The sequence below is a fragment of the Necator americanus genome, chromosome IV, assembly GCF_031761385.1.
Source record: "Necator americanus strain Aroian chromosome IV, whole genome shotgun sequence".
Taxonomy (NCBI): domain Eukaryota; kingdom Metazoa; phylum Nematoda; class Chromadorea; order Rhabditida; family Ancylostomatidae; genus Necator; species Necator americanus.
The window spans coordinates 32,102,708-32,387,853 of record NC_087374.1 but is presented as its reverse complement, the minus strand read 5'-3'; the positions used below and the strand labels follow the sequence as shown (position 1 = coordinate 32,387,853).

At 39.4% G+C, this 285,146-nt stretch overlaps 37 protein-coding genes across 56 annotated transcripts in view; 19 read left to right on the top strand and 18 right to left on the bottom strand.

Annotated features, from left to right (window-relative positions):
• The window catches only part of RB195_003469 (uncharacterized protein), a gene marked incomplete at both ends in the record, with an annotated part of 4,736 nt that extends 4,447 nt beyond the window's left edge, over positions 1–289 (top strand). For both annotated transcript variants that reach the window (XM_064201128.1, XM_064201129.1), the window contains 2 exons: positions 1–62; positions 118–289. The exon at positions 1–62 is cut by the window's left edge and continues 34 nt beyond it. In XM_064201128.1, the coding sequence (XP_064057009.1) occupies positions 1–62; positions 118–289 (234 nt within the window). The remainder of the gene's footprint in view (positions 63–117) is intronic.
• A 25,460-nt stretch (positions 290–25,749) lies between these two features.
• Positions 25,750–32,765, top strand: RB195_003468 (uncharacterized protein; the record flags this gene model as incomplete). Of its 2 annotated transcripts, none has more annotated exons than XM_013447789.2 (9): positions 25,750–25,754; positions 26,464–26,596; positions 28,206–28,352; positions 30,598–30,739; positions 30,839–30,984; positions 31,049–31,199; positions 31,831–32,081; positions 32,258–32,366; positions 32,620–32,765. In XM_013447789.2, 9 exons carry the CDS (start codon positions 25,750–25,752, stop codon positions 32,763–32,765), a joined length of 1,230 nt encoding a protein of 409 aa, XP_013303243.2. The 2 variants fall into 2 exon arrangements, with proteins under 2 accessions (XP_013303243.2, XP_064057008.1); XM_064201127.1 differs by lacking the exon at positions 25,750–25,754 and adding an exon at positions 26,290–26,315 and having other exon boundaries at positions 31,070–31,199.
• Positions 32,766–33,339: 574 nt separating this feature from the next.
• On the top strand, positions 33,340–44,730 carry RB195_003467 (uncharacterized protein; the record flags this gene model as incomplete). Of its 2 annotated transcripts, XM_064201125.1 has the most annotated exons (13): positions 33,340–33,371; positions 33,461–33,545; positions 40,256–40,418; positions 41,058–41,122; positions 41,765–41,854; positions 41,914–42,027; positions 42,242–42,434; positions 42,502–42,641; positions 42,930–43,011; positions 43,701–43,842; positions 43,937–44,006; positions 44,053–44,142; positions 44,656–44,730. In XM_064201125.1, the coding sequence occupies 13 exons, from the start codon at positions 33,340–33,342 to the stop codon at positions 44,728–44,730; spliced, it is 1,341 nt and encodes a 446-aa protein (XP_064057006.1). The 2 variants fall into 2 exon arrangements, with proteins under 2 accessions (XP_064057006.1, XP_064057007.1); XM_064201126.1 differs by lacking the exons at positions 33,340–33,371; positions 33,461–33,545 and having other exon boundaries at positions 40,385–40,418.
• Positions 44,731–49,938: 5,208 nt separating this feature from the next.
• RB195_003466 (uncharacterized protein) lies at positions 49,939–56,725 on the bottom strand (the record flags this gene model as incomplete). Of its 2 annotated transcripts, XM_064201123.1 has the most annotated exons (8): positions 49,939–50,006; positions 50,079–50,148; positions 51,083–51,201; positions 51,279–51,345; positions 51,407–51,603; positions 52,633–52,735; positions 52,889–52,971; positions 56,683–56,725. In XM_064201123.1, the coding sequence occupies 8 exons, from the start codon at positions 56,723–56,725 to the stop codon at positions 49,939–49,941; spliced, it is 750 nt and encodes a 249-aa protein (XP_064057004.1). The 2 variants fall into 2 exon arrangements, with proteins under 2 accessions (XP_064057004.1, XP_064057005.1); XM_064201124.1 differs by lacking the exons at positions 51,407–51,603; positions 52,889–52,971; positions 56,683–56,725 and adding an exon at positions 53,673–53,705 and having other exon boundaries at positions 52,625–52,735.
• Positions 56,726–62,488: 5,763 nt separating this feature from the next.
• RB195_003465 (uncharacterized protein) lies at positions 62,489–68,121 on the bottom strand (the record flags this gene model as incomplete). Its single annotated transcript, XM_064201122.1, has 9 exons — positions 62,489–62,525; positions 64,865–64,965; positions 65,034–65,071; positions 65,130–65,232; positions 66,384–66,452; positions 66,558–66,632; positions 67,509–67,640; positions 67,698–67,776; positions 68,075–68,121. 9 exons carry the CDS (start codon positions 68,119–68,121, stop codon positions 62,489–62,491), a joined length of 681 nt encoding a protein of 226 aa, XP_064057003.1.
• Positions 68,122–71,746: 3,625 nt separating this feature from the next.
• RB195_003464 (uncharacterized protein) lies at positions 71,747–75,361 on the top strand (the record flags this gene model as incomplete). Its single annotated transcript, XM_064201121.1, has 4 exons — positions 71,747–71,809; positions 71,886–71,989; positions 72,523–72,622; positions 75,194–75,361. The coding sequence occupies 4 exons, from the start codon at positions 71,747–71,749 to the stop codon at positions 75,359–75,361; spliced, it is 435 nt and encodes a 144-aa protein (XP_064057002.1).
• A 629-nt stretch (positions 75,362–75,990) lies between these two features.
• Positions 75,991–82,585, bottom strand: RB195_003463 (uncharacterized protein; the record flags this gene model as incomplete). 2 transcript variants are annotated; one of them, XM_064201119.1, is made up of 8 exons in its annotated part: positions 75,991–76,239; positions 77,011–77,154; positions 77,223–77,281; positions 77,350–77,435; positions 77,634–77,797; positions 79,999–80,121; positions 80,415–80,543; positions 82,535–82,585. In XM_064201119.1, the coding sequence occupies 8 exons, from the start codon at positions 82,583–82,585 to the stop codon at positions 75,991–75,993; spliced, it is 1,005 nt and encodes a 334-aa protein (XP_064057000.1). The 2 variants fall into 2 exon arrangements, with proteins under 2 accessions (XP_064057000.1, XP_064057001.1); XM_064201120.1 differs by lacking the exon at positions 82,535–82,585 and adding an exon at positions 77,483–77,608 and having other exon boundaries at positions 77,721–77,797; positions 80,415–80,525.
• A 1,924-nt stretch (positions 82,586–84,509) lies between these two features.
• On the top strand, positions 84,510–85,316 carry RB195_003462 (uncharacterized protein; the record flags this gene model as incomplete). The annotated part of the gene is made up of 1 exon (XM_064201118.1): positions 84,510–85,316. The coding sequence occupies one exon, from the start codon at positions 84,510–84,512 to the stop codon at positions 85,314–85,316; it is 807 nt and encodes a 268-aa protein (XP_064056999.1).
• Positions 85,317–85,374: 58 nt separating this feature from the next.
• On the bottom strand, positions 85,375–89,192 carry RB195_003461 (uncharacterized protein; the record flags this gene model as incomplete). 2 transcript variants are annotated; one of them, XM_064201116.1, is made up of 7 exons in its annotated part: positions 85,796–86,059; positions 86,117–86,260; positions 86,982–87,040; positions 87,135–87,220; positions 88,308–88,471; positions 88,863–89,006; positions 89,085–89,192. In XM_064201116.1, 7 exons carry the CDS (start codon positions 89,190–89,192, stop codon positions 85,796–85,798), a joined length of 969 nt encoding a protein of 322 aa, XP_064056997.1. The 2 variants fall into 2 exon arrangements, with proteins under 2 accessions (XP_064056998.1, XP_064056997.1); XM_064201117.1 differs by lacking the exons at positions 85,796–86,059; positions 88,308–88,471; positions 88,863–89,006; positions 89,085–89,192 and adding an exon at positions 85,375–85,557 and having other exon boundaries at positions 87,135–87,183.
• A 14,799-nt stretch (positions 89,193–103,991) lies between these two features.
• RB195_003460 (uncharacterized protein) lies at positions 103,992–114,503 on the top strand (the record flags this gene model as incomplete). Its single annotated transcript, XM_013447793.2, has 7 exons — positions 103,992–104,054; positions 108,348–108,500; positions 108,720–108,814; positions 108,889–108,991; positions 111,616–111,728; positions 114,240–114,359; positions 114,425–114,503. The coding sequence occupies 7 exons, from the start codon at positions 103,992–103,994 to the stop codon at positions 114,501–114,503; spliced, it is 726 nt and encodes a 241-aa protein (XP_013303247.2).
• A 1,217-nt stretch (positions 114,504–115,720) lies between these two features.
• Positions 115,721–116,171, bottom strand: RB195_003459 (uncharacterized protein; the record flags this gene model as incomplete). The annotated part of the gene is made up of 2 exons (XM_064201115.1): positions 115,721–115,928; positions 116,104–116,171. 2 exons carry the CDS (start codon positions 116,169–116,171, stop codon positions 115,721–115,723), a joined length of 276 nt encoding a protein of 91 aa, XP_064056996.1.
• Positions 116,172–117,176: 1,005 nt separating this feature from the next.
• On the top strand, positions 117,177–119,075 carry RB195_003458 (uncharacterized protein; the record flags this gene model as incomplete). 2 transcript variants are annotated; one of them, XM_064201113.1, is made up of 8 exons in its annotated part: positions 117,177–117,357; positions 117,417–117,592; positions 117,756–117,858; positions 118,029–118,084; positions 118,141–118,247; positions 118,304–118,454; positions 118,512–118,656; positions 119,002–119,075. In XM_064201113.1, the coding sequence occupies 8 exons, from the start codon at positions 117,177–117,179 to the stop codon at positions 119,073–119,075; spliced, it is 993 nt and encodes a 330-aa protein (XP_064056994.1). The 2 variants fall into 2 exon arrangements, with proteins under 2 accessions (XP_064056994.1, XP_064056995.1); XM_064201114.1 differs by lacking the exons at positions 117,177–117,357; positions 117,417–117,592 and having other exon boundaries at positions 117,783–117,858.
• Positions 119,076–119,170: 95 nt separating this feature from the next.
• Positions 119,171–123,646, top strand: RB195_003457 (uncharacterized protein; the record flags this gene model as incomplete). Its single annotated transcript, XM_064201112.1, has 11 exons — positions 119,171–119,309; positions 119,944–120,035; positions 120,317–120,419; positions 120,504–120,615; positions 121,823–121,933; positions 122,297–122,429; positions 122,580–122,726; positions 122,790–122,927; positions 123,017–123,129; positions 123,319–123,467; positions 123,549–123,646. The coding sequence occupies 11 exons, from the start codon at positions 119,171–119,173 to the stop codon at positions 123,644–123,646; spliced, it is 1,335 nt and encodes a 444-aa protein (XP_064056993.1).
• A 1,114-nt stretch (positions 123,647–124,760) lies between these two features.
• On the bottom strand, positions 124,761–143,353 carry RB195_003456 (uncharacterized protein; the record flags this gene model as incomplete). 3 transcript variants are annotated; one of them, XM_064201109.1, is made up of 44 exons in its annotated part: positions 124,761–124,937; positions 125,589–125,723; positions 125,868–125,976; positions 126,104–126,249; positions 126,317–126,536; positions 127,566–127,657; positions 127,719–127,895; positions 127,980–128,147; positions 129,221–129,300; positions 129,720–129,860; positions 129,942–130,078; positions 130,146–130,265; positions 130,330–130,422; positions 130,499–130,615; positions 130,899–130,973; positions 131,200–131,385; positions 131,444–131,631; positions 131,693–131,809; positions 131,874–131,984; positions 132,072–132,158; positions 132,255–132,419; positions 132,814–132,903; positions 133,002–133,118; positions 133,174–133,266; positions 133,319–133,387; positions 133,553–133,660; positions 133,722–133,829; positions 133,887–134,011; positions 134,075–134,138; positions 134,376–134,482; positions 134,689–134,777; positions 134,835–134,926; positions 135,119–135,223; positions 135,283–135,370; positions 135,494–135,604; positions 136,524–136,623; positions 136,824–136,909; positions 137,226–137,326; positions 137,388–137,503; positions 137,707–137,811; positions 137,900–138,017; positions 139,141–139,238; positions 142,838–142,962; positions 143,154–143,353. In XM_064201109.1, the coding sequence occupies 44 exons, from the start codon at positions 143,351–143,353 to the stop codon at positions 124,761–124,763; spliced, it is 5,256 nt and encodes a 1,751-aa protein (XP_064056990.1). The 3 variants fall into 3 exon arrangements, with proteins under 3 accessions (XP_064056990.1, XP_064056991.1, XP_064056992.1); XM_064201110.1 differs by lacking the exons at positions 142,838–142,962; positions 143,154–143,353 and having other exon boundaries at positions 139,141–139,221; XM_064201111.1 differs by lacking the exons at positions 142,838–142,962; positions 143,154–143,353 and having other exon boundaries at positions 137,394–137,503; positions 139,141–139,221.
• A 1,315-nt stretch (positions 143,354–144,668) lies between these two features.
• Positions 144,669–149,730, top strand: RB195_003455 (uncharacterized protein; the record flags this gene model as incomplete). Its single annotated transcript, XM_064201108.1, has 11 exons — positions 144,669–144,797; positions 144,860–144,997; positions 145,075–145,221; positions 145,304–145,394; positions 145,515–145,581; positions 145,764–145,855; positions 148,629–148,692; positions 148,755–148,808; positions 148,866–148,929; positions 149,075–149,166; positions 149,607–149,730. The coding sequence occupies 11 exons, from the start codon at positions 144,669–144,671 to the stop codon at positions 149,728–149,730; spliced, it is 1,062 nt and encodes a 353-aa protein (XP_064056989.1).
• Positions 149,731–152,487: 2,757 nt separating this feature from the next.
• Positions 152,488–154,738, top strand: RB195_003454 (uncharacterized protein; the record flags this gene model as incomplete). The annotated part of the gene is made up of 6 exons (XM_013447802.2): positions 152,488–152,624; positions 152,732–152,845; positions 153,229–153,334; positions 153,563–153,652; positions 153,802–153,921; positions 154,544–154,738. The coding sequence occupies 6 exons, from the start codon at positions 152,488–152,490 to the stop codon at positions 154,736–154,738; spliced, it is 762 nt and encodes a 253-aa protein (XP_013303256.2).
• Positions 154,739–164,250: 9,512 nt separating this feature from the next.
• On the top strand, positions 164,251–166,476 carry RB195_003453 (uncharacterized protein; the record flags this gene model as incomplete). 2 transcript variants are annotated; one of them, XM_064201106.1, is made up of 7 exons in its annotated part: positions 164,251–164,397; positions 164,736–164,803; positions 164,986–165,109; positions 165,212–165,326; positions 165,394–165,473; positions 166,065–166,181; positions 166,384–166,476. In XM_064201106.1, the coding sequence occupies 7 exons, from the start codon at positions 164,251–164,253 to the stop codon at positions 166,474–166,476; spliced, it is 744 nt and encodes a 247-aa protein (XP_064056987.1). The 2 variants fall into 2 exon arrangements, with proteins under 2 accessions (XP_064056987.1, XP_064056988.1); XM_064201107.1 differs by lacking the exon at positions 166,384–166,476 and having other exon boundaries at positions 166,065–166,205.
• A 294-nt stretch (positions 166,477–166,770) lies between these two features.
• RB195_003452 (uncharacterized protein) lies at positions 166,771–167,379 on the bottom strand (the record flags this gene model as incomplete). The annotated part of the gene is made up of 1 exon (XM_064201105.1): positions 166,771–167,379. The coding sequence occupies one exon, from the start codon at positions 167,377–167,379 to the stop codon at positions 166,771–166,773; it is 609 nt and encodes a 202-aa protein (XP_064056986.1).
• A 109-nt stretch (positions 167,380–167,488) lies between these two features.
• On the bottom strand, positions 167,489–168,058 carry RB195_003451 (uncharacterized protein; the record flags this gene model as incomplete). The annotated part of the gene is made up of 1 exon (XM_064201104.1): positions 167,489–168,058. One exon carries the CDS (start codon positions 168,056–168,058, stop codon positions 167,489–167,491), a length of 570 nt encoding a protein of 189 aa, XP_064056985.1.
• Positions 168,059–168,072: 14 nt separating this feature from the next.
• On the bottom strand, positions 168,073–168,282 carry RB195_003450 (uncharacterized protein; the record flags this gene model as incomplete). The annotated part of the gene is made up of 1 exon (XM_064201103.1): positions 168,073–168,282. One exon carries the CDS (start codon positions 168,280–168,282, stop codon positions 168,073–168,075), a length of 210 nt encoding a protein of 69 aa, XP_064056984.1.
• On the bottom strand, positions 168,073–169,918 carry RB195_003449 (uncharacterized protein; the record flags this gene model as incomplete). Of its 2 annotated transcripts, XM_064201102.1 has the most annotated exons (4): positions 168,073–168,415; positions 168,473–168,537; positions 168,656–169,720; positions 169,877–169,918. In XM_064201102.1, the coding sequence occupies 4 exons, from the start codon at positions 169,916–169,918 to the stop codon at positions 168,073–168,075; spliced, it is 1,515 nt and encodes a 504-aa protein (XP_064056982.1). The 2 variants fall into 2 exon arrangements, with proteins under 2 accessions (XP_064056982.1, XP_064056983.1); XM_064201101.1 differs by lacking the exons at positions 168,073–168,415; positions 169,877–169,918 and having other exon boundaries at positions 168,476–169,579.
• On the top strand, positions 169,822–184,471 carry RB195_003448 (uncharacterized protein; the record flags this gene model as incomplete). 3 transcript variants are annotated; one of them, XM_064201099.1, is made up of 15 exons in its annotated part: positions 169,822–169,949; positions 170,390–170,468; positions 170,635–170,764; positions 170,885–170,985; positions 171,324–171,482; positions 172,539–172,613; positions 172,729–172,863; positions 178,680–178,794; positions 178,854–178,933; positions 179,698–179,814; positions 180,183–180,312; positions 181,130–181,233; positions 183,582–183,740; positions 184,175–184,249; positions 184,325–184,471. In XM_064201099.1, 15 exons carry the CDS (start codon positions 169,822–169,824, stop codon positions 184,469–184,471), a joined length of 1,734 nt encoding a protein of 577 aa, XP_064056980.1. The 3 variants fall into 3 exon arrangements, with proteins under 3 accessions (XP_064056980.1, XP_013303258.2, XP_064056981.1); XM_064201100.1 differs by lacking the exons at positions 169,822–169,949; positions 170,390–170,468; positions 170,635–170,764; ... (2 more) ...; positions 172,539–172,613; positions 172,729–172,863 and adding exons at positions 174,638–174,784; positions 175,310–175,377; positions 176,054–176,177; XM_013447804.2 differs by lacking the exons at positions 169,822–169,949; positions 170,390–170,468; positions 178,680–178,794; ... (5 more) ...; positions 184,175–184,249; positions 184,325–184,471 and having other exon boundaries at positions 170,647–170,764; positions 172,729–172,875.
• A 3,504-nt stretch (positions 184,472–187,975) lies between these two features.
• Positions 187,976–194,004, top strand: RB195_003447 (uncharacterized protein; the record flags this gene model as incomplete). 2 transcript variants are annotated; one of them, XM_064201098.1, is made up of 12 exons in its annotated part: positions 187,976–188,116; positions 188,306–188,373; positions 188,840–188,957; positions 189,103–189,217; positions 189,317–189,387; positions 189,551–189,667; positions 191,157–191,286; positions 191,358–191,458; positions 192,875–193,033; positions 193,494–193,568; positions 193,667–193,732; positions 193,948–194,004. In XM_064201098.1, 12 exons carry the CDS (start codon positions 187,976–187,978, stop codon positions 194,002–194,004), a joined length of 1,218 nt encoding a protein of 405 aa, XP_064056979.1. The 2 variants fall into 2 exon arrangements, with proteins under 2 accessions (XP_064056979.1, XP_013303262.2); XM_013447808.2 differs by having other exon boundaries at positions 193,667–193,780.
• A 1,578-nt stretch (positions 194,005–195,582) lies between these two features.
• On the bottom strand, positions 195,583–195,894 carry RB195_003446 (uncharacterized protein; the record flags this gene model as incomplete). Its single annotated transcript, XM_064201097.1, has 1 exon — positions 195,583–195,894. One exon carries the CDS (start codon positions 195,892–195,894, stop codon positions 195,583–195,585), a length of 312 nt encoding a protein of 103 aa, XP_064056978.1.
• A 163-nt stretch (positions 195,895–196,057) lies between these two features.
• On the top strand, positions 196,058–196,594 carry RB195_003445 (uncharacterized protein; the record flags this gene model as incomplete). The annotated part of the gene is made up of 2 exons (XM_064201096.1): positions 196,058–196,153; positions 196,457–196,594. 2 exons carry the CDS (start codon positions 196,058–196,060, stop codon positions 196,592–196,594), a joined length of 234 nt encoding a protein of 77 aa, XP_064056977.1.
• Positions 196,595–198,766: 2,172 nt separating this feature from the next.
• Positions 198,767–208,151, top strand: RB195_003443 (uncharacterized protein; the record flags this gene model as incomplete). The annotated part of the gene is made up of 11 exons (XM_064201094.1): positions 198,767–198,913; positions 199,094–199,161; positions 199,325–199,445; positions 202,916–203,030; positions 203,092–203,171; positions 204,309–204,425; positions 205,992–206,121; positions 206,221–206,321; positions 206,776–206,934; positions 207,817–207,891; positions 208,014–208,151. 11 exons carry the CDS (start codon positions 198,767–198,769, stop codon positions 208,149–208,151), a joined length of 1,251 nt encoding a protein of 416 aa, XP_064056975.1.
• On the bottom strand, positions 199,829–200,725 carry RB195_003444 (uncharacterized protein; the record flags this gene model as incomplete). Its single annotated transcript, XM_064201095.1, has 2 exons — positions 199,829–200,327; positions 200,409–200,725. 2 exons carry the CDS (start codon positions 200,723–200,725, stop codon positions 199,829–199,831), a joined length of 816 nt encoding a protein of 271 aa, XP_064056976.1.
• Positions 208,152–211,996: 3,845 nt separating the features above from the next.
• RB195_003442 (uncharacterized protein) lies at positions 211,997–212,326 on the bottom strand (the record flags this gene model as incomplete). The annotated part of the gene is made up of 1 exon (XM_013447811.2): positions 211,997–212,326. One exon carries the CDS (start codon positions 212,324–212,326, stop codon positions 211,997–211,999), a length of 330 nt encoding a protein of 109 aa, XP_013303265.2.
• A 4,525-nt stretch (positions 212,327–216,851) lies between these two features.
• On the top strand, positions 216,852–218,148 carry RB195_003441 (uncharacterized protein; the record flags this gene model as incomplete). The annotated part of the gene is made up of 2 exons (XM_064201093.1): positions 216,852–216,911; positions 217,996–218,148. The coding sequence occupies 2 exons, from the start codon at positions 216,852–216,854 to the stop codon at positions 218,146–218,148; spliced, it is 213 nt and encodes a 70-aa protein (XP_064056974.1).
• A 5,655-nt stretch (positions 218,149–223,803) lies between these two features.
• RB195_003440 (uncharacterized protein) lies at positions 223,804–238,003 on the top strand (the record flags this gene model as incomplete). 2 transcript variants are annotated; one of them, XM_064201092.1, is made up of 10 exons in its annotated part: positions 223,804–223,874; positions 225,425–225,499; positions 234,827–234,910; positions 234,983–235,060; positions 235,149–235,272; positions 236,302–236,448; positions 236,539–236,658; positions 236,719–236,860; positions 237,461–237,548; positions 237,898–238,003. In XM_064201092.1, the coding sequence occupies 10 exons, from the start codon at positions 223,804–223,806 to the stop codon at positions 238,001–238,003; spliced, it is 1,035 nt and encodes a 344-aa protein (XP_064056972.1). The 2 variants fall into 2 exon arrangements, with proteins under 2 accessions (XP_064056972.1, XP_064056973.1); XM_064201091.1 differs by lacking the exons at positions 223,804–223,874; positions 225,425–225,499 and having other exon boundaries at positions 234,834–234,910.
• A 2,624-nt stretch (positions 238,004–240,627) lies between these two features.
• RB195_003439 (uncharacterized protein) lies at positions 240,628–243,144 on the bottom strand (the record flags this gene model as incomplete). Of its 2 annotated transcripts, XM_064201089.1 has the most annotated exons (5): positions 240,628–240,679; positions 241,152–241,230; positions 241,301–241,403; positions 242,589–242,628; positions 243,098–243,144. In XM_064201089.1, 5 exons carry the CDS (start codon positions 243,142–243,144, stop codon positions 240,628–240,630), a joined length of 321 nt encoding a protein of 106 aa, XP_064056970.1. The 2 variants fall into 2 exon arrangements, with proteins under 2 accessions (XP_064056970.1, XP_064056971.1); XM_064201090.1 differs by lacking the exon at positions 240,628–240,679 and having other exon boundaries at positions 241,174–241,230; positions 241,305–241,403.
• Positions 243,145–243,623: 479 nt separating this feature from the next.
• Positions 243,624–245,116, bottom strand: RB195_003438 (uncharacterized protein; the record flags this gene model as incomplete). Its single annotated transcript, XM_064201088.1, has 3 exons — positions 243,624–243,878; positions 244,021–244,058; positions 244,690–245,116. 3 exons carry the CDS (start codon positions 245,114–245,116, stop codon positions 243,624–243,626), a joined length of 720 nt encoding a protein of 239 aa, XP_064056969.1.
• A 4,175-nt stretch (positions 245,117–249,291) lies between these two features.
• On the bottom strand, positions 249,292–252,957 carry RB195_003436 (uncharacterized protein; the record flags this gene model as incomplete). 2 transcript variants are annotated; one of them, XM_064201086.1, is made up of 6 exons in its annotated part: positions 249,292–249,335; positions 249,438–249,456; positions 249,542–249,544; positions 249,615–249,713; positions 252,502–252,541; positions 252,911–252,957. In XM_064201086.1, 6 exons carry the CDS (start codon positions 252,955–252,957, stop codon positions 249,292–249,294), a joined length of 252 nt encoding a protein of 83 aa, XP_064056966.1. The 2 variants fall into 2 exon arrangements, with proteins under 2 accessions (XP_064056966.1, XP_064056967.1); XM_064201085.1 differs by lacking the exons at positions 249,292–249,335; positions 249,438–249,456 and having other exon boundaries at positions 249,458–249,544.
• On the bottom strand, positions 251,564–251,800 carry RB195_003437 (uncharacterized protein; the record flags this gene model as incomplete). Its single annotated transcript, XM_064201087.1, has 1 exon — positions 251,564–251,800. One exon carries the CDS (start codon positions 251,798–251,800, stop codon positions 251,564–251,566), a length of 237 nt encoding a protein of 78 aa, XP_064056968.1.
• A 2,769-nt stretch (positions 252,958–255,726) lies between the features above and the next one.
• On the bottom strand, positions 255,727–257,856 carry RB195_003435 (uncharacterized protein; the record flags this gene model as incomplete). Its single annotated transcript, XM_064201084.1, has 4 exons — positions 255,727–255,780; positions 255,856–255,954; positions 257,145–257,181; positions 257,810–257,856. The coding sequence occupies 4 exons, from the start codon at positions 257,854–257,856 to the stop codon at positions 255,727–255,729; spliced, it is 237 nt and encodes a 78-aa protein (XP_064056965.1).
• Positions 257,857–257,926: 70 nt separating this feature from the next.
• RB195_003434 (uncharacterized protein) lies at positions 257,927–268,383 on the top strand (the record flags this gene model as incomplete). 3 transcript variants are annotated; one of them, XM_064201083.1, is made up of 23 exons in its annotated part: positions 257,927–257,984; positions 261,182–261,240; positions 261,825–261,959; positions 262,030–262,124; positions 262,380–262,629; positions 263,264–263,412; positions 263,625–263,734; positions 263,907–263,989; positions 264,251–264,347; positions 264,450–264,573; positions 264,691–264,757; positions 264,810–264,944; positions 265,002–265,175; positions 265,437–265,563; positions 266,082–266,175; positions 266,308–266,420; positions 266,621–266,783; positions 266,845–267,001; positions 267,126–267,234; positions 267,403–267,496; positions 267,549–267,647; positions 267,857–267,991; positions 268,308–268,383. In XM_064201083.1, the coding sequence occupies 23 exons, from the start codon at positions 257,927–257,929 to the stop codon at positions 268,381–268,383; spliced, it is 2,703 nt and encodes a 900-aa protein (XP_064056962.1). The 3 variants fall into 3 exon arrangements, with proteins under 3 accessions (XP_064056962.1, XP_064056964.1, XP_064056963.1); XM_064201081.1 differs by lacking the exons at positions 257,927–257,984; positions 261,182–261,240 and adding exons at positions 262,225–262,307; positions 267,712–267,793 and having other exon boundaries at positions 261,922–261,959; positions 262,447–262,629; positions 267,864–267,991; XM_064201082.1 differs by lacking the exons at positions 257,927–257,984; positions 261,182–261,240; positions 262,380–262,629 and adding an exon at positions 262,225–262,307 and having other exon boundaries at positions 261,922–261,959.
• Positions 268,384–277,925: 9,542 nt separating this feature from the next.
• RB195_003433 (uncharacterized protein) lies at positions 277,926–280,286 on the top strand (the record flags this gene model as incomplete). Its single annotated transcript, XM_064201080.1, has 7 exons — positions 277,926–278,017; positions 278,128–278,205; positions 278,477–278,600; positions 278,933–279,085; positions 279,220–279,493; positions 279,764–279,920; positions 280,061–280,286. The coding sequence occupies 7 exons, from the start codon at positions 277,926–277,928 to the stop codon at positions 280,284–280,286; spliced, it is 1,104 nt and encodes a 367-aa protein (XP_064056961.1).
• Positions 280,287–285,146: the final 4,860 nt, after the last annotated feature.

The following is a 285,146-nucleotide window of genomic DNA, read 5'->3' as shown; positions in this document are numbered from 1 at the left end:
CTGCTGAACCAACCTATCAGCGCGAAACAGCTTGTCATACGACACAGTGAATTTGCGGCTAAGTAAGTTTTCAAGCGAAATCTTGGGATTTTTCCACCTAAAGAAATTGTTTTCAAGATTTGGCCGTCTACCCAATCTGGATCCATATGGACGACATCTTTCATTCATACAATATTATCTTCTTGATGTTATTTTTGTTGTTATGAGCGTTGCTCTTCTTATTGTTTACATTAGCACAAAGCTTCTCAGAAAATGCTTCTCATTAGCATTAAAGGTGAAGAAAGATTAAGCTTTATCTGTAAAATGTAAAATTTACGAAATGTTGTCCATTGTGCAGCTTTAAAAAATAACACTGATAATGAAATAAATTCTTTCTATTCACGATGTTTATGCGTATTCATTAAATAATAAAAGAACTGATTAAAAAAAAAGAAAATCTGGCAAACCGCTGGAACTGGAGGCTTGGTGGAGAAATTGCACCAGCGGCAGGCTTTGATAAGGTAGCCTGGATCTTGTAGAGGAATAAAAATAGCATATTTATTCAGACTTTCCGAAAGCTCGGAAACACTACTTGTTGTTCCACTGGGCCCCACAGTAACGTTTACATTTTTTCTTCTTTTTTCTGTTTCTCTATACTTTGCTCATTAGGTGTCTTCCTGTTTATCGAGTAAAACAAGTGGAAATTAAATCGATTTCAAGTTTTCGTATAAGATTTTTAAACGAAAAGAGCAAAACCTGGGCGATCTTCTTTGTATGTTTATAAAACGTATGATCACTACATCTTCGCTTTATCATTTTACTTTTTTAAATTTATTCATTTTTATTTTTTTAATTTTTTAAAAATTTTATTTTGTTGTCACTTTGTTTGCAGTTTTTTTAACTAACGTTGCTCCAGATTACATAGACATTGTTTATTTTTGTTTTTTGAACTGTACTGAGAGCAATTTTGAATATAACTCTAGGTTTCTTCTCGTCGTCAAGAACCTTCTTTATCGCCGTCAAAAACCTTTTTTCTCCCTTCATTGAAGGGTTTTTTCCGGGTGCGTGATTCTTTGTGCGCCATTCGCATGGGAAAACTCGTCCATACGGTACGATTCATCCATCGATCACGCACACACACCCACGGGTTCATCTTTATGGCAGTATATTTTTTGCACCCCTCAATAACACATCTGAAAACGAATTGTATCGCCGATCGCAATTGCAATCGTCGTCCATAATGACGACTAATCAAATGCGTCATCGACCAGGAACGAAATTTCTCCAATCTGTCACTGGTACGAAAAACGTGCTCTGTGGAAAACATGAGTCCTTGCTGTGCATGTTTTTGTAGTATAGATGGATAGATTTCGACGATCGACAGAACACATTAAAATATTTCTAATGAGAAGAAATTGGTTCGAGAATTTTCTATAAGTGGTCATAGTTCCATCGAAAAAAAGGATTGTGAGATGTCTTTTCAAGAAGTAAAAGATTTTTAAGATTTTTTTTGCATTTTCTTATATTCTCCAAGGATTTCGTACTCATTTCAAGCAAATCACATGAACTTCGATCAACATTTCGAATCAAATGTTGATCGAAGTCCATGTGATTCGCTTTTATGTTCTGCTGATCAAACAATTCTGACGCTTCCTCATTCCTGCAACACATTCCTGAATCAACAAAAGTCCCTCACAATAACTTATGGATGTTTTTCAAAAGAAAACAATTTTCTCGCTGATTTTGAAAGATATGCTGGCTAGATAACGGCTCACCACACATTCCCCAGCAATAAACAAATGGATCCGGAGCTGCTGACGGTAAAACATCGGAGAATATGTAGGTTTAAAAAAAATAGACAGATGTTTTTTTTTAGAGAAAAAGGATTAGCCAACTAATGGAATAAATAATTAGATCGCGTTTAAATTTTGAAACGCTCAGTAATTTTCAAAAAAGGATAAAACTATTGGTCTTCTCAGACTATTATTTTTTTCAAGGTTTAAATAGTATTATTATTATTAGTATTGAGTCCCAGGCCTAAATCTCCTAAACTTAGTATTTCCTTGAAAGTGAAATAAAAAAGAAATATTCGTGCAAATCGGAAAAAGTTTCCTCAATCTGCTAAACAAATGCTTAACAAAAGAACCCGTAGTCCTTTTTTCAGGATATTATACGGAACGAGAGATAAGATAATATAGAGAAAAGATAACGCTGCTTTGAGTGTTCTCCTACCCCAACCACCATATGCACGAAATTTCTCCTTTTTTCCAATTTAATAAGAAAATAAAAGATATTAAGGTGGAAAAGTGCAGTTTAGATTTCTTCAATGTAACTGAGTGTATCATTTATTTCTCATGTGTTTTCAATCCGAGATCTTAAATTTATAACTTATTTATTTGTTTTTTGACACATAGTTCCTTAAAAATTTTCCATCTTCTTAGCAAGATTTTATAATAAGATTTATCTTTGCATTAAAGTTCTACAACAAGATTTATTGTTAGGATTTCTTCTTCTTTTTTTTTAATTTCTTCGAGGATGAAACCATTTATTTCTCCGTCATTTCTATTTCGGCTGGATCTATTGGAAAAATTGATTGATCCCTAAAGTCTCTCAGCCACGAACTTTTCCCACGTTACTCTCTGTAAAATTGTTTCGGGTGGCTAAAAACGTCACTACTCCCTCCATCCATCGTATTTATCGAGGCATGTGTACATTTGTCGTTGATCGCGCCACCCGTTACAATCTCGATCGAATCACGTTCGATTCACATGAATCGGCGTTGCTTGTCACGTGCACATCGCTACGCTACGCTGAATCTCTTTCACCGATCAACGAGTTCAAAAATTTTCGCTCATGTCAAACACAATGGCGACACCGTGTCTAATGGATTAGTGGGTACATGCTGCGAATCCAGAATCTTTGATCTCCGGTGTACGAATTACGTTTGTTGATCTTCAATTCCCAATTATAAATGAATGAAAAGAAAAATTAGATTTTTTTTTTGAAGGGAGATAATCAAAAGAATTTTTCGGAGGTGGGGGGAGGGAGATAATAAAAAAAAATCATTTTTTTTGTGGAAGAAATAAGAAGCCTTTATTCTATTATTTGGCCTTTATTTTTATTTTATCATATTTTATTTGTTTTTTAATTCTCTTTTTTGAAAGAAATTTTCAGGGATTGCGTGATATCTGAAATAAATGAGCATCTCAACTCAAAATATTGAGAAAATCAAATAGAATTAATGATATCCCAGAGATCCCGAAAGGACGTACATCTAGGACCAGTACATACTGTGTCTAGGTGGTAATGGGTCCTCCAAAGAATGAGTTCACCCTTTCCGTCTTCATCGCCAGAGGAGCGCTAGGACCTTATCGTCCTATTGATACAAGCATGAATCTTTCTCTTTCTCTTTTTTCTTCTTTTATTTATTATCGTATTTATTTATCTTTAGTCTTTCATTTTTATTTTATTTTATTGTATTTTATTCATTTTTTATTCTCTTTTCTAAAAGAAATTTTCAGGAATTACTTGATATCTCAGCGCTCGATCACTCTTATAATCAATTTGTTATACAGAAAATTCAAATAATATGACAAATAATGAAAAATATAGGGAAAAACTTAAATTTCAGAAGTTAAGACAACCTCTCCGTCTCCAAGAGGCTTTCTCATTTTTTTTAGAAATACAATTTTGTTAGCTAACGTCAAACTGCACCACAGGGAATAGTAATAAGTAAAATAACAGAATAGAATAAAATAGGAACAGAAATAAAATAATATAAAAAACAGAAATATTAAAAAATAACAACACAACACTTAATACAAAAAATTAGTACGAAAAAAATAGAATTAAATAATAAAATAACTATCCAATCAATAAGCAATGGAAGTCAACTGTGGTTTTGCCATCATTATAGAAGTGAGAAATGACAGGAAATAACAAAAGTTTCTTCCCGATAATTTTAAAAGATTTGTTCCTCCCGAATCTGAAACAGCCGTTATTTTGACAGCTGCTTTTCGCATATTCGTGACGTTTCCTACTCATGTGATTTAAAAGTCGATAAAAAAACTCAGTGCACACACGTTTAACAGCTGTTCATATTGAAGCACGAGACTTCTTGATGCTTGACGATAAACGAATTGTTTATGTATTTTGAAAAATAACAATCAATCACAGTTAGGAAATGGAGCGAAAATTTAATCTGTAGAATTTCTTTAATTTGTGGAATTTCTTGTATTTGTAGAATTTCCACGTTGCAAAGTTGCTTCTTTAATTTGTAGAATTTCTACGTTGCGAATTTCTTCCATTTGTAAAATTTCTACGTTGCAATGTACCTTTAAAGAAGTAAAGAGAAAAAGAAAGGAACAGTTACTCCACATGATGGAAACGTCATCGCCAACGTTCAATGAACTCAATCGATTGATTCAAATCAACCAAAGGGAACAAAGGAAAGCAGAAATAAAAAACAAGTAATACCTGCTGCTGATCACGTAAACCGCTTCAAAAAAAATCAGTTGCTGAACCACAGAATTGGGACCCTCGGATCTGCACTGAGACATTATTAGGAGAATGTACACGAATAGATTCAGGATAAACTGGAAAACATACCAATGCTGCCTGAACAGTTTCGCTCCGTGTTCACATAAGAGCAGCAGATATTCGATCAAGGTCCCCTCCATTGTACACAAATCTAGAAGGCACAGGAATTAGGAGCTGCAGAGATTTTGAAAAATAGAGTAAAAATGAAGAAAAAATATGAAACACAATAAGTGTAATGAAATTGCTAGATAATATGATAAAATTAAAAAAAATAGCCATGAAAGGGAGGAAAAAAGTGTGGGGGAGATGTGAAAGCGATAAATTAGGAAACGTGTCCACGATCATATCTGCGGTGATCAAATTTCGGAATCAATGCTCTCCAGTATAGCTACCGTATAACCATCAGATCAAATGTATCCTTTTCATGCTTATTTGCTTCGCTATGGAGTCTGGTCCCTTTTTTTTCTAGAATTGCTCTTATCTGGCCTTGTTTTTTTTCAGCCTATCCAGAAAAAAAAACACAAAAACACTGAAAAAAAAACAAAAGCACTCCAACGAATGCTGAATGGAGTGCGTCCGAAGAGAAAAAAAAAGGTTGAAAAGCCTGGGGAATTTTCAGGATGACAACCAGCTCATTTGTTATATTTTGTGAATTAATATTGTATATAGTTATAATTCTACGACTTCCCTATTTTTATTATACTTCTTTTTATAGAAGGAGGGAGGCGATAAAAGAGAATATTATGGAAAACGAAGTAATTAAATTCCAATGATGGCTAAAATGAAATCATTGTATATTGTATGCTTATAATTCAATGATTTTCTCGAACTACAACGTCAATATCAACGAACATTGAGATTTTTCAATCTCAACCACAGTTTTCCGCTTTTTTCCACTCAATTTGTTCTTATTGTTTTAACTCCTATTTTATTTTCATTAGGTTTAATCTTTAATTTTTTTGAAACCGTAATTAAATTTAACTACTTTACACATCATTAATTATTTTATTTGCTGTGTATTAACTATTATTTCCCAATGTTTTTTTTTTATTTTTTAGGAGCATGGTGGGTTGACGTTTGAGATAAGAGAATAAGTTTAAGACAACTGCAAAAAAAAACGATCTCATCGCAAATTTTTTGTTTTTTATAATTTGTGTGGAAAGGAAATTTAGCTTTTATTTGTTTTCGGCGGTGATCGTTAAAAACAGCGACAAGGTTCTGCTGTTAATTTTTTTAATTTTTTTTACAAAACAAAAGCTAGTAGGAAACAGTCGAGCACAGCTTCTTCGCTGGTGCGTTTCACATTTTTCTTTCCCCGAAACCTTTCGCTCTTCCATCACTCTCCTCTTGAACAGCCATACATCATCGGTATAACAAAAAAAAAACAATATTCCAGAGAACCATTCGCTCAATGGGTTAGTGGAGGAGTAACTAATCCTTTCATCCTCCCTTCTTTCTAGAACATTCCCTCAGTGAATTCAATCCGAATATTATTTACATAATCCTTAAGCGTTGCTGTGCGTTGTATACGCGTGCTGCTGCTGACACTTGCACGTAATCGTGGTTAGCATAATTCCAGTAGAAAATTCACATGAATGGAAATGATGATCGCATCGGATTACACGATCCACACAAACATGCTTCTATTTTCCATATGTGAAGGTAAAATTTGCAGATGTTTTGGGAGCGAAAAGAGATCTTGTTACGCTTGTAGGTCACCTGAAGAATCCACGAAACTTTTAAGAAGTTTCACATTTTTGATGAAATTCCGGCGGTAGACGCTAGTTCCAGCAGTTGGAGGCGTGTTCTATGACAGAACACGTTGTTTTTAAGCTGCATGAGAAGATATATTCGCTCGTTTCAGCAGCAAAACTTCCTCGACGACGATGTTTTTCCCAGAGAGTAGAAAGATGTGCACATCGGGCTGAAAACACTTGCGAAGCGTGGTTGGCAATGCCTTCCTCTCTCTCTCTTTGCAGCTTCATTCCCATTTCTCTCCATTTCTCAGCCATTTTTCCAGCTAAAGTGAAGATTTCCAGTAAAAGCAGTGAGGAATACGGTCCTATTTTCTCACTAATTTCGTTCCTCCCGGAGTTCGGAAGTGGGAAAAAGTCTGGGAAGCCCGTCCATAAGTATTTTGTCGAAAAATTCGCGTTTCTTAACACGTTCTCATTTCTGAGAATGATAACCTCTCAATATTCCACACTCTCTTACCTTCCTATCTTCGCCTGCTCTCTCCTCTGTTTTCGTACTCTTTTAATAAGTGGCCTTTTCAATAAAAATCGTGCAAGACGTTATTTTTATAGGGAAAACTTCTGGGATTCTGGAATTTCGTGCGATTTTTGCCTTTGCGTGGATCGATTTAACAACGCGTTCTGTTCAAAAATTCAGAAAATATATGAATAAAAATATGTAAAATTGAAAAAATTAAGAACTGTATTTTTTCCTCAGCTTTCCAAGAATGACTCGCATAACGAACTTCACGACTGTCACCAATACGAACAGCTTTATGCTGGATTGAGAGAATTTAACCACACCAGAAGTACGGAAAAAAAGAAAAAAAAGAAAAAGGAAAGAAGGAGAAAAGAAAAAAGAAAATCAATGGTAGTTTCACTTTTCCAAAATCTGACCACAAAAATCTGGACATTTTCTCATTGTAATTCGAAATATTAATGACTTTTTTTCGTAATAGTGAGAATTTTTTCTTTGTTGGGATTCCTTTGTGCGGCCTGATTCACGTATACATTCCCGGATGTATTGGCAGTAGTTTTATTCAACTAAAATGTCGTCGGATGAATGACGACGATAGTTTGCTCATCTGCTAGAATTCTGCTTTTTAGTTACCGTATTTATTGCTCACAACGGTGGCGATTTCAGCAAACCGTCGCACCACATTCGTTCGTCTCCGGTCGTTTATTTCATGAATTCTGTTAGATTTTTATAAATTACATGCAATTACTGCAAACAGACAACTCTTATAGTTAATCTATACGTACAAAACATTTTTCGCCTCATTTTTACCATTATCCCTTTTGTCTTATCCTTTAATCTTATCACCTTTACTTATCTAATTCCTTGTAAGAATTTTTTTCGAAGACTCTTCCCTCCTAGTGTCGATTCCTAAAACTCTTATTTATAAAGATAAATAAAAATAATGAATGTAGTGATATAGTAATAATATAATAATAGAATATAATCAAGAAATGTAACAATAATACGTAAATAGTATGAAATATAATATAAATTACAGGAAAAACTTTAATGTCTTATCGTTCCTGAGATTCTTCTAACGTATTGAATGACATCTGAAGCAGAATATTTCTTTTTCTTCCTTTTTCTCTGATTTCTAACTATATTAACCAGTATTCATTTACCTGTAGTGGCCGCTGCAGTGATTTCAGTAACACGCATCCACTGAGACTAAGGCGAGAATGAGCCGTGGACAAAAAAAGTTTTTGGAAGGCGGTGGTGTTCGTCCAAGCGACCGCGACTCGCCTGCGCAACGCACACCGTTTCTCTGCTTGAAACAGGCGCTCTCTTCCCTCTTCTCTCTTCCAATCGATAGTGCACAGGGCGCTAGCCGATTCGGCACCTATTCACACAGCTAAAATCGTCTAGACTCAAGCGTAATGTACGTTTCAATGGTGATTATTCAAAATGTTTAAAATGATAGCTAAAGAAGGCGGGTACGGTAGACTTGTACTAAATTGTCCTTTACTAACTCTTCGAACTGCCATATGACGCATTTTTAATGTTTCTAAAGGGATTTGGTGCCATTTTTTCAATTCTGTAACTTTATGAGGACTATCCTCTTTTTTTAACCACTGCTCTTTCCAACAAGAACACAACTGAGTAGCTGGACGATGCAGATGAATGCAAACGAGCATTCCTTGCTTCAAAGGATTTTCTTTTTTTTTTGCAAAGGCTAAACTTCGCGTAGTTTTCGTATAGCACTTAAATTAGATGGAAAAGATCGTTATAGCGATCGAAGATCGTGCCATTTCACTGTTTCCGAACATTGAAAGCCTATAGAAGTCAACATGCGCGCTTATCTCGTTTTCGGATCAGTCAATGGTGAATTATGCGTGGGAATGTTGAAAATGTTGCGTGTGAAATTCTCCTCAGAAATTCACAAATGCATCAAGATTCTTTTCCAAGATTTTTTTCAAGAAAAAAAAAGATTTGGAAATTCTTTTTCATAATCATCCAGATGAGGCGACTAGCACTTTTCCGTACAGATTTCTGGAAATATTGAGATTTTCTTTTGTGCACTTCCTCTGCGAAATTCGCATTCGAGTGGATTTCTCTACATCCATATTTTTGCATGGAATAAACTGTTAGGAAGATGTTTTCCTTCAAATGTTCGTCTACATCTTAGCAAAAATACTGGACACAGTCACAGTGACGCCATGTTGTTATTTTCCTGATTTAAGAGTTGACATTATCGTTCTCTGTGGCAAACTTGAATTTGATTTCCTCAAGAAAATCCCAAAAATGGAAAAAATACGAACAGATGAATGAAAACGAGAAAATGTCTTTCATTCTCCGCGAATATAATTTTTCTTCGAATATTATGTTTGATTTACTTACTATTATGACTCCATCAAAATTTTCATGAGCGAATATCCTCTTATTTTTCCTCTTATTTTCTTTTCTTCTTTCCCTATTTTTTTCTATTTTTTCCCCAATTTTTCCTTATTCTTTCTTCCAAATATGTTGAACGTTTGTTCGATTCCTGACTACGCGCAAATGCAGATGTTGCAAGAAAAATCCACAACTTTTGTAGGTACGGTACGAGAAGATCTTGGATTTTTTCTTCCAGTCCACCCCTTCAGGCGGTTTCCTACAGGAGTGGACTTCTGGACAGAAACGAGAAAAAAAAACATTGCGAGTGTTTGTGTTTGATCAGTCCGTGTTTCGGGAGATGCAAAGCGCAGCCGAAGAGTCTTGAACTGAGTCTAATCGGCTCTATTTCTAGAATTTTATTTTCTTTAGATATTTGGGATTGCCGCTCACACCTAACTTGAGCAGCAAAGCTCTGTTTTCTACAAAATTTCCATTTAAAAATGGAAGTTTGTGAGTTGAGCGCGGTGTTATCCCGGATAATCCCCTTCAAACGGGTGTTGAGGAGCTTGATACTCATTTATCCTCGATCCCGATTCAGCAAATCCCTGCTAGGGCTAGACGAGAAAATCAGGGGAAAAACGTTGAAATCGGCTTTTATAAGCTGAAAATAGTTAGTTGTATCTGTGTAAAACGACATCATTCCTCGCATTCCCTGGATTTAGGACATTTTTCTGGATTTGGATTGAGATTAACTTTTCCAACGAGTTCACTGCTACCAACAGAATGGTGTTGGCTTATTTCACAAGAAAAAAGATCCAAAATGGGTGAAAAATATGATAAGGGAAACTTTGACTTCACTTTTATTCGATCCATTCAATGACAATAATATTGACAGTAATAGTAGCAATTAATAATTGTCATAATAATAATAATAATAATAATAATAATAATAATAATAACAATATTAAGGGACTTGTAGATTCCGGCAATTATTTGCCACTTTACTTTTTCTTTCTAATTTGCTAGCCAGAATAGCAGAAAAAAGAACAAAACGCTGAGAACTTCAGGAATTCTCCGATAGAGCAGGTTTTTTCCGCCTGAAAAATCAATAAACAGTTTTGTGTAGAATTCGAACAATTCCAGTATTTATCGTCGATTTCTTTCGATTCACACACGATATGCGCACCCACCGTCGTGACTATTTGATTCATACGCGCTCGATGGCGGTGGTCGCCTTTCCACACTCTTTATCAAAGATCACCATTGAAGCGCATCCAATGATTCGGTTGAACGATAAGAAACATCTTTTACGGGCTTCAATCCGATATCGAAACGCAATAAGATTAATCACCAAAGATCTTTGCACTAATTGAACCTTTAAATTAATTAAATCTGCTTCTATTCAAGCAAAATACGGTAATTATAAGCCTTTAAACAGCGTTTACAAATGATTGGCCCTGTAAATTGGCCTCTTAGCTTCTGTAACTATCGAATACAGTATTAACTGAATGACAAATGTGAGACCAGCTGTGGATGGTGCATTTATTCGATAGTTTATAAAGAATTTAAGCTGAAATCCATAATATCTGTGAATCTCGGACGATCTATGCAATATCGGAATTTCGTGCGTTTTATTTACCACATTTACGATCATGTGATCGATCGATGTCGATCCATCCACTCGTCGAGGTGATGGATAGAGATGGGTCACGCATTAAAATGTGATTTTTTTCCTGCAAGAATACACATGAGCTATCGGTGATTTTCTCAACATTTCACAAGTTGCAGAACTACAAAATACAATACGTAAACACAGAAATAAACAAAAAGAAAGATTTATTTTGTTATTTGTTTGTTTGTCTATTTACTTTTTTGTTCATTTATTTATTCAGAAACACCAGTGGTGCACATTAAAAGAAGGAAACCATATTGTGATCGATCGAACAGTCGTAAAGGTGATAGACAACCATCGGTCACGGTTTAAAACGTGAATTCTTTGCAAGTACATATTTGAGACATCAGTAATTTTCTCCTAAAATATTTTAAATTTAATTTATTTTGTATTATATTACTATTTTATTATATTATATATTTCACTTTATCTGATATAGATACTATTTTTGGTTATTTCCTGCACCATAATACTCTTTTAAAAATTTTTTGATTCTCTTTGATGATAATTTTCGTAATCCGTTATAATTCGCCCTAGTCTCGAGTTTCAATAAAACATTTTGTAGAAGAAAAAAGGTAGAAAAGAAAATAGAAGAAAAAACGAAGATTTTCCAAGAAGAAAAAACCTTCGAGGTTTCTCTTCTTGGAAAACCTTCGTTGTCGTTTATTGCTTATTATTCTCCTAACTCCAACTTTAACGTTTAACTTCGCCAAGGAACGATTGGAAATAAGTAGGGGTCAAAAAGTTTAGGAAAAAAAAAAGAAAAACACTAAGAGCAAGCTGCAACAGCAGGTGCAAGTTTCCCACGCTAATGGAAATCACGTGATATTTTTTTCCCGTCGACTGAAATCTTTCAATCATCGTCAAATAATTGTGAAGCAAGCAAATGTATAAATTTTAATCAAAATTTCTGATTGCACCCCCACCCCGTCCGTAGTCAATCGTCGGTCGACAGGCGAGCGAGCGGCGTTTAATACGATCTGATTCCGTGTGTGTGTGTTGTGTGTTACGTGCATCGCGGCGATTGAGTGTACGATGCACCCGTTTCTTGGGTGCACGTGCACCGAAGGCGTCGAACGACGTCGTATCGATACGTATGTGTGCGTGCATGCGTGCGTGCATGCGTGCGTGCGTGCGACGAGTAGTGTCGTGGACGTCGTATCGTGTAGCGAAACGAGAATTTTATCATGCGTTGCTGGCGAATGAGCGCTTATCGACTCTCCAAGATAGCGTGGTAATTTCGAATCATCTAGAACTGAACCATAATAAACAAATTTTCCATGACGATCAGGAATTTGGAGATCATTATGATCAAATTCGCCATCGGAGGATGAAGCTGGACTGAAATCACTCTCGTTCATACTTCTTGGTGGTGCCGTGGTGGAAAGATTGTGTCCCAGTCGAGCGATTGTTTGAAGAGATGAAGAGATTTTGTTTTTTCACCTGTTCGAAATGAATTACTGTACAACTACAGTATCGATATGGACGTGTGGTACGAGTGCGCAAATCCCTTTGTACACGACACGAACAATGACGATTCTGCTGGTATCATCAGCAGCGACAGCGGTCGATGTGGAATTAATCACACACCAACCAATCATTTCTCTCTCTCTCTTTGTTTATCTCTCTATCTCTCTCTCTCTTTCTCTCGCTCCCACCCGTATGTCTTTTGAGTATCGGGAAAAACATCTAAAGACGATACCACAATGTCATCGATGTAATTTCTTCGCTACAGCCGCCACCAACACAATGACTGACATAATTTGTCAGTGCACCGTGTCAATCACAGTCATTCCACTAAATCCATTGACAGCTAAGCGTCAACACCAGCACTGAAAGATCGAGAAATGTGCCGCTCCCCCCTCGCCCCGTTATCAACCCCGTCAGCAATCATTGAAGCATATAATTTTTCTTACATACATAGAATGATTTCTGCCCATTGAATGACACCATTAGGAAGAGAGGCCGTCGATCAAAAGCTACGCAGATGCACACGAATGGAATGAGTCATTTATCTCATTGAAAAAATCGCACAATCTTATCATTTCTCCCTCTCTCTCTTTCAATTCGACCGTTCACCCCCGTCACCCCATCGAAAATACGGTGGATCATCGAGTGAAATAGATTGTAAAAACAGATGAAAGACTTCTAGTAAGTGGAGAGTGAGAGAGAAGAAAAAAGAACCACGAGAACAACGTGAAGGTTGCTACCGACGCCGATTTAACGTCGATACAGTCGTAAATCTACTTGGAGACCACCACGCGATTACCTTACCAAAACCTATCACGGAAAAATCGTTACGAACGTCCAGATAACATCTAAAAGGTCTGGAAAATTTGCAGAAAATTCCTCCTTAAATCATACCTTTTTCTTTTATTATTCTCTTTCATTTTGAATGAAAAAAATCTGAATCAATAAAAAAGACATCAAATCAGAGTGATTATTAGTGATTATTGGCAGCTTCCTTTTGGAATTTGATTCGTTTTGAAGAACTTATCGTCTGGAAGAGGAGATGGTCAAGTTCTGTCAAATAAAACCATCAGAATGGAATTCTCATGCTACTTTTGAAACCAAAGTTGAACAAAATTAAATAAATAAAAATTAAATGTTAACAATAATATAAATATTAAATTAAGTTAAAAAAATTGAATAATTTTAGAAATTTGTTGAGAAACACCGATATCAATTTCTGTGTTTTTTTTTTCGTGCCCGGATCAATGGAGAAATTTGCACCCTGAGTTCCTTGATTAATTTCGTTTTTTTTTCAATCTTTACCTTCAGTGAACATGTTTTCCTTCCGATTTCGGTTTTTTTTCTTAGCTCGGATCCCACAACCGAAATCGGAAGGAAAATTCTAGTGAGCTTTCCTCCATCTTGTTTTTTTTTGTTTTTATTTTGTTTTATGGTACACCTGCAGGTGTTTTCAATAAATAAATAAATAATATCTCGATATGAGTGGGACTGAATGAAAGTAGTCTTTTCTTGGCTTTTTTAAATCTCATCTCTCCTCCATCGAAAATATTGTAGGCTTAAATTGTATACTGTAGCTGTTACTCCTGTAGTGAATTTACGTCAGACATAACGTGTTTTTCTCATAATCATGAAAAGTAGAATTATTGCTGAGTAATTGTACACCTGTCGTAGGAATTTTTTAATGTTTTTTTTTGCCACCGAAAAAAAATATTTTGGTCGAGAAGAAAAATAATATGGAATTTTCAAATAAAAATACTTGGTAACAGCTAGGGAACACTAACTCTCTTTATCAACACTATTGGAGGGGATTGAGGAGAAATTTCCGACTCATATGTACAAATTCCATTTTTCTTAGGAAAGAAAAAAATTAATCTTTTATTCTAGAGTTTAGTTAGCACATACAAGTTTGTTTTGATGAAGAGAATATAGAAAATTCTCTGAAAAGTCTTCTTTTTGCGAATTTTTCCTGGCTACTTTTTGTTGACCCGATCACAATTTTTCCATCCAATCATTCGAATCATTCGAGGACAGCCAATTCATGTGCATTTATATTTATATTTTATTTTTGTTGAAAAAATTTCAAAATTCCTACACTAAAATGATGCCATTAACCGTAGATCAAATCGGATTCAGGAATGATTCCGCAAAGTTCCTTTTAGTAGCGTTTACTTCCATGTTGTTGTTGTTGTTGTTGTTATTGCTTCGTTATTTCCGCCTTGGCGTACACATAAATACATAAACATTAAAATACGAGTAAATACAAGTAAATGATACACAACTAGATATATATACACGCAAACGAACAAACAAACACATTTTTCTCTCACTGACACATACTACATACTAATTATGTGCGATGCATATTCGGCAATTCATGTTGTTTATGATCGAATCGGGGGAGTAAACAAGACTCCTCCTATTTTCATATTCTACTTCCTCGTTCCTCCTCCTCCACCACCACCTCCACCTCTGTTTGCATGTATTAGTGCAAGAAAGTGCGGGAGGCGTATGCATGTGACCTGGACGTCTTTTGAAAAATTCAGGAAGTGATGTGAGTCAAGTGATTGAGTTCTCGAAGACCTCTTTCTCTCCTTTTTATCTTTTTTTTTGTTCTGCTTTCTTCGTGGAGTTCTGAGTTCAGGACTTTGACGCCAACTATTCCCAGTTTATTTAATTCCTTCTCATTCTATTAGTTTTACTATATTTTTTTTTTAATCTTATATGTTAAGCCATATTTTTTTCTCCCCTTGAAGATATTCTTGAGGTAGAAATTTATTGTTGAGACGCGTGCGGATACGTTGTGTATCCATTTGCAAGTATCCTGGCCACGCCCACTTAATAAGCTCGACATGAATCATGCGATACAAAGTGTGTGTCCATGCCATTGCTCGACCTATAAGGGACGGAATTAGCTCGCCGGCCACGATCGTATTCGGTCAGAGATCATCTCCAACTACTAGTAGTTCCGCTATATGTAATCCGGCTTCAAGGTGATTTCCTAGTCTCATGAATATATACATCGCCGGCAAATCGCTTTGAGGTACGGATTTCACGTGGACTATTCGTATACGGTAGATTATGGAGAAGAGGGTGATCCCGTCCATTTTCTCCTAATTGTCGTAAAAAACGGTCCGGAAAATAAGGCTTCGGTGGTTCCGGCGCGCTATTTTTCACAACGAGTTCGCGCCGCGCATCTTCCGGGACGTTTTTTTTTACGGGAATTAGGAAGAAATGGACGGAACCGCTCCCTCTTCATAATCTACGATTCCGTATACGAATGCTCCACCTGGAATCCGTACCACCTCAGATTCGTGGGGTGATGCTTTTAACACCCTTTTAACACGCCGACAATTTTTTTTTTCAATTTTCCCGGAAAAGATTCCATTAACGATGGCGGGAAATTCGCTCTAATTTTTATAATTTTTATTACTAATTCCTTTCAGCAAAAGCAACATTTTATTCCTTCTTCTCCATTGGTTTCACCACTTAAAATCTTATTATACAGATCTAAAATTAACAAGAATTAAATTAAATCAGAATAAAAAAAACAAAAAATGCTGACTTATGGAGAACGAAATCTTCTTTCAAATAACATCGTACATAAGCTAAACTCTTTTTTCTGTCCCCCGAGTTTAAATTTAGGGAAAAAAACGTCTTTAACTGTGCATCACACTGGTACACAATTCGAAGAGAAACTATCTAGAATTGTCTAGGATTAAGATCCGGAAAATTTCTCTTACATCAGGCACATTTTTTGTTTTGTGTTTTTTTTTGCCCTGTCACCCCTATTAAATTGTGCCGTTTCTGCAAAGAATCCCAGAATAGACTAATTTTGAATGCGTCATCACTCTGTTCATATTCTTATCTTTCCAAAGTGCAAAGTTTCTTGAAAATCAGGTTCATTCTGATCCACTGTCTCACGTGTTTCTCGTCTGATTCGTTTATCGCACACAGATTTCGTTCTCGTGGAAGGATAAACGCAATCGCATTCCAGAAGAAGACAGACAAAAAGTTCTTTTTTCTCTTCAATGTCCTTGTGAAGGACAAACAGTATCAGATGACAAAAATGGGTGGAATCCAGTCATAGACATCCTTAGAAAAACGATAGTGTTTGAATGGAAGGGAACCAAGGGAAAATCCCCAGTAATCTTCCCAGGATGTGGTCCACTGGATAGTAGATTTAGCTCAGAAATATGTAGCTGATCAGGTTCTTTTTTCGAATCCTCTCACTTCCCTTTTAGGAAATAATCTTCCACATGCGCTATTTTTGCAAAAGCAACAACTGTGCGGCTGGTGAGACGGAAAAACGATGAGGAGTGCTCACGGCGGCTCACGGATGATTTCTCTTCCAGCTGTTTATTCCAGACCCTCTGAACTTCAAAGATCATTCATCGACTGATTGTAAGGAATGGGAAATGATGGCGGCGGAAAGAGTACGAGTTCCGAGCAGGCGCACGCACATCACAAACGACATTGACGCGTTTTGCGTTGTTCTCTGACCCCCGGCATAGCGCCCGCGCTGATTCCCACAAATCGATCGTTATCAAGTCATTCCTGGTTTTTGGTCATCTACATATCTCATTGTTTATTTTTTCTGCTTTTCACAATATCTCTATACTTTCTCCAAATATTTCCTTTGTCTCCATGGGAAACACTTCTTTTAGAATTTACCATTCTTTATAGGGAAACTTTTCTAAATCGTTTGGCAGCAGAAAAATCTAAGGATTGAGTGCAGTCGGTAATTTTACATTCGTCTTCGTTAATTGCTGGCTTTTTAGAGATAATTATTCGTTATTAATTAATTCTAATAATTATTTCCTCCAATCTATGAGCAATACATAATGTTTCAGTAGCTGCAGTTTCATTTCTGAATAGATTTTACTTATTAATTTGACCCAACTACTATTATTAAATTATTACTTATTTTATTATTAATTTGTGTTCACTGTTTTTGTAATTTATTATGTATTTTTTTGTTAATTTAATATTCATTCTATCATTAATCTGATATTATTACTAAATATCAAATTCGAATTTATTAACTAAATAGCCCTTGCAATATTTTAATCACGTCCCTTCTCAGTCATCCCATCTCAGTCAAAAAGAAAAAAATTCCCAAAGTACAAAGGACGGCGGTCGTCTAAAAGGTCATGTCTGTCCGAAAACGCTCGTTTCAGCTCGTCGGTCTCATCCTTGAAACACTCCGACGCCAACGCGGAAGTAAATCCAGGATCTCGCATCCGGATTTCGTTCCCATTTAGCACTCGATCTAATGCGCAGCGTGTGAATCCAATCGCATCACGTAATCTTAACATCCTAGAATTTCTTCCCCGTTTAGGACATTATTTTAAGATGGATTATTGGCGTGATCGTAGTTAGATTAGAGGGAACAAATTTGATCTTCCAAAAAATGACGAGAACTCTCCATTCTCACTTGATACGTGTTCATCCAGAAAATTTACTATTATTTACAATATTATTTACCTTTTATTCGACTTCGAAAACAATTTTGGTCTCGAAGTCCGCAAGAGCTTCGGAGGGCGAAATTTGTGATCTCTTCGTCACGCTCCGTTCTCCATCTCGGACTCGTACGGTAGGTGCTTGCACGATGGGACCCTCGCCCAACTTCGTCCTTGGACCCGGAGTTACTAAATATTCTACAGCAATACAGTCTCGATCATCTACGAGCGGTTGAAATTCTCCTCGACTCGAGTACGGTCGCTCACGGATTAATGCACAATGTATCAGCTATGTATTTCCGGTGGTACTGTAACGCTACTTGATGGCTCACAATGGGAGGTCCCTTCCACGTTTCTCCCGCCTGTCAACCCTATGTTTTTTTACACTTTCTGCAATTGCGGACTTGCTGTCCACTCTGAGTGTTCAGACTTATGTAGTTCCTTGCGACAAAAAAAAGCTATTACTCACTCTCAGGAAACTTATATATAGATGTAGCCTTACGTAGCAATCAAGCGTAGATTCTCATGTAGCCTTCGATAGAGGAAGCCTCATCTCTGCAAGGATAATTACGGATCCAGTAGGTTTACGCCAATTCGTCTTTTTTTCTGGATAGTTCTCTGAAAATGTTGGCAGTGGTCACCTCAATAAAATTTCTCCCTAAATACGGAATTTCCTCTCTCTCTCTCTGAACTAATTTTATCTTTCATTTCAAAAAATTCTCAGTCATGCTTTCGGTTTTTATACTCGAAGAGGTCAACCGTTAGCTAGCTGGGGCCATAAAATCCATCCATGTATACTTGTCAAAAAAACTCAAAAATTAACTAAAATAGCTTGGCTGCTCCTTCAAAAGTCCATAAATATTAATGAAATGCCATTTTCATGAAGCAGTTAAAAAAAAACCGTGTTTTTCTTTTCAGTGCAGATGCACTTGAGGAACTCACTTCTCCGAAACAAGCAAAAAAACGGAGAAAGTTTGAGGTGTAATGAAATTTTCAAGCTTTTCCCGTATATCGTTAATGGATAGGTAAAAAGTCCGAGTTGCCCATGTGGATCTCATGTGGATCTCCGCCGTCGTATTAATAGAGCTCTGAAGGAAAGAGAATTTTTTAATTACAATTTCTTTATTACTACTCTATCCCCTTTTTTTAAAATTAAAAATCAGCAGTTTCCGGGATTTGATAGGAGATTATCTCTGAGATGATTATTCGTTTAATACAGCATAAACAGTAGAGTTATGACATTTATGAGGGTTACGGTATCTCATAAATCCGATGGAAATCCTTCCTTCTTCCTTCCAAATAATTCTTTAAACCTTTGACTTCGGGATCAGATGACTGCCATCTTCAAAACATAAAACAAATAACAAATATTAGTAAATTTATGGCTAAGCCATAGCTATTCAGTAAATTACGAACTTTTACATATTATTGTGGGCGTGGTTAAGCTTCTTCATCGATGGGCGTGGCCAAAATGGTGCTACTACAACTACTTCCTCTGTTCCCACCCCCCCCCCCCCCTCCTTACTAGGATATTTTTTGCTTACCATTAAAATTTGTTGTTTATTGTGTGTGTGTGTGCGCGCGATCCAACATTCCAATGAGAAGTAGAAACCGATTTAAGAACTTTTTCCTAAGTGCTAAGTATGATAGAATCGGACGGGGAATTTTTCCATGAAAACTTCCTGTTTTTTGCTCATTCCACCTTATCAGTCCGTACTCGTAAAAATAATCGTATTTTTTTTTTTATTGAAGTGGAATTGTGTCGGCGGCAGAGACGAAGAGATATGGAAACAAAGAGAAGGTGTGGTGGGATCATCTAAAATTAGAGCACCGTAGAATGGTGTGCGTCGTTGTCAGCGCGTGTGACGTTAACATCTGTTGCTCTGCTCCCCCGTGGTCGTTACATTGTGAACTTTGTATCGATCGATCCATAATCACCTTCCCTGTTATGAAGGTGAAATCGCAGATAACGTACAACGACGACACACGCTCTCCTTTTGATAACGCCCGTCTTCTCAAAAGCAGAACACGATTTGTGATCGATCAATCGATAGCGGATCATTAGCGATCATTAAAATCCATCGCTTTACGCACCGACTACGTTGACTTGCGGAGTAGATCAGCATCGAAAATTTGAAATATATGCGTTTATCACTTAAAACTAGATTTTTCTAGGAGCTACACAATTTTTCCTTGGTATTTTTTCTCCATAGAGTTAGATTCGTACCCTGTGGCATTTTTTCTGTTTTTTTAAGCAGAAAGATACATTCTGAAATATGATAGAATAAATTTCGGGAATTTCTTTAATCTAATTCGAAAATGCATCAATATTAAATAGTTAAGTACTATTAACACTTTTATATAATTAATATAAAATATTTATAAATAGATAAATATTTATAATTAGTAGTGGCATCAGAATTCCCGTGGACATGTCCACCAAACTTTTGTACCAAAGTCTTTTTAGTCGTATTCTTGCAAATTAACGAAATTTTAAGTTTTTATTTTAGGAATGATTTTATTTTCTAATTTTAGAACTTTACCAAGAAAAAATAACCGTCATAACCAAAACTGATAAGGTCGAGCAATCAGCCCAATATTTGCTTGTAGTTTTTTCTTTCTTTGAAAGAAATATTTCTTCCATGGTACCATCTAGAATAACCTTTGTACTTTAACTCTCGTCCCATCGAACCACACGTATAACAAAGGTCACCGCTTATCGTCACAACCATTTCCGTGACACAGAAGTCGTAACTAAACAATGGCGTTAGAATTGCGAAAATTATCAGAGCATTTCCTTTGTAGAGATATTGAAAATTTTAAGAAAAAATCCTGAAAGTATCCACAATTTGTGAAGTTAAAATCTGGATTATCCAAATGAAATAGTGATCTCCGAATATGAGAAATCTACTTTTGCGTTACGGTTACCAAATTCAACTAGCAGCCGTCAAAACAAGTTTGAATTGAATGGATCAATCGATTGGATCAGCTTTGATACATTCTAAAAATTTTCATAAAAATAAGCGATCTAAGAACAGGTGCAACCCAAACGTTCAAAAACCAGCCATAAAATATTTTCGAGCGCAACCGTATCAAGATTTCCTTACGCTCGGACACTGAAGAAAAAAATCGCCAATAATTTTAGTATGGGACGTAGAGGAAAAAAAGAAGGTACTGTATCTCAAGTAGAAAAAAGAAGAAGAGAGAGAAAAGAAAAATGAAAAAAGGATACAATTCCATTATAAAAGGAATAAATTCAGAAAAAAATTGTTTATTTTGCAGAATTCAACTTTTATATTTTAAAAATGTAAACAAAGCGTATTTTCAGGGAAAATTAACCAGTAGTTTTTTTAGAATAATTATTTGATAATTTAAACATGGTTTTAGTCAATTGGTCTTTAATTCTGATGTAATCTTGCGGATCTTGAGAGGACCAATGTCCTATTTGATTTATTATCTATTAATCATTTATAAAGTTCACTAGTATTTGTAGTATAAGTTTATTTGTAGTTCAATATTTTTCACATCTCCGTTCTTCTAAAAATAATGCAAGTATAATCTTTTTAAAAAGTTAAGAGCTGAAAAAGTTGAAAATTTAAAAAAAAAAGTTTAAAGAAGGGATTTCTCAATATTAGGGGGTTCGCGGTCGGTTGAGAATTTAACAGAACCTTTATAATTTCAAATCTGATGATTCTTTCTTTTTTCTTTTTTCAAACAACTTCAAAAAAAAACAAAGAAAGAGAAAACGATCGTAAAGTCAGCTCAGCTGTAAAAGTTGAGAACCGTTAAGAGAGAACTATGCACCGCACCTGTTCGCCTCGCTTCACATGTACGCATTATCGCGTAAATGTGATTTTGAAAAACGCTCCGAAACAGCATTGTAACGCATCCGTATGTATGTATTTACGTATGTATGTATGTATGTACGTAGTCGGCCAATCTATTTACTTTACACAATTTCCGCAATTACACCACACCACATCATACGGTTCCATTGTAAAGTGGCAAATTTCGACCTGTACATGTGGCATCAAACAGTTATCATCTGCCCCGGAATACAATCATTAGAGATTTTTCCTTTTTCCACTTAAAATAAGAACTTCCTTATCGTCTTAGACAAATATTTCGAAAAGTGAAGAAAAAAGACGTTTCCTACCTCTTTGGCATCAAAAACAGCAACAACAACAAAAAAATTCTTGAAAAAGAAAAAAAACAAAGTCAGTCAAAGTTTAAAAGAAGTTCGTTCTTCAAAATGTGTATGAGTGTTCCAATCACTTTTTTCCCACTTTTTCTTACTTTTAATTTTTATTATTACTAATATTATGACTACTATTAGTATTATTCTTCTTATTTATTATATATTCTTTCTCAGTTTCTCCTCTGAACCAACAGATAGAGAGATAAACCTTTTTTTGAAAAAGTAATCCTATAGGGCCATTCAGAGACCATTTTTTTGCAACTTCTGCGAAATTAAACCGTTTTCGATAGGTTTCGAACGAGAAAAGAAAATCTGCGTTCGGAGGATATCTCTTCTGGAAAGTTCACACAGTTTGTTTTACATCGCAACGTTCTTCGAGGATCCAAGGATCCATTAGTTATGTTCAAGTCTATGAGAAATGCAAGAAAACACTGATTCCAGCGATATTTGCGCTTCTTTTTCATTTGAGCTAATGTTAATCAAACGAATCGTCCTATGATCATATGATCCAATAATCGATAATTTATGATAGGGTTGAATGTGGAGCAGATAATGGGTCCAAGTCCCATTTTAATGTGACCATCTTTACTTATTTACTTAGGATTATATCCATAGTCAGCAAAAGAAGGAGAAAAAAGTTGTTTACACAAGGTTGCTGAAGATTCTTCGCAATCCCTGAGGAATTAAGGGGAATTCTGACCTCAAATATGGGTAAAATTGAAAAAAAAAACTTTTTTTTCTCTTTTTTTTTTGGAAATTCCACAACAATTCAAGCAAAGAAGTTCATTTTCCGTCGTTGTTTTTTCCCATTATTACCAATGGTATTTTTCTAACCATTTTCAAATAAATTTCATTTTCTAGATCTTATGAATCCTCTTATTCGAATGGTGGGAGTAATTTTACTAATTTTGCTGCCGTACAAATCTCATTGACGGTAATTTAGACGAAAGAGTGTTTTTTTTTCGGATTTCTGGATATTTTATTGATGAAATACTATAAAACAGTGGTTCAGCGCTACTAAATTTTGATTACGTCCAAAATATTTTCATGGTATGGTGACTGAGGTGGCCATCCCCTATTCAAATATTTTCATATGGGAAAAGTGCAGTCCATTGGCCCCTACCGTAATCCCTAAATCTTCATCCACTCAACTTCATTTTAGCTTAAAAATCCATGAAAATCTAGTGCCGACCTAACTTACAGCTCCTGGATCTGTGTCGAAGAACGCTGAATCCGATGTGATCAATTGAATCGATGAGAACAATAATGCTACGAAGCACATGGCGTGACCCAAGGTCAAAGATCTGACCCATGGCCGTTAGTTTACACGTGTCGTAGCGTCGACACGGCCATAATGTTCACGATGTATGCGATTGTCCAGGATTTATCCTGGCTGAGCAAACATGTCCAGGCAGATAATTGAACCCTCGTCGGAACCATGGTTATTGAAATAAAAATTTGCTCCTGGATCACGCATCACACAGCGGAAATATAATGTATAGTGACTCGTTTTTTTCCGTTGAAAGTGTCCCTCATACAGGGTCCCGCAGCGAAGTCCCACGGCACTAAATTTGTTTAATTATAATAATTAATTTAATTATTTGTAACAGCCTAAAATCCCATAGATAAGTCCGCTTTCGTTTTTGCGGGAAACGAGAGATTTTTTGTTACCCCACCTTTCCCCCCCCCCCCTTCCCCTCTTCTTCTCTTTACTTGAAAATGGTTTTCTAACGAGTTTTTTTTTAATTTTAAACGAAAAAAAAACAGTGTGGTAAAAACAACTGAGTTAATTTACCTATATTTTTATTATTCTTCTTTTTATTTCTTATTTTTTCATCCATTACATGTATTTTATATTTTATGTTTACTACGATATATTTTATCGTTTTTATATTTACTCACTTTGTCAAGCGGACTTATCTACGGGATTTTAGGGTAGTTAAGTTATTAGGTAATTATTTATGGATGACTCGGATGGAAAAAAGTAGGCGACGATTAAATTTTATTCACATAATTCCAGTCTCAGATTTCTTCCAGTAGTTTTCCAAAATATTTACACCTATCAAATCTTATCCGGTATTTATCTTTCCGGGGACAGGTGTAGTGGATACGGACTTTGGTACGGCTGTACCAGCGTTGGGAAGTATCCCCCACCCGAACATCAATCGATCAGGTCGATCCGTCACCAGGCGCTTCTCTCCGACCGACCGATGCGCCTTAACAGCGATCGATAATCGATTGATGGCGCAACGATGATTAGTGTGTGGAGAGGATGGATGGATGGACGGGTGACTTCTATAGCAGCATTGGTCGCGTTGTTGGAATGTGTGTTGAGCGTTGGGCACGGGGGAGGAGTGGAGAGGGGGGGGGGGCGACGTCGCGCGCGCGCACCCCAAGCGGAAGGGGGCGACCGGGAGGAAGAGTGTGTTCGGCGACGAGAGGACGGTGGGGTACGGCGTGGGTGCACGCGTACCCGAGCAGGTTTATCGCGCGCGCGCTCGGCCCAACGGCGACGACGACGACGCTGTGTGCTGCGTCCGCTCGCCCCAACCGCACACACACATACATACACCATCCACCCCCCTCCTCCACCATTCCGCACACATATACACAAACATTCGCATGTGCAGCGCTCACCGTCAATTCCGCTTCAATAAGCTGCTACTACAATTTCGGCCCACTTTTTTTTCCCCCTCGTCGAAATGAAAAATCCTGAAATCATGTGGAAGTCACGTGCACGGTTCATCTCATCTGAATCTCGAGATCTATGATGTACTGTAGTGATTCCGTCGCTTCTCTTCACGCTGATCACGTACGTAACGTTCGATGAACTCGTTACGCATTATCATTAGGTATCGATTGACTTCATGACGAATTCATTATGAATAATTCTTAATTATAATATATAATATAAGAATTCCGTTTCTTTTAAAGAATTTTCTGGAAGTATCCATCTAGGCACCTTTTTGTCATCGCTAATGGCACATAACGTTAAATCGTAAGGAATTATTGAAGAAATATCCCTTTGAACTAACTTAGTCGTTATGTTTCTTTATTTACTTTGCTATGGACTTCTTTTTTTTGCCTAATGAGAGATATCCATAAATATTTACTTCTGTCGTCGTATTCGTATCTATGAACTATTGTATCGATTTTTTCCATCGTCTCTCCTTATCTTAGACATCACTGTGATTTCCCCCGGGGTGTCATTGAAGTCATAAAAATCTCCACTAAAGTTATATTTGGACATATTCACGACTTTTCGCGTCGCTCCACCTTTGTTTGTCATTTCTCTGTTATTGTTTATTCTCGGACTCACATTGTTCCAGTCAGTTAACCGTGTCTTAAGTTATTTCTTTGTTTGTTTTCTAATTCGTTTAATATTGATCGTTTAGTTCGTAAATAAAACGTATACGAACTCGGTTCTATGGCAATAATTACTAATCCGTTCAGGAACTACAGGCGCTAAAATCCTTCCGCCTCCTTTAATTTGTCCGAATAGTTGTTTTACGTGTGTTTCTTCCGTCGTTGATCACTTCTCATTTCAAAATATTACGTCTCTTTTTTGAAGAATTTCCTGTAATCTTAGTCATAGCGAAATCATTGTCATTGAATTATCCTACTATTCTTATTATATGCTGAAAAATATTGCTGGGAAAATTCTCGATAGAAATATAACACGGTTCTCTGAATAAACGCCACAAACGAGTCGTCGTAGTGGGTCCCGTCGTGAATACGTTGAGTTCTTCGTTGCTGAACGTAGCCGAATTTAATTCTGCCATATTTCAGAGCGCTTCGGCGTTGTCTCACGTACTACCGTTGTGTAGCTTCGTAATCAGGATCGAAGCACTACTGTACAAATAATGAGGTTAGTGTGGTTTTTCTTTTCAGAACTATTTCCTCTATGTATATATACCAATGTTATGGCTGAATTTTACGTGGGAAAAAAGAAGAAACTAGATCGGGAGCATCAAAACATCATCAATACCGCTTAGCAATGTTGTTGTTGCGCATTCGCAATGTCGGTGTAAACAATATTAAGCGTCATTAACGTGTTGTTCATGTTCAATTTCCACTAGATCCCATAAAAAACGATCTATTCAATGTACACGAACTACGCCATTTCCATGAAACACGCCCCCACTAGGGCATAAAAGTGCAACTGACGTCTTAAGCCGGCCGTTCTTCGGTCTATCTCATGCTCTTCTCAGTATTCAGACGTTTTGTGGTCAATGACACTTTTTTTTGTCTTACCGTAACAAATGAACAAAGAACAAATCTACAGTAGGTTGTATATTATTAGCCGCACATCGTGCATTCCCTTTTCTTTTTCTCTTCTGTTTGTTAGGCGATGTGGATGTGACAGAATCCTCGCCATCGGCAATGGCAACACAATCTATCTAATGATTGTGACCTGTTTGCTGACCCTGTCGGTAATTTTGCGACGATAAGTGTTCGTGCAAAATTAACGTTAGAGTGATCATCGTTACGGGTTTTCAGCCGCCCGAGCATTGAACTGACACTGAACACACAGCAATCAAAAATGGTGGTGATGGCATTACGGTACCGATTTGCAGTGGCGAGGTGGTCGCAACGGTACCACCTGGTACACAAGTTGTCGTCGAGGCGAAACTTCTCACTTCGGATGTGGACCATACGATAGAAGAAGTACGACAGGAAACGATACAACAAGTACATGAAGCGTTAACGGTGAGTTCATAACCAGGTAGTTTTTTAACGTTTTGTACTGTAAGCAGATCTTTTTTCAATAATCCTCTTTTTTTCGAACCTCTATATTGCAATAAATCTGCAAACGAGTTAGCATCGGTTAGAAAGGCAGTCTTGCTCAATTTTAATCGTTCCTTTGTGTACTATTACAACTTTCCGCCGCTGCCAATAGTGACCAGTATTGTCGATGACCATCTTTGTTACTGATTCTTATTGATTGCGGACACAGCAATCACTATCTGCAGTCGATAACTATCAAAAGCGAAGTTGGCATCGACAACAGTAGTAGAGTATAGTAGCAAGCTCTTCCGGAGCAGTCTATGGTTCTCTATCTCTGCCTAAGTAGTGTAGTGACTGTTCAATTCAATCAACAACAAACCAATCAATCCATTGTTTGTTTATGTAAACATATCCAATTTTTGATTTAACCCTAAATGCTTAATTTCTATGTAGAAAAATAGTACGATCACTCAAATAGAAGACTACTATCATTATGATTTAATCCATGAATTGGTCTAACAATGAACATTCCATGCTATATGTGATTACAACACTTTCTTTATTCACAGAATAAACAAATAACTATTCTGATGCGCTGATAAAAGATAATTGATGAACGTCAGATGAAGTAAATACCCCTGTTGGTAATAACGTCATTACATGGAAAGCGTACTTTTGATGAATAGCCTTCGGGAAATGACTCAAACGAAACGTTGCCGTTCTAGAATAGAGCGAAATCTTATGCAGGAGGTCTCTACGGTGAAGTAATAGAAAATTGACAAAACAAAATAGTAAATCAGTGAACTAGTGATTTCGGAAATAGTAAACGACTCTTTTCGTTCCACATTCAGCTTATTTTTACTTGCCAGGATAAGTACTGTGGAAATGAAATAAACGGCACGTTATTTTTCTCCTGCTAGCTTATCCAAAATTATTTGATTGATTTGATTTGCACAAATTTACTATAGTACGGATTTGTTGCGGGATCGAACCATTTTTTGGCCATGAAAGCATCAATTTTTAAGTCCATTGATGGATATATATGTGCGCAGATAAGTTTGTATTACATAGCAGTATATGCTACCCGTTCCGGTTTAGCGATCAGAGTTCATTTTACCCATTTAAGTAAACCAAACTGGATGCGAATTCTGCAATTACACACTCGAAATTCTGGTTTTAGGTGACAAAGCGGGTCACATGTTAACTATTTTCTCTCAAATACCTGATTTCCACACTTTTTGTGCCCTGTAATGAATAACGGTTTGATTGTTATAAGCAGCTCAGCGCTGTAAAACATGAATCTACTATTTATTGTATGTTTTTTTATGTCAGTATTTGTTTTTGGGTACCTTCACGGTGTCTGTGTTGCAAATCATATGACTGTGTTTTTAGTGCATCACAAGGTGTTTGCTGTAGATGTACATTGAACAATTGTCATGTGATCTTTGGGAGTTACATTAGTTCCTCTATGGAGGGTTTATGTGAATGAGAGGAAACATTCTTAATGTACTTTATTTTTCGCAAACGCATAAGAACGTCAGTTTTGTTTCTAGTTCTAGTTTTTCTTCTAGTTTTTTTCTTTTTTTTACAGGTTGTCGGTCAACCAATTCCGAATTTACCGAACGCAAGGCCTCCTAATCGGACGTTATTCTGCAGAAAATGTGAGGGACATGGGCTACAGGTCGTCCTAAAGGGTCATGCATCCAGATGTCCATACAACAACTGTCAATGCAAAACGGTGGGCAGGTTTTATATCCGAATTCATTCTTCACTTTCAAATGAGGCTGAAATCATGTTGGTGATCTAGAAAACCTGTTCTCCCCCCCCTCTCCCCAAGAAATAATGAGTAACCGAATGGGTTCCAATTTTTTTTGAAACCCGGAAACGTGAGGTAGTAAGTAAAGTTGCACCTTGGAGATTACGGCCGGGTAGAATGCAACCAAAATTTTTTTTACAACGCAGCGATAGGGCGCAACCGGTGTGAGAGTCGTTGTTTTCAATCGTAGTGATGTGGTGTCTACTTGGACGATGAATAGTCTGCGAACGTGACGCATTTACAGTTCGATGCGCTAGAAAACAGCTCATTCACATGAAACACATGTGGTTCCCACACTCGCTGTTGTTGGATGATGATGATCCGATTACATTGAGCCTACTCAACCACCACACTTTCTCTTCCTTCTCAATAGAGTCTGTAGAACTATATGGTGATGATATCATGGTCGATTGAAAACTACCTGAAGCTCGGTGAAGTTACGCAAGCGGCTGCGCACGAAACGGCGCAGTGAAGCTAGCGGTTACGATGGAGAAGGGACCGTCGGCCGTTTCTCTCGGAATGAGCGGCACCAACGAGGATTCCACCTCGGTCCAACCGCTACGCAGCCTCATAAAAATTTAGATTAACGGGAAAAAATAAGGAAAGACAAAGGCAAATGAGCAATCGTTTGAGCCCCTAACCTATTCGACCAGGTTGCACTCTCACGTTGCATGATTTTAAGAAATTTCATGTATCAAGTGCAGCACTGCTGCCGTCTTCGTATGCATTAGAAGAGAAGTTTCTCAATTAAGAACTTCATGGGTTCTTTTTTGCTTTTTAGTTTTCCGACGTTAATTACATTAATCTTTCACGGGCAAAGTCCAAAATGATGGGAGTATACGTGCAAAAGTCAACAGACTGGTGTTTCGCGATTTTTAAAGTGTCTTTAGGTGAACCTGATGCACTCAAGAATTTTTTATCTGAACTGAATTTGAGGTCGGTCCATAGTAGAATCCAAAGCACATGTTGTTGACCTGGGTGGTTGTAAAAAGAGTTGAAAGTTGAAAGATAAGAGAAATAGATCCCAGCGCGAAACGAACACTGCACCAGCATCAGCAAATTGTCAGTTTGAAATTTCGTTTTGCCCCAAACTTTTCTGAAAATATGAAGTTGTAGCGTTAGATCCAACATCAGTTCATATCTTTTTGTCGCATTTCGACATATTTTTTGTCGCATAATCTAGCCTTCCTATGGTTAATGGCGGTCCAGTTTTTTTAAAAGTGTTTCAGTAGATCTTATATGGTTTTTATGTATCAGCTACCTAATTAACCTTATTAACCTTGTTTATTACGTTTTAAAGATACGTTTTGTTTATTGACGACTTTATTTCAATACGTTAGAAATGATGCTATCCAATATAACCGTTCTACTTATTTTACTTCATAAGGAAGTATCTTTTGCCAGCGCTAATAGTTGTGATGTCACAACAAATATGTGGAACTGGTTGAGGAAATCAACAGTCTTTCGTTGTTTTTCCTGTCTCTTTGAAGCAAATAACGTGACGTTGAAGAATTATCAGTTGTTTAAGCCTACCCCGTCTCTTTGTCTTTCTTTAGAACGCCTCGAATTTGCTATTAGTGTTTCAAGGACGTTCTAAGTGTCTGGAACTAGCCAGAAGTGTTCATTGCTTTTTCTCGGACAAGTCACATGATACTTATGACGAAATAAAGTGAAGAGAATAGTGGTTATTTGTAGTTAGGATCTTCGTTTAGAGGTATTTAAGAGATTTGGTCAACTCGTATCTGGAAGAGTAAAAATAACAACCACTTAAAATAACCAACGCCTCATTCGATAGTATCCAAGGAACGCGAGATGCTTGGCTCGAAAACGTTGTCCGACATGCTTCTTCAGTTCAAAATTTTCAGCGACGTGCCTTTCATATGAAAATTTGCTTAAGTGAAAGGTGAAGTTGAAAATAAATCTCATTTGATAGGTTTAAATATTTTGAAAAAAAAAACTATTGGAAGAAATCTGAGAACTGGAATTATGCGAGCAAGAATTTCTAGTTTCTTACTAAAAATTCTCGAAATGTTTCATGATCTTTGGCTTTAGAAAGTGGTAATTGCATTGCTGATTGAATTTAGATGTGTGGATCTTTACTTTTTCATCCAGTTCCCATTGCTCTTGAGTGTTCCCGTAAGTGAAGTTAGTGTATGCGTTGTTTTAGTGCTCAAATGTGATGTCGATGAGAGCTAATGCGATCATAAGAAGATATCGGACGCGAACACTTGAAGGTGGTCTTGTGTTGAAACCGGTACATTTCAAGAATGGAAACACACGCCTTAGGGTATTTCCCAAATACGTTGATGGTATGTTTATTTTTCAAAATAACTGCTAACCTTAGAGTATCTGCTATGGTGGTAACTATTAAGATATGAACGCATTTTCAAGTGTCCCTACTTATACAGAGTCTGACGCATTACCGATCCCAATGGAACGTCCTCGTGAGAAAAATCCGTCTGGAGACGACGGTTCTGTAAAAAGTCAAACCATGCCTATTACACCCCCTGGGCATGGAGCTGGACCATTTGCAGTGAAGCGCAGTTTTAGCGAAGTAAGTCACGATCTTGAATTACATGATCCTCAACCCTACTGCATAAAGAGTTATCGATTTACAGACCCAAGTGGACTGTCTTCAGGAGGCAGAAAAACGCTCGTCACCAAAGAGATCGTATGCTGAACCCGCTACTGCTGGTTCACCAGTAGAAACCAGTCCACAGCCACAATTTGCTCAGTATACTCAGCCCAATCTACTAGATTTACTTTTAAGTAAGTTTCCTTCTTGCACGTCTTCTCGAATGTTAGATGAATTTGTTCTTTGCTATGCTAGTTACTATGAGATTAATCTTTAATCATGACATTCCTTTTCCATTTCCGCATCACCCAGGTGGATGAAAGAACTCAATCAGCTTAGTCACTAATGAGTTCTCGTTACCGAGTAAGAGTAGGTGCTAATTTTAAGTTCGAGATTCTTTCGCACGTTGCTTAGTAACGCACAACGAAGGTTCTGCATGACAAAGAATGGTTTCTAGGCGACACCATTAAAAGCTGGAACTTAGTGTTTTTGGCTATATTTAATTACATAACATTGTCAAAAATTGTTGACATTTTTCTGGTGTGTTTTTGGATAACAAGCAGCTCGGAGTCAGTGAGCAAAACAGTGATTTTTGAAAAGTAAAGATGCTTTTTTAAAAATATGTTCAACTTTATGCACAGGAGCTTTTTGAAACGTTTTGCTTCACTGAAAGGGAGGCATTCTATCTTTCAAAGAAAATCGTTAGTGAAATCAAAAATTATTAATGACCGAATGTTTGCTTCTCTCCGTAGATTCTACACTTCCCATCAAGAGAAGTCGAACAATAAGGGGAGATGAAGATTACACTAATTGCATCTTGTTTAGAACATCAACTGTCGAACCACGATCCAGCGACTGACCTTCTGACTCAAGGACTTCTTGGTCTACCAACTAGTTGTCTGCCTATTTGCTCTTTGCCGCCTTACGATCCTCCATCCTCAACACTTCTTGCCTCATCACTATCTAGTCTACCTACTGCCTCACTTACATATTCATCACCAGTGACCTCCTACCAGAACCCGTTTCTGACTGCGTCTTCGTTCATCAATTCATCATCAACAACTCTAGAAGAAAAGGTGTGTAATAAATTTTCTCCTTGTATATTTCGTTCCCACAATTTCTCTTCGTTGATATCGTTGTTCTTTGCGGTGGCAACAAAACGCCGTTGCGAATGAGTTAAACCCAATTTTATTCTGATGGCTAAAATTTGCAACTGGTTTTGGTGGAATCACTGAAATTGTCATCATTGCAGGAACCTATCGTCTGTCCCACTAGTCAACTTAGCGAACTATCAATTGGTATCTCAGAACCGCCGGTTTCTGAGCAGCAAAAGTTGACCCCGGGAATGATTATGATAGCCGGTGAGCAGCTTTTATTTCGTTTTGTTCTTTGATCTTTTGACAATCTCATCCCCTTCTTTTCTGAAGCAGTAGAACTTTGGGTTAATCTTCTTTTGTTTTTTGTGCTTTGTTTCCATTTACTTTGTTTACTAAAGTCTCCTTCAATTTTTGTTTAAGCTAAACCTGATGTTCGGTGGTGCAGCACCTATGATTTGTGTAAAGATTGGACTGTTCTTAACACTTTAACTGCTTAATTAATTTTATCCGTTTCAAGGCAGCCAAATGGAAAGAGAGCCGGAGCGATTTACTGCCAATCTCATGATCTCACCTACAGCTGACAAAAGCCATCCACTTTTCAAACAATTCCTCGCCACTGTCAGAGAATTGGAGAAGCAAATGCTTTCTGAGTTTAGAACGTGACAGTGTGCGGATCATCGTAATACAGTATGAAATTTCCATGTTCAGTGTTTATTGTTAGGATTTTAGCGTTTTGTTATGGGTATTTTTAAAAGCAGGAGTTCTGATATAGTTCATTCTAACAGGCAACTATTGTGAAAGTTGTGTGATTTTGCTATTCTTTTAATGTTATTTGACTTTTCCTTTGAAAGACTTACCTCGCTACAGAAAAAAGGCTAAAAAAAATTTCTACTTCAATTATAGGATTTTATCATAGTGTTACTTATCACATTTCGTTAATAGAAATTTTACTTATGACATGTCTTCAATAGAAATTTTACAATGTATCATTTTTGAGCGTTCTTCAATGAGAAGTGGTTGTGTTGTCGTATATTTTTCTTTGTATGGTATGTGTTTTTTTGCCACATTTCTGAATGGAATTAATGTAGTTCCTCAGTACATCAACTAGATTTTTAATTTTAAAATTTATTTCAAACTGCGGTAATAAGTCTTGACTTTTCGCTGCACAAATTTATATAAAAGATTCGGGTTTTGTGTATTGTTTTGTATTCCACGACTGAGCGTTTGGCAATTTACGATGTTTTGTACTAGCGTCAGCAGTAAGCATAGGTTCGTGTGCTTATGAAAACCGGACAATCATTTGTTTGTTGTAGTACTAATATCAAGCATTTGGTTTGTTCAAACGCATACTTATGAAGAATTCCGTTGCTACCGAAGTCTGAAAACGACGCGGCTGTATTTCGACGACCATCTCCGAGTTGTTTTGCACATGAGGATTGTTTCGTAAGGATTGTCGTAGTATTTGACCGACAGAATAATTGGCCGGACGAAGTTATGCGAATTGAAGGCGTAAGAATGACACATATTCCGTCCGAAGTTTTTTTCTTACAAGAGGCTAGTAAAATACTGAGGAGAAAATAGCAATACAAGAAAAATGATTAGAACAATGGTCGGTTCCGTCAATTCCTAGACGAACAACTTACGATCAGTCTCCTCTGAGGCTTTCCATGAGAAAGAGGAAAATAAGCGTTGGCTTGCGGAGGCTAGCCTGTAAACTAAGTTAATGCATTCATCCTCTCAGAGGAGTGTGGCACCAACCCCGGATGTGCCAGACTGCTCAGAGATGAAGGGGTCAAAGGATTGGGTTGCGCTGGGATGGTTTCGAACCATCGATCGATCGTGCAGATATAGGGGAACCCATTACCGACTGCGCTCCACCCGCCTTTTTCTAGCGATAAGACACGAATCAACGTCAAAAATGTAGAAAATGGATCATATCGAAATGGCCGTAGTGGTCTGTGGAAAATAAAGTAATAGCTCACTAAGCAAATGAATTTTGTGACAATCAATTTGAACGGCAAACTCTCACACTTATTTTACAAACCATGTACATTCATTGTTCATTTCATTCATTTTACATTGTATACCATTCAGAATATTGGGGGAAGATGTTGAGGTCGGAGCGTGGAGGATGAGGGGAGCAGGGGACAGAGCTAGGAACCACCAAGATACGGTGGCAACTGTAATCTCAATCTCTTCGAGCCCTTTGCAAAAATTAAAAAAAAAAAGTTTCAAGGACTTTTCAAATCTTTCTGGAAGAGGGAGCCATTATGATCCGTTCGCTTGCTGGTGCAAGTGCCTATTCAAAACAAATTCAGTGTTATTTACCCCACATGACCCATAGTTGCTCCTCTTATGAGTTCTCATCGTTTTTCTTTTTATTACCTCGTTATTGAAGGGCCGCAACGTTAACTGTAGATTGAACTAGAATTTTTTAATCCATGATATAGTTTTCTCTTTGTCACAGCGTTGAGAGAAATACTTCGGTCGTAAATATCTAAAGAAGAACGTACTTTTCCTTCTGTTCTTATAGAAGTGCACTTCGTGAACATATTAGAAGGGTCGTGCAGTGAAAGTTCTCTCGAAATCCAATTTCCCAATTTCTTTCATAGTCCAAAGATTCAAATAAATACTGTCCTTCACGGGCAAATGTCCTGAAAGGAGAAGAATAGACGAGTCGATATCAAGTGATGGGAGACATTTATTACGCCGCCTCGAATGGTTGCCTATGCCCTTACCGTTCTCAAATATTTATAAATGCTATATTCTCGGATTCTTAAGACCTGCAATTATTTTGTGTGTCCACCTAATAATTTGATTAGCCGCTTTTGGTCGTCCTGGAACAAATAATCATCATTTTTCCAGGAACTCATTTCATTTGCGCCGTTTTTTTCTTTTCTTTGCAAATGTTTCTTGAAGTCGTACGAAGTTGCATGTTTAGGTCCTACAAAAAATAAAATCCTAATTCAGAAAACGTTTAAAAAAAGTAATTTGTTTTATTTAAGTGGTAATTCCAGAATATCGGGGGTTACAGACCAGTTCGGATCTGATCGATAAGTCGCATAAGTTGCAATATTTTATATTCCAGTACAAAAATCACTGAAGATAGCAATTTTTGAGGCACAATGGTGGTCGCTGAATTCTTTTCTCGAAGGCAACGCTGATAGAAAAGGTGAGGTCCAAATATAAGTATTGACAACATGACTTGTCTGACTTAGTCAGCGGGGTGGTACTACTGCTTGGCACTGTTGCTCGAATTTTCACCGAAGCTTCGAACATAGCTCTGCCTAACCTTTTCAATCTATAGTTGAGTCAAAACGACATGAGGCAAATGCCGTTGCGTTGGCTGCGGCGCTTGAAACGGCGCGGTAGAGCGTAGCGGTTGCGATCGTGTAAGGATCCTCGCTACCGCCACCCATCTCTGTAGTTTGCTATAGTCCCACCTTGGTTCCAATCGTTATCTCCACCGCACCACTTCGAGCGCAGCTGCTTACGCAACTGTCCGTGCTTCATGTCGTTTTGGCCCGATCATACAACAAAAGCTCGCACAGAATCTATCCATTCATTACTGTTGTATATCCTGCGAGACTTGGTGTCTCACGTGAACCTCTTGTTGACACCGAGTTACCCTAGTACCTCAGGTCGACAATGTCCGGCTTTTCAGCGCAACGAAACGGAGAGTTGTTACCAAAAAATACCACACTCGGTCTAAGTATCTGACCTATTTGGGTGTGCTTTGGCAGTGTGCTGGACAACAGTATCTTTCGCAATATCTGGTGGACTTCCGTATAATTGTGCAAGTTATATAGCTCGTACGTCGCCGTACCGTACACTTAAGTGCCTGATTGCATTTGGTATAAGTAGAACCACCGCGAGTAGGTGTATTTGGGTCAAAACGACATGAAGCTCGGTGCAGTTGTGTAAGCAGCCGCGCTCTAAGCGGCGCGGGAGAGCTAGCAGTTGGGATCCAGGTGGGACCATTCAGGTGCTGCTAGCAAGGGTTCTCACCTCCATTTTTAACCGCTGCGCTCTACCGCACCGCTTCGGAGCAGCGGCTTACGCAGCTGCACCGAGCTTCGTGTTGTTTTGGTCTGACTTACCGATCAGAGTCATGTACGCGGCCCATTGAGAACATTAAGGATAGAGGGTAAAGTGTCCGGCGTTGATCAATCCGCTTGGGATGCGCCACTGCGCTTCAGAATCGATTCAGAATCGTTTGGGGTTTTCGGAAGTGCAGCTAGTCTACACTGTGACTTGCAGGGTCTAGCAAATATGTGAAGTTAATATTTTTATCCTCCTAGACAAATCTGGTACCAACCTCGGAGAGATGAAAGGCTCAGTTGGCACTGGGGCGATTTCGAACCGTTCGTCGACAGTGCAGTCACAGTGGGACCTCTTAATGACTGAGCTACATCCGCCGCTATTGAAAACATAGATTTTAAAATAGAGGGGGTTGAGGTTGGCTTTCATGCTGGCCAATGGATCGACCCTATCATTTTTGTGGATCACAGTTTCATCCTGGAGCTAATTAAGCTCTATTCTGAAATATAATCGCCACCATTAACCATGGTCCTCTGAACCCACTTTCATGGTTTTATTGTCTCCCATCGTATGATGAAGCATGGTGAATCGACAACACGAAGCAGGAAGTGGGAGCTCTCCGCGGTGAACGGAGTGAAGAACGTTTTTCTGCAGCTTGGCTCTTTTTCGCATGACTCTTTCGTTGGAAACGTGAGATTAGCTCACTGTTGATGGGCTACTACGCAGGTCTTTAAGCTGCACATGAAGAGATTTTGCCTTCTGCTCATTCAGTTTGGAGAATTCTTTGAAAACCATGTCTACATCTTGCGTGGCTGTGCCAAAGGCACCAAAATGAGGGTAGTTAGGATAGCTGAAGTAATGAAAATTGTCGGTACCACACTACTCAAGAATCGCACGATTTTTTTCTGGTCCGAAAAATTGCAACCGGCGATTCACACTCTATCTGGAGTCTGTTGAAAACACTCAATATTTTTTTCTTTTGAACATAACTGCCTATATGATTGAGGGGAAGCAAAAGTCAACGTAAAGGTAAATGCTGCGATGGGTACCTTCTTACCTATCTATAGTAGGGTCAAAACGACATGAAACACGTACGCAATTGCGTATGCGGCTTCTTTCGAGGCGCTTCGGTGGGACGTAGTGGCTAGGAGCGTGGTGAAATCCTTGCTGGCACCACCCATCGCTGCAGTTGGCGACGGGCCCACCTCGGTTCCAACTGTTGCCTCCACAGTGCCGTTTCGAGCGCGTACGCAAATGCACATCAACTACACTCGTGTTTCATGTCGTACTGACCCGACTATAGGTACCATCTCTGCATCTCTGCACCTTAGCCGCGCCGCTTCGAGTGCCGCCGCTTACTCAAATGCTTGTAAGCAAGTTATAGTCGCGCCAAAATGACCGAGCTTCAGGTCATTTTGACCCGACTATAACTTGCCTATTCCACTAATCAGTACCGTCTTTATTATGTTGCTATTGCTAACGGGTGGGGAAAATAAAAGTGGCTCTAGGAAAAAAGTTTTAGGTTACAAAGAAACATATCAAAGGAAAGGAAACGGTTGCTAACCTGCTTATAGAAGATGTTGGAAATGACAACCATTCATCCTTTGTACCTTCAACCCCTGTAAGCAAGTTGCGGAAGGAAGATCGAAGCTGGACTGCTGGAATGTCGGCAATTTGATCAGTAGTGTTCTGCTGCTGTTCTTGGAGACTATAAGGGACTATACAGTTTAGTTCACCTTAGGGAGAATTAAAAGTAATCACAAAAAGTAATCGCACACTGACATATCAGGTGACCGAGGTGGCCAGCTAGGTCCGAGATCACACTAAGCTCTGCCAACTACTCTGTCAAGAGTGAAGATTGTGTGAATGTGATCCATGGTTCGGCGAGATGTATAGGCAGTTGGATTATGCTGTTGGAAGTAGGTCTTTTCGTCCTCAGTTAATGCTGCCACAAATGGATTGAAAATGTTGGAAATGTAACGCTCCGAATTCACCGACTGACGGAGAAAATGGAACCAATTATGCGACACTGCAGACACTGCACACCACACACCCTTCACAATCTTCTGATCATGGTATGGTGTATGGTGGAAGTGATGCGAATTATCCGCCGCCTACCTGTACCTGCCATTCTGTGAGTTGATATAATCACTCAGGTGTAACCAGGCTCTGTCAGAAATAAAGAAACGATCCACTTGCACGTCACCACGTAGTGTAGCCACTCGTCCGGACCAATTTAATTTGCAACATCTGCTACAGTGTAAGGAGGTTAACGAACCATCTCCTTTCCTTTGATGTATTTCTTTGGAACCTGGAACTCTTTTCCTTCCTTGGGCCACTTTTATTTGCCCCACCCGTTATTACTATCATTATTATAATTTTGTGTATTAACGGGTTTATTCTGCTACGTATTTGTGTCGGTCACGAAATTCCAAAAGGCAGTGATATGGGTCCCACGGCGTCGGTTGATCGACATAAGACAGAAGTGATAGATATTTCACGGCTGGGGTTGGTGCGACGACGCATGAAATTAGAATCGGCGGGTTTTTGGTTTTGTTGCAAAGTAAACGAGATATTGTGAACCGTTTCGTGGCTCGATGCACCCAAAGGCACGTCAACTATGCCTACTCGCTTGTGGTTACCCTCACCATATTTGTCGGATCCTTCCTTCAAAGACTTGATGTATGCATACAGACGGCTGCTTAAATAGTAGTTAGCAGTTTACCTTACCTTACGTACTACCTTTATCTTTATTAATACGGTGATGGTGTTCATGTCGTTTTATGTGTGCATTCTGTGTTAATTTGCTGGGTAGAAAGATGAAAACGTAGTCTAATACTTCAAAATAGACTTTCAAATTGCTGCGGTATCGAAGAAACATAGATGTAAAATCAGATTTGAGTATAGTCTAAATGTAGAATAATCAAAAAAATAGTAGCTAAATTGTAACAAAAATGACTACAAGAAAAACCATCTATCAATGTGTATGTTTTTGAAAAGAATTGTGAGGACCGGCTTTATCCGGGCCTTCATATTAATTTTATTGTATTCCCCTATTAGTCATCATTATTATTGCGTTTCAAAGTTCTGGTAAACGTGATGAATGTGGTGCTGGTGTATCGCACTTATATGTAGCTACCTTTGCTTTCTATGCTTGCAGACGGTTCCAGATCATAGTTAAAGGGATCAGCTCACGAATCTGAGGCGGTACAGGTTTCAGGTGGAGTATTCGTGTACGCCATACTACATTATGGAGAGGGAGTGATTCCATCCATTTCCTCCAAATTGCCGTAAAAAACGGCCTGGAAGATGCGGTGCGTGCACAAGGCTGGCGCGCTCCAATTGAACCCGTTGTAGAAAATAGCGCGCCGGAACGCTCGAAGCCGTATCTTCTGGGCCGTTTTTTTTACGGCAATTAGGAAGAAATGGATGGAATCACTCTTCTCTCCATAGTCTACGATCCCGTATACGAATACTCCACCTGAAATCCGTACCACTTCAGATTCGTGGGGTGACGCCTTTGAATAAAATTTAAAAAAAAGATGGGAGCGGTGGGATTTAAGTAGTACTAACATCTTTGTAGGGATAAACTCTGTCTCCTAAAGAAGAAAGAAAAAGACTAAAGAGGAAGGAACATTTCCTTGTATTTTCTTTAAATTCATAACATCTTATATTCTTCTAGAAAGAGGGATCAATTCTCGTCGATCATGCCCATCACTGATTATTGAACAATTTATTGAACAACCAGGGCGTGTTACCAGTTTAGGTGTGCATGCGATTGTATTGCTATGCACACATTGTGATCGATTGGTGTTTAAGGTGCTGAGATAAAGCTTTAATATATGTACTTGTGTTTTATTTCAACTTCTTAAACAATCACCCATTTGTTTAATAGATTGCGGCTATTTTTTTTGTTCCTCAACGAATTGACCCCTATTTATCTTTATGTACACTTTTCCTGACCATAGACTTGTGGCCAGAAATGCTTGCTTGCAAAGCTTAGTGGGTAATGATTGTTTATCTTATCACTATTACCCTAAACCACTTTACGGAGCGTTCCTTTGAGATATAGGTATTTGGTCAGAGCTTTTTTTTTCTTGTTGTGGTTCCAGACGTCGTCGTTCACTGGCAGATTGTTCTCGAACGCCTCCCTCCGCTGTTTATTTTATCTGCTTACAACAAGTTCTCGAATTAGGTCCCATCGTACCGCCGTCCGCTCGTTCACCAACAGATCTTTGTCAATGAGCTCCACAATGAAGAAAAAACTCATTATCGGTATGTGTTTCTACTATATTTATGGAATTTTTTTTCTCATCTTTTTCTTTTTTTTAAAAATCTTTTTAAAAATTTCGAAATGAAGTGCTGCTGGCTGAAAACGCTGAAATGTATGTAATTCCACATCCTTCAGTTCTAGCTAAGAAGTAATGTTTTACAAAAATAAATCATCTTAAAAACATTTGAATTTTTGCAGAAGTCAAAGAACAGGCGATACGAATACTCTGCTTTTAGTTGACAAATATTTTTCTCATCAAAAAATGTATCACGGGTCGAAAAGTGGACAAAAATGTGGAAATTCATGGCAGAATTAGACTTATTTCCATTCTCCTGGAGTCATCATAAATGAACCTCTGTGAGCAAATAAATCATGTTCCTATTCAGGAGCGGTGACTGTAGCTACAAAGTTTTTTTCTCCTACAACGCTGTGACCTATTAATTTTACATTCAAAAATTTCAACAACACGATTTTAGTATGGTCAATTTCACCCCAAAATATTGAATCCTTTTATTAGTTATTACATTCGTATAATGAGTGAAAATTTTTGCGTTGTTTTCTTTAAGAGGCCTGAACAAAAGAATCTCTTTTTCACTTTATGTCGAACTGGCTAAAATTTTCCAAATGAAAGCTTCGTACAGATACCGATGGAGTTTCGGATGACATGCGAGCCATTTCACTGGCTATTCAGCATCCTGACGTTGAGGTGAGTAATGTTGCAAGCAAATGTTTGAAATAATCGTATTTTTTGAGAAGTGGAGCTAGGGATAGGAACGTTCAGTTGCCCAGTTAATAAGATGAAAGTGGTAAAAGTGGTGGAAGTCATGTGACAAAAGTCATCAATCTAATTTTTCTGGATGTGTAGTCACAACAAATCAAAGGCATCGTAGCACGAAATAGACGTTGCTGGGAAATTTGTGGAAAAACATGGAGTTTGGGGTAGATTACGAGCACAAGCGTGGCTCCACTCAATTCTCACTAATCACCCTGAACAATCGCGTGGGAAACTGCGTTTGTTCCTGCGAGGCGTCTGAATAGGCGCCGCTCTTGAGCACGCAGGACGTCCACGAGCGAGGGATCGAAGATCAATGAAGTCTCCTCCGTAGAATACTCAAATAAAACAATTGGATAGGCTGGTGATGGGACCAGCACGTGCAGAAGTGTGTTCTAACGTATCCTCGTAGGAACAAATGCCGTTCCCACGCCGTTGTTCAGGATGACCAAGGGGAATTGAGTGGGGTAACGCTCCTGCTCGTAATCTATACTCCAAACCCCGTATTTTCCACAGATTGCCCAACAATGTAAATTTTGTGATACACTACCTCTAACTTCTCATCTCTTTTCTAAGGTAATCGCCATCACAACAGTCCACGGAGGTGTACCTGTTGAACAGGCAACCGCAAATGCGGCCCGAGTACAAAGAGCGAACGGTGTTGAGGTAGCCGTAATTTTTTGTTTACTGCTCTTATCACGCGCATTTATTTAATGTTTTTTAAGGAATCCATACCAATTTACATGGGTTCACCGGAAGCTATTATAAGGAAACCGTTCGTCGTTCATTCTTTCTTCGGAATCGATGGAATTGGCGATCGGCCTGATGCTTTTCCAGAAGTATGAATATTAATATTAATTTAGGAGAAGAGGTGGTTCTTATGAACGGTAGCATGCACCAATCGTATGCTGAATTCCGCTCGACTTCCGAATTCAATTGCCCACCCTATTTCCTTTTTGTTGTTCTCAGAAAGTCGCTCAACGCTTGAAAGGGTGGAGAATTGAATAGGTTTTAGAATTTGAGAGTTGAATTCATATGTGTTACGGAATTTAGGTTTCTTCGTCGGATTTTGCCGCTCATGAACCAGAATCGGCTGCTCTTGCGTTGATTCGCTTAACAAAAGAACACAAGGATGTTACTGTTGTTTGTCTCGGGCCGTTAACAAATATTGCATTGGCCTATAAGTTGGACTCCTATTTTGCGAAACAGATCGGGAAACTCGTTATTATGGGTGGCAATTATTACGGTATCTGCATATTACAGTCTTGTAATTGACTGCTGTACATATATAGGGGAAAGCATCGTCTGTTAAGGTGTTGGAAACGTGAGCGAGTTCTCATCGGCCGAGTTCAACTTCAGCGGTGATCCGGAAGCAGCAAAGATTGTACTCGATGAAATGAGCACCGATGTGACTCTTATACCGTGGGAAAATGTCTATCTGGATCGAGCTAAAGTGATTCTTTTTTTTTTTTTGCGAAATTCTTATAGGCAAATACTTCACAATTTCTTACCATTATTTTCTTTTTCCTGGAATGAGATTATTGTTTATGTTTTCTTAACTTTAAAACAAATGGAAGTTACACGTTACACAAGAATCTCTTTTTAAATTTTATTTGTACCAAAGCAGAGGATTAAAAGGAATCACGTCTGAAATTGGAAAAATTTTGTTTGCTCGCAAATTATTGAGATGCTCTAATAGAAGAAGGTAATAATCTGCTGTTCTTAAATGGTTCTCATTTAGCACGAGGCTGAGATCAATTTCGACGCTCATCTGAAAGTTGATACTCCACTGGCATCGTTTCTTGCTCTGGCTACACGCATCCGTTCGTTCTACAATTTTTTTAATTACCTAAAATTTTTTGCTTGCTGTGGTAAAGAACGCATTTAAGAATTGTCGCTTGACCACATCAATAATTAATATCATTTTGAAAGTCAGCGTATCAAGAAACTAACGTAGTTGGAAAACCTGTGAGAAAATATAGAGCTTGGAATTTCGATTACAAATATGAGTGCGGCTGCACCCAATCCCATCGAATCGTTCAGAAAAAGAGCGTGGGAACATATGCAGTTCCTACGAGGTACGGTAGAGCGCCAGCCTCCGGCTTTTCCACTCTCCGATCTCCTCAGCAGCCTACTTATTGACTTCACTTGAAGAAGCTGTCGAGGAGATTATCTTCATCGATTCCTAAACTTTCGCTCGGCGGGACGCAGCACGTGTGCAAAAGTGGCGCGTTCTAACGTAACTCGTAGGAACTGAGTAGGTTCCCATTCCGTTTTTAAGAACGGTTAGGGGGGATTGAGAGCAGTAATCTAAACCACGGAGACTATATTTTCTCAGACTATTCCCAACTACGTCAGTTTCGTGATTCGCTGCCTTTAAAGGAAGTTAACTTGTTTTGTTTCTTATGGAATCCCCTTTTCAATCCGTCCTTCTAACGCGCACACGCTGACTATCGAAGCCGAACGTTGCTCCACTAAAATGAAAATGAAGACCTATCTTGGGATTTTTCAGCGCGTGAAGTTATGGGCAAGTATGGTCGACAATATGGATACTGCGATGAGATAGCTGTTGCAGTCGCTATAGATGAAAAGGCTATAGCAAAAAAGACCATGGATCTCCGTACCAGTGTTGAACTTCATGGACAGATGACCAGGTGGTGTTCTACGTCTACATCATCCATTTTTTATGTGATTTTTAGCGCTGGTCAATTTTGAAAGGAAATATTCCCGGATGGAGCTTAGTTTCAGAGGTCAAGTGGTGGTAGACTGGATTGGAGTTCTTTGCGATCTCGACGGCACTGTCACCGATGCTCAAATTGTGAGAGAAAGTTGCAAAACACGACGCAGCGTACATGTTATAGTAGACTATGACACGAAAGTTCTCGATCAATGGATGCATAATACCGTTCGTGGAAAAAGAACTCCATGGTGAAAAAATCGATGGGTTGACTGACGTAAGTGTGAATATTTTAGTATTTATGTTTGGAGCATTCTGCGGAAAACGTAGTGTTTGAGTTATAGATTACGGAAACGAGCGTGGCCCTGCTCAATTCCTCCTATTCGTCTTAAAAATTGGCGTGGGAACCGTCTTATTTCCTACGAGGTGCGTTAGAACGCGCACCCTTATGTTCGCGTCGCGTCCATAAGCGAGCGGTCGAGGGTTAGTTGGGTTTTGCTCACCAGCCCATTCAAGAAGAACTAATGAATAAGTTGCTGAGGGGAACGGACCGCGTACAGGGGTGCGCGTTCTAACGTACTTCGTAGGAACTAAAGCTGTTTCCACATTAATTTTTGGGACGACTAGGAGGGATGGGTCCACTCTCTTTTCCTTAACCTACAACCCGTACTCTACGTTTTCCCTGATGTATCCGTTCCAGACAAATTCCTTTAAATAGAGATAGTATGGGTGGCGATGCGTCGCGGTCATTTGGGCGAACATACGTGCCGGCGACTATGTCTCATTCTAGGCATTCAATCACCGCAGCTGCGATGATCACGTGTTTGGCGGTCCACTTAGTAGTCCTACCGCATCCATGTTGTGAGAGTAAATTCTCTTTATGTTGAAGTCACAACATGGCTATTTACAACATTCATAAGGAAGGTACATTGTTGACATCATTTTAGACTAGATAACCCTCTCCTATTGTGTACCTTTCGTTTTTGAATTCAGCTATCATGCATCGTTCTGTAAAAATTTCAAAACTGTGCTTATTCTGCCTCCTGTGACTTTGCGGAACTTTATCTTTGATATTTATAAATATTTTGAGCTATTTAATTGGTCGCTTTATTGCACTACATACTTAGAGTTATTTATGTCGTATTTACTTCATTAACACTAAGAAATCGTTCGATCTATTGTTTTTTGTGCGTGTAATTTCCGGCAAGAGGGCGGGTGTAGCGCAATCGGTAAGAGGGTCCATGGGAGTTTTAAATCCGCCCTAGTGCCAATCAAGCCATTCATCCCTCTGTGATCAATAGATTGGCATCAGACTTATCTGAGAGGATAAAAAAACACTTAACACATCTAGGAACCCCTGCAAGTCATTGTGTAGGCTAGTTACTCGTTCGTAAATCTCAAACGATTCTTAACTGGGATAGATGTGGTGGCGCATCCGAAGCGAATTGATAAACGCCATCACCTTATCATTTATTGTTTAATTTCCAGCAAAAGGTCCAGTGACACCTGAAAATAGCAGTATTTTGCCAGCACGATCCTGGGCATTATCGCAGCGAATCTTGAAGAGGACTGTTATGGTGAATGAACAAAAATGGACATTCATGGCTTACATGATTTTATCCCACTCTCAGACATTCTTGTTTCGAATTTTTTAAGTGTTCCGTTTAACTTTGTGATAATTCGCGTCAACGCAGAAGGATGAGATTTTGAACTCACTAGATCCTCCCATAAATTATGAATTTCTTGAATTAGAACAAAAAATTGGAGAGTGAGTAGATGTTATTTGCAAATATTACCTCAAGAACCTAAAATTGAATACTAAATCGAAAGCAGGATGATTTTGAGACCTTTTGAAGATAATATGGAGTTAGGCGTGTGGATCACGAGTCAACTTCCCCTAATCATCCCGAAAAACGGCGTGAGAAACGATTTTCGAGCCCGAATTTGCCTACGAGGCATATAGCAACCGCAGCGCCGCATATGCGGACATTGGTGCCGCGTGAAGCAGCGTGCGAACGAAATTTGATGAGGTTTTCTCAGCAGCCCATTTAGATGAAAACAATGGACATTCTGCTTAAATAACCGCTGCGTATACGAAGGTGATTTCGTTATAAGGTGACTCATAGACGAATTCGAATTCGAAGGCTGTTTCCCACTCCACTTCTTAGGACGATTAGCGATTTAGCATGAACAAGCTCGTGCTCGTTACCTACACCCCTAACCACTTTTTTCGTGTTGAGACCCCAAGATCGTAAATTTCGTGCTGTGCTGCCTTTAGGTTCCAAAAATTGTCACAGTTTTCTGGTATTTATCTTGATGCTGGTGAACGTAACGAAATTCCGGGCATTGTCATACGCTGGTGCCGTTCAGTGCGGTAATGTCGTCCAGCTGCACAATAACGAAATGTGATTGTTGGAGAATGTGAAAAAAGCTTGCATGGAACGATCATCATTTGTCATTTTAATGCCACGACATAGTTCATATTGAGAGACGGTTCTCAAATGCATCACTCCACGAATTTGAGGTGGTACGGATTTCAGGTGGAGTATTCTTATAAGGGATAATAGATTATGGAGAAGATGGTGATTCCGTCCATTTCTTCCTAATTCCCGTAAAAAACGGCCCAGAAGGTACGGCTTCAGGCGTTCTGGCGAGCTATATTCTACAGGAAGTTCGACTGGAGCGCGCCAGCCTTGTGCGGCAGAGCATCTTCCGGACCGTTTTTCACCGCAATTAGGAAGAAATGGACGGAATTACCCTCGTCTCTATAATCTACTATCCCTTATGAGAATACTCCACCTGAAGTCTGCACCACCGCAGATTCGTGGGGTGATGCCTTTAAAGCTTAATTTTTCCCACCAGAAATCAACTACATATCGCCTCCCGAGACTTTCTAAATAGGTTGTGTGGGAGAACGTGAAAGAACAAAAGTCTCGCTTGAGACGATGTTTGTTTGCCATTCGAGTGCGCACACATATTCGTTTGATGGGAATGGGAAAGGGAACGTTGTTTTATTGTAACCTTCGTTGTTGGAGGCTTTAATGTGAAATTAGCTGAAACTAAAAGGTAGTAAAGATAGTACAGTATCAACCTAGTTTCGTTGGAACTTAACGCAAATCTCTATGAGAAGATGCAAAGCTAAGCTAGTGGTAGTAATTATGAAGTTATCATCAAAATTGTAAAAAATCGTTGCAATGCCCAGTTTTCGAAACTTCTACAAGATCGAGAAAAAAGAAAGAGTTTTCGGTTCTCAACTGGGTGCAAGGGTATATTGATGGGTGTTCCATTGTTTAGTGTTTATAGGTGGAATTAGGAGGCTATTTGCAAGGCATTATAATTATAGTGACATGGCCCAAGTACATAAAAAAAAAGTATAAATTGTCTGAGGTATCAATCCACTTCGGATGCGCCAACGCGTTTCTCTGTAATTTGTGGTCGTTGAGGTTTCCTGAACGCATGTTGGCCTATACAATGAATTGCAAGGCCAGCCAATGATCAAGTCAGTGTTTTATCCTCACAGTCTAGCACTCTTTTCTCTCGCTGGAATCTTTGAAATATGCTCATCCTAGTAATTTCCGTTATAGAGAGGAAAATTTTACGGAGTGAGTTTAGAGTTCTCAAGCTTTGCAGTTCTTCTTACCAATCATTTCTCAACTTGCTCAGAAGTTTGAGTCAATTTTTTCTTTCTATGACAGGAATTGTTCAGATGAACTCCCTTCAATATGACACTGAATCCAACCATTCCTATCAAACTCTGACCCCTGTCTTTCACATACGACATTTAGAAAGCTACGAAAAGTGGTTCAGTGGCAGGAATGCTATTGCGCCCCACGGACAGCTCAGTTCTTGCCAATATGAATTTTTCCATGTTCATGGTGTAATTTCGTAACAGAAAGACTAATCCCCTTATTATTGGGGGTACAAATAAGTTTTGGGTGAGAAAAGCATTAAATCGCATAGGACAATTGGAGAATTGTAACTGCATTCATGTTAAGGCGTCATCATTTCCCGCTAAAAATCAGTACATGTCATTTTGCTGAATCATAAACAACATACTTTCTTTGTACTCTAGCTATATCAACCTTTATGTCAAGAAAACACAATTTGTAGTAACGCCTTTTTGTTTTTTTTCTGTTTCAGTTTGGAGAAAAGTGCAGCAGAATGACATCGATTGCTGTGTGAAGAATATAGGGAACATGCTCCATCAATAAAAACATATGAGTAGTCGCGGGTTTTAAAAGTGGCGATTTTGACACCAACGATAAACAACGTGAAGGAGGGCTAATGAAGTTTGAATACGCTGAGATGGAGGTATTATTGGATTAGGATTTAAGATAAACTTAAGAGGAGCTTGAGAAACCTTTGGAGTGGCTCAACAAGCGATTTCAAGCCGTTTTAGGGCTCTGAATATGGTGCAAGTACAGGGAAATTGGATTCCGTATGAGCTCAGGAGAAGAGACGTCGAACATTTCTTCACGTGCGAAAAACTGCTCTGAAAACAAGATCGGAAAGGTTTCTTTGCATTGAATTGTAACGGGGACGAAGATTGGATACGACAACCTGGACGCAGAAAATGGTGGGATGAACCCGGCAATGCATCAACTTCAACGGTCAAACCGAACATTTATGACAAAAAGCTAATGCTGTTTATCTTGTGGAATCAGCTCGGAATGATCTACTATGAGAGACTCCAACCCAACGAAACCATCACTGGGGAACGTTTTCAACAACAATTGATGCAATTGAGCCGAGCGTTGAAGTTCAATGTGCCAAAACACATGAGAAGTGATCTTTCAGTACGACAACGCTCGGCGTGTCGTACTGAAAGATCATTCAAACAAGAGATCGGCAACATTATTATACTTCAATTTATTTTCCGAGTTTCTTCTAAATTTTGCTTGTTTTTGATCAACGTTCTCCGATTCTTAGATTTTAATAGGAGACTTTATTCGGAATCTGCCGGTGGGGTTTCACTGCGTGGGTGTGTGTGTGTGTGTTTGTGAAATTCCAAAAAAGGGGTGCCACGGGTCCCACGGCATCGAGACAGGTGGTAACAGGAACGATGCAACCGTTCATAGCACTGCCCGAGTTGTTTTTCACCTCTATGACTCCTAATCGTGTCTATTTCCTGCACTCTTGCTTCAGATTGATACTATATCTTCATCAAAAGGTAGAAACAAGAATGCAAATGGCTGCCTAAATAGTTGCGAACAGTTTATATGATCTAACGTGAAATGTTATCTTTATCAGTGCGGTGGTGTTGTTCACGACATTTTACGTTAAAACATCATTTTGTAATAACTGTTGGGGGAAATTAGGAGGAAAGCTCATACTTTGAGTAATGCTTTCAAATATTGTCTGCATTACATGGGTATCGCAACAGTGTTTGAAGCTGAATTTCCAATGTTCTCCAAATATAGAAATGATCCATTGGAAGAGAAAACTATGAAATTTTTTGCCTCAATCTATAAAAGAAAAAGAAGAAAGCATAGTTAGAAAAACAAAACTCTGATTTTACAGCAAATACCACTACTACTAATTTTTATTGATCAGTGAAGGCGAGCGAAGCGAATGCCACAAAAAAGTCTGAAGTCCGGCTTCAGCCAGACGTTCAGATTGGTGCAGACAAGAATGGTAGAAAAAATGAATATGAGTACACACTTCAATTTCTGAAGATTCGAAGGGATTTACAAAGATTCTCCGATACCCTTTCCAGTAATCAACAACAACAGGCAAGATAAACAAAATGTTTGAACATTATTATAGCGAAGCTCTACAAAAACCGGCACTCAGCTATAATATGTAACTTGTCATGCTCCCTTCAAGTGCCGCTGCACTTACCGCCTCTGACAGGGTGATGACAACAATGATGAGAAAAAGGAGAGGGAAGAAGAGGAAAACCATGACTAATACTGACATAATATAAAAATAGCAAAGGATTAAGTAGATGAATCTGAATAAAAAGTACATTCACATGCGTTACGAAGGATACTGCAAATTTCTTTAAATATAACAAATTCGATAACGATCTGCAGTCAGATTCTCGTTAGATAGTATGATAATGTGGTCAAGTTCATGTTGCAGCGACTCTTCTTGGTATGATTCTCTTTTTCGTTGCAGTCGATGTTATCACAATTGTACCTGCACGCATTTTAGTTATCGCATTCATCATGGTACGTCTATTATTCGGAGATTCACAACGAAGCAACGCACAGAAAAATCGTCTCATACTCGTTGCTATTTCCCTATGGCGGAAACCAAATATCAAGGCGTTGAGATCTACCTAAAAAGTTCGATGTGTAAAGAAAAAAAAAACGAAACATTCTACATAATGAAAGTCAGTGCAAGATTGGCAGTATTGAGCGGGATAGTTGTGTCATATTGTTTGTTAAGGAAAATATTTAAATACAACATATTTTTAAAACATATTATGTAAACAACTGAAGGACCACTAGGAAATTCCCAAAAAGTCGAACAATTCGAGTATTTGGCTTCCTCAAATATTCAAATGTTTCGGATTAGTCAATCAAATAATCTTTGCTATCTGTTTACAAGAATATTTGAAACTGCTCCTTAAAGGTGTCTCGTTCAGAGATTGAAAGTGGACCTATTCTTTTAACAGTAAGAATCCTACAGTAATTCTGGAGTTGTCAACAGTCGTTTCAGACTATCAGTGTTTTGACATCAAGAACGTGACGTGTTGGTCACAAAGGAAGAGTGGAAAATTTAGAAATGTACGCTAAGCAAATTCTTTGGATTGTTCTTCATCTCGAAAAATTCCTATCACTCATCAATACTTGAAATCATCGAATATGTATTTTTGAAGAATGAGTTTCGTTTGAGAAATCTATGCCATAGTGTTGAAGGAATACATTAGATTTCTCTTGTCATTTTTAAAATATTCTGCTTCCTAAGAATCTAAAAATCAAGAAAATCTAAATCTAAAAATCTTTTACTGACAGACTACTCTGTATTCCATTCAGAGCCCAATCACTTAAAACCTCTCATTGTTATGACATCGTCAGTGTTACTGTAGTTATTCGTTTCGTAAATAAGATGAAACTACATAATATATGAATTACTTATAGCTGCGATTATGACGTTGGCAGCAAAGTTTTATCCATTTTCAAAAAAAAGTCCTGTACATTACTACACAAGTGCACAATTTCTAACTATCATATTTTCAACTATTCGAGCCACCAAAAAGTGAAACTTACATTTGTCATTGAAAGAGAGTACAAAATGATGATATGAGTGAGACTGTCATTGTAGATTGCAAGATATTTAATTATGTCTGGTATCAAAAGAAATATGACTGCATTAACAGTTGATAGTCCTAAACCGTTTTAAAATAATAATAGAGACGGAAGAAAGTTCTGTAAGACTTAATAATTATAATTATACTGCACCCACCAACTGTGATTGTGGATCGCCTAAGTGATCCAATCTGAACTCCATTGATTTGTGCTTTCTCTATATGCTATAAAAAATGAGTAGATGTTTTGTACAAGAATCATTTGCGGAAACCAAGAAATGAGAACCTTGTTCAATCGTGAAATAAGAACAAGATAAATAAGAGCCGAAATAGATACACAGACTATTCTTAAAAGAAGAGTATAGTCGTGAAATCCTGGCGATACTGCGGTAACGGTGAGACAAAATGAAGACACTTTTGTGCCATCTTGACGCGATATAAGTATTTCAATTATAGTAGCAATAGCGACAAAAACATATGGGCCTTCAAATGTCGTTAATTATGAATTTAGATTATGGTAGTAAGTAACTACAGTGCATAAACAGCTAAACTGCTTGACGTCGAACAATTTCTTTGCGATGATTCTAATGTGTTCCGATTCAGATCAGAATCATTAGGGGTTTTTATGAACGTCTGCCCCATGCAATGACTTGTGGACGTTAGCCGAGGTCAGTGATGGTCACTTCTCGGACAAGTCTGGCATTAATTTATTGAACCTCAAGAAATAGTAAGCTTATTTAGCCCAGTGCGGTTTTGAACCATCGACCGTGCTTACGCAGCGGTACTTTTGTGCTACACACACCACCCTTACACACAGGCTTACGAAAATTTTTAAAAGCAGCGTGTTAAGAAATTGACAAAATTGGGGTGCGCGGGCGAACATAGAGTTTGGGATATAATCTACGAATATTAGTGTGACTACCCTTAATTCTCTTAATCATTCTGAAAATAACGTGGAAACCACCTTTGTTCCTACGAAGTGTGTTGGAACGCATCACAATTGCACTCGTTTCGGTTCTCTATGCAGCCCATTCATTAGTTTCACTCGAGTAGGCGGGCTGGTGTAGCACAGTTGGCAAGGGGTTCCGCTGTGACTGACTGCACGATCAACAGAGAGTAACGAGACCATCCTAGAGCCATTCAAACCCTCCATCCCTCTAAGGTCAAAAACTTGACACTAGCCTTGTTTGGAAAAATAAAAACATTGACTTGATGCATCGCCAACCCACGCAAGTCATTGGATAAGCTAGACACGCGCTCGTAAAGTTCAAGTGGCTCTAAATCGAAGTTTGGGCGTATCAAAGAAATTACATTGATCCTCGGACGCTCGCTTCTGATACGGCTTTTCACTTACCTCGTAGGAGCAAACGCCGTTTTTCAGGACGATCAGAAAGAAATTGAGCAAGCCTCGCTCATACTCGTAATCTACACTCCAAACTCAATCTTCTTCCACGAAGATCATAACATGGTCGGTTTCTGATATGTTGCCTTTAACGTTTCTTACTGGCTCACCTGCTGCTACAATAATAGTGTATCGAAAATTAAACCGCATGTACTTCGTCGGTATCATAATTGCAAGTATTCGATCGATAGCAACAGCCAGTGGTAACACACCCTGGAAAAAAACGGAATATTTCAGGTGATGAGTTCTAGGTCATATCTCTTTTCCTGCAATAGGAATTACATTTACTACGATATTACGTTAAGAAGGGTATGAGTATTGAAATCGAGATAATGTTTGTGCAGGATGAAAGGAATCAAGATTAACCTGTAACTGGTATGCTACTACAAGTAGAAGCACATGCGGTTTCATTGTACACGTCCATCGAGGAACGCGATGGATCTCTGAAGCTAAACGGATTCGATTATTGAAGGTAATCAGGAGCCATATACAAGATGTATGCAACTCTTCGAACATAAAAATAACCTGCACTGAAGTTGTTCAACTAACACAATATGATTCGTTATCGATAAGTGCAAGTTTGAGAGAACAAAGAGCACTTATTCAACAGGAAAGAGAGTGTATTACCGTAGAATCACTTCCGATTGAACAAAACTGGCGATGAGCGTGCTTTAGCTACTGTGATGTGAAACCCAACTATAACAGATCCGATCGTTTATAGCTCAGGGATCTCCTTTCTACGATCCTATCGGTTTTTCTTCTGTGAAGATTGGGGATTTAAACTATTACCCAAAGATAACAACAATGGAATGCCTTATCCCTACATTCTTTTCACTAAGCAAAAGAAAGCCAGCTGCTCCAGAACGGCTCCACTATTCTGGGTTATAGACAACTCCTGAATCAATCGCCCTAGCATTACTCTTTCCACCCACCTTCCCCTAGGCTTGGGTCTCCACGCTGAGACTATTCTTACTGTGAGCGAGCTCTTTATATAAAGAGGCTTCCCGCGTGATATCATATCACGTTACTGGCGCGCCTGACTGCTTAGTGTTATCTAAATTCAAACTTAGGAAGTGGATAAGGTAAACGTGATGGAACGACCATCTACAGTAACAGGATGCAAAAAAAAGACGTAACATTCTGTACATACTACTGCTGGATACTGACGCTCTTCAGTGCTCATACCTCTCTGCATCCCTTTTCAACTACATTATCAGCAGATACTCATTGGCGACGTTCAGATATCTATCTTTTGTGACAACTTTTTAGAACAGGAATATTCCATTCAAACAATTTATGATGAAAGTTACGTAGTGACGGTAACTGTTGCAGTATTACCCAGAAATGACATAAGTTTGTTCGCAAATGCCTCTATAGAAAAAATTCAGCGATCAATCGGAACTCAAAACTGAAATTCTGAGATTGCTCACTTCACCGACTTGCAGCCGCCACAGTTCTGGATTGACGAGGATCGAAAAGCTGCTGGTCACGGTCCTTTTACACGAATGACAACAGATTTGATGGTAACTATATCACTGGTTGAGGTCTCACCTTGATCACTTTGACCCCCGTTATTCTTCGATTACCTCGATAGTTATTCCTTCATTCGTCCCGATCGAACGTGATGATCGCCCATAGGTTCTTTCTTTCACGAGACATATGCAAGGCATACAATTTCCATTTAAGGGTTTTCGTTAAAAAGTCTGATGATCGGCCGATGATCTTACTGCCCACTTTGTTTCGCTTTCCTTGTCGAGTTCAGCGGCCTCTCTAATCTTCGGTCGATGAGGTATGGTAGAACTGTAATGTGCTTGAAAAATGGTTCGCCCAAAAGAGCAAAAATCGGACAACGTAAGGGCTCGTAACGTTTGCGAGCAGACGAACCTCATCACTGCGTCCACTTTTGAGAAAAACCATCGACGCCATCAGCTTACGTGTTAAGGGACAACCCCTTCGACGCCGGAAGAGCAGCGAAAGCGGAAGATGCCGTCTCTTAAGCTTCAGCTCCGCTACGTTCCGACAAAAAACATTTTTTTTTGTCAGATAAACCCCGACCGAAAATCTAGAGTTTTCTGGGATGTCGCATTCGATTCCGACCACCGCCTAATCCTTCTCAGCTTGATAATATGTCTTCAGAAAAGAAATAGTGGAGTTCAACATCAAAAAGAGCTCGACTTAGCAGGTCTGAAAGAAGATGAATGCAGGGTGAAGTTCTGCCAACAAGTGTCGGTAAACACTGGATTACGAATCAAGAAGAGGGTGGATGACGCTGACTCTTTCACTAAATGCATTTAAGATTGTGCAAAGAAAATGCTCCCAGTGTTAGCAGCGAAGAAGAAGTTCGCTTTTGCCTTCCAAGATCCACGTACAATTCTGCATGTGTAGCTCACACTACTGCGAAATGGAGGTTGCACACACAGTCAGTTAAAAACCACCAAGTCGGAGGTTCTGGTCTGTAACCAAGAAAAATGAAGGATGGAAAATGTGGCGGAGACGATGGGATTAGCACAGAAATGCTGAATTCTCTACCTCTTTCTGGGAATCGTGAGATGATGAAGATTGTCCGTTCTATAGAGATATCTATTTGACGCAAGCATTCCTAACTCGTGGAGGAACGCTATTATAATTACTCTCCACAAGAAGCTATCCGTTAAGGAACCCAGTGATTATCGAGGAATATCACTGCTGCGTGTAATGTACAAGGTTTTGGAGCGGATCATCAGTTCGGCTAATCCAACATCGCTAAGAAATCACCCGCAACAAGCAAGCCGACTTTTGCCTTTGTCGATCGACGATTGATCAGGTGTTTATTGTGAGTTAAATGTTTGAAATGTGGCAGCATTATTCGAAACCGATGGAGTTAGCTTTCTGGACTTCAAAGCCGTTTTCCATTCTCCTCACCGAGGCTTTCTTACCTACGCCCCAGAATGAGTTCCAAGAAAAATCATACGCCTAATAAACGCCATGAATGGAAGAACAATCGCTGCGGTTCGAACATCAGCTGGATGTACTACACCGTTTCAAGTGGAAACTGGAGTGAGACAAGAGGCCGTGGCGGGACGCTTTCTGTTCAACTTCGCCTTTAATACTCGCCTCTAGTAGCGCGAAGTTACGACATGGTGTTAAGCTTGCATCGAAATTAGCTGCAGCATACGGACTGCGATTCCGTTTTGATAAATGCAAGCAGATGTGGATCTCATCGAGATCCTCAACGGAATCAGGGTGGATGGGCAACCTATCGAACTAGTTAGTTTTGTTGTTTGGGCTGTATGCTGAAGAACATCGGCAGGCACGAGAATGATATTCAGCGAAGATCGGCTAAGCCCACTTCTGCATTTGACTCTTCGACGAAATGCCTTCCTGAATAGTGTTACATACCCGGAAACGAGTAAACATTGAGTTAATAATGAATGTATAAAATGTCATACTGCAAAAATTTTACGTACCGCGGTCACAGTGATGTTTGGATATGTTCAAACGGTTTATAGCGGAAATTACAAAAGATAACCCAAAAACTGCATCCGCTATAGATATCCCAATAATTACTGTAATTAATATAACATTAATGAATGTTAGGAGTACTACATGCAAGCTTACATATGTTTGTGCCTTCATGAACCAGTTTGATTGTTGCTCTTCGAATATTGCAATTACCCCTTTCGTTATATAGTTGTTGAGTTATACAGAGTGCTGGAGATATTTCGATAATTGTACTACTTCGAACTTGGAGAAGACTGTTCGAAAATCAAAAGCAAGTCGAAAAAAAATAAGAGCTTATGCCAAAAGAGCCTTATTAAAGTTTGAGGATATACATTTCAAAATAGCAGTACTATTCATTTACGGGCACCTTAAGACTCAAAAAAAAATTTCGCCCTTTACTATTATTTTGGATTCTTCTCCCTTTTCTGGCACATCATGGCATTTTCTCTCTCATGCGCGCAACAAAAAAGTCTTCGCATTTGTATACGAGTACAATTATGTGACTAGTTCACAGTTATATTCTAGTTACATAATATAGTATGCACAAGGCAGCCAGGAATTAAGCTTTAATCAGGAGTGGAAACAGAGAATTGAAATAAACGTTAAAGACAATGAGAAGTTTTCTCAGTATTTTCTTCTAATGTTATAAAAATGAAACCAAACTTGGATCAGCCACTCACCTTGAAAATCACGTCGCTTACGGAGATGTGGTGTCGCGAGCATAGCAATTGTAAGAGGGATATTGAGAGCAGCAGCGATAGATCCTGAAAGTTAAGATTCAGGACGCTAAAATTGGTGTACTACCATGTGACTTTCCCTTATCACCATTGATGCACGTGATTAAACATAAAACGAAAATAAACATAAAATAATCAAACAAATAAATAATAAATAAATGAATAAAGCTAGAGATAGCAGTCGAAAGCCCCATGTCTACACAGGAAGATACAAGAACACGGACACTCCTAAATATATACCATATACAAGAGTACTGGTCCAACCGTTAGCAGTCAGTTTTACTCTTTGAAGTCGCGGGAAATTCAAATAAATTTCAAGCGAATTTGCCCTTACCAGCAAAAGCAAAAGCTCATCTATCAATTTCTCTTGAGAAAACGAATGAAACTTCAGAATTTCCGAAAAATGTTCGGCCTAGCGCTTCACGTTTATTGTTTCTATACGCATATTCACATAAACTAGGGTTGCTAGTGTAGCAACACGAAAAAAACGTAAAATATCACTAAGAGTGAGTGGATACTAAATCCTCTACCATGAACAACAAAATTGCTGTGAAAAATAATGCTTTAAGGTGCACAGGGCTAGTGTCTGCGTTTTTCCAACATTTTTTAAAAATATTATTAACGTTTCCTTTTCCTCGCCTACAATCCTGCAATGACTCGATTATTCTGACTGTATGACCCCTAGATGTTCAGCAATTTCTCGTTAGTTTCGACTTTACTGCTTTTTTCAGCCAAACAGAAATGTCAGCTACGGAAACAATGTGTGTTTTTGGATTTAATTCCTTTATTGAACGATTTATTTATTTATAGAAATTGAGAGTAAAAAATAGTAACGAGCCTTCGGCAAGGTATAAATAGAATGGTCCCGTTGCTTTGATTCCAGAACACATCCTCTACACGGATCCTAAAATGATCTTATTAGTTGCTTAAACTAACTTCAAACGTAGAAGAAAAGGAAAGGAAAAAATGAATAATTGAGAATGTTGAGAATCACAGCAATAAGAGTGGGAGTAATGTGGGAAACGGTTGCTCAATTATGGATACAGTACAGCATGAGGGAAAAAGCGATAATGTTCGGTTTCGTCACCTTTAATTTCTTGTCCTTCAATTGTTAAGAACTTTTTTTCAAGTTTTTTTTTGTTTCTTGTATCTACATACAAACGACATTCGGTAACACAATAGATTTTGTACTAAAAATTGAAAAAAAAAATTCTCGCTGCTGAAATAAAGAGACAGACATCACGAACATAGCTCACGGGATAAGCACGTATCCGTCAATTGTGAACTCACTTCTCAAATTCACGGAAATAGTAAGGAGGAAATAAACAAACATATGGTACCAAGGGTATATGTGAGTAAGTGCTCAAAGTTCTAACATTTGGTGTGATCCATGAAAATTCACTTCCCACCTCCATCCCAAATTGTACTTTTCGTACTCTGTACTTATAAAGACCTGTCCGGTATTCTCACACCGTGTGCATTTAAAAAGTGTTGAATATAAAGAATACATAGGATTTCCTCGATTTTTTGGATAACAATGAATCCCAGGTGGTATTTTTTTAAAATTATAATTAATTAAGCAAAATTAATTTGCACTGTTAGGAATAGCGGAGGGTGTAGGTACCCGAACCTCTATGACTGCCTGACTGTTTATCTAATAGTGTGACGCATCAATAAGCTCAAGCTCTGCTCAAGCTCTGATCAAGGTGTTTTTTATATCTTATTTCTAAAAAAAATCAATAAAATAGGAAGAAGAAAACTGCAATGAAAAGTTCAGTTGTCATTCTTCAGAAAAGATAAAAGCAACAGGCCACTCAAAATGAATCTACAGTTTGTGGAGGTACTGTAGTCTGAAGTTTGTTCAAGACATGATCAAAAGTGGAAATTCACAGCGAATATAGTTTCTCAAGATTGATTTGTATTCCTTCTTCTACTCTCCATAACCGTTCTTGAAGTAGGAACAATTTAAGCTTATCAAAATCAATGCGAACATCTTATGGTTGATAACAAAATTCATAACTTCTGAGGGATTAAAACAAAAACTCCGAACACTCAATTAAAACCGTCTACGTATGATTCGTTAGGAAAAAACACTCCAAAATGATGTACATTTGTTATCTGAGCTAACATACCTCATTTATGAATACAATGGATTTCCTTCGTTTCCTGGTAGTGACGTTGAAACCCACTTAGTGACAGTGTTTCAGGAAACTGACGATGTTCGGGTTTCTGTGGGCGAATAAAGAGTTTGAGGTGTAGATTACGAGAATGCGCATAGCCGCACCCAATCGTTCTGGAAAACGGCGTGGGAGCCGCCTTAGTTCCTAGAACGTTAGAGCGGACATTGTACACGCTCCAGTTTCCTCAGCAGCCTATTCACTGCTTTTACATTTTTGTTTGAAAAGACTGCTGCGGGGACCTTAGTGATTTTCGAGAGCTCGCTCATGGATCCGGCACGTGCATAACAGTGACTCTTTTTCAGGGACTTCGTACGTAACAAACGCCGTTTCTTATGCTGTTTTTCAGAACGATTAGGGGGAATTCAGCTAGACTACGCTCATTTTCGCTATCTACACTTCCAACTTTGTGTTTACTCACTGAGATCCTAGTATTCTCAGTTTCGTGTTACGGTGCATTAAAAAAAATGAATAAGCTCTTGCATGGACGACTGTAGAAAGAGGTCGGAAAGTTGTAATTCAGCTGATATATAGGTTCCGGTGGTCCAAAGAGTGGAAAAGCGGTTTGCAGAAAATCGAAGCGGTTAAAATCAAGCGAGATCAGAAAACGTTTCTGTTTTCTAAGCCAGCTCTTCGCCAGATATCAGGAGAGCTGCTTAGAACTGCGATAGATTAGTCCGGTATTACCTGTATCACCTGTGCTCCCGTAGTTCATCGATTTGCTCGAGTGGGCACCAGTAATACTTCCACATTTCCCGATCTCGCGTGAGTGTTGCCCAGTGGCATCTCTTCATACGAACGACTTGAAGAGCATATTTATGTTTTCTCGTTATGCCAACGAGGTTTAGGTGAAACTTTACCATTGGTCTGACGCTTCGACAAACTCGTCTTTAAAGTTTCACCTAAACCTCTTTGGCATAACAAGAAAACATAAATGTACTTCGCAATGGCGAGGTTTCAAGAATGGAGGACATGGATATTGTTGGACATGAAGAGCGTCGTATTTTTCTTTGAAAGATTTCGTAAAGGAAGTCTGAACATCGGGTCGATGGTTTTCCTGCGGTGCGTTTGATGTCACGTGGTATCCAGTCGCTTACGGCTCTGGTCCAACGATTGTCGTTGAAACGCATCACTTGTATGGGCCCACCTGATTTTGCTTTCTTTGGCATATTCTTCATTAGAGGACTTGATACATACTGCTATGTACTGCAGCGCCAAATCTATTTTACCTTTTTGCCGTTTTTTTTTATCTGTACAGAACCAGATACTGTGTGTTTTAAATGCAAAACACAGTGATCAGTCCAGTACAGTTTAAAAAAAGCAGCACAAAAAATTCCGATCTTTTCTAAACGGACTGTACTTGACTATGTTTTCGGGATACGAAAATTAAATTTGAAATGAAATTAGCAAACTTTCGAACTTTGGCACAACTTCTTCCAACAGAAGTTTTGCTATAATGTTCCATTCACTCGAAATATTTCCAAAAAAAAAATCAACATATTACCGAAAAATGTAGCACAGGTTATAAGCGTATTACCACACAAACTTGGTCATATTAGAAATGACCAGTATGACCTCAGTATGACCAAGTTTGTATATTTTTTTACTGTGTGATATTAGTTTGTATACTGTTTTTCTTCATTTTTTTTCAGAAAAAAGGTGAAATAAATTCATGAATAATCCCTTCTCACAGTTCCATAAATTAAAGTCTGACTGGAGGAGATGGAGGATTACGGTAAAGCTATAATGAAAAAAACATTAATAGAAAGCAAACATCAAATTATGTGAGATTAGCGAAACTCAACAGCTGTAAACAAGAGAAATGACCGAACTTTTGTCAGGTATTAAGTAATGAGAAGCCAAAGGACAATAGAGTTAGTCAAGCTGATTCTATCACATGCATACAGTCTAACAGACAACTTCGTTAGCGGTACATAATAACGTGAACAAAAAGGACCTTGAGATTATCGGTAACTCACTATTCAATCCCATCTCAACAACCACGTTACCGACGAGTTCAGCTTAATTCGCATTGTATAACACCTCTTATATTATAGATAAAATAATTACAAACAAAAGAGACTGTTCTTTTGTCTTTGTGTTGGTGTTCCATAGTAACACGGTAATCAGAAAAATGATGGGATAACGTTTCATATTGGAAACAACGCTGTTTCACCCGTGAATAGACCCTTACCCGTATTTTCCGAAACCCCAATATAGTCAGTTTTGAGGTGCGATGTCTCTAACTGGGATACTGTGATGACAGCTTTCGTGGTAATATACAATATTCAAGTCAAACCAATGAATAGGTTGCTGAGGGAACTGGAATGTTCACAAAGGTGCACATTCTAATGTACCTCGTGTTAACTGAAGCAGTTAACACAAGGTACATTACATTGTGCACTTTTGTGAACATGCCCTACTTTTGAAGAACGACTAAAGGGGATTGAGCGGAGTTACAGTCATTTCCGTAATCTTCGACTCAAACTCTACGTATTCCCTGGGGTTTCCGTGCCACGTCAATTTTGTGATACGGTGCCTTTAAAGGTAATTTCAGGTGGAGTATTCGTATACGGGATCGTAGACTATGGAGAGGAGGGTGATTCCGTACATTTCTTCCTAATTGCCGTAAAAAACGGCCCGGAACATGTGTCTTCGAGCGCTCCGGCGCGCTCTTTCTACAACGAGTTCGATTGGAGCGCGCCAGCCTTGTACACGCGTTACATCTTCTAGGCCGTTTTTTACGGCAATTAGGAAGAAATGGTATACGGGATCGTAGATTATGGAGAGAAGGGTGATTCAGTCTATTCCTTCCTAGTTAACCTAAAAAACTGCCGGGAACATGCGAGGTGTGCACACGGTTGTCGCGCTAAAATCGAACTTGTTGTAGAAAATAGCGCGCCGGAACGCTTGAAGACGTATCTTCCGAACGTTTTCTACGGAAATTAGGAAAAAAATGGACGGGATCACTCCCCTCACTTTAGTCTACGACCCCGTATACGAATACGCCACCTCAGATTCACGGGGTGATGCCTTTAAGCAGTGGATCCATGGAGGTTTGTTCGTTATTTAACTCAAGTACGATCTAATTAGCATCTTTGTTGAATACTTCGGTATGTATGCACGTAGGTGACATCCAAGAACTCTATAACAACAGATTGGCTTTAAAAAGTCATTTTGCTGAAGTGTTCAAGAGACATTTTGGCATTAGAAAAATGCGCAATATGTTTGATTAATAGACATAGCTTGACCACTTCAAGAAGCGAATCCATTCTGTCAGCAAGACTTGCATCGCTTCCTACCAAAGGACAGACATTGAAATCCTCAGGTTTGGCGGATGATCACTGAGAGGGTTTATGAGTGAAAGGTCAGGAGTGTCAAGAAATTGCGCGGACGATTACTTACAGAATAGGTTGGTTTGATAGCACGCTAGTAAAACACGGTCTGAAATGGAGTAGTGGTCCTTTTCACGCGAAAATCAATTAAAGATTTATTGATAAGATAGTTACTGTAGAATTAGTCACTTTGTAAATATTATATAGCACATCTTCATTGTATCTCTAATCCATAGATTAACTATTCAATATTGGATAAGTTCTTGAACGGTACCTGAAGTGGCTGCTATTACTAATAAATACTGTCAAATAAGGTATTTAGTGAAAAAAAAACAATCTCATAAATTTTCTATAGTTTCAGCAATATAATTAAATAATAGGAGATTCAAAAGAAGCTGTTTGATCGAAGTGGGACCGCGCATACAAGTTTGATTGCTACCTGCTCGTAATGGCGCTGCTTTCACTAGACACAACCATGCACTTGAGTATACGCCTTTTTAGCGCACGAGCTACATAACCCGCGCTATACAGCTGTTATATGGCAAAGGCTCATATGTTGCAAAAAGTACTGTCATCCTTAGCCATGTCAGAGCCACGCACGCATACTCTGAGAGGTCGAATACCTCTGGGAAACGTGAAAGCTTTGGCAAGAAGCATCCGTTCCGTAACATTGAACTGCTGGTCGCCAGCAAGTGAACTCCAACAGGCTCCTCTACCCAGAATTCTGCGATTTCTGATATCTGCATGCACGGTTTGCAGTATTGGAGGAAACATGGATCAGAGATCGCCCGATTATTAGCATCGGCCAATACACCATCTACTGCAGCAATACTGATGAAAGGAATTAGGAGACTGCAAATTAGCTGCCAGGAACGACTACAATAACCCGGTAGGGAAGTTTGGATCAACGTCGTCAATATGCGCCATCTTATGATTGCGGGATCGCAGAGGACTTGGATTCTGGATGGTAGCGCTGTGCTTATGAACCTACGGAAACCACTAATGACTGCAACAAGGATGCATCTTATGATAAACTCAATACGTTGATATCCAAGATACCAAGTGAGCAGATGATGTCAGATCACTACGACTGATTCCGATTATGTCGAAGCATAATGGTGGTATGATCGTTATCGTCAGCGCAATTACAAACTCCACTATCGGTCATTACGGCAGGGCGCGATTGATAACCACCAAAAATGCACCGACTTTCTAAAAAGGTGCGGTAAAGGATACAGCTTTAGTCAGTAGCAACGGTATCAGCCAGTGTTTTTGAAAATAATATCAATTTTCAGAAACAAGGACGTGACGCGATTTTGGAATAAAATGCATAACATCATTAAGCATTGACAGGTTATGTCCTAAAGGTACTGAGACGATTTCTTTCTTCTCTTTCAGAACCTTCTTAATCTTAACCTTCTTAATCTGGGAACAAAAAGAAGTCCGGCGGTGACAGGGTCAACCTGTAGTTAGGCTGCAGCAGCGTTGCCAGATTTTTCTTCAAAATTCCTCACTAACAGCGCCTTGTGAGCGGGAGGATTGCCAGGATGAAGCAGCCAGCGATCGGCAAGGACCGGGCGAAAATCAGACGACTCTTTTAACCAAACGTTCGAGTACTGCTTTGTGAAAAGCAGTGTTTATGGTAGTTCCGAACGGTGCAAACTCTTTGTGAAGAATTTCTTCGGAGGGAAAAAAGAGAATCAGATTTTCTGAAATTCAAGCTGTGACGCAAGTTTATAAAGAGCACTCCGAAAGACTTCAAAAACGTCCCGAGTGGTGGCAGGATTTGCTGCTCAAGAGGCTTTCTCTGGAGACCAGTAGGTGTACATACTTGTAAAGCTGTCCACACCATATCGAACTAGTCTCATTACGTTTATGACAGACGCTGTATGGTGTCATTTTTAATAGTATTTAAGAGTATGTGCATGACGGAGACGACCAGAACGACTTTCAAGGCACCACGAGCGTGCGCAAGTGAATCTGCAGGAAAGCTGGAGATGGAGATGCGGAACGCGAGATCAGGGGTGGTTACGCTTACGTATCGTCAATCGTCGTAAAAAAAAGAGCGGGAGAACCGCTTCAATTCGTACGAGGTGTATTAGAACGTCCATATATATTCACGTTCCGGTCCCCCAAGGCCTATACATTGGTTTCACTTGAATATGGTGCTGAGGAGAAATCGCTGTACTTTGCCCACTTGCACCTAGACGCGGCGCGTGCGCGGGGTGGTGCGTAGCAGTTCCCATTGAAACCGACGTAGAAAAGAGCGTTTTCCACTCCGTTTTTTTACGACGATTAGGGAGAGATGAGCGGAACCACCCCGGAACCCATAATCAGCAACCCCATCTCTAGCTTTTCCCTCGAACTCCCTCACTACCTCAAATTCGTGGAATGCTACCTTCAAGTGGTGAAACAAGATAGGAAGTAGAAAAAATAGCAACACTAAATGGGGAGGAAAGCTAACTGGGTAGACATGAATGTGTTCGAAGGAGGTTTTTAAAGGGATAATGGTTATTGAGGAGAGCTCTTCTTGAAAATTTTTGTAATATTTGCAGGTCTGAATCTGGTAAAGTACATAACACTGAAGCTGAGCTAGAATAAAAATATTCCTACTTTTTCCATAGGTGATAATAGTAGCACGCAGCGAGCACTTTTATAATGAGCATGAGCAGTAAGCCGGGAATTACGATTTCCCAATGGTACCAAATTGGAATCTAAAACTTTCATTGCATCTATATGATATATCGATGTGCTGTTATTCAGGAACCAGGGATGAACTTACTTCTGAAAAATGTGGCAAAGTTTCCAACGTGGGAGGATCTGAAATCAACAAGATTACTATATGGATTATTTGTGGTTTATTATTACTATCAAGTACCCATTTCCGTCTCAAGATATCGTTTTAAGACACATGCCAATCGTTCCTTTATCTGATCATGTGCATACAGCGGGACTAATTCTAAGTTTTTTCCAAATATCTCCTTAAAACTAAGCGGAGTTTCTCTCTCGTCTTCCAAATAAATCATTTAATGTTTAAAAGAGAGATTAAAATAATCGAACAGCTAAAAGTTGCAATATCAACAAATAAATATTCCACATTTGGCGCAAATCTTTGTTCTTTCATAAGGAGTGGACAGTTTTCCACATTCTATCAGCACTTTCAGTGGAGATGTGAGTCAACGGAGTTAATGGTGTACAGGTTAGATTGTTGCAGTAGTACTCTTTAATATTTATAAAAATACCTAAGAATGAGCCCATTTGAAAGAGGATTTTGTATGGTAAAAAGCGGGGTTAGCGTTGCGTACAGACAATACAACGAAAGAAGAAAAATATCCCGCTCATGATCGATAACTATCAAAAGTGATGGCGTCTACCACTAAGAATAAGGTTGCCTTTTTTGAGTGTTCTGATATAGACAATTGTGTTTTGCTTTTTTTTCTTTTCCTTCGGTGCACCATTGGTGCAGTGAATAATTAAATAAATAAATAAATTTTTGTTTACAACGGGACGACGAGCGTATATTTATGAGAGATATTCGTATATTCTAAAAACCACCTATTAATAGATATTTCCTTATAAGTAGTAGAGAATATTGACGATAATGGTACAAAAATTCGATTGGCAGTGGAGTTTTTGGTTGCTTTTTGATAACATATTATTTCATCTTTACAAGTTCTTTTAATATCTGGCACAAAATGAAGTTTTTCAAAAATTTAAATGTTTAACAATCCCCAAATCTCTATAAATCCTTTTAAAAAAAATCCTTATAAAAATAATACAAACTCTGTTTGTCTTCCCCTTAAATCCTCGTAAAACCTTATAAATCGCTACAAATCCTCAAAATAAATAAAATATCCGTGATACGCGGCATTTTTTCTCTTTTTATACGTGCCACCTGTTTCGCAAGCAATGCGATATTTCACAGAATACTACCGTTTGAACTAGCTGGGTTACGAAAAAAAAGCTCCCTTCAAAAACTGTTCCTCTCGATTAAAAAATGCGACAAGATTAGCAACACAGATTCATACTTTTAAAAACAAATATTCCTAAAAGAAGGATTTATTGTGTTCTCTGGAAGAAATTTATTAATTAAACATGAATTAAAATGAGACACATCAACCTGTAAACACACCTCATGGACAGCGATGATTTTCTGGAGTTTTCGCACACTCTTATGGTTGAGCTCATTTAAAAGAAAATACTGAAATCTCTCAAATAAGAGCTACTACTGGAAAAATTTAAAAGAACAGAAAGAAAAGAAAAAGAATAATGAAAAAAAATACATTATGGACTTAAAAAATGTTACCTTCCAATTCAAGAAATTATTACAATTGTTCACGAAACATAAACAGACTAAAGTTTGATTGGTTATCCAACACCCCTAGAACAGAATGATAAGGTTATAATTAACAACTGATAAGGTGTCTAACGTTAATCAACCCGTTTGGGATGCACTAACTCGTTCACTTCAATTCGGAATCGTTTCGGATTTGAGAACCCGGTCTAGCACAAGCATAGCCTATCCGATGTATCAAGTCAGTGTTTTCATCCTCTCAGACAAATATGGTACCAATTTATCGACACCGGAGGTATGAAGGTTGGCCTTGATTTGCTCCAGGACGGTTTCGAACTATCGATCGATCGTGTATTAATAGCGGAACCTCTTACCGAATGGACTACAGTGATACTCTGATAATATATAGTTATACAAGTAATCGTCGATGATTTAAGATTTTCTCGTCAATTTTCTGACCTATTGAGACTTGTATGTTTTGACGATCAATTTTAGAAATTTGTTTTCTTAGATTTTAGGATTTCAGTCATTTATTAACTTCTACTGAGAGGTTTCTGATCGTTGTCAGGATGCTGGGAGCATTGCAGATAATCATGAACGGATCTATCCAAAACGATTCCCTTTTTCCAAAATATTTATTTACCTAGGATAACTTCCCGTAAATTGCACCCGAAAGGAAAAATCTACAAAAAGTGAAGTGAAGTAGTCATGGAGACGAACCCAATTAAAAATTACTTTAAGGCCAGGTAAAAAAAAACCTGTGTGGTTGTAGGATAAGTGTCACTAGACCGTGGATTTAGATGCTTTAGATAACCCATGACTCAATCTTTTACATCTAATCAGTAAGTAATACAAATCATTTGTCTTATCGATAAATGCAAAGCCATTCTACCTCATGTCCAGTCCAATCTCGATGATAGGGTTGTATATGTTTTTGTTAAGAGAAAAAAGAGAAATCTTTGCCTGCATGTCTGGCACCCCAGGAATTTTTAGACGAGCAGCAAATGCGTCGCTTGAATCATATCTTCGAGTATAACGACAAGCATCTTCACCAAAACGCCATGCGACGAAACATGCGGTGGTTGATCTGCTTGCCTAAATTCAAGAAATTCTTAATGTTAATTTAATTTTTGTTTTGTATGATTACAATACCTTTTGTCCATGACGATAGTAACTGTATCCGACTGTATGGCCAATCTCACAAACCAATTTCTCAGTAGACGCTAATGAACTAAAAATGATTTCTTTTTAACAATGCGACTAGTTCCCGTTGCACTTTTTGTTCCTTTGGCCGGCGCCTTGCCAAAATCATTGGTCCGAACAGCTTTTGACTATTTTCGCTTGGTGAAAGGCTGGTGAAGCATCTGCTGAAAGCTTTTCGATTTTCTTCCATGACCATTAGAACAAGAATTGCAAAAAGTAATCCATTGTAAATTTTCTCCATTTCTTTTTTGCGAAAAGCACTACCAAATTTCTTGCATTTGGACCAAATTATTAAAGAAGAATGTGACAAAAATATCAGAAATAACCTCAGTAATACGATTAAGGGAGGAGAGAGAAGCACCGACAGCCGCATCACAGGGGGGCAGAATAACAATAAAACTGGTAGACTCTCCACAGTGAAGTACTAACGCTATGAATAATGAAAATGATTCAACATCCCACGGAGGTAAATGTTTACCTCCTATCACTTCTTTGCTGGTACATATGTACATCAATGAGGAAGCACGAAATTTTCTATTTTAGTTTTTTGAATTGATACTTCTTGCGCAGCTGTATTTGTGCTAATTCGCTTAATTTAAATCAACTTACAACTTTTGCTTTGATTTGAATGTTTTTGCTTCTTGATGGTCCTCTTGAACAATTTCACAGCTCTGGCAATTGTTTTAAGGATTAAGTCCTACTTAAAGAAACGTGTGCTGTTATTTATTTATTTATTTTGTTTATTTATTCGAAAACCGCCATAGGTGTGTCATAAAACAGAAAACCGAAATAAGAAACAGCAGAGCACACCAGAATTTCACCAGTTTTGGTTTTAAACATACAGAAGCGTTAGCCCTTCATTGCAAATTGTGTGGTAGGTTTACAGATCATTTTCCATTAAGGTCAGTTACGGAATCAGCTTGTGCTATTGACTTGCTTTTCAAATTTTTTCGGAGTTTTTTTTGAAACTGGTTCGACCTCCCCAACGATTTATCGCCTCATGGTGGCGTTGAAATGAGCAAGGCGTCGAGCTGGGATGCATAGCGGAAATATTTCTTCTGGTAGTGTCTCCCAAGGTGAGAAGGAGTTCGACACCTCCGATATTCCGTGTTCTTGGTATTGATCTGAGGATAATTTTCAACTTTAATCGGTTTTTTCAAAACTAAGCGGAATGAAGTCATTCAGAACTTGCAGAAGTTGTGACGCGTCTCAAAGGTCATAATTATGTGAAGTAGAAGCAATTAAAGGTCTTTCGTCTATGTAGCTTGGGTCTGGGGATTTCATTAGACTTATTAAACGATGACCAATAAATTAACGTTTCGTCCTTTCCTCGGGGAACCTCATAATTTCCTAAGTGCTGCTATGCTCTTTTATTGTATTCTTCCTTAAAACATCTACATACTTACACGAATTACTAAAAATGGTGTTCAAGTCATAATTACAGCCATATCCTTCTTCATGATGTTAATTTCCGCGAGGAAATTCTCGAATCAACAGACTGTTACTCAATAAGGTTTGCACCTGCTGACGAACCCTGAAGTTGTGTTGATAATGTCAGTTTCGTAGTTGTTTTACGTCCGCCCCAGAGGGTAAGAACGTTTAACTCTCCGTTTTATATTTCTTTCTAACTCAAAAATTATTCATTGTACTCAGGAAGCTGAAATATCGAGGAGAATTCACCTCAAATAATTTATGAAGCTTTCATTTAAATACTATTATTTATTATACATACATTTATATATTGTTTATCATTATTATTTATTCTATATATTAATATATTCTTAATTTAATGTGTGGTTTCTATATTTATTTCACTGCACGGTAAGGATCATTTGCAAACAATTCGCATTTCAAGGATCACTTTTTCGTCTATATCAGCTTTAGCTTAAAAATCTCAAGAATTTCGGCCAAAGTAATTTCATCCATAAAGTTTACCAGTTTTTAAGAAGCACTTATTGTTTTTCAAGCAATTTTTACTAACTTTGTAAACTTTTCTCTTTTGAGCAATGTTTTAACAAAAAATATGTAGATTTTTCCTTCTTTTATACTTTTTTTTAAAAAGATTTCCTACAAAAAAAGTTCTACAAAATGTTATCCGAGAAATCTACAGCCATGGATTGCGTTGAAACGGTAGCTGAGAACTATTATATATCCATAGATCATTAATAACACTGATTAGCAGCTGAAAATGAGCGTATAGCGGAAGTAGATGGAGAGAATCAGGGGCAATCAGTGTAATTTGAAAGAAAAAACATTTTCAACTATTTTTTCGATAGAAAAAAACGACCGCGAAAGTTATTGCGAGATCATTAACGTTGCAATTGTTATTATCCTAGCAGTATTTCCTGGTTATTTTTTCTCATTGGGAACAATTACGAAAAAAAAAACATTTGAACGATGGGTGTCTTTAAGGATTAACATCTGCCGTTGTTTCCAAGAAAAAACCGACTAACAAAATAAAAATGATTACTACATTTTACTTAGATCTGCTTTAGAATGTCCCTGCCAGAAAGTGTTCATGGAAATGAAACCATCCAGGAAACGTTTCATATCGTCTTCACTCAATTTTCATATTCACTGATTGTTTTCACCATCTACGGTATCCCATCACTGTTGATCATCGTGAAGGTTGTCCTAACGATTATGAATCCAACCTATAAGAGCTACTTTGGGACCCCATTTTTTGTCCTATTCACACACGAATGCATCATTGTGAGTTCTATAGAATTATTTTGCAAAATCCATTAATTGTAATCCACCATCCTCTCTAGTCATACATGTATGTCCATCGCTATCATATTAGCGGAAAATGATACCGAAAAATTGCGAATTTTCCTTCAGCGGTCCTCGAAATATCAACCAAACCTTACCGCCCTGTTTTTTATTTTTTTTTTGATGATGTGACCATATACCAATAAGAGAGTGAGAAGCGTGACCTTAGGGAACCTAGTCGGAAAACTGAGCTATGGAAGACAAAGTCACGATTTGTCACCATGAGGTAGATCGAATTCAAACTCAACTAACTCTCCAAAGAGGAAGCGCATTGTTTAAAGCGAGCTTTGAACACTGGAAAAGTGATTTTTTAAACCAAAATCTTTCCGAACGTCCCCCGCATTGAACAAAATGCGTTTGAGATCGTTGAGGGAAGGAAAAAAAAAATAAAATGATCAGGAAAATGTTATGGAAAATTCGTAAAATTGCGAGAGAATCTGAAAAAAATTTTAAAAAATGATATTGTTGAAATATTCGCCGACACGTCAAAACGATTTTAGCGAAGAAATTTCCGCTCTATGATTTTCGGGATAAGTGTTCGCCTATAGCTAATCTTTCGCCAACTCCCAAATTTTCCACAAGGGTCTGGAACCAAGAACAATTTTATTTATTGATAGAGATCTGTTTTGAAACAAATCATCAGCACCTCAGTAGAATAAAGTCGTGGAGCATAAGCTCAAACTTGCAATTATGATTGATTGGCCGAGACTGTCATACGGTCGGAAGTTTCCCGGAAATTTTCCGACGGCAATATCAAAAATGAAACTGAAAATCCACTTTTGAAGTGTACCACTTAATTTTGAATTACATATTTAATTTTAAGTTATTTGATCCTGTCATTTTTATTTAAATGAACATTCTTCAGAGCTTCATTACTTTCATCTTCGACTATTTTACCGTTCGACTACCGTTATCAGGTTTCATCACCGGATGGTTGACGATGTTGCCTGAGGGGCCATATCTTACCGTAATCTATGCGCTTTCATATCAACTAAAATATATGGCATTCTACACGGCCGTTTTTATATCTATATCCAGAACTATTATTATATACGCGCCAGCAGATGGAAATGTGGTAAAATTACAAAATCAGTGGTTATTGTTACGATATCAGCTGACTTTTTTTGAGTTTATAGACGATCAAAAAACTTCTTCCTATATTCTTTCTTATTATTTACTTTCTACCAATTCTAACAACATGGTTTCTTTATCCGGCAACGTGTTACATGAGAGCAATGAGTCCACCTGGTTTTGCTGCTTCTATGGACTACGTGAAGGTGTACCCTAAGGTTACGCGATTATTTTACCCCTATGAAAAAAATCTAAGTAATTTTTAAACGTAGTCGGAAGTGTTGCGGATTTCAGTGGAGAAATAGTGCTTGTGTCACGATTGTAGCATCTGCGTGTTCTTTCGTGATTTTATTTTCTTCGGTGGCTACGATAAGCAAAATCCGCTCCTTGTCAAACAGGTAGATTTCTAGACAATATTTTCAACGGTTCTCAGAGGCGGCTCACCACGAAATTGGCGATATTGTTATTTTCCCACGAAAAATTACATTTGACGCTATGTAGGTCACGAGTATGAATGTGATCGCACTCAATTCTCTTTGTTTAACCTGAAAAACGACATGGGAAACGACCCTAATGAGCGACTTTTTCTACGAAGCGCCTAGTAACGTACAGCGTCTGTAAGCGCAAGCGTATGCGTCGTGACTGCTAGCGAGCGGGGGAGACAGCATAAGCAGCGTATTGGTTGTCCGCTTGCTGGCAGATGCGGCGCGTTTTTTGGTGTCTCGTAAAAAAATTCAATCACCAACGTGGTTTCCCACGCCGTTTTTCAAGACACTTAGGGGAAACTGAGCGTGATCATGCCCACACTCGTAAACTAGACCTGCAATCCTGTGTTTCTGTTGAGAGGTCCCGACGTCGTCAATCTCGTGGCGTGCTGCCTTCAATAAACTAAGACCTTGTGAAAAATTTTTCATACGATTGCAATTTTTAGTGGAACAAAACGAAGTGGAAGTGGTTCAAGAGCCGAAAGATCGTTGACAATCGTAACGTTCTCCACATTTATTTGTGTTATCAGCTTGGCAGCAACAAATGTGAGTTAAAATTTGGCGTTTTCGATCAAAAATAGTATAAATACATAGAATTTACATGAACTTGGAATATTTCCAACAATTAAACTGTACAAGATCAGCACAAAAGTGTCGAATGAAAAGAGATCACTGCACCTTATATTTGAACATTTCCTCACACTTTACAAGAAAATCTGTAGGTGTCTTTGAAAAGCTAAAAAAGTAGCACCCTTCCCACATGCCTCTTATCTTACTGTATGTACTCGTTTGAATTAGGTTGCTTAATAAGTCCCTTCCAATTTTTTGAATCAAATTCTATCGTAAATACTTCAAAGACTAATAGACCTAGACAACATAGAGATGGACTATCTCCCTTCACCACTTGATGTTTATGTTGTGCAGATTTCTCGATTTCTACCTCCAAGACTTCCTGCTCGTGCCAGCTTCTCCTCCCATTTGGCAGATGGCATTGCTAGAATGTGGAAAGTCTGCATGGCTGACGTCCATTCAAGACTTTTCCAAGAGATCACTCTTGTAACTAGCTTTTAAATGATCAGGACAGTAAGCAGATTGGGCGATAGTTGCCGAAGTCATGTGGATCTCTCTTCTTATACAACAATACGGCCTTGCTAGTCTTCCATCGTGTAGAAATCTTGCATTCCGACAGGTAACCTGTAAAGAGCCTCGCCAAAGTGTTTATAAGTACTGGCGGAAGGTTCTTCAGGTGTTCTGAACTTACTCTTTTGGGACCGGGTGTCGTACGATCTCTTATCGACATAGTTGCACGTCATGCTTCGGACGGGAGAACTTTTGAAATGACATGTCCATTTTCCCACAGATGGTGAGGAGGGAAGTGGACATGGCTGTCGAAGAGATCAGAGTATAAGTCGTAGATAATTTTCTTCATTCTCTTCTCGATGCAGTGGTTGTTCCCTCCGGGTTCCGGAAAGCAGTTATCCTTGTCTTGTGACTGGCGAAGTCTCAACGGGGACAGCGGATGCTTTTTCCCCTTCTACAGCTTCAGCCAGAACTTCTGCTCATCTCTCTTTAAAGTCCTCCTTTATCGCCTCTCTGCAAAGCCTTGCGAGCTGGGACGTGAGTTCCTAGGTGTCTGTGGCTTGTGCTGCTCCAATTTGGTGTATCAACTCAAAAGTCTTAATACATAGGCGTCTTTTGGTGGTTTTAAACTCTTAGTCTTCCTCGTGAATTCATGAAGGTGTTCAACGAACTGGTCGTATTCCTCGTTGATGTTGCCCACTACAAACCTTCCCAAAAGCCGGCTAACGTAGCGAAGAGCTCCCAGCTAATGAAAGATCTGGGACTTCGCTCTTTGAACTTGGCGGCTTTCTCTTCTCTCCTTGTGAAAGAAAATCTTCCTCGGAGGAGGCGATGGTACGATCCCGTATAGAACTTTGGAACAACAGGAATATCCGTCAGGCACAACCTTTTACTGACGATCATGTGATTTATTTCATTACGATACCCTCCACCGGGTTACTCCCACGTCCAGTGTAGGGGGAAGGGCTTCTGGAACTGCGAGTTCCCAAAGATGGTCTCAGTCGTCATGATGAATTCGGAGAGCCTGTCCTCCTGTTCATTCCATTGTAGGCTTTAGATCCCGATGTGAAGTTCCTCAGACGTAGTTCTCGGGCCAATTTTGGCGTTAAAATAACCAACTATGAGCTTGTAGAAGGCATGATCTTCTCGGTAAAACTTTCCCAGGTCCATATGAAAAGCTTCGACTTTTTCTTCTTCTTGTTTCTTCTAGCTAGCTTCTTCTTTTGGCTTGATGTTGGAGCGTTAGCGACGAAGATAGTCAAAGCTGGCGTTAAACCTTCTCATCCGCAGACGTTCGATTAGAATGGTAAGAGTCGATGCTCTTTGTCGCACTCGCGTTGACGAGGACGCCAACTCCTTTTCTCGGTCACTTTAATGAAGTTGTACTTGATCTTCCTGGCTTGCATCATCAGATGTTCGATGGCCGCTTCCGATGCAAGCGTACAGATACAAGCGGTATAAGTACAGATCTTCATCTTAGTCCTTTTCAATTTTGGTTTGGTAGCCCCGGCACCTACCAATACTTGATTGCATGCTTTTGGTCAGGCCAATGTGCGGGATACAAGGATGTCATGAGTCATTGACGGCTCAACAGAAAGAAGAGGCCATCCCCTAAATCCACCCTCAGACAGGCACTAGGTCGCTTGGTCTCAGCGCTTAGCCCCCGGACCGTCACTTGGGGACGCGCCACGTAGCCCAGTGACTAACGAGCTCTGATCCCTTTAGCGAGGGAGATCCATGGATGATGATCTATATCCCAATATCTCTACACGAGAATGATAAAAAAAGAAGAAATACTGGAAAAAAAAACAAATGTCTGACAGAACAAGTTCGAATGAGAACATTGTAAATTCCAAAGCGGTTTGTTAGGAGAGGAAGCGGTAATATTGCAGCATTAGAAAAAAAAGAACAAATAAAAAGTAGTGAGAACTACAATTATTTAATATATAGGTAAGGTGAGATTGTTGAAACGAGAAGAAAATCTCTTTCCTTCTTGTTTGCTTTCCTTTTCAAGGACTAATGTGGATATATTTTCAGGTATATTTTCTCTACGGATCCAATGCTTACTTGTCCTTTACACTACATCCTTATCAAATTGATCTTCTAATGTTCACTCCTGTTTGGCTGTTATTTTTCACACACCCAAAATTTAAGAGTACTCAACAAGCAACACTGGTAATAATATCCGACAATAATATCCGATAACAATTATAGCGGATAATTCACAGATACTTTGTTTTGTATTCATAATCTCGTATTAATTACAGTATAGTAAATACTTTATTTTTATTAGGACCACTTTTTATTTGCTATAGAAGCAAAGTAGACATAAGCGACAGTAATGTAAAGATTCTACACTGCTTTACGATCCAACGATTCGAAGAACAAATCAATAAGGTAAAATTTGCAGAATCAAAAAAAATCAGTAAATCGAAGCCGATCAAATTTTCTTTTCAAGAAATTCGCTTTAATTGTCGTACAGATTAGCCGCAATGGTCAATAAAACAGCGACAGCGCTGAAAATCAGGTAGGGCTCAAGGTTGCAGAGAAAGAAAAAATGGGGAAAAAAAAAGTCAACATCTATAGATGGGCACTAATTCCTTTTTTTATGTTTTATGAACCGAAACTTCTGATCCAATCCGACCACATATGCAGTATCCACTGATCATTGAGAACACTGTTAACGCTATAGTTTTCTTTTCTTTCATTGATCGTATGCTTGCTTTGGAGTAGATAATAGTAGTTCAAACCTTTATCGAAAAAAACAATAAGCTACAATAGTGAGAATGAACACATGAAGGTTCACTGAAGGCAGGATTTCTTTTTTTCTGCCTTCACGATAGAGAAAATGTAGTAGAGAGCAGAGATGCTGTCCGAGATTGCCGAAAGAATGCGCCCTTCAATTGCTGTCGAACATCCACGTTAAAGGATAATATAACGATAGGCGTCATAAGATTATTCGCTATGAGAATAAGATTAAGAAGCATATTGACGTAAAATTGCCCATAACCATCGATTCCCAGAAATGGTAAAAAAATAAATGCAGCTACTTCCACAGCGATAAGAATACAAATTAGCACCGTCTGAAATCCGAAGAAAATCCATATGCTAGAGAAAATCATGCATTAGCATTTTTTTTTCAAAAAAATTCTAGGTAAATCATTCTTCACTACCATTTCATAAACATACTAGTGTGTACACAGTTCTCTTATTCTATTCCCTTAGCTTTTTGACCAGCTAAAATAAAAATATTATTTTTGTACTGAAATATGGGTTTTCTAATCATTTACTATGGTTTTCCTCCTTTTAGAATATATACCCTTTCCATCATTCACAATTTTTTACCATCTTTCTGGTTGAACTATGCGGATCGGTAGTTTTTCGCTGTTTCTTACAAGAAGTTTTCTTTCTGAAAATTCCATTTCTTTTGGGTCCTCTTCACTTGAAAGGGGTCCGGCCGGATTTAAAGGCATCACCCCACGAATCTGAGGTGGTACGGATTTCAGGTGGAGTATTCGTATACGGGATGGTAGATTATGGAGAGGGGGCGATCCCGTCCATTTCTTCCTAATTGCCCTAAAAAAAACGGCCCGGAAGATGAGGCGCGTGCACAAGGCTGGCGCGCTCCAATCGAACTCCTTGTGGAAAATAGTGCGCCAGAACGCCCGAAGCCGTATCTTCCGTGCCGTTTTTTACGGCAATTAGGAAGAAATGAACGAAATAACCTCCCTCTCCATAATCTACTATCCCGTACACGAATACTCCACCTGAAATCCGTACCACCTCAGATTCGTGGGGTGATGCCTTCAACTAAAGGACATCTTCACCTTCTAGAAAACTTCTAGAAAACCCACTTGAACTAGGTACTTCATTTCCTGCTTCAGCGATGTCTTACTGTTAACCTTCAACCCACGTCGATATAGTTTCACTCTTATATAAATAGCAATATACATAATAATCATTATACATGGAATGACATAGGAATGTGTGTAGAGAAACTGAAAAAGACATTGTGAACGAAAAAAGGAATGAATGAGAGAAATAATTCTCATTCAACAAAAATTACCTCTTTGTAGTCAAACGACTGTTCATCGGAAATTTGACAATGATACCAGAAATAAAAAACTGAAGCAAGAAGAGTGTTAGATCGAAAATTCGAATCCTCAAACTTATACAACCCTTAATCAACTAACATTCTTTGGAAAACTCCTTTCTGCATCCGAAAAAATTCGAAAGTGCTATAAGTGTAAAAACATATATCCATACGAAGGCTGACATGCTGAAAAAAAACTTATTTTAGATGTTTTGTTGAAAACACAGGTATACTGTACTCGTGCTGCACTCGACGTTGGTTGCGACGCGTTCACTGCAGTTTCCTTCATGTGATGCATTTCTGGACACGGATACGATACAAATGGAACTTTCGCTACAGCCGAGAACTTTGACATTTTTCTGAGACAAAAAGCTCAAAACTCACATTTTTGTTCCGAAGGTTGTAAAAATTTTCGCATGCACTGCAGGAAAGAGAAAGATAAGAAAACGATTTACAGTCAGAAATAATGACAGCATAAATATCCCATTAAACGCGATTCCTTCAAAAGCAAGAGGAAGGTAATACAATGGGATACTGTCGCCCATGTACTGAAAAGTTATTTTTTTTTCAAATGAAGATTAAACAACTTTCTTGGATTGCAACAAATCGAAGATGCTAACCCAAAAATTCCTTTTTCGCTTCATTTCAAAAATTATTCAAATGATTTCTGCCTTGTGTAGTTCTCGGGAAAGGGAAAGCCCAGATGTAGTTGGGAACTACAATTTTTTGAATTTGGGAACAATTTTGCTTTACAAAGTAATGAATAAGGAATACACCGTGCACAATATGTTGAGACTTTAAGAAAAGTAAAAACGCGGTCGATTCACATCCTACAATACGATTTGTGAAGCGTATGAGGAGTACAAAGCGAGTATTGTCGCTGGTTTAGGCGATTCTGGAATGGCGGTGAAACCATGGAAGATAAAGTACGAAAAAAGCCGCAAGTTCTAGATAATGAATTGCTGAAGGCTACCCGCGAGTCCGACCCAGCTCAATCGATATCCGTGGTCTTGTATTAGCATTAGGGAGCTCCAATTCTACCATCTACCTACACTTTCACTCGTGTGGCGAGGCCTATCGTTGCGATGAATAGGTGCCGCTTCAATTGAATGAAATTGTGAAGATCGTTCATCAGCAGATGGAGGAAATAGGCTTTACAGTTTCCCCACATCTGCCATCCTGCATGACCTTGTGCTCTCGGATAATCACATTTTTCCCTCCATTGCAACTGCTTTCCGGCACGGAACAAGTTCAATCAGTTCGATGAAGTGCGCATCTGGACGGCCATTGTATCTGACTGGCAGTCGATCGAAGTCCATAAAACGACGTCCATTTCTAATTTGGATCTTGGCAAAGTGTTGTTGATAGTTGTGAAGAATTTCTATTTAGAATATTTTATTCCATGATATATTTATCATGGAATGAAATATTGATACTGTTTTGTGTGGAATTCTGAAATTGGCAAAGTCGCATTCCTATCCGAACATTGTATAATGGGCGCGCCCATGAATATATTCCAAGAGCAAACAGTTCCATCCACGAAACTCTGAAAGCGTCCGCGACCTGCTACAGTTGATCGAGACTATTCCGCACTACTTAATAGCACCTTCTCTTGCATAAAATACTGTATCTTACCACAAAATATTTCTAATGTGAGCCATCTCTCAGGCGTTTACATTTATGACCTTTCAGGGCGGGTATAGAGCAACTGGTAAGAGATCCACTGCGGGTGCACGGTCGATGGTTCGAAACCACTTCAGTGTCAAGCCTTACATCCCTCTGGGGTCAATTAATTGGTACCGGAGTTGCCTGGTAGGATAAAACACCGACTTGATCATTGGCTGGCCCCCGCAAGTTCTTCTATAGGTTAACAGGGGTTCCAAAACCTGAACGATTACGAATTTCAGTGAAATGCATCTGTGCAACCCATGATTGATACGACAGAGACACTATCTTTTAAGGGCAGCATACCACGAATCTGGGGTGGTACGGATTTCAGGTGAAGTATCCATATACGAGGTCGGCGATTATGGAGAGGGGGTGGTTCCGCCCATCTCTCCCTGAATCACTGCAAGCAGCCGGCACTTGAATGCTGTTTTGTGTGATGCCTTCTATTGCACCGCGCCACCTTTGCACGTGTAGAGTCCCTTACTGCCTATCGGGGCAGTCCGAATTGATTTTCGACGAATCGCAGGGCGGAGGCGGCGCAAGGGGTGGAGCGCTGCAATAGATGGCGTCGTACAATACAGCATTCTGGAGGCGGTTGTTTGCAGTGATGCAGGGAGAGATGAGCGGAACTACCCCCGTCTCCATAATCTATGACCCCGTATACGGACGCTCCACCTGAAATCCGCACCACCTCAGATTCGTGGTATGCTGCCTTCAAGACTTCATCGCCTTTATGATCTTTCCTAACTATCGATCGTTCTGGAGTGATCAGCTTCCCTAACTATCGATCACCTTGACGAGATCCATAAGGTAACAAAGTTTCGAGCTACATTTAACTCAAATTAAGAACCTACACATAAGTCGTTGGATGTAGTTGAGGCAAGTTCAACTACTTTCGATCCGCTTATTGCTTAAGAATGCCCAAATTGACGTGAAATCCAGTGTTTTTCAATCACGGAACATTCGTACACATGCTTGGTTCAACGCTACACAAACATACCACTAATTAAACGGTATCATTTATCTAAACCTCCAGTCTGACAATGTTTTCAGAGGATAACAAGTAGCTTGGAAAAACTACCTCGACTCCTGTTAAGATCAGTGGAAAAGCTGCGTATAAATCCAGAAGAAGTGCACATATATCACACCACATTAACTGCACAGTAATAAGATAAAAACTGTTCTCTCGAAAAGTCTTCCATCCCTGAAACAATATACACACGGGTCAGAACGACATGAAGCACGGTGTGGTTACGTAAGCGGCTGCGCTCCAAGTGGCGCGGTGGGGATGGCGGTTGAAATCGATGGGGGCCATCGCGAACTCTATCGATGGATGGTGCTAGTAAAGGTCTCCGCTTGATCGTAACCGCTACGCACCACCGCACCGCTTCGAGCACAATCACTTACGCAGTTGCGCCGTGGTTCATGCCGTTTTGAGCCTACTATAACTGTTACTACAAATTCCCCTACTGTGAAGTGACACATATACTACCATACCTTGTAAAGTGCTATACCAAGAAGTGTTTGAAGAACCAAACCAAATACAGCTGGAATAAGAATCAGAGACGAAGCCAATAGTCGAATAGCGAATGTTGCCTGGACGGTCATCACTGTGTGTGGTAGGATCTGAAAGCACTTACAAGAGATCTGTTATTGCATTCATTTTATTCGCTCATTCGTTCATTCATTCATTCATTCAATCACTCATCCATTCATTCATTCATTCATTCGTCATTTAGTCATTCATTATTAAGCTTTCTCCACATATGAAAAGCAGATAACTTCCTTGAAGAAAATATGTTTTCTATATATAAATATGTGAGAAACAATGAGCAGAAATATTGAGAACTAATAGTTCTTTTGATCTACTTTGAGATTCATGACTTGTAAGGAGCTACAAATTTAAATAATAACTTAGTTTTTAGGGTTAAACTTTGAATTTAGTTTTATAAGTATTTTATCTGCATATCGCAAAAAAGAAAGAGAATGGAGGATCTGAGAACGAGATCACACTGACGTGAACTCACTACGGTTTCATCATTTTTCGTGTTTTTAGTACGTTATTTTTTTCTAAAAATGACTCAAACAACTAACTGCGGGCGTCATATCTATTAAAAAAATCTATACCACCTGTAGAGCATAAAATGACTTTGAAAAGACCGAATGTCCGAAATATTTTAAACAAATAATGGGCTCAGTTACGAGTTGCATTTTTAGGAATGAAGATAAGATGCGGTGGGAAATCAGAGAAAAAGTAATGGAGAAACTAGAGTTAGAGACATTTTTAGAGTTTTCTCACTTACTTAAAGATAGTGACAACAAAAAATTCTATAAAGTCAACAACAACAACAACAACAACAGTAGTAATATAAAAAAGAGTAGAACACACATCGACGCCATACACAATCAGTCGTAGCACAAAAGATTTTCTTCCTTTTTTCTTAAGTTAAGCATTACAAGGTTTTTTGCAAATCATATCGTATCGTAACGGCGGGGGTTTAAATACACATTTTGTCCACTATATTGTTTACAGCATGTTGTGAAAATAACCGACTCATACGGATGAAATGATACAGAAAGCAGAAGCATAACACGGAACATTACTTCGTTCATTGTTATTTTTCCAGGCGTACGTAAGTTTATCATACAGTTTTTGCATACTCTGCATGTATTCTATAAAAACGACGATGTGAACGAACGCATATGAAAACAGTCTGCAGTTTTGAATGAATCCATCTGATGATAAAAACTTCTATGAAATGAGGAAGTAGCCATCATAAAAAATTTTACATTGAAAAAAAAACTGGCAGAAACAATGCAGCTCCCTTTTGCACTGAACATGGTAACTTGAAAAGAATCTAAGAACGTTTTCGTGAGAGAAGCTCCTAATAATTACTTCTTTTCTGTTATAAAGAACTGTAAAATCTGTAAAATTCAAAATATAAGGATGTCAAACTCAAATTCTTGTGTAAAATCCAATGAAACACTTTTATAAACACCAAAGCTGTGCTAATCTAACCGTCAGCTTAGACCTAGTAAATCTAATCATCAGCTATGGATTTCTTAAAAGTAATGTATTCACATGTGTTCGTTCAGGTAGAACCAAAAAACCAAGAACATTAATAGTTAGTAGATTTAAAACATGTTTTGTCTAGCGATATATATGCCATATAGGCCATTAGGGACTAAATTACCATATAAGGCGTCAAAAACTATTTCTGCTACAAATTGCATAAAAACACCTCGGGAAAATTATACATATGTATTTGCTTGGTTACTCTACACTTTGAAGAAAGTTGACGTCGGGAAAAAGGACATTTTAGGCATTTTTGGGAGACAAAGTTGAAAATTAGGTGGTTCTAGAACTTTCTTAGCTAGAGATCTATGAGAGTTTTGATACATCTATATTTTGCCAATTTTGTGATGCAAATGGATCGACGTCATCCCCGACTGATCTTCTCCTAAAGCGACGTCATACGGTACCTCAGGCAACCACTAACATCAACTACAAATTATCCGAAGGACCACTACCGACGCTAACGTAAGCACCAGGTTCCGACGCTTCAACGAGTGAAACGCAAGCCGGCCACCGCAATCCTAGGAAAGTTCGCAATCACCTCCTCAACGATCACGAGCGCCTGCAAGTCGCTTCGGCCACTCTCCGCCATCTTGGATCCTTGAATTGGGACATGATTCTCCATCCACCTTATTTTTCAGACCTCACCACGTTAGACAACAACTTTCTTGGGCTCTTAAACATTTCCTGAAGCAACAAGTGTTCAACTCGTTCACTGAACTCAAATCCGCTCTTGCGTAGTTCTTTGAGTCTCACTCCCCAGTTTCAAGTTTCAGGGAATTGTAGACCTCCTTGAAAAATGGAACTGCATGAAAGACAATCATGGTGGATACAACGACGTATGAACACTAACGTGTGATCGAGAAACATTGATTTTGTAAAGGGTATATGAAAGGTTCAATCGAGGGGACGATTAAGGTATTAGCATCAGAACAACTATCCAGACAATTCTACAGAAGTAGAGCAGCAAGAATGCGACAAAATTACAACCAATAATATAATTATTATGACCAAACTTTTGCAATTAAAAAAAATTACCTCTTAAACTATATATAGAAACTTAAACTCAAGGGTTTTCAGATAGGTAACCAGAATATTCATGTTCACGAATATTCTTAGCCAAAGGTGAGACAGAGCATTGTTTTTCAGTTGTGGTACCGTTGTGATGCAACTGGATCGACGTCATCTCTGAATAATCTTCTTATGTAGCCTACGTCAAACGGCACGTCATGAGGTCGTCAATATTGAGGAAGCGTTGGGCGAAGGGACCACCAGTGGCGGTACCGCCAACAATTGATATTGGTGCTTCGACTATAGAAACTTCTCTTTCGACGACCACACACGAAACATCTTCGAGCCTGGTCTCACCGAGGATGAGGTAGGAGCTGCCCGACAAGAAAACGGTCGACACCAAAATCTACACGTGGCTGCTCCGCGGGCTGACCGCCGCAATCTTAGAAAAACGATCGAGACGTACCGCTGCGGCTCCACGCGCTGCTACTCGTCGTCAACGTGAAACTCTGGGTTGAGAAAGGGTGCTCCATCCACCCCACTCCCTAAAAGTGCTTGCTTTGGGTCCTTAGGCGTTGCTTGAAGTAGAAGAGGTTCAATTCTTTTACGGACCTCGAATCCGCTCTTGAGTTGTTCTTTGAGTCTCCGCTCCCGCCAGTTGCAGGTGCTTCGACGGTGGAGACATCTCTTTCAACGACTTCCCACACAGGATTCCGTATCTGCTCCAAACTCTATGATGATTTTCGCGGATTTTGGGGCACACTACGCTACGATGCGGATAATGGGTGCACAACCTGGTGCTGCTAAGTGCACCATCGAGGTTCTCCCAAACGCTCTAGCCTGTTGAAAAGTCCTACGATGGGTACCCCAAGCGCTGACCGAAAACAAACGTTCACGTCTGAGGACCATTCGTCAATCATTTCTGCTTGAAGCCTGGACTGGGAAACGGTTACCTGTCCACCATATTTCCAGACCTGGCTCCATCAGTCCAACCTCGGTTGCGAGCCCTTGAGCATTCTCTGCAGCAACAGCCCTTCAATTCTTTCACCGACTTCAAATCCGCTATTGAGTTGTTCTTCGCGTCCCGGGACCCCATTTTCTGATCGCAGGTAATTGCAACTCTCTGAGAAAGATAGAAGGCTGAGATAGAAACTGCACGCGCATGTAAGTAAAAAATAAGTATCTTACCTAATATTTGTGCCCTATCAAAAAAAGCCGTCGGTAAGAAATCGTACGGCACCCGGTCCCGACAGAATAAGACCAGAACACTTGAAGAGCCTTCCGCCAGTACTCATCAACACCATGGTGAGGCTTTTTACCCGTTATCTGTCGGAATGCAAGGTTCCTAAACAATGGAAGACCTGCAAGACCGTGTTGTTGTATAAAAAGGGAGATCAACATGACATCGGCAACTATCGTCCAATCTGCCTACTTTCCGTCATCTACAAGCTCTTTACAAGAGTGATCCTTAGCAGGATTGAAAAAGTCCTGGATGAAGAACAGCCATGCGAGCAAGCAGGATTGACCACATTCACACTGTTTCGAAACTCATCGAGGTATCACGAGAGTACAAGATGCCGCTCTGTCTCACCTTCATCGACTTAAAGAAGGTTTTCGACTCGGTTGAGACGGAAGCGGTCGTGGAAGCCTTGGACAACCAAGGCATCCCTACTCAGTATATAAAGGTACTTCGAGAGTTGTACAGTAAATTCACGACCGGAATTTCGCCATTCTACAAGGACATCATCAATGACGTGAAGAGGGGGGTCCGACAGGGTGATACAACTTCACCCAAAATATTCAAAGCCACCCTCGAGAACGCAATGCGAAAGTCGGAATGGGACGACATAGGAGCGAAGGTTGATGGTCGGCAGCTACACCATTTGCGCTTTGCTGATGACATCGTACTGGTAACACCTAGCGTCAGCCAAGCGGAACGAATGCTGACCGAATTCGACGAAACATGTGGATGCATCGGTCTTCAGCTGAATCTACGGAACGGATGGGTCTCGGATGCCTCATTCACGCTAAACGGAACGAACATATCCGAATGCACCAGCTACGTTTATCTGGGTCGGGAACTGAACATGATGAACGACCTGACCCCCGAGCTGGGCAGGAGGAGACGAGCGGCTTGGAGAGGGTACAAGAGCATCGAGGATGTAGTGAAGAAGATAAGGAACACCCGGCTCCGTGCTCACCTCTTCAACACCACCGTACTTCCTGCTTTGACCTATGCTTCGGAAACCTGGGCATTTCGCAAGCAGGAAGAAAACGCAGTGAGCGTATTGAACGCACAATTGAGAGAGTGATGCTAAGAGTATCCCGTTTCACACAAGTGAGGGACGGGATTCGAAGTTCTCTTCTACGTCAGCGATCGAAGATTAGAGACGCCGCCGCGTTTGCCAAGGAAAGTGAAATAAGGTGGGCCGGACACGTGATGCGCTTTAATGACAACCGTTGGACCAGAGCCGTGAGCGACTGGGTTCCCCGCGATATTAAGCGCACTACAGGAAGACCGCCGACCCGAAGGTCAGATTTCTTCACGAAGTCCTTCAAAGAAAAATATAATGCTCTTCGTGTCCCACGCGAAAGGAGGAACCACTGGGCTACTCTGGCACGCGATCGGGACAAATGGAAGAATTACTGGCGCCCGCTCGGCCAGTTCGAAGATCAACGGGAGTCAGGGTGATCAAGGTGATCAAAAAAAGCCGATCAGTTATTTGCTCAAAATGTTTTATTAATATTCACGGCATACATAGAGGAAATAACAACAAACAAAACAATAATTCTATGTTCTACTTTTTCTAGAAAGTGCCACTGATAGAGACGTGACTGGATTACAAGATCGTCGAAGGTGTAGCGCAATTCGTAGAAATTTCCTTATCTCCCAGTTAAATGCAAGGAGAACAACAGGTGTTGTAAGATTGTTGATGACAAGTAGGAGATTGAGAAGAATATTCAGATAGAAGTGAGTATAACCACTGACATTTAGAAAGGGTATTGTAATAAACGCTATTATCTCGACACCAAGGAGAAAACAAATAAGTATAGTCTGAAACCAAGGAAATTCTTCAGTGAGTTCCAGAAGGAAATGAAAAGGTAAACCAACTTGTACAAGGTATCTGATTTCTCGCTTCACACGTGCATCACCAACTATCCTGGTTCCATATGTCGTCATCCTTATTTTCACATAAATAACAAAATACATAAGTAACATGGCGCAAGGAATTGAATACCCTTGGATGTCCATATACTGTAATTCAATAGATTTTCTCAGATTTACGAAAAAAAATTTTTGTGGATGTGATCAGCAAAGTATTGCGTTCATTTCTATACAAATATAAGTACAAATTATAGGAGTGACTTTAGGAAATCCACCGCTGGATCTTTTGTGGGCGAGTACTTAGAAAAATAAGTAGGTACTTTGAAAATAAGTGACCAAAAAAGCATTGGAAACGAGACGCTTTGATAATTAAAGGCAGCATACCACGAATCTGACGTGGTGGAGGAATTTCTGAGAAAATATAGAGTTAGGGGGTGTAGATTGCGGGAACAGGGTTGGTTCCGCTCATCTCTCCTTGATCATCGTAGGAAACGGCGCGTTTTTTTAAAAGAAGATTTCAGTTGCAGCGCGCCACCGCTGCATACGCGCCGCATCCAAGTGCGAGCGCATGCAGCGATGGTCGTAGATCAGTGATGTCTTCTCACTGGCACACTAGCCTTAAATCAATGAATAGGCTGCTGTGGGAGACCGGAACGTGTGCATAGAGGAGCGTTCTAACGTATCTCGTAGGAACCAAACCCGTTCCCGCGCCATATTTACGGCGAGTATGGGGAGATGAACGGAACCAGCCTTTATCCTGCAATCTACAACTCCATCTGTAGCTTTTCCCGCTGATTCCCTCACTACGTCAGACTCGTGGTCTTTAACGTAAATAAACAGCGAAAAAGTGCCATAGAAAAAAAAAACTCACGTTTTTAAAGTGGAATTTACCTGGAACCGACTTACTGCAGTTGTACCAAAAATAGAAATCTGTAAGAAATTGTGTGCATTTAAGACTGCCCAAACAGGAATAAGTGTTTTCAGAAATTTCTTCAAAAATAATATTAACAGAAATTTAACGTACATTCTTTTGAAAACTGCTTAGTGCAGCCGAATACGTTAGATAGTCCCATAAAAACGAAAACATAAATCCACACGAGCGCAGACATTCTGAATTAATGGACATAAGGGCATCTTCTCGTTCATTCATTCCATCCTTGGATAAGAAGAAGATCAAAGGATAAATGAGATAAATTTAAGGACTCCTAGAATTTTAACCCTAATTGATTACACTCGCTTCTATTTCTTTTGTTCCGTAATGTGTTCATGTGAATTTCGCTGCGCTCTGAAGATCGATCGATCTCTCCGAATCTTGTGTTAGGATAACTACAAGTATGTTCAAAGATCGACACAGAAATCCTGAGAGGGAACGATCGAACGATTATTATGATCTGCTAATAAATACGTGATATTAAAAAATAATTGCTACTCGTATTCTATATGGTGAGGGCGGGTGTGGCGCAGTCGCTTAGAGGTCCGTTGTAGTCACACGGTCAAGGGTTCGAAACCGCCCTAGTGCAAACCAAGCCCTTCATCTCTCCGGGGTCAATAAATTGGTGCCAGACTTGTCTCGGAGGATAAAAACACTGACTTGATCATCGGTTGGCCCCTGCAAGTTATTCTATAGGCCAACACGCGTTCTAAAACCGCAACGATTACGAATTCCAGTAAAACGCGTTGGCGCATCCCGAGTGGATTGATACACCAGAGACGTTAACCTTTATCCTTTTGTTCTATATGGTATCTAAATCGTATCTGTAGAGAATGAAATAGGGTATGAAAAATAATTACATGCACTTATCCTCTTCAGTCCTTACTTTTCATCGTCAGACTTATATGAGTTCTTCGAGAACGTGCCCTCGTTTTTCTTTTTCGGCCCCCGCCCTTTCACCTGCTCCCCGTAAGAAATTTTTAAACTACAGTTGTTTCGTCGAATTTTAGCGTATTAAAGGATGAAGTAAGAAAATTTCCATTCTTTTTTGCAGGACTCCACCATACAGAAACAAAAATACCATTTGACTGGATAGCCAACATGATTTCACACTAAAATATCCTCTTGGATTATTTCTCTCATCATCTTACATATTCATTTATTTATTTGTCTATTTCAATTTAATTGTATATATACTGTATTTTATACATTTCATACACCTACACCTACAATAATTTGACGAAGACAAATTTGAAAGATATTTACATTTTTGTTCCACGAATAGTAAAAAGTTTAGCATGTAATCGTTGACACACAAATAATAGGAAACGATTTGTGGTCAGAAAAAAAGAGAGCAGAAATATCCCATTGAAAGCTATTCCTTCGAAAAATAACGGTCCATAGTAGAATAGTATACTGTCGCCCATATACTGAAATTTCATCTATAAGGAATATTTAACACTACCCGGAAAAAAGGAAAAAGTTAAAATGATCGTCTAGACAACAAATTCTTTGCTTTTTTCAACACTACAGTTCTAGAAACAGAAAATTTTAGGGCTTCTTGGAACAAGAAGCAAAAAAAAAATAAACAAGAAAGAAGTCGAGAAAAGTGTGAGATACATAGAACCAGAAGAAACGGCAAGGACATCATCCTAGATAAAGTTTTCTGCCTCAAAACTATTACTTTTTCCATTAGAATATTTTCCTTTTATTTGTGCAGGTTCCAAAGACTTCATTCTATAGTTATATTCACTGCTAAACATCTTCCTCTTTCTCTTTTTCCTCTTTACAATTTTATCTTCCAGAAAAATCTTCCTTCACATTCCGCTCGAAAATCCGCACTTGAACTCCTGTTAATATAAGTGGAAAAGCGACGTAAAGATCGAGTATAAGAGCGCATACATCACACCACATTAATTGTACCGTAATCAGATAGAAACTATTTCCTTTGAACGTATTCCATCCCTGAAAAGAAAAAACACATTCCCACAATACAACACAAGAGCTATTATCCAATTATTCGTTCACTCTCGAGTAACGTACCTTATAGAGTGTAAAAGCAAGGATAATTTGTAGTATAAGACCGATAATAGCTGATATCAGGATTGAAAAAGCGCCTAGAAGTCGTAGCTTGAAAGTCGCTTCGGGCATTTCGTCTAAGTGAAAGCAGTTGGAGGAGCATGTTAGGATCGGCCTTGGCGAGACTTTAAGAATAAGGGCCAGTAGAAGTTTTGTGAGAAGTAGTTTTCCGGTAGAAGTTCGTGAGAATAACACATGACAGATAATGAACAGAATAATCAGCTCGGATTCTCACGAGATTAACATTTTCACACGACGACGATAGCCTTTCAACGACGTTTTCAATGTATATCAAATTTTTACATTGACGTTCTCAGCTAAAATGTTCAGTGAAGGAAAGAAAGGAAAACATGACAACAGACTATTAACTCTAATCTGACATAAATTGCTTTTGAAAGGTGAAAGAAATGCATTTTATCAAGTCAGCAATGATCACGAAAAAAAAGTATAATCATTGCTAGAACGTCAAAACGTATCCTATTACTCTCTCTCTCTACTCTATTACTTCTGCCTGTACTTCGAAAGATCTTCCTGCAACGTTTTTCTGCAGCTAGTGTTTGCTACTAACTGCTCAATGTGCGATGCATTCGGATCCAGCCTCAAACTCCTTCTTTCCAACAATGCCTTGGTGGTTTTCGAAATTCAATCCAATTTTGACGATCGTGACTTCGAGGCTCGCTCAGCACAGGCTTCTAATCTTCTGAGCAGCACCTCATTGTCTACGTTTGGGTCCTCTTCGATGTGCCAGTCACTGCGGAACAAGGATTACCCGGTCGTCGTATACAATTCTTCTCCTTCTTTGCCGATAACAGATGTTCTTTTCCTAGTTCTAGTCCTATTTTCGCTCGGAGAAGACGGTGATCAGAACCACTGCAAAAGAATGGTACTACCGAGACGTCAAGTAGACACCACGTCCAGTAGGTGAGTATGTGGTTGATCTCCGCATGAGTCGCGCCATTGGGCGATTCTCATGTTCACCGACGATGATCTTTCTTCTTGAAAAGACAATTCCCGCGAAAGAGGCAAACGGCGGAAAACAGCCCGGCGAGACGACTGCCGTTTTCATTCCAGTTCCCTAGTCCAAATTGTCCGGTAATGAAGTAGTATTTCTCAGCTTTGCGTTGAAGTTCGTTTTTTTTTTTCTCGTGAGAGTCGGCAAGATGGAAGACAGGTAGGTGCACAGGAAAAGTAATATTACCTGCATTGCGTGACGGAACCTTCTCTCTACGAATGACAAGTGTACTGTCATTCATCTGTCGCTCTTTGCGCTCTTAGTCTACAGCAGAGCAATCACATGGAATTTGATACGTTCTGCAGCTCCGAGAAGGACATGCGGGTCAGCGTCTGTGGACACTGTTCTCACGTTGTAAGTACGCAGTCTGAGACGGCGTCTATGGCCAATCGTGCGTGTGTCGCCTTCGTCGATAATCATAGACGTCCTCAGCAATCTGAGATTTGATCGCCCTCACCGGTCGCCATACCGTCCGACGGCTGGGACAGCAGAGCCCAGTGTGGAGGATACTAAGGCAGTGAATATGTAGAGTGGAAAAAAGACTTTCCCCCAAATTAAGCAGCTCTGCCACGTAGCTTTCACTACAGGTCGTCGCTCAATCTACATGGATCAGGTAGCCACCTTGCGACATTTTGCTAAGACGGTGTTGAATCTTTGCAATGGTTTATTCTTAGCTAGGCTTCCGAATCTCTGCTGTCACAATTCGACGCCCAGTGTCACCTCCACGCCAGAGCCGGTAAACGGTTGTGGAGGTACGTGACTGTTCGTTTTATAATTCGAAACCACTCCAGTGCCAATTTAACCATTCATTCTTCCGCTGTCAGTATAAAGGATAAAGTGTCTGGCGTTAATCAATCCGTTTGGTCACGTTCCCCTTGAATCAAAATCATTCGAAGTTTACGAACGCGCAAATAGCTTGCACAGTGACTTCGAGGACAAGCCGATGTATCAGTCAGTGTATTCCTCCTCCCAGGCGAGGCTATTACAAATTTGTAGATCCCGGAGAGATGAAAGGTTTGGTGAGCACTAGAATGGATTCGAGCCATCGACCCATCGTGTAAACAGCGACTCTTTCTGACTGCGCTGCGCGTGCTCATAGTCGGTATATTGGTACTCGTCTGGGAGGACAAAAACACTGACATGATACAGCGGGCCGCCTCCGCTAACCATCGGAAAAACGCACACGTGTTCACAAGTCTCAACTGATTCTGAATTGGAGCGGAACCCATTAACATATCCCAGTGGGATTGATCAACGCCATCCTAACCGCTCAAACTTTAACCTTTATTCTTCTGGAACCTTCCATACCACATCAACCGTTATGCTAATTTTCAGCGAATTTCATAGTGTCAATAAAATAATCAACCATAGATTATGTTTCTGGCGACCTAATTAGGTGATCTCCAGCGATTTGCCCAAACTATTGAGTTGCTGCGATTTCATTACAGAGTAGTCTTGACGCATCCACAGACCTCAAACTATTCTGAATTAAAATCGAACGCGTAGGGACATCCCTTAGGGGCTGATCAGCCACGCGCACCTTCCCTTTTTTAGTCTACATATTGAGGATAATTAAAAGGACAGGAACGAATATACGAAAATAGCGATGACGGCCAGCTTAGAGGTGGTGGAAGACCTAGAGTTCAACTGAAATATAACGCAAAATTAATTTATTATGAGCTATAACGTAAGCATACATACTTACGTTCTTGTAAAAGTTTGAAAGAGGATTTATCAGCTGCCGATCTATATATTACATAAACACTACGAATAGTGGTATAATGTGATAACAACTTACAGGAGTTGAGGATGGCAAACTGCTGAGAAGCCGTTGTTCGAAGTGTTGCTAATAAACTATTATGGTAAATTTTCCGGTGAATAGTTTCTAATTAAGTTTTTTTCTATATCAATGGCGATATTGATAAATAAAGAACAAAGTTCTGCGTGCATTTGTTCTGTCTTATATAAATTTAGAAAATCTTAACTTCAAGACGCTCATATGACGGAGAAGATAATTGAAAAAAAACCTCTGTATTTTCAATTTGCAAACTGTAAGAAAGATTAAACAGAAACTTATACAACAAACTTATGTTGGGAACTGTAAAGATATTGTACGCAAGAAAAACTTCCTGCAAATACAACGTTCTACATTAACTGTGAGGCTTGCAAAACGGAGACAGTGACTGGTCCCCAAGGATGATAGATGCAAAGAAATTGGTAATGTAGCTGTAGAAAATGGTTAATTCTGATATCGAGTGTACTTATGGATTGTTGCAATAATGGATGCAACAAAAATGGAACCCACGCTAGTAGTGTTCGTTTTAGATGCTTGAAAATGAAGTTCCTGACCAAGTTGAAGAAAATAATGTGCGATGACGTTTTTGCAGTATTGGAGAAAAAGTCCACGGATTTCCGAAAGATATCACATTCGATTAGACTACGCACCGCGTATCCAGTGGCGGCTAATCACAGACCAAAAACGACTTTGTCCCTACCCTGAGACGTAGATGGATTTAGGGGAGAACTCTTTGTTTCTGTTGTGCAAGGTTTCTGCTGTATCTCTTTGACACATAAAACCCTTTATACCGCACGACGGTCCTGCTAAAAGACAGCAATCAAGTGATTGGGGAATGCAGAGGTCCTCCAACAAATATCCAGTTCCATTTGTCTGCCATTGGAAGGTGCAGCATTCTTCTACAAACCAATTTAGGTACTGAAGACCTGCATCCTGCTCATAGGTTTTAAAATGCACGATATAGTAACAGGAAAGACTCCAAAGGAAAGCCTGAGATGGAAACGTTCGGAAGGACAGGGTTGTAGGTGTGATCTAGGCTACCGAGACGGAAAAGGCGTAGGATGATGATCTGTACTTATAACGCTTGTATGGTTGTATCGGATGCGGCCATTGAAGATCTGATGATGCAAGCCAGGAAGTCTATTTAGTTTAAGTCACGTCATAGGACTGACCCGGACGAGACGATCCCACGCACTGAACGCCGTATATGAAAATGAAAAACTGCTCCTAGGCAAAGAATATGGCAAAGAATATCGGCTCTTTCGAGCAATTTACGACCAGCATCAGACATCTGCGAATGAGAAGATGTGATTCATCACCGGCTTCTACAATCTTCTTTGCTTACGCTCCAACATCAGGAGGAGAAGAAAAATTTAAAGCTTCCTATATGGACGTAAAGAAGAGAAGACTATACTTTTTACAAGGTGATTTGCACGTCAACAGCAACGAACAAGCAGAGTCGTCTCCGGAAAATCTCGAGCTAATACTTCAGTGTGGAACAGTATGAGCCGCAGGCAACTAGGAACACACGTCTGAGCCCGTAAAGTTTTGTAGAGAGGTGATAAAAGAAGACCTCAAAGAGAGAAGAGCAGAAGTGTTGGCTGAAGCTGCAGAGGAGGGAAAAAGCATTCGCTGTGTCCGCAAAGAAATCGCCAATCGAAATACGAAGATGAGTGGTCTTCGGAACCCAAAAAAAAACAACCATTGGATCGAGAAGAAGAATCAGGTCTGAACATCTGAGCATCCTAAACTATCACCGAACCTGCCTACTATTGGTCATCTACAAGCTCCTAACAAAAGCGATCTTTAACGGGATTGAAAAAGGATAAGATAAAGGACAATCGTGCATGCAAGCAGTGTTCCAACTGCATATGTACCGCAAGTGAGTAGTTGTGGTCACCAACCAAATGAGAAAAAATTGTTTCAAAAAAAAAAAAAACGCTACAAAAGAATTATTTCGTAGTCTTCAATTGTTCTTTCTTTTTGGAACACTTTGTACAATTTCAGACAATGCGATTAGGTTTTTTCAGGCTTCATTAAGGCATAATCTAACTGACATGCTTTTTTTCACAATTTCTCTGCAATTTGTGCATTCAGACATATGCTTCAAAAAAATTGCAGCTAAGCTGCAACTTTTGAGGAAATCTCTCGGAGTGATCATATAGAAGCTGAAATTACTTTATATAAGAAGATAGATCTTTTGAATGTACTTCTTACTGCTACTTTCTGTAAATTCTATCCCTGTTGTTATGTGCTCAGCTGACTTCTACTTTCCCTTACTAGTAGCTTTTAACTCAATGCTAGAAGGTTTTAAAGGTACAGTTGCAGAATTTCCAGTGCTACTGACGTTGAATCATTTCTCACAAAATAAAGGTGATTTTCAATCAATTGTTACTGAACAGAGATGATCTGTTTCCCCAACACTGATCCTAACTTCTGAAAGAGAATCTGTTTCCAACTGCCAATATGTTACAAATTAGGAATGCATTTGTGAGAAGTTGCAGCTGAAAAAGTCTCTTGCCAAGCCAAGGGTAAAAAATCACCTAATTTTGTCACTCATAACTACCAAAGCTAGATTTCAAGTTCACTGCAGGCAAATCTCGGATGGAGACTATGCAGCTAAGAAATCGTGGATCAGGGGAAATATCTTCCTCACCAGTTGACTGGTAAACCGCTTAAAGGCATCACCCCACGAATTTGGGGTGGTGCGGGTTTCAGGTGGGTTATGCCTATACGGGGTCGTAGATTATGGGGAGCAGAATGATTCCGTCCATTTCTTCCTAATTGCCGTAAAAAACGGCCCGAAAGATGAGGCGCGTGCACAAGGCTGACGCACTCCAATAGAACTCGTTGTAGAATATAGCGCTCCGGAACGCTCGAAGCCGTATCTTCCGGGCCGTTTTTTACGTTAATTAGAAAACGGAATGAACGTAATCACCCTTCTCTCCATAATCTACGACTCCGTATAGGAATAACTCACCTGAAATCCGCACCACCCCAGATTTGTGGAATGATCCCTTTAAAGGCAGCTCACCACGAATGTGAGGTGGGGCGGATTTCAGGTGGACTATTCGTATACGGGATCGTAGATTATTGAGAGAAGGGTGATTCCGTTTATTTCTTCCTGGTTGCCGTAGAAAACGGCCCGGAATGTACGGCTTCGAGCGTTCTGGTGCACATTTTCTACAAGGAGTTCGATTGGAGCGCGCCAGTCCTGTGCATGCGCCGCATCTTCCAGGCCGTCTTTTACGGCGATTAACAAGAAATTGACGGAATCACATCCCTCTCCATAATCTGTTATGCCGTACTAATACTCCACCTGAAATCCGTTCCACCTCAGATTCGTGGGTTGATGCCTTTAAAGCGCTCAGCGGTTCCACAGCGTCTGCACTGTCTTCCAGATAAACCAATTTCACCTCCACATAGTTTTCAATCCTCCTGAAATTGGTACAAATTGCTACAAAGCTCATCTGGAAGGATAAAAATACAGCGATTATTGATCGATTGGGTGGATGTGTGCTCTTTTTTCATATTTCCGCTGCACGATGCATGCAAACCACGAATCTAAAACTTACATGCTAATGAAAAAAAAACTAAATTTTGAAATTTTTCTCCACTTCTGATCCCACCAGTTTCTAAAATCATAAACTGTTTGAACTGAAATTGAATTCATTTACTCAGCCCAAAAGGATTAATCAAGCTTAACCGCTTTTTTATTCGATAAAATTGTTCTCCAATAGGTTGTATTTCCATGGAAACGTAAATTTGCTAGGAGATTTTTTTTCTTTAACTTTAACGATAATTCTTCAGCTTCGCAATATCGTCGTTGTCGCGGGGAAAGAGGACAGCGTAATAAAAACTAAGCAGTTTCGTTGTTGCTACAGAAAGAAGAATTTTCTATTCGCTTTCAATTTCCCTCGTATCCTTTCAGATTATCTTTCATTATCGATCACATCAAACAACACAGAATAAGGATATTTCCATCTTCTAGTGGTTGTGCTCGATCACAGATGTGAGAGTATGTGATTACGTCACCTGCACAGAAAAAAAAACAGATGGATTACCAGTAAACAACGACAAATCACCTTACAGTTGCTATCAACAAGTTGACAGAAGAATCGGGTACAAATAATATAACAAAATTAAACATACGAAATATCGATGATCACAGGTTAATGATTATAAGTTTCAGAAATTAGATATTAATTAAATATTAATTAGTCAATTAATTAGAAATTCACCTTTCCCTAAAGTATAGCAGCCTGTGGATTTTTTTTTAAATTCTATTTTTAAAATCTATTAAACTGAGACAATAGAACTCGAAGCTGTGATTTTTTTTCATCAGAACGAATATCGAATCAAAAATTTTCAATTAAATGGGCTTTTACGAGTACATATTTCCTGTAACTACACATTTTAAGAGCTAGAATTATAACGCCATTAATTATCACTTTTTGGAAGAAAGTTTTTTCTTCTGGAATAAAAAAGATACAGGTCGAACTTCCCAGTTAAATTTTTCGGATGATTTATTAGGTTCATAAAAATCGTGAAATTCTTTTCGCTTAGACTAAAACAGATCAATTCTGTTCAAATGGTTGGAAATATACAGCAAAGAAATTCTTTATGGGTTCTTTTGGATAGTATAATTACAGGAATAAAATATAAGAAAATGAAGTATAGGAACTAATCAATAATTACCAATGGATGTGCATTCAACGTTTGGAAAGACTATATCCGCTATATCAGTAGCTACACCTCGCTTGGAAACTTCGACGGATCGACCAATCTTTCAGCAGCAAAAAAATTGTTATCCACTCTAAATTGCTATTTCCCATCAAGACCTAACATTCTACCCTTGGGAAGGTCTACAAAGAAAAAAAAACAAGGGATGAGATTTCAGCTGAGTTCTCATTGCAAGAAATAATTTCATTCCGCTTCCGTAATAGGCTCTCTCTGCCCATTTCAAATACAGAAATAATTCCGGAACGGTTAATCATTTCCTGTTATTTTCAGATTGCACTAAAATCGTTTATAAAAAATAACAAAATCGAGTGAAGATGTATTTAGTGACAGAAAATATAGTGATAGTAATTTTACTAGTGAGAAATAAATAACTCCTCTGTACTTAACTTAATTTTATCACCACATACAGTATGGATCTGGAGCTGTTCCAAGTACTGGCGCGGAGCCAAAAAGAAACTCTGTCGCTTGCGTTAATTTTATAACAAATCTTATTTCTTCCTTTATGTCGCAACTACATATTTTGCATTTCTGCGGACACTTTTTCCGCTTTTATGGTGTTCAACTAAGTACGATTCTAGTTTCCCCGAAGTCCCTGAAAAGAAAAACATTGACAGGACATTAGTTTTATAGCGGGCACGATTCTAATGTCTACACGTTTAGGCAACATTTTACACTCCGCGAAATTCGATTTTACAACTTCCACACAAAGAAATTTCCCCCAAACACCCAACGTTACAGTCTATGGGTTTTTCGGAAATGTTCTCAAGAAAGAAAAAAAACTAGTAAAACCTGTTAGGAGTTCTTGTTTACTTTTTCTGTACCCTTCTTCTACATCTTATCATCTGACTTTTCGCTGTAAGACATTTGTAAAAAAAAAAGCGGAATAGGAAGTAAACAGAAGTCGAGGCGGAAAAGCCATCTATCAACTTATCAACGTAGTTTAATTTACATTTTTAAAATGGATTTTCAGATAAATTCAACTCCATCCATGGACACCACAGAAATTGATACAGAATGGGTGCAACTTATGTAGGAATTTGTCGGCAATATGCAGTCTTAGGTGCGTAAACACGAAAATATCCTGAAAGATGCGCAAAGTTAGACCAAGAATAAACAGCTGTTAATTTTAATTTAAAAAAAACAGTGATATTTTTTAACATTGCTTGATTATTTATATTATTATTTATTGATTTTTAGTGTTTTTTGCAGAGTTTTATTATTATTTATAAATTTTGATATTGGTTGAAAGGATATATCTGGATCAGAACGACGTGAATCTGTTGCAATTTGCCAAACAGTGATCGTATTCGATGTGGGACCCTGGCTAGGTCCGATCGAGTTGTAAACGTATATATGTATGTAGGTAAGGGTCCCACCGCCCCACCTCAAGCACAGCCGTTAATACAATTGCAGCAGGCTTTAGTTCGTCATGACCTGACCGCTTTCACAACAAACTCGGAATTGTATCGCTTTTCCTTCTGTGCACAGTCAAACAAACACAGGACTTATGTTTGCTATACCGGAGCGAAAATACGCTTCGGGTAGCCGCCCGAAGGTATTTATGGAATAATCCTCGAACCATCCTGGAGTTGTTATGTCGGAAGCTGTCTTTGCTCAGCTAACCTCACAAACAACTGATATTTTGGATATGTTTACAGAGCTCAAAGGAAAAAATTTAAAATTAGATTCAAACCATTAAATAATGAAAAGAAAATCTACATAGTGTATTTTCTACACTAAAAAGCGCTTCACCGACTCTTTTTATGGCATAAAAATAAATGACACTGTGACAATTTATCTAATATTCGGATATATTGTAACAAAAAATTATTTATTCCTATTTAACTGTAATAATTATGTAAGAAATACTGTAGAGTAGGAAAAGTGCGAGAGTTTCAACTTCGGATCTCTTTCTAGTGACAGCTCTTAGTCGTGTTGAATTTGTGTTTAATTATATAATTATATATTTCATACTGATATTTAATTATGCAATTATATATTTTACATTGATTTTGCTAAATTACATTTATGATTTACTTGATGATAATTCTATTTATATCGAAATACATTGCATAAGAAGTTTAAAGATTTAATGGAATGTGAACCAATAACGATGGGAAAATTTCGTCCAATCTCTAAAGAGCTCAAAATCCAACCATTTCAGTCCGATCCTGACTCTTCCCCCCACGGGAAGGGGGAAAAACAACAAGTAAGATTTCAAGAATCCAAAAAAAAAAATCCCAGATTTTGGTGTATACACTCTGCTACTGTGGTTTTTTTTTCTCGTAAGATACTCCTTTGAAAGATTTTTTGAACAAATCTGAGTTTTTTTTTTCTTTTACATTGGAACAGGATACATCAGGGCGAGTGGAACCGCGGCGGTCCCACATCCGCTCGTAACCGCTCATTCCACCGCGCCGCTTCAACCGCAGCCGCTTGCGTAACTGCGCCGGGCTTCAGCTCATGTTGACCCAACTAGGCGCACATAGACATGTACTCATAAGTTATAATACTTTCTCTAGAAAAATCTACAATTTGAGTTCTTGGAAGAACGAACGAGAAACTCACGGATATATGTGGTTGTAATACTTTGTGAATCTTAACGACTAAAAAGGAGATGAGTAGTACTTTCGGAGGTTAACTGCTAATAAGTTATATTTCACTGTAACCTCTTCTCTTTAAATCTCTGGATCACCTTATCGCTGATTCCTCGTCCCTGTTGTGCCCTAGATGCACTTTGAGTCATTCCTACACTATGTAACATGCGTACAAAGCGCTCTTTGGCGAAAACTATGTTGGAGACAAGGTCGACACACGAAACAAAAGAGATGTTCACGGCCGGCTGATCGAATTGTCGGTCGAAGATCAGATCACTGCGGTTCACAGATGACGAATTTTCTGTATGGGTAGATGGATGGGGCACAGTCGTGTGCGGATCCGAAAACCAAATCTACGCTTTGTAGGTCGTAAACAGAAATTTTCATCTATGATGTAAGAAAGGTTGTCACCAGGAAGAGACTTTCACCAAACCTCCGCTATTTTCTGGATTTTTGGAAATTTGAGAATTGAAACTAGTATTTTCTCGACTGGGAAAGAAGCGTGTTGCAGTCATCGAAGCGATTAACACAAAGTATTCAGTTCAGGTGTAGGGCAGCGGTAGAGAAGGGATTCACCTGCGTAAGCACTGTCCATGGTTTGTACCAGGAAAACTGATCCCTTAATACTCGAGGGGTTCATGCATGGATTGATTCCAGCCTCGGTGAGGACAGGAACACTAACTAGGTACTTCGGCTAATCCCCGCAACTCACTTAGAGGCTAAACATGAGTTCGTAAACCTCAAACGGCTCTGAGTATCTGAAGTTGACCACGTTACCGTATCAAAAGCGGATTAATTAGGGAGCCCTTTGTCTTCATCACAAAATAAAAAAAAAACGATGAAAAGCCAAAGAATCAGAGCGGTACTTACATGGAAATCAGCAAAGCACTTGATGCACATCCATGCTCATCCCGAAAACATACAGCAAATCCTGTCGATTGTCTTTCCCATATTTGCTGAGGAGCGCTATTTACCTACCGCTCAAGGTCTGGACTTGAAAAACCTCAACATGTATCCGTGTAAGCATACTTCGAGTAGTCAGTAGTCTATTCACGACATAAGCGTATTTTTAAAAGAAAAAATCCTGAAAATTCTCTCAAGCGCATGATAAAATCATGGCAAAGGGCTGCAATCATGAAGTTGGATTAGGAAGGAATGAAGCAGAACTCAACACTCTCTAATAGTCCAGAAACAACTGCGTGTGAAACAACATCACGTGATCTAGTCTCCCCAACGATACAACTTATCACAGATAGTGAGACGTTGGCAACTCGCAGCGCACTTAAAGGCATCACCCCATGAATCTGAGGTGGTGCAGATTTTAGGTGGAGTATTCGTATACGGGATGGAAGACTATGAAGAAGGGGGTAATTCCGTCCATTTCTTCCTAATCGCCGTAAAAACGGCCCGGAAGATGCGGCGCCGCACAAGGCTGGCGCGCTCCAGTCGAGCTCCCTGTAGAAAATACTGCGCCAAAACGCCTGAAGCCGTATCTTCCGGGCCATTTTTTACGGCAATCAGGAAGAAATGTACGGAGTTACCCTCCTCTCCATAGTCTCCCATCCCGTATACGAATACTCCACCTGAAATCCGTACCACCTCAGGTTCGTGGAGTGATGCCTTTAAAAGGTAGTAGAGGAAGTGGAGGGCGCAATACTGCTTCAATCAAACTGTACTTCCGAGCACTAAAAACGATCCGGAGAGCACAAAAACCGTCCTTAACGGTTGTTAAGGCATTTCTCATTTGAGTACATTTCATGAGCTACCGCTATGTTAAAATGCAGTTCACTTCAATTCAGAGTCGTTTGAGGTTTTACTTTTAGGTTTCTTCGTTTTTCTTCTAAGGTTCTTAGGTTCTGTTCTAGTTATTATTCCACTCTTTTAATCTCCGGTTATTTTTTTCTCTTCAAATCGAGAGACCATCGCTGAAAGTCAGAATAGCCGAGTTAGACAGGCATCTAAAACCTAAGCAATATTTCTCGATAATCCATGATATGTAGGCCAAAGCTATTAAGAGAAAAAAAGAAGGTAGAGCTGGAGTCACTAATGCTTTAGACTTAGCGAACTCTCCAAATAAATTTAAGCTGGAAGCGAATAGCTAAGTCATACGGCTTAGTACCTCAAACGAAGAAAAAGTACCAAAAATGTCCTAAGAATTGATTTCACTGCAATCCGCATTTCGCAGTTGAGAACAATTTTTGCGCTCTCAATGGAATTTTAGCCCACTTTGATAGATCTCTAAATTCAACTGGACATGTTCCTCTTCTGGAAACATTCAGCGACTTCCAGGTTCCCGTTCAATATTTCTACAGAAATAATACATTCGTCGCCATCGCTATTAAGACGAAAACGAAATTCCTGGTTCGGTACCGTCACAAGTGCACGAAAGTGCAATTTTGTTCACATAATTCGTAATACAGCACGTGCCCTTATCGTAGAAGAAATATAATAGAATCAGAACAAGAATAGCGAATTTTCGAAATAACGAATTTAAAAAATGTTAAAATGAAGTTCAAAAAATTAAGCGGATTTCTTGAGGCAATCTTCTAACATCCATCATTCTTTAGATGAACTTACGGTTATGTAGAGTCCTCTCCTGATATCCATAAACTGTGCTACATTTATAATGATAATAATTTCATAGATTTTATTTTTAAAAGAAAAGTCCGAGAATCCGGACGGCCAGATTGATATGAAGTGGTCCGTTAAAGTCCTCACGACAAATTCAATGCACAAGTACATGCCCATGGACTTCAAAATTAGCGGGGAAAAAATAATGAAAAAACAAAACAAATCAAAACAATAAAATAAAACAAAATAACAAAATAACTCGTACGCACGCTTCAAAATTACTGTAGTTCAATTCTTAGAATTTATCGGCTATCACCCCCATCATTAAAAATCATAATCTTTTTACAGACACACTGCGACGCGAAAACTCGCCCACAGAGTGGTAGTTTGACACATAGATCACACAATTCGCAATTTCGCAGACTTCTGTGAGCTTGTATGCGACAGCAAATATATGAGAATCTTCTTTGCATCGTTTGTGAGTTCGCGGTGGCTGCATAGGGTTTTCGTCTCCAAATTCCTCATTATTTTGTTTGAGAGAATGCAGCAAAACTAGGAAAGCTGCCGAACATATTGACAATCCGTTCCGATCCGTTTAACTTTCGCACACATGAGACCCTCTAGGATTAAAGTCGGATCGAAATGAACTGAAGCCAGATGCAATTGCGTAGGCGGGTGCGCGCGTAGCGGGGATGTGGAGCGTAGCGGTTGAGATAGGATCGGGACCATCGCTAACACCAATGACTGTTGCAGTTCTAGTGAAGCTAACGATAAAGATAGCCCCTCCAACTGAAGACCATAAACCCTTAAGCAAATGCGCCGAATTTCAGGTAGCTTTGAACCGACTATATTTTTAATGGCTTTTCCTCTGTCGTGTTGCTCTCAGTGATGTTTTTGTATTCTTATGTAAGGTTTTTTTCCTTTCTTTGCCTTTCTGGTGCATTTTTGGTTCTGTTTTTTTTTCCTCACGCGCAACACAACAATGCATAGAACCCAACAGTGGGTTCTATTGTGATGTGCTAGGGGTCTGCGGCCATTTTTCTATTTTTCACCTGGTTCGAAGCCATTTGAATTTAAGGTGCACCGTGTATTACTGTGGATGTTAAACTCTGAAAAAATCCCTTCAGGCGACAAGATGAAAAGCATAATCGCTACGATTTAACGGGGCTATGAGAATACAGTAACCACGACAATTCCTCTTCCAGAAAACGAAAGAAAAAACTCGGATCTGGGAATTATAGGGCCTTTTCTAGTGAAGAGTCACCATGGCTACTGTACACATATTAAAATAGTTCATTCAATGCTTCTCTGACAATTTTCTCGGGGAAATTCGAAATTCATCACAAATAGCATAGTGTGACGTTTTTACAAAAACGGGAAGAAAAAATCGCCCACACCGCACCTTCTACCACAAATGTCATCCACATTGTAATTTAACACAAAAGAAAGTAAGCACAAAAAAAAAATTCAGCTAAAAATAGCAACGATTCCTTATCATACACGGTTACGGTTTTCCCGTAGCTGGTTGCCTAACACGAATTACTCGATTCGCTCGTTTTTTCATGGTTATTCACTGAACATCAGTTTCGCCGAACGATTGCATCATCGAATTTGTCGAATAGTCAGCATTTTTGGGTGAATAGTTGAATTTTGAAAGTGAACTGATGATAAAAAAAAACAAAGTTAGACGTTAACACTTAATGAGATATTCAGAGAGGACGGTTAGAACATTTCTGGGGGAAAAAATGAAAAAAAAAACCATTCCTTTCGGCAGAGCAGTTCGTTGATTCGATAACTGGATTTGGATCGATACATATAGATCAAAATGCTAACGCCTATGTGAATGATCTATGTGTTCTGCGTGTCGCCATGTCGCTTCTGCTTCTCCTGGCCTCAAGTCCTTGAGCAAATCGTTTTGGGACCTATCAAAAAAAATTTCGCCTGAACGCTCTGTGTCCGAATGCTGCTTCAAATATCTCCGAGGGGTTTTTTTCGACGATTTCGTCCTTTTTCCAGGTGTGGATCATCGAGGTGTGGGCGGTGCCCGGCTCAGCCGTGGTGGCGAAAACCACAGCGGTGAAATCGTCGGTCGCGCGCGCTGACACACCCACACACAACAACAATACCACACTACATCTGCACACACACACGACATGTTGCCGCTTCTTCTGCTCACCTTCTCGGTTCTCAAACTTCAAGCTGACCCTGTTGATCAGGTAATTTACTTCATTTACAGCTTACTACTGCAGGATTTGTTTGTTACCGTAGGATTTATTTGCTCAATTTATGAAAAAAGGGCCATTTTTGTAGGTAATTCGGTAATTTTCGTTTGACCTCTATTTGGTTTCTTTTTCATCTCCTTTAATCTTCCCTATAATCCTAACTTAAATCCTATCTTACAATATAATAATCCCTGTAATATATTAAAGTTATAATACTAATAATATCCTCCTTATAATGTATAAGAATAATACAAATTCCTTCCTACAGTAACTGCAGTAACCTCGTTCCTTCCCTGCGCGAAAATCCCCAGCTCAAAAAAATCAACGAAAAGAAGTTAGGGACTGGCAGAACTATTTCTCTCATCCATCAACCTCGATATCGTTCATTTTGACCCAAGGATCAAATCCATTTCCAAAGGTGTATTCATCCAAATACAGATCAAACACTTCAGAACTTCCTAGACGCCTTTATATTTTTTCAGTACACTAATCTTAATTCCATAAATTACGCTATTTTTCTCATTTTAGGATCGTAATTTGGTGGGCGGCGCTTGCACGTAAAAATGTAAATAAGTATAATTTAAAAGTCATTCAGTAGTAAGTGAGCGATATTGCTAAGATTTTAAATTTATTTATTTCTCTAATTTTACCGACCCTCATCTACGGTATCATTTACGGTAGTTATTTTCTATCCATTTCGCTTTCGTTGAAAATCACTATTGACAAACCAGGCTAAGAGAATCCATCCTGGCGTATACCTCGAAGGATTTTCGCGCTAATTCTGTAGTTTCGTAAAATGAAAAATTTCATTCTCATAAGAGAGCTTTTTTTTCTGATCTTTCAAAAAAATCATTGTTTTAAATGACCTTTTCACTCCTCTGAGGTAGTTGAGAACCCGTTTTATTTGCAAAAAAAAATTCACTTGTAGAAAGTACTGCAATAGAGGTTGAGAAACCTATAAACAGTTGAAATTGCACTTTTTCTATCCAATATCTGTTCTCAGGAGAGTTAAATTTCAAGGCTTTAAGGCCTTTATGGTTTCATTAATTAAAATCGTAAAAACTGTAGAAACAATGAATTTTGCATTATTTTCGGTTCTATGTAGCGTTTTGATTACGATATCTCTGAGATTTTTGAGGTTCATTCATAACTACATAATTTGCTTCGGAAAAAATTAGTTTCGAAAGATTTTCACCCTCATTTTTTTGTAGAAAATTTTTTTTACTTTTCTCTTTCACTGTAAGAGAAGAAATAAGAACATTTCTATTGAGATTTCAAAAATTTCTCAAGATGCTGGATTAATATACTTGAAGTTATTTCATGTACTATTATTCTTCATTTTTCTTACCGTGATTTCTCACGTAGATCATAGGATCGTTTATCGATTTATTAGCAGTATTAATGGATGTCTTGACTTTGATACTAAATAGTTGATCTTCACTTAATAAAGATAAGTTCCTCGCTATATTAATAGCCAAAAGAAAATACAAATAAATTTAAAAAAAAACGAAGTCTGAAGTAAGAAAATCTGGGGATCCTTTCAAAATATCTCCTATAAATCAATAATCAATAAATATGAAATATTAATGAGTAGATGGTGTGAACTGCTCTTTTTTGTCTACACAGACTAATCTTCTCCAAGAAAATAAACATTTAACCGAGTAAAATTCCAATAGGACGGCGCGGCGTAAACACACTACAAACCACAAAAAGTCACTAATTTATCACACAAATATAACCGAATCGTGGTATGTCGGAAAAACTGTTAATGTTGAGGGGAAAACTCGTCCAACTACAAACTACAATGAGCGCTAATGTCACGTTAATTTGCTGTGTGTGGTTTCACACTACACTTTAGGCGACCACCACCATAATTCGCAGCGGCCGGCGGGAATTCTCCGTGAATCGAATCCAGCGATCACGTACAGTGTTTTGTGATCTTTGAAAAACGGATATATCATCATCAGATGTCATGTGCGAGAAAAATGGGAAAATCGAAAAGATCATTGAAAATTTTAAAGTACGGCCAAAGAACGAAAAGTGGGATATTCTTTATCGGCGGCTAATAGCGTTCAGGCAGTGGTGTAACGCGTGTTGAAATGTTGAAAATGAGTTGATATCTACGATTTTTACACAATTAACTCTAAGTTAACCTAATAATTCTGTAATATCGCTACTGTTGTACACAACACATAATCTCCTAATAAACAATTACTAGTAAATATTGTTTAGGACCGGCTAGGAGCAGCGACGATGCGATTTATGATCACCTCTTGCTCTTGAGCTCATCACATCTCGCATCTCTGATCGCATAAGTTTTAGGATATGCCCGGCTTTCATAAATAATTAAATAAAATATTTAAATAATGCTTTATTATTTTATTATCTATTTTTATTTATTCCAGGAACTAGTAATGGTTCTTTTTTGGGATATTGGATATTATACGATCTTTAGGCCATAATCCAGCTAATTTAATTTGATATCACATAGTTTAAAAAATAATAAAAGTGAGAGTGAAAATAGAAAGAGTGAGAGTGAAAATAAATTCCAAAAGGTTGTCAAAAATAAAGAATTTTTTCCTTTCCTTTTCCTGACAACAACATTTCCTTTCGATGATCGATCCGTAATCTTCGATCTAGTAAATCGTATTTTGTTAGTATTTTTGTGTTGATCCATAGAATTCGTCGTTTACAAATGTTATCCATACGTTTTTTTTTGTTTTTTTCAGGTGGTGGTAGTTTAATGTAATTGGCAGATTTGATTTTAATGTGATTCGAACACGTTCTATCGGAATTCATTTGTGAATCTCGGGAAATTTAGGACCAACCAACTCTGTAGGAGCAGAATTTAGGGGATAAATCTAATTTTATGGATTTCCCAACTAAATACGTCCGGTTTCAGGAATTCGAATGTGAATTTCTTCTTCAAATAACATAAGATTTGTTCACGGTTGAAACGTGCTGGCTGCCAAGGCAGGTTCGCTTCAAGGTGCGCTTCAATGCCGGTACGATCGGTCTTCCGCATCGTTTAACCGTTGAATGATCGTAAATGCCATAAAATCATGCTCATTGCATAGTTTCTTTGCTAAAATCCTGTAAATTCTGTGGTGGAACCAATGTGATTCGCAACGAAGCAAAGCAGATCAGTTTAGGGTGGCTGTCGTTAATGTTTTCTGTAACCTTTGGCTTCTGATAATGTCATATTTGTCTGTCATTTATCCTCTTATCTATTAGGAACCGAAAGAAAATGTCAAGCTTCTCAAAACGTTTTGGCTACCTGTAAAATTGTTTCCTTGATGATTAGCTAGAGGAAAGAAATCTATAAAACTCTGGATCGATACTTTCTCTCAATCTCTCGAGAACGAGAGTAGGGATATTCCTGAAAAAGGAGCGGGCAGACGATAAAGAGCAAAAATTCTGCTCTATGGAAAAAAATTCCCAATGGTAGATGCCAAATTTTGAAGCGTTGAAAATTTTTGTGCAAAAAAATTTCTTAGGACAAATGGACACCCACAACAAAAAACCGTGACGTTCCTCTCTAATATATAAACACATTCACCATCATCATCCTCTTCTTCTTCTACGGTAATTTGGGAAATTTTCTTCAGTTTTTCAGTTCAGTTGATGGAGAAACGAAACTGAAACTAACTGTGCTGTGTTGAGACGCAGAACCGACCACAAAACCACTGGTGTGGATTTTTTTTTGGTGGATTTGAACGAGTTCTGAGACCACACCCAGCTCAAACGCTTTGAATCAGCCGAAGTGAAGTCGAATGCGGCGCAATATCGTTATTGATGCTGATCTATGGACAGTATCTAACGAATAAAATACGTATTGATCGCATTCGAAAGTTCTTACGTCAACACGTCAAATCCATCATCGTCCATCGCTGCCAAACTACAGTAACTCGCTGGAATGTATTGGCGTTTTTTGAATCTCTTGCATGTGTGTATATAAGCTCCTATAATCCTTCGGTTCCCCGATTGCATAGCCGCTGGTTGAAAACGTTTGAAAACCAGTTATGCGACATTTGTTACACAGTACACGATGCTAATCCCAGAAAAAAGGAAAGAAAAACGTGAACGTCGTTTTTTTCTGCTTGGTTCACTCGTCGTTGCAGCTCTAAACAAACGAAAACCATAGGAAATCGTCGGGGATTTCAATGTGGACTTCGGGAATCCAAAATTATCGTTTTTAAGCGATTTTAGTGGAAGATAATCGTGTCAAGGAAGATGTATTCTTTTCCAGAGAGTTCTTTTTGATCTATCTAATTATACTTTTTTAAGGTAGCCAGTCAAGGTGCTGATGTGTTCCTGAAATCACGCATCGCCGGGGAAACGGTACGACAATGCTCATGCGCGGAACAACGAGAATGTACGGAAGAAATGAAAGCACAAGCCAAAGAATGCTCTGTACCATGTTTTTCTGAATTTGGCTCGGTAAGTTAAGTTCGAAATATTTTTGCGTCTACGCTTTAGGCAATTTCAGCTATGCCACGGTACCATTAATGCAATATTTAAATGTATTATCGTAATATCATAATGCAGTATTATTATTTATTTATTTACTCGAATTTTGCCCAAGCTACAGCTATGTACATGTCCACATACCAGCTATACGAAAGTCAAATACAAAATCCCTATCCGCCCGCGTTTCAGATCACAAATCGCCCGAGTGATTTGAGAAAATGCTTCGACGACAAAGACGACATTCTTGAGGGATTCCTAGCCTGTTTCGAGCAAAAAGTGGAAGGGTAAGACGACTATTGTCCAGGATAATCCGCCCTCCACCCTTCGAATACCTTGCAAATCTCTGTCCTTCTTCTAGGTGCGTGCCCGATGCCAATGGGCCACAAATCCCAAAAACTAACATCCTCAAACTGTTCTCCATCGGTGAGAATCGCATCGTCAACCAGTCTGCAGCTATGCAGGTGCTTTTTTTTCCTAAAACATTCTTTCTATTGGCAGTGAAAAGAGTTTTGAGCGTCCTTTAATCTTTGAGAAAACCGGCAGTCATAAAAGAATGAAGAGTGAGCAAGCAGGTGGAACAAGAGGTATTTCCTACGAAAGAAAAACCGTGTAATGGTTGAGTGAAGATATTCGTGCGAAAATGCTAGGTTTTCATCGTAAATTGCCTGCCGTAAATTCAAAAGAATATAGAGGATCGTGACAAGAAAAAACGGATACTGTAACGTGAAAGACTTGTTCTGAACATCAAGAATTATCTTTGGAGAGGTTTTGATTGTTCACGGATACCTTAACACCTTCGAAAACTTGACGATTATGAAAATTATGCATTACAGTGTGAAAATAGTACACTATATGGATTCCAGTAGTCTATAGGGTGATCTAAGGTTTCCTTACCAATAAGGTATATTTTGGCGAAGATCTTGGTGCTTGCATGGAAGCTTATTTGTTTTTCTTAAAGTTGACAAGGAAAGTTTTTAGTTAGTTAGTCTTTTTAGTTGACAAAGAACATTCTTCCGACGCAGCATACTTAATTTTGTTTTCACGCTCAAAGTACACAAAAATCGAAGGAGAAAATGAGCTGAAACTCACTGCTACTCGAGTGATAACTCTCCTCAGAGTTATTCATTCGTCAACTTCTATCCTCTGCTCCAAAACAGCGACTGCTCGCGCATCTTTCCAGTGGATTTTTGGAATCAAAACGCTGGAGTTGGCAACTGTTACCATCCAATCCTTTACCTTATAGAAAATTATCATTTTCTCTTCTTTATTTTCTCGACTCACCAGCGTAATGTGATGCTTGCTGGATTTATATTGAAACCAGTTCATTTTCTCTTTCTAAGCCACGGTATTTGTTTCTAAAAAAGAAGAAGTTTTTGTTCTAAATATCAACAGTTTTCTAGATGCATCGCTATGAAGTTAGTGAAGAAGGATTTTATATTTTGCTGAGAGTTCGGCAAAAAAAAATTCTGCAGTACTCTGGAGAAAAAAAAAACTCTGAAACCTGAAAGAAGCAGCGAATAGCATCAGCTGTGACCCCTCTCATTGATTCGCAACTATCGATAGCCGGTGATCTTGTAATCCACCGCCCGGTTTTTTGCGGTTTACTCTACTGCTAGCAGAGTGAAACTTCAGAAGAACTGCATAAGTTGCGAGTTTTTGTTAGACCCAGGGTCCGCGCTAATTCGTTCCCATTCTCAGGATTCTTGGATTCCCTTATTCCGACCAGAACAAACGAAGAAAAGGAATAAAAAGCAGTACATGGGGAAACGATGGATCATTTCGCCTTTACCGATATAATCCACTTGTGGTCACTCTCTTCTAAAGCTCTTTAGGGAGAGAAGACTAACCTTAAACATAAATAAATAAATATGAAGTAAGTAAATAAGTAAATGTAAAGTAATATCAAAGTTGACAGAATAGATTTAGGGGAGATCGAGAGTAGATTATTTCTACTGGTGTGCCTATGAGATTTCTAAAAGGGATCCTTATAAGCCTGACGTTTCGGCTCTTTCGCCGTCTTCAGAGGGCTAAATAGAGGTTGAGATTCCAAGATTTGAGAACATTTGAACTCCTACGTGAAAAGATTGTAGACTTCTAATATATCTTTAAAATCGTTACTGACCTATGGTTTAATTTGTAATCGATTGGAAATATGCTCTACACCTGCAATTTTTCTTTAATGTTTAACTTAACAGCAGGTTTAAATTGTTTCTGTTTCACTTCCTGCTTCCTTTCATTTTCTCTTTTTTCCACATTAGAAAAACCTTCGGTATGATTCTAATGAAATCAACAATCGCGGGGCGCAAGTCCTCGTCATCCACTTGAACTCCGCAAATATCCGGATTGATTTTTATGATCACTAAGGGAATTTATTTTTCTCAACTCCCTCCCTTCCAGCCTCTTACGTAGATAATTCTATCTGCAAATTTGCACGATTGGTCATCTTCCCCTAAACTCCCATTCTACTTAATTTCTCATGTTTACATCGTGGATAGTATCTGAAAATCCGGCCCAGTAGTAGCCTAAGCTGGCTCGGATATCCGAAGAAAATCAAAGGCGTAACCCTACCAATCTGAGGTGGTACGGATTTCAGGTGGAGTATTAGTATACGGAATCATAGATTAAGGAGAGATGAGTGATTCCGTTCATTCCCTGATAACTGGCGTAAAAAATGGCCTGGAAGATGCGGCTTGTGCACAAGGCTGGCGCGCTCCAATCGAACTCGTTGTAGAAAATAGTGCGCCGGAACGTAAGTCGTATCTTCCGGACCGTTTTTTTACAACAATTAGGAAGAAATGGACGGAATCGCCCCCTCTTCTTAATCTACCATGCCGTATCCGAATACTCCACCTGAAATCCGTACCACCTCAGATTCGTGGGGTGATGCGTTTAAGAAAGTAGGGCATGTTCTCTCCTTAAGAAATGTATATGAACCGAATGATAAGCGTGAAGTTGTCATAGATGCACAACATACGGTATTGTGATGCGCGATGAAGCTAGTGGGCGGAGCTTACCACTCCTATCATTGGGTACAATCTTCCCTATAGTATATATTTTCAAGAGTTTTCATCTCGTATCATTTCAGTCAATAATTGCCCCAATCAAGCACATAGTAGGTGCTGCCGGTGAATTCGCCAAATGCATCAAGGACTGTTTCCTGGCGAAGAACGCTAAAGGATTCTGTTTTGATAAGAAGAAGTAAGTGCAGTTTTATGGACTTTACTTATTTTGCTTAATAGAACATTAGTTTAGTAAATAAATGCGATGATAATTTTAAAAGTGCTAAATGAGATATTGAAGCAAGTTTGAGTGCTGGACTACCGGTTTTTCATGACTCATTTTTGGTGTTTATACTCAACCTAGTCGCATGCGCTCGCTAAATCTAATTTTTGTGTCAGAAGGAAAAGTTTTATTCCTCTCAAAGAAAACCAAGTAACGGGTGTGGCGCAATCGGTTAGCAGTCCGTTGTAGCCACACAATCAAGGGTTCGAAACCGCCCTAAAGCAAGCCAAGCCTTTCATCCTTCCGGGGTCGATAAATTGGTACCATACTTGTCTGAGAGGACAAAAACACTAACTTGATCATCGGCTGGCCCCGGCAAGTCATTGTATAGGCCAACACGCGTTTCAAAACTTCAACGATTACGAATTCCAGTAAAAAGTGTTGGCGCATCCCAAGTGGATTGATACGCCAGTGACTTTATCGTTTATCCTCTTAAAGGGAACCAAACCCTCTATCATAAGACCAGTTTTTGCATTTTTAAGTGTGAATCCGGCTGTTGCCAAAATAGGCTAACATTTTCATGTTACCGTGGAGCCGGACAATCGGTAGACCATGGACAGGGACGGGGAAAATTACGAAAAATCTTGAAAGTTCTGAATCGAAGCAGGTTTCAATCGTTCGTCCTCATTTTTTTTCTTGTCGTGTTTTTTTTGTCGTTTTTTTTTTTGGTCACCATTTTATCGGCACTAAATCTTCTGATAGATCAGTGTCCTTAGAAGCGCTGTCCGTCGAAGAACTTCTGGCGTGCACTTCGGAGGTGATTTCTGTTATCACAAAAACGTAGTTCAGCAGTGTTTTCTCGATTTTCTCGACAAAGAATTCGTTATTACAATGAAGTTGACGTCAATCAACCTATTGTCAAACAATGTTCATTGTGATCGAGAGTTGGCGGTTAGGTCGTTCATCGACTTCGAACCCGTTTCGAGTAGTAGTCGAAATCTCATCGCAGGGTTGCAATGACAAAAGTGTGGGGATGCGGCTCGTGTCATTGAACATAAACGTCCTTCACGCGTTAATCTTTAAGTGTTTCCGAGTAAATAACAACATCATCCCGACTGTAGCGCAATCATCAATGACGAATTCTTACAGTCTTTGCTGATGCTATTTATGGTAGGCTGCTACGCCGCCCAACATACAACACAGCAGAATCGCGAAGTTTTTTTTTCTTCTCAAGTGGGGGTCACACTGAAAGCGAGCGTCTTAATGTCCTTGAAGTCTTGGAAATGTTTGAAGATGTTTTCTAGCTAGAGGTTCATCATCATATAAATAAATAAATATAATAACATATTATGTAAACAGTGACATATCAACACATATCAATAACATGGTCAACTGATTTGTCAGTAGTCTTCGTCCATCGGTGGATGGGATAGATTGTTGATTGTTTTGGCATAAGACTCAGATTGCTGTTAGTTAATATGCTGACAACCGTGAAAGGAAACTTATGTGAAACACTTTGGTTTGGTTATACTCTAATATACTCTATACATTTTATATTTTTTTGGGTTTCTCCCAAACCCCGAATGGGAATCAGGGTGGGCGGACAACCGATAGAACTCGTCGATGAGTTCTGTTACCTGGGCTGTACGCTGAAGAACAACGGCAGCTACGAGAGAGATGTTCAGCAAAAATGCGCTAATGCCGTTTCCACATTCAACTCCCTCACGAAATGCCTGTGGTCGACCCCGATCACCAACGAAGTCAAGCTGCGAGTCTACCTATCCACAATTCGCCCCATCATGATGTACGGATCGGAGACTTGGGCAGCACCATCAACGGTTATGGAGAGGCTTGACCGCACGGAAAGAAAGCGGCTTAGATAGCTGCCTGGTTCTTTTCGCCTAGAGTATGCCAGAATGAAGAGCTTCACGCGGAGGTCGATGTGGTGTACCGGCGGATGACATGTGGAAAATGTCAACATTCTGCACCGCCATCAAAAGTGGCTACAGAAAATCGTCTTTGCTTCTTTGCTCATATATTAAGGAGACCAGCAGATCGCCTTCTTCAACGAGTTCTGAGGAGTTCGTCGGGTTCAAGCTGGAAGAAGCCACATGGCCGAAAACGGAAGTTCTGGACTGAGGTGGTGAAAGAGGACCTGAGGGCACTCAGCGTGGATAGGCAGTTCAGGCGACATATAAGGTTTTGCAGGACATGGAATATTCCGATTGATTCCGTAGCAGCCCGTCGATTAAGTCAGTCGAGTTATTTTCTTTATAGTAACGCATTTACTTCAGAAATCTAACTAATTCATCTACAACTGTTGTCAACTGGGTTATAATCAAAATTTTCTGGACAGGCTGAAACCTCGCTGTACAAGACGTGGAAGCCCTAGTTCACTTCTAAGCATTATTTTTCTTTGTAAAAATTAAATTCATCCTGAAAACTTAGTGGATAGACTACCTAGTGGTGGATTATTCGAACTTACAGTTGCCAACCTCTTGTTCTCGAGAACAAAGCGAAAAACTCTTTCCGACATTGTACAAGAAAAGTGAACTGGAAACGAGAGGCTGGTGAATTCTGTGAATGCTCTGTTGAAGCTGGAGTCACGTAAGTTCTCGTTCTACTAATTATACCATAGAGTACTGTAACTAGGTCGAAACTGTACTTTTCAGCGACCTAAAACAGTACTGTGCAATGTTCCGCCTGATGGGGAAACGTGGTGGTGGTGGTGGAAATCGACGTCGGGCATAAGGAAAGCTAATTGATCACGTCATCTTCGCAAATGCAAAGAAAAATCCATACGAGATCATTTTTCCGAATACGGAGAATTTCAGTTCGGGATCATCACAACCGCTGCGTGTAGTTGTTTCGGCTGTCAGATCGGGTTCACTTATGCATACAATTTTTACGTTAAGAAATTTAAAAGTGAACACGTTATGACTTTTTCTATTGCTATTTGTTTACTAATACTATCCATACCTGCTTTACTAGTGAGTACTTCTCGAATTTTCTCTGATTTCCTCCGGTTATAGGAATTCTCTTCGATTGTAATAGCTTCTCCTAGTTAGATGTCACGTCCTTTTTCACGAATTTACACCACAATTATCTCTTGTATATATTTTTATTTGATGTCATAAACAATCACTGAGCCATTTGTCTGATTTACATTTATCGATTCCACTAGTTTGGGTGGGGGAGGAGGAGCTACACCTTCCTCCTATTGGTCTGTGTTGGTGAACTTCGAACAGCAACCAGGGAACATCCTCATATTGTAGCCTTAACCAAGGCTGGAAGTCTGGATTCCTACAATACTGTCAATTCAATGTTACCACACTTACACTACTTTTATTGACGTATCCGTGAAAGTGATAAAATTAGTGTTCTTTATGAACGTGAATTTGTCCTATGAGCTCGCTTAAAATTTCAATAAAAAAAGAGATTTGGCCTTCTGAGAGATTGCCTCAACAAAATAAAACGAATATTTACTCTTCTGAGAGGTGGCGTCGACTATATTGCACATTTCTACTTTCTCAAAAAGCAAGACTTTTTACAATCCTTACTGAGAAAAATTGAGACAATGAGGAAGAATGAAGCACATAGAATGTTTTCCGAAATGTAAACAAAAACAATTCGGGGAGACAGTAAAATTTGATCTTGTGAATCTAAAAATCTAAAAGTGAGCAAACCTAAAAATTAAGCAAAAACAGACAGCAACAGCAACTTTGAGAAAGTTTTAAAAATTAATTGAAATCATTTGAAATCACCTTAATCTGATAATTAACGTCAACGTTAAAGCCTGGAAATTCGAGCAATCCGTAAAAAAAACGCTAATTTGTAGTGCATTCGTGCGAGTTGCTATGGTAACGTGTCGCCGGTTCACATCCTCTGTTCAGGTACTCGAGAGCCGCTCTGCTTGGTTCTCTGTTCCTCCACATAGTTTCTCGATACTTCTACTCCAAATCATTTCTTTATGGAAATTTTCGGTATAATAATAATAATAATAATAATAATAATAATAATAATAATAATAATAATAATAATAATAATAATAATAATAATAATAATAATAATAATAATAATAATAATAATAATAATAATAATAATAATAATAATAATAATAATAATAATAACCGTAATAATAATAAGGTATCTTTAAACATTCCTTTAGCTAGATATCTGGAAAAAAGTAAGTAAAAATTTAAGTGATTCGTTAGTTTTTACGCACATAAGTTAACATTTAATTAGAAAATCATTAAATCACCATCATATCACAGTTATAACGATTATTAAATTAATTTATCAATTTAAGTAGCAGAACTAGGATTCTTCGTATTTTGAAAATTCGCTAAACACACTGTTTGGGTTCGCTTCAGGAGATTTGTCCCCTTTTTCTTGTCCTTGAGAACATCCTCTTTGCATTCCCCGTTTTTCAAAAGTATTAGAAATTTAGCGGAAAAACCAACGCTCACTTTTGCAGCTAATGGTTTTGGTTATTTAGTGAATTGGTAAGATGAACAATAAGAATAGGATAACAATCACAAAACTTTGGCTGATTCTCTTTTTTTTTTGATTTTTCAGCTATTCTCGGAAGCATAAATGTCTTAAAGGGTTTGTATGCTACTTTTCGTCCCATCCATTAATATGGGGGTGATCAATAGCTTCATTAAGAAAGGAAGAAAGTTGGCAAGAAAAAAAAGGGCGAATGAAGATTTTAAGAAAATTGAAATGGGAGAGGTGATGAAAAAGAAAACGAATAGGGAAGATTGAAAAAAAAAATCATTGATTGTAGAGATTTCTTCTTCTCTTCTGGATCGCTATGTGCAATTTCATCCCGCATCAATCCAACAAAAATCCATTTCAACTATTTGAATAGTGAACTTTGAAAGCAAAAATAAATACTTCGAGGCATCACCCCACGGATCTGATGTGATATTCAAGGAATATACGAGGTCGCGGATTACGGGGAGAAGGGTGACCCTTCCCATTTCTTCCTGGTCGCCGTAAAAAACGGCCCGGAAGATGCAGCTTCAAGCGTTCCGGGGCGCTATTTTCCACAATGAGTTCGATCGGAGCGCGCCGCGTCTTCCAGGCCGTTTTTACGACAATTAGGAAGAACTCTCTTTCCCACAATCTACGACCCCTTATAAGCATAACCCATCTGAAATCCATACCATCCCAGATTCATGGGGTGATGCCTTTTAAATAAATTTGAATCAAGCTTCTAGCCATGAGTTTGCCATGCTGGAGTCTAAGTAGAAATTTTTGGTGCAAATGAATTGATTTAGGATTTTGTAGCGTTGATCAAATAGGTGAAGTAGGCATAGTTTTATCGCAAAGCATTTTTTTGGACTGCTCTGTACAGGACAAAATTATCCCCGGAATCTCTTTAGATTCCGCGTAGGTTTAATGTAATGATCCTAGAAGATGAGCGAAGAAACGGAAGAACAAGTGGTGGTCAGAAATGACTCATTCGAGTTGGCCAGCGTGTTTAGCTTCTCGCTTAATCAACGGATTCTACCTCATTGTGCGACGTCCGCACGGATCGAGCCGGATACCCGAGAGACGTTGGTCGTTGTCAGTGCATCTAACAAAATTATACTAAGAAGTAAGAACTTTCTTCGAGTTGTCCCTCCAAGAATTTGATTAATCTCCATTTCTTTCTAGATAATGAGAGTTCTTTACATATTCCCGAGAAGATCAAATGTATAACTACCGTACCATTTGGTCAAGGATACGACTATATCGTCGTGGGAACGGAAAGCCAGATTATGGTCTATGATTTCCACCAAAACTCCACTGTTTTCCGCCGGGATATTCCTGATGGCGTGCACTGTTTTATTGTAAGTACTGATACCGTATAATATTAGCACAATACGGACACTATTGAAAAATATCTTCAAAAATATTTTGAAAAGATCTAGCTTTCTTCCTTGAAATGATGCGTTCTTCCTTTCCCTCTTCCTTTTCTTTTCCTTAACTAATAGGTTTTTTTTCTCAAAAAAGGTCGGTAAACTCGGCGATAGGGACCGTATGATTCTTTGTGGTGGGAACTGCGCAATTTGGGGATTCGACGAAACTGGCAAAGATGTCTATTGGACGGTAACTGGTAAGCTAATAAATACTCTTTTCAAAAAATCAAAAATCCTCAATTCGAAAAAAACAGAATTTTGAAAAAAGGAAAAAACAAAAAAAATATATTCTTCAAATTCTGATCTTTCTCCGCCTTTATTATGATTTCTGACTAATTTTTTTTTACTAGAATTGAATGTAATTCAGGTGATTCGGTGACCACGATGTGTTTCTGCGATTTTGATGGCGACGGGGAGATGGAGGTACAGGAATAATTGGCAAAAGTAGGATTTTCTAGAATAATAATGAACTAATTTAGCTGATCATTGGCTCGCCGGATAGTGAGCTTCGAATTTTCAAGAATGATCTGATGAGAGCTGAACTCATGGAAACTGACGCTATCGTAGTGCTTCAAGGATTTGACAAGTACCAAGGCTTCATTGGACTTCCTTAAAGATAAGCATCTAAGAAAATCCGTTAAGGAATCGTTTCGGTTACGCCTTAGCCAACGGTACTGTGGGGATGTACAATCAAGATCAGAGATTATGGCGTATCAAGTCAAAAAGTGTCATAACTGCTATATTACCATATCCAAACGACGATATGGTCACATGTATATGGAATTCTGGGAAGGTATCCATTCATGTACGTAATTATTAAAAACTGACACCTATCCTTGATCGATTTTAGATCGATGTTCGATCGATAAGCGAGAATGGTGAGGTTGTATGTCGAGACTCCTTGAGCGCTGGACAAAATGTTATTGCTGGATTCGTATCAAGAATAAATGCTGAAGACGAGGTCGAGTTTACTGTAGTGACTGCCGACGGCAAAGGTGAGTTTTACGTGGTCGACAAAACAAAAAAAAGTAAGTGGAACAATTGCCTAAGGGTTGAATAAATAAAGAATAAGTAATAATGATAGTTACAGTAGAATAAGTAGAAGAAATCGATTAATTAATTAATTAAGCCAAGTATCTCCCTAGAAAAAGGGTGCATAGTGTTCTTAAGCATAGAATCTTGATTGTCGGAACCAATTTTGGCTGCATCAGCCCTACAAGGTGTGCCGTTAGAATCCGGAGAAACTTCTTTTTGAAGTTCCCGCTATATTTGGATTTAAGAGTCGCGCTAATTGGCACTGAAATCAGTTGGATCTATCACTAAGACTTCAATAACTTCAGATTTGCCGAGCTTACCAAGACAAGCAGAAAGTATGGGTAAGAAAGACGAGGATCATATAAATCAGTCGCTTTAGGAGTACGCCCGCGAAAATTACTAAGCTATTCGAGTTCCCAAGATCGACTGTAAATGACATCGCCAACAAATATACATTCTCGGAGAAGTTCGACGATGATCCTACCATTCTGGGAGGAAACGTATATGATGCGCAGAAATCAACAGAACTCCAGAGATCATCCGAAGAGCCCAGGACACGATTCTGGAGGATCCGCCGACCTTGGTCTCCCTCTCAAAGTCCACCTTAACGACGGTACGTCGGATCATTCAGGAGGATCTCGGTTATTCCTCAATTTCAAGGAAATGGTTTCTGAGACCGCTAAGGTCAAAACAATTAGTTGTTGTTATTTGACTTTTGGCCTCCATACAGTGACTCCAACTTTAATTCTCTGGATTACCACGAGGCAGAGTTCACGGCTATGAATAGAGATCGGTCAAAGGCAGCGTGCTTTCGGCTAAGGCGATTGTCGAGCAGGTTGTAGGAGCGCAAGCCAACTATAAACAGAATGAAAGTTTTCATCAAGAATCCTTTAAATGAGATATAATTGTTGACTTTTATAATATTTTATTTATAATTTTTTTGGCATCCTTGTATGTTGGCTGAAATAAACAACTTTTCGCATTGAGCCGTTGTTCTGGATTCTAACGGTGCAACCTGTGGAACTGTGGATATTGAGCCCATTGAGAAAATGCCGCAGGAACTCTACAATTACCCAGCGCTTACCATGTATTCCTCTTCTCTCTAACTTAAACTAATCAAACCCCTGGAAAACCCCTGGAAAATCTCTGGAATCCGAATCCTTTTGCTACGTTTCATTTGTAGGAATAAATGAACTCCAAACTTGCTCAGAAGTGTAATCAATATATCGATTTATGGAGATTTGCAGTGTATGGCTTTAACAACTCGAAACCGAAGGAACTTACGGACAAGACTCAGGAAACTTTACATTTATACGGACAGAAGAAGCATAATCTATTGGTAGGCGCCTGTTTTTGTGGATTAGAGCTCTTGTTGTTTTCCAGACAGGAATCAAAACCTTTTTCAAACTCAGTTTTCAACCAAATTTTCTGAAAAAAAAAAACAACATACCTTCAAATAACTATGAGATCACAATGGAAACTTGATTCATTAACTTCACTAAAGAAACCTAGAGATGGTTAGATATTTCTAAAATGTCATAGAATATCACCTTCTGAGGTGAGGTAACAGAAAAATTCCATAAACGAAAAAAAGAAGCAAACAAAACAGATTCTATACAGATTGAACTTGGCAACTTCGAGCAAGAAGAGCAACTGACCGAGGCAGAAAAAGTGAAAGATTTCCGTATTCCTATCGGAACTACGGTTGAATGCAAATTGTTCGGTGAGTTTTTCTATTCCGTATGGATATATTTTAGCGACTCTTTATAAATTTCGAACGATAAAGCACATGTTGATTGAATTCCAGTGTCAAAAAGCGACCGTACGCTTTACCTGGTTCTGGAAGCATCTCATGAGGTTTGTATTCGTGGCGTAATTGCGTTTGCTGAAGGATTATTCGAAGGCGAATCCTATATTTGGTGTGTTTCTACTATTACTCTCCTAAAGTTTCATTTTTTCCTTAAATAATTATATATTAGACATACCCTGAGTTGGTACTGTCAGGTCCTGCAAACCATTTTATGATGAATGGAGAATCTAAATGGGGTGGGGTTTGGCACAGTCGGTTAGAGGTCCGTTGTAGCCATACGGTCGATGGTTCAAAACCGACCTAATGGTAACCAAGCCCTTCATCCCTCCGGGGTTGATAAATTGGTACTAGACTTGTCTGGGAGGATAAAAACACTGACTTGATCATCGGCTGCCCCACTCAAGTCATTGTATAGGCCAACACGGGACGATTCCATTTCTCAACGATTACGAATTCCAGTAAAACGCATTGGCACATCCCAAGTGGATTGATACGCCAGTGACTTTATCTCTTTTTATCCTTTTAAAGTCTGGATTAGCTTTGTATTTCGTATTTTGCGATAGTTCTGCACCAATACAGCCTGCTTCATTCGTTTGGCGTTCGACAGAGGATCCCATTCCTGAAATGTGCTTGAGCTGCAATTTTAATCTAGAAAATTATAATCGAAGACCTATATGTGAGAAATCAATTTGAAAAATCCCATATTTTAATTGTACCGTCTCTGTTTAGAACCGAGTACGCTACGGTCAAAGCGATATGGTTTACAGTACAATATTGTATAAACGGCCAGTACGCTAATGACATACGAATATATCATTGTAACGCAATTAGTGTTTTATTCTGAAAACGGCTGAGTTTTGGAAGCAAAACAATGGATGGTTGAGGGTCCCATCACGCAGACGCCAAGCATAGACACTATAAACGCATTAACCGGCATAATAATGGAATCAAGGATAATAATGGACTTGACAGTGTAGGCCTGGAACATCTTGACCTGACTGTATAGGCCTGAAAGTAATTACTCACAGAAAGAAATGAATTAAAATAGATTCGATATGATCAGAAGGTGATAAGAAGAAACACATCAACTTCTGCTACCCTTAAGCGTTGCTAAACGATGAGGTCAGAAATGAGTCTTGAATACCTCTTACTGTCTTTTTGCGTAAGGCTGACGATGGGCGAAACGGAAAGAAAACCACGTGATGATCACAACGTTTTCTTTTTAAAAAGAAAACCATTTTAGAATGGTCCCAATATCTTTTTATGTTTTCTGAAGCCGAGCTCCGATTTCCGCGACATAGTATTAATGATTTTAGGATTCCTAAACTAATTGAAGGGAATGGTGATCGCGTTCAAATTCCGATCATCACCGAAAAAGATATGGCAAACGAAATTCACATACGTACTTTTCTCGGACCACAGGAATCGTAAGTTTTAGAACACCTCTGAGTGTTTTTTTTTCATTTTTACCGCACTTTCACTTCCAGTTTTCTAATTTTCATGTGATATTAGAGTAGAATGTTATTTTTGATCTCTCGCACACGAACTCACACAGCCTGCAATGTCCTCATCGGCCATATTTTTTAGAACGACTTTCTTCCTTGTTTGTGTTTTTTTTTGTACTTTACTTCGTATAATACTGCACAACTAGAAAAAATACGTAAATACGTACTGTTTCATACGTCAGGATGTGCATTTTTCCTTACTTTTTTATTATTCATTTTATTTATTTTACTTGTTTATTTTTTTTTTCTTTTCTTGATCTTTTCTTTCATTCTTCTCAATTGTAGGAGTAAACTGAGTGTTTTTGAAACCGCACTGTCAATTCCACGATTTGCTCGCTTCTGTGTTCTGCAGACAGAAGATGTCTTCTTAATGCCAAAATCCTTCGTCGAGGTGATCATCAAAATACGCAACCAACGGGTAAATTTTATCCCATTAATTTTAGTGTTATTATTATTAATTATTTGTTATTATAATATTATTATTATTAATATTATTATTAATTATTATTAATTTTAAAATTTGTCTGACCATAATAGGATGTAGCCGAACCAATAGGTTTTTTCCCAGATTCTCGATTGGGTGATGGACACATTTCTGATCGATATCGATTACCCAATTGATCCCGATGAAGATCAGATGGAAATTAGATTTCTTGGTTTGTCATCGAAACGTGGTCAAGAACTCTGCGTCAAGCATTTCCAATCTGACGGCAAGGTTCTGTTCTATAATCGATCACATGTAGTCGATCGATCAATGAACTGATCATGATCTGTTTAGACAATTATTTACCACGATTGCATGGACACCGCTGGGAATATCGTTCAATCTCTTTGTGACTACTTCGCAATCGATACGTTAGAAGCACATGCGGAATTTCCGGAGAAATTTACTGAAGTTGAGGAAATTTGTAATGAGGTAGTGATTCTCTCATTCTCTTCTACGTTGTAGACGCAAATTGCGGATACAACTCTCGCTGTCTGCACTCTTACTCCCTTTCTGTTTAGTTGGATTCTATGTACGAGGTACGAGATCGATTAACCACAGATCTCACGGAGAAGCAGACCGTTCTCATGGAAGTTATAGTTAGAGCAGAAGATGCCATAGTTATTGATGATCTGTGAGTTCGTATGTTAATTCACGTCTGATTGTCCACGTCACATCGTCAGCCAATCACAGATGGGGTTGCTACGCCCACTCCCACACAAGTTTGAGGTGGTGGGAGGGGCCAATCCCTATCTCTGATTGGCTGTTCCTTGAGAAACCGTCCTCCTGTTGTCTTTTCCGGAAATTCTATTTCCTTTTGCAGTGATCTTGTGCGGAAGTATTATACTCGCCTACGACATATGGATCGTAGCGTTCGACAAGCATTTCATTTACGAGTGAACAATCATGAACGATTTGTGCAGTCATTGCGTAAACTTCACAAAATTATAGAGCAAGCGGCAAAACTTCGATGTAGGCACCACAATTATTTAACTGTTAACTTTTTGAGGCGACTACTCAATTTAGTTGTTCTTGAATTTCTATCGTTTGCAGGCGGGGAGCCGAGCAGAAAAATTGTGACCGCCTGTCGTGAAGCGATCGCCGATGATAACAAAACAGTTCTGGCCAAGTACTTGAAGTTTGGTGCATAGGCATGTTTGACGGAGATTTCACTGAACTTTTTTTTGGTAAAAGTACTGTATTTCGCACAATATACGTACTATATATAATAAAAGTGCCTAAACATCTCGAACAAAGATGCACCTAGAGCAATGATCAGGTAGTTTTAAGCAATTGAGCGTTTGAGACCTGTTTCAACAAAAGATTGATCCATGATTTATTGGAAAGAATTGAATGCTCCTCACTTTGTAACCGGCTTAGAGTTACGATACCTGGAGAACAGTAAAACCTCTCCATTCAAGAACAAGCCCCGTACTCGCTTATGTGATATTTATTCACAAAAACCTCCGTTGAATTACTGTGTAGATATGGTGCTTTGACCCACAAATTCGCCTTATTTCGAGTATCGCTGTAGATTCGACAAAGCGACGAACCTTTACCCAATTGTCCAAACAAGTGCTAAAGAAATCGTATCAGGTCTAAAATCACCAGACCAGCGTCAGCGAAACAAATCCATTTCAGCTCGTCTGTAAATATGTCTTCCAAAAAATTTATTGGTTTCGAAGAGGTATGCAAACACGAGGAATTCACGAAGGAGCATCAATTGGACAAAAAAAGGTGAACAACAAGCAATGGATTAACGTATTTAGAAATGTTAAGCGATGATGAGGAAAATATCGACTCTAGAAATATGATTTAAGCGAATCGTTCACACTTCGTGTGTTCACATCTACTCTGCCTGACCGTATTTGAGTCGAATTTCAGTTTGATTGTGAAAGGGAAAGGAAAGATCAAAGAAGGTGGCCGCTTGCCGGTCAACGGCTAAGTCTGGCTAGAATTCTTGAACATTATTGAACGTAAGCGTGAAGTAAATTACTTAGTAGATCCAAGTAGTTTGGTTACATTGTAAGGGTACAATATGAATAAATATGATGAATCGGTAACAATAAATTAGTAATAAATAGTTACAAACAATCACACAACAACAGGAAGAATCTAGATGGAAAGGGAAAAGAAGATTTTGGATTGAAAAAAACTAGTGAATTACCGACTCTAAGTAGAAATTAATATCATGGAACTAATCCGTAGGAATAGAGGGAGTAGAAGATAGGAAAGGAACTATAGCTAGACAGTTGTCAGTAATTGTCACCGTTGAGGATTCAACGCTTCATGTAGTAGAGATCCCAAACGATGTTGCACGTCTTTTTTCCATGCTTTTTGCTTTTTCACATGTCGATAGAAATCTTCCAACAATAGGTGTGCGGTTGGTGCATGAGGTATCCGCATGAAAGCAGCGATGGCGGCAACAAGTAGTTGATGGGCCTGTAAGAAAAAGGGGAATCTAATTTGCAGGCAAATTTCCGCGGAGGAAGAACCACTTAGGCTCGTTGAATGATTCAAAAATATTTTCTGATAGTTCAAGTTTCGTACTCCTTTAAAAAATCTTCATACTTTCATGCGTATCAATCTATTTCGGATGACATACATTTAAAAATAGAAAGGTTTGTGGATGTGTATCTTCCAACTCCGTCGTAACCAGGATATCATCGCAATCCAAAACTGACTGCATCTTTACATTATTATAAAATACTATTATATTACTACATTACTATTATACTCTATATATTTTACGCAATATTTCACTAGAGAAAGCGAAAAAAGTTTTCAGTTACACTCTATTTCGTTTGAAAATTGTCTTCTCACTGGATAATTAATTCGAGGACCTCACATCAGCACAGATAAAAACATATGCTTGCAGATTTTTCGCCTAATCAAAGTGCATCTCTCAATATCCACCCACCACCTAGAGCATTGTGAAAATGGAAACCGGTGATGTGTAAGATGACAAATACATGAAAATGACGATTTTTCCGAAAAAAAAAAGGAACGACGAAAGCACTATCCACAGCCTAATTTCAGATTTGATCCATTATAATCAGGAATCACAATAATGGCAAAACCGTAAACACTCACATCTTCCATATCACTGCTATTGAATCGATTATGGCTGAGTTTCACACCAGCTGCTGCATAGAACTGCTCAATACACCGTTCGTACAATTCAGCCGTTGATGGATGGGCATAGGTTTGCAGCATGACCGCACGAGTCTGAGAAGCATGTGTAATCAACAAGTGTCTTACAGAAAAACTCCAAAAGACAAAACGAAAGTAAAGCTATGTCTTAATATGCTAACATAATAATATATGAACATGTACTGCAGGTAAAAAGCAAATTAGTTGAGAAACACCCACTCTGCCAGCTACATGAGCAAAAGCTTTGCTCGAGTGGCTTTGCTGTGGCGGAGGCACTGAACGATTCATGGGAGGCATTGAGTACTGTTGAGGGTACGGAGGAAGACGACTGGAAAGAAGACCCGAATTCACAAAAAAAAAGTAAGCTATACAAAACCACAGCTTTTGGAAGAATTAGTTTCCCCGATTTGGTGAAACTTATCATAAATTGAGACAATATAACCTCATAAACTCACGTGTTTGCTTCCATGGTAAACTGGAAAAGCAAGAAAGGAGAAGAAACAGCCTTAGCAACAGCATCGAGAAAGTTGACAAAATATGGTGTACCCAACTGTACAGAAATAGTGAACAACCATCGGATGTCTTCAGCATAAGGAGGAGTCTAAATCAAATAGATCACAGATAAGCGCACAGATGAGAAACCTTTCTCTGCAGCAAACGCTGCTCACCTGTGAGTATTTGCTGTACTGCCTGGTTTCATCGTTCGCGCTTGCCGCCATGGTAGTCAGCGCTCGGATGCCTACACGGTGCGCATTCACGAGTCTGGGACGTGTTTCCGACCCGAGTTGATTTCCTAGTCTGGGACCTGACAGCTGTGGTGCTGACTGACTTTGGTGTAATCGACCCATCTCATTCGCCATAGAAAGTCCACCACTGTTGCTTGGCTGGCTGAAAATTCCTTTTTTTTTCAAATTTATATTCAGTGTTCATTATATGTCCGAGTAACGATCCCCAGCAATCAAGTCGTACAACTCTTAAATTCTCCTCAGTATCCTAAGTAGATAAGAGCACAGAAACGTTGTCGTTTGTTTCACCTCCCAAAAATTTGTTAGGGTTGCTATATCACCAAATCCCCCAAGAAATAAGTAAATTAGAAAAGAAGTCACTGAATCTAGACTCTTTTTCCGATACAATTTCCAAATGTCTTCACTTCTAAATCGCAATTATCGCATCTACTATGTCCTTTATCTAAGTTTTCTCTTCTTATTATTACTCTCAGGATTCTGTAAACTTCTCGGTGCACATTCAAATAAATATAGTAAGGATTCCCAGTGATGAAAGATTATATGCGGTTCGTGGGTGCACAGTACTTAATAACTTCGCGATTACTGTGATGACAGGTAGCATGGCAGATTTCTTTCATTTAGTATATCATACTGATCCGAAAATTGCAAATAAACATTATATCCCCGCCGTCCAAAAAAATTGGCCGAGTATATGCATTAATGGTAATACACACTTAAAGGCATCACCCCACGAATCTGAGGTGGTGCAGATTTCAGGTGGAGTATTCGTATACAGGATGGGAGACTACGGAGAGGTGGGTGATTCCGTCCATTTCTTCCTAATTGCCGTAAAAAACGACCAGGAAGATACGGCTTCATTCGTTTTGGCGCACCATTTTGTACAAGAGGTTCGATTGGAGCGCGCCAGTCTTGTGCGGCGCCGCATCTTCCGGGCCGTTTTTACGGTAGTTAGCAAGAAATGGACGGAATCACCTCCCTCTCCGTAGTCTCCCATCCCGTATACGAATACTCCACCTGAAATCTGCACCACCTCAGATTCGTAGGGTGATGCCTTTAAATTCACAAAATACGATGAAATCATATCGCACTGAGAATCCACAACACTGCCATCACTATTTACATGACTGTGGATCTGCGTAACATCAGAGAAAATTAAATGTCTAAAAGCTACCTGACAGGTACCGGCGGAGGGTGCATAAATGCAATCGACTGTGAAGGATGAATATGTTGATAGTAAAATTGTTGTTGTGCGTGAGTAGTAGGCTGCAAAACGCTTACTTTTCAAGCTACAAACTAATAACTCAAAAAGAAATTATGTCCTTACAATGTTAAAGTATTGTTGATGTTGAGGATTCGAGTTAAATGGCAAAGGTTGACCAGGTTGGCTTTGGTGCTGTTGATGCACAGATACAGGCGGTTGATCTAATTCATAGTGAAGATCATGCCAGTACCGTGCAACGCGGAACAGCACATCAGCAAACACAACTTCCTGGTTTGCAGCCTGAATGAGGAAAAACTCGAAGGAAATCAATAAACAACTAAGTCTGTAAAAAGAACGCAAACTCATTGAAAAAAGTTTTCGTACCTCTTCAATAGCTCTACAAGCACTTTCCAATAAGGAGGCTCCTTGTTCACGACATTGTAAAAGAGCTCGCTGCGTCTCTGCAGCACTTAGTGTGTAAGCGTACGGAAGTACAGACAGCGCTAATCTTGCTGCTTCTTCAACAACGGCAGGATCGCGTGACTGACCTGCCTGAATTTGCAGACAAATTCACAAATTGCCTGTATTTTAGACGATCTCAACTCAATACATATCAAGAAGTTGGTTCACAACAAATGTTCGATCGAGAGAGCGACAGAAATGCTTCACGGAATAACGAAGTAGATATTATTTAATTGGTAGAGTTAGAAGAGTTAATGTTATCGCTATTTGAATCGACAGGAAATGACAACTCGAAAATCGGGCGCCTGGGAGGTTTTAACAGCTACACAACCATGTTCGAGAAGGACCCGAAAACAAACTAGATGGAACCATACTTCATAGACGGGCATGAAATTGACAACGATACATTTCAAAATGCTGTTGAAGTATGGTGATACATTGCATTGGATCAGGAGAGGTAAATCACATCAAGTGCGTCGTGTGCTGACCATTGCATAGAGAAACGGAACGCTCTCTGTGGATTCGAGTCAAATAGCATCTTTTTGGACTCAAAAAATCTAAACTCTCTACCACTTTCGGAGCACACCGTAAAATACGTCATCAAAACTCCGAAATAGAGGTAAAAGTTGTGATACTAGCTTTCGAGTCTGAGATCATAGCGCGGAGAACACTAGAAGCATTTTAGATAACAGTCAAAAGCTCAAAAATGAACAGAAAGGATGAATGCATTGCGATCACAGATCAACTAGCCCCATATCAATATCTGTGCGGGCCGTCAGGTCCTTTATAAAAGCATTGTGACTCATAGTTGTAGTACGTGGTCTGTTGAGTTACCAAATTTAGCAAAAGAGCTAAGGGCTAGCCGATGTGCCGTTCTTTGATTATATCTATCGTTTTAATGTTTTCTGTAGGGTGAGGTTTCATTTCCCACGCTTTGACGAAGGGGATAACGGCGAAAAGTTAGCTGTTAATAAAAAAAATCAATACCAATCTTAGCTATAGCTCGAGTGAAACAATAAAAAGTCATGTATACAACATGTCAAGATTCAAAAACAGTGGAGCATGGGCGCCACTGTAACATCTTTTTAAAAAATGGTTTGGAGGAGAGAAAACAATCGAAGAGGATCAATGGCTCAAAAGCAACGACATGACCAGTAATTTACCTTGTCAGCCAATCCTGCAGCTTCTGATGGAGTTAAATGAGTCGGCCACGTTTCTCGTACCACCTCGATAGCCATCAGTCCTGATAAGCTATCGTATGCAAATGAACAATAAGAACATCCACACTTTTCTCATTAAAGGCATCACCCCACGAATCTGAGGTGATGCAGATTTCAGGTGGAGTATTCGTACACAGGATAGGAGACTACGGAGAAGGGGGTGATTCCGTCCATTTCTTCCTAATTGTCGTAAAAAACGGCCCGGAAGACACGGCTTCATTCGTTTTGGCGCACCATTTTGTACAAGAAGTTCGATTGGAGCGCGCCAGTCTTGTGCGGCGCCGCATCTTCCGGGCCGTTTTTTACGGCAATTAGCAAGAAATGGACGGGATCACCCCCCTCTCCGTAGTCTCCCATCCCGTATACGAATACTCCACCTGAAATCTGCACCACCTCAGATTCGTGGGGTGATGCCTTTAAACACTCTCGAAAAAAAAATCACCTAGCTCGGCTGCCTGTAGGTTAATCCATGACACATGAGTGCTGTACGTCCTTGATTTCCAGCTTGTACATACTTGATTATGTAAACCGATAGCGTACATACCAATGAGGAAAGCGCACATATGCAGTTTTCTATTCGATGCTGGAATTGAAGTAAATGTGAATGAATCGAAAAACCTTAGGACAAAACATACAGCAGGAGCTAAGCCTTAAAAATCTTTACCTAGCGGGCTTTGTCCTATTGGTGCAAATACTACGGAGCTTTGGCTTCCTCCTGCCTCCGTCAGCACCCGTTTCGCAAGCTCATGCATATAGTGCGCATGCGCCTCCGTCGTGCAAACAACAGGCATATACCTTCGCCTGAATATGCAAGATAAAATGAATTACACATACAAAAACTTGAACAGTTGGCTCATGAAAAACTCACTTGATTTTCTTAGACGTCGGCTTCGTTGATACTATTGGTTCACTGGTTTCCGTTACAACAGATGCAGTCGTAGGGGTGCTTCGTATGCTTTCATTACCTTCATCGGAAGACCTTCTTGAACTGAAATAATCGAATACTGGGAAAATTAGCAGATATGCGAGAAGTGGAACGCTCTTCGATGTACCTTGATCCCAGCAACTGCATCTGTTCCGAAATTAGCTCGACCTCCTCGTCAAAATTTCCGCTCTTCGAGTCAGCAGACTGGGTTGAGACGGATCTGAAAAGGAAATCAACTTATATTTGAGAGACACTTTCGGCGGAACAATTTCTGACAATAACTGGTGATGGTTCACCTAAGAATTGGAGGTGTCTGGGAAGGTAACGGAAAAACCGGGCGCTGACCGCGTTGCCCATGTTTGAGGTAAACTGGATCTCGATCAAGGAAATATGCGGCATTTGATTGATGCCAACTGAAAGCAAAGTAGGAAACATAAAACGAAATAAATGAAACGTGGTAAACATCAGCTGAGAGGCAGGCAGAACTGGGCAGTAGTATCTAAACCTTAAAACAAACAACAACAAACCAAACAAATTGAAAATTCCCAGGAAAATATATTATTAAGAAGACTATCAATAATTATGAAGGATGGTAAGAGAATTTCAAAATTTGCAGAGAAAAATTCAAAAATATCAATTTTAAATATTTGTGGTATGAAAAAGGTGTAGACAGAAGGAAATGACAGAATAACTTACGTGTACATTCTATGTATCGACGGATCGAGAAGCTTGTCCAAAATAAGGCCCAATTTCTCGGTGGAATCACGATGCCTGAAATATCTCGAATTAGCGTAACTTTGACAAAGTTCATTTCTTTTCGTTCTAAAATATGCACTATTCTTAGGAGGCAGACTCAACAGGTTCATGCATGAATTCAACATCTTTTGGACTCTGCAAGTCATATTAACGCCGTTGAAGTCGCTTAACTTCACTTCATTAACTAACAAGCAAATTGCAAGGAGTCTGTTAGCCACATAAAAGACTGATCGTCACCTACCTGGTCAGTAACGCGATTGCCAGCTCGCCTTTCTGTCTTCGTACAGCTTCACTCAACAATGGATAGTCCTCCTCAGAGAATAAAGGACGTGCACCTACAGCATCCAATGCTGCTTTCAGAGCAAGATCATCATCCTGAGGACGGCGTGCACCGAGGCGTGCGGGAATAATTCGAGTATTTGGCTGTCTAAGAAGAAGTATATCCAAGCAGACCGGATGATTTCAAATGTACTTTAGAAACATACCCGCTTTGATCAAGCTCACAAACATTGAACAAATAGCTCAATCGATCCAAAATGAAATGGGCTAAAGCTATTGGCGGCACTATCTGACAGGTTACCGCAGTCGACATTTGTGCTGCAGCTTCTCTGAGCTGATCTAATTCACGAACTCCTACGTTGACTGTTTGGAGCAACGAGACGATTTCGCCCTCCTGTATGGGAGAAGTAATTTTAGCAATTCACAAGTTTAAAACTTGCTACAAAGGCACATACCAAATAATACAGTTTAACTTGCAGATATTTTGTTGCCATTGGATATTTTGGGCACTGTAGCACATTCAAAAGGAAGGTGAACATGCCAGCATGATTAGACTCGTCTGTGGTGAGGATCTGAACAAAGCTTCAGGGAGAATGAAAAATACGAGGAAAAAGAGATGACAGAAAAGAAACGCACATGTGCTAGATAAAGGGCCTTTTCTAGTGCATCTACAAACCGTTGACTTCGCAGAACAAACGACTCTGCAGGTTCTATGGCTGCTTCTCGGCTGCTTCCGGGTACATTCATCTAAACGACAATTGTCAATGGCAATTGTCGACTGTGCATCAAAAACTGCGATTTTTTTTTAAAATAGGTCCATCAAAAATATATTACGTGTTGTGATCTTGCATCTTCGGCATCGGAAAGATCTTGAAGGTGCTCGATAAGATAGTCAGATAACTGAAGGGCCAAGGAAGTTGCCTAAATGAATAATATATTGTAGCGCTCACCGCCTTTACCAACCAGTGCTTAAGGAGCAAACTTGATATCCTATTTTTGTAAAATAACACAAGATACCTGAGGTATATATCCGTGTGCAGCTAAGGCTTCACAGCGAGCGAATCGAACTTCAATAGGTTCCATGGGCAGGTATGCGGCGGCCAATACTGCATCGACTTCTTCATGAACAAAGATTCCAGAAGCAGCTTGTCCATCACCCATTATACCAGCAGAGGACGGCAACTGGATTAGCTCAACTTTCGAGGAGATTATGACCGCAAAAAGAAGGAAAATTGTCAAATTGTAGAAAAATGTGAGACGAATAAAAATTAGTCCTCGACAATATGCGGTGAACCAACAACGACCAAATTTGAATTTTAGTATTGTAGATCAAGCTACTTCGAAAGCAATATTGTATATTATTATGCACTTTAGAAAACAGTAATGTGAGCAGAAACTTTAAGAACGTATAAGTTGATAATGTGATGGGAGATTCTAAATTCTCGGAAGACATTGCTAAAATACAAGAGTGAAAAAAGAAAAAGGAAAGAAATGCAGTAGTGAATGAAACATGGAGAAAAATACAACTGAAAACTGGAGAACAAAAATTGTTTCTGGATAGATACAAGATCTCTACCTGAACATCGCTTTCCTGCCCAGATTCCGAGCTATCCTCCTCCCGCATACTGTCGTCACGAAGAGCTCGCCGCCTGCGATCACAGTCACCCTATGCATTAACGTTTCAAAGAAAACTGATAAACGAGTATGACGAAAAAATATGACACATTCGAAGAAATTTAAATGTTACAAAGATCTTCAACTTACACCGACCGCTGCCCTAATCGCATAACGAACAGCACGATCAAGAGAAGCTTCATCGTTAAAGATCGGCAGAGGTGGAAAGTCCAACGAAGCAATAGCTGCTGTAGACCGGATCCTAGTCTGAAGTGAAAACTATCATAGCTAGACATAGTGTCATTAAAAAGATCCGCATTACTTTTTTCTTCCGTTTCTTTCCTTTATCGTTCCTCTTCTGCGAAGAACTAGGGGTCAGAGGTTGAACCGGCACATTTGCATCGCTTCCGCACGCCTAAAGATAGCGATATTCAACGGTTACAAAAGAACTGGGCTTTTTGACATACCTCAGGCAAATGCAAAACAGCGACCTGACTTACGCCTGGCACGGTTTCATCGATCAAAGCATGACAGACCTAAAAGGATCATAATATGATGTTGAAAAAAAAAACTCAGAGAAACGGGAATAAGTAGATGGAAACTTTTGACTCGCTACTGTATTAGTATAATATCCATGTAACCAGAGAGGATTAGAAATATGAAATAAATAAAAAGATCCAGGACGATAATAAGGCTCCCACCTGCAAAGCAGGATGGAATCCGGGGAACTGATCCAAACCAAAATGAGCATTGTTCGCTGACAAGGGGCAGTTGTTGCCGTCCAGGATTGAATTCAGCAAAATAGCCGCCTAAACATTTCAGATAGATGAGAGTAAGTATGGAATACTCTGCTAATACAAAATGTACTACCTGATGGCTGCTACTAACTACTGCTGCATCTTGTCCTCCATTGCCACGGATCACTTTCCAAATTCGATCAACTGCCGTTCGATGGTACGTACGCAGTAACGCAGCTAGCTTAAGAACCACGCGATGCGCATCAATATCAAGGTCTATTCTGTTTGATCTCCATACCTGTCGCCGATTTTGAGGTGAAAGCATTGGATTCAACACGGCACATCGCCAGAGCACAACAATCTCATCACATAATTGAGCGCAGTTCAACTGTGCACTAATCTGGCTGCTAGCGGAATTTTTGCCTTAAAAAAAAACTCGACGTGGAAAAACCATAAACGCTGCAATGAATCTTAATTTTAAAAAACCTGTCGTTTGCTGAGACCAACTGCCGCTCTGAACAAGCTTCGTCGCATACCACCATAAGAGAATCTAAAATAAGCGAATAACCAAATAATCGCGAAGTTAAAGAAATGAAAAAAAAACATGGAAACTTGGGGATGAACAATGTGAGATCTATTGAAGAAGCATTCAGAACAAAATCAAACTCAAAATAAGTTGAGTTTTAGAAAAAAAAAACATGATTAAGATGGATAAAACGAAATTTTTTGCAAGGCGAAATAATGTATATTAAAGATGGTGAAGAAGCAGGCAATGTTTGATGCTTACCTGGCAGTTAGCAAGACATTCCACTGTAAGAATGCTTAACAAAGAGACAGCGTTTTCATCGCGGCGAGCAAACATCTCGCGAACTATGGCCATGAGATTCCAGATTCCTAAGAAAAATAATGTGAGAAACAAAACAAAGGACTCAAAATTAACATATCGACCAAAAAGGTTACGAGGACCGCATAATACATATTATAACCTCTAAAAAAAAGATACATGGGAAATTCTGAACGAATTGGTCAATTCTCAAACTGTACATCATGAGAATGGGAAAACAGCTGTGAATGGATCCTAAAATCTGGATTTTCCTTACCTTCAGGTTCCCTCGCTCTTAAAGACTTCATCACTGTTAGCCACTCAGCAGCAATCGGATGCTGCGCCGTGCCGAGATACTGGACATCGCTACAAATAGGACCGTTTACAAAAAAAAAAACAAATATAAAGGCGACGACAACCTACCAGTGAACTGTAGGAGCTGGTACACAGTATTTTATTAGCAATCTGCGGATACTTGTATGCAGGCCTTCAACGTCTAACGCCCATATTGCGGTCTAGAATGAAAAAAATTGAAAGAAACAAAAAGTAAATGAATAAGATCAGGAAACGTCAGTAAAACACAATAGAAACATACCGCATGAAAAACTCTTACAACTACAAAACTCTACTTTGAATATATTGAAAACGCAGACAGGATTAATGGCGTACGACAATTTCTAAAACACGAATACCAGTCTAGTGTTTACCTGCTCATGTCCTCCATCGGTTGGATCCGGTGCACCTTGTGACTGGTTTATCTCAGACTCAGGACATTTCAGCTGATCTAATAGCCTCTGCGCAATTGGAAGATACTAAAAGATACAGTTAGCTAAGCAATAAATCCGCGGTGAACGCAAATGTAATCTCGAACCTCTTTTGGTAACTCGTTGACGAGGTACTGTGCAAACTTTTTCAGTTTGTCAACCGAAAGTTCGTTAACAGAGTCCCATATAGTTACTCTGAATGTTTTGAGAACAGTGCTATTAGTTAGCAAGTTTAATGCGAAGATCAAATGGATGAAAACTAACAAAAATTTAATAAAAGTAGAGTCCAGCGAAAAAAAGTAATATAACACCACGTACCTGAATTGTACCTGATCCGGTCGATGTATCCTGTACAAGCATAGAGCTACAACATGCTGACACCAGGCCGATTTCGATGGGCAAGAGCAATCACACGATACCACTCTACATCTGAAATGAAGGAAGATGTGTGTCGATGGAAATTAGAAACAGAATCAAAAGTTAGAGAGTGGGAGATTTGCTCTTACCTTTTACCTGGGAAGGGTTCTGTTAGAGATTATGGAAATATATTCAAACAAATTTTTAAAAGAACAAGTGGAGCTATCACCTCACAGCAGAACACCCAAAAAAAAAGAACAGCAGAAAAATGAAGGTAGATCAATGACAACACTGGAAAAAACATCCTTTAAAGTGTATCCTTGTTTTACTTGCTTAAATATGGTTGAACTCTATACTTCGGGCACCAATGCTATTATGAAATTAAGATCCACATATTTCAAAAGAAATTTTACTGATGGACTGTTGTTCACGAATGACAATTGAGAAAATTTCCATACACAAAATTTCCTGCCCCTTAGAAATCAGCAACAGATTTCCCCAAATGGCTCGGTTATTCGCGTAACCTAGTGCAACCTGAAACTGACTGGTACCAGAGAAATCCCCGGAGACTGGTGCCTAGAAGTTTTTCTAACGATATCGTTCGGAATAATAATGAAACCACGTGCCAGGTACACGAGCGTGCCAGGGCCCGCCCACTTGCAGCATCGCTAGGAAGCGTGGCCACATGACGCAAAGTAGATTATGAACATAGCAAATAGCATGAATAATGAGCTGGCGAAAGCTCGACAAGAACAGTGTCTTCGTTTAAAAAAAAAAAACAGAAACATCCAAGTACTCTCTTGAGTGGAAACTCTTCAGAACACTGAAAAAGAGAGCGGCCCTGGTTTAGTCAATCCACAATTATTAGAAGCTTCGGAAATGTGGCAAAGCGCTGGTTATCACGTGGAAGTTTAGGCAGCAGGAACCCAAAATATCAATAGCCTGGGAAAAAGGATGAAGTGGAGAATCTGATGAGATTAAAGCAACTCACCTATCGACACTTAGAGAGACGTTGTGAGTGATACGCGTTGGTCGTTGAGATTGAACGCAGTCCTGATGTGTTGCACAAACTACCGCAGATAGCAAATATCCTATAAAGAAACGGTACATATTTCATCGAACACTTCTTTATCAAATCTCCACAAGCTGAAAGAAATTAGGAGAAGGATAGAAAAAGAAAAGAACGCGAAGAACAATGAAACTTCATTGAGGGAAATGCAAATTCTTGTAATAATGGGCGGAAAGGCAAATGTTGTTTAAAATAACAAGTAATAGTATTGATAGCCTTTACCTATTTGTACAACATCCCTAACGGCTCCTGTTTGATAAAGACTATCACCGTTATTGAACTCGTCAGCGTTCCCATTTGCCAAACAACTGGAAAGTGAAGAATCGAAAAAATGGGAGTATATTGAATGGACAAAATCCCCTAAATTCTGAAACTCTGGCATTACTAGCACTGATAAATAGGTCCCTATAAAAGAGCTATAGAATATCGAAGAAATCATGTTATTAGGTCAAAAATCTATCAACGTTATGCGTCCATTATGCTGGCATAGGAGAAACCTGCTCCACTGATTTTAGTTGAGAATTACATAGTTAAGTATAGAAAATCAACTCAAAAACTCTCGAGAAATATGTCCTAACCAAGGCACCTTTCAATATACCAAACTTCTAGATGAAGAGCACGAACCTGTACAATCGAATATCATCAGCTGTCGCCGGAAAACACCAGTAAACAACACTTAGAAATAACTTATCCGGCAACGAATGCGAAATGGGAACTTTGCTCACCTAAAGAAAAACCTCATTGAGGTTTCTTCTCTTAAAAAAGTGGTCTAAAGTATACACTAACACCAACGTGTTGTCTATTCTGACAAATGTCACGGTAATTTCGCTCCAAGTCAACAAAGGACATTTGACGAGCACATACGCGAGCCGAGAGGTCAGCAAGTGAGGAGACGGTTTTTCCTAAATGGGCAGTGGTAAGCGAAATAAAAAAACAGAATAGTGTCACGCGACAAAAGTTTGCACCGACTAAAAATTGAAAGAGTCGAAACTCGGACAAAAACAACAATACGAAACATTTTACTATAGAAAAGAGCAATTCTGCCAATAATGTGGACGATGATGGATATACTGATGTAGGGTTCATGAAAAAAGCTAATACTAACCTTTTTCAACCTGTACATTGCGTTGAGATACAGGGTTCGATGACGATGAATAACGACCGGAGTGGGAATAGCTGCTTTGGTATGGATAAATACACGTCGATATCCCTAGAAAAAAAGACGATCATTAGTAATTCAGCAGAATCAGCAGAAAGTAGAAAAGCAAAAAAAAAAAAAACAAAGTTTTACAAAGTACCCGATTGAATGGTGTCTCCTGGCGATGATTGCGACCATCCACGCCAATTTTTTGCTAATGTTAAACTTTCACTCGAGACCCATGAACACTCGGAATCACCCTCGAACCGATCCGAGTCCTGAAACAATGGGATTCGCAGAAAAAGAAGTTCGGGTAGGACGACATGAATCACGGTGCAATTGCGTAAGCAGCTGCGTTCCAAGTGGCTCGGTGAAGATGGCGGTTGAATTCGACGTGGGACCGAACTGCAGCGAAGGGTGGTGCTTACGTGGGTTCTACCACGATCCTGACCGCGACGCTCCACCGAACCGCTTCGAGCGCAGCCTTTTACGCAACTGCACCTTGTCGTTTTGAGTCAACTACACATTCCTTTGCTTAGCCTGAAATCTCAAGCAAAAAAAAGTAGAATAGATGGTTTCTTCTTTGACCACTCCTTTCACTATCATCATAGTGATAGGACTAGACGAAATGTACTTTATCAATGGGAAGAACATCAATTGTTCATCAACGACTTTGATGACAGATAAAAAAACTGAAAGGAGACAAAGAAGAAGGAAAGTAGTAAAATGAACATCTCGCCAAATACTTTGCGGAAAAATTTGTCTCATATGAAAGCAGTACTGCCTAGTTAAATGGGAGCAGATGATCTGATTCACAAGAAACACTGGCAATTGTTTTATTTGGAATTGCTATTTATTTCGTGAGCTGTTTTCTCTCCATAACATACATAACGTGGCATAAAATCGTAAGCTTTTCTTTAGTCCCTCAGTAATTATGAATGTAAGCAATAAACGACTACAAAAGTAGTAGTGAAAACAAGAATGTCAGTTAATCAAATATCACTTGGTTTGGCCAAATAAGCATAAACAGGATGCCTCATAACTCATCTCTTATTCAATACAGCTTCCGAGAGACTAAGTTAACTTTTGTGGATATTTCGGGCCAGCCATATATCTCGTAACTAAGGAACGCAATTTATTATGCTAAGCATTCCCTTTAAAAAGTAGTTGCAGACAGCACATCTGTTTATACTTAAAACAGTATGAATGTAATCTCTTCGACACCAGTCAATTTATGGAATGTTACCAACGAAAAAGTTGCTGTGGTGTACTCTTGTCTCTACGAATGCGTCCAGGAAAATTGAAATATCAACGAATACATACTCTGCCGAAAAACTAACGAAAAAAGATCACGATTCGCTGCACAATGTGTGAAAAGCTACAATTTAAAACGTAACGCACCTCAAACGAGTCAGGCGCCGGATGAAGCATGCCAGCTTCGCGAGCGGCTGCCTGTACTAGCCAGTCATCCTCACCTGACATCCCATTCAGATTCAAAACTGAAAAAAAGAAATTCTCGTGACCCTATGATGAAAATAAGGAATCAATACGGCACAGTTTCTTATTGTCCGGAGAAATCAAGAGATGAGCTAATTCGGAGACTTTAGAAGTTTTAAGTAACTGGTTAAAAACGAGTAATCTTGGCCAAAACAAAGAAATATTTGAACGACGATGAAAAAACGCCGAGAAAACTGGATGAGGTCAAAGAGGAAGTTTTGTGTGAACAGCACAAACGAAGGCAGACATAGAAACAGCAGAATACAGAATACCGCAGAGTACAGATCTAGCGCTTGTTCTCATCGTTTCTACTTATCCAAGATCCTTTTCCAAAAGCAGAAAAAAAGGAAATTCCTCTCCTCCTCCACAGAAAACAGCATACATGAAGGGAACAGGTGACGAGGAAAAAATAATGCTTTGCCTTCTTTTAAAAGTTGGAGGTCATCTCAAATTTTCTTTTTGTCGAAAACCTCGAAAATCACTACGTCTGACCCTTATTGTGGAAAAAGTGCCCTCAGAATCAGTCTCTGACATGGTTTCTAGGAAAACGACTAGAGCGCTTCTGCGAAGTGTGGGAAAGGACAAGTTGGAATTAAATTAACATAAGAAACTAGTTAATTTCAGAAAAATTAAAAATTCCTCATTTTATTTAGTTAATAATAGTAGGTAAAGGCGTCCCTGAGTTGTACACTGACAATTCTAAACGAACACTTGAGGACACTTGACGGTGCCAAAAAAAGCTAATACAGGTAATAGAGTTCTCGGACATTTCCTGCTAACCTACATGTTTCTTTTGAGGATTTTCAACGAAGAAAAGATTCAGTAAGTTCCTATCTAGAAACTTCGATGTGCGTAAAGCAAAACAGAAAAGGCAAATGTTCCTCAAAGTGTATGTCATTCTTTTAGTGACTTTTTCCTTGCAAAACTGAGGTGTACTCATAAAATTGGTGAATTTCTTACAGATCAGTGAGTAAGTTTTGGCGTTAAATGGGCTTCGAAGAGGGAATTTCTGAATACTGTAATCGGATACCGAATGACCTTTCTAGATTTAATATTTAAAAGTGCTCTGCCCTTAGAGTAATTATTAGATTTGACATACTACTCGCAAAAAAAAAAAGATGTTAAGGGAGGAACACAAACGCGTTACTTTCGATATATTCTACTTATAACATTACGAATACAGTCAAACAACCGAGGAAACCGCGCAGGGACGTAGATATGTTTGGAAACACCAAATTTTGACATGAACAACGACGAAATAACACAAAAATCAAATAAAGATACACCAAGGATCCACGCCTACGTGGAAACACGTCCAACCTCAGGATTTTCATATTCGATTTGGATTCCAGTTGCAACCAGGGGATGCTCGAGTTAATGCTGGACTTAATCTGAAGCCTTAAGAAACGAGGAAAAGCTTCGATCGGGTAAAAAATGACGAAACAACAGAATTCTGGAAAGGTAGGCACGATTCAACGGAATTGTTGAAGCACAGGTCAACGAAGCACCACAACCACCGTCCACACGCACAGATCGAATGAAGGCTTTGCACAGTTCTGCATGAACAACGTTGCAGATCTTCCGAGGCCGGAATCGGCAAAATCCAGGATGTGCTGGGCTGTCGCGGGCGGACGAGGGGCGGCGTTCCGCTCGGTGCCGCCTGGCCTGTCCTCGACTCTGCGTCGCTCCCCGACGTCACTCGTGTCGTCTCGCACCCTCAATCGCCACCGCGACTCTCTCGCACCCCCGTTTCTCTGCCGAAACGCGCGAATTGCAAAATTTCAACATCGGTTGATCGAATTTCGGGTTTGACCTGGTACGACTTCTTTCTGAGTTGTTTCGTCTCTTTTTCTTCTTTCGCTATTGTTCCTCTTTTTCCTCCTATATTCTTTGAGTCGTGGTGATGTTTACGAGAAGTCCTGATTGCTTTCGGATATCGGTATTTCGCAACCACAATCTTCTCTCACAAGGATTTGCGGTGTTTCTTTCTGGAGCTGGTTACCTCCTCCGAGACGCCTAGAATGAGGTGTTTCTACTGGAGAACATAGAGTTATCATGAAAAAATGATGGGGCATACGTCTCTTTCTTGGACTTTGAGTTAGTGGCGGGGAATCCCCCGCTGTGGGCTCAGTTGCACATTTTCTTGGACCTTGGTCCACTCAGGTGCAAATATGCGTAGAAAATGGAAGTAGACTTTTATCCAACGAACACCGGAAATAACACATTCTATTTGGGTCTTTATACTATTATTTTTCTTTTTGGTTTTTTGATGCAATAAAAGATATTCATGTTTTCTATAGTAGGGTCAAAGCGACATGAATTACGGTGCAAGCGCAGCCGTTTACGCAACTGCATCATGTCGCTTTGAAGGTGCAATTGCGTACGCGATTTCTTTGGAGGCGGTGCGGTGGAGCGTAGCGGTTAGGAGCGTACTGGAATCCTTGCTGGGATCACTAATCGCTGCAGTTTGTGACGGTCCCACCTCGAACCTAACTGCTGCCTCCACCGCGCCGTTTCGAGAGAAGCCGCGTACGCAAATTCACCGCGCTTCATGTCGTTTTGAACCGACTATAGTCTTTTCGGTTTTTTCTTCTATCATCTTCGTTAATTTCATTTTTAATTTTCGGAAAGACAAGGTCATAAGGCAAGCCTCTATGGTAAAAATGGTATGGTAAAAAAAGATTAAATTTGATAGAGTCGCTTCAAAGCGACATGATGCAGTTGCGTAAACGGCTGCGCTTGGCTCCAGCGCACCCCATCGAGCGCAGTCGTTCACGCAACCGTACCGAGCTTAGGGTCAAATGTAGATGGGGGGAGCACTCAGTGGCGGTCTTATTTCTCAAAGTAACAATCAAATCAATCAGGGCCCTATGGCCGAAGCCTTGGTCTTAGAAGATCTATGACATGTAGACTAAACTTATAAAAAAGTTAGAGCGTCGGGAAATAGGTGCGCCACTGAGTGCCCCCCGCCCTAGTGCATTCATCCTCGAGCTTCATGTGTTTTGACCCGGTTGTACTTTTTTCATACCTAGATGACGTCATGTCATTTTTTTTTCTTAACCTAGATGACGTCATGTCATCTAGGTTAAGAAAAAAAAAAACTATGAGGTTGAAACGATGGAAAAAGTGGTGGGATAGACATGAAAAGTCAGAAGAGTGAGATGGCTGTACTTTCTTTCTTAACCTAGATGACATGACGTCATCTAGGTTAGGAAAGAAAGTGCAGCCATCTCACTCTTCTGACTTTTCATGTCTATCCTACCACTTTTTCCATTGTTTCAACCTTATAGTTTATGGACTGGTTGTTGCTTGCATATATGGAATTCCTTGAGATCAACAATCATATAAACATCGCACACACATCCATCTAATGGATGACAAGGTAGACTTAAACTTTTTGGTTAGTTTGTAGGAAAGTAGTCATTTAAACACTTTTAGGAGAAACTTTTGAGAAAAAAAATGGTTTTTGTAGGTTTCTCCACAGCTTTTTCCTGGTTTTACTGCCAGCTTTTTTCCACTGCCCAACTAAATTTCATTCAGAATTTCCAAAGCCCCTAAGACCACGTCCACTGAGAATTTTTGCGTCTTTCAGTGGTTTCACCTATTAGCCGCTCAATTCCCTCGTGGTAGCAAGCTGTCTTTTCGGTACCCGCCACTAGCATTTTAGCATTCTTTGAGGAGAAACGGAACAAATTTTGCTGTTTAACAAAATTTTGTTCCGTTGTTCTAAACAGCAAAACAATCAAAAAGAGGAACTGCGACGATAAAAAGTTGTTGATTGATTACGTTTTTGAGGTCAACGAGTCCTTTGAATTTTTTTTTTTTTTTGCGCAGACGGGGCTTCACGACCCGAAACAGGTGATAGTCGGATGGCGCAGGGTCCTGATCATAGGGAGGGTGGAACACGGTCCTCCAACCTAGGCCCTACAGAAATTCTCTCGTTACCGCTGCAGTGTTGTAGAGTTCTCACGTTGTCACGCAGAAGTGTGACTTCGAAACGTTTTCTGCACGCTGCATCGTCCAGCTTCTGGATTTGTTTCATGTATTCATGTATGGATTGGCCTTGATTGGCTGTGTATCCATCAAACATTATCAAGCAGATCAACCAAAACTGCATATTAAATCTTGCTAAGATTCGAGAACAGTCGAACCTGGGCACTGTCCATTAACCGTTTCGGGAATTTCCTGAAACTTGAAACAAACTAGAATAAAAATTTCAAATCAAAATTGGAAGAAAAGATATGCAAGGACTGGGTACTATACTGGGTCGTCATTTCTTCGCGTTACAGACTTCGTTAAATCCCATTTAACGTAATAACATTGCGACTACATGGTCGATGGTTCGAAACCGCCGGTGGGTTCAAAACCAACTTAGTTCGTCTCCTCGAGGTCAATAAATCGATAACAGACTTGTCTGGCAGGATAAAAGTGCTGAGCTGATACATCAGCTGGAACCGCAAGTCGTACCACAAGGTAGAGAAGCGTTCATGAATCTGGAACGATTCCGAATTGAAATCGAACCCATCGTTGTATTCTAAGGCGAATTGATCTATCACCAGACAATTTATCTTTGTTAATTGCATAGCTGCTCAATAGAGTTCATATTTGGAGAGTAAAAGCGTTTGCAACTTTGTTACGTGGCAATTTCCTGCCCTACGCTACGACATAAGACTAGAAATCTTACTTTTCATGTATGAGCAGCTGCCTATTGCGGAACATGTTTGGATTTTTAATATTGCAAAATTGCATCAATGTTAGATTATCCGAAGAAGATGTTTATTTTGCATTAAATTGAGGATGGTTGTGTTTGGTTTTTTACGGTTAGTAGAAGAGGAATGGAATTCTATAAAGGAATACAAAAAACAGTACTGCAGCAGATACTGTTTTTGAGAAGGTGACTAATGAACAAGAAGATGACAGACATCGTTCATACCTACTGAGAAACTTGGGATACCCACTCTTCGTCGTTTTCAAATCATTTTGAAACGTCAAAAACAATCTTAGCTAGTGATTTGCTACTTCTCATTTCCTCATGTTTTTCGCGCACTTTTGTAAACTGTTCAAAAACAATCGAATGACGCAGATCTCAACTAAGCTTCATTCACCTCTTTTCACATCACTTTGGAGATGATTTGCATCGCTATGTGAACGAAGGGATTTTATTCAACAATTTGAATATGAGTTTTAGTAAAGCTACATACTCATCCGTCTCAGATTTATTAGCATCCCCTTTTTGCCCTATTCTTGTCCCTTAAATTATTTTCTTCATGTCTCTTCCTCTTTTCTCGGTTTGTGAAGACTAAACAGCAGCCATTCAACTGATGAAAATGTATAGACTTTTCATTTTCGGCTGTGAAACATTCTTCTATGTAAATAACATTAGCATTCGTTTCGTTTTATAGTCGACTTCGTCTCTTCTGTTTCAGTGCTTAATGGCAGCTCAACTATCACGGCAGCGTGCAAGCACTCGAGAGCAAGAAGCAGCAGATACTGTTTTTGAGGAGGTCACTAATGAACAACAAGATGAACAGTCATCATTTATGCTTATTGAAAAACTTGAGGTACCCAAAAAAAAGAGGTTTTCAAATCATTTTAAAATGGCAAAAGCAATCTTTCCACTTAGCAAGCTGGAATCAGTTCTGGAGATATCAAGCGACTGAAGGAAGCCGGATTTAACACTGTTGAGCGAATAGCTCATGCAATGCGAAGCGAAATTGCTTCCGTGAAAGGAATTAGTGAACAGAAAGCGGATAAATTGCTGGTGATGCTTGTTTTTCTCTCTAGGGTTATTTTTTGCTCACGATTTAGGGAGATTTCATGTTCTTTTTTTATTTTTAGCAGGAAGCAATGAAATTAGTGCCAATGGGTTTCACTACTGCCTATGAGGTCCACGAACGACGTAGCGAGCTGATACAAATCCGTACTGGGTCCCCTACATTGGATAGACTTATTGGTGGTGGAGTCGAGACTGGGCATATTACTGAGGTCAGCAGATGCTGCTTTTCAGTTTTTAAGAGTTTTTTTTTTTACGTTGACTGATGCTACCACTCCTGGTTTTTTTTTACAGATATTTGGTGAATATCGCACTGGAAAAAGCCAAATTTGCCATAGTTTGGCAGTTATTTGTCAGCTGCCCATATCTATGGGAGGAGCAGAAGGTGAATTTCTGTCTTCTCAACTTGCTAGAGTACTGGTATATCAATAACAGTTGGTATTCACAGAAAACTTTTAGGCTTTCATTTATTTATTCAGCTGTGTTAGCCGTTTTGCCTTTCCAGGAAAATGTATGTGGATCGACACGGAAGGGACTTTTCGACCGGAGCGGTTGGTTCCAATTGCAGAGCGGTGAGCTAATTTTTCCTAAATCCTTTTTTTACAAGGCTAGAAGGGATGTGTAGATATTTTCAGATGGTTGTGGCGAATATTCTTTAAAATTATCTTAGTGCTGTATTGTTCTCTTCATCATGCAAAAAGTTGTTCAGTATTAAGTCGACTATTTGACGCTGTCTCAAGCCAACTATTTGCAGATTCAATATGGATAGTAAACACGTGTTAGAAAATATTGCTGTGGCTAGATGCTATAATTCCGATCATCAGATTGCGTTGTTGACAACCGCGGGTTTGTACTGTCTATTTGATTTTGTTTTATTTCATGAAGGTCCATTGTACAGTGCTTTGACATTTTAAATACTACCAATTACCGATGAAGGATCGCGCGTTAGAGAGAATAGTCACATCGGGTTTTTTTTTATGAGAGTGTTTGGTATTTTCATGTAAACACAATGTCTACAACATCGTAATGTCGGTGCATCTGAGAGGATATAGACATTTGTTGACAGAGTTTTGATCTTCTCCGCAGAACTGTGCATGAGTTCAATGAAATAGACCAGAAGAAATTTAAAACTACTAATTCTTATATCTCGTACGCTTATGCAGGTGTTGAGTTAGCCGAAAGGTCCTTGATTTGACTTGCCAATGATTTGTTACAAGAATATTCGATTTTGGTGAAGTTTGCCGCTTTTTTTGTTTCAAATACCCACTTTGACATTATCGCTGGAGTTATTTTTTCCATATTTCTCGTTCAAAGATAGGTAAAAAGGGACCACCCGGAGAAGTTTTTACTGTGGAATAAATCTGACCTCGTTTGGGACATAGTAAGTGCTTTCTTAATGGAGCCGAAGTGATTTTGATACTGCGGATCGTGTTAACTTTCTTACGAATTTCGGTTATGTGGAATCTAGTGCTAATTTTGCTCTTTCTTACTCGAAAACCACCGATGTCTTGAAGGTGGCAGAAATTTCTTACTTGGATTTTCACAACAGCGGAAAAGAGACGATGCTCAGCTATGAAACGTCCGGAGATTTCAATAGCGTATCTTAAGAAAAGTGCAGCCGCTGCTTTAATTGATGGATCACTTAACCGTTAAAGCTTCGTCATCCCTTAAGAGAATTTGACAATCAATGGCAACCAGGCCATAGATAGTTCATGATGCGATAGTCGGAGCCGGTGCTCTGACCCCCTTCACTTTTGAACGGTTGGCGAAAGGACCCCCTTCACTTGGGCTGCACCCCATGGGCTAAACCCCCTTCACTTGAGGGCTTCCCCCTATCGCACCCATGAACCATACAGTGTATCTTCTTGATTTTTTCTTTCAGTTAAAGGCATCACCCCACGAATCTGAGGTGGTACGGATTTCAGGGGAGTATTCGTATACGGGATAGTAGATTATGGAGAGGGGGAGAGGGTGATTCCGTCCATTTCTTCCCAATTCCCGTAAAAAACGGCCCTGAAGATGCGGCGCGTGCACAAGGCAGGCGCGCTACAGTCCGAACTCAGAAAAAAAAGAACGAGAAAAAGGAAAGAAAGAGAAAGAGAAAAATTAGAAAATAGTGGGCCAGAACGCCCGAAGCGGTTTTTTTTACGGCAATTAGGAAGAAATGGACGGAATCACACCCCTCTGCATAGTCTACTATCCCGTATACGAATACTCCACCTGAAATCCGTACCACCTCAGATTCGTGGAGTGATGCGTTTAATTCACTTTTAATTAATGTTCTTTTGTGGACTTTTTGCATCTTGCAAGAATGAATATTGAGATCATCCTTCACGGTGTCAGAACTGAAGTCAAGCTGTCTGAAAACTGTCTGCAAGCGGCTGTACTTAGTGAGGAGAATGGCCTCAGTTTCTTTCGATATAAAGCTGCGGAATCAATTACCACTACCACTTCACCACCTTAGGCGCTACTTTAAGTGCTATGGAGATTCGCTTTTTCATAATATGACAAGCCTTACTTTGGACTTTAATTGCTGAAGAATCATTTCGGGGAGATCATTTCATTTTTTTTAAAGCTTATTAAAGCGTTTTAATGCATAGAAGAAGTAGAGCGATACTTTAACTGAACTCATATTTCAATTAGGGAATTCGAGACACCACCCAATTCTAGAAATAAAATTGTAGTTATTAACAAACGGAGCGTTGTTCTTTCGAACTCGTTCATGAATTTAGAATAATAGAATGTAGAGAAATTTGCAAACTATAGTCGGGTCAAAACGACATGAATCACGAGTGTAGTTGCGGTGCATTATGTACGCGCTCGAAACGGCGCGATGGAGGCAGCAGTTGGAACCGAGGTGGGACCGTCGCAAAATGCAATGATGTATGGTGCCAGCAGGTGTCACCACGTTACTAGCCGTTACGTTCCACCGAAGCTTATCGAGAGAAACTGCTTACCCAATTGCGTACGCGGCTTCATGTCGTTTTGACCCAATTATATGGTATACTAGCTGTATAGAAGCTAGAATGCGGAAATGAAAACTCCGAATTGCAAAAATCAAAGCTTATGTAACAAAAAAAGGTGTGTGTTTATACCTATCATTCCGACTTATAATTTTGAGTTTTCAATTTACCGGTATCTTCCTCCTTTATGAATTAGTGAATATATGTGATTTGCGCTTTGTTGCGTTATCATGACAGGATATGTTTTGGGGCGATGACTGAAGAAGCAACAGATCTCAAGCCGTGGAGCTCTGGTATTTTTAATAAGAAGAAAACGAAACCTTTTGTGAGTAGTTATCTCAGAAGAGGTTTCGTCCTGCAGGATACTTTTCAGGGTTGGGGCCAGTGACGATTCTCGCAGGGAATGGTCTGAAACTGTTGGAGAGAATATGCCAAATTTCTTGGCAGACTCTATTCTATGAAAGTGCACCATCACTTGTCATTTTAATCACTTCGTCAGAGATAAGAAACGCACAATTCCAGAACCGTCGTAGCTGTTCTATTTGCTTTGAGAAAAAGAAATGGAGAAAACGAATAATAAAAGTTCTATACTATGATTCCTGTATGCTACATTTTCTATGATGATTTCCGGTTCTAATTTCAATTTCTATTTGCAGCAGCAATGATGGCGGAAAGTCGGTACGCCCTTTTGATTGTGGACAGTGCAACTGGATTGTTTAGGTAATGTTGTTCGGAGACTCTATCAAAAATAGTAAGTGTCAAAATTTGCAACAGTTGTTTAGAACTGACTACTCTGGAAGAGGTGAGCTGGCCGCGCGACAAATGGCTTTGTCTAAGTGAGAGAAACTTTTTACTTGTCCCTTGGGGTTTTTTGAGTTCGATTTAACCTTTAGGATGATGCGATTACTCATCAAGCTTGCAGACGAGTTCGGTGTTGCAGTCGTAATAACGAATCAGGTGATTGTTAGATTATTCATTGGGATCACTGCAATGAACCCTTTCTTTCTCATCTGCTTTCTAAAGATATGTCTGACTCTGAAATAGATACTGTATCTATACAACGTCAGCTTCTTTGCATTTTCGTGCCAAAACTTTTTTTCAGGTCGTTGCTCAAGTCGATGGAGGTTCGATGTTCCAGGTGGACGCTAAGAAACCAATAGGTGGAAACATTATTGCCCATATGAGCACTACACGGTCAGTAGACCTTATTTCACTGTTTAAGTTCTATCTTGGTTGTTTCTAGTACTTTGAGTTTTTCTAATGTAGTCCAGTTAAATTATTCTGGAAGATTAAGAGTGATCAATATTGAAGACAGCATATCACGAAACTTTCAATGTTGAAGTCTCTGTGTTCAAATATAGAGTTCGGGGTGTAGATTACGAGTTTGAGTTTGTTTTCACTGAATTACCGTTAATAGTCTTGAAAAACGTGGGAACTGAGAACTCTCCAGTGTACCTCATAGGAAATAATGCGGTCCCCTGTCCGTTTTTCAGAGCGATTGGGGGCAGAGTCGTCAATTTTGTCTCACGGTGCCTTTATAGGTGCTTCTCAAATGTTATGACGTTAGCAGACCTTCTTCCTACATTCGTTGCTTGTGATTTCGTTGACTAATGCGACGTGTTGTGTTTCTTTAGATTGGGATTACGCAAAGGCCGAGGTGAGACAAGAATCTGTAAAGTGCATCAGAGTCCAAGCTTACCGGAAGCAGAAGCAACGTTTGCCATTACTCCTGGTGGAATAGACGATGCTCCTGAATAGTATGATTCAGTTGTATAGATTAATTAATTTTACCAAAGTGTTAGGTATTATATCCAATGAAGATTGCTTAGTCGTTAATTTACTAATTAGTTGATCCTTTTGTATCTTCCACTCAGCCGTTTGTCAAATGACTGCCTTCTGTATTACCGGTCAGCCATCTTTCATTTATACTGTCGTTCACAGTTGTCTTCATCCTTCACAGTACTTCATTTTTCCTCTTATGTCTTAGTTATTTCTCCAGTTGTATGAATGTCTTGTTACTAATAGTCTGTGAAGATTCCCTCACTTTTTCTTCTACTTCTAGTTATTTTATTCCATTCTTATCGTATTGTATGGTTAGTTTTGACGAATTTTTGGAGTTTAATGCTGTGATTTTGAGTTGGATTCTGTGAACGATTTGTATTTTTTTTTTTTTTTTTTTTTTTATTTTTTTTTTTTTTTTTTTTTTTTTTTTTTCTTTTAAAGGGGGGGGGGGGGGGGGGGGAAAAAAGGATTAATTGGTTATTTTGTGTATTTTTTTTTTTTTTTTTTTTTTTTTTTTTTTTTTATTTTTTTTTTTTTTTTTAAGAGTGATCCTGTAATGATACTTTGTAAAATACATGATTGACTTGTAAGTTTTGAACTGCTCTTCATAATCCTCCTTGGAATGAAATTGGTAACCAGAAACAGTTCCTTTTTTGTACTTCCCGACGAAGGTACCCAGAAAATAGGCTGCTTAAGCAAGTAAATTTTTTAGGTTTTCTAGGACCGTTTTGTAGAGAATAATTCCCCGCGTGATTTTGAAAGTTTTCGCGAAGTCAGCTCTAAGTCACTTGAATCGAAGTTTTCGTCAGAAGAAGTTCTTTTGTCTGATACTCCCGAATTATCACCTATCTCCTGTTTTTCGATTTTTCCTTTTCAATGCGGTGGAAATCATTTGCTGATGTCAATGATCCGGGCTGAAGTGCTGGGTAGAAACTCGCCGCCGCTCAACCCGTTTTGCGGGAGATCATGATTTCCCGCTTGTCGAGATCTGCATCGATCCTTGGTGGTAGTTTGTGAAGAGTTTTTCTTCCATTACATTAATGTACTAGTTTATGGTACTTTCATGAGATTTTTGAATTCTTTCTACTCATTATGTGGTTACTTGTTAGTTTACGAGAATGTGTATTTGTAGCTCCTTTTATTGGTGTGCGATATTCAGCCCGATTATTACTGCCGATTTGGGGCGCGTATCTCATCCTCTGTCATCTTTCCTGTATCATATTGTATGCATTGTTGTATTACTCATTCAAAACTCTCATCAGTTTTGCGCACATCTGTTTTGTTGCATAATCAGCGTCTTATTAGCCGCCTTCCGCTCAGCGACAACTGGTCACCGGATCAGATGTTGCATATTCGTTTGGGCTTTTGTTCTATTCGGCAGCTGTTCACGTTTATAAGAATTTGAATAATTTTTTTATTTGTTTTTACTTTTTCTTGGAAAAAAAGCTGTAAGATTTTCTATTTTTATGAACGCACACTCTTTACAACTTCTTCTTCTTCCTGATCTAAATGATTGATTTTGGTTTTTACTATTGTTGGTTCGAAATCAAACTCTTGAATTAATTATCAGTCATTTGAAGAAATCATTTTGTTTTGATTTGTCAAGGGATAAGTGATGCCAGTGAGGCGGTAGGACTGTCAGTACTGTAAATGGAGGATTATTCGTAGCTGACATTTCTAAAGGGAACTAGTTACCATGCATGACATTTTTAAAGAGACGGTGAAGACCTTGAAAGCTCACCAACAATTTTTGTGGATTTGCATAGTCATCTAGTAGTGCTCCAAGAACGTAAAACAAAGGCGACTTATTAGTCGGATTGGAAAGTGGTTTTCGAATATCGGAAGCGTCTTGTGAAAGCAAAAGCGGCGCAGAATTTAGTTCTCGTTCAGTTCTTCGCAGTTAAAAACGGACTGTGATAAGATATTTCACCAAATCTCTGTAAATCAAAATGTTAATCCTTTGTCAAAACGTTCTGCCCTCTTGGCTTACGCAATCCTATGTGGGTCATGAAAACAGCTGTTCATGTGAATGACCCACACAATGATCGTACGTCGTGCAAATGTAGGACATTTATTAATGTTAGATATTGTTCGTTATAAATCTACTATCTTCGTTATAAATCGCCTCTGAATAATTTGTTCTACCTTCTTTCTAATAATTCAAATCATAGTTTTCTCGACAGCTACTGTTTTATTTCGTTGTTTGTTTTGTTTTAAAATTGAAAATTCTGAGAGTGGAATTCATGGGATTTATTCCAAGCCACTAACCAGCCATGTGATTTATTTTCCAAGGGATTTTTTCTAGAAGAATTAAATGAAGGTTCAATTTAGGGCAATCGTATTGTAGGATGGTGAATCTCAGTGCAGTTGCGTAGGCACCGTGATGGTGCGTTGCGGGTGGAGCCGCTACGCTCCTCTGCGTCAACGCAATTGCGCAGAGCTTCAGGTCATCTTGGCCAGACTATAGTTAGGGATTTGCGAAAGTTTCAGTTGCATATTTTTGTAGTGTAGATCATGACATCGTTGTTTACGCAACTGGTAAACGACTTATTTCACTGACTGTCTTACGGTTGGGTCAAAACGGCATGAAGCTTGGTGCAGTTGCGTGAAAGGATGTGCCCAAAGCGGGTGAAGCGCAGCCGTTTATGCAACTGCACTAAGCTTTGTGTCGTTTCAATCCGACTACATTAAGTTCGCTGTTGATTTGCGCATTTTCCCCATCTGGTATTCCATATGTGTCGTCACCGTGACAGCATTGCTGCAGATAACTGCCGAATTATAGCCATGTCCTCCACTCGCATGCCTTCTTGCCCAAGTCCGATGAGAGGGAAGATCACATGTATCCTTGGGCCGATGTTCAGCGGAAAAACGTGAGTTAAATTGTCGCAATATATGATTATTTTTTGTCTGCTTCAAAGAAGTTCGATATATTTTGTCGATAAAGGTGTATGAAAATCTTGCCACTTTCGTTGTTTAGGACAGAATTGCTACGCATGCATGATCGTCAAATGATCGCACGAAAAAAGTGCGTTCTTGTGAAGTACGCGGGAGATACTAGGTACGATCCAGAGTTGATAGCCACACATACGAAGTAAGTGATTTAATTGTTAAAATTGGTGTAATCAAACAATTATCGAAAAAAAAACTTATCATTTTATGAGAGCAGTTTTAAACTCTCTATTCTGTAGATGACTCGTAAATCTTTATCCGTTACTCATATTTGCTCCGAATTTCTTATAGTTGTTGTTGTTGTTGTTGAGAGTAGAGTGCCTTTTAGCGGTGCGTCTCCCTCGTTTTGCCATTCACCATCTGCGGAATAAACCTTTTCAGATTAAAGTTATTTGAATTTTAATTAATATAAAATATGCTAGTTTAAAATTTACTTCTCTATCTAGCCTCATAAGTCTTCGTAGATTGAAATACTCTTTTCCAAATGATCTTTGAAGCCGTATCGTTCTTTGAAGTGTTCTGTAGGGTAACTGGGCAAGGAATCACTGTTAAAGCTCATAAACTTGCCGATGTTGAAGAACAAATTTTCGACCCCACTGTCCAGGTGGTTTCGATCGATGAAGGCCAGTTCGTGAGTCTTTTATGTTTTTTTGACTCGGTGTGGATTTCGGTATTCCTTAGTTCCCTCTTTTTGTCCCTTATATGATCTTGAACTCAAAAATGTACCTATTTACTTATAACGTACAATGTGAAACAAAAATGTCCTCATCTTTAAACATTACTGGAAAATATGTCATATATTGTTGACATGATAATTATTATGATTTATGCTATTTTGTGACATTCTGTGTTTTTATAGTTCAGCGATTGTGCGGAAACGTGCGATCAGCTGGCGTGCATGGGTAAAGTCGTCTACGTAGCGGTGCTGAACGGCACTTTTGAAAGGAAGGTAACAACCTTTTTTCCGGTGTGTTTCCTGGTCATAATCTGCACAGAATAATAAAAACCCTCGCTCTTATCGCTCCCATATTCTGCAAAACTAAACTCTTCAATTGGGAACAAATCACAAAACAATCCACAAAGTTTCTACAATTTCAGCCGTTTCCTCAAGTTTCACAGTTGCTTCCCTATGCGGACGAAATCAAGCAAGTGGTGGCGGTTTGTGTCGGCTGCGGATCAGATGCTAGCTATTCATTTCGCAATACATTGGATAAAAAGGTAGTCGCCGGAAAACATCACTTCATTTAGTTCTTTTCTCAACATTTAAATTATCCCATTCTTTCCTGTCTCATTTCTGAGCGGTTTTTAGAGAACAAATCTTTGTTTAGTGAAATTATATATATATGCTTTAAAAAACTAAAAAAAAAACTGTTTCATCCTAACAATTTCTCAAAAAAAATTCGTTAAAGACATCACCCCACGAATCTGAGGTGGTACGGATTTCAGGTGGGGTATTCGTATACTGGATCGCAGACTATGGAGAAAAAGGTAACACTGTCCATTTCTTCCTAATTGCCGTAAAAAACGGCCCGGAAGGTACGGCTTCGGACGTTCTGGCGCACTATTTTCTACAAGGAGTTCGACTGGAGCGCGCCAGCCTTGTGCACGCGCCGTATCTTCCGTGCCGTTTTTTTACGGTAGTTAGAAGAAAATGAAAATCACCCGCCTCTCCATAACCTACTATGCCGTATACGAATACTCCACGTGAAATCCGTACCCCCTCAGATTCGTGGAGTGATGCCTTTAACCTGGCTCAGAATGCTTTAGATTAAGGGGAATTTGCTACGAGAACTTGCTGCAAAAATATTTTTTTTTGTGTTTACCTCTTCTATCTTTACAGGTAGAAGTAATAGGAGGTCAAGACACATACCGTGCTCTTTGTCGTGCATGTTACTTGGATGAGTCTTGTCGACGCGAATCAGTTTTTGAGAGCACGGATAATGAAAACTGCATTGCGGATCGTCAGTCTGCTAAGGAGGATGGGCTGATGTCGTCAGATTCTCGGCGTAAAGTGTTTAGAGTGCATAGAGAGTAATATTGATATCGTGAGATCAGTGATTTGATAAGTTATTTTTTTCGCCAAATTTTAACTCCTGTTTATGCATGTCCTTTCCTTTCGTTTGCGTAAGTCAATTTGATTCTGTATTTGTAAGCACTCCTCTTAAGTGCTCACCAATCTGTGCCATTCATTTAATTTTTTTTTTATATTAGGTCAGACACACTACTATTCGACTGAACAGCTGTGAAACATATTGTAATGTAACTTGTCAAAGTTTTGATAATATAATAAGTTGACTATGTGCTCTAAGCAAGTGTTTTTGGTAACAAACAATAAATAATTCTATAAAGCTCTTTGAAATGCAACAAATGAAGTTGATAAAGAGAGTTGAATCTTTTATAGCCACTCTATTTTATTGTTAAAGGCAGCATGGCACGAATCTGAGGTGGTGCGGATTTCAGGTGTAGTATTTGTACACGGGATAGTAGATTATGGAGAGGAGGGTGATTCCGTCCATTTCTTCCCAATTGCCGTAAAAAACGGTGCAGAAGATGGGCGCGTGCACAAGGTTGGCGCGCTCCAATCGAACTCCTTGTGGAAAATAAAGCATCGGAACGCTCGAAGCCGTATCTTCCGGGCTGTTTTCTACGGTAATTAGGAAGAAATGGACGGAATCACCTTCCTCTCTATAATCTACGATCCCATATATGAATACTCCACCGGAAATCCGTACCACTCCAGGTGAGGTGATACCTTTAAGCTCGAGAGTCGTAAGCATGTTGAACCACAAGAATTTCAGGACTTCTCGTCCTAGTCCCTCCTTAGAATTCTTGGCGTGGATTCAAAATGCCCGAAGCGGTTTTCGAGCCAAATTTTATATTCGTGCGCCATGACTTAGCTTCTGATTTCATATTTGGTTCTGTCGTGCTTTTCTGTTCTATTGACGCGTGAAGATCTCAATTCCCGTGAATTATTCCTGCCATTCACGTGCTCCTTAATACGAATGTATACCTGTTGAAAAGATAAAGTACTTGAAAGTGATCATTTCCCTTGGGCTATGATAACGTGTTCGAGCTCATTTGGGACTCTTTTGAGGTTTATGAAAGTGTACGCAAGCTACGGCTTGCAGGGATGTTTCAAGACAAGTGTTCCTATCCTCTTCGACAAGTTTGGGATCAGTTTTCGTTCCTGGAAAGGATGAAAAGCTTGGTTGGCTTGGTGGTGATATTTGAGATATCCACGAAACCTCTCTCTCTCTCACCATTGGACTACATAGGCCCCGCTACCGGAATAATCACTAGACGGGAATATTCTGCCAAATGCAACTATACATCTTGAATCGACGTTCATTTTTATTCAAAGATACGGCTCTGGATGGCAAACAGTTGTAAAGTATTTATAGTCCCCATTATTCTGCGTATACGAGTCTACGAGAGTGATTGCTACCTGCTTCCGGTGGTCCTGGTTTTACTAAACGCAATCAGGCATTTGAGTATACGGTCTGATCATCATGCTGTTGTCCTGCATACCGGCAAAGTTCAACCCATATAAGTCAATTACGTAGAGGAAGCGTGGAATGTTTGGTAACATCTCTCCATTTCGTTACGCTAAACTGCCCGACATTGTCGGTCTGAGATACAGCGGTTGCTCGGTGTCGATAGGCAGTTCAAGCAAGGGGCCAGATCTCGGAGGATATGGAGCGGTGATGAATGGATCGATTGGATTAGAATTCGGCGTTTCCTTCCTTTCCCTTTTTCCATAGCTCTTTCCTGATTGACTCCTTAATGTTATTGAAGATTTGTGATTTTTGAATCGTGATGCCATAACTTAGGGCTCTATTTAATACTTTCTGAATTTCATATGACCTCTACTTTCAATATACTCACATTCAATATGTTTATCAACTTGAGGTGGTGAGTACTTGACGTTTCTGACACAGCCACAGTATGGAAAAGAAATTCTGTTATAGACAGGTGAAATGGGAAGGAAATTGCTGTAATAGCTCCAGCGATTTTGAGTCAAAGTAAATAAAAACCTTGTGAGTAAATAAAAAAAAACAGATTTGTTATGAAGATAAACTCGCGCCCCTGAGCGAAAACAGAATATTGATGAAGATTTTCTTGAAACAGCTTCTGCATAAGATGAAACTATTGGAAAGAATGCAAGGCAAACAGCAATCAGGATGTTTCAGCTCAAATTTGATTTTAAAAAAGTAAACTAATGATTTCAGCCCAAAGACTCGTATTGTCGAATGTTTCCGCTGGTAACGGTTATGAAGAACAAACAGAAATTGATTTTTTTCAAGTGATCCACCGTATAGCTAGCCAAAAACGACATGAGGCACGGACAGTTGCGTAAGCGGTTGCGCTCGTTGCGGGAGACAGCAGTTCGAATCGAGATGGGACTGTATGGCAAACTGTAGAGATGGGTGGCAGTAGCGAAGGTCCTCACGCGCTCCACCGCGCCGCCTCGAGCACAGCTGCTTGCGCAACTGTACGTGCTTGATGACGTTTAAAGGCATCACCCCACAAATCTGGAGTTGTACGGATTTCCGGTGGAATATTCCTATACGGCGTCGTACATTATTGAGAAGGGTGATTCCGTCCATTTCTTCCTAATTGCCGTAGAAAACGGCCCGGAAGATACGGCTTCGAGCGTCCCGGCGCACTATTTTCCAGTTTCCAGGAGTCTTCCCAGGAGTTCGATTGGAGCATCCTTGTGCACGCGCGCATCTTCCAGGCCGTTTTTTACGGCAATTAGGAAGAAATGGACGGAATCACTCTCCTCCCCATGATCTACGACCCCGTATAGGCGTAACCCGCTTGAAACCCGCACCACCCCAAATTCCTGAGGTGATGCCTTTAAACCCGACTATGGCATATTCTCACTAGGTTATGTGGTACATTAGCAATGTAACCGTAAGGAATTGCTAAGATGCTTCGTAACAGAACTCTGCTACTACTTCCTGTTTTTGAGCCGAAAGTGAAACATACTTCAGAATAAATAAACGTAGTTGTGGTTTGAAAAAGAAAGAACGGCATTTATGTGCACTTGCATGAGTCTCTTAACATTTCTTTTCTTTATATGTTCACTTTGACTGTTTTTAGGTTTGTGACGAATGATTGTTGAATGAAGGAGAAATTGCAACAAAAAAAAAGAACTTGTTGCTGGGGTGCAATTGCAATGTTTGAAGACATTCTCTCTTTTTCCGTGGCAGAAACTGGGAGGTCCAAGGAAAAAATGTGAGAAAATTATCTCATCGAAACAGTTTTTGACATCCTAAAAGCAGCGTATTGCAAAATTGACGAGTGTGGAAACCTGATGAAGAACATAAAGTTCGAGGTGTTGATTACGACTATGAGCGTGGCTCCGCTTAATTTCTCCTAGTCCTGAAGAAAACGGCGTGGGAAACAACGTTTGTTCCTACGAGGTATGTGAGAACGCACAACCCTTGTACATGCGAGCGAGCGGCCGAAATTCAATCAGGTATCTTCAGCAGCCTATTCAAGTAAAGCCAATGAATAATGTCTGCTGAGGGAAACGAAGCGTGTTTTAGGTGTGATGTTCTAACGTACCTCGTAAGAATAAATCCCGTTCCGACGCATTCTTTCCGGAAGATTAGGGAAATTGAGCAAGGTCATGTTCATACTCATAATTTACACGCTGAACTCTATCTTTTCCATTATCATCGTTTCCTCGTTGCGTCAATTTCGTGATACACTCCTTTTAATAAATCCTTCTGAGATCAGAGGAGCTCTGAAAAACATACTCGAGGAATTTCGAAGTTTGAGGGAATTCGAAAGGTATGGAATTTCACCTGGACAATGAGATAGAAGCCTGAACAGTCGGAAACCTGACAGGTGAGTGGAGGGAAATCACCATCAACTAGAATTTGATAACAGAAGAGAGTTAGGGGAAATATCCTCCAAATGTTAATCCGCTATAAAATCCGTAGAACTCAGGTCTCAGCCTTCTACCAGAAATTTCTCTTGCGTAAACAACAAACAACAACATTGAATGATGTAAAACCGAAATTACATTTGTGAAGAGAGAAAAATTTCTGAAAGAGTGTATGGGGTTGGTTTGGAGTCCTAATTATATATACAAATACAGTATTTATGCAAGAACATAGATCGGGTCTTCCCAGTCCTGTAGGGCCTGGAATCGCTTCTTTTCGTTCTCGTTATACCTGTATCTCTGAAAACAAGTCAGATTACCTAGTGCACACGGCTAATCCTTCAGTCGAGTTAGTGCTTGTTTTTTTCCCCTTTTCTGTCTATTTTTCATGCAAGAAGTTGATGTGTTCTGAATGAAGTGGGGGAGAACTAGTTCTCTGAGTCACAACCAATTAAACCTCATTTTGGTTATATTATGATGTGAACTTGTCTATGTTTATAGGTAATCTCTGTTGAGGATCCGGTTCTACATTTTCCCACATCCACTCCAATAGCCCTCGTAGTCCTTCACTCATCAGTTCATCGTCGCCTCTTCGCCCCAAAGGATCAACTTATTCTGAGAAGAGAAGATTCTGGAAAGTCCCTGCTTCCTTGGATCATTGGAGCAAAATATTCCGGGAAAGTCTGACAAACGTCATGTGTTCGGGAAGTTAAGTGTACTCTGAACTCTAATCCTTCGGAGTATGTTCGTTGTAAAAGTTGTGCGAGTGGGGAAAAAAAATTGACGAACGATGAACGTGCAGCTAATTTCAACTCTGTCGAATCAGTGCTGTTTTCTTTCACATAATTCCTCTAGAAAATCTGAAAAATTTCTTAAAAGCTGCTCACATTCATTGAGCACATCAAATTTTCCTCAAGTTCCTAGATTTTTTTCCCGAGCTCGAGTATAGACAGTTTCATGTGCGCGTGGAACCATGACGTTTGGAGCGATCGATAGTTTTTTTTTTCGACATATTCATGCCAGAGTAAATATTACTGAGTAAAACAGATTCTATTCAAAAAGTAGAGCAAAGAACTCACTTATTTGCAGTTGCTTTTGAAAAATACATTTTCGTCTATCGCTGGTTGTTTCTCATACATCAACAGTTTAATATTCGCACGGTTTTTTTTTTCTCTCGTTCATAAATCTGATTATGTTCATCGGTCGTACTATGAACAGAGAATTAGAAGTAATCTGAACTGGTTTATTCAAGTCCTCCTTTTTTTATTCATTGATTTCGCATAAAGGGCAGAAATCATGGACATTTAATCCGGTTTCGGACGTACCATTCTTGATCAGGTGTCTTGTCTCCAACAGTTCTTTTTTTCCCTCTCTCTCCCTGTATCTGTACTACCCATCGACGTCTTCCAAGTATGCCTTGATGATTTTTGTGGCTTATCGCCGATCGTGCAGTAGTCTTTTCAACGAGGCAAACACTTTAAAAGGGTCAACCGCGGAGGAAGTGATAAGGCAACGAATGTGTTGCTCCTTATTACGACAATAAATGTCACTCCACTCCCTAGAACACTAAAATTTTACGATACTACGAATTCAGAGTTACGTAGCTCTTTGCATTTCAGAAGTCGCTTCTTATTTTTTAGAATATCGCTCCAAAATTCTCAACATGATCTTTGTCAAATAAATATTGTGCTTGAATTCTATACGAGAAATGTTCCTCTCCATTATACAGCAAGAATTCTATACGAGAATTGTTCCTCTCCATTATACAGCAAGAATTCTATACGAGAATTGTTCCTCTCCATTATACAGCAAGAATTCTATACGAGAATTGTTCCTCTCCATTATACAGCAAGAATGTCATCGCCAATAATATATATCGGGTCAGGTCAAAAGAACATGAGGCTCGGTACAGTTGCGTAAGCGGCTGCGTTCGAAGCGGCACGGCGGAGAAAACGGTTGGAATCGTGGTGGGACTATCAGGAATTGTGCAGCTAAGAGTGGGGCTAATACGACGGCTAATGCGACGCGATGGAACGTAGCGGTTAGGATCGTGGTCCCACCACGATCCTAACCGCTACGTTCCATCGCGTCGCTTCGAGCGCAACCGCTTACGCAATTGCACCGTGCTTTATGTCGTTTTGGCGCTACTTTACCTTATCAATCTCCTATTTATACAGGGTGACAAGCGGGAATTTTTGAACGCTGCAAAGCATCCACTTTGGTTCAGGTTCACAACGTGCGTCTAACTAGATGTCAAGCAGTTGTTACTGTATTTTCTGAAATTTTTCGTTCCGTTCCCCTGTGCCATCCTGAATATGTTGTGATTAATTGAGCAAGTCCGTAGGTCCACCGCAATTTTTTTCCAATTTTTCGCAAGTCTTCGAAACTATTTGTCGCTATTAATTGGACATGTTCAGGATATGTAAGGAAATATTTATGGAAAAAAGTGTAATTTTCACTCGTGGGAATTATCTACTGATTGAGCTATTGATTGAACGTATTCAGGATACGTTAGGAAATATTTTCGGAAAAAATAGTCTAAATTTTACTCGCGGGAATTTTTTGCCTGCATTTTTTGGATTAATCTTTGACTGTTCTGTACATATCAGTAACTAGGAATGGCGAACTGGTATTCTGATAAGGTTTTCACGATTATAAAAAGCAGTAGAAGCTATTGTCGTTATCTATTATGTCAATATTTTGGTTTTGATTGAGAATAAGAGATGAGAGGAAATTAATCCTCCTGTCTCTGCAATCCTTGCATATTGAACTTATCAAAAAAGAAAACATCTTTTTAATGCAAAAGCACTGTAGATTCTGCACGAGCTTAAAGGCATTGCTCCAGGAATCTGAGATGGTACGGATTTCAGGTGGAGTATTCTTATACGGGATAGTAGAGTGTGGAGAGGGGAATGATTCCGACCATTTCTTCCTAATTGCCGCAGAAAACGGCCCGGAAGATACGGCTTCGGAAGTTCTGGAGCACTATTTTTTACAAGGAGTTCGACTGGAGCGCGCCAACGCTGTGCACGCTCCGCATCTTCCGGGCCGTTTTTTACGGCAATTAGGAAGAAATGGACGGAATCACCCTCCTCTCCATAATCTACCATCCCGTATACGAATACTCCACCTGAAATCCGTACCATCTCAGATTCGTAGGGTGATGCCTTTAACTGTAATAACATCATTTGCAACTGTGCGGTATTTCCATCTTCCTGAAGTTTTTTATTCGATTGAAATTGGAGTGGGAACGGAGAGCAAATTGAGTTCACATGGTTGCTGAATGCAACCCACTCAATTCGTGTAATTCTTCTGGATTTTCAATGTAAAGACCTGTTCTCGCATGTAAATAAAAGTACAGGCAAAATCACAGAAACATTTACCCTGTAACTTTCCTCGGTCATATAGCTCATATCTTTCTCCGTGCAACTTTTGACAAATCTTTGCAGTATTTGTTTTCCTAGAAAAAAAAAAGATAGGAGAGCCAGCATTTATTTGTGTCCTGTACTTTTTTTCTGTACATTTGATGATTTGCTTCTTGGGACCTGTCGACTGTGTGGAAAAGCTTTTTTTTGAACAACAAACAAACTTTTTTTCTCAGTGCACATTTCTGGATATTTTACGTCTCCTCTTGCACTTTTATTTCTTTTTTTCAACTTTATGGAATCGTTTAATGGATTTAATACCAGTTTTTTTCGAAGGGGTATGCTCAAATTCTTTATCTCGACCCAGTCGTTATTCTTAGCACTGGTGATTACTCAAGATGGCAGCCTTTAGAATAACTAATAAGAGGTATTGAAATGTGTTTCAGGTGGAATACTGGAAGACTGTTCGTTCTAATGTGATTCACAAATTCCTCTACAACTATAACGTTTTTCTCCAGAAAGTTCCTTATAATTCATAATTTTATATCACAATGTCTTCGAATGTGATATGAAGTCCTTTCGATTAGTACAGCTGGAGTGCACATCGTTTTCTGCGTTCTTCTCTCTTTTTTGTTTCTTCTTACACTTTTTTCTTGGTAAAACTGAGAAGCGTTTACTGAGAGAAACAGAAAAGATTTGGGAAATTTTCAGACTTGCACATATGTTATGCTGACCGTTCGTTGTTCTCTGAGTTATCGCAACAGTTGCTACTTTAACTCGATTTCTTTTTTGATTTCCCAGTCCGGCTTTATTTGTCGGCCCCGAAGCCCGTCCACCAAGATCCCGAGCTGCTTGAGATCCAAACGGCAGCCACACATGACCGTTCGGGCCCATATTTGTGCATCGCTTTGGGTCGCAGCTCTCGCAGTGAGCCCCACGGCTGTTCCTGTACTCTACGTCTTCCTTCCGGATATCGTTGCTGATTTCTGCTGATCTTGCATATTCTGCGACACACAATATAGATTGATATCTCTCTCACCGCACTACAATATTAGATGGATATATGTATATCTATATGTATATCTATATATGTATATCTGTATATTGATTGACTGATTGATTGACTACGATCATATGTTCAAAGGTTACACACAACAACGACGATAGCACACAGACTTACAGATAGTATCGCTACATAAAAAATATTGTTATATGCAATAGATTAAAGGCATCACCCCACGAATTTGGGATGGTACGGGTTTCAGGTGGATAATGCCTATACGGGGTCGTAGATTATGGGAGGAGGGTGATTCCGTCCATTTCTTCCTAATTGACGCGCTCCAGAAGAACTCGTTGTGGAAAATAGCGCCCCGGAACGCTCGAAGCCGCGTCTTCTGGGCCGTTTTTTTACGGCGATTAGCAAGAAACCAAAGCGAGACCCCACCCATTTCTACAATCTACGACCCCTGTAATTTTTGACCATCGGAAATCCACATCACGTCAGGTTCGTGGGGTGATGCCTTTGTGAGCACTTGACTTAGTAAATCAGCATAGTTGGACATACTGCCGAATAAAAACCTCTTTATAATATGGTTCGCGGATTCTCCGGATCGATTACATCCGAAGGACTATGAAATCGCAGAGGACAACCGAGCCAAAGCACGAACCAGTATGCTGTGAATGGCATTTTCCACAGTGGCCCGAACCACAGTAACCACAAGTTCGTGGAGGGACCTCGTGTCGACTAAAGTTGTGCACAGGCACTGCACCACTAGGATTTTTGGGCAGTTAAACTGTAGAAAGTGTAATAGCACTCGGGACAAAGGGTTTATGACGTTGACTGGAGCATCATTCAGAGTGAGTGGCTGAGGAGTGAATAACTCTATTCTTAAAAATACGAGAGTCTAGAAATACAGGGATTTCAAATTTTGCCTTATATTTTTTGACAAGTGCTTTTCGATTCGATTCGCAGGTAGCCAGGAAGTAATCATATTCCTTGAAAAAGGCCATCAATCATACTAGAAATCCAAGCAGTGCAGCTGGACCAAAGGACCGCACTCGTCCCACTGAGAGAAGTAATAAACCAATGGCTTATTCCTGATGTAATAAGTATTTTTGAGAAAACAGAATAAGTTTCATTTGCCCAAACACTTTCAATGGTGACATACGCGAACTTTTGCTCAACAAATCCATGATCGTCGTTGTATCTCAGATCTCATTCACTCCTCGTCTAACAAACAAAAATAAATATTTGAACAAATAATTAGTATTCTTTTTTTCAGTAGAATGGAGTTAAATCTGCACACTGCCGGTAGTGGCCTCTTTGAAACGCATATCACCTGGGATGATATTGAGCAACGGATCCGTAAAGAAAAAAATTTGGACGTTGTGATGGGATCGAAAAAAAGTATTCGACAGATTGGCGATGGAAATGTGAGTACATTTACGACTGTATCTCTCAGGAGAAAAGAAAAGTGAACATGACAACAACACTTGCGTGTGAGAATCGCTGGAAAGAAGGTCCTAGAAAATTTCTGATTTTATCAGATGGTAATTTTCTGTTTTCTTTAGATTTGTTTTCTTTTTCGTTTTTTTCTTGTTCTGGGCTTTTTTCGTATTCTGTGTTTTTTATTTCTGTTTTTTTTTGGCAATCGGTAGAATTGGAGACATATCCTTACTTGGTCACATTGCATCTGAATCCTTACTGTATTTCCCCTAGAACTCTTAAGTAAGTTGCGAAATTGAATGTCTTTCTTCTAGTAAATTTTCAGGGATTCATGTCTCGTATTGGTGTGGTTGATGCCGATTTCCAAGGAGACGTAAAAGGATTACCGTCGAAGTATGCACGCGTTCGTTTTCAAATTACCGTGTTTTTTTTCAGTTTTTTTCTCCTATTTTTATCCTTCTTATTCCTCTTCAGGCAAAACGTTGCCGGTGGGAGTAACTAATTAATTACCAGTTAAATTAATTAAATCAGCAAACGATTTGTAGCAAATCGTACAAGTAATTCAATCGATTCAGATTTGTTGTGAAGATGAATTGCGTGCTTGCCGGTATGGAAATAGCGGAAACCGTGAAAGAACGGCGTGGAGATAACGTTGATGTCCAGGAAGTATTTGATGGATTCGACGATAAAGTTCGGAATGTTAGTAATTTTGGCGGGAAAATACGAGAAAAAAATGCTAATTTATGCGCTATGTTTACCTACTTTTTATATTTCCCTACTAATGTTGTTATAACTTTTCAGCTGCACAATCGCGAGGTGAATGTGTATCGAGTGTTCTCGCGGTTTGATAACTCAATCTCAAAAATGCCTCTTGTTTATTTTGCTCAGGATTTTACGGATGAAAACACGTTGAAAGGTAAGGAGGTCCAGTCCTTTGATCTCTTACAATGACGTCGATTGATGCAGGTTTTGAGAAATTTAAGGCTTTATCGGTATGGAATGGGTAGACGATGTTGAACTACGTCATATTTTCCACAACGTAACTCCAAAGGAATTGTCAGGCGTGAGTAAATTTGAGTACCTTACACAGGGATATTAGCTCATTCTCGGACGTATACGTCTGCTAGCTAAAAAATTTTCGTCTTTTTAGAGAGATTTCTAGCTTTTCCTGCAAACACAAATATGTTCTGTTCCGCATATCGGACGTAATAGCGCACGCAAAAGTCCTAAGATGGAAATCCGTGATGTGTTTCATACTTGTTTAGAACGTTGAATTTATAATTCAATAGGATATTTCAACAAAATATTTCGGCCGGTCGAAGTCACGTGACTTGTGCTGCAAATTCGTAGGCGGTGGCACTTGCAATGGGACCCTCTCTAGCTCCGTTGAGCTGCGAAACTGAGTAAAGTGAGTTGTGCCTTCTCGCCACTTGAGGCGCAACAATCTACGCTATTCCGCCACAAATCAGCTGGTTTTGACCGGACATAACTGAAGGTGTGAGAAAAACTCAAAAAAAAAAATCAAATTCCAGACTTTTGTCCACAAATCTGATTTGATCTAAAGTTGAACATTGTCCACACATCTGATTTGATCTAAAGTTGAACAGATTTTTACATTAGCATGATAAGTTATATTGCATTGTTTCCTTTCCAGGCTCTTCGTGCCCTCGCTTACAATGAAGCAAAAAGTTTGCAGCTCACAGATGAGGAAAGGGAAAAATTGGCCAGCAATCCAGTACCGGCTATCTATGCACCGATTTTGCGTTCCGATGTGAGTGTCATTGAAAATTGCTAAAAGTGCTATAGGTCCGGTAAGTTCCTAACTGAGTAATTCCGCTAACCTGGATATTTATTCATGAGAAATCTATGGGTTTTAAATGACCAAAGGATAACTCAACATAGAAAATTTTCAACATGGTCTCCAATGAGTACAACAAGGTTTTGAGACCGTTCTAAGCAGCTTTGCATGGTAGGTATTGAAGCAGATGGAAGCGAGGACAGCTTCTTGGAGCAACAATTCCGGACGATCCCTGGATAAAACTTCAGACAAAAGAATTCACGCATGAACAATGTTCTATTTCTCATATGAAGCGCACGAACACACTATGCACCTAAAAAATAAATCATGAATTTAAATGCATGCATTTACTATACAAATGTAAACGGCAAACATTTTCCCTCTCTTGCTTTGTTGTAGGCGGGTGATAATTACTTACTTAGATGGCCCCTCTTCACTGGACGTACGGGCCCCAGCATCTCTTCCACTCGTTTCGTTCCCTCGCCATTGTCATCCAAGATGTTTTCAAGCTTTGTGAGTGACGTTGACGAGGTCCCTGAGCCGTATCCAACTGAGCTCTCAGCTAATCCATCCGTGTAGCGAACACGTCACCCCATCTCGTTGGCGGTCTCCCTCGGGGGTGTTTAGCGTCCCTTGGGATCCACTCTAGCGTTCTTTTAGTCCATCTATCGTCGATTCTTCTCATGATGTGACCGGCCCATCTATGTTTTGCTTTCGATACATATTCCGCTGGGTCGCGAAGACGAGACACTCCTCTTAAGTCGGGGCTACGAAGACCGGCTAGGTGTTGTGTGCGCCGGTTAAACTTCAGAAGGCATCTGTCAAAGGCTCTATGGGTAGCAAGTAGCTTTATAGACGTGGCAGCGGTGTCTGCCCACGTCTCCGCTGCGTAACAGAGCGCTGGAAGGACTGTAGAGTCGAACAGATGGGCACGAAGATCTAGGTCCGTCAATTGGTCCGTAGCTTCCCTAACGGCTGCGAATGCTGCCCATGCTGCTCTCATTCTTCTATTCAGTTCTTCCTTCAAGTCGTTTTCCATGTTTATAGAACGTCCGAGGTATACGTATGACGAAGTTTCCACGATTAGAGAGCCTTCAAGTTGTACTCCTCCGTCCTCGCAGTAGGCGTTCTTCATGAACTGTCTCTTCTTTCTGTTTACTCGCAATCCCATTTTCTTCCCTGCTTCGTTCAATTCGTTGAGAAGCGCTTCTGCTTCATTGGTACTGCTCGAAAAGAGAACGATGTCGTCCGCGAAACGAAGGTTCGAGAGAAATCTTCCATCAACACGTATGCCCCTTTCTTCCCAGGAAAGATCTCATTATCCATTGCAATTCAGCCGTGGGCAGCTTCGGCGATATAGTATCGCCTTGTCGTACCCCCTTTCCAATGGGTATGGTGAGAGAGCGATGGAAAAGCTGTATCCTAGTCGTGCATCGATCGTAGCAATTGGCTAATGTCCTCACATACGAGGCGTCCACACCTTGATCGACCAGCGCTGACAGTATTGCATTCGTTTCTACGCTGTCAAAGGCTTTCTCATAGTCGACGAAGGTTAGAACAAGGGGCAGGCGGTATTCCCGGCAAACCTCTATGACCCTCGATACGGTCTGGATGTGGTCCAAGCAGCTGAACCGCTGGCGGAATCCAGCTTGTTCTTGAGGCTGGGCTTCATCCAGCGTCCTAGATATGCGCGTGAGGATGATCTTGGTGAATACTTTGTATAACACGCCCAGCAAGCATATCGGACGGTAGTTCCGAAGGTTCTCTCGGTCACCTTTCTTATGGATAAGAACGGTTCGCGAGGTCTTCCACTGGTCTGGGATCCTTTCTTTCTGAATGTAGGATGTCATGTGCGCTGCTAAGATTACATGAAGTTGATGCCACCAGCCCGAAGAAAGTCTGCTGATATAAAATCAGGTTCGGGGGCTGTGTTAGGTTTCATGCTCTTGATAGCGACTCGTACTTCCGAAGGGAGAATCCGTGGTGGAGCTTCACCAGTGGGGATGATCGGGCTTGACACAGGAGTTGATGAACGGAAAAGGTTCGAGTAGAACCTCTCCGCAATGATTTCCATCTCACGACGAGAAGACGTGCGAGTCCCGTCTTGGCTTAGCAAGGTTGCTAGCGGAATATTATATTCGCGGAGATCTCTGCGACACTTCTTTAGACTCGTTCTTCTTTGTGCTGCTTCCAGAATCTTCTTCTGCCTGTATTTCGAAAGATCCTCCTGCAACGCTTTTCTGCAGCTAGTGTTTGCTACTAACCGCTCAATGTGCGATGCATTCGCAGCCTCGAAGCCCTTCTTCTTTCCAACAATTCCTTGATGGTTCTCGAAATTCGATCCAAGTTTGTCGTGCGCGGCTTCGAGGCACGTTCAGCACAGGCTCGTAATTCTCTGAGCAGCATCTCGTAGTCCACGTTTGGGCCCTCCTCGATGTGCCAGTCACCTTGGGACACGGAGTCCTCAAGTACGCAATCGTTCGTAGACGACTTCTTTTCTCCTTCGTTGCCGATAGCAGAAGTTCTTTTCCATCGTGTGGCTGCCGTATTTTCGCACGAAAGAGACGGTGATCAGAACCACTACAAAAGGATGGTACTACTGAGACGTCAAGTAGACACCACCTCCGGTTGGTGAGTATGTGGTCGATCTCCGCACGAGTCGCACCATTGGGCGATTCCCATGTCCACCGACGAAGATCTTTTTCCATGAAAAGAGAGTTCCCATGAAAGAGGCGAGCGGCGGACAACAGCCCGGCGAGACGATGGCCATTTTTATTCCGGTCCCCTAGTCCAAATCTTCCAATCCTGTATTCCTCTTTTGTGGCCTTTCCTAGTTTTGCGTTGAAGTCTCCGACAACCAATTTGTAGAAGGACTTCTCGTTGCGGACTACTTCCTCCAGCTCCTCGTAAAACGCGTCCAATTCGGATTCATCAGCTGCTGATGTTGGTGAGTAGCAGTTGATGATACTGATGGATTTTTGGCGCAGAGGGCGGAGGCGAGGAATGGCCAGACGAGGTGGCAGGATCTCGTGAGAATCGATAAGATGGACGACAGATGGGTGCACAACAAAACCAACACCGCCTACATTTCGCGACGGAACTTTCTCTCCACGAATGACAAGTGTACCGTCATTCATCTGTCGTACGTCGTTCCTTCTGCACTTGGTCTCCTGCAGAGCAATCACGTGAAATTCGATACGCTCCGCAGCTCTGAGAAGGGCGTGCAGGTCAACATCTGTGGACACTGATCTCGCGTTGTAAGTACACAGTCTGAGACAGTCTCCTTGGCGAGTTGTGCATCTGTCGCCTTGGTCCAGAATCAAAGACGTCCTGACCAACCCTAGATTTGATCGCCTCTCATCGGTTGGCATACCGTCGGACGTCTGAGACGGCAGGGCCCAATGTGCAGGGTACTGAGGCAGTGAATATGCTGGAGTGGCGAAAAGATTTTTTCCCAAACTAAGCAGCCATGCCACGGCCAGCTTAGCTTTCACCAAAGGTCGTCGCCCAACCTATATGGATCAGGGAACCACCTTGCGACATTTTGCCAAGACGGTGGTGAATCTTAGCAGTGGTTTACTCTTAGCTAGGCTTCCGGTTCCGAGAAGTCGGAATGTCGGATGTGTCGAACTCCTTCTCAGCTTGCGAGACCCTGCCGGAGGACGAACCTCCGCTGTACATCGCAGTTCGACGTCCAGTGTCACCTCCATGCCACTATGAGGCAGTAAACCGTTGTGGAGGGTAGGCGGATGATAAAAGCTAGAAAATGTAGACAAAAAAAAACTTGGAATTGGAGCGCACTGATTTTCCTAATTTTTTGTTTTTTTTTGTGATTTTCCTAACCATAATGCCGTAACCGTGCTCGAATCGTATTGACCTACGCTGTAGAAATGCTTCTAATCACAGCATTTTTCTTCTGCCTATTGATGCGTTTTTTTTTTGAAATGTTTATGACCGTGTATCGAAGATTAGCTAAGATCCCAATAAGAAATTGATAATATGAGGGGAGGAAATGGAAATCTTCTCTTGAAAATGGAGTTTTCGAAAGACAAGAAACGTTAAGAGCAAAGATAAAGAAATAAGGGTTAATAAAATTTTTTTATAAGACGGATGGAACACGATCAGATTCATTTGTAGACAAAAAGGTAATCCTAGACTGTAATGGAGACCAGAATTCTTAGGTGGGGAATAGCAAAAAGAAGTGAAAGAAAAAATTATGCTTTTATAAACCTTTTGGTGCTTCTATCAACAGTTAGGAAGGTTCGTCTGACTTAGTTGACCTGGACTGCAGGGAACATTTATCACAGTGGTTCCGCTCTACACAATGTGAATAAATACAACGCAGATATGGTTTCTAGTCCTTCACTAATTTTCCTCCTATTTCTGGATGGTGAATCTACTGAAATGGTGAACAATGAAATTTCAGGCAGTAGCAAAAATGATCGTTGATATGTACACGGCATCAGAAGAGCTTAGACCTTGCGGTGAAGTGTTAAATACGATGACTGAAGAGTTAGTCGAAGCGGAAATGACTGTTACGATGAATGACGAGTTGGGTGAGTGATCGCAATTGATTAGAACATGATCAATATAGATAATAATATAGAAGTAGATCAAATCTAATGATTTCTCTTTTTCTTTCTTCTTTTCCTCGTTCTTTATGGCTATAGTTCTAGGTATGAAAGATGTGTTTGTTCACGGTGACTTGTGGTCCGCTAATTTATTGTGGAAGAAAACAAAGAACGGCTTGGAATTGACCAGGATTATTGATTATCAGGTGAATTACTGACGATCTACAGTTATTTAAATTTAACTTCAGCAGTACTGGGTAGGTAGAGGAAGCAGAGCTAAAAAAAGTGAGAAAGCAGAGAATCAAGACTCACATGATAGCTGGAGTACTGCCATTGCTGTGTCAGGCTCGCTTTTTTGATGGAACCAGGGCATCAGCTCCCACCAAACCAAAGTCTTTTAAATAAAAACCTGAAATAATAACAATTAGTAATTAGAATAGGTAATGATAGAATTGTATGATATAAATAAATATAAGGCATGAATATTATAATAAATATGTAATAAAATAGAAACTTTGGATAATAAAAGAGTACTTAATTCTAGATCGCACATTTTGGATGTGTAGCCGAGGATCTCACCCGATTATTCATCAGCACAATGAGTGGAAAGGATCGTAGAGAGAGTTGGGAACGATTACTTGAAGAATTTTATGGATACATTAAACAGTACTGTGAAGGAGATCTTCCATTTACACTTGAACAGGTAATTTTCGGAACTTTGTTTGTTTACACTAAAAGTTTCTGCTTATAAGCTGTCGACAATGTTTTCAACTCCTATAGAAAGCTCGTACATGTTATCATATCGTCTTCCTCTTTTTTTTTCTCCTACACGAAGGTCATGCATCAAAATCTATCGTATTCTTCTTTTCTTTTCTATATTCTATACTTATTACGTCATAACAGTACGGGAATGAACAAAAAGTTCAGTGTCAACAACTGAATTTTCCAAGGAACAAGTCAAACACCAGAAAAATGATTTACAGGTTAATTTATGGAAAAGGTTTCCTGGAAATTATGTCAACTACAAATTTTTTTTTTTTTTTTTTTTTTTTTTTTTAGGAGGTGTTTTTCCAATTTTTTTTTTTAATTAAAAAAATTTTTTTTAAATTTTTTTTACCCCCTTTTTTTTTTTTTTTTTTTTTTTTTTTTTAAATTTTTTTTTTTTTTTTTTTTTATCAACAAAAAAAAATTTTTTTTTTTTTTTTTTTTTTTTATTTTTTTTTTTTTTTTTTTTTTTTTATTTTTTTTTTTTTTTTTTTTTTTTTTTTTTTTTATTTTTTTTTTTTTTGGTTGGGGGGTTTGGGTTTTTTTTTTTTTTTTTTTTTTTATAATTTTTTTTTTTTTTTTTCTCTTCCCAAAAAATTCTCCCCCCCCCCCTTTTTTAGGGTTGTTTGTAAAAAAGATTGGGAGGAGAAAAAAAAAAAAAAAAAAAAAAAAAAATCCTCTCTCTTTTTTTTTTTTTTTTTTTTTTTTTTTTTTTTTTGAAAAAAAGGAAGGGATGCGGTTGGATTCGAAACGGAACTTCTTTTGTTCTTCACATTTGCCTCCTTCGACATCTACAAAGCCTCAAAATTCCTCCCGAACCTATTAATCGAGCCGGGATCCAGCTAAAAGTCACCTATAAATATCTATGGCATGACTGTTCCTTCGCTTGTTTTCGTATCATTCTTGCCTTCTCCATGCCTAAAAATACTTTTCTATTAACTGGACACTCATCAGTGTACTTCAACCTAGAAATCCGAAAAACTATTGATTTCAGCTCAAAGAATCATACCGTCGGATGTTCCCACTGGCTGGTACACTTTTACTTCCCGTATTCGACTCAGTTGCTAAGGTAAAACTTTGATATATTTCGGTAATTTGTTCTTATTTCACTTTATTTTTGTGTTATTTGAAAAATCCGTGCTACATTGCATGTCCATATGCACATTTTATCCGACTATTTTTAGATTGGCAGCCGAAAACTAACAGATGAAGGAAAAATCGCAACCAAAGATTTATTGTCAGAGAAGACGGTTGCTTTGTTTGAGGATGTTCTCTTCTTTGCCAACAGAAATCGGAAAGTCCGGAAAAATGTGGAAAGAGTGAAGTTTTGATTTTACCTGAATGGCTTTTATTCCCTTAATAAATCGTTCAAAACTCATTGGGGAATTGAGGAAAATTCGAAAAATGTAATTAGAAAATTTGGGAGATATGAATCCTCTTCCAGAACATCAGACTTCATTCGAAATTTGAAAATCTTTGTATGATTAGGAAGAAATACATGTACATACGCGCATGTACATACAAAAATACAAAATAATACAAAATGCATACAAAAATACAGTAAAAATACAATAAAAATACAATGCAGAAATACATGTACATACAAAGTCATCGAGTGGATTTTCGAAGAAAAAGGATACAGAGAAAGAAATGATGATGAAAATATGTCAATTAGAGCTTCTTAGAAGAAGTTTTTTTTTTCGTTTTAAGGATGTGTTGATTATTTTTAAAAAAGAAAAACAGACCTAATCTCTGCAGAAATGGAAGAGCTTTTGGATAAAATATGGATTGGGTTTGCAACCCTGTCCCACAACCTGCAGCAAAGCTAAACCAGTTTTTTTTAGAAAACAAGAAAATTGTGAACTCTTTCCTTTCAAACTGGAAATTTATACCTTTCAAAAATTTGGAAAGGCAAATTAGTGACGTAGCTGGAAAATCTGTACGAAATATAAAGTTTAGGATGTAGATAACGAATACGAACGTGGCCCCTCTGAATTCTGCCTAATCGTCCTTAAAAAAACGGTAAATTGCGTTTGTTCGTCTGACGTACGTCGAAATTTCCCACGCTTTTGCATGTGCCGCATCCGGGAGCGAGTGAGTGAGGATCAGTGAAGTCTCCTTAGCAGCCTTTTTAAGTAAAAAAAAAGTAAAACTAATGAATAGGCTGCTGAAGGGAGCAGAGCGTTTACAAGGGTGGTATGTTCTAACGTACTTCGTAGGAAGAAACGCAATTTCTCACGGCGTTTTTCCAAGATGATTAGGTGACAAGAAAAGCGTCTAAGACGGTTGCCTGCGTCTCCATGAACGACCGGAGCGTGACCTCGTCAAGCTATGTTCGTTTATCCCCTGGGCATGCCCACTGGACAACTAATTTCTCGAAGACATTCACGGAAAATCTGTGGGGACTCTCTCTATCGTTCCCCCTCATTATGTGCACCATGAACTGGATACCTTCCCACAGATTTCCAAACTACTTTAACTTCGTGATACGCTGCATTTAAGCAGTTTGCTTGTCTGATAGAACAATTTACTTCCGAAAGCGTATATAGTAAAAAAAAAGTTCCTAAATGACCCCTTGATATTGGAAAGGGAATTCATTTTCGAAACTGGTTTAAGTGAAATGTTCAATGGCCTGCAATAAAATCTAAATGTGACCTAAATATGGTGTTATAAACCGGTTCGATACATTTGAAATGATGTCGCAGCGTCGAGACTGCAGGTGTGCTGTTATCTGATTGCTACCTGACTGTTATCAATGCTATGCTTTTCCATTACTTTCACTTCGATTCATCCTTCTTTTCATTTTTCTCCCTTTTTTGTTGATGATGTGAATTTCAGGTGTATGATCTATAAATAATAAAAGATATATTACGGGTATGATAAGAGAAATACTGAACATTTAAGTGATCGATGTCTATTTCGCTCTAGAACTTGTTCTGTCGAGAATCGAAACTGAAAAATCCTGGCGGCAGTGGTTTATTCCGGAAGTACACTGCAGACTATTAACTTTGTGGATAATGTAGCTGTTTGTGATTCCCTCATCCTTGAACCTTGCCAGTGTTCTAAAGTTCTCAATATTTCCCACTTAGCAGAATGGAACTGAAACTACACACCCCTGGCAATGGTCTTTTCGGAACGCATATCACATGGAAAGATATCGAACAACGAATTCAAAAGGAACTAAAGCAAAAAGTCTGCTTCGGACCCAAAAAGAGTGCCCAGTTGATTGGAGATGGGAATGTGAGTCGATTTAAAGGCATCACCCCAAGAATCTGATGTGATACGGATTTCAGGTGGAGTATTCGTATACGGGATCGTGGATTATGGAGAGGTGGGTGATACTGTCCATTTCTTGGTAATTAGCGTTAAAAACGGCCTGGAAGATACGGCGCGTGCACAAGGCTGGCGCGCTCCAATCGAACTTCTTGTAGAAAATAGCGCGCCGGAACGCTCGAAACCGTATCTTTCGGGCTGTTTTTTTACGGCAATTAGGAAGAAATGGACGAGATCACTCCCCCCCCCCCTCCATAATCTACGATCCCGTATACAAATATTCCACCTGAAATCCATACCACCTCAGATTCTTGGGGTGATGCCTTTAAAAGTGATGCAGTTCTGGAAAAAGAAAATAACAACAAAACGGGGCTGTTTTTTCCCCGCATAGATTTTAAGTTCAACTTATTCTTTATCTTACCAAACTGCAAGGAGTTTGATTTTGAAGGATCGATATTGGAAAACCGGAACTGTTCCACTTCACATTTTCAGGGATTCTTGTCTCGAAATGCTGTGATTGAGGGAGACTTTCAGGGTGAAACTGACGGTTTGCCTTCAAAGTACGTTTCTTTGATTTGTTTATTTGCTCATTCATCTATTTATTCGTCAACTCATTTATTTATTTATTTATTTATTTGTTTATTCATTCATTCATTCGTGCATTCATTCATTCGTTCATTCATTCATTCGTTCATTCGTTCATTCATTCATTCAACCACTATCTCGCATATTCGGCCTTTGCTTCATTCACTATCTGCGATCGGTGCATCTTGATGCGCTTATTGTAAAAACAAGCACAGTTTCTGCGCAGGTATATCGTGTGTAGGTGTGTCGTACAAAGAAAAGGAAATTAAATAAAAAGCAAGAAAATTTACAGTGATACTTGAAGTCTTCTGGCAAAGCTGAATGCAGCACACAGGAAAGTTAGGGATTTGCAAAAAATCTGAGTAATTTCAGTCGTTTTAGTCTAATTTTAATTCCATTTTTCAAAGAAAATTGGGAAATCTTTGGAGAATGGAACCTGAGGGCGATTCCGTCCATTTCTTCCTAATTGCCGTAAAAAAGGGCCCGGAAGTTGCCGCTTCGAGCGATCCGGGGCGCTATTTCCTACAACGAGTTCAATTGGAGCCTTGTGCACGCGCCGCATTCGTGGGGTGATAATTTTAAAATTAAATAAATCTATCGATCACAGTCTATTTCAGACCAATCTAGATTATTCAGTGGCCATCTGTTCAGATTTATCGTGAAAATGTTCACAGCAGTGGCTTGTAGTGAAATGATCGAATCCATTAAGGATAGGAACGAGGGGATCGCGGACGTGGAAGAGATATACGGAATGTACGAAAAGATGTTCAGAGATGTTAGTAGTTCAAATTGATTTTATTTGTCAATTTTTTAGTACACAAAGAAAACTGACAGGCGTAAGCAATCATCCATAACAATTTACTGGAGCGGAAGACGAAATAAGAGATTTTAATGTAAATCTACTCAGACTTAACTATTAATAATTACGATATTAATAACAATTCGGCAACTACGTAGAGACTGAGGGACAACGAGGCAGAACTAAAGAAAGGCAAAAAAAAAGAAAGAAAGGAAGAAAGAAGGAGAAAGAGAGAAGGAAAGAATTGGAAGATCGATAACGAGAAGGGAAAGTGAACTAGACGATCTGGTACAACACACAGGAATGCCCTATTCACAGGATTCGATCCAATACCGTGAGGGAGCGCTTATATTTTATGTCTGTGATAGTGTCTTTATGATATTACCAATCTGAGAGTCCGGCTAACCCCAGACATCTGACTTCTTGTGGTACACGCATCGTCCTACTTCACCGATCAGTTGAAATTAAAAGTAATGGTATTTCCCGTGAAATTAAATTTGTATTTTTTCTATTGAAGTTTTTTCCGTTATTTTTTTAAGTTAAGGATTCATGTAATGATGATGAAACAGAATGATGATTTCATAGTTTTCTTTTTGGTGTGAGTACTACATTTGGAGAGTATTCAAACTTGATTTTATATACCTTTTTCTACCCACATGAAGTCGGGTCAAAACGACACGAAGCGGTGCAGTTGCGTAAGCGGTTGCGCTCGAAACGGTGCGGTGGAGCGTCGCGGTCAGGATCGAGGGGGGACCCCTGCTAGCACCATCTTTCGCTGCTGTTCGCGATGGTTCCACCTCGATTCCAATGCGAACGCGACCACTCTGCTTCGAGCGCGGCCATAACTGCATCGTGCTTCATGTCGCTTTGAACCTACTATATATTCTTCGGATACCGTAACAATTTTAAGACTTAATTCCGAGCATGAATTTCTCTTCTTTCTCTAAAACAATTAGCAAAGAATAATGTACTAACAATGAAATGACATGAACGTCATCATCGTACTGATAAATATAAGGTTTTACATCCGATCATGTAAGGTTTAAGGGAGGGTGTGGTGTAGCAGTTAGAGGTTCCGCTTCCTGCACGATCGATCGAAGGTTCGAATCCGCCCTAGTGCTCACCAAGCCTTTCATCCCTCCGGGGTCGATAAATTGGTACCAGACTTGGTATAGGGTCATGTATAGTTACACGTTCGTAAACCTCAAATGATTCTGAATTGAATTGAACGTGGGGGCGCATCCCAAGCGGATTGATTAACGCCAGAAACTTTTAAACTAACTTTAAACATGTAAGGTTTTAGCTAGTATCCAAGCAACCGCTTGCATTCGTGTTTCCAATTTCTGAAGAAACGATTTTACCAACCTGATGGAGCAAATGTGCCTTGAGAATATACATGTGGCGCAGTACATAGAGGTGGAACGCAACATAGCCGCTGTCATGGCCATAAAATGGTTCACAACGTTCCGTTCACGTCTTGACAAATGCACTCGGAGTTATTGCGCGGTACTACTGCACCGCCGCAATTGGACGCCGTAGAACCCATCTAAGTCACTATGCCGTTTTCTAGCGCCGGTACACCAATTCGACACCGCACGATCCGCCCATCACATTCTAACGGTTGTTGGCGCTGGCGCACCAATTCGGCGCCATGGGACCCGTCCCATTTTATGACATTCTGGCAGCGAAGCACCAATTTGGCGCCGTTGAATTTGTCCCACTGCTTTCTGGAATTTTATTACACACCTGACAGAACAAGCCCAAGTTATTATGCAGCATGATTATCATTTCCAACCTCTAAACAAAAGTTAAATAACATCAAAAAAGCGTTGAGAAGAGGTATTCACATGTGTGAGACGGAAACGCTTACCATTCCACCTGGATGAGTGAAGTCTGTTAATCAAAGAGAAGTGCATCAACAAAAAAGGATAATATTACACAAAATCCTTATCAACAGCGTAACAATCTGTGACTGGACTGTTTTTCCATCACGACTGTTTATACTGGGACATAAAGTCGACGACAAACGTGTTCAACCGAGCTAACGCAACGTTTGCGAGGCGTACGTGCGTTCTTGCCTCACGTGCCCAGCAGTCGATAACTGGTGCAATTTCACCGTAATCAAAAGCTGTTTTTAAAGGCATCACCCCACGAATCTGGAGTGGTACGGATTTCCGGTGGAGTAATCGTATACGGGCCGTAAAAAACGGGGCGGAAGATGCGCGCGTGCACACGGCTGGCGCGCTCCAATCGAATTCCTTGTGGAGAATAGTGTGCCGGAACGCTCGAAGCCGTCTCTTCCTGGCCGTTTTCTACGGCAATTAGGAAGAAATAGACGGAATCACACTTCTCTCCATAATCTACTACCCGTGTACAAATACTCCACCTGAAATCCGCACCACCTCAGATTCATGGGGTGATGCCTTTAACGTTTTAACACAAGTATCTTCGGAACCAAATAAACCTTCCAATTTGCAGGCGCACAATCGTGAAGTGAACTTTTACCGAATGTTTTCACGGTTCAATAACCCGATCTCCAAAATTCCACGTGTTTACTTCACTCAAGACTTTACGGAAGGAAATGAACTAAAAGGTTCCATCGTTCACGTATGATTTCTCTCTTGACTCACCCAGTTATTTACTACACTTAAGGTTTTATCGGGATGGAATACATAGAGGATACAGAGCTACGCCACATATGCCATAATGTTGCTCCAAATGAACTGTCCGATGTGAGTGGGTTGGGATTTATTATTATTTCCGCTATTCAAAGATGTTCTCAGCAAGATAGTCAGAAAGATATGGAAGACCAAAATAGGCCCATAAAAATGAGTGGGATTATCCAGGGGTTTTTTCTCATTGAAAAATTGTGTTCCTTGTTTCCTTACAATTGTCACAGAGGTACAGGTTACTCAAAGCGATCAGAAATCTACAGTAATTACTGCATAAACATCTGATGATTCAGTCTTACTTACGTTTGATTAAAAAGACTACAGTAGAAAGAACTACGGTCCCAGTATTTCTCATGTGTAAATAGATCATAATAGCTAATAGAGGAAAACCGGACGAAAAAGAAAGGCAGGGTCATGGATTTCATATGCAGGGTTGCCGCAAAATTATTGGAAGACCTTTACTAACCGAGACACTAATGTGTAGGATACGTTTTTAGTAGAGTAATATTACAATTACAAGTTCTTAATCTGACCTAGAATTAGCAGAAATAGAATCGATGTCATTTATCTCTGTTCGTAAAAAGAAATGAGTTTGAAACGCATAAAGTGGATTTCTTCCTTCTAAAAGTTGTAGAGAGTTCTCTCGTACTTATGCTATGTACTGTGCTTGGTGTACTTATGCTTCCGGTGCTTTTGATTGATTTCTAGGAGGTGTTTTGCTTTTTCTTTCTGATATTTGCAATCTCCGTCCCGAAGGCTATCTATGGTAGGAGTCCTCACATCGGTAATTTCCCCGAACGCGGAATTTGGATTTGTTGTTGCAGGTTCTTCGTGCAATCGCATATGTTGAAGCCAAAAGTTTAGAACTTAGTGATGAAGAAAAGCAGAAATTGGCTAACAATCCGATACTGACTGTTTATCCACCAATGGTGAATCCAAATGTAAGTTTTGAAGTTCTAATGGGATCGATACTATTTGAGGTGTCTGAATTTCAGATGCTGAAGTAGTTTTTCTATTAAACTATTATTATCCTATTATTATTACTATTATTATATTTATAAAAATACTGACTTGATCATCGGCTGGCCCCCGCAAGTCATTGTATAGGCCAACACGTGTTGCAAAACCTCAACGATTACGAATTCCACTAAAACGCGTTGGCGCATCTCAAGTGGATTGATACGCCAGTGACTTTTTGTCCTTTTTATTATAATATTATTATTTTCTATTTTCTATTATTACTATTATTATTAAATATTTTCTATTATTATTCCATTTTCTAACTGACTTATTTATTTTACCAATTCAGGCCGTGCGGAAGTTGTTCTCCGACATGTACACTGTATTAGAGGAACTTAGACCTAGTGGTGAGGTGTTAGTGGAGATGGCTGAAGAGTTGGTCGCACTAGAGTTGACATCAACGATGAATGATGAATTGGGTGAGTGCACATGATCGTGCCCTGGATGTGCTTCCAAGGGAACAGAGGGTATCAGGAGCCAGACCCCGTTACAACTGCGCGGATCAAGAGGAGTTCGACTTTGGTTATGCCACCGATAGCAACTTAGCTCTTCCGGAAACTAACTATTTACGTGTGGGCAGCCAGGAATCCTTGCTCCACCTGTCCAGATCCCTTCCTGCAGACTTCTGCGCGACACCGCACCTCAATTCTCTTTCTATTGTGTCGCTGAAGGCTCCTCCGAATCCGACCATTATGTGGGACACAATATGGACTAATTAAGCTCATCCTTATTATGACCTTACACCAACAAGTGATTAAATAAACACCCCCAGCCGGAGGTAATACAGATCGCAGTTACTACTTTCTAATTACCATTAAATTTGCATAATTTTAAAATATACACATTTCTAAAATGGTATCGCTGTGTACTCAAGTTCATCACACTACTATGGTCCAGGTTAATGTCCAAAACTGTGCCGGTCGAGATCGCGTACCTCAAAGATAGCAGCGCCAAACTTCTTTTCCACATTGTTCTTGAGCATTCCAGACTGAAATCATATGATAATAATCAATCCATTCAAAAGATTACAAAAAAAAACACAGAATCGCAGAGAAAATGATAAAATAAAATCACAGCAGGAATCCCAATATTAGGAGTGGCTCTCTATAATCGACGCTGTGGGAAGTACAGTAGGAACAGGCGCGCTGCGAAACTGCTGCGAGGTCGTGCGCAAGCACGGCAGACACCATCTTTGAACGTTCCCTGTGTTTTTTTCTCAAATTTTCATACTTCTAGGCATGAAAGATGTCTTTGTCCATGGTGATCTTTGGTCAACTAATATGTTGTGGAGAAAAACAGCAAGTGGAAGAACGCAGTTGGGTGGAATCGTTGATTACCAGGTTTACTATGTATTTACTTTCTTATAATCTGATTTTTAGTGCGGTTGGTTTGAATCGTTATTTACTTACCTTTTTTCGTACAATAAAAAGGCATTGCAAACATAGATAAATACGTATACTTTAAAATAGCAGGAAAGAAATCACAACAAAATATTGTTTTCGTCTTGTGCTATCCGTCTGACGCAGGCGACAACGGCGGAAAAAAAATCTCATGCTAAGGAATGTCAAAAAAAATTGTTGAACTGGCTGCAAGTTTTGAGGGTTCGCCAGAAATAAGCTTATCTGAGCTTCTTTTTTTCTCCTCCCGTATCAGAAATAAGAAGAAGATGACATTTTAAGCTAGATAGGTGGACCAGCTAAGCCTAAATATGAAGAATTGTCAAAGTATCTACATTTCCCCATTTTGCGCTTTTGTAATAAAATTTCGACTCTCTACGATTCTGTGTGAACATCTAATTTACGAAGATCAGAGTAAGCAAAATTGTGAGTTGTATCTTAAAAACAGAATATTAACCATATAAACTTTGTATTAGAATGAAAAAAGAATAGAATGAAAATTTCCGGAATGGGTATTCCGACCAATTGAAAGATAGGAACAATAATAGACTATAAATATATGTCAGGAGTCGTTAAAGGCAGCATTCCGAGGATTAATTTTCATTGATTTCTTTGCTTCATTGTAGAGTAGTGTAAACTATGAGGAGGCACGACCCGGTTCACACACACGGGGGTATAGCTCAGTGGTAGAGCGCTCCCTTAGCATGGGAGAGGGCTGGGGTTCAATTCCCCATACCTCCATGAGTTTTGTTCCCCTCAGCGAAGCACCAAATGTGGGAACTGTAATATCAGTGTGACAATGACCTCGATTCTATCCGCGCTGCTTCTTTTCTGAAGGATAATTTAATTATTTTAGGTGGAGTATCCGTATACGGAGTCGTAGATTATGGAGACGGGGGTAGTTCCGCTCATCTTTCCCTGCATCACTGTAAACAGCCGCCTCCAGAATGCTGTTTTGTACTATGCCATATATATCACAACGCTCCACCCCTTGCGTTGCCTCCGCCCTGCGATTCGTCGAAAATCAATTCGAACTGTCCCGATAGGCAGTAAGGGACGCTACGCGTGCAAGGGTGGCGCGCTGCAATAGAAGGCATCGTGCAAAACAGCATTCAGGGACGGCTGCTTGCAGTGATTCAGGGAGAGATGAACGGAACCACCGCGGTCTCCATAATCTACAACCACGTATACGGATACTCCACCTGAAATCCGCACCACCCCACATTTCTGGTATCCTGCCTTCAAATTGCTACCAGACTTGTCTGGGAGGATAAGAACACTGACTTGATCATCGGCTGGCCCCCCAAATCATTGTATAAGCCAACACGCGTTCCAAAGCCTCAACGATTGTGAAATCCAGTAAAACGAGTTGGCGCATCCCAAATGGATTGATATGCCAGTGACTTTGTGTCTTTAAATATATTATAGATGAACTAAGAAGTTCTGAGCGTTTTCGTTAGGTGTGTTTACCGAGTCATATCTGGCGATGTAAACACCATACAGGGTCATACTGTACGACATTTTCAAGGTTATATTACTAGAACAGAAACCGAGAAAGGTTGTGGTTCAATCGTGGTGAGCCGATCCAAACGATCGTATTAACGGCCAAGAAGGTTTTTCTGTGTTTGGTGGGATTGGAAGGAAATTATCCACTATGAGTTCCTCCTGTCGAGCCAAACACTCGGATTCGGACCACTACTGTCAACAACTGCAGACGATTTACCAAAAGCATGCAATAGGAAAGCTGTTGTGTTCCATCAAGATAACACAAAACCGCACACATCTTTAACAACGCGTAAGGAGCTCTAAGAATTTGGATGGATGGTTGAGTCGCATCCGTATTGTCCAGACCGGGAACCAACCGACTATCACCTCTTCAAGCATTTGTAAAATTTTCTTGATGGTGCAAAACTGGCCTCAAAAGAGGCTTGTGAGAATTAGGTGGTCACGTGTTTTGGGACAATAAGGACGAGGACTTCTTCCATTGCGAAATTATGAAGTTGCCCTTGAAATGGACAAACGTTAGCGAACAAAAAGGCACATATTTGATCTAAATCCGATGGTCCTAACTTAGTTAATTTCATCGTCGAAATAAAGCGAAAAAATCCTTGGAACGTTTCAATTCACCTAATACAAGAGGAAAAGGATTTGCTCACACAATGAATTGAATTTTGCCTTTCCAATATTCAATCGAGTACTCGGCCAGTTCCAAGGAGCTTCTGCCAACGAACATTCAAGGAGGGAAGTCCGTCGGAGTTTCTCAGTCCGCCATGTTTTACTCGTAATTCCAGATGTCACACTTCGGATGCGCAGCAGTGGATCTTTGTCGAGCGTTCATCAGTACAATGAGTGGCAAGGACCGTCGAGAAAACTGGGAGCGCCTCGTCGAAGAATTTCACGGATATCTCACAGAGTATTGTAAAGAAGAGCTTCCATTCACAATAGAGCAGGTAATCCTTTAAAAAAAGTAAAATTTTGAGTGGTTGGTGGTGCTGTATATCCTAACAGAAATTCAGGAATTAAAAAAACAAGGTACATAGTAGTACTTGAAAAGAAAATACTAATGAAACCACTAAATAAGCAACTGAAACTCAAAATTTCCCTAAGACAACCATCGAGTTGAATCTACTTGTTTTATATTTTAATTTTACATTTCATTTCGTTTTTTACGTTGATCCATTTTGTCAGTTTGTTCAGGATTCTGTGTGTGTCGTTTTTTTTTTAAATTTAAGAATTCAAATTGGCAACTCTTCAGTACACATTTTTTTCTGGAGTATTTTTCTAGAAGCCGTTAGTGTTCTATTTGGTAGTAGAAAGAATGATAATAAACGACTCATAACTAATAGATTTCATCTGAATTTTACAGATAATTATCGAAATTTAGGTTAAAGAATCATATCGTCGATTGTTCCCGATATCTGGTCTACTCCTTTTAGAGGCATTTGGGCCGATTGCCAAGGTAATGCTTTATGTGACAGTTAAGAAAAATTGAAAGTGAATTTTTTGATCTTTGCAGAATTTTTTCTCTCTTCAGATTGCTACCCGAAAATTACCAGAAGAAGAGAAGAAAACAGCAGAAGGTGTATTGAGAGAAAAAACTATTGCATTATTTGAGGATATGTTGTACTTTACTAGAAGGAATCATGACGTCCGTAGAAATATGAACAATAAATATAATTAAAAATATGAATAATAAATATAAATAATATTAGAAATGTGAATAATAAATATAAATAATATGAGCACTAATGTCACGACGTTGTTCATTTTTGTTTTTTTTTATTTGAATGAGACCTTCAAAATGTGTTGGAACCTCATAAAAAAAAGTGCGATTTGTTGAATGTAGAAAATGTTCCCGAAACGAAAATGAGTGGAGTGGAATTAGTTACATTAATCGTCAGGTTGGCAACGAAGCATTCGTGTGAAATCCAACATATCATCCGGGCACAGTTTTCTGTGAGCCAAGCCGAGTAGTTTGATAGCCGCTGATTTATCAAATAATTTTTACAATGGCGTTTCCGAGTTCAAAGCCAACTAAAGGATAATTCAGAGAGATAGACCTCGTTTTTAGTGATCGACTGATACCTATATTTAGCCATAGAAAACGAAATGAAGCGAGTTACGGAGAAGAAACGATCGGATCCGCATTTTTTTCCTTTCCAGGCTAAAATCAGTCGTTGTTATCATATACTTCAGAGTATTACAGAGCATTTTTTCCGCTAAAAGCTGTCGAATCTACGTATACTGGAAGCGTCAATGTTGAGAATTCTAGTTTCTCGACATCTGAAAAGGAAAAATAAGACCAAATGCATTATAGTGCACCTACTACATCCGTTTACTCTTAAACGTACCTTCGACACTTAACAGCTTAAACTTCAGACATTTTGCTGAAAAACTACTATGTTACTCTGCTAAAAACGGTAAAAACAGCAGCCGGTCTAACCTCACCCGAAGTTCAAAATCAAATCCTTCTCTCTGAGTCCTTTATTAAAATAAGATTCATCACTGAATGTTGTGGCACAACTTTTCAAGTTAAAGGATGCTACTTGTTTCTGGAGGGGGTGAAATTCGACAATCACCAGCCGGAGATCTCCGATTTTAAAAGGAATCATCTAATCGGGAATACAAAAGACGGGGCAGAGAATTTCCCAAAAATCAATGTTATACTATATTTCTTTACTTTATTTTTGCCTTTCAGGCATTTCTTTTTGTACAACTACGTGAGTAAAATTTCCTTTCAACACCTGGTGGTGTGACCAATTCCTCTTTGATACGGGTTGGGTCTGTCTCGAAGATACAGGGGTGTTTGTTCGTCACTCATGCACCCAACCGGTCATATTGATTCTATGCAGAAAATAGATAGAGATGAAGCGATAAACACTATAGGATCAGGAAGGTGGGAAGTAGAAAGGAATTTGAAGAGTTACATAAAGTTAAATTGGATAAAGTGTACAAGGAGCTACTAGAATATTTGACATTCGCTCCACATAAACATTATATCTACATAAAAATTTGATAAAGCATTGATCGAAACAGTTTTTCAGTTACACACAGGGGAATTCGTCGACAAAATTCATTTATGGTCAGCGTCCTTGAGCTGCTACTTCAATAAAAAATAAGAATTTTAACACGTAACGATAGGTTGGAAGTTTCTAAGTTGGTGACGCTTCAAGTTCTAACGCTGATGCTTGCAAAGTAAAGGCATCACCCCACGAATCTTGGGTGGTACGGGTTCAGGTGGTTCGTAAATTATGGGGAGGAGGGTAATTGATTTCGTAAAGACTAGAAATGAATATGTTTAGTGGAAAACTAACCAGATAGTGCTGCTATCAATAAAATCGCATAAGGCATTAATTCATGCTGATTAGCCATCGCTATTACTTTTGCATAGGCAGGTGCAAGTGGAAATACCGATAGTGTTCGACCCAATGGGGTGATGCGTGCTTCCGTCTGTAAAACACAAATATTGTAATTTAATACAAATATTTCACAAACATAAGCAAAAACTCAGCAACAAAAAGGTTTAAAACGAAATGAAATCGACGTTCGGTTGTTGCCTGAAATTTGCAAACACTTTATTCTAACAAATCACCAATCACTATGCAATCGGAAACCATAAAACAAATTCAAAGTACTATTCGAACGATTTGGCACAACATTACGATGGTATTTAGAGGTACTTTTACAAAGGACAAATTTAAAAGATAATAAATATATGATATCGTTCATAGCTCGCAAATGCTAAAAAAATCTCACCTTTCCGATTTACGGTGATTTCGTCCATTTCTTCCTAATTGTTGTAAAAAAAACAGCCCAGAGGATGCGGCGCGTGCACAAGGCTGGCTCGCTCCAATCGAACTCGTTGTAGAAAATAGCGTCCTGGAACCCTCGAAGGGTAAAGTGTCGTTGAGGGGGATGGGAGGGGGGGGGGGGGCAATCAGTGACGCCCTTATTTCTCGTAGCTCTGACTTACTTTTTTCTCCTAGTAACTTAAGTTTACATGTCATAGATCCTCTAAAACTAATGCTTAAGCCTTAGGACTCCGATTGATTTGATTATTTACTAATTATTTACCACGAGAAATAAAGGCGCCATAGAGTGCTCTCCAGCGACACTTTACCCCCGTTTTTTACCGCAATCAGGAAGGAATGGCGCGCTGCAATCGAACCCGTTGTGAAAAAATAGCGCGCCGGAGCCCTCGAAGCCGCATCTTCCGGGCCACTTTTATAGCAATTAGGAAGAAATGGACGGAATCATCTTCCTCCCAATAATCTACGACCCCGTATGGACATAACCCACCTGAAACCCACACCACCCTAGATTTGTGGGCTCATGCCTTCAAGACACGAACCATCCTAAAAAAACCTATCCGATGGAAATTCCAGGAGAAGCCTGCATTTAATTACTGGAGAGCTAATTGCTAATTTATGTTCAACTTCTCTCATAATTCCGCTCTTGCGGTTTCGTGGCAGTGATAGAGGGAACTGAAGCGTGAATTAGTCAATAATCGGATAAAAAAGCGCAAAATAACATACACCAATGTGAAACGCAGACTAAACGCGAACTAAACGCCTCGTCGTTTAGTGTTCTAGAGTCTTCTCGAGAAGATTCTGCAATCGTTTTCGTTTGAAAGTGCACAATGCAGCAGGAAGACGAGTTTTCTGTGTTTGCCAAACTTTCCCTGCCTCAATTCATCTTTTCTTCTCATTTGACCAACATTTCTTCTTTTTATTCTGCTAGACACGCTCAAATGAATATGCTCCTCAGAACCTTGCAACAAATGTTTAGAATTCCAATAGAAATCCACACGTGTGCGGTTCACTTAGGAATCATTTTAGCAGACACTCCCCTCTATCCAGCACTGCATCCATATCCACTAAACTTTAGATAATGTGAATGAAGACTTGGTTGTAGCATGTAAAATTTTTCTTGGTAATTTCTCTGAGAAAAGGGGGTTTTGGTAAGGAAGTAAAGAACAATACTAATAATTATTATACGCTAATTTATAGGACACAAATCCTAGATCTTAAGTTTTATCCTAGCTCATATCTGTCGTATCTATCAATCTATTCTGTTTGGAGGTCATACTCTCCGAATCACATTTTTCAAAGATACCCACTCCTTTAATTAGTACCTCCTCATGCGATTGTTCTCTAAGGGAGTTGCCTCAGTTTTTCCAGCAAAAATGAACTTACACACCGCCGGCAATGGTCTTTTTGGAACGCACGTTACTTGGGAGGATATTGTGGAACAAATTCAAAAAGAGAGGAAATTCAACGCTTTTTCCGGAACGATAAAGAAGGCTGAGCTGATAGGAGATGGAAGTGTGAGGACATTCAACGGGTGTTGTTTTTGAAGTAGATATGAAAACTGGGGAAAAATTTGTCAATTTGAGAATTTTTGAACTAGAACAAATCATTGGCAGAAAAACGAACTTCACATTTCACTAGTTGAAGGTCCAATTTTTCTGATATTTTGAATATTCAACATTGTTTGGGATGTTTTCATAAGTCAGGGTTTTGTGTCACGTGTTGCTTTGATTGAAGCCGATTTTCATGGAGGAGCAGACGACTTGCCGTCAAGGTTTGACATTAGTCATGCTTCGGTTTCACTTTGATTCTCTTCCAGAAAGAATACATTCGATTAAAGACATAACCCCACGAATCTGAGGTGGTACGGATTTCAGGTGGAATGTTCGTATACGGGATAGTAGATTATGGAAACGGGGTGAATCCGTCCATTACTTCCTAATTGCCGTAAAAAACGGCCCGGAAGATGCGGCGCGTGCACAAGGCTCGCGCGCTCCAATCGAACTCCTTGTAGAAAGTAGTACGCCTGAACGCCCGAAGCGGTATCTTCCGGGCCGTTTTTTACGGTAATTAGAGAACGGAATGGACGGAATCACCCCTCTCTCCATAATCCACTACCCGTATACGAATACTCCACTTGAAATCCGTACAACCTCAGATTCATGGGGTGATGCCTTTAATCCAGAGAAGATGCCACTTTAGTTGTCCCGTTGTATTCTGAACATTCCAAGTCTTTTCAGATTTGTTGTGAAAATGGTGACCACACTCGCTGGGGCTGAAATATCTGAATATGTTCACGAACGACAAGACAGCGACGAAGCAGGTTTATCCGATGTATACGATGCGATTGTAAGAGAGGTCAGTCAATAGTTCGAACAAGAATTTTCATCAGATATTGCTTAGCCTCATTGAAGATTTTAACAGAGTATGATTGTCACCGTCGTTTTCTGTGATTTGTAACAATAGCTATTAATTATTGATTATGATTATTTATTAATTTAAGTGGCATAACCGTGAAGTGGATACCTATCGCGTGTTCTCACGCTTTGATAACTCACTTTCAAAAATGTCGCGAACATATTTTGCTCGAGAATTCACGGAAGAGAACAAACTAAAAGGTTTGTATTCTTTTTCTTGAAGACGTTTTCCTCAGAATTACTCAATTCTTCAAGGGGCAGCAATTAAGGTTTTATTCAATTAATTTAATTTCAATTAAGGTTTGGAATACGTGGACAATACATTACTTCGTCACATTTACCACAATCTTGATCCGAATGAGCTACTGGATGTGAGCTTCTCGGATTTCGAGAATTAGTTCGTGTATCGTATTTTCATCCATCAGCGACAGTTATTTCATCCGAGGTGGATCCTGTATCCAGACTGACTCCCTAGTTGTTGTTCTGTTCTGTGCAATTCGTTGCTTAAAGAAAAGACCGGATTATTTGTTGCAGGTTTTACGTGCTATAGCATATCTGGAAGCAAAAGGTTTGGAGGTGAGTGATGAAGAAAGGAGGAAACTTGCTACTAATCCTTTGCCAATACTCTATGCTCCTTCGGTAAACCCAATTGTGAGTGTTACTTTGTTTACCACGTTTTTCTCATTCGAAGTACTAGGCTGTAAATTATGGGAAGGAGTATGGCGCCCACAGTAAAAAAAAACAAATGTTTTCCTCTAGGTTTTTCATTCTTCCCTTCCAGAACTAAATGCTCGAGACGAAAAGGAACCTTTCTCATCATTTAGACAAGCACTAATCTTCTGCAGCTTGCAAAAAACTAACGGACAATTTATGTGCATCTTTTGTTTATGAATTAGCTATTTAAAAAATCGGTTGCAAGAATCGCCTTCCTAGAATTTGTGGCGTCCTCGGACTCGGTTCCTCGGTCCAGTTCCAAGACTCATTAAAGCGTGGGTCCCAAGCAGGAACTTTGCAAACACCCCAAATGATCCGCAGGGGCGTTTCGAGTTGAAAGAGTTAAACCCGCACGACGAGGCGAGAGTCAGTGAGGCTTGCGTCTGCGTCGATGGTTCATGCTTCCGCTGAAACACTACATCTGAAGGCTCTAAGCCACCGCCATACCATCCTGTTTTTCTAATCGTACTCTAACTTCTTGCCCGGAACTCACACTAGGCTCTGTCACTTGCGTGACAGAGCCTAGTGTGAGCGTCACCTGCGTGCGTAGGCGACCGAACTATGAACAGGACTTCGGCAAGGTTGTGATTCGCCTACCCACTTCTTCTGGCCCCAGTGTACTCAATTCGATACAGTACAATGTAATTACTCTGTCTTCAACCCCGCTCCATATATACATGTAACAAAAATGGGCAGGCCTAACCAGCCTCTCATTACGGGTCGACCAAATACAAATCTCCGGACGTATACCTAGAGCCTGAACATGGGAACGTGTTCTCCACGCTGTCGGACAATCCTGGGAACATCTCTTATCTCCAGTTCGCGGCGGCTCCACCTCTTTTGACTGTTGACCCTGCTTGAGAGCTGCGCTCCTTCTTCTGTTCGGCTCACATTCGCTCCGCTTGAGGACCAAAGGAATATGATGACTTTCAAAATGTAGTAGTGCAGCTCTCATAGAGGCGAAAGTGGGGGAGTGGAGAAGACCGAAAGATGAATCCAGTGGAGGAACGCTGCAGAACTATATCCCCACGCCAAGCAACCCGTTATATGGAGCTCAAAAAGAGTGGCATCGAACCCGCGACAGAACCCATTAACTAACATTTTTCTCTTTTTTTCTAACTGCAGTCATTTTTGAAAACTGAGAACTTCCATTCTAACGTAGAACAAACCAGGACATTCAGAATCCATGATAAAAAGAAGCTGTAGCTATGGGCAGCCAAACCGATATTTAATTTTATCTCCGTGTTTTACACTGAATATTGCCGAAGAATTTCTGAAAGATCGCAATATACATATATCGGAAGAGAGATTATCGGTCTCTTACAAAAGGCGCCATACTTGCGTCATAATGAATTATGAATACAGTTTTGCTTTAGCCTGCAAAAATTGATCTTCGACTTTTTCGAGTTTCCCCTCCTGGTTGTAGGTCATTCCAAAGGTGATCCATGAAATGTACACAGCATCAGAGGAGCTTAAACCTAGCGGAGAGGTGTTAGAGAAGATGGCAAACGAATTGACCACATTAGAGCTAACCTCGACGATAAACGAAGAATTAGGTGAGCCCGCCACCTATTTGACATAAATTCAAAAAAAAAAAACGTCAGAATGCTACAAGATGCTTTTCTAGGCATGAAAGATGTTATCGTCCATGGTGATCTTTGGCCAACTAACATGTTATGGAAAAAAACAGAAAGCGGAGTAGAACTATGCAGAATCCTTGATTTTCAGGTGAATCACGAATGATTAGCAGCAAAGAAAAATACTAGAGATGTATTTTAATTCATAATTTAAGTCACCAAACATATAACTTTCTCATGTTCCTCTCATTTGTGATTGTATTTGTTTTTAGGAAAATTTATGAAAAAAAAAACAACGTTCAACAATTCATTTGCACCACCGCGTTTAACTTTAATTCAGAATAGTTTAAGGTTTGTGAACTCATGTGCAGCCTCATGGTGGCTTGCAAGGAAGAGCCGATATGTCAATTCAGTATTTTATCGCCTCAGACAACTATGGCACCAATTCACCAACCCCGGCTTGATCAAAGACTTGGTTGGCACTACGGCGATTTCGAACCATCGATCGCGCTATCGCAGATGAACCGCTTACCGACTGCGCTACACCCGCCCATGAGGAATGATTAGGTTTTGTACTGTTAGTGGGATTCTCCAGCGCTGAGAGTTGTACAGGGTGTAACTGTTACTGAATGCGTAAGTGAAGCACGTGGGGAGTCCTTCGAAGTTGGTTCCACGATTTCTTAAACTGAATCCGTACCTCAGCTTCTCGCTGTAATGGTATAAGCGCAGCTCCTCCCCATTTTATTTCAAGATTTCCTTTTTTAATCCTTTTTATTATTTCATCTAGTACCCTTCGCGCCACATCCAGTTGCCAATTTCCTACGAAATATCACAGTAAACAGTATTGACAACAAATTCTTCCCAAAGCGACATTTGACTTGCTTGGAGGATTTTATCATAGCGATGGTTCATGTGGATATCTCGGATGTTAAGAAGGCGTTAGTTCTGTGAGCACTAGAGCAGATCAAATCCGCACAAATATGCAATTAAAAATGATATGGTCGACTCTTTTAGGTCACCGATTTTCCTTCAAACATTTGTCTTCAAAATCAGGTTATTTTAGCGTTGTAACGAAAATTTACCATTGTGTCGGTGCGGTCGGTTCGACACCGCTCCGGTTCAAATAAAAAATTATTTGTTAAAATTATTATTATTTTTTTATTATTATTATATTATTAAAAACAATAATTTACACCTCCGTACATGAATTGCCATCAGTGTTTCAGAGGATACGAATTCCATTTGTTTAATTTTTCGTTTTTTTTTAGTAATTTGTTCATTTTTGTTCATGTTTCCTTTTGTATTCATATCAGTCATTGTATATGTCATCGTATGAGCTACACGTCCATAAATTTTCGACATTTCTGATTCGAAGATCACTTTCTTGATTAATCGTTTTAATTAATCTTTTTTGTGAGCACTAGTATCCCGTGGAGACTGATCAACGCCAGACATTCAATTCATATCTTTTATTTTCTGAAAAAAATCAGAAAACTTGATTATATGACTTATGAGATTATGGAAGAAGAAATCCTCAACGTTAACCACCAATTTTCCACGATTCCAGCTCTCACACTATGGTTGCGCAGCAGTAGATCTCTGTCGATTACTGATGTCCACGTTAAGCGGAAAAGATCGACGTGAAAAATGGGAGTGGTTATTCGAGAAATTTTACGGATATCTCGAAATGTATTGTGATGGACAGCTTCCATACACACTGGAACAGGTATGCAGGTATTATATGCACATAAAGTTAATATCTAGTAGCGGTAATGATCCGGATTGAATCAATATCATTATTTTCTTCTCCTTGCTTTTTTTCTGCAAAAAACTACCAAAAACGCCTTTTTCATCGGTAATTTCACATATAACCGTTCTCGAATGACCAAAAGGGTCTGGCCGTGGGTGTTCGTAAAGGTTTAGTGTGGTTCTCTTCAATTTTCAATTCCAACCAACGCAAATAGGAAACAATAAAATTTTGTTCCATTACAAATCGCCTTAATTTCCAACAACTCAGTGTTGCTGTTTAGCATTTCTCCTTTAAAAACTACAAGCAAATTTTAGAAGTTCTAAAATAATAAAATCGAAAAAATTTCAACGCTTTTAACGCTCTTCGTTTGAGATTTTCAAAAATCCTTCTCGTATTGTGAGCGCTCAGAATTTTCTTGGATATTTAATTGATTTAGCTGAAAGAGTCCTACCGTCGGTTGTTCCCCCTAGCCGGTCTACTCATGCTCGAATTACTCGATCCAGTTGCAAAGGTAATCCAAGAAACAATCACCGCATCGTGATTCAAAAGTTCACACGTGGATTAATTCGTCAAATTTTTCCTTGCGAGCCAAGATTTTATTATTTTCAGATTGCAACGCGAAATTTACCGGAGGAAGAAAAGAAGAAGGCGGAAGCCGTATTGCTGGAGAAAACAGTTGCGTTGTTCGAGGACATGTTATTCTTCGTCAATAGAAACCGAGAAGTCCGTAAAAATGTGAAAAGCTGATGTACGTAGTGGCTAAATTTTGTTTTGTTTAGCCGATAAAACCCTTTCATGTTAGAGAAAGGAATGATTAAAATTTAAGTTTTAAATTACAAAGGCATTTTTGCCATTTTTACTGCTGATAGGCGATAGCGGACATATTTCAGGGAGGATCGGGCAGGATAATGCAAAAGACCGCGGCTGATGCAAGGGGAGAGAAATAGGTCTCAAAAATCATGAAGTATAATAGGAAATACGCTTATATGGCGAAAATGAAGGGTGAAAAACAGTTATTTAATAAATATTTGTAAGAGTATATAAGAGTATATAGAGAATCTTATAAAAACACACGATACACACGAACACACCGAAACCGACATTGCATTTATACAAGATACGTAACATCTGAAGTATAGCAAATGCGAAGTATAGCAATTCCTCTAAATAAAATCCTTTAGTGTGGAAATTTTAAATGATATTCCTCATCACTAGTACATTAGTATACGTACGAGCAAAAATCTGATTTAAGATTTAAAAGAAAAATCACAGGAGTTTGCCGACTACTAAAAAAAATTTAAAAACGTTGTTACCCTCCAGACATGGAACATTCTAACGTACATACCATCATCCTCATGCAGCCGTTTCAAATGTGGAGCTCAGCTCTTCAGCGAAAGAGAAGCGCAAAAGATGAAAAATAGGAAATTAAATGGGAAAATATTTAATGACTCAGGAAAAATCCATCTAAACAAAGCTGAGAACGAATAAAGAAGAAACTGCTATACGTACCTAGGTAGGATTTCTATGATCAGCGGGCACGAATACTCTGACAGACGATGATTCACGGACGTAAATAAATAATTAGGACGAAACACCGAAAAAAGTGCTAGGATAGATAGAAAAGTAAGAAGGGTGATATCCGTACCATCCAGATAAGGAATAAATACTGAAGTTTATCTTCTTCACCACAGGGGCTTGTTTTATGACTTTACTTTTCCAGAAATAAGAAATGAATTGAACGAGTTTAGAAGAAAGACCGTAATGATTAGGACACACGAATAATTAGGGTTTTTTTTTTGTTATATCAAGGACCAAACGAAAAACGGTAATATCAATACAATAATACAATTTTTGTCATTCCTGGCCTTTGTTATGTGGAAATCTGCTTTCACTGTCTAAGCAGTGAAAGCAACTGAGAGAAATGAGATTCATGAAAAACGTGAAACCGAAGTTACAACAGAAGAGTTTCCAGCCGCTATTAACTCAAAATCCAAGATTGAGAGGTCTCATCCCAATATAATGGAGAAGAAACTGTGAGAGAAAAAAAGACGTCGATTTTTCCCACGCCGACGAGGATCGATGAAACACCTACACACGCAAAAAAATCGAGCTCATCTGGAACAACTTTATGACCTATATAAGGTGTTTAAGTGGTGTATGTATGTACTCTTTGTAAATCTACCCTAATTATCCTCAACCACAGATGGGTTCTAATTTAAATCCACTGCTCTATATAGGAAACATCTGATCCATAGTTTCATGAAATATCGATGTTTTTTTCTCATTTTTCTTTCCCAGCTCCTATTTCGTTTTGATCTACGAAGAAAAAACTCCTCATTATTATGGGGCCGTGATTCTGTGTTCTGTCAAAATACTATGTGTTCTCTTTTACATTTCTTTTACATTTCCATTTACATTTTTACATTTCCATTTTTTTTATTTTTTTCCATTTACATTTCGAAAGTTTTCTAACCTTTTTGGCTTGTACGTTGAGTTTAGGGACGTCTTCTGCATCCGTACCCTTGTCAACCCATTGGGCACGACAACGACACGTGAATGTTAGAACAGGAAATCCACTTCTCATCCCCGGTGACTATGTGCCCAATCCACGTGTGGGTGCTCTTTAGCGTGTGGAGAGAAAGCGCCGTATCACAGCGACAGTCCATGTCATACTGCGTCAAAGCAAGTGGTACCCATCGACCTAGTTTTCGCACCTTGCCGATTGACTTCAATCCGCGAACAACTGTGGTTTGACTCAACCGAAGAGTGACTATCAGAGTGGTTTGATACGGATCGGCTTCCATCTGTTTCCGCAGCAAGTCCAAATCCAACTCCATCGGGCGTCCCGAACGATCTTCACCTCGGATGGATTAGTCACCCGACACGAACTTCAAGTGCCACTTGTAGACTCTACTTCTGGCGAGAGCGTGGTCCTTGTAAACTTCCTTCAGACGTCTATCGATATCCGAGGGTTCTTGGCCAGGTAAATAGAGAAAGATTATGACGTTGCGGAGGTGGAGTGACAACGGCTTGAAATTGCACAGCAAGCTGTTATCTGGTCTACTTGTTCTTGAGGCATTCGGTCCGATTGCCAAGGTAATGCAATGTTGAACCATGCAATATTTTTGTTTTCTTGTTGTCATCCTTCCCTTTTTATCTTTTCATTATCTCTTCGCTATATTCGTTTATGTTTCCTCCTCTAATGTATCGCGTCTAGTCTCAGCGTTTTGAATGGATGGTGACTCTTTGGCCACATTTTTTTTTTCAACGCTGGGGAACCTAATAATTAAGTAAATAAATACCTATAGAAACAAACTTACCATTAATAATTTAAAGAGAGATACGCTTTAATTAGATCCTGTGCTTATTCATCCAGCGAGTAGAATTTGTTCGTTTCAGATCGCTGTTGAAAAATTATTTGATGAAGAAAAGAAGAATGCAGAAGCTGTATTGTTGGAGAGAACAATTACACTGATTGAGGATATGCTGTTTTTTGCGAAAAGGAACCGTGATGTCCGTGAAACTTCTGGAAAATGATATCGTTTAAACTTTGAACGGCAGTATAGTAAAGTTTACGAAATTTCGATGAAGACAAGTAGAAAAAAATCGGTGATCTCTTAAAGGAGTTGGGAGAAGCTGGTGAGATTACGGTACAGTTTTTTCATTACCTGAGTAGTTAATTCATTTGTATCATGTTTGAATTATTTTCAAATGGAAATTGAATGTAGTATAAACAACCTTGTAGGTAGGAGGATGGCAATATTTCATTCAAACCGGTCGAATTAATTTGTTCATTGGTCCGTATAAAATTCCGCGAAATCGCTATTATAATAAGTAGGGGATGTCAGTTTGACGTGTGTGGCAGTTGCCCCGACGTCCTCTATTTGCACTGTTTCTACAAAAAAATACCATACTCTGTTCGTTCCTGGATCTTTCAGGATGTTTTTTTTTCTGCAAATATGTGGATCGTTCTTTCGTATTTTCCGCTGATAAGGAGAGCACTCCGAATCGCCATCTAAATACGGAGGAACCGCGAAGAATGATAAGACTAAGGCGTTATTGAAAATCGATAATTACCATTGTGGTGATCTAACTCCTTCCCTCTCCATCTGTCACCGACAGTTTTTGTTAACCTCACATGAACTTTCTAAGAAATTTTTCATCAGAATTCACAGTGATTTAAATGACTTTTCGAAGAATTTATGATTTTTTCTTGGATATCTCCAGGAGTCACAAATCAATGCTCGAATATGTACAGAACGCTTATGAAGTTTTAATCTATGGAAGAAAATGTAATGTACATAAAAATGCATTTTTCTTTTCTACCATACGCAATTTCTCTGCGACGACACAGTTCAGATCGTTTTTCCTTCGTTGTACGTTGTATGTTGCCTTGCCGACGGGCTTCATTTTAGAAAACAAAGTTATAGGGTCCCAAGACGAGAAGACGACAGAGCAAAGGTCGCAAATTTCTAACTGGGCTGTAGAAAAATATTAGTTCCTCTTTTCTTTTCCCTCGAAATTAATTTTTCGAAACTTTTTTCACACTATTTTTCGGATTAAAAATGTTTCATAGCTCATAACTATGTACTGCATGAAAAGCTGTTGGAAAAGAATGCGAAGGGCTTCAATGCTCTCTTTCTGATAACGATTTAATCCATTGAAGAAGAGAATACTCCACAGAAATTAAAACTGCCAATTTTATCGCAAATGTTTGCCATTAAAGTTCACGGCGAAAATTTTGATAAGATAAAAACCGATAAAACGACCAGTGGTCGAAGGAAAAACACTTTCGTGGATTTGGAAACGTTTGTTTAGTTGTCTCTAATTCCTTGAATACACCGACATCTTTAACCGCTGTTTACCCATTCTGGTTTTCTTGTTTACATTAGTGTTGTTAAGTTAGGTTTGTTTAAATTTACGAGATTAGTGCACAATGCGCAAGTGTCATACCAAATTCATTCATCATCCCCTCCGTGCAAAAATCATGTACTTTGTATTTTCAGATCAATAAGATTCGTTTAAATTATAAACTGTAGATTTCGCGCGACCAATTACCCTTGTTTTTTACTCGTTATTCCCCTCTGTAATAGATTAAATGATGACCTACATAATTATGTTAGAACTCCTACGATTCCTCGCTTTCCATCTGGGATCCTATTTCACTTAAGATATCTTCTGTTTTTTTTTTGAGCAATCATTTTTGGGAGAAAAAATACCTATTCCAAAATCGCTGCTAACGCTTGTCCCAAAATCTGTCTCTGACGGATTAATCAGTCGCAATTTGTCGAATTTCTTGGCTAAATTGGATAGAATTAGTCCTTGAAAACACCATTCAAAGGAAGATAAAAGGCTGAATTTAAATATACTTTCAGAACTTGGTTTTGGCAATGTATTAGCTTTGTATCTCAACGGATTTATTTGTCTCTGCTCACTGCGGAGTTAAATTATTCTTGGAAACGTGATCGGCAAATAAGATATTTTTAATGAGTATATCATAGTGTTTAGAAAAATACAGAGAATTGAGAACAGAAGCGACCTCTTAAGCAGAAAAATAAACAGAGTGATAACAGTGCTGGCACTGTGTAGATAATATTCTTCTTCTCACACACTTGAAGATCGATAATCGGATTGAAACTTTCCCTCTCTAATTCCTAACTGTGGCTGTTATGTCTTTCATTTTCAGTCTTTTTTTTTTTTTTTGGAAGAATGGAGCTCAATCTGCATTCTTCTGGCGGCGGTCTTTTCGGAACACACATCACTTGGGAGGATATCGAGAAGCAAATTCAAGACGAGACGAATCTCAATGTCTTTTTTGGACCTAAAAAATGTGTCCAGCTGATTGGAGAGGGAAATGTGAGTGTACTTAAAGTTACTAAGGTCAAATTCAAAGTATCTAAGAAATTTCAATATCTTTTAAGTTTCAAAGCCTGTAAACAGCTGAAACCGCGTAAACTGGTGTCTGAAAATGAAAATAAGAGTAGTTTCCATCTTCGCTTGAAAAAATTTCAGAGGAACCTCTATTTTACGTTTCAGGGATTCTTATCGCGAATTGCTTTGATTGAAGCCGATTTTCAGCAGAAAATAGATGATTTGCCATCTAAGTAAGTACCTGTTTATATGTGATGTTTTCTCCATTTTTCAAAATAGATAAAACCGATTAAAATATTACTAGTAATGATATTTTGCATAGTTATGTACTCATCGAGCGCATAAATTCAGTGATTCTCTCCAGTAACTTATTTTTCGACTTTATCGAAGATTCAGATTTATTGTGAAAATGACGACTGCTCTGGCCGGTATGGAAGTAGCTGAAGCGATCGTTGTTCGACAGGACGGCGTTGATCTGGAAAAGGTGTTCAATGGATATGATGCGTGTGTCAGAGATGTCAGTGATTTCAACGTAAATATACTTAGATGCTTAGATGGCCCGTCTTCACTGGATTTGCGGCATCTCTTCCACTCGTTTCGTTCCCTCGCCATTGTCATCCAAGATGTTCTCTAGTTTCGTGGGTGACGTTGACAAGGTCCTTGAACCGTATCCAACTGAGCTCTCAGCTGGTCCACACGTGTGGCGAACACGTCACCCTATCTCGTTGGCGATCTACCTCGAGGGAGTTTAGCATCTCTTGGGATCCACTCTAGCGTTCTTTTAGTACGTCGATTTTTCTCATGATGTGACCGGCCCATCTATGTTTTGCTTTCGATATATATTCCGCTGGTTCGCGAAGACATTCCTCTTAAGGCCGAGTTGCGAAGACCGGCTAGGTGTTATGTGCGCCGGTTAAACTTCAGAAGGCATCTGTCAAGGGCTCTCTGGGTAGTAAGTAGCTTCATAGACGTGGCAGCGATGTCTGCCCACGTCTCCGCTGCGTAACAAAGCGCTGGAAGAACTGTTGAGTGGAACAGATGGGCACGAAGATCTTGGTCCGTCAGTTCCCTGACGGCTGTGAATGTTGCCCATGCTATTCTCATTCTTCTATTCAGTTCTTCCTTCAAGTCATTTTCCATGTTCATCGTTGAACGTCCAAAGTATACGTATGACGAAGTTTCCACGATTTGAGAGCCTTCAATTTGTACTCCTCCATCCTTGCAGTAGGCTTTCTTCATGAACTGTCTCTTCTTTCTGTTTACTCGTAATCCCATTTTCTTCCCTGCTTCGTTCAATTCGTTGAGAAGCGCTTCTGCTTCATTGGTACTGCTCGAAAAGAGAACGATGTCGTCCGCGAAACGAAGGTTCGAGAGAAATCTTCCATCAACACGTATGCCCCTTTCTTCCCAGGAAAGATCTCATTATCCATTGCAATTCAGCCGTGGACAGCTTCGGCGATATAGTATCGCCTTGCCGTACCCCCTTTCCACTGGGTATGGTGAGGAGCAATGGAAAAGCTGTATCTTAGTGGTGCATCGATGGTAGCAATTGGCTAATGCCTTCACATAAAAGGTGTCCACACCTTGATCGACCTGCGCTGACAGTATTACATTCGTTTCTACGCTGTCGAAAGCTTTCTCATAGTCGACGAAAGTTAGAAGAAGAAGCGGGCGGTATTTCCGGCAAACCTCAGTGACCCTCGACACGGTCTGTATATGGTCCAAGCAGCTGAACCCCTGACGGAATCCAGCTTGTCCTTGGGGCTGGGCTTCATCCAGCGTCTTGGATATGCGCATGATGATGATCTTGATGCAAACTTTGTGTAACACGCTCAGCAGGCATATCGGATGGCAGTTCCGAAGGCCTTCTCAGTTACATTCTTATGCATAAGAACGGTTCGCGAGGTCTTCCACTGGTCTGGGGCCCTTTCCTTCTAAAGGTAGGATGTCATGTGCGCTGCTAAGATTACATGAAGTCGATGCCACCAGCCCGAAGAAAGTCTGCCGATTTAAAATCAGGTCCGGGAGCTGTGCCAGGTTTCATGCTCTCGTTAGCGACTCGTACGATGAATTGGATCAAGCCTCAAAGTCCTTCTTCTTTCCAACAACTCCTTGGTGATCGTCGAAATTCGATCCAACTTTGTGCGGCTTCGGGACACGCTCAGCATAGGCGGCGTAATCCTCTGAGCAGCATCTCGTAGTCCACGTTTGGGTCCTCCTCGATGTGCCAGTCACCTTGGGATAAGGAGTCCTCGCGTACGCAATCGTCGTAGACGACTTCTTTTCTCCTTCGTTGAAGATAGCAGATATTCTTTTCCATCGTGTGGCTGTCGTATTCTCGCACGAAAGAGACGGTGGTCAGAACCACTATAAAAGAATGGATATAAAAGGAAGGTACCAATGAGACGTCAAGTAGACACCACCTCCGGTTGGTGAGTGTGTGGTCGTTCTCCGCACGAGTCGCGCCGTTAAGCGATTCCCATATCCACCGATGATGATCTTTTTTCATGAAAAGAGAGTTCCCATGAAAGAGGCGAGCGGCGGACAACAGCCCAGCGAGACGATTGCCATTTTCATTCCGGTCCCCTAGTCCAAATCTTCCAATCCTGTATTCCTCTTCTGTGGCCATTCCTAGTTTTGCATTGAAGTCTCCGACAACGAATTTGTAGATGGATTTCTCGTTGCGGATCACTTCCCCCAGCTCCTCGAAAAACGTGTCCAATTCTCATTCATCAGCTGCTGACGTTGGTGATTAGCAGTTGATGATACTGAGCAGTTTTTTGGCGCAGAGGACGGAGTCGAAGAATTTCCGGACGAGGTGGCAGGATCTCGTGAGAATCAAGAATATGGACGACAGATGGGTGCACAACAAAACCAACACCGCCTACATTTCGCGACGAAAGTTTCTCTCCACGAATGACAAGTGTACCGTCATTCATCTGTCGTACGTCGTTCCTTCTGCACTTAGTCTCCTGCAGAGAAATCACGTGAAATTCGATACGCTCCGCAGCTCTGAGAAGGGGATGTAGGTCAAAGTCTTTAGACACTGTTTTTGCGTTGTAAGTACACAGTCTGAGACAGTCTCCTTGGCGAGTTGTGCATCTGTCGCCTTTGTCCAGAATCAAAGACGTCGTGAGCAACCTGAGATTTGATCGCCTCTCACCGGTCGGCATACCGTCGGACGTCTGAAACGGCAGGACCCAGTGTGCAGGGTACTGAGCCAGTGGATATGCTGGAATGGCAAAAAGACTTTTCTCCAAACTAAACAGCCGTGCTACGGCGAGCTTAGCTTTCACCACAGGTCGCCGCCCAACCTTTATGGATCAGGGAGCAACCTTGAGACATTTTGCCAAGACGGTGGTGAATCTTAGCAGTGGTTTACTCTTAGCTAGGCTTCCGATTCCGAGAAGTCAGAATGTCGGATGTGTCGAACTCCTTCTCAACTTGGTAGACCCTGCCGGAGGACAAACTTCCGTTGTGCATCGCAGTTCGACGCCCAGAGTCACCTCCACCTCACTATGAGGCGGTAAACCGTTGTGGAGTACGTAAATGTAGTGTCAAAATTTCTGTGCCTCTGGTCACCGCCCCACGACGGGCAACGCACCGCTCCGTGACGCTTTTAGCACTAGTTTCTCCTACCTTCCACCAGCTGCTTTATGCCCAAATAAAAAGTCACAAGGCAACGCAAAATATAAATCACGCATTTTTTTATTCAGACAGACTTATCATTAATCTCGCTCAGAGGGGATGAAAACTTACGAAAAGAAGGAAATGGCGCTTTGATTTGCAATTTTTCGTTGATTTATAATGATTGTCGATTTTTCTTACTCGCTCCAGGAGAAAAGGCTCCGCATTCCTATTCCTAGCGTTTCGAAGAGTACTCCGTTTTCGTGTCTAATGGTGGTAGACTATAGAGAATTAGTTCGAAAAGATTATAAAACTTCGGAGAGTTTACGAGAACGTGAAAGATTTATCACGTTATTACAGTTACACAATCGAGAAGTGAGCGTCTACCGAATATTTTCGCGCTTCGACAATTCAATTTCAAAAATCCCGCGTATTCACTTTTCTCGGGAGTTCACGGAAAGGAACGAACTAAAAGGTTTGTGCGTTTTCCATCAATTTGGCTGTAGAGTGATCAGAGCTTGAAGAATGAAATTAAGGTTTTATTGGTATGGAATACGTAGACAATACGGAACTTCGTCATATCCATCACAATGTTACCCCAAACGAGCTGTCAGAGGTGAGTACTTTTGAAAATAGGGAATAAGGCGGCTTCTTCGTTCTTTCAATAGCAAATTTTTCCATGAGAGGAGAAAAGAAAGTAAAGAAAAGTATAAAACGGCTGTGGTTTAAACCCCAATCCTATTGCAAACGCTTTCATCAACTCAAGGTCAACGAATTAGTAGCAGATTTATCTTAGAAAATAAGGACACTGTACCGATGAAACGACCGCAACGCATTGTATAGTCCGCATAGGTGTTCGCAAGCCCATACGATACTGAATTGAGAAGTCGAACATTGTATATCGTATCCTAAAAATGTTTTATCAACGAAGAGTTTATTCTTTTATTTTTAGAAAGAAGAGGTACAGTGGAGTAGCTAACTCTTCGAGAGAAGACGTATTTTAATTCATAAATGACCACAATTTTTGATCTCTATTATAATATTCGGACATGAATAGATTCGCGTCCGATTCGTAGCTCCATCGATTGAGTTTAACTAGAATTATCAAAAGCTATTATTTAAACACTTTTTTGAAAAAAAAAATTCTTGTTCGTTCACACCCTGTGGCTACACATAATTGCCTTTAGTAAAGCTGAATTCCGGATAATTGCGTCCCAAGCATGCATATATGATTTTTGACGTTAATATGTATGTATATGGTTTGAAAAAGAAGAGGTTTACATATTCGTAATGTATATACTACATATTTTGGTAAATTTCATATCTACATACGATTCAAAATATTGAAAATCTGGATTAAGTTACACTTTTCAACACCATAAGTCGAAATCCACCGGATCAGTGGCTTAAATTTTTTTTCCAATGAAATCTGCTAGAAGGCAATTTGCTGTAGGATGCCCTTGTCTCTTGATTTTCCAGCTTGACAGGATGTATCCTACAATTAATGACTTCAGCCTTTTATGCAAATATAGAGGGTTTGATTTACAGAAAGATTTTTTTTATTATAATAATAAAATGATATTTAACATGGAGGTAAGAACATCTTAGAATTGCTGGATTTTTAGCAGTAATTAGTACTATTCTAAAAATCCCGCGAAACTTAGTAACCTCAACTCACGTTACTTCATTGAATTTTTTAGTTAATAGATTTTCTCAACGAAACATCGGTGTCTGTTTTTATTCTTCGTTTTAGGCTCTTCGTGCTATCGCATACATTGAAGCGAAAAGTCTACAACTTAGTGATGAAGAAAAGAAGAAATTAGCCAGCAATCCTATACCAATCATATATTCTCCCTGGATAAACGCAGATGTAAATTTTAAAGTTTATGACTGGAGGAACTACCATCGTTTTATGAGATTTTCGCCTTTTCGCCAACATATAAAAGGTAGTTTTATGGATCTGGTAAGTTTTTAAGTGGTTCTCAGTGGAACACGCCCTTGAAACACGTCTCTTGAATGACAGTCTCGGAACATAAAATGTAAGAGTTTACAACTTAGCGAACAATCAAAAGGCAACTGGTTCATTTTTATCAACATTCAGTTGTCCAAAGAAGATTGGATAACATAGTAGTGTCAGCAATTGAGTTGTTAAAACATTCTTACCCCTGATATACAAAAAATCAGTCGTCGGGGATTTATCACAACTGCAACGGTTTCATCTCATGTCTAATAGCCCATTAAAGGCATCACCCCACGAGTCTGAGGTGGTACGGATTTCAGTTAGAGTATTCGTATACGGGATCGTAGATTATGGATAGGGGGGAATTCCGTCCATTTCTCCCTAATTGCCGTAAAAAAACGGCCCGGAAGATGCGGCGCGTGCGCAAGGCTAGCGCGCTCCAATCGAACTCGTTGTAGAAAATAGCGCTATGGATCGCTCGAAGCAGTATCGTCCGGATCGTTTTTTACGGCAATTACGGACAAATGGACGGAATCACCCTACTCTCCATAATCTACTATCTATCCCGTATACGAATACTCCACCTGAAATCCGTGCCACTTCAGATTCGTGGTGCGATGCCTTTAAACGTGGGTAACCGTACAACTCAATCTAACGTGTTCTTAGGTTAACTTTAAAAAAGGAGCACGCACCAAAGCGCAACTGTCAGATCGTAGGACCCGCAATAATGATTTTCATCTTCCTTTCTTTTTCCTGAGATTTTGAGGACCATGCACGGGAGTAGTGCTCCTGGAAAAAGGTTTGACTGTGACAGCAGGGTCGATAGTTCGAGATCGCCAACCGTTTTGTTGTCATCCCTGTTCATCATTTTCATTTCCTTTTCAACCAATCTTTTCATCATTCCGAGATCGATAAGTTGGCACTAGACTTGTCTGGGAGGATAAAACCACTTATTTGACACATCGACTAACCCCCGTATATCCTTGTAAAGGGCAGTTCCACTTTCGTAAACCTCAGACGATTCTGAATTTGAAATGAACGCTGTCTCGCATCCCAAGCTGATAAACGAACACCATACACTTTATCCATCATGCGTTATCCATGACGTGTTCGACGGTAATATAAATTTATCTATTTCAACTCTTTTATATCCTAACGGGATGAGAAGCTTAGATTTCTTTTTTTTAATTTTTTAATTTTTTTTTACTATGGGAACAACATGCCAGTTTTAGTCATGCTCATCTTATACGAACGAAATGGTAACGTAGCAGAACATCGCGTACGACATCTATGAATCACAAGGATTTTTATAAGGGACACTAGGGGCTCAGTTCAGAGATCAAAGCTCGCAAAGGGTTCATGAGGTGACCCGATGAGTTGAAAGTCACAAAAGTTTTTCACATGTGGAGTTTCAAGAACTTGGCGTTGAGTCTAGATCCGGACATTTTTTCAGTGAAATCTTTTATCTCATTTTAGAACATGCCAAAAATGTTCCATGACATGTATACAGCATCCGAAGAACTTAAACCCAGCGGTGAGGTGCTGGAGAAGATTGCCGATGAGCTGATTCTGCTAGAGTTGACTTCGACGATGAATGAAGAACTGGGTGATTGTCACAGTTTGTGGCAGGCATGAATGGCTGTTCCCTCAAACTATTCTCTTTTTCTTTCTTCTTCGTTCATTGATGAATCTATGTCGAATTCAGGAATGAAAGATGTCCTTGTTCATGGTGATCTATGGGCAGCCAATTTATTGTGGAAGAAAACAGTGAACGGGATGAAATTGAACAAAATATTGGACTATCAGGCGAGTATCGATCCTGAGTTATAATTACGAACTTGGTCGAACCTCTCTTTCGACGAATTTATGCGATGACCTTCTTAAGTGAAAATAGATTCTTTATACTACTGTTGATAAAAAAAGAACAAAACAAAACAAAAAACAAAAGAAGAAGAAATAGAAAAAGAAAAGAGAGAACAAAAAAGAAACGACATTTTTACTGTAATTTTGTATGATTTCTGAATTTTTTAAAAGCCCAACTGCTCTAAATATGGAACATCCGAATAGCTGCTGATTTCTCAAAAAGAAATTCGTTCGTTAATATATATATATATATTAGTTCATTACTTGTTTGCTTAAATTTATGTTTATTACTTTATTACTTACTTAATTTAGCTTATTTTTTTTATTACTTTCTATGGATTTAATTTTTATGAATTTAGTAGCGTGAACTTTGTCTGTTATCAACTTACAATTCTAGCTCGCTCATTTTGGTTGTGCCGCAGTCGATCTCAGTCGACTATTCATCACAACGTTAAGTGGCAAGGATCGTCGAGAAAATTGGGAGCAGTTAATCGAAGAATTTCACGGATATCTTAATCAGTATTGTGAAGAAGAATTGCCGTTCACACTTGAGCAGGTGAGTCACTGCACAAATGGATGGATAACAGGACAAGCACACTAAAATCAGCATTAAATTTCCACATTCTGTTCATCTCTAGCACGTGGATTTGTCAAAATTTAAAATAAATAAGTAATAATAAGTAAATAAATTGATACGAATAGTAATAGATTTAATCGTAAATTCAATGCTTTTTTCCAGAGATCAAATGTGTTTAGATGGAAAATACTAGTAATACTGAGACTTGTTAGCGGAACTAGTAGTGTGGATGGAAAATCTACTTTTCACAGTACGTAAGACTTCTAAACGAAAGCTACATACATGTTTACTGTACTTGATTAAACGGACTACCGGAACTTTACTAAATTAATAGTAGAACTAGTGGCGAAGCTATACTATAAATATTATATGAACTAAATAAATTATCTATCTTTTTCTTCGAAAAACTGATTCATTAATTCAAAACCGTCAAATTATTCGTACTCTTATTACTCTTAGTTGAATTGTGTGGCAAATTAAAACAATGGAAGAAGATTTTTAATGATAACCGTAAAATTTGCTGCTCGCGGATCTACAGCAGGCATCTCGCCAAAAAAAACGAAAAAATGTGGGTCCGCGCCTACTGCAGTCCACGTGAAAGCGTATTTTATTTGTAACATGATATTTCATATTTCCATCAGAAACTGAAATTCTCTTTTTTATTGGAACTCAAATAGAGAGATCATATTTTCATCGAACTGTAATGCAACATTTTTGTTCCAGAAACTACAATTTTGAAAGAAAAAACTTTTAAAACGTATTTGTTGACTGATTCTCCTACATATTTTATTGTGTACCGCTAATTTTCTAGGTTTTCCTTATCTGAACTCAATTTTCGTCTAATTTTCGAAGTAATTTCAGCTGAAAGAATCTTATCGTCGATTATTCCCACTAGCTGGAGTACTTCTTCTCGATGTATTCGATCCTGTTGCTAAAGTAAGATTTTTAGTATCAAAAAATCATTTTTTCCCGTAATTTGTGAAATTTTTGAATGTGTCAATTTCTACGCTCTTTTTTAAAGGAAAAATTGACTTATTAGCTTCTATTGGTTTTTTCAGGTTGCTTCTCAAAATCTACCAGACGAAGAGAAGGCGGCAGTGAGAAGCGTTTTGATGGAGAAAACAGTCGCATTATTTGAAGATATGTTGTTCTATGCCAAAAGAAATCGGGAAGTTCGCAAAAATATTGGAAAGTAATGTTAATACACAAAATTGTTGTATTTAACCTGCGATGCTTTGATAAACTTTTTCTTAGTGCAGGAAGCAGACTGAGGAACAGGTCAGATTTTGTGAGTATGAGGAAGACGACTTGCAGATGGCAGCAAACATTTGGGAAATCTCCCAAATGTTTGCTGCCATCTGCAAGTCTAATTTCATAGATTTTTGTAGTAAACGGGTTTTATTTAATCCCTAAGAATTTGTTGCCTCACTTTATCATGCAAATCTCCTTTTTTCTAAGGAAACGAAAACGTCTTTGATGAACAGTGATTAAAGGCAGCGTATGATGGTTTTGACACGGTGCGGAACTCACAGCAAAAGCGTAGATTTTGAATAGTAGATTGCGGAACTCATCGTGGTTCCGCTCTTCTTCCCCTAATCGTCGTGAAAAACGGCGTGGGAACCGCCTCAATTCCTACGAGACACGTTAGAACGCTCCATTATGCCCACGTTTCGATCCTCTCTGCAGCCCACCCACTCATTACACTCGAATGGACTGGTGGGGAGACATCGAATTGATTTTTGACCGCTCGCGCATGGATGCGGCGCGTTGCGTTGCGTTGAAATCGTTGCAGAAAATGACGTTTTCTGTTTTGGTTTTTCACGGTTTTTACGACAATTAGGAAACGATGAGAGAAACTACGTTGATATCCGCAATCCGTTCTAATCGAACTCTACGCTGTGGGTTCTACACGACGTCAAAATCGTAAAAGCTGCCTTTAAGTCAACGAATTACCTTTGATTTTCTTTTTTCTCGCTCTTATTTTTTAAACGTCTGAACGCGATACATTTTCTATTTGGCCAAAAGAAAAAAGCGCTCATATATCAAGCGAAGGAATTTCGCGTGTTACGGCGGAGACGTTGCAGCCGAATCGTTTCAAAGTTTTGACTACGACCATAACTAGCTTTAATATTTCACTGGATTAAATTTTGCACATATTACCGAAAAAAAAATGATTCCTGTTTAATAAGAAGAACCTGACACCGATAATGCAAACAGAAAAAACCTTTTACTGTGAGATATGAAATTTACAGGTGTGCTAAGATTTTGCAAGAAGATATCCAAGGACGGAACTTTTTCTTCTTTGATGTTCCTGGTATGCAGCATTTTGTGGATGGAAACTCGAATTGCTGTTCCATTTGCTGATACATTCACTTCTTTTTTTTTGGCTTACACTCTCCTTACTCTGAGGTGCAAAAACTTTAGAGAAAAGTCGTTCAAATTTATACCAATACCTCATTCATACCCTTCCAGTGAAATTTTTGAAATCTCTGGAAATTACTGATATTTCGAGCGATCACAATGTCGAAACTGCATATATTTATTTTTTTGTTCATTTGAAATATAATAATAATAACATTAATAATAAAATGATAATAATAATAGTAATAATAGATAAATAATCAAACTTCGTGATGCCCTCCCTTTAAGGTACTAAAATAACAAATAATAAAAGTAATAGCAGTAATCATAGTAGTAATTAGTATTATATATATTTAAAAAATATGTTGAATGCGACTTCTTTTACGACCACAAACAGTGTCGTTCAAATTTGTTGAAGTCCTTTAAACGAAACAAGCTTTTTTCGCACAATAAGTGGACCGGTTCTATGTCGAACGGCCGTTTGAAAAGGAGTGGACCACGAGAAAAACTCAGTTTAAATGGTCTAAAAACTAGCTGTATTTCATAAAATCTATTGACTGGAAAAATGTGGATCTGAAGTAGAAGCATTCAGTGGCTGTTTGCTCGTGTTCGCTGTTGCACAATCGTCCAAATGAGGGGAAATTCCTTCCAGAACCTTTAAACGACTTGTGACGTGGGCGCAATCTTAAAATCTTGCTTCCTTCTGTCTAGAGTTTTGCTTTCTTGAAAGAGTTTCTATCTCATATTCATCAAACTCGTGCCATCCTTCGAGTGAACATTCCAGAAAAAAAAAAAACGTTGATTAGAATAAGTTGTCCCTCACACTATCTCAAGTTATTACTCCACAGATTTTTGATTGAGATTTCTAGTAGATCTTTCTTTAGAGATTTTGGAGATTAAAAAGAAAAACGGTGTTCAAGTCTTCGTTCTACTGCCGTATTCTTTAGTTTCAAGGTAATCTGCATTCTGCACACTTTTTCTGTGTGCATTTTTTCACGTTTATTTTTCCCCTCCCTTTTTTGGCTTCAGCGGGTGGCAAAACATTTCTGTGCTAAAGATTATTTTTGAAAAAATAGGTGAGTTGATAGTAGGTTTCAAGAGAATGTTCAAATTTTTATCCGAGTACACAGTTAGTTTCAAGAAACAAAGAACAAACAAACAACAACAAACAAACAAGCAAACATTTCCAAAAAATCCCTTCAGAGCTTCTCCGTCCACTAATTTTATGATTCGTGATGGCACACTTTGGATGCGCAGCAGTAGATCTTTGTCAATCATCAATCAGTATGTTGAGTTGGAGGATCGTCAAGAGAATTGGGAGTGCTTAGTCGAGCAATTTTGAGGATATCTTACAGAGTATAGTGAGAAGGAGCTTATATTCACAACAGAACAGGTAATTGCATAAAAGTAAAATTACAAGTGGTTGGTAGAGCGGAGATCCTAAAACAAATGCTTAAACAGAATGTAAGTGAATAAGTAAATTGGGCGCAACTACGTACTACTCCTTGCGGAAGATAAAGCTAATATATAAGGGAGGCGCAGTCTTCACCGTTCCTCACAGAATTACCGAATTTCACCTGTAATGATAAAGAAATATTATCTAGATTTGTAAAGTGTTCAGAAATTGTAATGGAAACAACACTAACATGAAAACACCAGAAGTCCACTGAGAGCTATATTTACACTAAGAAAGGTTGGGATGTGCATGCAAAAAAAAAACATAACCAAAGGATTCAACTTAAAGGCATTACCCCACGAATCTGAGGTGGTGCAGATTTCAGGTGGAGTATTCTTATAAGGGATAGTAGATTATGGAGAGGAGGGTGATTCCGTCCATTTCTTCCTAGTTGCCGTAAAAAAATGCCAGGGACATGCGGCGCCGCACAAGGCTGGCGCGCTCCAGTCGAACTCCCTCAGAAAATAGTGCGCCAGAACGCATGAAGCCGTATCTTCCGGGCCGTTTTTTGCGGCAATTGGGAAGAAATGGATGGAATCGCCATCCTCTCCATAGTCTCCCATCCCGTATACGAATACTCCACCTGATCATCATCATCCGTACCACCTCAGATGCCTTTAAATAATAAACATGACAAAACATCAAAATGATATGATAGAAGCATGATAGAATAATAATACTATGAATAATGATAACATGATAGAAGCAAATTGAAGTAAGAAAGCAGTTACACACAATAAAAGATAATTAACCAAATATTTCGAACCTGCATAAGAAGAAAAAACTTTTACAGCATTGATTAGAACTCGTATAATAGAATTCCTGAAAGCATGAACATTACAATGTTGAATTCAAGGCTTGAGCTTAATATACGAACCAAGCTCATGCCTCGCATGAGTGTTCTCAATACGAACATAGCTTTTTACCTGCGTTTTTATAGAGGACGTTAGAGATGAGAACTGGATTTTCAGTCTTCCATAAAAGTTTGCATTTCATTTTTAAAAACGTAAGCACGATTGTTGACAACAATCAATTCTGGATTTTCTGTAAAGTACAAAAGTAACTTCATTCAGCAAACGAGTACTAACAAATAATCAAATATATCGCCGTAACAATACCCCTCTGAGGCCAGAATTCTTCCAAAACCTCTATTCGACTTTCATAAACGTTCGCTGAAACATAGCCTGTACTCAGGGGAAAGTTAGTCCACCTAAGTCCAGCTTTTCAAGCTTTCATGTTAACATGAAGCCGGCAAATGTCAAACAGTGACCACAGAACAGAATTTGTCACACACACACACAAGCTGACAAAGTCATCGTGTTGTGCGTGCTCCCCTATTTGCAACACTTGTCGAAAATCGCCTCCAATGATGAACAGCTTGCCGCCAAAACTTCTGTAGTTCTGCACGATTTCACGTGGCAAACTTTCGACGGCTTCTTGGGCGCACTTCGGGACCACTGAAATTTCGTCCCACACGATGACACCAGTAGCCATAAGCCGTCTTGCTTCTTTTTGCTGTCGTTTCATTGCAGCTATGCGATTACCATTCATCATATTCAGCTTAAACGCCGAAGCAACCGCTCGTCCTCATGACAGATGATTGGACGCCATTCCTGTCCAAGAAACACACAGCACCTGCGGCTTTCCCTACGGCCAGGTTGTAAGTGTGGTTATAGAGGGAAGTTTTCCCAGTTCTGCCTGACACACCGATCAAGACATTGCGGTCGTCATTGCGATCTAATGCTGCGAGGATGTCACTAGCGGCACTTTTTATGCGTTTTCAACGATCCATGTAGCCATGATCCTTCATTTTCATGCTGAGGCTAGTCAGCTGGGGTATCAGGAATTAAAGGTCGTTCCTTCGCAGGTCGTGGCATAACCATCAGAGCCAAATCTCAGGCAAACAGTAACATTCAATCGGCAACATTGAGATATACACCAACAGTTGCCTCTTCTATGGTGGTTCCCTGGTGAGGAAATAATCAGCCATCAATGCCGAGAACACGGTCCATAGTTCCTACGCGTTCCCCACTTTATAGTAACAGACAATGAAAGCTAAAAAAAAAAACTACGTATCGTTAGTACGATCGTTGATACTGGCGATAATATGTTGTCTGAAACTTTGCTGCTTCCTGAAGACTGACGATAGTATGTGCCATCATCATGAAATCTTGGAGCTTTATCCGCTGCGGAAATTTTCCGTAAATGCGTCCGTCTACTTTTCTCAGGTCATGATATGACTTCATTCTTTTGGTGTTTAACAGAAGGATACGGAGACTGTATCGTTCTACGTCTAGTGGTGAAACCATATTCATAGGTACAATTTCTTTGTCCGCTCTCCTTCGAGGTCGCCATCTGTTACGTGGAGTAAACGCAAAATGCTCGAGAACTCAAAATAGTAGAGGTCAAGCATCAATCCCCATTTTCAAAGGCATGTCATCGTTAGCCATGTTCCCACACAACTGATTCAGCTCAAATAGGTAGCACTATGAAGCGGTTCTTGACCCGAGAGATTGTCGCTCCTGTCCAGCGATGAAGTGAGCAGTCCTATATCCAGGCAGGTGAGTAGCTCACCTTTATACTATGTTAGATTTTTGCTGTATGAAGAAGCCAAAACCTCTATAAAGGACTTGTGTATAAAGAGCTTGGACAGACATAACGTTCATACAGGTGCTGCTTAATCTCATCTTCAGCAGCATTTTCTTTTCCATGCAATTCACTTTCTTTCCGTCTGAGAACCTTCTGTGCCACTTGGGGCCGACCACACCTCAAACTTGAACTTGGGCAATTAAACATTTATATATTTAACAATAAACACGAGGCACGATTAAATACACGTATATACGAGTAATGGGCAACAATGGTGGGCATAAGATAAGTGAAATTAAAATGAGCAGAACTAAAACTAGATATATGAGAGAGCTGCCACGGTGAAACACCCATATTGATCAATGAAATACATAAGAAAATCTTGAGATAAACTGGTCATAGAGAGGTGACTCTCTATAAGTTACACTTTCCATAAAAAGTCTTTAATTCATTGCGTACATTAAAAGTAATTTAAAATACTCGCAAACAACAAAAAATAACGGCAGTTGGAAGCTAAAAGTTTTCGTTCAACAAAATCTACCTGTGTTCCGAGGCGGCACCTACTTTCTTTTATATTTTTTTTATAGATATAGGGAAAGTAAGCCCAAAAAATTATATTAAAACTATCCTAAATCGCATTGATTGATTAATAATTCCCAAACTTCTTAAATCTATAGTATGAATGAGTAATAGTTCGTTCGTGTACAGTAGTAAGAGACGTGGAGAGCGCAAAAGATGAGGTCACAGTACACTTTTCACAGTAGACTCTTTCATTGTATTGTGTTCACGATGAACAAACGAAACATATGACTACCATAAAGTCATGAGAGTGTTTAGGGTTCTCGCAGAAACATATAAATGAGAAAACAAGGAATAGGAGAAGACGCGAGAGCATACATAGATTCAGATGAACAAACAAAAAAGCACATGGATACACCCTCACACTAATACTCACAAACTCAAATACAGACCTACATCAATACACGTACATGCACGCACATATATACATAAACACGTGCTTTCACGTACACACATGTTTATATACGTAAGAACACGCCCAGATCCACATATGCAAACATGTGTAAACGCACTTTAAAACATCTGAAAACATGTCCAAACATGAATATGTAGACTGACATGTAAAAAACTCACAGAAACATATTCCTTGCATGCACCTACAAAGCCACTGAATTTACCAACCTGACGAATACAGTGGTTCAACCGGTGCTACTACATTTTACATATGTAGGAGCAGTAAATTTCAGTAGGCTAAATTCTACATCCAAAACTTTTTTTTCAGCGAAATCGATGGGTTTATGATCATTCAATCCTAAGTTGGATTAATTGAATTACAATTTCCAAACTTTTTGAAACTATAGTACTAATGACTAATAGATCGTTTGTGCACAGTAGTAAGAAACATGGAGAGAATATGAGCAAATGATAAGAGGTTATAGTATACTTTTCACAGTAAAAACTCTTTGTATTGTGTTCACCACAAACAAAGATATAAGACTACCATGTCATAAGACTGTTTAGGCTTCTCACATAATCCCAAATGCGACTTCGTGGTGTCAGGAATCTTCTGCCAATGGCATGTATTTATGTTAAGCATCGACACACTGTGTTCACTTCACACTCACACTAATGTGTATGTCTTCGCATAAAGGCATTCAAATAAACCCACAAAGAAGCTCATAGATATACCCTCACACTCATACTCATAGATGCAAATACAGAGCTACACACAGATACGTATGCTACGCTGTATATGCACGGACGTATACTCATACGAATACGTACAACGATGCTCAGACATTCACACATGCTCATATACGTAAGCATACACTTACACCCACATTTGCAAATGTAGCTATACGTGCTTGAAAAAATCTGAACTCAATCTGAACATGTGCAAACGTGAATATGTAGACATTAACACACACGCATACAAGCTGAAGCACAATCCTTACACGTACCCACAAAAGCCACACCAACACACATAAAGTTCCTGGCGTTAATCAATCCACTTGGGATGCGTCATCAGGTTCACTTCAATACAGAATCATTTGAGGTTTACGAACGTGTAACCGGCCTACATAATGACTTGTGATGTCTAGCCGATGTGTACAGTCAGTGTTTTTATCCTCCCAGACAAGTCTGGTACCAATTTGTCGACCACTGAGGTATGAGAGGCTCGGTGAGCACTAGGGCGGATTCGAACCCCCGATCGATCGTGAAGGACACACCAACACACATATGCGTGTCTACTAACACGGATCACGCACATACACACGTCCAAACACATACTCGAACATACACAGATGTACACATTCGTACCTACATACACATTCGTACCTACACAAATATGCGCATTTATATATGCGCACATACATTCGAAAGGTAGAATAAGTCCGATACAATAGGCATCTATAGCTCGAAAAACAGGACCGATCTTCTCAGCAAACCGCTTATTGCCGTTAGACCGAGTTCATTGGTTCGTGGCTTTGGCTCAATAATTTACCTTTGTTAGACACATTTCGTCGCAACGCCACAAAAATTCAACTGAACATTGGCAGTGATTGGAGGAGCATTGCGATACATTCATAATACTATCATGCTTTCATTCACTGACACCCGTGTCACCCAGTTTCTGCGGTCGCTGAAGATAGCGCATCAAATCAACACCGCGGAAAATGAGCCACTCCATTTCAGCGGTTTCTGAAAGTTTCTGAATGAAAGTTAAAAGTAGTGGCTGTGCTTTCCTCGATCATTTGACAAGTTTAAATATTGAAGTTTGTATGTGTGTTTTCGATTTTTCAACAACCTACTAAACTGATGAGGTAATCGTAAGGGAATTGAGATGCGAAGGATGGCAATAACTATAACAGTCACGATAATAAGATGGTTTAAAGGCATCACCCCACGAATCTGAGGTGGTACGGACTTCAGGTGGAGTATTCGTATACGGGATAGTAGATTATGGGGAGGAGAGTGATTCCGTCCAATTCTTCCTAATTACCGTAAAAAAGGCCCGGAAGATACGGCTTCGGTCATTCTGGAGCACTTCTTTTCTACAAGGAGTTCGACGGGAGCGCGCCAGCCTTGTGCGGCGCCGCATCTTCCGGGCCGTTTTTTACGGTAATGAGGAAGAATTGGACGGAATCACCCTCCTCTCCATAATCTACTATCCCTTAATAGAATACTCCACCTGAAATCTGCACCACCTCAGGTTCCTGGGGTGATGCCTTTAATAGAGAAGTTATCTCATTTACAGTTCGGCAAATCAGCTTTCACACTGATTTCTACACTGATTTCAAAATTATTTTCCAAAATGCTACACTAATTTCAATATTTGCGTCGTTGTGCCGATCCCATAATGTAGAGTTCCCCAAAGTACTTCTTGCAACTCTCTAGGACCCGTTTCACCCCATTTTACAGCCTTAGGACGCCAGTACACCAATTCGAGGAAGTGAGACTTGTCCCACTTATGGGTTTCTGGCGTCGGCACGGTTCGACACCTCAGGACCTGCTCCTCCTCATTGAAACGGTAATTGGCGCCGGCGCGTTTGGACCCGTCTCACCGCGTCCTGGAATAAACATACACATGCACATACACATACAAATATACACATATACACATATACACATATACACATATACACATATACACATATACACATATACACATATACACATATACACATATACACATATACATACATACATACATATACACATATACACGTATACACATATACATACATACAACATACATACATACATACATACATACATACATACATACATACATACACGACCGCACTCTCTGCGGTCAGAATAGGTGGTTCGGGAGCGACAGGGCGGAAATAGATGTAAAATCCGATGTATACGATGCGTTTGTAATAGAGGTGAATAGTTCGAAGGAAATTTTTTTTATCAAACACTGCTAAGCGAGGATCTAAACAGAGTACCACTACGTCCATCTATTTCTATGTTTTTAATAATTATTATTAAATTACTCGGGCACTTACTAATTCCCGTGCCGTAACCGCCAAGTGAATATTTGTCGCGTGTTCTCACGCTTTGACGACTCACTTTTTAGGATTCCGCATGCTTGCTCTGCTCAAAAATTCACGAAAGAGAAGAAAAATAAAAGGTTTGTTTTTTTTTTCTCAAAAAGGGTGAAATTTCTTCCGGGGTTACTCAATTCAAAGAAGCTGAATTAAAGTTTCGAGAGAACGTGGATAATATAGTGCTTCGTCACATTTACCACAATTTTATCCCGAATGAACTGTTGGATGCGAGCAATCCATGATGCTTTCGGATTTCAAGAATTAGTTCGTGTATCGTCATGCTCTTCATTCATCAGTTCATCAGTTGCATCCTGTTTATGATCTTGAGTAACTCGCTACTCACTCTTTAACAGTTGATCCTTCCGAATAATTCCGAGCAAACGCTTAGGATCCTAGATGAGGCGATTTAAACTTTCTGGACTATGTAAAACGAAGCAGACAGTACTAAATCTGTTGATGAAAGGTATGCGTGATGCTTCCTCAACTGTAATGGATTTGAAACAGATTTAAATACTCGGTGTCTAAAAAAATCACCGAGACACGAATTATTTCTTGCAGGTTTTATGTGATACAGCATATCTGGGAGCGAAACGTCTAGAGTTTGGTGGTGGAGAAAAGAAGGATTTTCACGGTCACCACGTGGTCATTGTTGGAATCGACGCAAATGCGAAAATGGGACTTGAACAAGAATCCGATGTGCTAGGAAAATAGTTTTATCCAGAGGCGCGCACGTCGGAAAGCGGTGACCGTCTGGTCGACTTATGTGAACAGATGAGCTTCTTCATCGCTTCCACGTTCAAAGGCATCAACCCACGAATCTGAGGTGGTACGTATTTCAGGTGGAGTATTCGTATACGGGATAGTAGATTATGGAGAGGAGGTGATTCCGTCCATTTCTTCCTAGATGCCGTAAAAACGGCCTAGAAGACGCTTCTCGTACACAAGGCTGGCGCGCTCTAATCGAACCCGTTGTAGAAAGTAGCGCACCAGAACGGAAGATGAGGATTCTTAAACTTCAGCTCGACGAAATTTGGGGAGCATTCCTCACGAAGTCCAAAGCTGTTTGACCTTGCATTCTAGAAGTGCTCCCTTGAATCTTGGCATAGAGATTGAAATTTGTCAATAGTCGAATTTAAGCAACAGCCAAGATTGTTAACCAACTTTATTACGGCTAACGTTTCGGCGTTGTCGCCTTCGTCAAAGCTTGGAAAGCAAGAACATTTGCAATATATCCTCTTAAATGCCTCATCAAGAACAAGTCATCATCCCCTAGGATATTACACCCGAAAACAAATTCAAAAGAGTTTCGCATTTCACTCTGACCACCGCCCAGTTCTTCTCAGTCTCAATACACGATCACGGAATCCCGCCAACGTGTGTCTATTCATATTGTAGTACGGACCAGCAACAAGTTTTGCGTTGCAGATTCCTTCACAAAGTACATCCAGGACGCTGCAAGGGAAACACTTCCGGTTCAAATGCCACGGAGGAAGTTTGCCTTTGCATCTGCGGAGACAAGATCCACCTTCAAAATCAACTTCTTATATATATATATATATATATATATATATATCTTTCCTCTGAATTTTTGGGAACCTCTGGAAAATACTGCATTCTATTATTCTTACGGCTTTCAATATCAAAACTCTAATATATCTGCCTACTTTGTTATTCATTTCCTAAAGAATTGTGTAGTCCTTTCAGGAATGTACTGCTCCTTCGCATCGAAATGTTATCCATCGTCGCACGGGGCAAATAACACAACTCTCTCTACGAACATGTCGAATGCAACTTCTTTTACGACCACAAACGACGACTTTTAAATTTGTTCAAGTGCTTTAAACGATACAACCTTTTTGCATAATAAGTGGACCGGTTCTATGTTGATCGGTCGTTTGGAAAGGGTGGACCACAAGAAAAACTCAGTTGAAATGGTCTAGAAACTGGCTACATTTCGTGTATTTCATTATAGAATGTCCAAGAAGTTCTTCTCTTTTCTGGAGCTCCATGATCTTTATTTTCAAATTCTGTGATTTTTTTAAACATATGTTCTTCTATAAACCTACGTAGGAACCGAACTAGACGACAGCACAGTATTTTTTCTTCGCATTGTGTTTACTGGGTCTTTCAGATCAGTTTTTGAAGGACTTTTTTTTCGTTCGTGACCTAATCACCCACCACAAATTTTGTTTATTTCAGATCAGCTAACACTATAGAAGATCAAAAGGTAACAAAAAAAAACAATAATTGGAAAAATGTGGATCTGAAGTAGAAGCATTCATTGATTCCTTATTCCCCTCTAAAAATCTCTTGCACAATCGTTTAGATGTGGGGGAAATTCCTTACAAAACCTTCAAACGATTTGTGAAGTGGGCGCAATCTTCGAATCTCGCTTTCTTCTATCTAGATTTTAGTTTTTTCACTTCAAAGAGTTTTATCGCACATTTATCGAACTTGTGACATCTTTCGAGTAAAATTCCCGGAAAAAAAGGAGCATTGGATAGAACAAGTTCTTTTTCACACTGTCTAAAGTCATTAGTTTTTAGATTTTTCATTGAGATTTCTAGTAGATTTCTTTTTAGAAATTAGAAAAAAAAAACGTAATGCAAATTTTTGTTCCATGACCGTAGATATTCTTTAGTATCAAGGTGAACAGCATTTTTCCTCTTTTTGTGTATTCTTTCACGTATATTTTCTCCCACAAAACCCTTTCTCGCATCTTGATTTTAAAAAATTACGGAAAAAATCAGTATAAAAAGAAGAACCAGGGAAGTTCCACGTGAAACCTTCAAGAATGAGCGTATATAAACCAGAGAAGCGTTGTGGATTGTACAAGAATTTGATCATCTTTTTTCTTTGCTCATCAAACCATTACGTGCATAAAAATGAAATATTTTTCAAAAATATTATTAGAATATTCATTTGCTACAGCTGGTTATAAATATTTTGGTCGCTCTCCCCTTTATTCTTTAAGAGAAACGTAGTCAATTATTTTAGGGCAAGTTCTCTGACCTTTCGCACAAAACCAGTCTGATGGTCTGTCCTATCACTGTGTTTTTCGGCTGGAGAACAGCACGAAAATATAAGAATCACTCGAAAATTATTCTTTATTTGGTCTTCGATGACATTTTTCATTTTAGTCGTTCGTTCAACTTTTCAGGGCGGTTTTTTTAGGTTGGTGGTATTGTGGGAGACTGTAGTCATTAAGGTATGCAGTGTTAACGGTAGCAGCAGTACCGTATTTAGGTAATAATGAAAGGGTTCTTTAGTTATTGGTACGTAATAGAATAAATCGAGTATAGGCTCGAGATGAGAAAGCATAGTGAGGATAAGAACAAGGATAAGAACAAGGGTAAGAACAACAATATTTATTTATTTATTCATTTATTCATTCACATTAACAAAGAGCGAACCAGGAAAAAAGCAAAAAGGCTATGTATGATTGAGATTATCTTTAAGAAAATGGGACCCAATTCATTTTCAGTGTCTATGTCTCTCAAACGCAAAAAAAAAATTATCAACTAAGTTCGATTTCAGTAGTTTAACGCTAGTAGTGATCTTCTTCGAAAAAAATATTTTATTTAGTTTTTCTTATATTACTGTATATCACATATAATATATCATATCACTGTACCCCCTTTCACACTTATGTTCGATTTAACAAAAATAAACATTGACTAAGAATGGGTCCCACTTTAAATTTTAACTGAAAGGCAGAGAAACTCACATTATTGGGTCACTACATGAGTATATAGGAGGTGGGGTATTGTTTAGGGAAAGGATAACGGATAAGGACAGTTATTCTTGGAAAACCACAAAAGAGCAACATCGTTGTTTTCCAATGTCCTTCTAAAATAACAAAAATCAGCGTTGTGTTACTAAGTTGTACTGCTAACGTTCCATTACCGTAATAAGTTGCATCGTTGGGAGACTTGATCACGCAGCGCTGTTGTCTCAAATAGGTGAATTACACCGCTATCCTTATATATTTATGGGAAGATCGTATAATTGAATGTGAAAGGATCCCACTAAAATCCAAAGCCTATTTGCATTATGATAACTACATTACTCTCATATATTTTAGCTTCCTTCCTAAGTCTGGAAGAGTTTTTGAGTACTAGATTCCCTAGTCCCTAGGCCGGTCCAGGAACTTATCCCTGCTCGTTCTATTCTTTTTTTCCTGTTTTTTTTCACTACCTATTTACCGTGTTTATTCTGCATTTTGTCCTTCACACATCCTTCTTGGCACGCCATTGAGCGCATTAAATAAACAAATAAATAAATAAATAAATTCCGTTATGCGCTGCCTTTGAGGAACTAAAGCTAGATAAGTATTTTGTAAAACAGCACCAGATTTTTGACAGCAAATTTGTTGGGTTTTAGAGAGAAAATTCCCCGGAGTAGTCCCTCTTGCACACCTGGCTGGGTCCCATAGATCAGCCTGATCAAATCTATCCTCTGGTTTCCTAACCTGAACCAAGCCGAGCACACTTCATCAATCCTCCTGGTCACTTCTTGCTTCCTTGCTTTTGCTTCATCTTCATGAATTCACAGACCCGCAATTGCGGACGGTATCGAAAGAAGAAAAATTGTAAGAAAATCCTAGCATGATCATTTAATGTGTGCCTTCAGTCAATTTTTAACATCTTTCCGAATAACTTTGAAAGATTGAATTCATACTGTAGTTCTTGGATAGTCCCTTCCGGTAATAACGGAGAAGAAAAGTGCGCGATGGTCACTATTGCTACCTCGTCGTAGTAAATTTCACTTAATTGCCTAGTGTACTTTCTTGTACTTTCCGTGGCGGTGTCCCCTCATAAAATTCCACGTAAATTTCTCTAGTTCTAAGTGAGAAATCCTGGAAAATCCGTGAGCATTGTCATGATCGCCATTTCGATCTCGTAGGAATAGCAATTTCTCGTCGAACCACAAGATATTATGTAACAACAAAGTTTAAAGATCGTCTCGAATCCTTCATCAACATCCGGAAACATCCCTGGGAAAGTTCCATCGTTATATGATTCATATTTCCCTAAACCCTGACTCTCCGTCTACCACGGGAAATATGGACGTTTTTCTAATGAAGACGTTTTTCTCGGATATTAAAGATGAAGACAGCATTGCCGAGCGGCGCCACGTGAAACACATGTGAATAACCCGGTTATTCACCAACGCAAATGTCAACAGGATTAGTATTGTTGGAATTTCGTGCAGTAAAGCAACTGTTGCGGTTCGCTCGTAAATGTCCGAGGAGCAGAAATCAGCGGACACTGCAGACGAACTTACAAAGCAGCTGCAGCAAGCGATGCACCAGGAACTACAATGAAAACCGCCCGAGTGCAGAAGAAAAAAATCCAGAAAAAACACTGAAAACTCGGTCCGAAAATGCGGAATCGATCAGAAAATCCTCTCTCTGACCTCTCTTCAAAGAATAACCTTTGGGTTGTCGGGGATAAAAATCGGTTGTGAAGCAGGTCGTTATGATGAATTGACAGATGATCGGAACTTGACGTGAAGACGAACTCGAAGGTCAAGTTTTAGTGATTTTTGTACGAGTTGTCCGCGAGCAGCTGTCACAAACCATTTCGTCGATCGCGTAAAAATTACACTGCAAAAATACAACTGTGAAATTTTGAAAAAAATTACTAGTAAAAAAAATAAAACATTAAACAGTCGTTTTTTCAACATTTTCGCGATCAGATTCTTGGATTTAAGTAGTTTAGTGCGAAAAATTCCCTTTACTTAAACTTTACTATTTGAACGCGTAGTGCGAGAACTCGTCCTCGTCCCGAGGGGCCATCATTCATTTCCTTTGTATGAGTTGTACGAACGCTTCCCACGTCTCTATCTACACGCACAACATCAGAATTCGATTTCTCTGAAATTGGGCGTTCGCGCATCCCTAACGCCCGCTGGCTGTTGACTCAGCTTCTCCTCATCATGGAGTGAACGCGGTTGTTTTTTTGCTAGCCAGCGCTCCAGAGGAAAGAGCATCGATCAACTGGCGACGGTGCCCAGAAATTCTACTCGGTTCATTGAACGCCGCAAATTGTTGCTATTTCCTAGTCGCGCTCCCATGTTTCGGTGTAAAAAAGGATGAAAATCCTTTGTTCATCATTACTACCCACTGATGTGTTCCTTCCAAACCTTTTTCATATTATATCATTGAAATTACTCTTTCTTACTAGCTACATACTATAAACTCTTGCTCTCAACGCTTTTGCCCGCTAAACTTTCTGGACTTTCTTTTTTATTTTATTTTATTTTATATTTATATATTTTATATTTCTGGAAATATTTCTTGTTCTAAGCATTATGTATGAATATTCGCTTGATGCGCATTATAGCTGTACGGCTTTCCTATCTATGAAGAAAAAAACCAGAGAAATCATCACAGAAAAAGAAAACAAAGAAAAGGAGGAAAACAATGTGAGAATGTGAGTACATCAAATAATCACAAAGCTAAAAATTTTCCTACTAATCAATATTGCAGTACAAATCTTCTTATTGTCCTTTATATTTCTCCAAAAAAATATCATCTGCTGAAGGAATATGGCATGTAATAGCGTAAAATGTTCATGTTTCGATCTTCACATAATTTTTAGGCTTATGCTTAAGTTTATGCGTAAGGTTAGGTTTTATGTAGCTTAGGTTTGAACTTTGCCTTGGGCTTAGGCTTAAACCTAGATCAAGAAAGAATTTAAGATATCTTTATTCACGACATGAAAGCGTATCGTTTAGATATTTTTGGAAAATGTTCTCAGCGTGAAAATTATGACTTCTTGTTTCCTACCTGTTTTTTTTAAATTTGCATCCATTTAATGCCTTTTCATCATTCATCTTCTCCTCCTCTCATTAACGTATTCTATTTCCACTTTATTCATCTTCAGGTACATGAAAATTATGAAGGAGGTATATAGAAAACGTTTTCTATACTATTGACGATTGCGGGCTTTTCTGGCTTTTCTGCGTATCCGGGCACGGGCCATGTTTTCATTTTCCTTGTACATCTTACGTGTGATATTATTCAAAAATAAATAAAATAAAAAATAGTAAATCCACTGGATTCCGAACAATTCATGGAAAACTAGGTTATCATGAGAAATACCATTGAAAGGTGTGCGGCTCACCGGTGACCCGCATTGTCGACGCGATCAAAAAAAAAAACCCCACCGGTCGGTGAGCCGCACGATCCTCAATAGCAGTACACATCTACAATTATATCCATCTCTACCAAAAAAAAAGAAATATTTTGACAGCCAGAAAACGTCTTCACACCATCCGAAAAAAATCAATATCCCTCTTTCTCAAGAAAAAGTGCGGGAATGTTCTGATTTTCCGCCAAAAGAGCTCACGTGTTCTGAAAGCGGTCGCAAAATCCACTTGATATGTGGAGAAGTCGTAGATCCATCACTCGAGTGATCTCGTTCCAAGTTCTCGTCGTACGCAGTGATCATTCGAAGGGTATGAGGCAATATGTGTTTGATCTAAGTTCAGTCCAGGCTCATATTGAACTAAAAATACTTTTATTAACATTTCGTTCTCTCTAATTCAGTTCAAATTAGCGATACTGCCTTTGAACCTCAATTTACTGAAAAAAATCGAAATGAATAGCATCACGTAGCTTTTAAGGCGCATCATAGCGTCGCAAAAGAACTCGAACTCTTCGGAAAGTGATCTACCTCCCGCTGGATATCCGAGACCAATATCCCATTGATCCAATCCATTGTTTTCTGCCTGAATAACACCCACCGTCCCGTATTCTCTGTTTTCTTATCTTTCTCTGCTGATTTCGTGTTTTTTTTTTCATGTCGAAGTGATTTCTTCGAGGCCTTCCGCATCGCTGTCACAGTTAATTCAGCGGTGGATTGCGATGACCTCGATTAAGTTTTTTTTCTTTGTTGACGGTAAATAATCACAATCAATCTAATGTGTAATTTGCACTTAAAGGTGTTCGTGCATATATTTAACGTTTGCAGTTTTGCAGCGTTTGCTATGTTGTAATATGTGAATTACATCCGAGGAAAAATCCCAGAACATTCGGATCATCAATATCATTCAGGTAGCTGATACGTTTAATCGATTAGCGCTCATTTGATAAACCCAGAAATTTTTCCAATTGTTTCAAGGACTACTATTGTAGCATTTTTGATGATCGCGGTTTTCGTGTATGTGTACCGAAGCGTGAGAGCGATAAGCTACTGCTGTTCCAGTATTTTCTGAAAAATAAGGAATTTTCCGCAAATTTGTTCAGCAGTAGTGAGAATGGGATCAATTATGTAATTTGACGGGAATTTTTTATTATATACTAAAATTTTTGTGGTAACAAAGAATTCAATTCTGTTTATATTTACAAATATTGATTTCAGAATTTTTTTAATTTCTAACTCACTCCTATTTATACTATCGATGCATAAACGTTTAAGAATGGAAATGGATGAGGAATTCTTGAATCCCGAAGAAAAACTCGGCTTCGGATTTTAAGTTTTCTGAAAAATGAGCTTGTAATGTAATACAATCTCTTGTTTTTTGCTTCCTACTCGAACAGACTTCAGTGGTTACAGGTTACTGCTTTGAAATAACGTAAACATCATCTAAAAGTCCTCGATTTTTGATCCCTTCACCTCGTTTCTGATTTTTTTCATGCTGTTAAAGATTAATTAGTTACTCTCGCAGTAAACTCTCCTAGAGGGAGCTTGTCCTGAAATCCATGGTGTTATGGCTTCTCCTGAAATAGATAGGGGTATGGGTTTGGGTAACATGAGTATGGGCGTGATCATGCTCAATTCCCGTCAGTGATCCGGAAGGAGGCATGAGAGATAGTCTTGTGTGATTCAGTGTTCCCAATGATGTGCCTTATTACTCGGTAGAACACAGGCCACTCCACAGTCGTCCAACCTTCGCCATCTATTTAATATAGCTTGAATAAGCATAACAGTGATAAGCAACCTTACCCGCACAATCATGGACGTTTTGCAGACTGCCCTCATTTTATTCCGCGTAATAAGTTGCATCGTTAGGAAGACGGACTGCACGCCCGCCGAAATCATGGAGGCATCATAAAATTGTAAATTTCGTGATACGCTGTCTTCAACAGGCATTAACGTACAATCTCCGATTTTTCACGAACATATTGAAGAAATTTCGGTGACAACCACATTAAAACGTTTTTATGTAGTAAAAAAAAAACTATACCGAAAAATATTGTCAGCGAATGACATTTACTACATTTAACATTATAATTGCTTAAATTTGGCCGTATTTCATTGTTTTTCCATAAATAATAGTTTTCCGTTGAGAAATCTAGTTTTTCTTCCTGTTTCATAGCAATTTCATCCACCACAATAACATGTTTACTGGCGGTCTTCTCCGGTTGTCGGCTGAGCTCTACGACCTCAACACAGACAATTTAGATAACTGCCGTAGGCTATTCGGATCTCAAAAACATCTATTCAGCTGTTCATTGAAGTGTTGCTGAATACCTTTGTATTTATTTCTATCGTGGAGATTTTATTGGCTATTGCCGGAGGTTATAAATTTGACCAATATCTCTGGATGTAGTATAATAGAGGTAGAACATGAGATCTTTTCTATCTGATCGGTAAGCAGGAATTTCGCAGCTATTTCCAGCTATTAAAGAAAATTTTTACTAATTAATTGAGTCAATAAATGTTCAAAATTTAAAGATTAAATTTGGCAGCAACTAAATCCATTGTCAAGTAAGGTAAGCCAAGAACGAAATAATTAGAAACTAATCTCCAACTCCCGAAAAGCCACAAAAATTCGAATGATAACTTTATTTGGATCTTAATATTCCCGAATTTGGACTTATAACGTTCACTCGATGTCAAACGTCGTTCTTCAGGCAACAAATGGAAAAATTACTACTTCACATACTACATGTACTGTTTGTGTTGTAAACTGACCAGAAGAACTTTATATTTCTATAAAATATGAAAAATAGTGCTAAGTTACAGTCGTTGCTGAAATTCTTTGCCTGAAGAGCACGATAAGACCAAGTAAAGGAGAGGGGAAAGGGTCAAACTGAAAAAACGCGTGCGTCGCGGCAGACGCGTAGCGGTCACGCGTGCATAAAATTTTGGCGGCAGCTATAGATGAATTTTGTGGATGCGAAGAATCCTGATAACTAACCAAGCACATTCAAATTTTTCTAGGAATGGAAAAGAAACTATGATCTAGTTATAAATAATAATATTATTATAATAATATAAAATAAACTGGAACTATGATCTAGTCATGAAGTCTTACTTATAACTCTAACTTTCTCTGAAAAAAACGAGGAATTTCTTGCAGAACACGTCTATTTCCCTTAACTTGAACATTGAAACGAATGTTTAGATTTGTTACTTATGAAAAAAAATCCGAAAGTCAAGCGTGGAACGGCCTTGCACGGTATCCAGCCAGCCGTTTCGATGCGTTCTTTGAAACGGCGCCGTTGACGCTGCGTAATTTGACGGTGATCGACGAAAAATTACAATTGTGTTGTTGATTTCCTCTAATATTGCTCCGATTATCTATCGTGACGTAATGGCGTTGAAACCAAGGTGGGTCATGTGTGGAATATAGGCGCAACCGTAGACAGACAGTACGGTCACGTGGGTACAACTATGTAATGTACCCGTACCTGTTCCTACAACAAAATAACAGCATAAAACGTGATATTCGAAAATTTACGGCGCTAATCACATTTGTGAATTAAAGGGTGTGCCTGAATTATTGTTGTGACTGATGCATTTAGGATCTATTTTTTGAAGAAAAAAATTTGAAACTTGTGGCCGTTGGCTGAGCCATAACAATGAACGGCAGTACACTTTCTTGTCATCCTGAGCAGAGGCTTTGAAGGGCTCTGAGGCACTTCAGCCCACTCGCTATATTTAGAGCTTAGAAAAGGTAAAGAATAAAGTTTATTTAGAGATTTGATGGATGGATTTGGTACTTAACATTAACAGTAATTTTGTGAACTAAATACTGCGGTACCCCTCCCCCCCCAGCCCTCTCCCCGTACCCAGGGGTGGGTGTGGTGCAGTCGGTTAGAGGTCCGTTGTAGCCACACAGTCGATGGTTTCGAAACCGCCCCAGTGCAAACAAAGCCCTTCATCCCCTCGGGGTCGATAAATTGGTGCCAGACTTGTCTGGAAGGATAAAAACACTGAATTAATCATTGGGTGGCCCCCAAAAGTCATCAAGCATAGGCAAACAAGCGTTCCCAAACCTCAATGATTACGAATTGCAGTAGTAGGCGCATCCCAAGTGAATTGATTAACGCCACTGACTTTAAGTACTACGGTAACTATAATAATACAAACTCTAGGCTGTAACCAGTAACTTACAGTAAAATAACCAATACAAAATTTCGAATTTTATTTCCTAATTGAGAATAATTATTAACTATTCCCGTTAACTTTACCCGTCATCTACGGGAGTACCGTAAAATTAAAGTTATCGTCTAAGTTTGAATCAATCACTGATTATTAAGTCATTTATTATTTAATTAAAAGATCATTTAACTTAAAAAAAGGTGAAAAAAGATAGGAATTTCTCTATAAATGGGATTTTCAAATTTTCCACTGTCAATTTTGAACAGCAAAGAAATTTAAGTACGGTGAGAAATTGTAATAAAAAAGACGTGAATAAGAAAATAGAAAGATCGAAACTCTATTCCCTTTTCACTAACGGACGGGGATGGTCAACAAATCACATCAAACATGTGAATCAAATAAATAAACTCAACCATTGACCTCACATGCGATCCGAAAACCATCCCCTGATACAATAACAATAGAATCAATTATCATTGAGGTTTCTTGTTGTTATTGACAGAGATTTCTAAACAATGAGTCATAATAAATAGTTTTACACTGAAAGCGCTATTCATCCTATTTCCCCTGCTTTCAGTTCCACATGATTACATTCATTTTTCTCAGCTTATTAGAGTTTTTTTTATGCTAAAACACCTCGAGATCTTGAAGTCCACATATGTACTGAAAAAATGCATTTTTAGCTTTTTTTTAAATATAAGTAAGGGACTTAGAGTTAGGAACATTGAGCAAGAATTTATGTTGCGACAGAAAAATTTGTTTCTTTTAATTCCGGTAATTCTATTTTTCTTTTAATCTTAGGTAAATAATACGGTGATTTTCGTTAAGTTTCATCATGACGATTCCTGAGATTATTTGATGCTCACGAAAGGACAATACTTGAGTGCACAAGCTCCTCTCTCCACGATAATATTAGATAAGTAAACAAATAAATAAATAAATAAACAATGGGATTGCTGTAGTCGTATCGAAATGAGAAATTGACATAAAATATTAATAATCCTGAATTTGAAAAAAGAATTTCTTATCTCCTGTACCAGAAGACGCCAACACACCACTCAGTACGTTAGAGGATCAATTTTTCTGTGTAAAAGTTAGAAATCACTAGAATTTCATTCTTTCTTATTTTTTTTTGTTCTTTCTTTCTTTCTTGTTCCTGATTTACGGCACATCTATGAGTGTTTTCGAATAAACAAACAAATAAATGAATAAATCTCATGTACATACTTTTAGAAAACACTTATCTAACCCGTACCACTTCCCCTCCCCTCCCCGCCTGAGGCAGTTCAGGCAACAGCTCGACAGACCTCCCGTCGAAATGTTATTCGACCTAGGAAACACCAAAAAAACCAAACATCAAACACTTGTTAGCGCATGATTTATTAATTAAGATAGGCGTTCTCGAGGCATTCCATCCCAAACGTCCCCACACGTGGTGTACGATATCAGTGACGCAGTAGATCAGAACGAGTTTTTCTTTTCGGATCACGTGGAAAAAACGAACCGAGAACTCCTTATTAAGAGTGTGTCTTCGTTAGCGTGGATGCCCTTCCCGCCGTCTAACCCAGTTTTGGACCAGGCACGCTGAAAAAGTGCGTTAATGGGCGGGTTTTAATCTTCAACATCGTCTTTTTCCATATAAACACACTGTATCCACGTTTATCGTCTACACCGCTTATCCGCTCTCGGTTGACACATTTTAAGACTTTAACTCGTAGTTTAAGTGTGAGTTAGGTACGGTAGCGTATCTACGTACATTTCCACCTCTCGGATTTCTGTTGAATTCCGTTAAACGTGAAATTAAATGCTCCTAGTAAATTCTATCTACCTTCAATCGATTTATTTGTGTCGTTATCTACACTAGCTGCCAACACAATTTCCCGTTAGGACCCGTTGCATAGAGGAATGCTGGTTTTCAGCATAGAGAAACAGCTCCTGCTACACAAAGGAATGTCCAGAACGCGAAACATCTCCGTCATTTCTATTCCACTTATTTGTCCACACATGAATATGGGAGGGAACTCGTCCCATGGGGGCGGAACGCGATCTACTTTCGTCGTTCGTCAATGCCTGTACTAGTTGTTCAACAACGCCGTAGATCCGCCGTGGTCTTCCGGAAGTGGAACCCCGACGGTCACCCCACTCTAGGACATCAGTCGCTGTCGCCGTATGTTTTTCGCGTGGAATCGGGTCGCTCTCTGTTTCTTTCTCGTGAAACCACAAGAAAACAAGTAATTAACGAGGACGTCATCACCAACAGAATAGCTTCCTTCTGGAATTATTTTCTTTTCTTTCTTGTCCTTTTCGTATGCTCTGAACGATTAACTATGCTATGATGGCCCCACATAATTTTCCAGAACAAACTTATTCTCTTTTTGCTTACCAAGTTTGCCAACGTTTTGCCGGACAACTGTTCCTGAGACTCTAGATTAACCGAGATTCGATTACTTGTTTCGAGAAAAATGCTATTACATCGAAATTCTTCGTTGATTTTTATGTTGGTCACCTTCTTTTCCGTTTTTATCGAGCACTGAATTTATGATGCTTTGTGAATAAATCTCCAGTCTCCTTTGCAAAATCCGAAAGGTTAAGCTCACCGCCGATTCTCCGAATAGCCTGGTTGGATCCATAAAATCCATAAAAAGCAATAAGTCTTACGGCCAGAAAAGGTGGCGAAGGTGAGAAAACTTTGGAGAAAGAAAGAAATTTCAATTTTCATGTTTTCGTCAGGTTTCGTCACTAATCGTTGTGAAATCGTTGAAAAAAGACCGTGGAACCGCGGCGAACAGAACGGATAAGTCGGAAAATCTATGGATGAACGAAGTTCAAGTCTTTAGGTCCAGCGACTCTAACTACCTAAAGATTATCCTCATTCATTCCTCTGTGCACCATTAACTTTATTTTATTCCAGGACTTTTTAGAAACTTTTCCGGAAAGAAAAATGTTGCTTAGATCATTATATATTATTATTTTATTTATTTTGTCTTATTATTTTTCATCTACTTCATTTATTTCTATTTTATGATTTTATTACATTTTTCTACCAACGTATCTAACTGCTACAAAAGGTAGAACCGTAGCGATTTTTAGACAAGAAAAGAGTGCATGTCACTCTGAGTTCACTCGATTTCCGTGTGGGAGCGACCGACCGCTTGTGTGTGAGTACGGAACGGAGGCGGAGGTTGTCGCCGTCTCATCACACATAGTTGTAGTTGTTCTTTGACTTAGTCTCAGATGACATCCCAAACGCATTTGTACTCGAGTGCAGAAGTCAAGACAGCTAAACCTCATGACGGAATTTATGACAGTTGTCCGTATTTTTTTCCTCATCGTCTACCGTAGTTCCTAGTACAAACGGGAGTTTTATTACAGTGTAGTTCTTCGTTCGTTTTTTTTTTGAACCCCGGTGACGCGCCATTTTTCGGCTTGAATCATAGTTTATTCAGATCTGGGGGGCTACGCTTAGTGCAGTTGGTGAGAGGTTTGGCTGTGACTGAACTGACTGATGGTTCAAAACCGTTGTAGGTCAACCAAATTTTTCATCGCTTTCCTGAACATGCGCTCATAAAAGATAGGTCTCCTTGGATGTAAGTTTCAAAAAACGTGGATACAAGAAAGCATTTTTTTCTAAACTCTTATTATGGAATGACCTATAAGTACACTTTTTTTCTAGGACAGCGTTCTGTCATTCTTTTGACAGCTGCCTCGGGCTATTCTCAGTTAATAAGGCCGACGGTGCCAATGTAATTAGGACCTACGTTTGTGTGTACGTTCCAAATGATATTTAAGGATAGATAATCCAGAGATACTGACAGTATTTTTGAACGTGAACGATTTGAACTACATTTTTTCTCTTTTTATCCGAATTTATATGGAGAACTGGAAAGGGAGACCGGGCCCCTCGGATGTTTGCTTCGTTTTGCTTTCGTATTGTGTTTTTTAACCACTAAGGTTCCAATGAAATACGACTTATCATCCACAACTGCAACGTGCTGAATCGTGTGTAAACAAGGGATCTGTAACAGTTGTCCGTAGGTTTTCCATCGCTACATTTGCTTCGAATAATTCACTCGATGCCATTTTACTTTTCGACGATCTGACACAAATAAATATCCACAAAATGATCAGCTAAGAAGAGCACGTAGCGCAAACATCGTGAATCCGTGCATGCTGAGAATTTTGACCACGGAAGCTGAACGGAAAGAAGAAAAGAGTGTGTTACACGAGGCTCATGTTGTTCTTTCACTCGTGCAGCGATGTTGAGGTCCGGCCTGCGGACATATAAGACGTTTTCGTTACGACGACCGCGCCGGCCACCACGCCATTCCCTCCTTCCCTCCCCTCCTCCCTTCGGGGACATCGATACGTTTTCCTTACGTGTAGCTTAGTGTACGTTTCATTTGTTGTAGAATTAATTACTTCGTTACTGTCCTAATTTGGATTCCCTATTAGTGACGTTGACATTCCATGAATTAATTCTTTTGAATAATTAAATAATTTTGAAAAAATGAGTAATTGGAACACTTAGACTTTAAATCGACTTTGAATTAATTTCCCCTTCGCAAATTTATCATCTCTCCTCGGTTTTCTGGCTTCAAAAGTCGACTTGAAGTCGATTTTTTCAGAGGCTCAGAACCGTCAAATAAGGATCTTTGTCCGTCATTTCCATTTTAATTTAATAATTCCTTCGTCAGCGGTTTGTTGGATGACCGGAGATTATATCTGATTGATTTTTTAGCAATAGAATTTTTTATTGAATACGAAATAAAGGGACAAGTCATGATTAGTCATCGCTTATAAGTAGAACTACTATTTAAAGAACAAGAAATTCATAAATTTCACATAAACCTAACTTTCTATGGATTCAACTGCAGAGTTTTCTCTTTTTTTTTCTTTTTTTTCCGAGGGTGTAGGTAACCAGATGAGAAATTATGGAAAATTCTAGCTTACATCTGCGACTATTATGATCTTTCCATAATGATTTTCTAACATTAAAAACGTTATTACGTAGGCAGGAAGGAAAAAATCCATCACCGTATGGGAATTCGACACGGATGCGGTGTAGTGATCTGTCATTACAATTTATTTTATCACCATCTTAACCATATTCTAACCTGTTTTCAATGATTGATACTGTATCGAAAGAAAGGCGCTTTGGGTGGGTGTCTTGTTCTTCCGAAGCGTCGCCACTCTTTCTTTCGTACATACTTCCTTCTTCTCCGTTTTTCCTCTCTCACAATGGATCCGCTCTCCTACGAAAATCGTGGATTTTCTGTGGTTTTTTTTTTTTGCTGATAGCCCTAAATATGCACTAAATGAGCTATAAACTTTGAGTATTTATTATTTGCGAAACTATTAGTTACAGTATACTGTAACATGACTGGCGAAACGCCTTCTTCCTCCCTTCCCGGTAATCCTATAATCTGATCGAATATTCCTATCGAATACTGTGGTACAGCTGCATGTTTTTTACGTCTACCGTAACCTAGTAGTACTACGGTCTAGTCATAAATATATGGTTTTACTGACGTTTTTTTCATTTTCACCGTACTTTGAGCTTTGGCGAAATTACAACACACACGCGCTCGTTCGCAATCACATAGTCATGTGTCGTTGTCGTCGTGGTGGTTCGCGAGCGAGTTGACACTAACGCTATATAATGTGTATTTCACTAGTTGTAAACCTCAAAGCACAAATGTTCGCGCCAAGGAGGTTCGGCCACGACTGCCCGGGTCTGATAGGACAGCAAATTTTCCGGATGACATCCGCCAGCCGCTCCTTTCAATCCGGAACTTCTTCTTCATCATCGTTGAACTCAATGATCTGTTGCTTGCTGACTGGATGATGTCCTACGATGACGGAACTCGTTGATGGTGGTCGCTATCGTTCGTCCGGTCCACCCACGCGCACACAAAATGCTTTTTCTAGCTTTTTCCAGAACCCCCGAAGCTCTAGAATCGTTGATCGTGTCCACGTATATTCGCTTGATCGCTACCGTACCTCTACTTCACTCGTTGCTTGTTTTATTCCATTTTTTTTTGCATTTTCAGGCAAAATATGGATTTACAACTATTCTTGCAAGTACTATCCTGCTGCGCAATTGTTACCACAATCGCTTTATTCCTATGTGGAATGTGAGTTTTTTTAAACCGGTCTCTAATACCATTTTGTTACAGTAATCCCTTTAAAATAACCCCTTATTTCAGCCCTATATGTATAGAAATTATGAGAAGAAAAGGTACAAAGGATATAAGTGGAATCCCATTCCTGATGGGATTATTAGGGTGAGTTTAACGTAATTAATTCTGAAAAAAAACACATTACCGTAACGATGTGCTCTTAAGGATTGGATAATGTTTCATGTGCTTTTAGAGGTTCATTTTGGTTACGTTACGGTTTCTTAAAGGACGATTCGACGATGATCATTGTGAATTTGGTCAGCGTCTCGTTGTTCTCCATCTACTGCTTATTCTACTTGGCTTTCGCTAATCCTAGAGTGAGTTTAATTCAGAGCTCTGCTATGAAATTTTCGAGTTTAACTCAAAATTCAGCTTTACAATTTTCTCATCATTGTTTACGGGAGAAAAATCCGAGTTGTCCGTGTGATTGCACTTACGTTCCCACACCTTACGCTTTTATATGCGTATGTAGGGGTTGTACTGGTAATTAACCAAGTTCATCGCCACTCCCATGACTGCCATATATCAGCCAACAGCATGCACTTTATAATGGTACCGATTGACTCCGAGATGGTGCTCGGCTGGGATTGATAGAATTCTGACCACTTTTCAACCAATCACATTTCCCGTGGAAATAAACAGGAGCGATGCTCGGATACTTTGACTTTTGAAGAATAAAAGACTCAAAATCTGTAAATTCGTGTGGCTCCTTGTCACGGTTTCATGGATCTCAATTCTGATCATTTTTGTCGTGAGAGCGTGAGAGATGATCCCTGATGGAATTGGTAATGGGTAGATATATTTTGAAAGGGTGATGGGCATGCGAGTGCAAGGAAACAGCAAAAGTTCCTTCGATGGCTTACTGTAATTATACGCGTATACTGTAATTGTCCACGTCGAATTAGGATCATAACGTGTTTAACATCTAGGACTTTGCCCTAGGGTTATCATAAGGTCAGTTGACAGGTCAGTGTTTCCTGCTACTGCATCCTAAACCGAAATAGAACTCATTTCAAGAACTTGACGCGTTGAACACTTGGCTACGTATCGCTGTGTCCGTGCCGGCTGCCCCGACGGACGATTTACGGCCGTTGTTGAGAAATCTATCAGATCATTACTGTTAAGACGTATCGGTGATATGATAAAAAACCTGTTTTTTCCGATAATTCATCTCCGGACGGCGCCAGACGGACATTCAGTTGTTTGCTTGTCGAAAACAATTATGTAGAGTAGTAACATATATCGATTGAGGAGGTACTCCTAAAAGAAGCAGAGAGAGGGGAAACATCAATGTCAAAATATATAGAGAACAAATCTTGTTGATATAAATTTTTTTTAAATTTCAGTGTGGTTTCGCAGCAAAATTAACGCTAGTTTTATCGATGATCGGTGCTATGATCGTATTGGTCGAATACAATGCGAATCTCAACTATCTGGGCCTTGTCTGTATGACATTTAATATAATGAATTTTGGATCTCCTCTAGCTGGTCTGGTGAGTTTTTCTTCCTTCCGTCCGTTCCCGATTAAAGGACTGTTCCACTGAATTATATCCTTTAAATTCCCCCCTATGTACATTCTTTAGGGTGTTGTTTTGCGGAAGCGTTGTTGTGATACGCTACCGTTACCGATGTGTGTTGCGAACTTACTCGTCTCATCACAATGGTTTCTTTACGGGAATATCGTCCGGGACACTTATATCATGGTAAAAGTAAATACTTCTAGCAAATATTATATTGCCCCACTTCAAAACAAGCACCTATAGGTCCCGAATGGAATAGGAATGGCGCTTGCAGTGCTTCAACTAAGTTTATTCCTGATATTCCCACGAAAAGAGAATGGGAAATCGGTTGTGTCACATGTTGCCGGGTTATTTATTACCCGTGAAGAAAAAGATGTAGAAAAAGGTGAGCGCTATCATCCTACTTTTATCTTAAACAGCTATTCGGCTGTTCTAGTGGATTTTCAGAGACAAAGAATTTCATATCAAAAAAAAACAAAAAAAAAAACAAAAACGAAAAGAATAAGAGAACTAGTAGATTTCGGAATTTCTTCACGCGGGGTTCACCTACAAATTTACAACATCCATTTGTCAACGAGCACCTTAGGTTTAGGTTTTTTTTCAAAATTTTCGCTCCCATGGTCAGAAATTTTCTTCTTTTGTGCAAATTTGCGTCAGATTGCGTGTTACGTCGAGAACGCTGTGATTGGCCGACCGTTCGCATCGCGCTGTCTCAAGTGGTTTCTGTAGATTCGTCGAATACAGACACGCTGCAGCGAGGACGGCAACGCGAAGACCTTGAAGTTTTTGAAGAAATTTCTTTCTGCATTTTCTACTGCTGCTGTAGAATTTAATTCCCGAACTGAAAAAAAGCGAAAATGAACATACAATTTATATATCAACACTATTTTCGAATATAAATATGGTAGCTAGAACGTTTGTCATGGCTATTTTGATTTTATACAAGCGAACCTTTTTTTTTTGAAATTATTTGATGCCATTTCAGGTGACGTCGCTTCAACTCAAACGGTATCAACGGGAATTTCGTTAGCCAACGGGAAGACGTTGATCCGAAAGCTCTCCGAAGCGCTTGAGTAAGTCTCAAGTCCCTAGATCCACCAACTATAAATTTCCTGACCAGAAACCTCAATTTCACTCTGGAATCCCGAAATTCCAATTAAACTTACGATTTCGTTAGCTATTTATGCTTTTACTTTGTCAAATTGTGTGGATTTAAGAATTTTACAACGTAGTTTTATGAGGAACTAAGCGTACGTATGTAACAATGACTACGGCGTCTACTATGACGTACATATTGTCATCATTAACCAGTTAGAGTAAAACCAGTAGTCACCGCAACACATAACACGGAAGAGAAATGATTTACGTGCTTCTCCCCGCTTCGTACATAGTTTATTCTGTCCACATCAATTGTTATTTCAGTAAAAAGTCAAAACGATCGGAGAATTCCGACGACGTCGATCGAGACCGTAAATTTCGCCAAAGAACAAGAAGTGTACCGGATATTTTGAAATTTAAATCGCTTTAGTAGAAAGATTTTCATTTTGTAATTACGTTAATTTCACTATTGATGTGCATATGATGCCTTGTTTGTACATAATTTTTTTTGTGTGCTTAATTTTGTTGTTATTTTGCTTTACCACGAGTAAATCATTTCGAGTTTTCTACGATTGAATTGTTGTATTCCAGCTAAAATTGTAATTATACTGTTGCTGTGTACAAAAATATGATATCAATGGTCTATTAATGTTCTTTTTTTTTATTCTCACTGGATCATACTGTAGATGCTTTGATTTTAGGGAAGAATGAGCTGTTATGGTGTTCATAGATGTATTTGGATGTTTAATGTAAAATTTCTATTCCCAATTATTTTAGCGATTTTTTTTGGATAAAAATTTGTAAGAAAAAAGTAGTGCTAGTCAGTGAAATGTTCAGCTGATCACAGGTCACTGCATGTCCAATCAATAATCGATGATCCTACTCGAAATCGAAAGAGAAATGAGAGGAGAATTTCCTGCAATATATGTACGTTAGATTGAGTTCTGTTTAGAGGAAAGGTTAACATAAAATGATTTCTGTACAGGATTCCAGTAACAAACTTATCCCTCATCCTGCAGAAAAAAAATCGATTCCAATTATCCTAATTAGAGCAAGATCACCAATCAATACATAAACCAAAGAATTTCTCGTTCCAGTGACCTTACTCCGCTATGAGAATATTCAATAATGTAATATATTTAACAATAGAACAATAATAAATATAACTATAAATAAAACCGCCGACGTTGAAAACATAAACGTGCACCTAGCATGGGAAAAGGTGATCTTTATATCAGAGAAAAAAAAAATCCAATCCAAGAAATTCTGATGTGATTAAAAAAAATGAGTTTATTTTAAAAATAAACAAATTTTCTGACCACAAAGCTACGCTCGGCAACGTCCGACATAAATATAACCACGAAATCTATGTTGTGGTGCTCGATTTACAATAAATTATCCAAAAATTGTCATTAATCAAACAATTGCCTGTGTTTGACTGAACCTGAGGTCACTGTCAAGTCATCATACTCTCATACCCATTGATGCGAAGCTAATTGGGGAAGTTTGCAGAAATTTTAATTGTTTTCAAGCGAAATGCCTGTCAAAACGTAATTCTTGGAGTATATTTGGAATCAACAGCTTATTTACTTTCGAATGGTATTTTTAAAATTTAATTTTGCCTACTTCCAAGAATCCCGACGGTTTACGACAGATTAATCCGTCGGTGAGGGATTTTGGGATTTATTTAGAAGTTAGTAGCGGTGTTGTATACACTTCACAAGTTGGTTCTGTGGATTATAGTGGAATACAGTTAACAACATTGTTGTCGTATATTTAGCAATCTGATCTGACGTATCTAGTTATTTAGCGATATTATGACCAAATAATATAAAATGCCCCATCACCGATAAAAACCTTTATCGCCCGCTATCAGATCATTCTTATTGGTAGTTTCTGTTCCACTTCTACTTTTCTGCATTAAATTCTCTATTGAACGATATAAATAATTCCCCATTTCCCTAATTTCTCGCTCCTGTATGAACGCAGTATCCGTCACGTTCCTTCAGTCGCCGCATTGCGGCCATTGCGCGCGGATGCAACGCGCAGTAATTGTCAAGCCTACGGATCGATACTCTGTACGGTATCGACGCACTCTTTGGGGAATAATGTGACGACAAAAATAAATAAAATCTTCTTAAGAGACATTCTTGAGAAACACAAACCGAGCGAAGGAAAAAGTGTTTATTGCGAGTAAAAACTTCAGTGATAATAAAGAAAAATAAGGGTATATTTTATTTTATTTTTTATTTTATTATGTTTTTATTTTTTTAAATTTTATTTGTTCGTTGAGGGACGCAACTAAAATATCTGAGACCAACATTTGTTGATGTTTTTGTTTTATGTTCACAAAAGTGTTCTTTAGGGATTTTATTGGAGTCAGCCAGCCAAAAGTGCATAAGAAATCATCAAAAGTCACGATGGCATCGAAATTTAACGTCGCATATTTTTGTTGTTGGCCTATAAAGGTCAAAGAACACCATTTAATTGTGATAATAGTCTTTCATCATATTGTGATTCTATTTTCGTAAACGTTGAGGTATGAAGGATCATTACCGCCGCCCATGTTGAAAACAACTGAGATGGTGAAGCTAATCGTCTCGCTGTGGGCAATTATCGTTTTGCATTCGCTAAAAACAAAATGGAATGATGTTAGATGTTCTTCCAGAAAACCGTCCGTAATTAACCGTCGGCGCGAAACGGCAAGTGAAACTAATTTAGGTTGTCGTGAAGGCAGGGGAATGAAATTCCTCTTGGGTGAAAGTGTTCAGCATTCGCGAGTCGCGCCCTGCTCACGGCCTGCCTACCATTTTTTTGTGACGAATTCGGAAAAAAAAACAACACTAGATCTATCGCTGGAATACGTGTATCTACTGATCGCTTCATATTCACATTTGAAGTTTCTGGAAAGTATCAATTTTGCTGACAACTGCTACACCTCAGCTGATGGATCACTTCTTTATTGTTTGAAAATTGTAAAAAAAAAAAAAACTTCTATGCACGTTTTTACTAAATATAAAAAACAGTCAGAATACAAATGTGTTTTTGAAATGATCAGTCATCAGAGATGAGGCCAAGGAGCAACGTCGGAACTTTTAGAAGGTATCTGAAAGTTGTAAAATTTTGAATAAGGTAGATAAGGTAGCTTGAGTCAGTGGAGAGGAATCGCATGTGGAACATCACCAATAAAGGCATCACCCCACGAATCTGAGGTGGTACGGATTTCAGGTGGAATATTCGTATACAGGATCGTAGATTAAGGAGAGGGGGATGATTCTGTCCATTTCTTCCTAATTGCAGTAAAAAAAAACGGACCGGAAGATGCGGCTTCGGGCGTTCCGCTGCGCTATTTTCCACAACGAGTTCGATTGGAGCGCGCCAGCCTCGTGCGCGCGCCGCATCTTCCAGTGTGTTTTTCTACGGCAATTAGGAACAAATGGACGGAATCATCCCTCTCTCCATAATCTACCATCCTGTATAAGAATACTCCACTACCTCAGATTCGTGCGGTGATATCTTTAACGAACAGATTTAATGGGAATACTTTTTTATTCTTACTATCTCGACAAAACTCTTACCTGGTCAGATGCATGCTTTGAATCATCGCTTGTAATTCGAAGGATTGTCTGCGATTAGTTTCGTTATCTTCGAGATCACCTTAAAATACTTGCAGGGTGATGCTTTTCAAGAAATATAATAGCAACAATGTTATGGATAGTTGGTGTACCCACCTTCAACGCCTCAAAGAGATCCTTAACGGATTCATTCGTATGATCAAGCGGCAGCTTCTCCGCAATTGTAATGAGTTTATTTGCCGTCTCAGCCAGCACCTAAACATGTTTAAGCTTGTGACGAAAAAGTTAGTATAGTAGGGTCAAAACGACATGAAGCACATACGCAATTGCGTACGCAGGTTCTCTCAAGGCGCTTCGGTGGAGCGTAGCCGCTGGGAGCGTGGTGAGACCCTTGTTGAGACCCATCGCTGCAGTTTGCGACGGTCTCACCTCGGTTCCAATTGCCGCCTCCGCCGCGCCGTTTCGAGCACGTACGCAAATGCACCGGAACTACACTCGTGATTCATGAAGTTTTGACCCGACTATATATAGTTAGCACCGAAAAAGTTAAACCAAACGAGTGAGATGAGTTCCTAATAGGTTTATGTTAGACAGAGAAAAAGCGTAAAACGCGGAATGCGCTGCGCACACCTGGCTGAATCCATTCGGAACCGACTATAGATTTGTTCACATGCCCTTCGAATAAAAGTTCTTATTCTTTTTTTTATTCAGACACACTAATAGTGACAGGAAAAAAAAAAAGAAAAAAATGAAACACACTTCGTGAGTCTGTAGTTACCAATATTTCAGCAAAAGCGATTTCGTTTTCTCGGTAAACCTATTCTTTACTGCATTAAACCCCCAAACGTTTATATTAACCCACTTTCTCTTTTGTTCTCTTTTGACCACCTTATTTTAGGCACTTAACACTAACCCGAGCCCAAAGTGGTTTTGTTTAAGGTATCATCCCACGAATCTGAGGTGGTACGGATTTCAGGTAGAGTATTCGTAAACGGGATAGTAGATTATGGAGATTATTGTGCAGAAGGCCGGCGTGCTCTAATCGAATTCCTTGTAGAAAATAGCGCGCCGGAACGCCCGAAGCCGTACCTTCCGGACCGTTTCTTACGGCAATTAGTAAGAAATGGACGGGATCACCCCCCCCCCCTCTCCGCAATCTCCGATCCCGTATACGAGTACTCCACCTGAAATCCGTACCACCTCAGATTCGTGGGGTGATGCCTCTAAGTTGAAAGTACACATTTGTCCAATCACTCTCATAACTGAGAAGCCAAACATTTTAGTGGGGTGACTAGTCTGAATAATAAGTTAGGATTGAGATTTACAATTTGAATATTCCCAGAGTGTTCAGAAAATATTGTCTTTCAATACATGATGATGCGACAGATAGCAGTAGCAAGGCAAACAATCAGCATGTTCATGTTTTACAATAAAAAATACCTGGAATGATATGTCTATTGGTGGCCACCACAGCTCCTCACTGAAAATATGTTTGTTTATACTAGGAGTTGTAATTTTTGAAAAACTCAGGAACAAAAATGTTTTGACGGTTCAGGCTTCGAAATGGCGACGGCCGAGAAGACAGTGCCGACCGCATTCTTCATGCGCGCACATTTCCAGGAAAAGTACAGGAAGGAGGCTCCCGCTGTCCAGAGCACGTATCCCATATGTCTATCCTAGGAGGATAAATACGATGGAAACGGAACTATTCGGTGCAGCGGTGCTTCGCTGTGATACCCAGGAGTTTCTTGCCAAAACATTTCCAGCGGCAAAACCTGTGGAAACGTATCTCCACTTTGTGTTGCGTCTGCAAATTTCGAAGTTCGAGTATCTGCGGGAGCCTCCTTCCCAGCGGTCTTTGCAAGCCAAGCCGTGGAGATTTTCGCCAGGAATAGTGAAGTCTGACTTCACATCACTTAACTTTCTTGAAGTAGGATTGGTGCTCTTACCTGACTACAAGCAGCGAAAGCAGGATGACGACAGAAAATCGAGACATCTTGTGAACACGGCCCACAGTGTGGAAAGTATTATGCAGAAACTTTTATACCACTACCAAGAGCATTAAAATGACTAAGGGGAACTATGCGTGACATCATCGAAACGCCAATATTCGCCCCTGAAAAAGGTATTGCTGTAGAGGAATAAGCACACTGTTTAGCGTTCTTTGAAATTTTCATCGAAATGTTATTCCTTGACATCATCTAGAAACTGACTTTCACTGTAATACTGGTAAAATATCACAACAAAATGACGTTTATGTATGTTTGAGCTGTCGTTTTCTTCCTCTTCGATGTATCTGAGGAAATATTCCGAAACACTATAGTCATGCTGACCAATCTCCGCATTCACAATTAGTCAGTTCTGTTGTATGTTTGTTTAGACTACATAGAGACAGTAGATTTCATCTTCATCTGCGGAGAATACGATTGTCTTTCGCATACTATAACTTCACCAGCTAAATGAACGAATTTTTCATTAGTGACTGTGAATGTTATGCCCTTTGTACAAGGTTTCCGTAATCGCTTCTGTCTCGATTGAGTCAAAGGCCTTCTTCAAGTTGAAGGTAAGACATAGCGGCGTCTTGTACTCTAACGCTACTTCAGTGAGCTTCGAAGCAGTGTGAATATGACCACCCAACGCTTTTTCAATCTTGCTAAGGAGCAACTCTGTATGTATGATGCCATCTGGATCTCTCTCCTTAAACAACAACACGGTCTTGTTGACCTTATGCTGAATAGGAACATTGCATTCGTTAGGCAAGGAGTGTGAAAAGATGTTTTGTGTACAGAGCCTCGCCGGAGTGTTGATAACAACTAGCGGAAGATTTTCCAGATGTTCTCCTGTCAAGACCGTGTACCATATGATTTCTTACCGACATGATAGCACGTCGAACCTCGGACAGAAAGGCTTCTGAAATGGCATGTCCGTCTTAGTTCAGAAAATAAGAATGCAAGTGAGAATGGCTGTCGGTGACAACAGTAGGAATCGTGTATAATTTTCTTTATTCCTCTTCTCGAAATTGTTCCACTTGAGTTTTGGAGAGCGTCCATCTTTGTCTTGCGATTCGCGAACTCTTGACGGGTCAGGAAATCTCCTTTTCCTCCGCTGTAGCTTGAGTCAACACTACTGTTCTTTCCGTTTTAAGATCTCCCCTTATCGCCTCTCTGTACAGCCGTGCGAGCTCTTATGTTTTCGGTTAATTGCGGCTTGTGCAGCTCCACGCTGACCTATTAACTCAAGAATTTCCGGAGAAAGGCATCTTTTTAAGCTTGGCTTTGTGAACATCGCAGCTTTCTCTTCTCTCCATGTGTAGGTAAATTTTCCTCGAATAAGGCAATGGTCTGATCCCGTATAAAACTTTGATACAACAAAAACATCCGTCAGCCAAAACCTTCTACTGACGATGACGTGATCAATTTCATCATGCTACCATCCAAAGGGTGATTCCCACGTTCAGTGCAAAGAGTACGGTTTCTGCAATTGCGAGATACTGTGAGTGATCTTATTCGTCATGATAAACTCGGAAAGCTTCTCCTCCTACCCGTTCCATTACAGGAATGGGCTCCGATGTGAACTTCTTTAGGTGTTTTTCTAAGTCCGATTTCAGCGTTGAATTCACCAACAGTAACCCTGTGGAAAGCATGGTCTTCTCTATAGAATTTTCCCAGGTTTATGAATAAAAATCTGTTTTCCTCTTCTTCGTAGCTTGATGTTAGAGCGTAAGCGATGAAGAAAGTCGAAGCTGGCGTTGAACCACATCGCCTCTTCCGCAGACTTCCGATCCGGATAGGGAGTTGTTCTAAAGAACCGTGGTCTTTGCCATATTCGTGTTGACAAGGATACCCACTCCACCTGTCACATTTTCCGAAGAACACTTCTTCTCCAATGTCATATGCGGCATTTAGTGGATAGCGTCGTCTCTCCTCGGTCAGTAGGACGACGTCGTACTTAATCTTCCTGGCTTGCATCGTCAGATCTTCGATGGCCGCTTCCGATTCAAGCACATGTGCGTTACGTTATCCTAATTCCTTCCTGTCCCTGGAGCCCATATGACTCTTGCAAGTACTCCTTCCTGGCAGAACCGTACTAATCGCTTTTTCGGGGTCAGGAGACTCTTTCTTATTACTGTGTGTTGCAGATAATTTTGAAATCCATGAGCAGGTTCCCAGCCTCTAGTAACACGGATTTTGTGGGAGCACATGATGTCCTCCCGACTGGACAAGTGAAGCTTATTTGTTGGAGGCGGCTTCAAACTCAATACAACGCACCACCCAATTACGTGATTACAGGCCTTTGGCCGAGCCAATCTATGGATGCAAAGGCATTGCAAGTTAATCCTGGCCCAGCAGAAACACGGAGTCCGTCTATCTGCGTCTCAGGGCAGCCACACAGGTCGCTTCCGATCATCCTCCAGCTGGGAGATCAGTAGATGAACGTCACAGTTTTAATTTCACTGCATATAGCTGGGTACAAAGCTGTTCGACCGGTGGTGCGCAGCGCGTATTGTCAGGCGGATGAATTTCCTCTACTTGACGACTTACACTCTCTGCTCCTTTTGGTCCAATCGAAGACGCATCACATGCACCCAGTTGAACACATTCCTGGCCGACTATAGTTCTTTCAGTTTGTTTCTCCACCAAAAAACTATGTCAGTAAATTTATTTCACATAAGGAAACGCAGAAAATTGGAAAATATTTACAGTGGGGAGGATCGACAGTGGGTGTTAGTCGAACTAGCCAATTTGGATGTGGATAAATTTTGGCCAGAGCTGATTGGAGCTCGAAAGAAACGTGAAATTGTGGTTCTAAGCCTGCGGACTGCGCTACTGAGGACAGGTTCTGATTAAGGTTTCTCAAGTACTTTTTATTTGAGGAGAAATAATAAATCATGAAATTTTGACTTGCTACAATGTGGAATCTATACTATTTACAACTAACATGCCATTAAAGTATCAACAGCAGTGTACCCAATTCTAGATGCACCACTACAGTGAGGCTATTTTGAAGGAGAATCCAAAATAAGCTGATTTAAATGTTATTTACCATTGTTTTCGATCAATAACGGGCAAATAAAACAGTCTAATGAAGTCTACATACTTGGCGTCCTGCAGTAAACCCAGTACCCATATTATCATCATTATCAATTTAGACTAAAACCACTCACCTGAACATACATTGGATTGATTGTGCGCTTCTCTATAGTTTGTTCAATCAACGTCAAGTTTAAGTTAAGTTAGTCTTCCACCTAATTTCACATATTTTTCAAACACTCTTAACCTTATTGTTTATAGATATCAATCAACAAAAAAAAAACGACAATTATGATCCATTACATACGCCCAACACTTCGCTAGACCATCAGTTCCAGAAGTCCAGAAATCTGGCGCCTGCGAGGTGAAGAAGTGCGAAATCTCACTCTCCAGCTCTTTCTAAGCATCAAATGTTTCCTCTCGCTTATACAGCTTGAGTCCCCTAAACAAATGGTAGCGAGACGTAACCGAGGAGCCAACTTTTCTACCGTGTATGATTGATACAACAGGCAACTCTCATCTCCTGTAGCCATTTCGCGGAGAAAGTCGTCCCTGTCTGGGTACAGAAGCAAAGACGCCCACAAACCCAGTCTTGTCACCAGCTGCGAGGCGCTCAATTTCTGGGGGCCACAACCGACAACACTTTTGTGTAACCAAGAACTTGAAGACGTCTGACGATTGTTGTACTGCCGCACCCAATTGTCGTCGAAAGTTCGCATGTAGTGGCATTGGACCTGTCTTTGAGAACGTCACGCAAAGCTTCATCATTCCAGTCATTCGAGTGACTAGAGCGTGGTAGATTTTCAGGCGAAGTATCACCTATTTTAATTCTTTGTCACTCTTTTCTCTTCCAAGTTCTAACTCCAATCGGTGGAACAAATGGACGACAGTTCGGCGGGTTAACTGCATCTCTCTTGAACGCAACACAGATATGAGTGATGACGTCGCACGCGTTGCGGCCTTGCAGGAATTCGAAGTACACGGTACTTCGGATTTGATTTTGGTATGTTAAAATCATAGTTGAATACCAGTGAAATGCGCACCATTATGTACTCTTCTGAACTAAGCTTCTAGAACATTCTGCCATAGTCAATTGCCAAAAAATTCCAATTCAAAACCTCTAAAATTCTGGATCGAAGAATAAATTTTGGTGTAGGACTTTCGGTACAACCTACGAATTTATTAGAAGGTCAAAACAATCGAAGAATTCGGACAAAGTTTTTAAAGGCAGCAAAATTCTTCAAAGGACAAGAAGTGTTCCAAATATTTCAAAATTCAAATCTCTTTACAAGAAAACTGCTTTTTGTAATAACTTTGTTTTCATTATTAATGTGCAGAGATTGTCTTATTTGTACATAATTTTCTTTTTTGTTTGTTTTCTGTTTTTTTTAGTTGTTGTTTAGGTGTACCGCAAGAAAATCATCTCTTTTTCTAAGTTTGAATCCTCGTTGCAATCACCTGTCACACTACGAGAATATTTAGCTGAGAACAAAAACGCCTAGATTAGACCGTAGACAGACAGTTAACATAGGAAAAGTGATCGCTTTATCGAAGAAACCTAATTTAGAGCATTGTAATGTGCTCCTGAAAATTGAGTTTATCTGACGAAAAAAAAAAATTCTGACCACCAAGTACATCATCAGTCATTTTCGACATCAAGGAGACAACCAGAATTATGTTGAGGTATTCGGTTTACAGTACATTATGCAAACATCATCATCAGTCAAACTATTGCACGTTGCACATTGTTTGATTGAGATTGAAGTCACATTCAGGTTGTCATATTTTCTAATCCTTTACCCCATCTATTATATCTTTACATCAATTATCCTTTTGCATTGATCTTGTACACTTCACAGATTGGTTTATTAACCACGGTTGATTACGGATAACAATATTGCCACACACACACATAGGAAGCTACATCTAAGCTACATACAGCTAAAAAGCTATCTGCTCTAATGCACATCGTTAATTAGCAATGCAAGGGCCAAAAAAAAAAATAGAAAGCTGCATCACCGATAAGAACGTATAACATCCGCTGTGAGCTCCTCCTTGTTGCTGCTTTCTGTGTCACTCCTTCTAGATTTCTTTTCGCTATATTCTTTACTGAACGATGTAGAATGATTTTCTTCCTCATTTCCCAACGCACGTCATTTGAGTGTTTTACTTGTCGATCAACTCTCTGTCACGGTATCGACAGCAGCCATCAGCGAATAATTCAGTGACGAAAGAAATAAACCTTAGTAAGAAGAAATCTCGAAGATATGGAAAGCGGGAGAAGGAAAGAGTGCTTGTTGAAGCAAAAACTTCTATAGTTGTAGATCATAATAATAGTTATTGATTGATTGCGGGACACAGCTAAGTGTCTGAGACCTCTATTAGCTGATATTGGTATTTTTTATGCTTACAAATCACTGTGATCCATAGTGGCTCCTGAGAATCCCACCGCGCCAGTGCATCAAAAACCGTCAAAAACCATCAAAAACCATCAACAGTCATTATGACATCAGAAATTAACGTCGCATATTTTTGTAGTAGATCTGCAAAGGTATTAAATGGTCATATTGTGATGTTATTCTCGTAAACGTTGTAGTATCAAGGAATATTAGATCTCCCCGTATTGAAAACAGTTGAGATGTTGACGCTAATCCTACTGTTGTGGCGAATTATCGTATTGCATTCGTTAAAAACAAAATGGAATGATGCTGCATGTTCTTCCAAAGGAGCGTACATGGTTAGTCGGCGCAGAACGGCAATCGAGAGAAATTTAGACTGTCATAGAAGCAAAGGAATAAAGTTATCCTTAAGTGAAAGTGTTCACCATTCGAGACTCTCGCCCTACTCATGATCTGGCGACCATTTGTTTGTGACGACTGCAAAAAAAAAAGCACCAGTACATACACAGTAGGAATAAATGTGTCTATTGATCATTTCCATATTTACATTTGAAGTCTCTGCCTTAACTTCGGAAAAGTCGATTTTGCTGTGAGTCATCACATAACCGATCATAAATTATCCCTTTATAGTTTGAAATTTGTTAAGAAACATGTCTATTTTCATAAAGTACCGTTTTGGATAAGAATATGAATAAATTTTTGGATGATCAGTCTTTAGAGATGTGGCCAAGGCGCGATGTCAGAACTTTCGAAGGAATCTGAAAATTAGAAAGTTTGAATACGATAAGGCAGCGAGAGGAATCACATGTGGAACTTCACATTAACGAACTGATTGAATGGAAATACTTTTATATTCTTACCAATTATTTCGTCGAAACTCTTAGTTGTTCATCTGCATACATTGAATGCCGAAGCACACGTATGCCGAAGGATTTTCTGCGATTAGTCTCATAATCTTCGAAACCACCTTAAAATACTTACCGAGTGATCTATTTCAAGGAATAACAATAATTGTTATGGATAGTCGATGTACCCACTTTCAATGCCTCGAATAGTGCTCTGACAGATTCATTCTTATGATCGAGCGGCAGCCCGTTCGCGTATGTAACGAGATTATCCACCATGTTAAATACCGGCTGAAGACACATAAGTTTTTCACGAAAAATTTAGTGTTTAGTTGGAGCCGAGTAAGCTGACCAAGGTGAGTAAAACGAGTTCTTAGCATTTTAATGTTAAACAAAGAAAAATGTGTGTTGCGGAAGTTGAGTCGCGCACACCTCGTCGATCACACGTGAGACCTACTACACTTCTGTTCAAATAACATTTGAATTAAGACAAAAGATAAAGTGCACGGCATTACTTTAATTCGGAACCGTTAGAGGCTTATGAACGCTCGTGTACATCCTAACAATGACTTGCCAAGGCTGAACGTTGTATTATGTGTCTACCCTCCCAAGCAATTCAAATCCAAATTTTCACTCCGGCGTGGTGAAAGGCTTGGATAGCACTACGGTGGTTTCGAAGCAAGAAGCGAAGAAGGTCTGAATAACAAATGAAGATACCCTATTTGAAAGATGGACAAAAACTCAAAATTACTGCCTTGTAGAACTCTGTAGACCCAATCAAAACATCTTGGGAAAAAAGAGATTCTGCAGATCTTCTGGACATCTACATATTGGGAGTGCAAATAAGTTTCGAGGAATTCACAAAGGATGTTGTAACTAGCATTATATCACACCGGACCATCTTGTAACTATAATCATGTTCAAGCGACCTTATTTTCTTCTAAAAATCAGTAAATGCCCTTTCGCTTAGGTATAAAAACATATTTTATTTGTGCTCTAACCATGTCAACCTTTGAGCTAACAAAACCTAAGCGCTCCGTTCTCGTTTTGGCTTGAAGTCTCTCGTCGATTCTTCTCATAATCCCTTCCATGCATTGGTTTCGATATATTCTGTTACGTCGCGGAGACTCTAGAGTTCCTCTTGAGTTGAAGACTGGCTTGATGTTGTGTGTCTAAATTTAAGAAGACATCTCTCAAGGGGTAGTAAGTAGCTTCCTGGACGAGGCAGCAGTATCTGCCCACGTTTCCGCTGCGTAATAGAGCGCTGGAAGAACTCAAACAAATGTGCACGAAGACCTTGGTCCTTCAGTTGGTCCGTACCTTCTCTGACTGCGAATGTTGCCCACGCTGCTGTCATCCTTCTGTTCAGTTCTTCCTCCGAGTCCTTCTTCTCGAAAGTTCTCTTGATCACCTTTCCTATGAATAGGAATGGCAAGGTCTTTCACTGGTCTGCAATTCTTTCTTTCTGAAGATAGCGCTTTTGCTTTTGATGGCGGCTCCTACTTTCGAAGGGAGAGATTGTAGGACTTCACCAGTAGGAATGTTGGGGGTTTACGCAGGTGTTGTTTAACGGGAAACGTAATGAGTAGAACTTATCCGTAATGATTTTCATCTCGCAACGAGAAGAGGTGCAAATCCCGTCTTCGCTCAGCAAAGCTACTAGACTAGTATTATATTCGCCGAGATTTTTGCGGTATTTCACTACAACTGTAATCCTCTGTGGGTTCCCAGAATCTTCTTCTTACCTATATTTCGAAAGATGCTCCTGCAGGCCATTCTCTTAGTTATTACTTAGTGTGCGATGTATTCGTATCAAGCTTCAAAGTCCTCTTTCCAGCAATTCGTTGGTCTTTTTCTTTTTCCTTCGAAATTCAGTACACGTTTTTGCCGTACGCAGCTTCGAGCTCCATCCAGCACAGGAGCGTAATCCTTTCAGCACCAGGTCGTAGTCCACAGTTAGGTGCTCTGCTATGTGCCAGTCATCTTTAGACAAGAAGTCCTTTACTATGTCATCGTCTCCTACGACTTCTTTACTCCTTTGCTGATAGCAGATATTCTTTTCCATCGTGTGCTCAAGTCGTATTTTGACACCGAGGGAAGGGTGATCAGAACCACTTCAAAAGGATGGCACTACCAAGGCGTTAAGTAGACACCACCTCCGGTTGACGACTATGTGGTCGATCTCCGCACGAGTCGTGCCGCTGAGCGATTCCCATGTACACCGAAGCTTTTTCTTGCGGGTTTCTTGCCGGCCCTCCAGTCCAAATTCTCATCCAGTGTTTCTCTTCGGTGGCCTTTGCTAGTTTTGCGTTGAAATATCCGATAACTAAATTCTCTTTGTGGATCACTTCCTCCAGCTCCTTGTGAAACGCGTCCATTTGGACTCATCAGCAGGTGATGTTGGTGAGTAGCAGTTGATGATGCTAATGAATTTTTGGGGCAAAGGGCGAAGGCGAAGAATGCCCTGATGACTTGACAGGAAGGTGGATGACAGATAGGTGCACAACAAAAATAACACCGCCTATGTTTCGCGACGAAACACGCCCTAAGCGAATGACGAGTGTATCGTCATTCATCTGTTATATGTCACTCCTTCTGCTCCCGGTCTCTTTTAGAGCAATCACGTGAAATCTACACCTGATACGATCTGCAGCTCCAAGAAAGTTGTCAGCGCCTGCGGACCGAGTTTTCGCCTTGTAAATACAAAGTCCAAAACAGTCTCTGTGGCGGATCGTGCGTGTGTCGCTTTGGCTCAGAATCAAAGACGTCCTGAGCAACCTGAATCTGATGCCCTCATACTGATTGCCATACCGTTCGACACCTGAGACGGCGAGCCCCAGTGTACTAAGGCAGTGTGTGCTGGAAACCCAATTATACTCTTCTTCATGCTAAGCAGTCTTGCCATGGCGAGATCAGCTGTTGCCACAGGTGGAGTCTATGTGGATCAGGGAGCCACCTCAGGAAATTTTCTAAAGACGTCATAGGAGCATTTCAAATATACCCTCTTTAAGCACTTCCTGATATGGAAACTACCTTTGCTATTAAAGAGCACGCTCATGCTGTATAATAAAAAACGTACCTGGGGTAGTTCTTCGTATTCCCACCACCACTGGTTCGCACTAAAATTGTGCTTGTTTATGCTCACGAAATTGTACGTAATCTTTGACAAAACTCAGAAGCAAAGAAGTTTGGCTGGTTTCAGCTTGGGGATGGCTACGAGTGATCAATAGAGAGACTATTCGCGCTGCATTTTTAACACACATTTTTTAACGCGGAAACGGCTTCAGAGCGCCAGTACTGAGCAGACTCTTCATGGATGTTCGCGCTATGTTCATGAAGGTGGCGTGCGAACTTCACGCAGATATCCAGCGGCGAAGGTAAAATATCGCTGGAGCCTTCACAGGCTAGCGTGTGGAGATTTTCGGCAGGAATCCACAAGTCTGACTCCAAATGGATAAAGTTTATAAAAGCTAGATTTTTGCTCTTACCTTGCCACAACCAAGGAAAGCAGAATAACGAGAGAAAATCGAGACATCTTTCAAATACGTTGAACAGGGCGAAAAGTCGAGTGTAAGACCTTTTATACTAGTATCAAGAACATTAAAATGTTTAAAGGAGACAAATATGACTAACATGACTAAAAGGAAGCTGACATCATAGAAACGCCAATATTTGCTAATGAAAAAGGTGTTGCTGGTGAGGAAGAACCATTTCCTTCATTCCATTCCTTGTAATGTTTGTCGGAATATCCTTCCTTGGCATCATTTAGAAATTGAGCTTCTCTGTAATATTAGCAAAATATCACAACAAAATGACGATTATGTATGTTTGAGCTGTCATTTGCTTCCACTTCGATGTATCAAGCGAAAAATGATGAACATTCCTGTCGCGCCCATTGATCTCCGCTTTCGTCAGCTTCGCTGAATGTTTGTTTAGGTCACACAAAAACAGTATCAATCATCATCTGCGGAGAATTCGAACGCAATTTCTTCCACTCACCGTAAGTTCAGCACTTAAATTTGCCAATTTGTTTTAGTAAGATGTGTTCCAAAAGTCTTCCCGATGGTTTTTTCAAACTATTTGCCCGTTTTGAGTCAAACATCATTACATATTTGAGAGCTACGAAACCAGCGAAGATCAAAAAATTTTCTGGATCCTCTCCGAGATAAATTTGGGACTTCTATAGAAAGTCACATGTATCAGCTGCGCTCCTGCTATTTTTCGATTTCGCGAAGGAGGCACCAGTGATACTTCAATTTGTCTTGATCGCGTTCAAGACTTACCCAGCGGCTCCCCTCCTCTTGAAGGACTCGTTTATAATATCTTTCCTTGAAGGTCTTCGTGAAGAAGTCTGACTATCGAGTCTTCTTGCAGTCTTCGATATCGTGTGGTGTCTAGTGAGTCACAGCTCTGATCCAACGGTCGTTGAAACGCATCACGTACCACCTAATTTTGCTTTTTTTGGTAAATATTGTTGCGACTCTGATCTTCAATCGCTGACAAAGAACTAAACTTCAAATCCACATTTTCACTCGCAAAAACCGGAATACTTGTAGCATCACCCTTTTAATTGCGCGTTCTGTTTTATGACGTGCATTCTCCTTTTGCATACGAAGCGCTCAGTTTTCTCAAGCATAAGTCAAACAAGGAAGAAAGATAGTGTTGAATGAGAGAGCTCGGAACAGTCTGTAATTTGTCCTCGCTACATCCTCGATGCTCTTATGTGATCCCCATGCAGCTCGGAGGTCACATTGTTAGTTGCGTTACTTCGTTCGTTGTTCGTGGAATGGAATGGTGGGGATTTTGCTAGTGAATTAGTTTTACAAGTCACAAAGTATCTTTATGTATGGAGCATGGACAATTCGGTTGTCCAAGCTTCCATTACCCATTCCGTCAAAGTGAATCGAAAGCTTTCTTAAAGGCATCACTCCACGAATCTGGGGTGGTACGGATTTCCGGTGGAGAATTCGTATACGGGATCGTAGATTATTGAGAGAAGGGTGATTCCGTTCACTTCTTCCTAATTCCCGTAGAAAATTGCCCAGAAGATACGACTTCGAGGGTCGCGGAGCACTATTTTCTACAATGAGTTCGATTGGAGCGCGCCAGCCTTGTGCGCGTGCTGCATCTTCCGGGACGTTTTTTACCGGAATTAGGAAGAGATGGACGGAATCACACCCCTCTCCATAATCTACTGCTCCGTATAGGAACTTTCCACCTGAAATCCGTACCACCTCAGATTTGTGGGGTGATGCCTTTAAGTGGTTCGTCCAGCTGGTCGCTACATAGGCTATTGCGTGCGGATGCAAGGCGCATTAACTGTTATACTTACGGATCAATACTCTGTAACCGCATCGATCGTCGTCTTCAGGGAATAATGCGACGAAAAAAAGAACAAAATTTGTTAAAGAGACAGGCATCTGAGATTCTGTGTTTTTAAACTTACAAATCACTGCAATCCAAACAGGTTTCTGAGCATTACCAGAGCACCATCAAAAAAGTCATAATGACGTCAAAAACTGAGGTTACATTTCTTCGTTGTAGATCTATTAAGGTCCACATGCACCACATAATTGTCATGGTAGTCTTCCGTCATGTTCTGATGCTATTCTCGTAAACGCTGAAGTATGAAGGAACATTAGCGTTGTTCGCGTTGAAAAAAAAACTAAGATGGTGAAGCTAATCGTCCAGTGGTGGGCAATTATGGTATCGAATTCAAAATACGTCCAAGATGTTAGATGTTTTTTCTCAGAAAGTCGCACATTATTATCGCAAATGTGAGGAAAAAAATAATTTGGACTGTCGTGAATGCAAGCGAATGAAATCCGCTATAGGTGAAAGTGTTCAGCATTGGCGACTCGCGCCCAACCATTTGTTTGTGAAAAACACCAATAGATCTATCGTTGAAATACTTGTAACTACTGATCGCTTTCATATTTACACTTGAATTTGCTGCCATAATTCCGGAAGTGTCGTTCTTGTTGTCAATTGTCATATGTCAGCTACTGCATTACTCCTTTATTGTTCAAAATTTGTTAAACAACTTATACATTTCCATAAAATAACAATTAATATAAAAATGTGAATGTATTTTCGAAATGATCAGTGTTCAGTGATGTGGCCAAGGAGCAATGTCGGAACTTAAAAAATATCTGAAAATTGTAAAATTTTGAATACGATGAGGTAGCAAGAGGAAAAACATGTGAAACTTCACGTTAACGAATGGATTTAATGAGAATATTCTTATCTCCTCACCAAATGTTTCGATGAAACAATTAGCTGTTTAGCTGCATTGTTTGAATCCTCAGATGTATCGCAAAGGATTATCTGCGATTAGTTTCGTTATCTCCGAGATCACCTTAAAATACTTACAAGGTGATCCTTTTCAAGAAATATAATAGCAATGGTGATTATGGATAGTTGGTGTCCCCACCTTCAGTGCCTTAAATAGATCCTTAACGGATTCATTCGTGCGATCAAGCGGCAGGTTCTCCGCAAATGTAACGAGTTTATCTGCCATCTCAGCCAGCAACTAAAGACGTTTAAGGTCATGACGAAAAAGTTAGTGTATACGCAGTTGGCACCGAATGAGTTGGCGCTGGTGAGCGAGATGTCTTTCCAGCAGGTTTATGTTAAATGGAGAAAGAGAAAGAGCGTGAATTGCGAAAGTTGCGTCGCGCACACCCGGCTGAACACATCGGGTACCGACTCTACTCTTATCCAAATGACATTTGAAAAGTACATAGTTAACCAATATTCCAGCAAGACCTAGTTCATTTTTTCGACAAGAGTATGGCTTTTTGCCCGAATTTCTGACGTTTGCTGTTAATTCGTCGAAAGTCTACTGACAACATTATTTTATTTAGGCGCTTGACAAACATTCTGAACCCAAAGTGTTTCCGTTGAAGCCACAGCATCACGAAATAGATGTAGTGTAGAAACGTGATGGAAATCATAGAGTTCATGTTGCAGTGTATGTGTGAGCGTGAGCGTGGCCCCTCTCAGTTCCCCTAGTCGTTCGGAAAAACAGAGTGGGAATCGCCTTATTTCCTACATAGAAATACATTAGAACGCGCCACCTTTCTACACGCAGCATTCCCTCAGCAGCTCATTCATTGGTTTTATTTGAATTGTCTTCTGAAGGCACCCCATCGGTTTTTGCCCGCTCGCACGTTGACGCGGAGCGTGCACAAAGGTGGTGCAGCTCAACTTATCTTATAGGAATGGACGCCGTTTTTTTAGAGCCACTAAGGGAAATTGAGCAGTCCCAGGTTCGTTTTCGTAATCTACACACCGAACTCTTTGCTTTCCATCAGGTTTCCACTCTACATCAGTTTTGTGATTCCCCGCCTTCAAGTTGAGAGTGCACATTTGTCCCGAAATTCCCATAATTAAGAAACCAAACATATATACAGTCAGGTCAAAACATACATATGTAGCACGGTGTAGTTGCGTAACCGGATGCACCCAAAGCGGTGCTAACGGATAGAATCGAGGCGGAACCATCGCGAACTACACCGAGGAATTATGCCAGCAAGGGTCATGTTGGCCCTACTATACATATGGGACTAATTATTCCGAACGGCAAATGAGGAACGAGGATTTCAATTCGAATATTAGAGTAATTCGAAAATATTGTCATTAACAACATATACTAAAGGCAATAGAACTAGTAATGTGTAAATAATGACCACGTTCATATTGTACAGTAAAAAAATATACCTCGAATGGTGCCTTGGGTACCCACATCAGTTGCTCACTGAAACTGTATTTTTTTAAACTCGCAAAATTATATGTGATCTTTGATAACATCAGAAGCAAAAAAAAACGTTGACAGTTTCGAACGGCTAATGGTCACGCGCGTAGCCCAGGAAGAGGACAGGGAGGAGGCTTCCGCTGTCCAGAGCCCGTATGCAAGGTATTTATCTTTGACAGGATAAATACGATAAAGGCAAAACCATTCGGTGCAACGGTGCTTCGGTGTACCCACCCGTTTGTCAGTACCCTGCCGGTTGTTGCCGAAACATTTCAGGTGCCAGAAACGGAAAAATTATCTCCGCCTCGTTACGCGTCTGCAAATTTTTATTGGACGTATACAACTGAGGCACTTCTTCCGCTAGATCACATTTATTCAACTAGGAAAATTTCATTGGTTACGGATTGAGGGCCCACGAAAATTCTGCTCAGAACCGGCGGCACAAGTCCTTGTTGCGATACATGATCGCGATATGTTTTGGAACGACCTCCAGAAACGAAGTTTGAGTATCGCTGAGATCCTCTTTTCCAACCGCCTTTTAAGGCCAAGTCGTGGAGGTTTTCGTCACGACTCCTGTGGTGTGACTCCACATCCTCGCTTAAGTTTCTGAAAGCTAGATTTCTGCTCTTACCTGACTACAAGCAGCGAAAGGAGGATGACGACAGAAAATCGAGACATCTTGTGAACACGACCCACAGTGCGGAAAGTATTATGCAGAAACTTTTATACCACTACCAAGAGCATTAAAATGACTGAAGGGACTATGCGTGACATCATCGAATTGCCAACATTCGCCCATGAAAAAGGTATTGCTGTAGAGGAATAAGCACACTGTTTAACGTTCTTTGAAATTTTCGTCGAAATGTTATTCCTTGACATCATCTAGAAACTGACTTTCACTGTAATACTGGTAAAATATCACAACAAAATGACGTTTATGTATGTTTGAGCTGTCGTTTTCTTCCACTTCGATGTATCTGAGGAAATATTCCGAAACACTATAGTCATGCTGACCAATCTCCGCATTCACAATTCGTCAGTTTTGTTGGATGTTTGTTTAGACTACACAAAGACAGTACCTTTCATCATCTGTGGAGAATTCATCTGCAATTTCTTGTGTATACTTGCAACTTCATGAGGTATACGAGCCACCTTCTTTAATGAAGATTTGTCTCAAAAAACTTCTCGGTGGTTCTTCTCAAGACTCATTTTGGGTCAAAAATCGGTAATGATTTCAATGTCAAACAGGTCAGCTTCTGGATCTTCTCGGAGATAGTTTGATTCTCGAATAAAAAATCACATGTATCCTGTGCTCTCGTTGTTCGTCGACCTCTCGGAGGGCCATCACTAATACTTCTATTTTCCATTCGTTCAGAGGTTGCCCAGTGGCTTCTCATCTCACGATGGAGTTAAAGAGCAAAATATCTTTCTTTGGAAGGCTTCGCGAAAAGGTCTGACCATAAGGTCGGCCGTCTTCCTGCAGTGCGTTGGTATCGCAAGGTACCTAGTCACTTATACTTCCGGTCCAGAGATTGTCGTTGAAACGCATCACGTTTCCAACCCACCTAATTTTACTTTCCTTGACATATGCAACATGGCCTCTGATCATCGATCGTTAACGTAGCGCTAAGTTACGCATATATAATTTCATTTGCGTGAAACAGAATACTCCTACCATCACGCTTTCAATTGAGGGTTCTACGTCGCTGATCGCAATTTCCTCCTGCTTGCGCAACGCCCAGGTTTACGATGTATAGTTCAGAGCAGGAAGGACGGTAATGCTGGATAGGTAAACACGGAGCTGAATGTTCCTAGTCCTGTTCACCACACCCGCGAGGCTTTCAGTCTAAGTTCATCAGGAGAGCAATCTTTCTACATTTTTCATCAAATTCAAGCCGCATTCGTTCCCCCTGATTGATATTTGATGTAATGAGAACAGTGTTATCAGCAAAACGAAGATGCTGTAAATGCCGTCCATCAACTTTTGCCTCGCTGTTATTACATTCCAATCCTCGCATCACGTTCTCGAGAGTGACACTGAATATTTTGGATGAGATTGTATCGCCCTGTCACAGCGGCATCTTGTACTCTTGCAATACTTCTATGTGTTTTAAAACGGAGTGTATGTGGTTAATCACGCTGAATCCATTTCGAAACCTTGTTTGATCGCATGGTTGTCTCTCATCTAATGTTCTTTCAATTCTCTTCAGCATTACCCTTGTGAAGAGCTTATACAGGACAGACACCAAAAAGATCGCGCGATAGTTGTCCATATCATGTGATCTCCCTTCTTATACTGCAGCACGGTCTTGCTGGCTTTCCACTGCTAAGGAACCTTGCATTCCGACAGAACACGAGTAAAAGTCTTCTCAGTGTGTTTATAAGGGCTGGCAATTGGTTCTTCAGATGTTCAGACTTGATTTTGTCGGGAATGGATGAAGTAGAGCGCTCCACCGACAAGACGGCATGTGAGATTTTGAAAGGGAAGGCCTTGGAGATCACATGTCCATTACCCCTCAGATGGTGATAAAGCAAGCAGACGTGGATGTCGAAGAGATTAGAGCAGAAGTCGTGGATAACCTTCTCCATCACTTTTCTCGCCGCTGTAGTTGTTCCGTCTAGGCTCCGGAGTGCCCTCGTTTTTGTTTTACGATTGGCAAAATTCCATCGGGCGTAGAAAATTCTCTTTCCCGCCTCTGCTCTTTCACCCAATACTGCTGCTCTCTCCTGTTCGAGGTCTTCTTTCATCTATTCTCTGCAACGCTTAAAAACCAGCTAGCGTAGCGAAGAGATCCCAGTTAGTGACTGTTCTGGAACTCATTGAACTCTGTAGCCGTCTTTCCTTTCTTCCCTGAAGGTAAAATCATCCTTTGAGGTGGCGATAATCCGATACATTATACAAGTCTGGCACAAAATCAGCATCCGCCAGGCAAAGCCTTTTTACTGACGACGATATATTCGATTCCGTTACGCTACCTAAGGAAAATTTTTCTTCTTCTGTTCGTTCGACTGTCCCGATTTGATGCGATGATCTTCTGGTGTTCTTCTGGGGCCAATTTTTGCGTTAATATCACCAACAATGACCTTGCAGAAGGTATGATCTTCTCTGCAGAACTTTTCTATGTCAATATGGAGATCTTCGAGTTTTTCTCCTTCGTAATTTTATGTTGCAGCGTAAGCGACGATGCACATCTTCTCATCCGTCCTTGCATCATCAGATTTTCAATGGCTGCTTCCGAAGCAAGCGTGCTTAAGTAAAGATCGTCAGTTTAGTTTAGTCCAAGTAGAGCCAGTTTGCTGGAAGCAACTCCAAACTTTTCCTTGCACTTGCAGTCACTCGGATAGAAAATACTTCTCTTGATAGTTATTTCTGATAGTACCAAACTTTAAAGTAGTATTTACAAACAAACGGGAAGAGTCAATTGAATGCTTGCGAATGTTTCAGAATAAAATAGAGAAAAGAGTGAGAATAACCATGAATAAATTGCGGGAGCTCATGCTAATACTATAGAATAATAATAATATACTATAAGCAGTAGTACATGCACCCCACATTCATTAGTTTGAACTTTCTGGAATACAAGTAGAGGAACAAGACGTTCAGTGAAGGTGAGCGGACAATAAGGTAACATAACAATAAGAAAATGATTTCTCTTCTGAGAAAGTCCAGCATGAAACTTGATCATTAAATTTTGGATATTTGTAGTATTGAAATTATCTGGATATTCCTTTGTCCGATCGACTGTCTCTGACCTAACATTTGAATGGTTTAAACACAAGTTTCAAATATTCGACATAAATTAATGCTCGAATCCACAGAGTTCGAAATGATCTATATATGGGAAATTTCAAACCTTTATTATTTACAGTTCTTATGTTCTTATCCAAATCCAGTCAATATTCTGTGTTCTTCAAAAAATGTTTTTTTTCTTGTAATTGTTCAAAGAAGCTCAGGAAATCAGAAGAAAACTCAAGAAGAAAATCAAATAAACTTCCACTACAGCCCAGAGGAATTTCTTCTACTTTGCCACATCTTGCGGCTTTTTTTTGGACAAAGAAAAGGTGAGTTAAAAGCATCACTTCACGAATATGGGGTGGTGCGGGTTTCAGGTGGGTTATGCCTATATGGAGTCGTAGATTATGGAGAGAAGAATGATTCCGTCTATTTCTTCCTAGCTGCCGTAAAAAACGGCCCGGAAGATTCGACTTCGAGCGTTCCGGCGCGGCTACTTTCTACAGCGAGTTCGATTGGAGCGCACCGGCCTTGTGTACGCGCCGCATCTTCCAGGCCGTTTTTACGGCAGTTAGGAAGAAATGGACGGAATCACCCCCCCCCCCCCCCCTCCCCCCTTATTTTATGACCCCGTATAGGAACTCTCCACCTGAAATCTCAGATTCGTGGGGTAATGCCTTTAATTTAAAAAAAAAATGTTGAGATCTTACAGTTATCTAACATAACACGTTTGCGATAGCAGTTTTAGTTGCCCGTATATACTTTCCTAATCATATCACATATTTTCAATGGAAAACATTTTGTTATGAGTAAACTTCAAAATAATCTGATGATCTTCGGCCAAGCTGTGTCATCGAATGTCATTGTGGAAATATTTGGCCGTGTTTCGGTGCCATAAGCTGAAAAAAATTAGGCCGAAGATTCTATGTTGTGGGCGCGATGCGAGCAGGTGCACATACACGCCAAGAACAGATTTAAGCGGATGAGGAAGTGTCAGATTCGTTTTCCGGATGCGAGTTTTGATCCTTCTCCTCCTGGCAGCTGGCTGGTAAGAATTTTTCTGTAACTTCTTCTTAGAAATTCCACATTCTAATTGCAACCACTGGATACTCGTTCAGCCGAGCAGATTCTTTGGAAGATGCGGTAGTGGAGGCGATCAAGACCGCCCACGACAATCTGTCATTGCGCGAGAAGGACGCTGCTACGATCGAAGGTTAATTTCGAAGATATGTTCTTCTAGTTTTTAAATGGAAAGCTGTTCCGCAAATGCAGAAAACGTCTATTTACCAATCCCATAGAGTTTAAACTTTTAGGCGACATTATCCAAACACAAAAAGCGAATGCGGACTCCCAACTTGAGCAACTTAGAGGGGAGCTTTTATTGGAGGCCACCAAGGTATTTTTTTTTATTTCAAATTTCATTTTTCATCAAAAAACTGCTATTTCAAACTAAATTCTTGGGCTATAGTTGGGTCAAAACGACATGGAGCACGGACAGTTGCATAAGCTATTGCGCTCGAAGCGGTGCGGTGGAGACAGCGGTTGGAATCGAGGTGGGACCATGGCGAACTGCAGAGATGGGTGGATCGAGGATCATTACACGATCACAACCACTACGCTCCACCGCGCCGCTTACGCAACTGTCCGTGCTCCATGTCGTTTTAACCCAACTAGACCACTCGTCTCAAATGGAACTCGTTACAAAAAAAATCTTAAAAGTAAGAACAAAATTTCAGTTCTAGTTCGAGAAATTAGATGGGATATTGGTGTATGTATTACACTCGCCGGTAAAAGTAGTAGTTCTAGTATTGTTTTTAAGATGTGAGAATGTTAGCGCATGAACCACAGTACTCCTCTCGCGCACGCACCATGTCTAAAGAGTTGTATTACATTCTGGCAGTCTCGCCACCGCTTGAGTAATTAGAGTAAGCTCAGGAATCGTACCGCCATCAGGGTTAAATTGTTAAATTGGCTTCATTAGTTTTCCTTTCTTCTCTGTATCGATTCATAAGTTTGATTTCTTTTTCGCAATCTGGATGGACATATTCTAGAGGAGATATAGCAGCGAGACACTTGAATGAGTATCATAGTATTTATTTCACGGCGTGTATAGTTGACGACAAAGCTGTTCAGCTGGTTGGACGCAGCGCGTCTGCTGCGACGCTTGACCTTCCTCTGCCTCACACACACCCTCAGCATCCTCTGTCCTGCCCCAATCGATGACGCATTGCGTTCACCCTGTTGTACACATTTCTGGCTGATTATAGTTCTTTCAGTTGATTTCTCTGCGGCAAAAAAAAACTGTGCTAATGACTGTTTCATTGCACACCAGGAAACGTAGAAAATTTGCAGATTGTCGTGGGGAAGTTCGGCAGTGGTGTGTTAGACGAACTAGCCAATTTGGATGTGGATGAGCTTTTGGCGAGAGCTGGAGAAGCTCGAAAGAAACGTGGAGCCACAGGTTGTGGTCTTAAGCTTGTGGACTGCACCAGCGAGGACAGGTTCTGATTAATGTTTCTCGAGTACTCGGTGTTAGTGGAGAAATAATAAACCATTACTCATTTTCTGCTATTTGAAACCTATACTATTTACAACTAGAATACTTTCAGAAGATAAACAACACGGTATACAATGCTAAATCCACCATTATAAAATGTAGCCATTTAGAAGGAAGATTCGGAGAAAAAAGACTGATTTAAACTGTGCTCTTTAGCAATGTTTTTCGATCAATAACGGGGAAATGCAACAATCCGATGAATTCCACTTGGGGCGCTGCAGTAACCCCAGTACGTCGACTTTTGGGTAAAGCCAGCTATGGAGACGGTAAGTTCTTGGATTCGTTTGAACAACTTTAGCCAATAATCTTTTGGGCCCCCGATGCCGAGCTGATAGCTCCTAAACGAAGTGTTTATCTGGACACATTGTTGGGGAGAAAAACACTCACGCGGCTGTTTTCTGCAACAATGATTTTTTCTTTTGAAATATTGTGGTTTAGGATTCAATACAATCCGAACAAAGGGAGTAAAAGGTACTACGCTTCCCTCGACTCGTGAAGTTTCCAACAAACTTCATCAGGAGGTAGGAGTTAAGGAGTTTTTGATGTTCTTTAGTTATGTGGTACTTGTTCGAATAACATGTGTTTGAGTAATGCGTTTGTGTACTCAAACTTACTCACTGTTAATCTGCTCGTAGATTTGTAAATACTCTTTTTAAAAAAGAAAAAAACAACCCTCGAAGCTAGTGGGAATGAATATGCTTTTTTTGGACGGGGTTTTTGAAAAAAAAAACCGCGAATATACCTGAATTTATGTCCAAGAAAAGCAAAATAGCTTGATTTAGGGAGCTAATCCAACATTTGACTACACAAGAAATCATTTCTACATGCAATTTGGACAATGGATCGCTCATGACATCATTTTCATGCCGTCTTCCGTCGGTCTGTACCTTTTTTTGTTTGTTTTCAATTAGCGAATGATGCAAAAATATCTTGTACGTATTGCTAATTTACATTCGCAATAAATGTGGTTTTCTTCGACAGGACCAACTGGAAAGGATCTCAATTGCACCTCGTGCGATTCACCGCAATTCAGTGAGAACTGCGCTCCAATCCCTGCACCAGCAAATGATAGCTATTTTAAACCATTTAACAACGGAACTAGCAGGTTATTTTTAATTTTCTTACCTAAACTGTATAAATAGTAACGGTATTATCATCACTTCTGGCGGAGAAGAGGCCGTGAACGGTCAGGGTCTTCGAGAAGACGACGTAATGGTTCCAGATGCATCCGCCTGACACGTGCTCTGAACGCTCAAAAAGGACTTGGAGTCCGAACGCAGATCAATCAAGTGCGACTTTCCTAGGTAACATATGATTGAAAATTGATATCTTCCTATTCAGAATACTCATTTCCTCGATCTTTCCACTGTTTACGGTTCTGAGGATTGTGAAGGAGCCTCAGTACGGTCTTTGATTAACGGCGAGTTGAAGACGTTCATCTACAATGGTGATGTTCTTCCACCACAAAAAAAGAATGTACGTGGTTGGTTGTAACTGCGGTGATTATGAGAGTTAAACTTTCTGAAATTTAAGGACAGTAACTGCCTTTCGAAAGATCCATTTTATTGCTATACTACTGGTGATTTCCGCAATTCGTTGCATCCTGGGTTGGTACCGTTGCACGTCACTTACATTAAGGAGCACAATAGAATTGCAGCTCAGTTCAAGAAGGCGAATCCAGACTGGCCTGACCAGAGACTGTTTGAGGTATACGGCTTGCTCATCTTTTCAATCGATTAAACTTTCTTTCTTATACCGCCGTTTCGAATTTTTTCCCTATCTCATTGTAACTTTTAATGAGCACAAATACTTAATCTTGCTTGAGAATACCTCGCGTTTCGTAGTACTGTATTTTCACAAAGTTAGCGAGTATGTTGAGAACCGCTGATCATTTATTCCTTCTTTTGTTAGTGTATTCGTTTGAATGAGTTATTTTCTTCTACCTTGGATTGAGTTGAGATTGTTTAGGAGGCTCGTCGAGTGAACATTGCTCAGTTCCAACATCATGTATACGATGAATATTTACCTCGAGTAGTCGGCGAAAAGTTGATGACCGACTTCCGCTTGAAGCCGCTCAAGTCTGGATTCTCGACAGGTGAAAGCAATTTAGTCGATTTGTGCAATATAAATGCTTTTCTTCCTAAAGACCTATATTTCTTATTTGGAATATTGTTAAAAGCGCAGATTTTCATCTGTCATCATTAATCGCGCCTCATTATTGCTTTAGCGTGAAATTTAAAACACATAGACAGGTTGTTGGCCTCTAGTCCCATGGGTTTTGTATGTTTTACTGGTTACGAGCTACCTGTCACCAGTGTTTAGTAGACTTCTCAAAGAATATCGTAGTCGCACTGCGAATTGCAAACGTTTAATTATGCATGGACAGTCCGCTACATCCTCAGCCTGGTTTGATTTCGTCTTTTTTTCAAACAAGTGAACAAAAACACTGCACCTCTAATTGTATGCCAGTTGAATACCAAGAGATACGAGGATGTTTGGGCCAATATCACTATCTTCTCATCAACATCTAAAATTTACGTAAAAGTTTACAAAATGATTGAAAGAGATCGATTCACTCAAATTTCTGTCTTTTGTGATCAGTCCTGTCTCCAGATTATTCCCCGTCAGTGAACGCTGCTCTCTCGGCCGAATTCGCTGCTGCTGCATTCCGATTTGGTCATGGACAAGCACGAAAAGATTTTCCAAGGTGAGATTTTTGATTCCATTCGCTTTTTTCGTCTTTTGCACTTGCTCATCCGACAAGTTTTTTTTTTTTTTTTGGTTTTTCCATAATAAGATTCTCTATACCGAGATGTGCTTATAAGCATTTTTCTCACAGAGTCACCAACAAGAATACCACTGCTGGTTCTTCTGTCGACCTCGGCAACAACATTTTCTATGTAGATTCACATTATGCGCCAAATCAAGGAGGAATCGCGTCGTTCATTGAAGGTCAGAACCTTTTAACTTTAGAATTTAAAAAGCTAAGATTCATTTCTATACTTCCTTTGTTCAGGAGAGCATTCTCGATGAAAAAAATCGTAATGAAATCTCCAGAGAAAGTTTTACGTTTTGGATTTTACCCGTTGATAGAACAGTAACTAACCAGACTAGAACCCGCTGTAATCGATATTTATGGTTTCCTTGTTTAGGAATGATGCAACATGCTGTCATGAAAGCTGACAACGAATTTTCCTTCCCTATTCGCAACCAGCTGTTCGAAATTCGAGGACGACCAGCTTCGGGAGTTGATCTTGTTGCGGTGAATATTATGCGTGGCAGAGACATTGGATTGTTCCCATACAACGAGTACAGGCAGGTTTTTCTTTTCCTCTGGCAAAAGAATAATTCTTAGTAGGATAAATGTCGCCTTCAGAACACTTGTGGGATTGAAGAAGGCGAATACCTTCGACGATCTCAGGAGCGAAATGGATGCAACTAATGTGGAGGCGCTGAAAAAGGTTTATGCTGATGTGAACGACATTGATCTTTACACTGGTATAATGCTGGAAAGGCCTATGGTGGACACCGTGGTAAGTTTCGAATTTTATTTTCAAAAACTGCTGCTGTTAACTGAATCGATTACTCTTATGCTTACTTGATCTGAAATTAAAGCTGCAGAAACAGAAAGCTCTTTATAAGTTCTCATTTTTTTAGATTGGTCCCACTGGAGGGTATATAATTGCTGAACAGTTTGCCGCTCTTAAACGCGGTGACCGCTTCTTCTACGAAAACCAAGTGAGAGGAACCAGAGGATTGAAACCAGGTATAAACGTTAACTAGATATAATTTTTTTTGTCCTCTAATTAGCACATATGTCCTCTTACTACTAGTAAGAAATTGCGCAAAAACGCTTCGGTGCCTTTACGGCTGCCGTCCGAATTGTGATGAAACAATGCTTTTCAACATTAAACGTTCACTTCTCTTCTTTCAGAAGAATTAGATGCAGTAAGACGTTCTCATCTATCAAAAGTGATCTGCATGAACACAGTCGGCATGGACAATGTACCAGTAGACATTTTCAGCCTGTAAGTCTCTTCTACAAAATTATGAGAGTATCACTTAATTAGTATTTTTCAGCCAATCTGAGCGAGTTCCGTGCAGTACTCTCCCAGAGGTTGATATTCGTTTCTTCATTGGCCAACCACCCCCACCACCACCACCACCACCACCAGGAAAGTGATCAAATTCTATGACCTCTGTTACTGGTTTGCTCTAAAATTGCCCACTGAGATTTATAAAGAAATAAAGAATTCATTGTCATCTCTGTCTTTCATATACCAGCAGAAGTTTTGGAATCTTTGAAAACAATGGATCGTGTAAGCGTATGTTGTCATGCTGATCTGTAGAAGTAAGGACGAATTCACTTAGATGTTGTAATTTTGGAGACCTCAGGGGATATATAGCGGAGCAGCAAACGGCCCAAGTACTATTTGCTGTGATTTTCAATTTGGATTCATTCCTTTTCATGGACTTTTGGAACAGGATGAAGTTGCTTACGATATGGTAACACTGAGCAAAAAGTACGTATGAATCGATTTTTTCTGCTCATATGCTTACGATTTCTACTGCCTTGTCGAGTTACTTTACTGCCGATACATTGGCGACTGTCTCTTTGTATGCTTCACCCAAGCAGGGATGAACAGCTGTTTTAAGGTACTATATGAACACTTGGAGTATATTAGATTCACTTGGGAAGAATTTAAAGGAGAATGTTTATCCTTCTCCAATGTCCAAGTGCACATCTCAAACAGAATCCATAGGAGAAAATGGTACTAGAATACCCAGTAACAAGTCTACCATAATTCATTGCCTTTCTGCTCATCCCACACATTTTAGGAGGACGGTGGTACGAAATATGCGTCTTCTTCTGCAGTTCAAGAAAGGAAATACAAGAATTAATCGAGCTTGCTAAGAAAATTACGGTCAATGACGGCTACAGGCCAATGCGTTCTATAAATAAAAGGAAACAAACCCGAAGTCCTGTGTGGAGAAAATACCCGTTTGTTCACCGTTTATTTCCGATGAGGTTAGTGCTGCCATTCCGCCATGCCAAAGGAAAACTAGTTTTGAAAAATCTTTAGCTGTTGTAGAGCTCCGTCTAGCAATCTTAATCAAAGCCTCATGCGCCTATAATACCGCTATCGCTCTATACCCTAGATCACAGCATGTTCGGGCACTAAAGAACAAAGAAAGAAGGGAAAACAAGACAACAAGAAGAAAAACAGTGGTGATTGTATGAGATAATGTGTTGTTTATCCGACCTCCTGTGAGGAGTATTTGGACGTACACACGGGATGGTAGATTATGGAGGGGGGTGTGATTCTGTCCATTTCTCCCTAATTAAAAAATGGCCCAGAAGATGCGCGCGTGCACGAGGCTGGCGCGCTCCAATCGAACTCCTTGTGGAACAAAGTGCGCCGGAACGCTCGAAGCCGTATCGTCCCGTACACGAATACTCCACCGGAAATCCGTACCACTCCAGATTCATGAGGTGATGCCTTTAAAGAGGACAGCCCACAACGGAACCGATCTTTGATGCTAATATTAGTGGTGGTGCGTAAACCTGTTACTGTGTATATGGATAGTATATTCAAGCGCATCCAGCACATCCAAAAGTGAAATTGGGATTTTCTTTGCTGGGCGGATAAGGCGTTCGACCAGATAAATCACTTTCGATTTTACTTTTCCAGGTTGCGAAGAAGGCGAACCGGTCGAAATATCTGTTAGGAATAAAAGATCATCTCTGGTCTGGTAATCTCGTATCCGGCTCTTCTTAGAGGAATAAGTACTGGGTCGAGTTCAATAGTTAAAAATCATGAGTTAGAGGGAAACAAGCTAGTAAAAGGGATCTGTTTTTCCCCCTTTCGGACGAAAACTTGTCCAGCGTATTCAGCGCAGCGTTCGATGTATGGCGCTACGCGCTATCGCAAACTTTTACGACTCTTCCTTTCTCTCGCCTAATCACTTCTACTATTATTCTCTTTCTTATTTGCAACCTGAATCTGTCAGTCGCTAAGATCATCTAGTTCCTAAAATGTTCCATAAAATAGATTAAAGGCATCACTCGACGAATCTGTCGTGGTACGAGTTCCAAGTGGGCTACGCCTGCCTGGAACTCGTACCACGACAGATTCGTCGAGTGATGCCTAGATAGGACCACCCTAGATTCGTAGGGAGAAATTATACGGGGTCGTATATTATGGGGAAGAGGGTGACTCCGTCCATTTCTTCCTAATTTCCGTAAAAAAACGGGCTGGAAGATGCGCCACTTGCACAAGGCTGGCGCGCTCCAATAGAACTCGTTGTAGGGAATAGCGCCCCGGAACTCTCGAAGCGGCATCCTCCGGGCCGTTTTTTAAGGCAATTAGGAAGAAGTGAGCGGAATCTCACCCGTTTCTGCAAGCTACGATCACGTATAGTCTTTGGCCATGGGAAATCCTTATCACGTCAGATTCATGGGATGATCCCTTTAAGTTGCGATGAAAATCAGGCCGTAAGTGCTGCATCTTCATTCCAGGACCCACTTTTAGAGGAGATTTCCAGATGTGAGGGGGCTGTGTAGCGCAGACGGTAAGAGGTTTGCCCTAGCTGGAGCACGATCGATTCGCCTTGGTCCAACCAAGCTTTTCACCCCCGTCGTGGTCGATAAATTGGAATTGGGACAGCCTGGAGGGATAGAGACACTGATTTAATACATCGGCTAGCCCCTGCAAGTCATTTTATAGGCCAGACATGCGTCTGCAAACCTCCAACGATTCTGGATTGAATTGGGCGCGGTGGCGTATTCCAAACCGACTGGTTAAACCTAGAAGCGCAGGCTCTCAGTCAGGTGAACAGATTCCTTCCCAAGATGTTTTTTAAAGTCCTCATTCTTTCGTAGTTCCCCCTCGACACTATACAGAGTTTTTCCTCTCGAACAATTTCCCTCACGATCTTCACGCTTTCCGATAGGAGCCACTTAGGGGATCTTTGTAAATCGTCCATAACCAGGAAAATAATTGCGGGCAATTTGGAGACTGGGGAACCCCTTGTGTGCTATTTTAAGGAAAATATGTCTTTGCGCCTATGACCATCCGCAACCAAACAGAACACATCCGGAGTTGAGATTCTGGAAGTAACGTATAGGAAATGAAGTAACAAAGCAACTTCTATGCTTTTATTCTTAAAGGTGGTTAAAAAAGAAGGTAGGTTAGCACTTCATGAGAACGAAGATTTCCTCACAGTTTTCCTCTTTGAAATTTCGCTGAAACCAAAAAATCACTGGAAAAGTCCTGCATTGAGTAATGTAAACGTCTTGGACAAGAGATCAAGGCCAAGCAACAGTTTTTGACCGATGTTCCTCGCCGTGGAGCGCCTTATGGGTGTAACAGCGCGGAAAACTGAAGAAGCCCACATCGATCACGGGGAACTGTTAGCACATCGATCCGACACCGACTTAGAATAGTAATCTATACGGTAAATAACTGCACAGCTACAGTATCCACTTAAACACGTGTCTGGAACAAAAAGTCAGCCTTAAAAGCGCTGAGCTACCTCTTTATATGTTCTGGTACTTAATTCTGGTACTTTTCTTAGGTTTGTTGTCTATTTGTGTAAACATATCGTATTTATTTGTTTGTTAAATGTTTACACTATCACTGAAACAATTTAAAAAATTTAAGACGATGCACTGAAAGATGGAAAACTACGATAAATCACATTTAAAAATACCACTATAAGACAAAAATAGTCCTAAGAAAGACGTACTGAGGTCCAAATAAAACGAGTGAACTCTTTTTTTTTTTGTTAAAATGTTTAAATATTAAGAAAGGCGGATTTAAGCGGAGGGAACAACCCAGTCTCGGTAGCGAAGATGAGCGATCAAAAACGTATCGATTGATTCTCGCATATACCGGTGGATCGAACAATCGTTCTGACTTTTGCGGGACGACTGATCTACCAACAGATCATAATAAATTATGTTCTGGACTCAAATCTCAGTGAAAATCCAATTTTTTAAACAGCACTTAATTCGAATCTGGTCAAATTCTCCCACTAATCCTCTTAAAATAGTTTGTTATAATATGATAAATAAAAAAAAGTGTAATCAAAAAAAATTGTTGCCTTCAGTATATAAAACAAAAAACAATGGTGTCAAATGTGCGCTGCTTCAGGCCTCGGATGAGAAAATGCACCTCATTTTCCAGATTTTATTCAGAAAAGCACATGACTAGATTTTGATGGAATTTTTGTTCCTGTTCCCATTCCAAAGAAGATCTACAAGCAAAGTGTAGAAAATTAATAGATAGTAGGAAATATACGAAATCAATAGAAATTTTTTCTACCGTATGCCAAACACACTTTTCATTTGGTGCCTAGAAACTTAGACCAAAGAAATGTCGATCGAAACGGTGTCCCAGTCCTTCCTGAATATATAAAAGAAGATAAATTCTGGGAAAAAAATGGAAATAATGAAAAGAAAATTCTGCAGAGAAATGAATAATTATATCTTGTTTCAGGGAAAAAAACTGAACTGCTGCGAAATCATTCACTTAAAATTGAGATTTTCTAAAAGTAAGTTCTATTTTCCCTAATTTTGAGTTTCCCGAGGTTTGTTTTTCTAGAAATCCTAAAAAATAAGAAAATATGATATACACCAAGCATAGCATTGTTCATTATGAAAAATAAGAGAAAAATAATAATTTGAATGCAGCTGTAACGGCCAACAGATAATAGATAACAACGGCTCAGTTTTATTTGGTCCCGGTACGGTGGAGAAAATATATTTACCGTAATCTGCTATATTTACTCGTCAAATAACGTCGACAAACGGTGATTGGTTCTTCACAATGTTTATTGTCTCGTTAGCTTTTACTTATGCGTAACGTGTTTCTTGTGAATGTGAAGCAATTTTTTCTTTAAGAAAAAGTTTTCCAAAGTTACTCCGAAAAATTTGAATGGCTTCGTAATGGCTGACTTTCACGTGTATCACTTCAAATAGGAAGTCAAAATTGGAAGCAAAAAAAAAGAATGTCGACCGGTTTGGACACTACGAATTGGCCGAATAAGGCCTTGAGTGTTTATTTTTCATTACAACTCAGAAATATGTGGTTGATCTTTGTTATTTTTTGTAGAATTTTCAGAGGAATGCAAAATTTTATGAATCCCTAACGGTGTAAAAATATGAAAAATGTAATGGAAGGACGTGCCAATGCTATGTTTGCGTTTGAATTGTATGTTTGTTGTTGCATTATCGTGCAGTCCTAGCATCAAGATACACTTAGGGGCAGGTTTTTAAAACAACGATGCAACCTCAGCAACATACCAACCGATGAAGAAATGCAACAAATGAAGACTATTTTAGCATTGAATCGGAAAAATTTCGGGAATTACACATTTCGCAGAGTATTTGTCGTAAAACACGAGAAATATCTCAAGAATCAAGCAAGAACAACCAGGAAAAATTTTGAAATTGTGAAAAAAAATTAAGAAAAATAAACACAGACAACTAAAAAATTTCAAATGTTTCAAAAGCGCTTTATCGATCACTTCAAAAATAATCTAGAAACGGTTAGCAATAGTTATAAGTACATATAAGTAGGTATAACATTTGATCTTTTCTTTCCTGTTCCTTCCAAGCAAATGTATTTCAAAAAAAAAAAACTTTTTGAGATTTGTAAGTAAAACTTAAGGATCATTTTTGATTCTGTTAGAAAGTGAAAAAATTATTGGAAATAAAAAATTTCACATGGGAAAAATTGTTACTCTCTTTATCAGTTAGTGTGTTCTATTAATTTTTTTATTAATTAAAGCAAAATCGTTAAATCAAAGAAAGAAGGAAAAGTGGTTAGGAGCTGGGCAGAGCTAAAGTGATTTTTTTTCAAGAGGAAAAAAAAACTGCGGTCACCATAATTTTCTGAAGTAATTGGATCTCTAAAACATTCACTTATTTATCACTTACACTTTACTTATTTACTTAACATTTACTTATTAATCAGTTTAGGTAATTATTTAATGTGCAGAAATTTCCAGCAACTTATTTGTTTGAGGGTGGAAGTTTATTTCTTTTTTTAATTTTAAAATATTTAAGTCACCTAGTTTTTTTTTTCTTTTGAACTTTTTTGAACATATATCCTATTCTTCTTCGACCTCTTTTAAAGGCATCACTCCACGAATCTGAGGTGGTACGGATTTCAGGTGGAGTATTCGTCTACGGGATAGTAGACTATGTAGCGGAGGGTGATTCCGTCCATCTCTTCCTAACTGCCGTAGAAAAACGGTCCGGAAGATGCTGCGTGTGCACAGGGCTGGCGCGCTCCAATCGAACTCGTTGTAGGAAATAGCACGCCAGCATAGCATCATCACAATCCTCGTAATAGAAGACCTTTTCTCCGAATATTGAAAACCACAAGAAAACACAATTTTACCTGGTTGAAGCTACGCATCTTTGTTGGATTCAGTTTGAATTTTTTAGATTTTAAATTTTTATTTTATTTTGATTTTAGATCTTAGATTTGTTATATTTAAAATTCAGATTTAAAACAGTTGGATTCAGTGACCCTGTGACGCCACCTACCTTGGTTTTTTGGTTTGATTTTTTTCTGTAAATTTCCATTTTCGTCTTTTTTTCGTTTGTTTATTACAGTCCCTTTCGATTCAATAGAAAATCTATTGTCTCAGCAATGAAACGAACGAAATGATATCAAGAGAATAAACTATGTGAATTACGATGAGACATGAAGGTCGTCGGAGGCCTTTCATGCACTGACATCACCCATTACCATTGGAATGTAGACGAAAAAGATCAATTTTTGCTTCTTCACTGAAAAAAATCTCGTAACCTTTCCCAAATACGAATTCATTTTCATTTTTCAATTGATTCGTTTCTCGCAAATAGATTTCATAGACATTCTAGAACCCTTAAAATTCCCCGAATTTCCTGAAATGAACATCACTCGTTTTCTGATTGGTCGTTTCCGACACGTTTGTTCGTAGTGTTTAAAATTCCTAAACTGATGACGAACATTAAAAACATTTCGGTCCTTCGTCTTATTCAGGAAATTCCCTTCGATTAATACCGCTTACCAAAAAAATATTTACGGTCTTAATCACATGAAACTTTCGTGCAGTATTGTTTCGATATTCCCAGGATTCCGTCCTTGAAGAAATACAATAGCCGTTCGCAAAAAAATCTTTGAAAAAAAAGAAGAATAAATAATAATAATATAATAATATAATAATAATAATAAAATGAAATAGATAATAAAATAATAAAAAATAAAATAAATAATATGATGTAAAATAATAAATACATTAAAGTAAGAATAAAATAAAAATGATAAGAATAAAATAATAAAATACATAAAATGATGAATAAAGATAATAATGAATAACAATAAATACAAATAATAATAATAAATAACAATAAAAAAAGCAGAGAAGAGTAAGACAAATTTTTTGACAGTGACAGTGACAAAGACACTTTTTTATTTTTCTTCCATTTTTGCGTTGGCTTGTTGAAATAGTAGGCCAAAAAATTAATTGTTAGAGACTGAAAAAAATAAATTATTAGGAATAGGATATATAATAATATAATAATATAATGATAAATATACAATATAATGGTCGTATAATATAATTCAATACAGATAATACATATATTCATCACGTATTATATTATGATTATTTGCCGCATTAATACGTCGTTGAAAAGTACTCTACGGCGTCAAGTATTTGATGCACATTGATTTTTGATGTATTATTGAGCTATACTCGTTTTGACATCGTTGAAATCTTACAAAACAAGTCCTAATACCGTAATCTTATACGGCTGATATGCTTTTGTGATTTATTACTGATGGGTTCGGTTTGGGTTCAATATTTTTCGCGACACATTCGAGAGAAATGCACGCGGTTTTTCGGACAAAATGAAATGCGTGTTGTCCCCGTGACATTATGAGCGCACGTGAAAAAGATGATTGTAAAGAAGGCTAGAATCATCCAGTTTTGGCATGGCACATGAAAAGCGAAAGAAATCCACCTGATGCCGAAATGATTTCGCTCTTCGTTCTCGTCGATTTCCTGTCAAACTGCTTCTTTTTCCGGAGATGAAACGATGATTCGTAAGAGCCTCTAGATTCGGATTCGTTTAAGGAGATTTAAAAAATGACCTCTCTTCATCGTGTGCGAAATGAAGAAAAAAAAGTGGTGACAGTTAGTGAGTATAAACGCTGAAATAGCGCTAATTGAATATGTCCAGAGGAATAACCATCTAGTTTCCTAACTATAGCTAAGCCCGATCCAAAAAGAAAAAAAATCCACTCGTCAAAGAAAGCTCCTTCATCCAAGCATCCCAAAATTTTCTCTGACTAACAAGATTAGGAATTTAACGTTTTTCATGCAAAAATTCGTCGAGCTGGAAAAAAAGGGGGAAAAAAGCGAGTAGGTTGTCGAACGGGTTCATCACGCACCTTCGTTCGTGTCAGACATTCACCAGTTCTTCTTATGTGCGTAATTGGCAAGGAAACAAAGATCAACGACGTTACCGCTTGTTGGTCCGCGTGGAGATGCACTGAATATTCTGGAGGAAACACATACAGAGGTTAGGAAGAGTAGAGCTGTCAAGAAAAGAGTTTTTGACTATTATAAGCTCATTTGAGACTAATATCATCATTCTCACTGCTCACTTTTATCCACTTTTTTTGTTCTCAATTAGTCTAAAGATTATAAATAATTCAAAAATTACACCAAGCCCCTTGCATAACGTCTGGAGGACTTGGTGTGCTTGGTAGACCTATTTTTGGTATTTTTGGGCTCTTTTTGATTTTCGTGTCCAGAGTAGTAACATCAAGCTCTAAAGCTCACAAATTTCTTTCAAAAAGAAAAGCTCTTTGATGCGAATGGAGCTCATTTTTCACTCGAACTACATAGTTACTGATGTTAGATCCACAAAAATATAAATTTCTACTTCACCTGGTTACATAGTCATTCAATGGAAAAAATAATTTATTTTTAATTTCTCCAATTTCTTTCTCCTCACCTCTCAGTAATTTCAATTGCTATAGTATTGTTCATCAAAAAAAATACGTTTCTTTTTTCACTGCGAATCGGAAAAAGACGAGAGAAATACGTGATGAATGGATGATTCCCACGGATGAGCTTCGGAATTCTTAGCCCTATTACGCCACCGTGGGATACGTCCGAAGCACGTCAAAGAAACAAGGAAAAAAGTCTGACTTTCCGAAAGAAAGCGGGAAAAATCGCAGGCAGAAGGTGACGCACTTCCGGAAATAATCGTTCAGCAAAGACAAAGAAGTAAGTTTCCCTAATGTGACGTTATTTATCGTTTATTTTCTTCATTACCTCTGGTAGGTATTCTAAGGTGCTGACAGAATCGTTGGATCACGAATGACGTCTTTGCTCGGCCACGCCCCCGCCCGTACGCTTCGACGATTACGGTGGTGCCTGTCCGCCGGGTACAAAAGGCTACCACCACCGACCGCACAGATACAAACAACCATGTAAACCACCATCATCACCTCCGCATACGTGGGCGTTATTCGACTTTAGCTTTCAGCATAATTTGATCGTAAACCTTAGCATTGTAACCTCTCTATTAGTTACTATTTACTAACGTGATTCACTTCCTGTTGAGTAGTAGTTACTAGTATGACTACTTGTATATGTGTTTAACAAACTAAACCTGTTTCTCGCACTGATTTCCATCTACAAAAGTTGCACTAACTCATAAACAATGCTGTAACGTAAGTTGTTCAACTATCTCTTTCCTCATCTCGTACTTAAAGTGGCAGGTAAAGAAGGCCACAGTCACTCATTTTAGTAGTTACGTTGAGTTTAAGTAGGTCAAAATTTCGTTATGTTAACCCACTAAGTTGGTATAATCTAGTATTTTCTAAAGAGGGATAGTTGTGATGTCTAGCTCCTGCGCATGCGTTCTTTGCATGACCTACTCCAATTGAAATTCTGATCTTTCGTACTGTAAGGCCTCTCAAACCCTGAAACAACACTAGAAGGCCAGTTGTGATTATCACAAAAGGCAAGCACAGGTTCTGTCTACGGTTCCATTATTTATTTTGAATATCTTTCATAAATTGAAAAGAAATTAAAAACGAATTGAAATATCTGAAAATATATGTAAAATAGACAAAAGCTTCTCAAACTTACAGTACCCCCAAACCGAACAAAATTTCTCATAGCGATTTCTCTTTCTCATGGACCAAAATTTTCTGAGGGGTATGCGAGAAATTTTGAGACAACTGGAACTCTAAAAAGGCAACGAAGAGGTGTTTGAACAGAAAAGAGCACTTAGGAATGTGAGAAATTCTTCAATCACGTTCTTTAGTGAATTTTCCTTGGTTATCCTACACTCCTATCGTGTCTGTCCGTCATTTTCTCACTTTGAGTACGGTAGCTCAGGCAAAACTACAATAATTCATGCCTTTCTTTTGCAGGGAAATGTTCGAAGTCTTCACTCAAGGCTTCTCATTTTTAAATCTTCTTTCATTAGCTGCATTTTTCACTACCGTTGGACTATTCTTCTGTGGAATGTGAGTGATCGAATCATTCCAGGATTGTGTATTTCAAAATGGTGTCATTTACTGATCCATTTTGAAATCCAATGTATCGGATTTTTCCTCTAAATCCATTCTGATTTCAGCCCAATTTGCCGACAAATATGGAAGCGAAAAGATACGAAGGAAATCTCTGGTGCTCCATTTTTGATGGGTGTTCTAGGGTGAGTGGACAATAAAAACAAAAAAAAATGTCGTAGAGAAAAAAATCGTTGAAATTGGCTTCGATTATTCCGAAGCAATACGCCCGAAATAGCTGCGACCAGTCCCGTAAGGCGAGTAGTTGTTTTGATTAATGACGGGTCGCGTAGTATTTTTATGCACATACATAGGATACGTTTTCGAGACATCGGATCATTCTGTGCGGGTTACTGTAACTGTATTTGAGGGTCGTAGGAAAGTATCGCGTGCGTTATCGAACTGTTCCTTTTACAGTGGATGCTGTTGGATGACATACGGTTACCTGAAAAAAGATCAAACCGTATTGGTAGTTACTGCATGCCAGGTGATACTGTACTCGTCGTATACCGTCTTCTATTGGATAATGAGCAGAAATAAGGTGATTTTTTTCCTCGTTTTTGGTCAAAATGGGTTCCATTGAAGTACTGAAATATAACGCTTACATGCACAAAGCAAAGAGTGGCGAAGAAATTTGTAAAGTATGAAATTTTCTGCGCCTGCAAAACGATGAAAATCCGGTTGTACTCGCTTATTGGTCGAGTTTTTATTATTACAACACTTTTTGTTTTGACAACCTGAGCCATGTCGACGTTACATGTCGACTTTACCGTATAAAAACATAGTAAATGAAGTAACGTAAGTCAATACTAGCAAAAAATGGAACTTTTGGGTGTAAATTTTAAATTTGATGAATTTTTTCCCATTTTTCAGCTATGGATAACGCTGAAAGTAGCCGCTGTGCTCACGTTATGTACAACACTTATCCTATCGGTGAAATTTTTCGGAATGAAAGTGTTCCATCCGTTGGGAATCATCTGTATGACGTTAAATATTGCCGACTTTGCCGCTCCATTAGCTGGATTGGTAAGTTTTGAGACGTAATCACACATTGAAGCTATGAAATAAAAAGTAGTGAAACGTAGACATAACTTTCCGACGAGAAAAATGTGGAAAAAAATCACCAGCACCACCGCAGAGCAAACTACGAGTGTTTTCAGCGAGTTGTGATCCGTCGCGGTGCCACTTCCACACTTCCGCTACCACTTTGTATCGCAAATTTTATGGTCTCCTCAGAATGGTTCCTTTACGGACTTCTAAAGCAGGACGTCTACCTAATCACTCCGAATGGGATCGGCTCATTCTTGGCTGTCTGCCAACTATTCCTATTCGTAATCCTACCACGTAAACCCGGACAACGATCGCTAATGTCGAAGATGTTCCACTGTTGTGCGCCCAGCGAGAAGGAAACCGATTTGGAAGCACCCACAAAAGGTTGGTGATTTCGTCTCGGATAACGTCGATAATGGGTCCTATCACGAGAACCTGATATAGTGATGTCATGCGGTCGGCGATCGTTCGTAAGACAATTAACCGTCTGTCTGAGCGGAGATGTTTTCGCCGAAACGGGGTCTAAACCGATCGGGAGATTGTTTACATGATCATGATGACTGGATTATGATGACGAGATACGTCGTCATCGTCTAGGAGGACCACTAAATGCAATGTTATACTGTAGAGAAGACGTGTATAGAGTTCTTTCAGAAATTATTCCCGAGATCACCGAAGAGGAGGAGAAGGAGGACGATGGTCACCTTACGCTAGCGCGTCGTTGGTCGAAAAAGGTGATGGCCAACATGAACAGCGTCGCCGAAGAGATCGAGCAGGTCATCGGCCGGGCTTCGATCCATCATCAAGACCAGTGAGTTACTCCCAATCCATACTTATATCCATATTTAGCCACGGAAGCACACTGTTGAAAATGTAGATCCTCAAATAGATCCTCAGATGAGCCCTACGATGGCTGTCTTTCACTCCGAATCACTTTTTTCCGTTTTACAGATTCATGTACAGCCAAACTATCGACGACGATTACGTATCCGAAAGGACGATAGGAACAGTGGAAGAGATTCCAGCAAATAAATTGCTGGAAGCGCTCAAGCAAGGGGATCTTGTCCTCAATCCCGGCACATTGGCACAAAAACTCGGCGCTTCTTTGCGCCTCGATCCAGACGCACAGGCGGCGAAAATGCGCCGCGCTGTAAGTTCACCAGATCTTAGCGACTGAAGCAGAAAGCAAAAAAAATCAAATGTTGTGACTCTGCTTGAAGCCGTCTAAAAACAAATTGATCTAATCTAGGCTGGTTTTTATCCAGCAAAATTGTTCTCTTCCATCAACGACCACTGACTATGTCGCTGCTGTATGTTTGCTTTTGTTTGTTGCTATTTTGATGCTACAGTAGTGCTGCGGTATTTCCATCGTATTTCCGTTCGAGATCTGTGTGTATGAGCGTGCTTTTGTATACTATTTGTTTGAGTTAAGGCATTGATGTGCCTGTACAATGATCCATTGGATCGGCTTTACTTTTATGTTCACTTTCACGTGCAATAATTACAATAATAATAATATCAGCAGATGCGGGTCACGTTTTTTTCTTCTCTTCATGCATTCAATAAAAATTTCTTTAAAACAAGTTTGTCAACTCAAAAATTGAAACTTTAAAGAGTGTTATAAATTATTGCATGCTATGCTGAACTGAAGAAGAGGCAAGGATTAGTCATGAAAAAAAAGAACTGTAAAAAAATTCAAAAAATGGATAACATAAGCGCTTTTCAAACAGTAAATCAAGATGAAAAATTATTTATGATTGGTTTCTTTTCGTCCGAAGAAGGAGAAGCAAAAGAAATTTCAACAAATTACGAGAAGCAATACTACTACAATACTCGTTACTGTCTGACATTTTAATTATTTTTTTTCTGAAATTTTAAAACCACCGAACGAATTCCGAGACAAGAAAGACGAAACACGATTAAAAAATAATTATTTTTCCAGGAGAGCGAAATCCGAAGATGAACATACCGGCACAGTGATGCAAGCGCTAGAAAAATTACAGTGCACGCGTCGCGGTCATGCGATGTAACATAAGACCTGGCACCTGTATACGATTATTTTTATTTCTTCATTTACTGCAATATTTCCGTGAACTGCAAAATCCACTTTTTCTCTTAGGAAATTTTGTAAGGATCAACACTCATACCTAGTAGTTTAGTGGTAACAACAACCAACAACCGGGGAAACTTACAAAATCAATATAACCTGTCAAAATGGTAATCCTATGTACTTTGCTAAAAATTTCTAAGGACACGACTAATCTGCACTTGTTAAATTTTTTGGAAAATATGATAAAAAATGAAAGGAAATACTCTCAGTTTGACTGTTAACTTAATCAGTGTAAAGTGTGCTGTCACGAAATCTCTTCCCTATCCCTTCTGTCTCTGAAAGTCAATAAATCGGAGACTTGATTAATCACTCTAGCAAAGTCTTCAAACTTTTTTTTTCTAGAAAAAAAAACGTATAAGATCGTTAATGAAGTGACTTTTCTTCATCACATTGGAATGCACATGTGGTGGTGAATTCTAATTAGGATAATCGTCACTTAATGAAACCAGTTATCTTTTTTTCACCAATTTTTTTCTTCTAAAACAAAAAATATAAGAGAAAGAGTGTCGAATAGAAATATTTTTCAAGCGAAATCTCAGAGCACACGTCTTTTATATAGCAAAAACGATCGAAAGTTCTTTTCTGTCTTGATGAACTTTTACACTTTTTGAAAATGTCCAATGTTCGCGAACAGGACAGGACATATCATTGCAAATCTGCAAAGAAACGAGACGGATTGACGATAAAATGTTGATTCGTTTGCACTTCACAATTTGTGCGGTGATTTCTCTCTATCCGTAGTAATTTTCAAAAATAAAAAGTTTTCTCTTGAAGATACTGATAAAACCGGTTCTTTCTAAAATGCTGTACTTCCACTAAGCCATCAATCATTGCCAATAGCCAGATAAACAACATTGAAACTCTGTAACTAAGCGTCCGAATTCAAAATGTTTCTGATCAGGGTCAAGCGTTGTTTGCGTAGTAGTTGGAGCCGCGATCCTTCCAGAAATAACACGGAAATTTATAAAGACAAATAAAGAAAATTTGCAGCATTTATGCGCAATTTGGGGGTGATTTTAACGATGAACACTGATCCTGAATGGAAACGAGTGCAGATGTGATGGGAATTTTAGTAGGTTTTAATAAACATTTATAATTTGGCGCGAAATAAGCTTGGAAGGGTAGACAATTAGGACAAATTTTATAGGATAAAGTCTGTAAAATCAAACAAACCATTTTTTTAAGAAAAATTCTGATGTTTTTTCTTTTGAGAATTATTAGATTAAAAAATTGAGTTTTAACAAACTCTCAACTTTTCCTCAGCTATTATAATTTTTAAGAGAACGAAAAGAAATGTGCAGAAAAAACATAAAGCAAGGTTTTAGTAGAATAAATTCTCTAATTGATAAATTGAACTTAATTTTTTCATGTATCTATGACTTTATTTTTATTTTTATTTTATTAAAAATTTTATATGATATGAACTGAGCTATTGGATTATTATTAGTGTCCGAAAGCCCACGAATTTTGATACGCAGCCAGAAGCCTCAAATTTTCGCTCTTTTTCTCGTTGTACGACTACGGTGATGCGAACAGAATGTTTATTAATTGATACCTTTTTTATGGAATATCAAGGAAAACCTTTAATTGCATTTTTTTATAGCCATAGGTATTTTGATTCTCTCCAAAGCTCATTGGGAAAGCTCAATGTGAGGAAAAGAAGTTCACCAATCTTCTCATCTAGGTTCCAAAGAAAAGCTAAGAAGCGACAAGCACAAGCAAAATTTCATTTTTACAAATAATTTTTATAATAGTTCTACAATAATTCTAAATTTTTATAGATAATTTGTATTCTTCAAAAATAAATTTTACAAATTTAATACAGCCATTCCCGTCTTTACGAACCTCCAAAATTGTACTTCATTAAATTCCCTGTGAACGCGCATCCTACTTTAGACTAACTTTATCCCTATTTCCAGTCGTAGATGTCTTTTTTTCGCATAGCAATGACGGAAAAAATCCTTTTTTTTCAGTGATAACGCGAAAAGTTATCATTATTGGTTGGGAAATATACTCACTTTTTTTCGTTGAGTACAAAAATCTCATTTCTCTCAGCGAATGAACCCTGACCGTTCAAATAAAACTAGAGCTACATCGCGCAGCGCTATCCACTTAAAGGCATCAACCCACGAATCTGGGGCGGTGCGGATTTCAGGTGAGTTATGCCTATACGGGGTCGTAGATTATGGCAAAGAGAGTGATTCCGTTCATTTCTTCTTAATTTCCGTAAAAAAACGGCCTGAAAGATGCGGCGCGTGCACAAGGCTGGCGCGCTCCAATCGAACTCGTTGTAGGGAATAGCGCCCCGGAACGCTCGAAGCCGTGTCTTCCGAGCCGTTTTTTACAGCGATTAGGAAGAAACGAATGGGACACCACTCGTTTCTGCAGTCTACGATCCCGTGTAGTCTTTGGCCATGGGAAATCCACATCGCGTCAGATTCGTGGGATAATTCCTTTAATCCAGGCGACCACATTTCATCAAGGTGCACTAGCTATCTTGGAAGATATGCGGGTCTTCAATACACTGAATTGTCCACCGTAACGGTGTTTTTAATCAGCTGAACATTAAAAGAAAAACTAAATTAAATTAAAATTTACCTAACGGTGGAGTGCTGTTCTGACGTGGATGCTACAAAGAAGGTGAAATTTCCCTCCTATGGTTTCTTAATACTCGAATTCACGTCTGGTTAACTCTATTTCTTTTATACAAAATGCTTTAAAAAAATTCGTAATTTTTAGGTTTGATACAAATCTGTTTTTTTTCTAAAGGATCACAATCCTAACGTAGTTGCCTGTGTTTCGAATTATTTTCTTCACCATTCTACTACCTAAATAATTTTTATTACGTTATTTATGATGAATCCTTTTTATTTAAGATTTTTTTGTTTCTCCTCATATTTACAGCGATCTGACTGTAAATACCGGATACGATTATGCACGATTCGAGCCAGCGAAGCGAATCCGACGTCGTCAAGCATAGTTTAGAGCAGCTCTTTACTTCCATCATCAGAAATGTAAAGATTAGAAATTTTTTCTCATTTTGTGGCTTGTGCGCCCACATTTTGACCAAACCATTTTTTTTAAACCATTTTCTTTTAGGACCTTTTCCCATCCCGGCTTCCCCCCCACCCGTTGGAAAAATCCCCACGATTGAACAATTCTCAGCAACTTCATATAGATCAGTAGAAATCCATATAAATATGTTTGATGAACTCAAAGATAATTTCTGACTTTTGAATTTCTCCACTTAAGGTGAGAGCTCGACATGATTCCCTTTTTCGGATTCTTCCCGCTGTTGTGTATGGTTCAAAACATAGTTTCAAACGTCACAGATAAAATTCAGGGCATCGTGTAGAAATCGAGAAAATAGAAGCCTATCTAGTTCTCGAAGCGACGTTTTACAGACAGTTTTCGTGCTTGCTTTTTACCACACATACAGGTGTAATGGGTTGCTTCGTCAGGTAGACTGATCCTTGATGTTAATGATACGCTGATTTGTATGGGGTGTTTTAACACTTGTGGCAACCGCAATCACGTTTCAAAACCTTCTTACTAATGGAAGAAAGCATCATCCAACAAATAATTCTTCTAAGAAAAATTCCAACAAATATTCCTTCTAAGAAAAAGTCATACTTTTAAATCTGGGTACGGTAGTGACAGTAGATCTTCTTTCTATTTGTTCAATGCGAACATATTTTTATAACGTACCTATTTTTCTTAATGGCGATCCAAGGAGATCCGTATTAAGAAAAAGAGTATCACGCTCTTAGAGGGCACCTGCATCTTTTTACTCTGTGATCAAGACAGTATGATATGATCCAGGCAGGTTGTAAAGGAACTGTGGTATTCTATACGTGCACAAAAACAGCATGAATAGAGAAAAATATGAGATTTTTAGGATTTTTCTACTCCTACTTTTTCTCTACT